At 41.9% G+C, this 286650-nt stretch overlaps 16 protein-coding genes across 27 annotated transcripts; 7 read left to right on the top strand and 9 right to left on the bottom strand.

The window, feature by feature from the left end:
- Positions 1–62314: 62314 nt before the first annotated feature.
- Positions 62315–64047, bottom strand: snx10a (sorting nexin 10a). The gene is made up of 6 exons (XM_068576050.1): positions 63986–64047; positions 63697–63783; positions 63492–63592; positions 63256–63354; positions 62895–63089; positions 62315–62793 (listed from the first exon to the last, which is right to left on the bottom strand). The coding sequence occupies exons 1-6, from the start codon at positions 64022–64024 to the stop codon at positions 62718–62720; spliced, it is 597 nt and encodes a 198-aa protein (XP_068432151.1). The 5' UTR covers positions 64025–64047; the 3' UTR covers positions 62315–62717.
- Positions 64048–67559: 3512 nt separating this feature from the next.
- Positions 67560–70955, bottom strand: cbx3a (chromobox homolog 3a (HP1 gamma homolog, Drosophila)). Of its 2 annotated transcripts, XM_068576191.1 has the most exons (6): positions 70837–70950; positions 70696–70761; positions 69805–69958; positions 69445–69601; positions 69201–69295; positions 67560–68179 (listed from the first exon to the last, which is right to left on the bottom strand). In XM_068576191.1, coding segments are annotated over exons 2-6 (534 nt in total). In that variant the 5' UTR covers positions 70697–70761; positions 70837–70950; the 3' UTR covers positions 67560–68052. The 2 variants fall into 2 exon arrangements, with proteins under 2 accessions (XP_068432292.1, XP_068432295.1); XM_068576194.1 differs by lacking the exon at positions 70696–70761 and having other exon boundaries at positions 70837–70955.
- A 325-nt stretch (positions 70956–71280) lies between these two features.
- On the bottom strand, positions 71281–77839 carry nfe2l3 (nfe2 like bZIP transcription factor 3). The gene is made up of 5 exons (XM_068575875.1): positions 76965–77839; positions 74982–75062; positions 74255–74368; positions 73682–74144; positions 71281–73558 (listed from the first exon to the last, which is right to left on the bottom strand). The coding sequence occupies exons 1-5, from the start codon at positions 77478–77480 to the stop codon at positions 72789–72791; spliced, it is 1944 nt and encodes a 647-aa protein (XP_068431976.1). The 5' UTR covers positions 77481–77839; the 3' UTR covers positions 71281–72788.
- A 44951-nt stretch (positions 77840–122790) lies between these two features.
- Positions 122791–124145, top strand: npvf (neuropeptide VF precursor). Its single transcript, XM_068576108.1, has 3 exons — positions 122791–122962; positions 123516–123889; positions 123995–124145. Exons 1-3 carry the CDS (start codon positions 122816–122818, stop codon positions 124062–124064), a joined length of 591 nt encoding a protein of 196 aa, XP_068432209.1. The 5' UTR covers positions 122791–122815; the 3' UTR covers positions 124065–124145.
- A 1959-nt stretch (positions 124146–126104) lies between these two features.
- Positions 126105–128686, top strand: LOC137784819 (cytochrome c-a). The gene is made up of 3 exons (XM_068575760.1): positions 126105–126305; positions 126806–126983; positions 127839–128686. The coding sequence occupies exons 2-3, from the start codon at positions 126815–126817 to the stop codon at positions 127982–127984; spliced, it is 315 nt and encodes a 104-aa protein (XP_068431861.1). The 5' UTR covers positions 126105–126305; positions 126806–126814; the 3' UTR covers positions 127985–128686.
- A 495-nt stretch (positions 128687–129181) lies between these two features.
- LOC137784772 (acetylcholinesterase collagenic tail peptide-like) lies at positions 129182–138332 on the top strand. Of its 2 annotated transcripts, XM_068575677.1 has the most exons (18): positions 129182–129581; positions 130575–130696; positions 130786–130895; positions 131085–131204; positions 131372–131416; positions 131550–131576; positions 133029–133100; positions 133208–133270; positions 133366–133392; positions 133487–133531; positions 133825–133860; positions 133937–134017; positions 134323–134419; positions 134824–134963; positions 135088–135207; positions 136012–136141; positions 136676–136778; positions 137465–138332. In XM_068575677.1, the coding sequence occupies exons 2-18, from the start codon at positions 130600–130602 to the stop codon at positions 137532–137534; spliced, it is 1383 nt and encodes a 460-aa protein (XP_068431778.1). In that variant the 5' UTR covers positions 129182–129581; positions 130575–130599; the 3' UTR covers positions 137535–138332. The 2 variants fall into 2 exon arrangements, with proteins under 2 accessions (XP_068431778.1, XP_068431779.1); XM_068575678.1 differs by lacking the exon at positions 129182–129581 and having other exon boundaries at positions 130574–130696.
- Positions 138333–138542: 210 nt separating this feature from the next.
- On the top strand, positions 138543–142075 carry LOC137785233 (peptidyl-prolyl cis-trans isomerase FKBP14-like). Its single transcript, XM_068576363.1, has 4 exons — positions 138543–138783; positions 139703–139854; positions 140388–140515; positions 141231–142075. The coding sequence occupies exons 1-4, from the start codon at positions 138590–138592 to the stop codon at positions 141387–141389; spliced, it is 633 nt and encodes a 210-aa protein (XP_068432464.1). The 5' UTR covers positions 138543–138589; the 3' UTR covers positions 141390–142075.
- On the bottom strand, positions 141912–148591 carry wipf3 (WAS/WASL interacting protein family member 3). Of its 2 annotated transcripts, none has more exons than XM_068576361.1 (8): positions 148533–148591; positions 146933–147018; positions 146084–146243; positions 144911–145072; positions 144086–144802; positions 143812–143949; positions 143067–143171; positions 141912–142974 (listed from the first exon to the last, which is right to left on the bottom strand). In XM_068576361.1, the coding sequence occupies exons 2-8, from the start codon at positions 146999–147001 to the stop codon at positions 142934–142936; spliced, it is 1392 nt and encodes a 463-aa protein (XP_068432462.1). In that variant the 5' UTR covers positions 147002–147018; positions 148533–148591; the 3' UTR covers positions 141912–142933. The 2 variants fall into 2 exon arrangements, with proteins under 2 accessions (XP_068432462.1, XP_068432463.1); XM_068576362.1 differs by having other exon boundaries at positions 143067–143168.
- Positions 148592–149581: 990 nt separating this feature from the next.
- Positions 149582–150862, bottom strand: LOC137785114 (proline-rich protein 15-like). The gene has a single exon (XM_068576156.1). It carries the CDS (start codon positions 150852–150854, stop codon positions 150468–150470), a length of 387 nt encoding a protein of 128 aa, XP_068432257.1. The 5' UTR covers positions 150855–150862; the 3' UTR covers positions 149582–150467.
- A 6553-nt stretch (positions 150863–157415) lies between these two features.
- oxnad1 (oxidoreductase NAD-binding domain containing 1) lies at positions 157416–164905 on the top strand. 3 transcript variants are annotated; one of them, XM_068575623.1, is made up of 8 exons: positions 157416–157567; positions 158126–158232; positions 158671–158737; positions 158914–159017; positions 161011–161152; positions 162686–162931; positions 163088–163196; positions 163391–164905. In XM_068575623.1, exons 2-8 carry the CDS (start codon positions 158132–158134, stop codon positions 163546–163548), a joined length of 927 nt encoding a protein of 308 aa, XP_068431724.1. In that variant the 5' UTR covers positions 157416–157567; positions 158126–158131; the 3' UTR covers positions 163549–164905. The 3 variants fall into 3 exon arrangements, with proteins under 3 accessions (XP_068431724.1, XP_068431723.1, XP_068431722.1); XM_068575622.1 differs by having other exon boundaries at positions 158121–158232; XM_068575621.1 differs by lacking the exon at positions 157416–157567 and having other exon boundaries at positions 158114–158232.
- A 45-nt stretch (positions 164906–164950) lies between these two features.
- On the bottom strand, positions 164951–185872 carry rftn1a (raftlin, lipid raft linker 1a). Its single transcript, XM_068575807.1, has 10 exons — positions 185682–185872; positions 179757–179908; positions 173086–173269; positions 170885–170993; positions 168756–169509; positions 168451–168654; positions 167698–167807; positions 167357–167460; positions 166836–166911; positions 164951–166524 (listed from the first exon to the last, which is right to left on the bottom strand). Exons 2-10 carry the CDS (start codon positions 179902–179904, stop codon positions 166093–166095), a joined length of 2121 nt encoding a protein of 706 aa, XP_068431908.1. The 5' UTR covers positions 179905–179908; positions 185682–185872; the 3' UTR covers positions 164951–166092.
- An 803-nt stretch (positions 185873–186675) lies between these two features.
- Positions 186676–192511, bottom strand: dazl (deleted in azoospermia-like). Of its 3 annotated transcripts, none has more exons than XM_068575595.1 (10): positions 192394–192511; positions 191604–191726; positions 190912–191003; positions 190531–190582; positions 190373–190439; positions 190148–190287; positions 189533–189613; positions 189262–189312; positions 188802–188865; positions 186676–188104 (listed from the first exon to the last, which is right to left on the bottom strand). In XM_068575595.1, exons 1-9 carry the CDS (start codon positions 192394–192396, stop codon positions 188821–188823), a joined length of 654 nt encoding a protein of 217 aa, XP_068431696.1. In that variant the 5' UTR covers positions 192397–192511; the 3' UTR covers positions 186676–188104; positions 188802–188820. The 3 variants fall into 3 exon arrangements, with proteins under 3 accessions (XP_068431696.1, XP_068431698.1, XP_068431697.1); XM_068575597.1 differs by having other exon boundaries at positions 191604–191785; positions 192394–192462; XM_068575596.1 differs by lacking the exon at positions 189262–189312.
- Positions 192512–193431: 920 nt separating this feature from the next.
- dnah3 (dynein axonemal heavy chain 3) lies at positions 193432–216317 on the top strand. 2 transcript variants are annotated; one of them, XM_068575085.1, is made up of 63 exons: positions 193432–193661; positions 193782–193814; positions 194004–194105; positions 194209–194410; positions 194566–194611; positions 194734–194875; positions 194978–195170; positions 195443–195638; positions 195819–195944; positions 196638–196833; positions 196942–197121; positions 197232–197362; positions 197439–197544; positions 197644–197822; positions 197956–198140; positions 198330–198453; positions 198809–198962; positions 199071–199215; positions 199355–199566; positions 199756–199847; positions 200137–200251; positions 200459–200575; positions 200798–200977; positions 201090–201226; positions 201389–201590; positions 201777–201869; positions 202132–202242; positions 202357–202471; positions 202563–202761; positions 202928–203036; positions 203176–203289; positions 204214–204390; positions 204529–204620; positions 204731–204950; positions 205057–205191; positions 205408–205519; positions 205630–205871; positions 205997–206097; positions 206290–206395; positions 206517–206646; positions 206755–206970; positions 207113–207216; positions 207308–207602; positions 207726–207905; positions 207997–208120; positions 208218–208374; positions 208452–208595; positions 208986–209652; positions 209730–209895; positions 210013–210229; positions 210321–210503; positions 210612–210810; positions 210931–211444; positions 211555–213182; positions 213264–213489; positions 213580–213824; positions 214014–214130; positions 214299–214456; positions 214729–214896; positions 215032–215174; positions 215288–215492; positions 215623–215760; positions 215877–216317. In XM_068575085.1, the coding sequence occupies exons 2-63, from the start codon at positions 193797–193799 to the stop codon at positions 216228–216230; spliced, it is 12084 nt and encodes a 4027-aa protein (XP_068431186.1). In that variant the 5' UTR covers positions 193432–193661; positions 193782–193796; the 3' UTR covers positions 216231–216317. The 2 variants fall into 2 exon arrangements, with proteins under 2 accessions (XP_068431186.1, XP_068431185.1); XM_068575084.1 differs by having other exon boundaries at positions 206737–206970.
- A 4811-nt stretch (positions 216318–221128) lies between these two features.
- LOC137785041 (inactive phospholipase C-like protein 2) lies at positions 221129–244387 on the top strand. 2 transcript variants are annotated; one of them, XM_068576060.1, is made up of 12 exons: positions 221129–221698; positions 229854–229955; positions 230350–230499; positions 231104–231264; positions 232105–232573; positions 232718–233941; positions 234027–234276; positions 234401–234687; positions 235626–235829; positions 237737–237812; positions 242934–243043; positions 243249–244387. In XM_068576060.1, exons 1-12 carry the CDS (start codon positions 221453–221455, stop codon positions 243396–243398), a joined length of 3429 nt encoding a protein of 1142 aa, XP_068432161.1. In that variant the 5' UTR covers positions 221129–221452; the 3' UTR covers positions 243399–244387. The 2 variants fall into 2 exon arrangements, with proteins under 2 accessions (XP_068432161.1, XP_068432162.1); XM_068576061.1 differs by lacking the exons at positions 221129–221698; positions 229854–229955; positions 230350–230499 and adding an exon at positions 231876–231927 and having other exon boundaries at positions 231239–231264.
- Positions 244388–245368: 981 nt separating this feature from the next.
- Positions 245369–265186, bottom strand: tbc1d5 (TBC1 domain family, member 5). Of its 3 annotated transcripts, XM_068575542.1 has the most exons (23): positions 265100–265186; positions 260074–260125; positions 259592–259710; positions 258769–258826; positions 258488–258596; positions 258193–258282; positions 257730–257804; positions 257019–257086; positions 256811–256913; positions 255926–256014; positions 255770–255820; positions 255398–255467; positions 254504–254676; positions 254254–254396; positions 253380–253486; positions 251230–251315; positions 250242–250552; positions 250021–250083; positions 248691–248899; positions 248418–248517; positions 248109–248188; positions 247763–248026; positions 245369–246964 (listed from the first exon to the last, which is right to left on the bottom strand). In XM_068575542.1, the coding sequence occupies exons 3-23, from the start codon at positions 259689–259691 to the stop codon at positions 246680–246682; spliced, it is 2634 nt and encodes an 877-aa protein (XP_068431643.1). In that variant the 5' UTR covers positions 259692–259710; positions 260074–260125; positions 265100–265186; the 3' UTR covers positions 245369–246679. The 3 variants fall into 3 exon arrangements, with proteins under 3 accessions (XP_068431643.1, XP_068431644.1, XP_068431645.1); XM_068575544.1 differs by lacking the exon at positions 250021–250083 and having other exon boundaries at positions 245370–246964; XM_068575543.1 differs by lacking the exons at positions 260074–260125; positions 265100–265186 and having other exon boundaries at positions 259592–259729.
- Positions 265187–267026: 1840 nt separating this feature from the next.
- satb1a (SATB homeobox 1a) lies at positions 267027–280201 on the bottom strand. The gene is made up of 11 exons (XM_068575998.1): positions 279761–280201; positions 278916–279145; positions 278646–278822; positions 278438–278564; positions 276937–277060; positions 275562–275673; positions 274583–275121; positions 273047–273244; positions 271708–271863; positions 269890–270093; positions 267027–269111 (listed from the first exon to the last, which is right to left on the bottom strand). The coding sequence occupies exons 2-11, from the start codon at positions 279130–279132 to the stop codon at positions 268194–268196; spliced, it is 2772 nt and encodes a 923-aa protein (XP_068432099.1). The 5' UTR covers positions 279133–279145; positions 279761–280201; the 3' UTR covers positions 267027–268193.
- Between the last annotated feature and the right edge of the window lie 6449 nt (positions 280202–286650).

The raw sequence follows: 286650 nt of genomic DNA, 5'->3' as shown, positions 1-286650 counted from the left end.
CTCATAGCCAGTGTAAGCCAAGGTCCTGGTTGATGACAAATGTGAATATGAATTAATGCACTATATGTGCAACTTTGGACAATATGGACCATTTCTGAGTTATACATTTGTTTTATATTGTGTTTTGTTTACGGAAGAATGCTGACATGACTGTCCAAACAAATGTATAGGCGATGGTTTAAATGTGTCCACTTTATTTTGAAATTTGACGGTAAATACGCGTTGCACCGCGACTATGATGGTGCCAAAGATATCCAGCTCCTTCCTTACACCTGCTTCTGACCAGTGCAATGTGCCGATGTAGAGTCACAAGGCTGCACACACAAACAAATACCTCAAATGTGCCAAAGGTGTAAATGATTGCACTGGATGTGCCCAAGCAGGCATCACATAATCAAAGAGGTGACCTCGTTTGATAATCGGAGTGCACTGTATTATCTCCTTAATCACCATCACCTCTGTGTTTAAGGCCTGCGTGTTTGTGTGTGGCGACTGTTTGAATGTCTATCTTGTGAGATTCGCATGATGCGTAATGCTTTCATGTATCATTAGCTGAGTTTTATCAGTTGGAGAGCTGGTCATGGCCATGTATGTTCCAAGCTTTTATCTGTTGTATATTTATTCTAGTGGAGCACAATATGTTCTGTCCAGAGAGACGTTTACGGGTCAATCATGTGTATTAAAGTGCGTTTACCTCTACACAACTATTCATGTGTCATTGCTAATGGGAGACACTATTAGAAAAGCTTTTTTGAGTATTTCCAAGCAAGTCTTGCATCTAAATACGACAAAAATACCTTTATTCTAGCTTTAATTCTAGCTTTATTTGGACAAGAACAGAAATCACTGTCCATTTCTCCATCGTTTGAGAAGCTGCATGTGTCTCTTTTGGCACCGCAGATTCTCTCAATGTATGCGGCCGTGCGCGCTCCCGTCCCTGGGGTAAGGAGTTATTGGCATAATAAAGGCATGTTTATCCACGGAGGAGATGAGAGCGCGGATGTCAGCGACATTTGTGATGACAACCTTATCGAGCTCTTGGCTTATTGAGGGGACAAAAAAGAAACACTATCGATTAAAACATTGAGGTTTAGGCTATCGACAAGGATGGGGCCCCACTGGCCCTGTCAGCGTTAACTCCTCAGGTCCCCGAGTCACACGGAGGTGTCATCTTCCCCACCTGATGACAAGAGGAACAGTGAAAACTTGCAGCTCTCCATGTCGCACAGTCAGCTCTACACAGATTAGCTTTTTCAATAATTTCAGGTTCTATTATAGTTATGGCTGACTTGTTCATCTTCTCCTTCAAGAGTTTGAATGAATAACGATCATCTTGACTCAAATGAAAAGTTCAAGAACTTTATTAATATTCATTGATACGAAAAAACAAACAAACACGTGCGTCTAAACTGCTCAGAAATTGTTGTTTATTTTTATTTTTAATTGACTTGCCTACATAATTTTCCATAGAAAAGAACTGTTTCCTGATGCTTTCTCTGTTTTAATTCCTTGTGTTCAGGCTGCGAGTCCGTCATAGCATAACAAGCAACAACAACAACAACAACAACAACAACAACAACAACAACAAAAAGCCCAAAAGAGCAATGAGTAATGAGCCACCTTCACCTTAACCTATAGATACCTGCAGGAACTGCTCTTTTCGATCTGTGGAGATCTGCTGCAGCGCAGACTGCTCAGTGTAATCCAGCAACAGTAAACATATGAAATGATGTAGCAGCCTGTGTTTAAATAATCTCACATTGTTTCCATATGTTGTTAATAGTTTTTGTGAGGTGTTTTTTCTACAGTGACAGGAGTTGCTCTTCATGAAATAAGTGGCAAGGTTAATTTGGTGCAGGCTCCCTCATCGTGTTGTGAGAGTTGTTTCGTGTACAAAGTGTTGCTCAAAAGACCTGTTTGTTTTTGTCGGAAAAAATGATGTGCTATATGAACAACTATTATTTAAACAAGAGGCTGAATTTTTATTAAAAGATAATGCAATATAAATTTCTAAATGTTAATTTTTAAAAATATGATATGATTAATTTTAATTATATAATAATCGGCAATTGGTTTGTTGTTACGTCCTATTATATGTATACATTTTTGGTTTAAAGTTTGTTAAATCATTTAACATATTTATAAATAGCTTTATAAAATTATTGGATATTGAGCAGTTTACAATAAGAGAATGATAATAGATTTAAAATCTAAATAAGTCGTTTTATTTTTAAATGTTTTTTATACATTTCAATGCTAATATGGACTGATTCAAAAGTCTGTCAGTTGTTAACCTGATAACATGATTATAAGACCAGAACTTCTAAAATGTTGTTAATATATTCCTTCTCAACGAAACTTCTCCAAAAATGTGAGAAACCAAGATTTGGAAAATATTTGGAAAAACTATTTGTTAAGTGTTTATTTCCACATAATCTACATATTTATGTATGTCGATGAATTGATTCCTTTTATTTTTTACTCGTTTTCAGTGATTCCCTTTAAATCTGAACATCTGGTGTATTTGGCTGCAATGCAAATATCCCTTCGTGCAACACTGACAACATTTTGACGTGTTTGTGTGGAATAATTTAACATTCAAACATAATAGAAGTTGTAGAGAGTAACATGATAAAGAACGGTAATTTATTCCCTAATTTTTTAACTACTTATTATCTAATTTGTGTGAATTTCCAGATACAAATAAATAGTCAAAATAAAGCATGTGTTTCTGGAGACACACCAAAATCTCCCCAAAGACTTTTGCGTGTTCCCGGACCGCAATTTTGGGAAGTTTATGCCCCACGGTTCTCCCTCCAGGATCCTGGGCACGATGCAGGATCCCCACAGAGTGGATTAAACACGCAGCTGACCCTCAAAAGAAACGGGGTCAATCCCCGGTCACACTTTGGGTTTGTTGTCGCAGCACCACCCACACCTAAACAACAGTTAACAGACCACACTAGGCAAACAAGCACCCAAACAACGCAGTCACAGTCCAGATCCGACGGCGGGTTTTACTCAAACACCCTTCAGACTCGCTGCTAAATATAAGAAGTGACCTCAGAAAAGAAGATCTATCCGGACGTTTTACACGGTCCGACTGCCAGAACATCGCCCTGCGCCCCTGATGGTTTCCATTAGGGCCCTCGGATAAACACAGGGATGGTGACAGATGTTTGACGAAAATCATTAAGGTTTTGTGAAGGAGGAATCAACGTTTAACACTTCAGATTCAAGGAAAAGACGCAGAAAATATATAGATGTATTTTGCGCGTCCTTGATGTGACCTAAAACACACGTGCGCGTTCTGCCAAGGAAATTATTTGGATACAACATATGAAATACAAAATTAGACTTTTTATTTTGGTAAATTAGGTAAGCCCATATAACAATTATAGAAACGAGAATAAAGTTATGTCCATTTGACTAAAACACATATACATATCCATTTGCGTCTATTTCCCTGAAGACTTGGGGGAATACACTAAAATATTCTGAAACTGTGTACAATCCATGTTAAAATATTCAAAGTAATTGAAGATTGTATCTTAAACATATTAAACATAAATGTATTTATATTTTATACATAACAAAATATATTTTCGGATAACTTAACAAGATAAAAAAAAAGCTGTGGCAAATCCTATATATTAAAAACCCATTGTTTCTTTAAAATATCAACTTGTAAAATGGAAAATTATGTTATGCAGAAAAAACATGTTTCTACAGTAAGTTTTGTTTACACTTCAGTTCTTACATATATTAGAGCTAATGTGACCTGAAAACAGATGTTTAGAAGAATTGTTTTTATTTTTGCAAGATATACAGCAATTACTATTATTAGAAAATGCAATACCCCAATGTTTAGAAATACATTTTTACTCAAAGTTCTATACATTCACTTGTGTTAACTTGTTTCTTTAATTCATGGTAATAATTTTGATGAGGTCATTTACTACTAATTAATGTATCATCAATATAATACTTTCATCGGTATTTGTCACTATTTTGAAGGATGTCAGGAAGCAACTCAGCTCAAACCTTTGTGCTCAGAACCTTCATAGGAAGAAGGAACTTTTCAAAGAGTGCTGAAAATTGTTGAAAGCTAAAGTTTCCTGTGTGTAGCTGACTGATAAACATTTTTAATTTATGTGGTCATTAAGACTAATTTGAAGCAGTTAAATAACTAGAAGCCTGTGATCATTTGGTTCTTTTTCTTCAGCAGTATCGGTGGACACAGAACATCATTTGTGCATGCAGAGTTGACAATAATATTCATAGTCGGCCACCTGACACTGCACAGTCGTAGAAACCCACTTTCACATTAAAAAAGTCACAAGATATTTGAGGTTGCTAAGTGGAAATACAGGTGCTGAAGGATGCTAAGGTCAGCGATGAGTTAGCACATGCATACACAGGCTTTGCATCCACACATACTCATAATGACTTAACTGTGTGTATGTGTTTGTGTGTGTGTTTGTGTGTAAAAGACAGAGAGAATTTACAAGACAGAAGAACATAAAAAGGATTTAGATGCAAACAAAAACACAAAGGGAACTATTTTGTCATTATGGTATAATGAACAATTTTACATTGCCTTTACATCTTTTGTTTTTTTCAGCCTCATTTCTGTATTGTAATGGAGAAATCACAGGTGTCAAAGAGAGCATTATGAAGATGAAGGTATAAACACAAATATTTAGTGTGTTCTTGAGGCCTGTGATCAGATTGTGTTTATATCTTAGTTGTGGTTTGTTTATAGCCCTCAACACACACAGCTGGGCATGGTAAAAACCCAAACAAGAAAGTGAGACAGACACTTTCCTTGTCTACTTGTGATCACACAACAGTCAACAGAAAGTGAGCTCCCAGAGAGACAGAGAGGCAGACAGACAGAAGTCACTCATCAGGGTAGTCGGGGTATTGGCACATCCACACTCATTGACCACTCCCCTGTTGTGATTGGCAGCCAAAATGAATTCCTCCATCGACAGATGTGAGTCTCCAGGTGCCGATAAAGGGACAGAGCCGATAGAGGGATTGACAGTATGATGGAGGAAGAGAAGACGGGGAAAGAGAGGAGAGATGACATCATGTGGTCAGTTTCCTGTATGCATGTGATGAAACAGTAGAACAGCGTTGTGGTGTTTAGAGGGAGGAAAGGCAAAGTTGAGGTGGTAGGTTAGAGGTTGACTGGAGAGCTGCACGTCCACAGCAGAACTCACCTCGAAGACTTGTCTGCAGTTTTCTTTAAGCTCCTTTTGTCTGTTGAAGCAGTCCTACTTGGCCAAATGGCGTGACTCAAAGTGAACAGAGGAGAGAGCAGCCAGGACGCATTGGAAGGTCTGAGGCCCCGATGAGGAGAGAGGACTGGCAGAAGGGCAGTGGTCTAGAGACAGAGGTCCATCCATCACACATGTCCTAACCTCAGCTTGACCCCAGCATGGCAGCCAATGAGGCGCCCTCCCCCTCTAAAGAAAGCCCCCCACCATACACACTTACCTACTCACACACACACACACACACACACACACACACACACACACACACACACACACACACACACGCACACAAGCACACACACACACACACACACAAGAGATCGGGTGACACTGAGTGGAGTCTGGATGCTCTTTGTGCTTGCGATCGTCGCTTCCCAGAATCCTTTGTTTCTTACGTGACTGATGTGAGTATCAACACCTGACAGACAGGCTGTTCATCCCATGTTTCTCTCTCTCTCTCTCTCTCTCTCTCTCTCTCAGTGTCCACACAGACCCATCAGACAGGAACATCCTGGCTGAAAAGTTGCGTAAAGGTCAGAATAGCAATACATAAGACAATGTAAAAAACAGACTTGGATCGGGGACAATACAAATATTTGTGACTGCTTCAAATAATAGTAAAAACTATTCCAACTCAACATTGTAATTGTTCAAAAGTGAAATATTTGACCAGTGTTTTATCTCCATGTGGACTCCTTTGAGGCTATTCTCATCACATATCATTTTAGAATAAAAACACTCCATACGTTCCCTTTAATAGATGTCTGAAATACAGTTTTTAACCATTTTTGGTTTTCTAAGAACAGGCCTACTTTATCTTAAACTTAATTACACATAATTAGTAATTGCTCAACAGTTAAACAAGTAATTAGTAGCATTGCTTGGTAACATTAATTTTGTCACGCAGCACAGCTCTAGAAAAGCTGCCTTTTAACAACTCAAATTCCTCAACACCCACATGTCACATTTTTGTACTGAACAAATCTACAATTAGAAAACGGCTCAGTTTAGCTTAGTCTCAGTGACCGACCATGTTCAGCAATCCAGAGAAGTCCTCTCAGCTGAAGGCTCAATGGAAGGAAGGCTCAACTATATTGAAGGTTGGTTAGCAGCTGAGAAGGCACAACTAAATGAAATATAACTAAAGAAAAGGACAACGTTTGAGTGAACATGAGACACATTTAGATACGTTCTGCGCCAAGCTAACCCAACCAGCAGTTTCTCTGATAAGAACAAATTATAGCAAACTCCTGGTAAGAAAGCTTAAAAGTCCATCCTAAAAGTTGGCAAAGCAACTGAGCAATACTGAGATTGGTAACTGTAATAATTACTTCATTTTTAATGAAAGTGTAATCAATTTAGTGTAATGCTGCCTAACAATGGTCTACAGTAGGTGATGCTAACCACCCAGGTGACCCTGTGTCCGAGTGCGTGTAAACCAACACAGACAATGAAGTCACAAATTAAATGACTCAGTATAATAATAATATCCATCTTGGGAAAATAATATAAAACATTGTCAAATTTATAACTCATTGTTTAATACTGTGTCAGAGAGATGATACAGTTTTGTGTTGCTTAAATATTATGACTAGAAAGTAAACTGTTCCCTTGTCAGGCAAAGATGAGAAAACACCATTCGCTCTGTATACTGTGGTTTTTCAAACACAGTTGTGCCTTTTGTAGTGCTTGTTATTGAGCCAAAGATGTGAGATTAACACACAAACATCAAACATAATCCAAAACCCTAAAACTGCACAGCTAGCAACACACCTGACAGCCTTTCCTGAGTGCTTGTCAATAAGCAAGTACAGCGTTAGCCAAGCCTTTGATATCAATGACCGGAGCCTTTGCCTTAGGGCTCCACGATTAACTAGACAGGTGAAGTAACACATGTTAAAATGGCCTCAAGGAGATAATTGCTAAAATATCACAGAAAGAAACACAGAACCACTACTTTCACACAAACGCACACAGCTCCGGGGCAGAAGAGAGGTTTCAACACCACAGATTAAACATCTCCATGTCAGGGAGAATTTGGAGAGAGTGTGAGCGTTGGACTCTGCTCGGAGCGACGTGCAGCAATGTCGGGATGTTTGAGCTCACCTGACACCCTTCTGTTTGTGAGCTACCTGTCAGTCCGCCCCATAGGAAGAGCAATGGTGCTCACGTGCGTTGTGACAGAAGACCATAAGAACACAATCTGGGAGGGATTATGGAGCAATTTGTGCGTTAACTGACACAAAATGGAACGCTCGACCTCTTTGATGGTTGCTGTCAAGAGTTAGCAAATCACATCAAGCAATTTAGATTATTTCCAGAAACATTTGACACAGTCATTGCACTTCTGCCAGTAGTTTAACTAAAATGTTAGAGCATTTCTTATTGTAATAACACTCATTGAAATTAACATAATTCAAAACGACATTGAGTTATTACATAAGATGCCCCCTTCAGAAGCAAAGTCAAATTTTGTTGCCATAAATTACACACAGACTCACAGCTGTAATGTTGTATGGTAAAACAAGCAGTGTTAATACAGCATCTTGTTATTGTAAAGAATGACAGAGATGTTTTAGTGACAGATGTTAAGCTTCGTGTAACTCTAAGCCTCTCGTTTGTACACGCCTGGAGCGCATTGCACTGTGGGAGTCTAAGAGGCGAAGTGAAACTATGCACTGATAGGCTGCCTTTCCCCTTCAGGCAAAGAGCAGTCAAGATTTGAATCTCACAACACTCATAACAGTAAGTTTATCAAAACAAATTGAAACTGATTAAAATGGTTGAGATACTGTATGTTTATGATTGTGTAAACATTTTGATCACACTGTTGGAGTTCAGACATTGACAAGAAGCAATGGAACATAGTCTTACGTAAAGTATGATGTTGTGGAAGTCTTACTCCTTTCTTCATTTGTTTAAGTATTCCAGTCAGGTTCCTGCACTGTTTTCAAGAGGTATTCACAGCCTGATTCCCGAAAAGCTATCATGGTCATAAAACAGGCCTTTACACACCAAGCACGTGGTGCATAAACAACAAACACATGCAAAATACTCATCTGCAAATATCATATGTAATATGGCTTTCATTGTGAAAGGTAAGAAAGGAGAGTGGATTCGCTATGCTCTGCTTTTTTAATGGTTGAAAGTGTCTATGCTAATGCGTTATGATGAATCTCACTGTTCTTCTTGCCAAAACTCACCTTGCATAGCTGATTGAGGCAGTGATGATTGGTTAAGGTTAGGCATTGACCTTGAGTAGATTGGGACTTCCTGTTTGCGGCAACTTCCTGTTCCGGCTGGGCCACAGCAACAGCTCTGCTCCACCTGAGGTTCTATGCTTCGTCTCTGCCCTGCATCCAGACCGCCTCTGGGACGTTTCCTAGTCTATCCCTATAGGCATCCATTCTTCACTTCCCTTTGCACTTTTATTCTGTTTCTGACTAGTTTCTGGACACTAAGCTGTACATTTGTCATTAAATCAATGAAATCTATCAGCTGCCTACTCATCAGTTTTTCTGTATTTTGGTACGAACCTGACCTGACAAAATATACAAATACTTTTTGCAACATTCCATCTTCCTTTATTATTTTTTATTTACAATACAATTACTTTTTTGTGACATTTCTCATATCACCATAACTTTTTTTCGCCAACCCTTGGAATGGGCGACTGTAGTTTAGTAAAGAGATCGTAGTCCTTTTAACTGAAGGTCGGCTAGTCCATGTTTCCTTTGGCTGGATAATTAAGCCCAAATTATGTCCATTCGTACTAGTTTAGCGTAAAATGACTTGGAAGACTATAGCGCTACAATTACTTTCTTCAACATTACTTTTTTAGGACTTTTTTCAGCGTACTATAGTATTTTATGACTTTTTTCTTTATACTAATTGATACATGTTTTTTTATTGAAAAAACTCTTTTCAATGAACAATGTCTATTTTCGCCAATCTATACTACTTTTTCATGACTTTTTAGGACTTACTATACAGTTCTTTTTTCATGACTTTTTTGACATACACAATCATTTTTGGATTATTTTTTTCAATATACTGTACTTTTTGGACAAACTATGCAAACTATGCACTTTTGTACATATTATACTATGTAAAAATTGTGTCAAAAAACATTTCATGGCAGTTCAACTTGCAAATGAAAGTTCATTTGGTTGATGGAACTTCAGCATTCTAATTGTCTCAACATTATGATTCAAGTTGTGAGAGTTGAGTGAACTTTTTGTCCCGTTTAAACTTGATCAACCAAGTTATCAGTTGAAGAAAATGTTTCTTATCTAGACGACCTATTTTTTTGTAACTCAGTTTCAATTCAAAATAACTTTACCATTTGTGTACAACTTGCCACTTCAAGTCAAAATGTGCTTCAGCTTTCAAATGAAAGTTATTTTCACTGACAATCGAAAGGTTGCTTGCTTTATCAAAAATAAATGACCAATAATTCTACCTTCCGTTCAAAAGGTATATATATATATATACATTTTGTATTTCATTTAAAAATTCAGCCTTCAGTGTGTGTGTGTGTGTGTGTGTGTGTGTGTGTGTGTGTGTGTGAAAGCGAGCTGAGTTCTCCAATATCAAATGCTCACCTCACCTGCAGACAGCTGGACAGTCCTCCTTCTCCTCCTCTTCCTCCTCCTCCTCTTCCTCCTCCTCCTCCTCCTCCCCCTCCTCGCTCGTTATCATTTGAGCTCCACAGAGACTCTTCTAATGACAGCGCTTGTCTATAACGTCGTCGTCACGACTCGTGTACGTGTGTGTGTGTGTGTGTGTGTGTGTGTGTGTGTGTGTGTGTGTGTGTGTGTGTGTGTGTGTGTGTGTGTGTGTGTGTGTGTTTTGTCTGCGTGTGTGTGTTTGTGCACTTGTACGGGTGCATGTTTGGCCTGTAATGACAGCGGCTGTCTATAACGGCTCGTCCTGGCTGGGATCATTTGGTTCTCCCTCTCTCCCACGTCCGCTGTCCGATGTCACCCGTGTCCGGGTGGACGATGATGTGATCTTTAGTCCCCTCTGCGATCTATAGACTGGCATTTGGCTCTGGGAGCGTCCCCCAGCCCTGACATGCATGCTTAAGCTTGTGCGCTGTTCTGCCGATATCCCCCTGCCGCCCTTACCTCCCCCAACAGGAAGTTAATGCCAGCCAGCGCAATATTCCGACAGGCAGAATTAGATACCGTAATGGCAGTTAGCCACTGAAGTTTGAGCTCCTGTAGGGAAACTATAGACGATTGTATGAATAAGTGTGTGGTGCAGTGGGTCTTTTGTTGGTTATCAGTTAGATGTTGTGAATTACTTCGGTTTCATTTGTGCAGGTTATTAAATAACTAGTTCATTTTCATTAGTAGAATATTACTTGTATTAAGGCCAACTTTTTGAAGTAGCCTACTTCCATTACAATTAATTTATTCTGCTCGCAGTTAAGCTTAAACTCTTTAAACTCGTACTGTAATATTCTGTTTCACTAGGCCTAATGTGAATACTCATCGCTAGCATTTAGCATTCATTGAGCCAATGAGACAGCTACTTTAAAGATAAACCTGAAGAAACTAAAAATTAGCAAGCATAGCATTACTGCAAATGGTAGCACGTTGGGAAAGACAATATGTAGACACCTATTGTCAGTAAACTAGGCCACATTGCTGGTTGATGCGAGGCGGTAACAGATGTACCTCCAAAGAGACGCCATTGGTTTTGATTTATGGTTAACCACCAACACAAGACTATACGGATCAGGATGTAAAGTTGTAAGTGTATTGCCCACAGTAATTGTTTTTATATTCTTTTATTAACTTCAACAAAGTTACTCAAACAATCGTTCCTATATCTTACAAAAAGTCAATCCTCATTTTCTGTGCGTTGTCCTACAAATCTTTAGCAACACGTGTAAATTTCCACTTGTTACATGCATGCAGTCATTTAAAAATAAACTGCCTCCATTACAAGAAACTTTGTTATCTTTAGGCAAAAAACCTACTGGCCATAGGTTTAAGATTAGATCATGGTTAAATCAGGTGGTCAATTTATAAACCCCAGGTGCCTCCAAAACTGGGGCCTGAATTTTTCATCAGGAGGTCTTTCTCACTCCCAAGTCCTTGTACTCCCATGAATCAAGGCTAGAGCCACTGGTGTGACATAGCAAAAAAACCCTGCAGAGTCTGGCCTTATATGACTCATATTTGCTTGGTATGTATTGGTCCATCTGCTTGAGCAGAGCCCCTCTGTTGTGGAACCAAAAGCGTCCAAGGTCCAGGAAGAAAGTTAGGGCATTATTGTTTTCAGTGGACCTAAACCTACGGTTAACGAAATCTGCACTAAATGAATTAGTAAAAAAATATTTAACTTAATTTAATCAAAGTCAAACTTTGCAGAGATACTGTTACCACATGCAGCTATTTTATAGTAGTCGTAGTATTAGTTTTATTTTGTTCTTTCCTGTGTTCTATCATCAACCAATAAACCAGTAACACATATACTGCTATATGAACCTCTTAACTGGTCTCACAAGTGTTTTCTGTAGATTATACCTTTTGAAATGTTTCAAATAGCCCTTGTGGTTGAGGAGATGATCTGTATTTAAAATGGGCGACTCCAGAAAAGTCTAGCCATCAATTGATTCATTTTCTACATCTTCCATATGCCCCTGGACGAAGCACCAGTCTGTCATGAGGCTAAATTAAATTACAGTGCAAAAACAACACATATATCAACACATAGCCCTATAGACAATGTTGTTTGAATTAAAACAAACAATAAATAATAATAATAATAATAATGTAGCTTATAAACTATCACTTAAAAGTAAATGAGTTGCTTAAGATGGGCTTATCGAGTTTCTTTTAAGTGCATGTTGTTGTTTTTTTGTCTCATTCTACTTATGATCTTATTTTGTTCTGTTTATGAGTCTTTTTTTTGTATCTCTAATGTAGGCTGACACACTCTTTGGTGTGCCATCAGGTATGTGTGTGTTCTGGCTGGTTTGTGAGGTCCTGAGGGACGAGCTATGTCCACTCCTGCATTGATGCCATCACACTCTCATCTGCATACCTGACAGGACAGACCTTTTTCTTTCTACCTCCAACCCCCTTTCCTCCATCTCTCTCTCTCTCTCTCTCTCTCTCGCTCTCTCTCTCTCTCTCTCTCTCTCTCTCTCTCTCTCTCTCTCTCTCTCTCTCTCTCTCTCTCTCTCTCTCTCTGTCCCTCTCTCTCTGTTCCTTCAGAGCAACCTTTTACTGCAATGTCTTCTTAATTCCGACTGACTTTTCTATTTTCTTTATTTACCTTTCCTGGATGTCCTACACACACACACACACACACAGACACACACACACACACACACACACACACACACACACACACACACACACACACACACACACACACACACACACACACACCTCTCTCTCTCTCTCACACTCTCTCTCTAATTTTCTCTGCGGGTCAATACTGTGTGTGTTGGGGATTCAGCATTTGCAGTTTCTAGATAAACACCCTGTTAGCAGGATTATCCCTGTTGTACTAACAATGTAAACCTGGGATTAGGTCTAACTGTCCAGGGATATACGGGTTGATGGTTGTGTGTGTGTGTGTGTGTGTGTGTGTGTGTGTGTGTGTGTTTTCCGTCCTGTATATGCCTGCTGTGTGTAATTCATATATGTTTATGGTGTCAAAATGTGCAGCTTTATATTATGTATTTTACAGTATGAAATCTATGATGTGGAAACCTCTACTTGTTGTTGACACTGTAAGAAGGATTATAAGTAGCGTGTGGTTTTTATTGCAAACATTTAAACATTATGTTAACATTAAGTGGACCAATGTACCGAAATGCATTTCGTCTATCCTTGCGATTTAACAAAATGATTTTTCTTCCTCATAAAACAAAGCAAATTGCAAATGTGATGTTTTGAATATCTTATATTGTGTTAGCTAGCAATCTTTTTCTACATTGCCTTCGGGGGTTCTTATTGGCACATTGCTGCCACTAACTGTCAATCAGTGGAATAGTATGAAACCAGCCATATGAATATTTATTGTAGTGCTGCGCAAAAGCGGACCGGCTTGAAAAGGATTGCTCCATAGCACTACAGGTGGTCAAAAAGCCTACATGGTTTCCTTCGAGCAGCTTCGAGCCCAAAAACTCTGCTACAGTGAAAATACACAAGGGGCTGTGTCATTTAGCACAGCTCTCAATCAGGATACCGGCTGAAACAACAGAGGGGCCTAATTGACATAAATGTGGAGTTGCCTTATTCCATGCATTGCTAAAGTCTGTCTGAACAGGGCCTATAGGCTTCCCTCACATGACATTTTGTTTTTAAAATATCTTATTGGAAAGTCGTTTTGCTATCCTTGTAAATATCAGAATCAAACTGTCACAATAGAAGTAACTTCTTTACATTACAGCTTAGAGTTCATGACGAATAAGCCAAGCACCTTTCTTTGAGCTCTGGGAAACCTAACTGTTAGTGAAAGGGGCGGAGGAGAGAGAGCTGAAAAGAAATTAAGGTGGGGATGTGAGTACGGGGATGGTTGAAAAGGCGGGGCGAGGGCTGTGGTGGCGATGAGGAGGTGAAAGGTCAAAGGTCAGCCCCCCTAGTGATATCTCCTGTGCCGGCGAGGCAGTCACGACCCGGTCAGTGGAGGTTCAGGTGTCAGAGAGAGACGACTGACTGACGAGACCTCTCCCGCTATCCGTCCCAGTTGGACCTTTCATCCTTCCTTCCCTCCCGCTCCCCGTCACTCCTCCGTGACCCATCTCTCCCTCTCTCCCTTTAACTGCTACCCTCTTCGCTCTCTTCACTCCATGTCTACCCACAGAACCCCCAACCATGTCATCTTCCCACCCATCCCTCCTTCCTTCCCCCCCTCTCACCTTCTTTTTCACCCCTTAAGCTAAACATTACCACAGGGTTTCACTCAGCAGGCCAGGCTGACTGGGGCAGGTCTCTGTGGGGCTGCATGTCTTCAGTCCACCATCATATGCGCACTCGGCTTACATTTACACTCATGGAGAAACATGTGCACATTCTGAACATGCAAGTACACACAGGTTGTTGGTAGAAGTACATCCTACAGGAACATTAGAGTTTTTAGGATAAAAGGGACTTTTTATTTTTTTCAAAGTTTTAATTTATTTTCAGTTGTTAGTTAGTTGCTAACATGCCTGTTAGTTACATAAACACGTTTTATTGCGGAGTTTACCATTCCTCCTTCGTTAGGAGGTTGGGTAAAACGTGAGTAAGGTTCACTGACTTTTTCTTTTAAGTATAAATTGTGGTTTAAATTAACCTCAATCGGCAACACAGGACCTGCAACATCAACTTACTGCAACATAACTTAAGTTATGTTAGTTTGTCCTACTGTATACGTTTTGAAGTATCCAGAGAGCAATTGTTGAGTCACTGCTATTGATTCCATTAACCTCCTTTGACTTATTATGGTCATTGTGTGCTGTGCTTTTATTTATTACAGCTTTAACATATATACGGTAGTCATTTCCATTTTGTGTTGCGCCCATTAAATCAATATAATACGGCTTTTATCGTGGGTGGGTGGCATTATGGAATTGATACCTATCATTAAGTTGGGAGCGATCGAGCAGTCCATTTCAACATCAATGGCTATTTCCTAATTCAGCACACTACCATAAACTGAAACAGCATATCAGAGATAACATGTTAATATGTCAACTTACTTGACATACTTGACCATCTCACCACTGGTCGGGGACAAACAAAATGTAGCCATTAGTTATTGAAACTATTAACTGTGGTGCCTATTGCTTGTTCCGCACTAACAAAAACTATTAACATGAAAAGGAACCATCACCTTTTAATAACACAGAAAACTGAGAAAGAAAAAAAAGTTACTGTACTTATATTTTCTTTTGTAAAGTATAGATTTGTTTAATCAGTAGTAAGTATAGTTTTGTGATGGTGGTCGGCCGGATCCACTTCAGCTTTTTACTGAAGTCAATAAACAGCACCTCTCATCAATTCAGCCACGAACCAAAACCAAAAATATTAATGTAGATATTTTCCAACTGCCCTTTAATGTTAAAACCCACCGTCTGTTTTCCTGTGCCCCATTTTGTCTCCCAAAACCACAATCTGACCAATCACCAGACAAGAACATCTGTATTGAAAGATTCTGCAAAAACTGTCTCGCTTTATACATTATTTTCAACATGTTCCAAGTTTAGGGAAATATCTTGGTTACGGTTTTTACAACAAAAGATGACCTTTAATTGCATGTCTGTGATATGTGGCATGAATTATAGATGAAAATCTGATTTCATATCATAATCCACCTGATCTCCAGAGCTTTACTCTGTCTTGCTACATGAAGGGCACACTACTTACTGAATTGGCAATGAACGTCAGACATAAATCTTGTTGTTCAGAATTATGTAATATGAGCATAATTCCTAAGACGAGGCTGGGCCTTGGACAGCTCCTAGGACTTATTTATTGCGGATATCCATGCACACGTGTCTTAAGATGCCTGTTGGACATTATATGAGTATTTCATTTGCTGAATAAATCTGACGTGTAATGTACCATGCAGCTCTATCAAAAGCGCAAATAATTTGACATTTCTGATGGACTGATATGCAACATTTTGACACATTATGCATAGTCAATCATGTATTTCAGCAAGTCTCATTAAAAATACATATATTATCGTTCATTTACTTTATTAAGAGCTCTTGGTAATGGGGTCTCAACATAAAGTACAGCTTTCTTATTGCAGTGTTGGAACAGCATTTTATAACCATTTCACGTTTTCAGAACGGACCCCACCCCGAAGGTATGGACGAGCTTCTCATCACTCTCTTACAGTCTCATCATCGTGTTGACTGGCTGGCACGCCTGAGGCCACGAGAGAACCAGACATAAGGCAGTAGCAGGTATGCACACAGACATATACTTTGGCAGGTGCAGGCTGCACGAAGAGCTGCCAGTTGTTTCTTCTGTGTTGCTTTTCATTAACTTGTCTCATACAATCAAAGACTGTCAGCAAGAGTGACAGAAAGAGAAAGAAAAGGAAGATAAGGAGGAGAGAAAGATTGCCTTCTTCTTTTCACAAATACGACTCTGTTCATGCAGCTGCATTTGAATTGAAACTTCCTTTTTCTTTCTGGTAACATTGTCTCTGGCCTTTTGTTGCTTCTTAAATATCTTCAGGGTGTTTCTCACACACACACACACACACACACACACACACACACACACACACACACACACACACACACACACACACACACACACACACACACACACACACACACACACACACACACACACACGCAAACAAACAGGTGATAAAATGTAGAGATAGAAGCTAAAAAGATAGAGTGCTCGAGGCAGCATACATTCTACACTGTCAACTCATCACATAGTAGGCCTTAATCTCCAGAAGTGCACACCTGCATGTTCCAAAATAGCATTAAAAGGCAAGTATTACTGTTGAAAGCGGCATTTTGCAGCATTGTAATCAGGACATAAAGTGAAATGCCACAGTTTAATGAAATAACGACAGAATGCATTCACCTCTCTGCATAAACCGATGGCTTATTTCTTTGCTTTCGGGAGGCGCGTCACTCTGCTAAAGGTTAAAGGGAAGATATTCTAATCAGGGACTCTTTACAGAGCAGCAGCTCAATAAGGTCAACTGGTGTCACAACACCCAGGACGGAGGGAGGAATGTGTGTGTACAAGTGTGTGTATGCGTACTAGTGTGATGGTTAATTTGCAGTCCACTGTTTATCTTTCTGTGTTTATCTTTTCTTGTTCTCTCTTTGGTCTTTTGTTACTTTTCTGTGACAACACTATCACTACATCCTTCTCAGAAATACATCCACATAAACTGAGTCAAATTCAAAGCGCTTGTGTCTGACGGGGTGATCCGCCGGCCAATCGGCTATATTGATTATTGGGCCACGGGAGGTTGGTGGAGCGGCAGCAGTAATTAGGGCTTTTTGGTGTGGATTAGCCAAGAGAAAAGGTCACCCACTCAACATCAGTGGCAGGAACACAGGCTGGGACAGGGAGGGGTGGACGGGCGGAGGGGACTGTCCCCAAACGTGTTGACCATGATTGGCAGGGCCGTCGCATGCATGTAACGTATGTAAGCACATGCATGAATTGAGTGACAAAGGATTGTTCCAATTAATCAGAATCAGCTTTATTGGTCATGTGTGTACACATACATGGAATTTAAGTCCAGTTACATATTGCTCTCGACGTACATTCATAAAGAAGATAAATATAAAAAGACATTAAAGACAATAGAGAAGAAGACAGAAACCAAGCACCACAATTAATATTTAACTAGTGTTTATTAACAATGTGTTTTTTTATCTTTGTAGTTACGTCCATCATTTGTTATTGGTTAAGATAACACTGTACGCAGTAGTTGCTGAGATCTGACAGGGCACGAAATGTGATCATTACAGGTTGTAGACAAGCCAGTGGTTCAGAGATACTATCACAACCATTTAATTTACAGGAAAAAAATATTCATTTGATAAAGTTATACCATGAGGTTTGCCAATATTGATATTTTTGAAGCTCCAAGTAAAGAGTTTTTCCTGTTTGGAATTAAAGGTGTAATCCATTGTCTTTCTTTTTAGAAAGGCTGCCACCTTCACCCAAACCGTAGTAATTACAGTGTCATGATAACCTGTATAACTGATGGCCAATCCAACAAAAAATACAATCAAAGTTATGACAAAAAACAGCAGTGCCATGTGAACATTATTTACTGTATAGTCCTCTCCTCCTCCCTCCATCCGTCCCTGCAGGTTGACTTCTTAGTGTTAAGGCATGTCTGAGTGTATCTCAAAGGGTCACGACCCCTTCAGTCTGGGACCTGGACAAACAGGGCTGAGGAGCTGCAACAGGACATGGAATGTCCCTTTTGTTTTGCTTCACTTTTTTGTTAAAAAATGTGGAAAATTCCTCCCTCTGCAGCAAAGGAAAACATTTTCTTGTCAACGGATGAGGCGTAGTTTACATAAGAAACACTATGTGACTTTCAACAATAAAATATAGAAGCTCAGGCCGTGCTGTATTGTAACTGAGGATGCGGCGCACTTTATTTCTTCTTTGTTATTGTAATCTTCTGAGCAACTCAAATCTTCATATATTTCAGCCTATTTTTCTTTGGTAACATATTTTTGGTGTTAAACTGCTACTTGTCTGCATTATCTGTACGAGCCATATTATATATGTTCTATGCGCCTGATGCCATGTGGAACCAATTGTTTCTTAATAATAATAAAAAAAGCCAATGTGAATGATTAAGAAGGTGTCTGCTTGCCTGCATTTACTGGGTGTCAGCTCTCCCCTTCTTCTGTTCCAGAGAGGCTCAGTGTGAAGCAGCAGCAGCTGTGGCAGATTTTGGGAGCGCTGGATTTTTGCAAAGCTGCAGCACTCCCAGTGGTGGAAACACAGAAGAACTGCTACACATCCGCAAAACCAACCAGACAGGATGAGTCAAGTGCTGATTGAGATAGCTTGTGTACATGAGTACAGCTTTGTGTTTGTGTGTGCTGTGTTTTTGCAGTATAGCAGTGACACAGTGTTCGTGTGTGATGGTGGTGGTGGTGGGGCACGCACACACATAGGTGACTTTTCTGTGTCTGTCTGTCTCATCACACAACAAACAAGTGTGTGTTGCCTGTGCGTGTGTATGTATGTGTGTGTGTGTTGCCTGTGTGTGCGTTTGTGTGTGTGTGTGTGTGCGTGTCTTTAAATGCATCACTGGAGAAGGCTATCTGTATCACTGTGTGCACTTGCACATCCGGGCTTTCTATCCATGCAGTGTGCATGATTTGTAAATGTCAGTGGAAATGGCATGCCAACAGAGGTTCTAAAGAAGTGTTGTGTTGTGTGACAATAAAGGACAAACATAACTGAGAGGCAAGTCGGAAACACAGGGCCAAACAAACCTTGAATCCTTCAAAACAGACTGCCCTTGCGTTACAGATTAACAGTGAATGTGGTAGATCTGGATCTGACGTTAATGTTTGAGACAAGAAAACTCTAAAACTCAAGAATGTTTGGAGTGATAAGTAAACATGTATAATAATTGTCCAGGGATTAGCAATTTGATGCATTATGTAATTAAAAGGTGCCCGATTACCTGATTTTGAATCTACAAAATCAACAAAGTAGCACTCAGCAAACTGGTGTTGATGAAGACTTTGTTGAGATTACATTTACTCTCCATGACAAAGGTATCCAGCCTTGATCTTGTCTAATTGTGTCTTTGCTGGAGAATCTGTTGTCATGGTGGCCTGGTCATACAAAGCATATAAACAGTAGATGTATAGAAGATGATGCATTACAGTGGCAGGATAGGCAGGGCAGTTCGGGTCTATCCGGACACAGCTCCTGCATCATAGAGTTCACTAAAGGGTCAAAAGTGTCACCACATACATCACAGCTGTAGCAGAACGGCACACATGGTTGCCATGGTGATCAGCCATTTTTGGTCCCCCTCCACCCCACCGTGCTAAGCCAAACAGTGGTGGGTGGGTGCCGAGATACGAGAAAGGACAAAAAGGATTGTGTGCACGGTCTTATGTCTGTTTCAGAGCGTTTGTATGTAAAGACAGTGTGTTTATTTGGTCAGGCGTACTTCGGTTACTCCTATAGAAGCACATGTGTATACCGTCTTTGTTTGGTCTGACTATCTGTGGTCTCAGCTGTACTCATCAGGAACGCTGTGCAACAATAGCTAAGGTGCCCGCGGAGGGAGCTGCACAGCGTGATAAAACTGGCAAAATGAGGGTGTCAGAAGCTCCACTGAACATAATCAGGCTGTGGTAGATGGGCTCGGCTGTTGGGTTTGGGACCATAAGTCTGGCGATTAAACATGCATGGGGAGAATCCTTCATCACAGGGCGAGACAAAGCCGCCCTGCCCGTCCCACGTGTTCCAGCAACGCCATGGAAAAAGCCTGTTTCCCTGGCAACCAAACTGGCTCTCTTTGTCACAGGAATGAGGAGGAAGGAGGAGGAAGGGGGAGTTGAGTGGAGGCATGACACTCCCTGACCTCCACCTGACCTCTATAGGTGAACATGCCGGACTGGTTTCCTGCTTTCCTGGAAGAGAACACTCCGGTTGGTCATTTTTCGGCCAAACAAAGACAAGTTATGTCACCTGAGTTCAACAAAATCTCCAACTAAATTGATCTGTTTTTAAGACACTTGTAATGCTTCTGTTCATACAGTGAAGAGAACAAGCAAATGTTCCAGGAGCAGCAGGAGGAAGGACGTACACACGGCCTGTCATTACTCCATTCTGACAGACAATGCTGCCTAAATGCTTTCGAAAAAGCAGACATGTTTTCTCCTGCTGCCCCCAGTGGTGCATTGCACGGCCAGTGACGGTGAAATGGGGAGAAGCAGAAAAAGGGCTGAGTGAAAAAGAAATGACTCAAGGCAAGGAAATGGAGGACGCAGTTCAGAGAGCGTGGTGGAGAATAAGACAATAGCTTGTTAATACAGACGGCCAGAAAAAGAGAGGAAGGGAGACAAAGTGAGACACCGCTTTTATGTCGACCCGCGGCTGCTCCCACAGCAAAGGCTGGTACTCTAGCTGTAATGTTAACCTAGTGTTTCCCTAATGGGCTTAATGACATATGGAGCACAGATTGCAGCAGGAGCCGGCTTACTTTGAAACCACTGTCGCCTCCCTCAGGGCTTCGCGAGCACTACATTGTGAAGACGTGGTGACTGAGCACACGTTATGGCTGGTGAACCTTAATGGTCATCAAATGATCATTTAAACTATCTTTTCCATCAGATGTAAAGCTGTTTCAGATCTTGAAAGCGGCTCTAAACAGGTGTATTGCTTTCTTTTTCAGTTCCCGAAACATCCGTTCCCAACGATCATTATCTAAGACACCACACAATGATATGCCTTCTTTCGTAATTTCTCGCCACTGGTCCGTATGACATCTCCCTAAGCATCTCCCCGCGCCATATCACCCGCCATTTTGTTTCAATTTGTTCCCATCACTGATATCTCTTCCTCCTTTCAGCTCCTTTAGTCTGTCCACATCTCACTTGTCGTCTGGCCGTCATCTTCTCGTGGACTGTTACTGATGATATCGGATTGCTGTTGGCTTTAAGCTGCTGGAAAGTACAGCTAATGGGCTTTCAAATGCTTTATTGTGAATGCAACCTGCCAAGAGGGGAGAGATAGGATCAGATTTGATTAGGAGGAGACAGTGGCAGAATAAACCGTATTTAAAAAAGAGGGAATATTGTTGGTTTGTTTTTCTGTGTGTCTATATGCGTCTGAAAGAAAGAAAAGAAGAAACTTCATAAAGTAAAGTCACATTTATTCATTTATTGCTTTTCACCGGCCTTATTAGATGCCCTTGGATCAGTCTTATTTCTGCTTGTGTTTTTATTCCTGCTCCCACTTTCCTCTCCTCTTTTACTTCAGTTCGCCTTATTCCATATGCATCCCACCCCAGCAGAGCAGAGTAACACTGCCTCTTTTGGCTGGATGCGGTAAATGTGTTCCTCCCTGGCAGATGAATGATGTCAAACAGACATATTTATATTCATTTAGGACTGAGGAGGAGGAGAACCCATCTGTAACGGATGTGATAGAAACCGCTACGTGTGAGTGTGCGTGCACTTAGGTGTGTGTGTGTGTGTGTGTGTGTGTGTGTGTGTGTGTGTGTGTGTGTGTGTGTGTGTGTGTGTGTGTGTGTGTGTAGGCACACGCGTGTTTGAGCATATGTTCCAAGGTATCCATCGTTTGTGATGAATGAATCCTGCTTTTGTGCGAGTTGATACCGTGTTTGTGGATGTGTGTGTGTGTGTGTGTGTGTGTGTGTGTGTGTGTGTGTGTGTGTGTGAGCGAGGTCATTCCCCGGTCACTCGTTCAGGCTGTGTGATGAATGAAGAGGAGAGATGCCTGCAAAGCCGGAGAGATTTGGGAGAAACATTGTTCCACAGGGTTAAAAATGGTCTTGTGTTGTGCCAGAGGCTGAGGGAATGTTACTAAAAAAAATGTAAGACTGCAACTTAAGTGCATGTTCATCAACCCCCGATGTTTAATATCAAGTTCGGCAAAGTAATATACTCATAAAATATTCACATTAGCCATTTGATTGTGCAGATTTGCTCAGTGAGAGATTTTGCAAGTAAACAATGTATCCAAAATGTCCTCCCTCTCTATGTCCATTTCTTCTTTCCTACAGGAGAAGTGAAGTGGAAGTAGCTGTGTTTGGTTTGGAAGGCAGGCCGGTGAGGTCAAAGACATTTGACTCAACCAGGAAATATCAGGTTGCAGTAGACAGGAAGTCAGTGGACCAAACAGGAAGGACTTTACGCAGAAGAGGCTACTGAAAGCCAGCGGCATTCACTGCCATCAGTGTCTGTCATTGCAGGGACACAAAATAGATTGTGTGTGTGTGTGTGTGTGTTTGTGTGTGAAAGTTATATCTATTTTCTGTCATAAATATCTATATTTTTATGGGAATTTTTGACAAAATAACTCTTAATTGCTAGATTTTGTATTTTTTTTCTCCTATCAAATATTATTATATTAATGATTATCTAAATCACCTTTTAATAAATCTAAATATTCCAAAAATTATGTAACTAATGCAAGGTGTGCAACCCTGCAATCATTTGTCTGGATGAAGGCTTGATAGAGGTCGGCTCAGATCTAAGGAACTGCTGAGGATGATTTGTGTGTGTGTACATCCAAGTGTGTCTGAGAATATGTGCTCGGGACAATGTGGTCAGGCAGAAGTGCATTCTGGGATCGATGTCCACACCTCGTCCTAAATTATTCATCCTGTCAGCTGGCCTGTCCACCATCGCCGTGGAAACCGCTGACCAAGAGCTTTACCCCCATCCCTACGGATTCACCTCTTCATCCCCTGCTCGGCCCTCACTTCCTCTTCTCTATCTCTCTCTCATTATCTCTTCCCTGATTCATTCATTTACAGCCTCTCTCCCCTCACTCCAACTTTCAGCCTGCCTTACTTCTCCAATCTTTTCATCTGTCCTTCTTCTACTCCCATTATTCAGTATATCCGTCTTCCTCATTAGTCCTGAACTCCTACCGACTCACTTTCTATTTCTTTCTCCTCCTGTCTTTCCCCATGCTGACATTCTCTCCCCTGATCCACCTGTGTTGCTGACTAAGATTATAATGTGTTGGCTTTGTAGGATGTTTATGTTTGTGTCTTTGAAGTCTGCCCCAGTGGCCTCCTGGAAGACCGCCATAATCCTAGTGAGCCGCCAGAGGTTGTTCGGCGTGCAGAGTGTGTATTCATACCTCATACATGTGTGAATGCATGTGTGCACATGATCAACTCTGAGTGCAGTGTGTATGTGCGCAAGCGTGCGAGTGTGAGTCAGTAATTGTGACATGGCTCATACATCATGGCCAGAGCCCGTTTGATTACAAGCGGAGGGGCCTGGTGATTAATCGTCGGATTCAGCTTCCTGGCCCGAGTTGTGACACCCGGTCACAGAGCATCTGTACTGACACACCCCTCTAGCCCCGCTGCCCTGCTCCAGCATACCCCCAAACCGCCGACACCCCTTTACACACACACACACACACACACACACACACACACACACACACACACACACACACACACAAATACCCCCTGCCTTCCCCTCACTTCCTACCTTCTGCCCTTCTCTCACACCCAACAACACACACCATACCTTTTCGCTTCCTCACCAGTCCTTTGTACTTCTCTGCCTCCTGTTTTATCTTATCCCGACCCCGCACTCTACTCCCCCAACTCAAGCACCACCGTGTATCTTGCCTTTACCACTTTGCACTCCCCACCTCGGCACTCCTTCATCTTTCTCCTCTCCCCTAGCCTTTTCTTTTCAAGTTATTCTGTGCAACCCGCAGCTTTATATGAACCAAAGCTTCACTGTTTCGATCTTATCACCTTTAGCCTTTCTGTTTCTTTTCTCTTTCCCACAAGCTCTGACCCCTCTACTCCCTCTTTTATACCAGCCACACTCTTTCTCCTAATCTGATTCTGCTCTTTCCGAAATGTATCTTAACCCCCTCATGCAGTAAATACATCATAGTATGTGAATTCCCAACACACACACACACACACACACACACACAGACCAACACATACACAAACACAGACCCAAACACCCACACACACACCGAGCTAAAAGCCTCTTCTGTACTTCGGTTCCAGTATCTTAAAGGATCTTAGAGGACCCTCTTCACCTGCCAGTAGAGTTTGTGTGATTCAGGTCCCTGAGGTCCAAAGCAACCCTTAATCCTAGAAGCAAGCAACCTTGAGGCCAAGCAACTGCACTTTTGTGCCTTGTATATGGTACCGTCAACTAAAATAATTGTAATTGTGAACGTTTTGTTGTTGTTATTTTCAAACATGAAGTGATGTATTTTTTTTAATGAATTTGTATATTTATTTTTGTTTTTTATGTATTTGTATGTAATAAGCATCAGGATATTGATAATTGCAAACAATAATTTAAAAGGATCAGTCTGTTGTCATTCTATATCTTTCCTTTTATAAACAAATGTCATGAAAAGACACACAGCCACAAGCCTGTCAGTGAGTCTCATCCCCAAGTTTATTGATAATACTGTAACATGTAAATCCTTCAACATAGAATCAGAAATGTATTGTTAATTTGAGAGTAATTAAAAAAATAAATGTAGGGCACTGCAGTTGTTACCAAACCGGAGTTAGTGTATTGGGATTGGTAGAGGGAGTAGTTCCAGCCGTAAATGAATACATATTGGCTATTAGCTCATTATTTATGGTACTGTGAATGGAACAGGCTCAAAATGAACTAAAGTGCCTATGCTCATCTTAATCAGGTGATGAACTGTGATGAGATTTATAGCAGGAATATGCTATATCAGGCTTTAGCTACACAGATGGTACTTGTTAGCAGGATCATTTAATGTTGATTTTAGTCTTCATGGCAATTGTAGACAAAAAATAACACATATATTCATGCCCCTTAAACACAGGACAGATTAAACAATGTCATACTTTGAGGAAATTAAGGGAAAAGAGTGCGAGGAAGCGGCAGATGTGGGATAGGAGTCAATAAGAAACAAAGGAAAAGAATCTGTGAGTGTGAGCAAGCAAGCTAGTGAGAAGCAGAGACAGTTTGTGTGTGTGCGAGTGTGTGTATGTGTGTGCATGAATGTATGTGTGCGCGTTCCCCTGGCTCTCACCTCCATGCGGTATCAGGATGAGGGATGGTCCTGCCAGCGATCAGCCCAGGCCTGGACTCAAGCTCTGCACAAGGATTCCCTGCTGAAACCATTAGTCTGGGCATTAAACACCATTAGAGCACATACACACACACACACACACACACACACATGCCCACGCACACGCACACGCACACACACACACACACACACACACACACCATTAGACCAGTGAGTGGAGGAGAGTGACTGCCAGAAGGATTGGTTGTAGCTGAAGGTAAAAGAGCAATAGGAGGAAGAAAAACAGAACAATGAAGAAAAGAAGGTATAGATATTTAGATGAGGGTGGAAGGACGTTGAAAATCCACGTTTCCTCGAACGTCTCTATTTGCCTGTTCTAATGCATAATTAATTAACGACAAGTAGCCTATAAGAAATTAATTTCCTGGATGTCAGTTTTTAGGCTTACCTCATCTTTCCCCCACACTGCACATGCTTTTCTCATGTCTTGTTATTAAGTCTGTATGTGCATGCATTACCTGTTTTAGTGTGTGTGTGTGTGTGTGTGTGTGCATGTGTTCTCATGTTGCACACTGGAGCGCACGTCTCCCCGGCGATCCAGGTGTAATTGGGTTAGTGACAACCAGGACAATGTGACACCTGCAGGTCTCAGCTGTGCCTCTCCCCACTGAACTGGCCTGGAGTCAGCTGGAGCTCTGTCATCTGGAGTGGCCTCAGCTGAAATGTCCACTCTGGGACTGATCCAGGGTTAGAGGCTCCAATGCACAACACAAATATCAGTTTAAATGCTAACATTTTGTCTTTCAGCTGGACAGAAGCAACAATAATGGGAAAAAAAAGATATTATGTGACATCCATCTTAAAACAGTATTTAAAGCTTCAGGCGTGAGAGCAGCTTCTTTTCACACTCGCATGCACAAATAAATAGTAAAGTGGAGCAACATAAAAACTGGAAAAAGATAAAGTGATGCACATGATTTTTGGTGTTTTCTACTTCTGTTGGTTCAATATTTAAATATTATTTATGCGTGAGGTAAAAATAAATGTTTATTCATTCATATAAAAATGTTAGGGTAAAATTATGTTTAATAATTTCTCAAGATACTGTATTTAGTAAAAAGATGTGCATTGTTAAATTAATACATTATATTAGACAGGAGACATCAAAAAAAGATGGAGGATTTTGCATCGAATCAAACCAGCAGAGCAAAGCGAAGATATTTGAAGCCCTGTGCTTTTCTCTAAAAAAGCCCCTTGTGGTCTGAGCATTACTGACAGAATATCCCACATACATGCAGCAAATAAACTCTGCTGGTGTGTGACAGTTTCCCAGATGCCCTCCTCCTCTCATCAGGCAGAACTTGTGATCACAGACTGATATCATCACACAAACGTCTCGCTGTCACATCGGATTTCTGCTGCTCGAGCCTGAGGACTGCCTCTCCAGGCCCGAGTGGCGGCAGACCATGCTAACCAGCGCGACGCCATCGGAAGCTAATAAATCATCTGTGGTTTTATTTCAGATTTATTCGGACCGTAATGAAGACGCGACGGGCCCCAAGCCGTAACCGACGGCGACAGGGTGACACTGATGAATGGCTGAAGGTGCGTTCTCTACAGTCGGAAGGAGAGGGAGCACTGTCAGGCTGCGATGGTGCTGTGTGTGCGTGTGCGTGTGTGCGTGTGCATGTGAGAGAGATCATTTGCACTCCAAGGATCTGTTAGATCACACAATGGGGGTATAAAATATGGCATTATCAAATATATGATGGTTACTCTTTGCAAAGATGTGGATCCTAGTACCAGGACTATCAGTCCTCAACAACATTGTTGTCTTTGCTGTCGGCATCATCACCATCATCAAAATCCTTGTTAAATGAATCATCATTATTATAAAAAGAGACAATATCCGTGATTAGCACAAATCGGCATCACCTCTAAATCTACGTTATGGACACAAAATCATCATCAACACAAATCAACAACAGCAGCAACTTAGCATCACCATCTTCATCCTAAATACCTCAACTTCTTCATCATCACAACGTTAAGATTACTGTGATTGAGACCATTTACACCAAAATCCTTATTTAACGCCGCAATTATCATTATAAAAATCACCAACTCCAAGTTCCTCCCAAATCAATAATCATTATAATCTTCATCTCTAGCACAACATTACCATCATTTCCATAAACCTTGTCAGGAGTTGACACATTGAACCAACGTTTTATCTCCCGATACCTCAATCAATCCGATTGCTCTCTTTTTTGGCAAATATAGCCTAAATGCTGCATACCTCATTGCCATTGGCCAACCATGAATGAATATAACTGGAAGCAGAAACATTGAAATGTCATAATGACAATGATTAGCATCAAGATTAGCATCAACAGCAAATTCATTGTTTGTAACTTGACCACCATCACCTTTATCATCATCATCATCACACCTCTGACCTCGCCCTGCCATGTATGCATTCCCATCACTCTCGGTGTCGCTGTACTCTATTACCCTGACTCTGTGTTTTGATAGCGTGCTCTTTGTGTGTGTCATCACAGTCCTCTCTGTCAGCCAAGGACAAATCGACTGAACCAACTCAATGCTTCAAGCCTGGCAGCTTCCAGTCATCTTGTCAATCAATGAATCCATACCAAGCCTGTCTCACCCGGTCCTGACACAGTGTGGCACAGCACTTTTTGAAGAGCACAAGAAGACGTGGATGCGTCACATGCGCACGCACGCACACTCACATGCACACGCACGCACTCACACACACACACACACACACACACACACACACACACACACACACACACACACACACACACACGGGTGTTGAAGTTTGACTAAGTTCTCACCCATCACTAACATAAGACTTGTTGATAAATTAATCCTTAAATCACAAGCTATCTTTTCTGGTCCGCTTGGATCACAACATTTAAAATGTATTCCATTAGTGAGCCTAACCCATGATTATTTTTTTTTTATTTCACCAATAAATTCATAAATATGCTGTTTCTGCTGAAGCTTAGAGCTCTGAGGACAAAAACGCTACATGAAAGTAATGCAATTCATAATGCAATTTATGTTTGAGTGCAAACGATCAACAATGGACCAATGTGCTTCTCCCACTAGTTGTACACAGTTGTACACCCACCCTTGATTACTCATGCGACCTTGGTCAATAAATCCAGTCCTGCAGTTTTCATTTAGCCATCTAAACCAGTGTAGAATTGAGAGTCACAGGGAGTCAGACAACTTATCCTTGAGACACTGACAGCAAAGAATAAACTGTTTAAACAGGGACTCAAGGTGAAACTATGTATAAGCAAATCAATGAAAAGTTTGGTTTAGGGAGCAGTTTCTAGGATGTATTGGCACGTAGCAGTGAGGTGCAGATTGCAAACATTTAAATACCCATTCGCTCACTCTTCCATTTCCAAGCATGTTGGAGAACTGCGGTAAGCTGAAAAGCTCACACTATAGAGTCCATGTGTGGCTTCTCTGTTCTGAGCTCCTGTAAAGACCCATTTTTAATGTAGACGGCTCACTCTCAAGGTAAGAAAACATTAATTTTCACGTGATTACACACTGAAGAATATATAATTTAAATAGATCTTCCAGTAAATCACTAGCTCTGTCAACACAAAAGAGACTTATGTTTGCATTAACTTTACAGGAGAAGTGAGCTTTTCAAAAACATCCGAAACCCCTGTAACGCCAGCCTCTCTCTTTTCAGTGTAGATTAGTTTTAGTGTAGTGTACTTTTGGCGAGACAACTTCCTGTTGCCTCGAGTTCTCTCTGTGATCATCCTATGACGGTGGTCCGTTGTGTTTATTTTACCAGACTCCTGTGCAAACATAAAATTATGATTCCTTTGCTGTCTCGATGAAGCAGCCCAGGTATCACTGTTAGCCTTTGTTAGAATGTAGTGTTCATGAGCTATAATTGCAATCTGTGTCATGCAAGTTGTCTGAAAACAGATCGAACATAATTATATATGTCAATAAGGACAACAAAATGAAAAGAGTTCAGATATTAAAACAGCATATAGGGTTGTGATAGGGAGTATGGGGACAGATAGGCAGGGCTGATTTTAGATGTGTGCTGAGTGAAAGCAGAAATAAGAAGATAATATTCAAATTTTCTAGAACATTTCATATGTTTCAGTGTGAACTGAGATATTCACACAAATAAACGTGCCAATGTCACTGTGGATGCATGTCGTTTCCTCATGTAATGCCAGTTTAGTGTGGAGTTGGTCCAAAGATGCAACATTTGCCTATTTTTCTCACGTTGGTTACTGTAAGAGACTTTTGTCACAGCAGACATTTGGACTTGTTGTAGCAAGGAAAGCAAGTGATACCAATTTAGTTAATGATGGCATGCCAGAGAGCCAGCATGTACGACACCAGCATCCTGCAACTAGCTCACCTAAGTGGAGTGCAGTCATATATGTTATTTATAATACCACCTGTGTTTTTCCTGCCATGACATGTCAAAATGTCCGCTGTGCAAACAGCAGAGGGCTGTTGGACAGAACAGAAACGTTGTGAATGATATCGCTAAAATGTTCACTGCGGAAACTGATTATTCTAAATGATTTAGTGTTGTAAAATAAACAATTATAAAGTTGTTGTTTCTTCATTGAGAATGTTTTGCCATCAGGAAGAATAGATGTGAACAGATGCTTTTGCAGATCTCTATGTGTATAATGTTGTGCACTGTAGTGAGAGTGTGTTGTCGCTCCATCGCCCTGTCTCTCCAATTACTGCAGTTTGTCTATGGTGAGACAACATGAAGGCATTTGGCCTCTTTGGCTGACAACCACCATGAAAGGACAGATAACACACTCCTCCTTTACACAAGACTAGCACCATCTCTCTCCTTCCATCTTCATCACGTCCTCTCTCACACACTCTGTTACACTCCTTCAATCTGCCTCTCCATCCCATTTCTACTCCTCTCCAAAGCTGTCACTCACTGGCTGCCGAAATCTCCACCACAATCTCTCATTCGGTCTTTCATCCACATTTCCTCTGCCCGCTTGAGTCTAAATAAAAAGTTGTGATCAGTTTACCATATTTGCAGTACAGTTTCGTTTTGGCATCATATGGGTGACAAACTTGCTTTCATACACACACACACACACAACAAAAGCACACAAACACACACCCACCTACAAGTGCGTAGCGTCTGTTAATTAGGGCTTGAGGCTCTTCTCTCCTAATGAACCTGGGGGTAATTAAAGAGCCCCTGGACACGGGTGTGTCTGCGAGCTGCTTCTAATTAAGCCCCAGCGAGCTGATTTAGCTAATTAACTAAAGGCTCGATGTCGGACACCAAAGCGTTCCAGCCCCGCAGAACACAGGAAGTTACAATGTTCCCACATCGTCCCTGGCAACACTTTCATTTCCTGGGGCATTAATCACCAGAGTTACAACCGCCACCATCGTGACTGCCATACGGAGCAGTTGCAGGTGGGAGAGGGCGGGGCGGTTTGAGAAACATTTCCATCTATAAAACTATTATGTAACAAACCTCGGCCTTATGTTGACAATAGGTATAGTCATTCATTAATCACCAAAGTCAGACATTTTATTTTTTAGAAAACTAGGATTTAGTTCAACATGGGTTTTATTTTCATGTCGCTCTTCAATGGATTTATTTGGCCGGGTAAACAAAAGGCAAACGGTAAAGTTCTGAAGAAAACTTCTGTTGTAAACAACCATCATAGTTTAAGATCCGACTTCTAGGTAACCTTCACCTTACTTAACACATGTGTGTGAACTCACGCTGTCAAGGTATGCTGGCTTTTCGGTTTACCAAATAAAATTGTTTAGATAACCTGTCTACTTGTCAATAGTCTGTTTTGACATCTTGTGTTCATTGTATTCTATCAGAGCAGATAGAACCAATGGCTTTAGGCACAAATTCAAATTATAAGCAAGCGGAAACCATTCGGTGGAGTGGTGTTTACTTGGCTCTATGTTTTTGGGTGACATGCCAAAAACAAATTAACTTATTTGTCCCCTCACTCACATGTTCATATCAAAGCAGAGAAATGTCACATGAAAACACGTTACAACCAGGTTGTGAAGCCAGTTTTCATAATCCATTTTTATTTAAACAAACCAGTCTGTACAACATGTCAGTGTTACCCCACAACGTCTAAAGTGTTTACATCTGTTCCTGAGTGAGGGTGAGATGTTATGAAATAGTACAAATGGGTTAAATGGCTCGCACATTCCGACAGTCTTTGTGACGAAATGGAGTTGTGAGAAGAATGAAAAAATTCACACCTCTAAACACCTGGCCATATATATATGAAGAGGTATTTGACACACACAGCTGTCGAAATGACACCAATCAGGTTTTCAGGCCCTGTGAAAAATGCAGCGCGAGAGGACTACGCGCTGTTCTCACGAGGACTTGGTATTATGTATTCAAGCGTTTTGTAAGTCTTTCCGGAAATCACAAAACTTCTAAGAAAGAATACATCCCAGAGTAGATTTTCATCTTGTTTCATCTACCTCCTCCTCATTTTCATCTCCCCTCTTCCTTTCTCGAGCTCGAGTCACCAATAACTCAGCGTCCAACTTCATAGCCGCAGCGCATCTGATCCCCATTCATTTCCGTAGCGGGGAGAGGGAGAGCTGGCGTTGGCCACTACGGCCCTGATCAATCATGATCTAGCACGACAGCTTGTATTAGAGACGGAGAGATGGAGGGATGGAGAGATACAGAGGAAGAGAGAGGGGAATATAAGATATTCAGACATGGATATTTCTCTTTCGGAGATGCGAGTGATTTGCCGACACGACCAGATGTGATCAGAAGACGATCCAAGGAAAAAGAGTGAGAGGAGGACAAGATGAAAAAAAAAACATTCCCCAGCCCTGTTCGTTATTAAGAGATTAAATCCCATCTCTGACAGACTTGTCAGTGCGGGAGACAGAATCGAGCACGGCCGGTAATTTGACTAGTTCCCTATCTCCTCGCTGCTCAGTCGGCCGATGACAGCCAGGCGACAGAGCGTTGAATATGCAAGATGTCCCTTCTTCTATCTCTCTAAAGTCTAAACTCTACTGTCTACCTCAGAGACACACACACAGCCCTGTGAAATGGTACATTTTCAACTATTTGCATCCCCACCAAGAGATTTTGACCTTCGAGGATATTGACACATAAAAGCGTGCAGGTTCAGGCCCTCACTTGTGTGCTAGCAATATTAATTCTTACTTTTAAGATAGAGAATAGGCTTCAGTCTCTCTCCCAGTGACTGTGTGCACTTCTCCAGTGACAGTTCTTGTTAGCCTGCTGTGCAGATCCTTTCAGCACACCCACAGTGAATCCAGTCAGGCCAGGTGTTATTTTAACACTCACTCTCAGAAGATGAACGAGGGACGTTTTCATCCTTCTCTTCCCATCTCACATATTCTCATCCCTTGCTCTCTCTTCTCCCCCCTCCCTAGTCCCATCCCTCCATTCGGAAAAGCCTGACCCAGTATTACGGTGACATTATGGGGCCAGTTACCACCCTGCTAAAATAAACCCCATTGAAGGAGGCGTGTGACAGAACGGGGTTACAGCGTGCCGTTGTGCAAATTAATCAAACAAATAAACGAGGAATTTAGACTTAAACAGGGAAGATCTCTCCCTCCCTCCCTTGCTTGTCTTGCAGCTCTTGTGTCATCTACACTCTGTGACACACAGACACCTGCAGGTTGAAACACACAATCATGCAGACATGCATGCACACACATTATTGCACAAGCAGCCTGCTCCGTCACATGTGAGATAGCAAAGACCTCTGAAGCCGCTTCAGTAAAATCAGTTTGACATTCATCCACTCACTCTTTGCTTTATTTGGTGTCAGCTGGAACTGTTCACAGTCTGCTTGTCTTTTGCTGGCTCTCACATGTACTGAGAAACAGGGTGGAGGCACAATGTGTATTTATTTATTTTTAAAGATTTCTAACCAGATTTAACTCAAGCAATCCATTTCCTATCAGTTCGGTCGAACTTTACACTTGCCTCCCGCCTACTCAGTCAGCACATTGTAAAATAGTGAGATGTATGACTTTCAAATGGCAACAGGCTTTTCGTATGTTTTTTTGTAAAATTGTAAAGCTAAGTGCTCCAGAGGCTGTGTACTTTAAGGATCATTACTGTGTGTGTGTGTATGGTAAAGAGGAAGCAGTGACAAAAACGGTAGTAAATAGAGGCTAATGATTCCATTAAAACCAACAAAACCACAGCATTGTATCATTCAGACTAAGTGTTGTGTAAGTATTGTACTGATGACAAAACATTAAAAAAATGAATGGTTCTGATTCAAATAAGTAAATAAGTGTTTTTAAAAAAAAAAACATTGTGGCTTCAATTAAAAATGATTTTGCTTTAGTTAATCTTTGGCACCATGGAAACAATTAGAAGCATGTGATTAGAATTAGGGAACAATTGTGGTCATGCAAAAAAAACATTTACTTACGTTTGTTGTGTTGACCGACACATACTGTGTTGCTCTTTAATAAGGTCCCCTTATTCCTCCTTTGTTCTCTTCATAATTACTAAAGCCGCCTGAGGGCTTTGTCACTTAAGGGGAATAACATAAGTCATTTTGGAAGGACAGTTTTCATTAACAGCATGCTAACTTGCAATATACTGTACTGCGCCTCAGCCATGTGTTCACATACTCCGGTCTTTCTCCTTCTTCTACCTGATTAGATGCCTTCCTATTTATGACTATTTGTATTTTTTCAAAGCCCGTGACTCCTGAACATACTACCAATCACATACACATGCTATAAAATAGTAAATAAATCCTAGTTTATAGCTCTACATGCCCTTAATATCATAAGAGTGGCATTTGGTTTGCATCTCATTTTTCAATCTTGGAACAATTTGCTCACCACAAATGTGTGCTGCAGCCAGCTCACCCTCTTTCAGATCTCTTTTCTGCTTTGGATTGTGTGGTAACATATAACATATAACCCCAAAAACTGAAAGAACATCACATTCGGTGTACCTTACTCGTGTGGCATCCTTTGTTACTCACCGAGTAGGACTCACAACTTGCATTTTGTTTGATTCAAACATCCGTTAGTGCAAACATTCAATCACTATGTCATCTCTCACACTTTCAGATTGCTCCCAGTGTTACATGCTGGTTACCATAAAAATGGCTCCGAGGCCCATTCTGTATGCAGGCAACATCTTGATTAATCTTGACGGTGACAGTGCGACTCTTGATGTGGACGGAGCCACATTGATCCGTAATGAAGCCATAGAGCCGCATGACGAATGGAGGGGAAGGAAATGTGTGAACATATGATTAATGAAATAATTAATTAGGTAATTGGATTGACTTAATTATGTATTTCTCAATCCTTGAAGTCAGAGAAAAGTTGGATTGCATATTCAAATTAGGGGGCGCAATGAGGTGAGCTGTGTTTTGCTTTTGATTCCCACTCAGTGTGGCTCATGTTTACAGATTAAAAAGCATGAAGTATCTTTCGTTCACATCCCAGCCAAGGAAATTAATTTGTACCTCTTTACAGCATATTTCTGGGACTTTTTTCCACCAAGAAAAGAAGATTCCTTCTCATGACAGAGTGAAAGTGGCTTCCAGGTTTTGGAATGATTTGTTATTAAAATAATCAGATTAATGAACATCTGGGCCGCCCCATCTCATGAGCGCTCAAGTTTGAGCCAAAAACACAATTGTTTCAGTTTTTCATATTGTTAATAATATAGATGATTAACTATCTTAATGAAGAGTTAAGTCTGTGATCCTATTCCCATATGTGACTTCCAACGCGTCTGGAAATAGACTTTAATTCCACGTTGCCTTTTCCATCTGCTGCCTGCTGTTACGGGGTGTGTGGGATGTTTCCTGGACCTGCTGTAAGGACTGTAAGCGTTTCCAGGGAAAACATGCAGGAATTTTGGATCTTCTTTTCAAAAGCTGGCATGGTCTTCCCCCATGAGCTTCTGCATATGTCATACCTGGCAGTAAAGCTTTAACTTCACACTAACTCAAATGGAAAGCTTGTTTAAATTTCCAATAACTCACATCATGAATAGGCTTATATCGTGGTTGCTCAGGCCAGCGTGGTAGCCACCTTAAATTTATTGGGCACCACATTCTGTAAATGATCTACAGCACAATGAATGCATGTCTGCACATTCCAATCCATGCAACAACATATGTGTGTCACCTTCCCTGTCTATACTGTAACATTTGAAAGAATAAAAGTCAGAATAATACATTCTTTCTTTTTTTATCCTGAAAGGACTTTGCTGAGTATGCCGCAGCTATTTCTTGCTTCACAGCTCTACAGTTAGACATCCCCACACCTGGGAGCTGCCCAGTGCTGCCAGTGTTCCACCACCGGCTACAATCGCAAGCAAAAAAAACCAAACTATCCAAATGTTATTGCTTGCATTCCTGCAAACAATATATTAAAGTTAGAATCATTGTCCTGGTGAGGCTGTTGGATGTACTGCGGTACATGCCTGTTGGTCTTGTGCATCATGCTAAGACCTATTTAACATGGAACATACACATCAAAATGTACTGTATCCAGGTGGAGACACACCACTGAAGAATACAGAAAACAGGGACGTAGGAAGACCAACAAGAATACTGATTCTGCCAAATAATGTTTAAGTCCAATGCCAACATCATTCAAATCTGCAATATTAAGCCATCATTATGACAAGCAAACAATGGTTCATGTAAGGTTAGGGTTAACCAACTTTGATTAGGGAAAGATGGTAAAGGTTGACATGCTCATCCACCAACCTGAGATTCACACTTTCACTTTCCATTCTCACAGGACACACTACTCTCTTGCTCTCCCTCAGGTTTCTTCCCTTTATTTGGGGGAGATCCAGTGTGAGGTCCCAGGACAGGGATGTTAGATTGTAAAGCCCTCCGGGGCCAATTTTGTATTTGTGATTTTGGGCTATATAAAATAAACTGAATGAACTACATGTTTGTGTTGAAACCAATTGTTTGTCCAATATGGATGCACATTCAAGTTTCCTTTGATTACAAACTCATGAGGTATGGTAACCCATAAGGAAACTGGAGAAAGTGAAGTCTTACTGCCTCTATGATTCCTGTGTGGTGTGTGATAAACAAACAGTATCCACTAACCATCCAGCTTTCAAATAGCACAAAATGTAAAGATGTAAAACGAAGAAAACAGCAACCAATAAGTGTAACTTAAGATGTAATAGTTACATTGCATCTTCTAGTGTTTGTGTTCACTGTAAAAGCATGACCCTTGGTAGCTATTTATTGACTTCATTATAATAAATAATTTACCATCATCCATAGTGTGCGTTTCCATATTTGTCATAGCCTCGGAGCCGGGTTATGTCACTATGTGTCTATGAGCCTGTGTGTGTGAATATGTGCTTGTGTGTGCATGTGATTATGTGCAGTGTGTGCAGGTCCCAGTTGTATTGGGGATTATTATGCATCCATCAGTATACCGTTAAGCAGTGGCCAGTGAGGATATGAAATGGCTCTCACTTTGGGGCTATCGCTGATCAATGCTCATAAACATTTAATGTCATAATCAGCCATCAGGCGGCACAATAACACATCAGCACTAACAGCTCTGTGGCTTGGACAGCAGGGTGGCAACACACATGCTCTCGCAGACACGCATGCTCACACACAGATGCATGCAGAGGCTCACTCTTTTAGAGTAACATCTCTGGTACATTGACTATGTATATTTTATACGGAGGTGGAAACGACCTCTGCTTTGCACCACACACACACACACACACTCACACACACGTGAGATGTCTTGCCTCACACCATTAGACAAACACACACCATCAATTGAGGCACTAAAATAATGTGTGTGCTCAGAGTGTGTGTGATGTTATGCTGTGGTCTGGGTGAGAGATGAAAGCAAGAGACAGGGGAGAGTGGTGGGGTGAGGAGGAGGGAGGGTATTATCGGGGGAGGGCTTTACAAAGTAAGCCAATTTATACAAGGTATCCCGGCTCGAATTAGCGGCTAATGACTCTATTAGCTTTCATTTTTGCACCGAGGAGATTTGCCTGCATAAATTAAGGCCCGATCATTGGCAAAGTGTCACGGCCAAAGGACAGTTTATAAATACAACAGCCAGGCCCTGTCAGCCGCGCCAGGCGCTGATATAGACGTCTCTGCAGACTTTGTCGTTGAGCGCAACAGACTTGTGCCAGTCAGACGGTGACAGGGGACCGTGGGGGTCCCAGGGGGAGCTCTCACGCCGTCGTCCCTGAAAAGGTCAACTTGACGCGGGCACAGCCCATCGACCTGCCCCCCTGTCGGCCCCGCTGATAAAAATCAGATAAACTTAAGACCACTTATCGATCCAGGCTGCAGAGCCTTAGGCAAATGTTGGCCCAGCCCTCCTCTTCCTTGTCCTCTCCTCCTGTGCATAAGATTACACACAAGCAAATTAAAATGGGGGGAGGGGAGGGTGGGGTATTATAGAGAAGGGGTGAGAGAAGAAGGCAGGAATTTGTGTTTCTTTGAGGAGAGAGAGGAGGTGTTATTAAGAGGTGAGAGGATGAAAAGTGGGAGAAGGGACTGTAAGATTAATTGCAGGAATTTGAGCCGAGACAGGGAAATTTCATTAACTATGAGAGCACTTGTTAGAGCTAAATGGTCAGAGGGAGGCGGGAGGATGGAGGGGTAGAGGGGGAGAATAGAGAAATTGAAGTAAAAAAAAAAGAAAAACGTACATGTAGATTTACAGAAAACATGCCCATGCAACATAGCACTTTTCACCCCCTAAACATGATCTATTCCCAGGTGTCTTGCTTTAACTGTAAAGCCTGAGATAGTTACAAAAAAAATGAGGATGAGGACACGACAGATGAGTGAGAGCGGCTGTAGGAAAGAATGAAGGCACAAGGGGCCCTGCAGCAGGAAGGATACAGCAGAGCCGAGCAAAAGGCCAGGAGTCGAAGTCAATGAGAAAAGACCACGTACAGAGACAGAATTAGAGCAGGAGAACTGAGGGAGAGATACAGAGGTGCAGCACATCTGGCCGGCAACACAGTCGCCTCAGTAATCAGACCACACATCCTCTCCAGTTTCACTCGCCGTCGTCCCTCACAACGTCTCTATTGCCAGGCTGGGTGTCTGTCTGCTGCCCTCTGCACCCGCACTATCTTTCCACACTTCCTCCCTCCATCACTTTGCCAGGCATCCACACGTCTACCCCGTTCTTCACAGCCCCACATACTGTATGCACACACACACACACACGCTCCGTCTCACTGTCTCCGTTTCTTTCTCAAGAGGATGAGCCATACAGCTCAGGGCAAAGAGGTGCTGATAAGGGGAGAGGAGTGTGACGCGAGCAGGGGCCGATGACCACAGATAGTCCACTGACTTGTGTGTGTGTGTGTGTGTGTGTGTGTGTGTGTGTGTGTGTGTGTGAGGCCCAGAGTAGTCAGGGTGTAAGTAGGAATGATGAGGGTAACCCCGTTATCAGCTCTGTCTATGTCAGCACCTCAATCTGGGCGCGTGTGAGTGTGAATGTGTGTGTGCGCGTGTGTGTGTGTGTGTGTGTGACTACAGGGCGATAGTTGTCTGGTGAGCAGGAAGTGCAGTCTGGGTCAGACTGGTGACATATGCAGCACAGCCTGTAGTGTCTCTTCTCGTTCTCTCTCTTGCTCTGTGTGTGTGTGTGTGTGTGTGTGTGTGTGTGTGTGTGTGTGTGTGTGTGTGTGTGTGTGTGTGTGTGTGTGTGTGTGTTAGTTAGCTGAGCCAGTGCAGATGAATAAGAGGCATTGCAGTATTCAGCAATGCTTTTCAGGCTTATTTCTGCCATCACTACATTCCACATCCACACTCGACATCACAGTTTATCTTATGTTTATATTTATACAGTTGCTAAAATGTTAAGGCAGTTGCATGATGATCAGTATGTGTGACATGTACTCTCTAATTGCTAAAGCAATAAATGCAGCATGTACAAGGAGCCAAAAGAGATGCCGATGGAAGCGATGTTAGCAGAGGAGGAGTGAGTGTCTGGATGAAGCCATGATCCAGAGCTTTAGTCCTCTGCTGCCAACTACTGGTGGTAATTCAGTTTAGCGGAAACTCACACTGAATCTGAAGAACCTTCCTCTCTTCTCTTCATGCAATACCTCAGACACTGCAATTATAAAATTAGCATTCAATGGTGAAGCTATTCAAGATAGAATGTTTAAGATTTTTATATTTTAAATTGTCACATGTTGTGAAACTGATTTTGTCAATGGAGGAGTCACATGCAGATTTATCGTGGAAGGATTTATTAACGATTTATGGGGAAAGGTGCAGTTACTTGTTCATATAAATTCATAAAAGGTTATACATTTATATATGTTATTATTTTTAAAAAACTAAAGCTATTATTGTGAGTGCATTAACATCCAACTCTTTTGAATTCTAATCTTTTGGACTTCAGCCAACAAATAAGAATGCAATTTATTTTACTTTGAGATTTTTAGACCAACCCATGAACCTTTCGTTGTCTTAATCCCCTTGTGCAATAGCCCTTATTTTCCACCGCACAACACCACGATGAAACACAAAAAGTAGACTTTAAATGTATGTAGGCCGATGTGATGCAGAAACATGATTCATATGAACAAATCCTGATATGACTCACAGGAGATAGGTCATTATGATAACACAGAGTGCTCCCTACTGGCCATTATCATTCAAGTGCATCTTTACATTGAAGGACACAGCAAACCTTGTTTGGCTCTGACACTGTGGTACAATTTGTGGCTTTCCGTGTGTGTGTGTGTGTGTGTGTGTGTGTGTGTGTGTGTGTGTGTGTGTGTGTGTGTGAGAGAGATAGGCTACACAGCTTGGAAGAAACAGGGAACAGGTGCACTATATTGCAGAGTTTTTAAGGACAGTCTGATCAACAGTACATTAGCAGTGGAATGATGCCATGCATATGTGTGTGTGTGTGTGTGTGTGTGTGTGTGAGTGTGTGTGTGTATGTAGGTGTGTGTGTGTGTGTGTGTGTGTGTATGTGTGTTTATGTGTGTGTATGTGTGCGCGCGAAACTATGGCAGCTTATAGTCTATTTCATCATAAGTTGCAGTGGACACTAAAAGATGCAAATAGGCTCAATAAAATATATTTTATTTTTTAAATCTAATATCGATGATTCAGTATGTCGCCTCTCAATAAAACGTTGCAGTAAATGGCTGGTGGATTTATCTATAACCACAACCTGACCATAAGGTTAAGTGTTCCTAATAGTTATAAATGAGAGGCTGCCCATTACTTTTGTTTATTGGCATGCTTTCTTTAGGTCCCCTCTCTTGATTTCAGTAATATAACATGTCGCCCTCACCGCGCTGCAAAATGAGATTAGACATGGACTGCGCATCATCCGCCGACGAGCCCGCACCATGAACTCTTCACCCGGGCACGACACGGAGACGAGTCGACGCACAGAGGCGGAATATCCAAGCAGGAGGAGGGGAACAGTCGCTCGGCTGCGGGCGCCTTGGAGCTCCATGCGCGCTCCTCTCTTTCTGCAAGAATTATTTATTCAAGTCTGCCATCTACCGGCGGAAAAAACGCAATGACACCCTCAGCTGAGAGCGAGAATCGGTATTACTAAGAACTCTGAAGTGGGCTTATATTAAATGCTATTTTAAAAAACTAGGTATGACCATAATTCCATGACAGCATGATTAACAGATGGATGGCTGGGTGGATAGATGCATACAGTATGTGTGCAGGGGGGGGGGGGGGCGGGGGGGGGGGGGCTGCAGGAGTTGGAGAAACAGAGGGTCGTTTTATTGGACTGGTTTTATTGCTCTCACTCAGGGCTCATATCCTGAGTTTAAAAGGGCTAAAGGGAAAAGGTTTTTTTTTTGTGTTTTGTGTGCGAGCATGTGTGTGTGAGAGGGACAGAGAAGGTTGGGGTTAGTTACCATGACTAAGTGTTGCATGCCAAGGCCACAATACGTTGGACCAAGTTGAACACAGCAATGTTGGCCGAAGATTATAATGTGATTAAGAGGACAGTTACAGTTTATTTCTGGTCGTATCAACTCTGTTGATATTGAAAATAGCATTCATATTTTACTCTTAATGCTGCACAATGCCATTTTGAACTTTAAATCAATGGAAATTAGAAGACTCCAAATTTCAAAGGGAATATAAAACAATGGAGGAAATAACCAACAAGCTGTCGACCCCATCTCATTCTGCTCAAAACATTTTTGACATGAGCTTTTCCACCAGTTCCAACATCCACAATATTTACAGATACTGTTAATTGTGTGAGGGATAGTGTTTCCCAGATGGCCTGGGATGCATCTTTGTGGTGGATCATTTTACAGGTTGTTTATAACGCAAGCAAACAAACGAGTCTTCCCTGTTATTCAATCCATCTGAGGATGAAAAGAATCATTTTTAAAACAGAGTGAGACAAAATCATTGCATTGTTTCCCCGCTTATATCACTGTGCAGGAATAAAGCTTATGTAAGCAGGGAATGGTGCAGAGTCCCTTTGGGGAGTGCTGAGTAAACATGAGCTACAGTTTTAATGCTCTATAATGGCCATTTGTTATCTTTTATGTTCCGTTTTAATGGAATTCAAACTCTTTATGATTTTGGAAATCTACACGTGAGAACCCTGGCCTATACATGTTCCGATTATTGCTGCGTCCACAAGGTCAAAGTGCGCACAGAACAATACCTTCGCTTACAGAGCTTAGTTAGGAGGTAGGTTTGTAAATCATGACAGACAAAAAGTCTGATGTCATGTTAGTGTTCTGTCATTGTGTTTCTCATGTGCATTGCCCTATATTAAAACATGCCTGTTAAGAATGGGCCAAATGATTGGCAGTGGTGTTGCTGCTTGTAGCTATAGGGGGAACTGTTCATTTAAACAACTGCACTCAACATTGTGCTTTCTTGGGTCCCTGACATCACACAACTCCATCACACAGCCAGCAACTACGGTCAAAAACACTAGAAATAGGCCTACGGTCGAGTTCACAGTCAGAAAAACCAGAGGCACTGAGGCAAGGAGATCCGGGCTCGAGGGCCCCAACTATGTAATTATTGTGATGTTTAGATATGAAATATATTGAATTGTGTTACTATTCTAACTCTTTGCGGCCTGGAAATTCTTAAAAAGGCTACCAAAAGCATGTACAAAAATATGCAAATTAATTGTATACTAATTACTGTGTTCTGCTTTAGTGGAAAATATTGTACTACATTTTCCAACAGAAAATTGTTACTAGATCCAGATTTGACTTGCCAAATAACAATGAAATATGATACATTACTATTCATCTAGCATCCAGCATCTTATTAGTATTGAAAGCTCACCTTGAACAGACCTTAAGTAAATGTAAGTGCACTGTGCTCGTAATGTCTCTCTGTCACTCTTCACTTGAAGTAAACACTTGAATGCTGAAACGTTTTACTGCTAATAGTTCATAGTTTTAGTGCAGCAACAACTCCAGTGTAGCTCATCCTTCTATCACTGTCATGTATCAACATTAACAGTTAGAGAAAAGGTGAAAGGTATTTTTGCGTGGGACTCCCAAATCACTAAGAAACACGCAGGTCGGGGTTAAAAATACACCTAGCTGAGGTAATCTCTAAATAGGCGTATGAATCCCTTGGTTTGACATAACCACAGTGGTTATAAAGTGTGGGTTTATTGAGAGGAGGTATTTCGCCAGTGGTAAAATTATGAGGAAGTATTGCAAAAACTTACACAATTTAAGTTGCAGTGGCTGAGTGGCGCCTTCCCCTGTGGACTATATCCGCTCATGCTGGTTGACTACAGGGAAGTGAGGAGGAGTTCGGTCGTAAAGTGTCCGACAATCACGTCGTGTTTGCACACCACAGTGAACCAAAAACACGTTCATACTCTTTGACTGAACTGCAGTCAGTGAGCAGCTGTCTGTCCGACATGTTGCACTCCGGTTGCACTGGATGACCCTGAAGCTCCGCCCCCTCTGCTGCGCAGAGCCCGTGTGTTTGTTTATTCAAATTGTGTGAATCACGAACGACCGCAATACGTCCGGCAAGTGTGAAGCAGAACGGACGAGTTGTTCTCCAGATCTGCGAAGGCCGTGCCTACTTTCTCATCAGATGTGTGTGACCATGAAACCAACTGAACAGCAGAACTATTCAGTTGTGTGTGTTTTGTACATAATATGACAATGGTTTGGACAGATACATGCCGATGAGCCTTGTTTTACTGGGGTTTCTTCTTCTCGGTACAGGACAAGGACACTTCACATCCAGAGTAACCTTTGCTGCGTCAAAACCCTGGATGCAGTTTTGTCAACACACTGCAGGAATCTCTCATTTTTGGCGGGCAAATTCAGTAAAGCTGATGTCTCAATGATTTCTTTCGCATGAATGTATATGTAATGTGTTAACCCCTCACATGCTAACTGACAGATTGAAGAGGTCACATACATCAGTATAAAATATGTATTTGCTTCACACATTAACCTGCAAACTTCCATCCTAAAAACAATACTTGCAATATTAAAATCATATGACGTTCCCAAGCATCTTCCCAACTAATGCAGATTATAGTCACACTGATTTATGATTCATGAGTATAATTGTTATTATCATCATGGTTATTATTATTGTTATTATTAACTCGTAAACTTAATTAATTAATAATATAACACAACTGAAAGAAATACATTAAACATGTAAAAGTCCAACCAATTGACACAAAATCAAGTAACATCAAATGTTTTATCGATTCGTAAAATAGCTGACAAGGCCACAACTATTTAAATAAAATGGTGATAACACGTCGTCAGAAGCTGTAGATGCAGATGAAGTGATTTAAAACAATTGGCGGTTGCGTGTTGACCTGTAGGTGGCAGTATAAGACAACCAGCGGCTGCATCGCTCCTCCACCTGACGGTGTGGTGGCGTATTGTGATCAAGATCCCGTCTACGCGTTGATTGTGCCCCAATGTCAGATTTTGGTGGCATAAAAACTTAACACAGAAACCCGAAGATCACATTTAGAAAGGTTCCACAGTAAAGTAACACTGTAGTGGTTTTACAGCCGAGATCCTGTGATTAGGTTTGGTTTAACAAGGATGCATCACACACACGAATACCTAAGACACTCACAAAAGTGCTTAAGTCAAGAAAAGACAATTTCTAAAGTAGGTATAAGTGTTTTTTTAAGTAAACGTACCACGTTGCTTGATGATAAAATTACTCAGCCTGCTTGTATCAATTCATCTCTGCCACGCTTTGTGTTTCAAATTGATTCCATCTAATTCTATTACAAGCTGCTTAACCTGCATCCGTGATCATCAGCACATAAAACTATAATTGACAATCTTCTTGGCTGTCGTCATATTAAATACAACATGGAGGCGAGCTTCGGGCAGCCTATAATTAATATGAACTGTTTACGGCGTCGGCGGGGCCACGTTGGTTAATGGTGTTGTTTATTGTGTTGCAGGAGCCCCGCGTTTCCGGTGCATCAATCCTCATGTCAATGCCTGGGCCCCGGTGTCGCCGAGGAGTGATGGCCGTGCGGTGATTATAACGGAATAAAAGGACGTAATGAAGTGCTTTCCGCCCCGTTATTCTCGTGTGCCCGGCCGCTGACAGCCACCTCCACGCTGCCTTGACGCTCCACTCCTCCACTCCTCCCCCTCTCCATCTCTTCATCCCGTCAGCGCGTTGCCACAGCCGGCTGCTTGTTTCCTCTTTTTTAACCTTCATAAGGTTCATATGAAGTTGAATCATTTAAAATGCTAATAACTTCACAGGGACAGCGGCGTGTGCTTTGTGTGGCACTTGTATTAATGTTTCTGTTTTCTGTTAATATTATGTCTATGGGTACATTTGCCATATTTTTATATATTGATGTGCATATAGCTCTGTGTGTGTGTGTGTGTGTGTGTGTGTGTGTGTGTGTGTGTGTACACGTGAAAGACAGAGAGAGAGAGAGAGAGAGAGAGAGAGAGAGAGAGAGAGAGAGAGAGAGAGAGAGAGAGAGAGAGAGAGAGAGAGAGAGAGAGAGACTAATGGAACAGGTTGGTGGTGATTAATTGAAGAAATAGAGAGTTGATTGTAGTAATTAAACAAAACAAGGTAAAGCAAACGACTGGGCTGCCATCTGGGCCCGCAGGCTGAGAGCACACGCATTTACCCACTGCCAAGCACACCATTTATTTACCCATATAAAGATGCTAGGGGACCGGCTGGGGCTTGCTGTGCGTGTTTGTGTATATGTGTTGGTGCATGTGTGTGTATGAGGATTTTTGTCAGCAAGAAAAATAATTGTACTCATCCCATGGCAATGTGAGGATGTGCACGTTTAAACTAATGTTTTGTTTTCAAAGCCAGAATGACTACTTTGGTCTCTCAAATGGCAATACTGGATGTGTGGTTGCTGTTTGTTTATATCAGATATGCATCTGTGATGGCTATAGACATTCATCCGGTGTCACTCTACTGATCATCTGTGCTGCTTTGGTGGGTAAACAACACGATCAAGTGATGCTGCGATGGAGAGTGAATGTGCAGAGATGCATAACAGAGATGTGGATGCCACCAGATTAATTAACACACACACACGCACACTCACATAGCTATATGAACTCAAATGTTAATGCTTTTACGCACGCGCACACACACACACACACACACACATACACACAAAACCAAGCAGACATCTACCCCCACGCACTCCCAGGCTGTGTGTTATTTTTGAAATCAGTCAACCATCAGCTAAATCTGGTCTCTTCATTTTGCCAGGCGCTTCAGAGAGAAAGCTGTGAGAGGTGGTGTGCGCAAATGAAATTGCTTACATTATATGCTGCAATGTTTTTCCAATGGGCTGGAACATATTAAGCTGAAAATGAATAGCAGGTCTTCTCGACACCATGTTGAGCGGTGGATAAGCCTTCACTTCCCCTTCTCCGAGTGCTCCATCATAACGACAGCTGTCACTTTCATAGCGTGTGTATGCGTCTCCTTGTGTGCATATACTGTGTTTGTACCATATGTTTGAATTTATGCATGCATGTGTGCATTTATGTGGGTGTGTGTAACCGCTACTGTATAGCTGAGCTGTGTGCAGCGGCCCTCTAGAGCAGGTCATGTGTTGAGACAAAGGATCACATCTGCCTGACTCCCGCTGGAAGATGAGGCATGCTCATCTATTTGGTTTTAGCGTCATACAAAGTCGGAAGATGTTCAAATGGTGTGCATGCAGATGATTATCATAAATATGACATCCTTTATATACCCCAGCAGGAACAGAGAGCATGCATCTGAGCATATGCATGTGTTAGGGGGTGGGGGGGTGTTTGGGTACCTTTGTGATTACGGTGTGTTCACATATGCATATTTATGCCTGTGTGTGTGTGTGTGTGTGTGTGTGTGTGTGTGTGTGTGTGTGTGTGTGTATGTGTGTCAGACGGTGGCTCATTGGTATGCTGAGTGTCTCCGGTTCCCCTGTGGTGCTGGGTGGGATAGGAAGCATCTGTCACCTCTGCAGAGATCCAGCATGCTGCCGACTTAACCATTAAAGCACTGCATCACCTGAGGGCTGCTATCTGAGAGAGAGAGAGAGAGAGAGAGAGAGAGAGAGAGAGAGAGAGAGAGAGAGAGAGAGAGAGAGAGAGAGAGAGAGAGAGAGAGAGAGAGAGAGAGAGAGAGAGAGAGAGATTTCTATTGGCTGAGCCACTCATGGGTGGATCTCTTGTCAGAATTTGTCCTTGATTGATAAATTTAAGGGAGGAGCAAATGCAGACAGACATGGCCTATCCCGATGGGAGGCGGACCTTTGTTACCACAGCAACCCAACACTTTGATAACCTATTGGAGGACAAAAAATTGCTGACATATTGCTCTCTCTCTCTCTCTCTCTCTCTCTCTCTCTCTCTCTCTCTCTCTCTCTCTCTCTCTCTCTCTCTCTCCTCTCTCTCTCTCTTTCATCCTCCTACATCATTGTTTCCCTTTCTTAGTTTTTCTTTCTGCTTGTCTCACACACACACACACACACACACACACACACACACACACACACACACACACACACACACACACACACACACAGGGTTTTGATCTGTCCTGCAGGTGTGTGTCACAAGAGGTTGACATGAAAGGACAGCCATTACACACAGGTCACACTGTTTGGGCCAGCAGTGCGTTTCACTTCCGCTATAGCTAGTTGCTAGATACTGGCTTTGTGGATGCTAACATCGTCAATCTAATTATTAGATGTTCCTGCTGAAGGCACGGTCACACCAGAAAACACAGAAAAAAGTATTTTATTTTAGAAGCTTGATGACATCGCATGATAGTTCATGAATAACCGCAGTGAGCAAGCTAAAAGAGTATTTGCAAGCTACTTGGAAATGCTGGTGCAAGTCGTCCAAATAGAGATAATTTTTATTTTCACTGTACAGTCCTGTTTACTCCCCCGATGGCATTTAGCTCACATGAATATAATTTCATTTAATTAAAATTATTAGAGAACAGGGAAGGTGCTCTCTAAGTTAACAAGTTTGCGAACTGCTTTTTTTATACGGACTGCATGTTTCATAACTGTCTGCGAGCCATGTCTCTTTTGTAAAGTTAATACTCACAGACAGACAAAGGTGGGTTACTTGAAAATAGATGCTGCTATACAATAACTTCCAACATTTTTGTCTCTCTGTTACATCAGAGGTCAGCGCTATATATTGCTATCCTTGATTGATCAAGTCAAAATCGCTCCCGTAAAACTCTCTATTTAGAACACTTTTAACCTCACAGGTATATACTTTTGTCAACTCTTTTTATGGTTACATATTTGGACAAATTGTCAATGTAGACCTTTGGAATATTGTTAAATACTAACACCAAAACAATGAAAACATCTGTTTGTATATATTCCCTTCCTCATGTGAGTCAGTGTATATGTGTCTTTGTGTGTGTGTGTGTGTGTGTGTTTGTGTGTGTGTGTGTGTGTGTGTGTGTGTGTGTGTGTGTGTGTGTGTGAGTGTGTGTGTGTGTGTGTGTGTGTGTGTGTGTGAGAGAGAGAGAGTGTGTGAGTATGTCCTCCGGGTGTCATTGAGCTCTGGTATAAATCAGCTGGGTGTGCGAGCGTCGGGCTGCAGTAAATTAGCCAGGTTTTAATTGTGTCTGTAATAGATGACTATAATTAGTCAAGGCTCTTCCTCAGCCTCTACTGCCCTGACATAATCTTCTTCAACCAAAGTACGCATCCCTTCGTCTTTCCATCCTTCATCCCTCTGTAGCCTGGAGGGACAGGAGGGATCTTCTCCTCCTCCTCGGATCCCCATGTCTGACAGCTTCTCAGGGAAACCCACCAGAGAAAGGCTCCCTTCTTTTGTCTACATGAAGACTTCTCCCATTCAGCACAGCTCATCAAGAAATCTTCTTCCTCGGAAGAAATTATAATTTTCAAGGAAAGTTTCAACTTCAAGTTAGCAGGGTCCATCATCTTTTAACTTGTTCTAGTTCAGAGCGGAGTAAGTGTGAAGGTAATCGTGTTTACTGATCATACAATCCTTATAGAGTTGTTGTGAACATAACTCAAACCAATTATCTACAATTACATCACTTAGTTATCCCAGAACTGTACTTTCTCTCACATCATAATCTCTGCAACTCAAACTACAGTTCTAATCACGGCTCACTGGCACCAAGAAAAATAACTTGCTTTTCCGATAATCTGGCAATCTAACGCTCTCCAGCCAACAGGCAACTATTTCACACAACGATTAGCCAAGTGGGTGGAGGTAACAAAGTAGGAGAGATTTGAACTATTCCTTTATTCTTGACACAACTACATCCGTACATGCATTGGTCTCAAAATCGCCATGAGCATAGGCGGCCAGTTGTGTTCAGATCTAATGGCGAGAAGGTCAAAGCAAAACTAATTTGACCGTAACTGACCGTGAGAGTTCAGCCACTTGCTGGTCCACCTAAACCCCCAACTAAACACCACTTTTCTGTCCCCACAAACACAAAGAAGGACAGTGGGAAAAGAACAGACAGAAAGTCATTCTGAGGAGGAAACAGTGTACTAGCTGCCTGCATGCGCGAGTAGTGCAAGACTGGGTTCTTGTCTTCAGCTGGACAGGAGCTGCTTCAGTGAGATAAACAAATCTCTAAAAGGCCTGGACATGGACACATCTAAAAACATATACCATGGACAGTAAATGCTCTGTGCAAACAAAACTGTTTGTGAAGATAAATGTAAAATAGGTTGTATTTCATTTCTGTAATCTGAAATGCTTTGCTCATGTTCATTTTCAATTGTTTAGAAGAGAAATATGATGAACATTCAAATGTGTTTCTTTACTTTTTAGTTTTTACTCAGTGTTTTTAACTTTTGTAATAATGACAAATACTTGCCATATTTTGAAAGTTAAATTCCTGCTAAAAAAAAAAAGAAGCAATATAATTTTGCCAAAAGGACATTTTTGACATATTTATTGATCAATAAGACAAAAAGGACCAAGTGGACTGTGATCATTATAGTACTAAAAGGGTTTAAACCCTTTGTGACCTGTGTGGCGCCATGCACATCCGTCATGCGTTGCCACTCATTTATTATTATGTATTTTGTGCATGTATTTTAACAGTTTCTTTGTGACTCTGTACTATTTTCTTTTGCGTTTAATGCTCATGATGTGTGAATTCAGGGCCCAGGTTAAGACCTTAGTGTCAAACCATCCCCTCTCCCAGCTGATGTGAAAGAAACTGCTTGGTTTCTTGACCACCTTGTGAAGGGGATCATAGAAATGTTATGTTGTGCAGCTGAACTTGCACACACAAACACTTTGGTCCACTGCAGAAATCACATCACCTGTTTGATAATCTGTAATGCACCTAATCACAGACGAGTGACAGAGCGGTCGGACCAATAGGATTTGACAAAGCTGACGGCTTGCACCTGATAAGGCCGGACAAAACTGAAAAATGTTGCTGCAGGGGGATCCATGCGCTGATTAGGCTTGTGTTCGATTCCTCCGAGTGCCGATTCATCAGTGTCCACTAGCACCCGTTTACCCGGTTCTCGGGTGTCAGTGCGGTCACATCGCTGCCGGGACCTCGCCAATCTCTGTCGCACAGAATCAGCATCCAGAAGGGTGGGAGCTCACCCTTGCTCTGTTCAAACACACACACTTACACACATACACAGCAGCGCCCTGTGCCCTAATCACAGCAACAAACATGATAAACTGTGTACACTAACCCTGCCTGTACACATACAGACCACACACAACTTCAGCTGAAACTGACCACACACGCACACACAAACACACATTAGTCCACTCTGAGATGTGACCCCCCCTGAAGTGCCTTGGTCACCAATCACGACCACTTTGTCAAGGCACAGGTAACCGTGACGACTCTAATCCCTCGGCAATCGGCCGGTCATTCATCACCGCCGAGAGAAGGAGAACGAGAGGAGCGCTAGAGAGAGAGAGGCAGGGAAAAGGGGGGGCGTGTGTCACAGACAGGGGCAACGGTGCAGACAAATGGCCCCAAAAATTCAGTATTAATCAGCAACTGATTTGCTGCCCCTTTAAAGCCAATACCACTTAACGACTTGAGAGAGCGAGAGAGAGAGAGAGCGAGAGAGAGAGAGCGAGGGAAAGTGTGGAGGGATGGAGGGAAGACGAGTGTGTGCAGGAAAATAGAGACAAAACAAGAGAGGTAAAAAAGATGAAGAAGTAAAAAAAGGAATAGAAGAGGGAAAGACTGGACGGGGAAGAAAGAGAAAGAAAGGCACCTTATTTGAGTCTACTGTTGCATTAGGTGTTCGGTTTGTGACTTTGTAAAATGCTGTGTAAGGTGCTCCCCTCACCACACACACAAAAACTAATACACACACATGCACACACACATACACACAAACACACACACCCACACACACACACATACACACACACACACACACACACACACACACACACACACACACACACCAGTAGCCCCTCTGTTGATTTGTCACTGGACTTGATCAATAGCTGTGATGGAAACAGAATCAGCTCAGATGGATTAAACGTCCCAGTGGCGCTGACGTTATTTTCCCATTAAGAGAAGGCTAATCATTGCACACACACTCAAACACACACATACACACATGTACACCTACACACACACACACACGCTGAAGCATATAAATATGCATAAGTCCCAATTGCACTGCATGGATGGAGTTTCATATCAATTTAAGCACAGTTAGCGACGTAAACAGGACTTTATACATGTCTATAAACAAACACACACATGCACACACACACACACGCACACACACACACACACACACACACACGCAAAAGTGCTCACACACATTGGATGTTAAAGAAGCTGTGACTAAAGTGCTAATAGTGTGACTGTATTGATCGAAGCTCGTTCCCCTCAACAACACACACTTTGGTCTTAGATAAAACCCTACTTATCACTTTAATTGACAAGAATGCAGCATCTTGCAAGTTTTTCAGTTTGTAAATTTAAGACGTGAATTTCTCTGGAATTTCCATGCAATACTTACATTGTTAAAAAAAAAATGTTATTTTTCATACATTCAAAACCCAAAATATGTGCACAATTAGACCTAAAGTAAGTTTTGTTTTGTTTTTACATTTTTGCAGAACAATGAAACGATAATTCTCGCGTTCTATGAAAAAGCTTTTGTCTATCTCTCAATTTCTCCTCAGCCTGTCTGCAGCACTCAACCCTGAGTCATTCAGATGTAAAGTGTTATTTTTAAATAAAGTTAAATATTCTCTTAAAACAGCATGGGCATGTCGTTAGCAAACTCTACTCAAACATAAGTACATTCCGCATTTGTTAGGCACCAAGCCATGGATTAAAACCAATTTGTGAGTATTCACTGCATCAGATTAAATTTATTATCACTCTCATTCGTAGGTGCATTTTTATGAAGCGACTTACAATAAGTGCATTCAAAAATAATTGGCGCAAGCGCTACAGTACATATACCATCCCAAATTTGGAGTCTATCACTTTTTAATAAATAACACATGTTCAGTGCAGTGGAAGTGCTTCAAGATATATGACACAGAGGAATAAGGTATATCAGGTTTTGTGTACGCAGGCTCGTAGGATAAATTCACTGTTGGTTTGATATTTTTATGAGATTTGTTGACAATATGAGAAATATGGAATGTGACCAGTATCCGTTCAAAATAACAATACCATAAGTGACAGAAATCAAGTTAACCCTAAAAAACCCTGTCAACAGAAGGTATGAGTTAAGTGTATGACAATAAATAAGGAAAATACTATATATGACCAAGGACGCTGGGGTAAGGTGATACATTATCCGACTTTTGATGCAGGAAAGAACACGAGGCGGGAGAGAGAGGAGAGTAATAGCTCTGCAGGGAGGAAGCAAGAGACCATCTGCTGTTGGCTACCTGCTGTTCCCCCTCTCTCTCCATGTCTACGCTCACCTTCCCTCTCTTCTTTCTCCCCATTTCCCTTGCAGTCCATGAAGTACTCAGGCAGTTAGTGTCAGAGAGCCGGCATACCAGGGACTCCATACACACACACACACACACACACACACACACACACACACACACACACACACACACACACACACAGACACACACACACACACACACACACACACACACACACACACACACACACACACATTTATCTACAGCACAAAGCAATCATTCGGTTAATTTGTGGCTTCATATTTATACTCATATTTATACATTTGCTGCATGCTCGTTGTTACAGATACTCCTTTAAAGGCTCATGCCTTTTCCCCTCTGTCTCTGTTACTAATACAAACATGCATACATGACACACACACACACACACACACACACACACACACGTATATGGATACACAAAAAAACAACAACAAAACACGCACACTCACTGAGAGGGTCTCTCTAATGGATTCTGAAGATTCCAATTTCCCCTCTGCCACCAAAGACAGAAAACCCTCTGAGCTCAATTACCCCTGTCTCACGCGGGCCAGACGAGACCACAAGCACACACACTTGGACGCATCTTCACTTGCAATCATGGACACATACACACATCCATGCACACCTTAAGCCACAGTGACATGTCGAGAATCACACAATCAGAGTCACGCAACGCAAACTGAGAGCAGTATTAGAACCACGGTAGATTTTGTGTGATAGGAGATAGCAGGGTGAGGGAGGGGAGGAAACATTGAGGGGTTGCTTGGAGGTGAGGTGTGGGGGAGAGGTCAGGATACACACAAAGTAAAGATGGTAGGATAGAAGATGGCAAGATGGGATAGGATGTGATGAAGTGTACAGAGAGAAATATGGGCACCGGCAGAACTGCAGAGGTAAAGAAAGATGTGAAGGAGATATAAGAGCAGACTTGAGAAGAGGTGCAGGCCTATGACTTTTACAGAACCCACTCTTCCAGAAACCTTATTAAATTCTGCAATTAGCTGAACGTCTCAGGCTATAAATAGGCTCACTTTTCTCATTCCGTGATGTCAGTCAGCGGGCCAGACATCGACTGTGGGGGAAACAAAACAATTTAAATTATAGCGAGGCTCTCTCTTTGTCTGGCCACCCTTTTAACGGGATAATTACTAGTCTATTCATACGCGTTCGGTCAGGGCGATATATCACCTCACTGCGCAGCGGCCCCGCTTTCTGTGATAAACGTCCTTTACTGGGGAGGTGGGGAAGGAGGGAAATGCTGAGGGTTAACGTGTGCCCGTTGATATCAGCTCACTGTCTGCCGCTGGCTTTCAGCAAAAGCCTCGTCCGTTAGATTGAATAGCCTCCTGCCAGAATCTGGAGAGCACCAGGAGCGCTGCACCTTGGTTTCCAGAGTGACACCGACACCCTCCCATGGGGCCCTCGCGATGAGGAAATGAGCGAGAGAGGGAATGAAAAGGAAAGAGAGGGAGCGAAAGGCATCTATTATTCAGCGCGGCCCGACCCCTGCATACGCACGCCATTAAAAATAGGAAATCCATAGCGGAGACAAATGGCTTCTAAATGAAGCGCTACAGGAGGAGAGCGGAGATAGGGACCCCTGTCACATGCGCTTTAATTGTCTCCCGGGGCGATAAAGGGATTTATCAAACTCATCGGGCTAGTAAGGTCTGTTAGGCCCACGACGAAGAGCAGTTGGAGAAACAGCACAGCACGTGTTTGTTCCTTCAAAGATATGCGCCATGAGACAGGATGGGCGAGTAATTAGAGCGGCCATACATTTTGCCAAGCTAGAACAACTCCAGAGCCAGCTGATTGTTATTGTTCAATAAAACCCAAGGCATTGGCTGGTCCTTTGTAAGCAACATCACAAAGGGGTAGCTGAGACTTTCAGAGGGATTTACTCAGCAGGTACGTTTTAACCACTGGTGACTACATGGAAACATTCAGTACCTTCTTGCCTATTAGCTGAATTATCGTCTTCACCAACAGGAAAAATATTGCCTTGTCATCAGCAAAGCAGACTTCATCTAAAACACTCAAATGCTCGGAGACCTATGACCTTTGAGATCACAAGCGCTCCTCCCACTAAGGCCATGGGGGTTGGAGGGAGAGGCATGTTTTTAATTTGCTTCTGCTGTAAGGGTGGCCACATGGGGTTAAGAGCAAAAGGGAGTGTTTTTTCAGGGCAGCTTTAGTTTACCAAAAATTGTGACGATTTCGGCTGTGATCTATGCTTTTTACCTGGCGCGGTAGCTTGAGTCTCGAGATGCCACGAGATCACGTGAGAATCACAGACTCACATATCACAAAAAGAACAAGGGATGGTAATTTCAAAAAGAATATTTTCAAAGAGACAAATAATCCATTAACTTGCATTTGCTAAGCAATGGCATAAGATGAACCCTATACACACATTTGCTGTATTTTCATGCAAGACATCATTTTGTCAGTTTGTGTCAGTTCAGTTCAGTGAAAGGCACAGGCACAAACCCATAAGTACATTTGCTAATCCAAACAAACATTGTTTTTCGACAAACAAACTCCTGCTGCCATTCTTGTCTCTAATTTCAATTTACATTAAACCAAGTGACATGAGCCCTGCCGCTGCATTTTAGGGGAAACATCAGTTACTTGTGACTGAGATTCTAATTTGGTGTCATGCTGTTTCTATTTTAGCTCTAGAGGCACACATACAAACATCCATATTTGCTTTCTGAAAACACAGAGAGAGACATGCAGCATGCATGGTTCTGTTGGTGAGACATTATTAATGACCCCATTAAAATTAATGGCAAAAGTAATTACAATTTAATTAGAAAATGAGCACTTTTTATGATCGTTACAATTAACCAACTGATGTTACAACTGACCCTAGTTGCAGAGTAGATTATGCCAATGTGCAGCTCTGCTTTTGATAGCAGAGCATTTCTCTTTCAAGATTACACAGGATATATTGAATCAGACAGATATGAGCACTCTGTATCAAATTTGAAATCTCTGGGCGAAATAACCACAGATTAATGAGGTAATAAACCAAAGGCATTTCAGCAGTCCCTGCTCTCGTTTAGAGACAATTTTTGGAGGCAATTCCTTCTCTAAAATAGTTCTGTGACAGTTATGGCCATGGATGGAGACAGAAACAGAGTAGGAGCAAAAAATGTATCGACAGAGACCAAAGAAGTGTTTTCAGAAAGAGGAAAGTGGAAATTCAGATGAAAACATAAAAAGTGATTAGTAGCGCTTGGTATCTAAGGGGGGAAAGTGTGTGTGTGCGTGTGTGTCCTGTCTTTTGTGATGGATGAATGACAGTCGGCATGGCAGCTCATCTCCTCTCAGGCGGCTGGGTGACAGAGAGAGATGTTACAGCACAGAGACAGCACAACCACCACACTGGCTGGCAGGTGTCACACACACACACGCACACACACACACACACACACACACACACGCACGCACGCACACACACACACACACACACACATATATCCAGAGCATGCACCTGAATGCAACATCAAGATCGCCGTCTTTCCTTCCATGGCTTCCCTGCCACCTCTGTCTACTCATCTCCTGCACCCACCTCCGCCCCCTCCATGTTCCCTGTAAGTGAGCTGTCTCTTTGTGGGCGGCGGCCTCCTCGTCTTCCTCATAGCCTCAGCCCTGAGCCCGTCAAACGCTCACCCCCACCACCCGAATGTACCTCCCATCCCAATCAATGGGAGCGCCATGAAGATTTCACACCTCAGGCAGGCGTAAGGCAAGCAGGAGGGGTGTCCTCGTCGCCGAGGGTGGAGGTGGGTGGGGGGTGGTACGGGGACGGAGGGTTGGGGAAGCAGGGGGTGATTTAGGCTGTCAGGGCGCCAGTTTGGTGGAAAGATGGGGCTTCTCTTCCTGAGTCAGACAGGGCCAATAACTCATTAGAGAGAGAGAGAGATGTAGAGGTGAAGATGTGGCAGAGAGGAAGCGAGGAGGAGAAGGAGATGAGGGGAGAGGCTTCTCCACACAAAATCAAGGAGATTTTTTGTTTCCTTTCTTTTCTTTTGCCTTTCTCAACCCCTCACTTCTGTCTCTCCCATCTCTCTCTCTCTATCTCTCTCTCTCTCTTCTGACCCTCCTCCTAATCATCTCTCCTATTTTTTATTACCCCCCAGCACGCACACACACCCTTCCTTCCCTCGGCAACTCCCTAGTAACCCCTCTCCTCTTTCCCTCTTCCCCTCCCCCTCATCCTCTCCTCCTCTCCTCCTCTCCTTCCATCTGTCTTTCTTGCTGCAGTGCCCATGCTGCCAGGCAGTATAAATCACATCTCTGGGCTTGGCTGCAATGGGCCTGAAAATAAAAAGGCATAAAAATGTCGGGATGAGCTACGGGCTGGGGGGGAGAATTCCTTTATGATGGGTCTAAATCCTCCTCTCGCCTCGCGTCCTCCCGGCGCACACACACTCACACGCACGCACACACACACACACGCACGCACATGTACACACACAGATTGCTTGTAGATGCATACACATACACAACATACGCCACTACTTTGAAATTATCCCCCCAAACTGTGGCAGTTTGGATCTCTCTCTCTCTCTCTCTCTCTCTCTCTCTCTCTCTCTCTCTCTCTCTCTCTCTCTCTTCTCTCTCTCTCTCTCTCTCTCTCTCTCTCTCTCTCTCTCTCTCTCTCTCTCAGACACCTGTACAACCCCTCAAACACATTCTGCCACACACATCATATTAAGCTCTTTGTTGGCTATGATCAAAATTGAGTCGTCGTCTCACTGTGCCCTCTCTTTAAAGAGACAGTTAAACTAAAACTCCAGTCTATGTTGACATACGCCTGTCACTGTCATCTGTCCTTGGACACATTTCTCTTTGTGTCTTCTTTTTTTTTAAACAGAAGGAAGAGATAACGGAGGAAGGCCATTTAGAAGTTACAGGTTAAAAGAGCGTTCACTTCACAAGCAGCCCTGAAATAATTTCAGTACATTCCAATCTTAGCTCAATCTAGCTCTGCAAAATGATGCAGAAACTAGAAGTCATGATGAAAGAATAATGCTTCTGTAGACGGGGATTCAAAAATGTTTTGGGGATATCAAATGTTCACAAAAATGACACTCAGGGAGCTTCCCTAAGGTTTAGTTGATTATTATTGAGGGGTAAATGCAGTGGTTGGGAGAATTAATGTGCACCAAATACCCAAAGCCGTTCTTCTTTACAGTCTAAAATGGATTATAGAACAAAGGAGAGTCACTTCACTGTGTATAATGATAATTGTGGACAATTTATGATCTCTCTAGTCTCCATCTATGTATTGTTCTGAGTAAATAAACCAATAAAAGATGATTGAAGGGGCCTATAACATATTGGAATTAACCTGCTGGCAGAGATGCATTGTAAAGGTTGTCTAACTGATTATGGGAATGAAGATGGAAGTGAGTGAAAGCATGGTGGATGGGCAACTCCATCACCTGCTAAATTCAACCTATAGCTCAGAGTTCTCCTTTAATCTACGTCCCGATGTGCACTTTGTCAATTCTATTAGATCACGCTGATCACACACACACATACACACATATGGAGTGATGATGATAACGGTGAGCACCTCCCTAGGTGAAGCCTATTCAGTCACAGTGGGAGCCATCTCAGACCTAATTATGCTTGGTTTGGCGTTTTAACTGTATTGATCAAAACGCTGAAACAAACGAGAAATGCTTATCAAGCTGGAAAGAGCCCTCTGGAGTGTGTGTGTGTGTGTGTGTGTGTGTGCGCGCGTGCACTCCACAGGGGTGAGTGTGAGTGATGGCGCAGGTCTAAGAGGTGGTGAGATATTGGCGGTTATAAAAATTGCAATTCTGAGCTTATGAGTTATAATTACAGCCTCCCCTCCTTCACCCCTTTTACCACACTACCAGAAATGTCTTCACATATATGCTCACATATGCAGGCCTCGGGACATGCACAAGCACACACAGACACACACGTCAAGATCTGCACACACTCGCACGCACAAATTAGCTTGTCCATAGCAGCACTAAGTGTACAATACTCTGCTCTGATGAGCAAGCTCCCGGCGACCTTGGAACTCTCTGGAAAGACAATGCAAGGGGAGCCATGCTGCTAAAGGGAGGAGATAGAGAGAGGGGGGGGAGTAGATAAGGTAGAGGGGTGGATGGAAATAGGGACAATAGATGAGAGAAGAAGGGAGAGAAGGAGAGAGAGAAAGACAGGGTAAGTGGTGCTGCTCAGTGTAGGGCAGGAGGGCCGTGCTCCCTCCCTCCTCTCCATCTCAGCTCATCTTGAATGCAAATGTGGTTTCTATACGGTTCCTTTGTGCCGCTTCTAACTGCTCCAGAGAGAAGCAATTACAACTGCTCCATTCACTCAGAGAGCGAAAGACACGCATGGATAGAGAAGGGTAATTAATAAAGAGATAGGAGGGCTGAGAGCGGAGGAGAGGAGGTGAACACATACCTGTGGAGGACCTTCAAGTAGGATTGGAGCGTGGTATTGATTATAGTGGCAGTTGGCTGTTGACTCACACACACAGTCGTTTACTGGCTCATATTTTCTGACCGACTACTCTGTGGAAGGTCAAAGGTGAGAGGTCATTAGCATTACATCAGAAGCGTTATGTAGAGTGCGTGTGATACTACATTGCACTGCGGCCCTCGGTAAATATGCCCCATCTGTCTTAGAGTCGTTATTCCCCCAATCATTGCTTCAAGGACCTGAACCCTGCAGAATATATTGAATCAAAGGAACTCCATCTAGATATGACATCACCCTCCATTCCTCTCCGTCTTTCTGCAGAAAGATAGTTGCAGTGCCGTATCCTGTTGCAGTCACAGTGGCCGGGCGGCGCTGCAAGGTACGGTGGGAGTTTTTATGGCCGTCATTTGGGCCGCTAATATGTCATCTCCATTAGCCGACTTTTAACACTCGCAGATAGATGGCCCTGTGACATTTATCTGCACACTGGTCGTATTTTAGCTGTTAAATGGCTGGCAATGTGCGGAGTGCGTGCAAAATGACTGTGTGTGTGTTTTAGCCGTGCAATGGTGGGTTGGGGAGAGAGGGAGATGCATTGACTTTTAATGATGCTCTATGCAATAGCACTTTAGAGGTAATAATCACGAATACAATGCAAGTCGTCACCTTTGACCCCCTCCCGTCGCCCGCCCGCAAAAGAGAGTAGATAGGAATAGGAGCCGGCTGCAAGGTCGAGACCTAGGCCTCCTTCCTCAACAGTTAGACAGCCGAGGTACAGTGAGCTTGGACCTACAGCGTCAGCAAAAAAAACTACAAAAGAGAACAGCTAATTAACTTTGTCTTCAGAGAGATGATGAGGGTTGAGAGAGAGCGAGAGAGAATTAAAAAGTAAAGAGGAATAGAGGAAAAAAGACTATGGGAGCGAAAATAAGTGCAGGGGCAGGGTGAGAGTCACACAAAATAATTGCTCCTATAGATTTTGCCATTGTTGGCTTTTGTAGGGTCACGGAGGTGATGCCATTCCCTATGGTAGCTTCAGGTGAAAGTCTAAATGAGCTAATAATTTAGACTCGTAAACGAATACTAATATTGACGGCCACCACACATATTGAAAAGCATTAGAAAGAGTCCTACCATAAAGCAGCTGTAAATATGATATACCATCTCGTCATTTAACTCGTCACGTACAGCGGAACCTTTTCCCTCTGCTCATAAAAACACCAGCCACCGCGCTGCATCAAAAAACCGAGATGTTCCGTGTCATTTTATGTGTTGCCTACAGGAGCTCAGTCACCTGTCCAGCGGCACTGAAGTTGACTAATGTGACAGAAAATTAACAATTAAAAATATCACACGGGCCCAGAGCCACCACATTGTGGGCTGTTCACAACTCAGTGGACACCTTAATTGCTTTGAAACACAATTGGGTTTGGGCTTTGTTTGGTGTTTTGGAGGTATGAAGCGCATCAATGCACATTGGAAATTGAGTTATAAATTACAGAGCTGAAATAGACATGTTCCGTGAATACTCAATATCCAAATGCTAGACGTTCTCCGCCACAAAAAAGCAGATCTGTGCGTGTACATAAACACAAACACGCCACCATTTGAGATTGCATTTTTTTTACCAATAAAATTGACTGGCTCTGAACCAAAGTGTGTGTGTGTGTGTCGTGCTGTATGGCTGTCATAGGGTACGTTGATAAGGTCAAATCTTAACAAACGGTGATGGAGAGATCCAACCACAAACCAGTGGGACTCAAGAGAAAATGATCATTCAGCCACAGCTTTCCCACCGGTGTAGACAGAATATGCTTGTGTGCTCACAGCTGTCAGTGTGTGCATCTATGCGTCGGTCTGTGTTCGGCAGATGAATACAGCTCAGTGGCTGGGGTGTGAAGTCACTGACAGCTTCATTATGGCCTGCGCACACAGGGAGACAGTACCATGCAGGGGAAGGAGAGCAGAGGACGGAGACGGGGGACAGGACAGGTTTACTGTTGGGCCGGTCTATGTCAGTCCAGCAGTTGGGTGGAGGGAAGGGTGGGCGAGGACAGCTGCCGTCTCCTTTAATGAGCCTTCGCTTCTTTCATCAGCTTTCAATTTACAGGGCTGTCCAGCACTGCCCCCATCCTATCCCTGTAACACACAGTTTGAAGCAGTCTTGTTTCTCGCGGGGGATTCCCAAGAGTCGGTAGTTAAATTAATTTGCTGTCCTCCTTTAATTAGAACATCTCACCTGGGACAGAAGTGACACAGGGATGAAATGTGACCAGCAGTGGGCCCCTTTCTTGTCAAAATTTTAAGATGGAAGATGTTTCAAATCTAACGCATCTGGGTCGATAAATAGTGTATCGATACAGTAGCAAGATTGCAGCTTGGAGAGCAGAAAAGATGCTGAACCACTGAAGTGCACGATACAGTTTGTTAAGATAACCCTACATACAATAAAAACACATTACCTCTACTATGAAGCCTGTAGTAAATCCTGCCTTGGTGAAGGTTGTAATCTTCGCTTTTGTGTAAAGGTGTAGGCGTTTTAAGACAACTTTAAAAACTACATTAATGATCAGCACACAAAAAACTGTAAATCAAGCGTTAGTCTTCCATCCACTGTATAGTTTGAGATCCTGTGATGTCTACACTCCCTCTACTGGGCTTTTACAACAACGCAGGCCTGTTTCACTGAATTCAGTTACACTTCAAGGTCCAGCGGAAGAAATGATGACCAAATGCAATGTATATTTCAAAAAAAGACAATTTATTCATCCATTAACATCCATAAAAGCAAATATTTTTCTAAAAATCCAGTTTACAATTCAAAACTCATCCCTGCTAAACCCAGAACAGCTTCAGTGCAGATAAAAATATGTACATCGTAAATATTTAAGAAATCACAAATGTAAATGTTTAGTAAACATTTCCTTAAAACATCTTTTTTTAAGCACACTCATTTAAATTACCAGGGTATTGCTTTTTGAAAACTAAAGCAAATTCTACAAATAAAAAAAAAATGCAAAGGGGATAATGAAGTTAACAAAAGCGTAAAACGTTTTTTTTTTTTTCGTCTTTGGACGTTAACTAAGGAAAGCAATAGCGCCATGTAGTATCACAATCCAGTTGATTAAGCACAACAGCTGTGAGTCAGGACGCAATGAGTGGGGAAAGGAGTTCTGAAGAACGGCTCCGTCAGGAATCCAAGAAGAGGACAGGGCTTCCTCGGACTAGAGTGTCCACGCTTAGTCCCAAGCCCGACGAAGAGGAGCTGCAGTGGGGGGGAAAGGCATAGGTGGTGTTAAGTCAGCATCAGAGATTGAAAACTTAGAAACTTAGAAACATGTAAAACCATTTGGAGAAAGCTCATACCTTTCACAGTCAGAGTCACAGGGGGCCTTGTCCACCAAGCCACTAATGTCACCGCTGCTAGAACGCTGTATAGCTTCAGCCACTGTGTACTTTGTCTTACCAAGAGCACACCTTGACATCCTTGTGATGCTGAGGTCTGACTGAAGGAACAGATGGAGTCGACTGTCCGATAACAAAAAAGTTGTATGAAGAACACTGGAGAAAGGATTTTAAAAAAAGGCACAATTTGAGAAATTGAACGTTGACATTTGAAAATAGTGTAATTGGTTTAGAGCAAGGTGACCTTCATGGTCTAACAGTGCTCTTGCTTTAATGGGTACCAGAAGATTGCTGCCATTTCTTTAATTGTGCAGGTACTCACCTTTCTAAAAACTCCTGGAAGCCCTTCATCCTCTGTGCGACCTGCTCCGTGTTTTTCAAGCTGAAGAAGGGATTCCAAGGCGGCAACTTGGGTAACTCCCTGGACAGAGGGCAATGAAAAAGCACTCAAGTAAACCTATTGCATAATTATAAGCCTGACACAATGGACATCCAGTCAAAAAGTAAGCCAACATGTAAATACATTTATGAATGTGAGGTATAAACTTGTTAACATACATGATCAGCGCATTCTGTTCCAGACAATGACGCAGCCAAACAAACTCACTGTAACGCCGTCTTACACAGGATGACTTTTTTCGAAAGCACATGCTATTGGTCTGCAGGGAGACAGCAGTTCATGAGTTGTAGCACATTAATTCAAAGTTACCATCTAAGAAAAAAAAAGAGAGAGAGAGAGAGTTCTCTCCAGAGTAAGACTTACCTCTAAACAGATTTTGTAGTCAATGTGTGTGTGCCAGAGGTCATCTTTTAAAAGCCTTGGATCTTGAACTCGAATGCTGATAAAATCCTGCAAAGTTCAAAACCAGGGTCCGATTAAATGATTGCAAAGACGCATGCGTGGTAAAATAACTAAAAACACAAGATGCGTTTCAGCAACACCATTTTCCACGCGTGCTTATTCTGGGACGTTATCAAAATATCAAATTAGTTGTGACTGCACAAATTTAGACAAGAGGAGAAAGTGAGAAGGAACATGCGTGACCACTTACTGTTTGACAGATGGACACATTGTGCAGCATACTGTCCATCGGGCAAAGACCTGTTAGAGAGAAGAGTTAAACAACTTATTTTAAACACAAAACAGTAGATTGAACACAAAAGGGGGTTATTAAGTCAATTAGTACATGTTGATAAAAACAGCAGAAACAATAGTAAACGGTAAACTAGTAAATGCAGTAATTATGTCAATAGTCCTTTGTTTTCAATGCTAGATCTGTTTTGGTTGGTGAGTAATACTTTAAGGACTCAAAGTGCAAATTTAGCATGGATAGGTTAAAGGGGAACAAAGGGCAAGGAGGACTTAGCTTAAGATTTAAGAAAGTCTTGCCAACAAAACAAAATTTAATACGGAAACACGCACACCAAAAGGGGTTGGAAACAAAGATCCTTTTCTGGGCCACAACAGACTCAGGCAATCTGAGCACTTTTCTTATTCACAGAATATGGCCATTATGATTAAAAGTTACATTTTTAAGCATTCATTTTCTTCTTAGCCAAATATGGCTTGCAGATTTTCCACCAAGATTCTCCAACAGTGTTCCCTCACATGACAGTCTTGTAGGAAGGCTCAATGTGCTGTATCATCTGGACCTTGAACACCTTGATGAAGCACATGGCATCCACAAGTACCAGGTTCAAGCAGAGTAAATCAATAAGTAAACAACCAAAGTCCTTAGGTTACCCCAAAGAGTAACTTTGATTCAGTAGATGAGATCATAGGCCATTATAGAGCAAGCTAATTGGATCTATAACATGTAATAAGATGTGCTACTGAGTTCATGTTATTGTTCATAACAATTGCAAAATGATCCAGGGCTTTTAAAAACAGCAACCGAGATGCCAATGGGCCTTTCCCTCCTACACCTATTATTGCAGCACTCATGCTCAGACAACACGTATACATACACTGACATCTTTTATGATCTCATCTACACATCTGTAAAGTTTGTGATCATCTTGCAGTTACACCATCTCAGAGACTAAATCTGTCCACAGACAACCATGATAACAAGAGGTATAACCCAGACTATGTAACAGCTATATTAAAATACACATTACGGTGATCGTATTTTAATATACTGTCATATACAACTACATTAAATAGCCTATGAGTAAATACCAATACACTCAAAACATAAGTATATTTTAAAAAAGACATTAAGATAATTAAATACTAAACATCTTACCAGTTAGATTAAAGTAAGTAAACTACACCACTTCAACTGCCTTTGGGAGAATAGCAGCTTCTGTAAAAATTATGAATGTGTACAACAAAATATGGTGATTTCATCCTACCTCTCCTTGTTTTCCCTGTCCGTGCAGTAATCCGGTGTTTGTGTGTTTGTGAGCAAACAAGAGCGGTGGTAAGGCTTGATGCTGGGCACTGCCTGAACTAAACTAAACTACTGCTAATACTCCACACTCAGTGCGACCTCTGACTCGGTGCGTCTTGGCGCGTCTTTTAGTCCATTACGGTTCATACCACTATAAAATAGACGCAAAATAAAATGTCGTGAAAACAACTGGGCCACACCGAAAAACAATAGCGAGAAGCAATAGCAGCCCTCTTAACGAAACATGTTGGCTGCGTCCTCGCCGCGCACCTGTCCTTAATGAATCGGGTGGGATCAGTCTAAATGGTATCACCTGATGGGAAGAAGTGACCTGATGACGCAGGGTAAAGTAAGACTTAAAATATCAGAGGATATCAAGAGAAAACTGGATTTAACCTAAGATTATACATTCATCGTCATATAGGCAATAAGCGTTAAAGCATTGAGGTTTTATTTCTCTTTTTATTTTTGCCAATCTAAACCGATTAACACAAATACTAAGTGTAACAAAACTAAATCTCACAACAAATGTCTGTGTTGTTCATTTCGTTTTTACGATTTTTCACGATACACGTAAAGAGTGTAACTCTGGTCTTCCACAATGAGAAGTGAACACGACAACCCTACCCGATATTTAGAAATGCAGGTACGGTCTGTTGCTGTAGTTTGTTGTCTCTGGACTGGCAAAGCCAGCATTTCCCATTAAAACATACATGTATTTATTTAGCAAATGCAAAGTCTTTAAACCAAGCAGTTGCCTCCTGGTCTGCTGTATGGCTAATCCTCATTTCAGTCTTTGGAAAAAACATAAATAAATAACTGCAACACAAAGTCTAAAGCTCATACAGGGACATTATATTGTCATATATGGTTGATTTAAACCCGCACCCAGGATTGTCACAGTTTTACTCTCAATTCAGCTTCCTCTCACATGGTCAAAGCATATGATACATCATATATATTGGTCACTTTTACGATATCATGTCTGATACTAGCAATGTTGCTCTGCGGAGCAAATTCAAATCTCTGTAAATTCTAGACCACACCCCCGTCTACAACCACAATTGAAAGAATATTATCCCACTTGTATTACATTGCAGTGTAGATAGAAGAAAACATCTTACCAGAGTCCTTGGAGTACTATTCCAAAAATCCTATTGAGCACAGGAGTGGAGCTAAGCACAACTTGTGAGATGGGGCCTAAACTTCTTCTACCTCTGGTACTAGTAAAAAAAAAAAGAAAAAAAGGTGGCGTGTGAGTGGGGGGAGGTGGGGTTCAATGGTCTGCTCATTTGCATACAAAGGTGTCTTTATTTTTTCAAAAGTCAGCAGATAACATCTTTTAGTTTAGATAATCCAGTTGTAAGTGCAATTCCTAAAATGCTAAAGAAAAAAGGCTGACTGCTCTATGATCTGGACTATAGACAACCACCATGTGCTGTACACAAAGAGCCAGATAGCATCCTGGGAATCCAGTCAGGGTTCTCCAAACAAAGTCCTTTTCTTCACTCATGAGACTAATACAATTAGATTTTACAACACCATAATTATTCAGTTAATGAGCAATATATACCACACAGCGATAAACAATTATATTTTTAAAATTAAAAGTACTTTAATTTACTTGTAATGTCTGTTTGCCACTGTAAATCTGCTTTGATTTGGGGATTAAGAATTGTTTCCTGCAAGGATTTATTTCTCATAGGGCCTTTTATTTCTAGAAAATAGGACATTCTTAATCAATATTTTTGGATGAAGTCCATCTCACTATGTCATGAAGGAGAAACCTAACACTTTAGTGATTTCCTCTGAAACTTCATCTAAGCACAAAGGTCTAAAGTCCATCTTCCATGCCCTTATGGCAGTCACCCAGCCTGCCGTCTGGTGTTGTGGCCCAAGAGACCCATCACTGCTGAACTCGACTGTTTGATAGAGGCAGGGAGTAAAAGTTGTTATGCAACAATGAAAATATATTACAATATTGTGTCATGAATATTGAGCTTCTTATTTCCTGGCAAGATCTGCATTTACGAGAATAAGTGTTTGTCTCCAAAATCAAGAAGCAGAAGTGTCGTTGCTAAAATCTGTGCCGAGGTACTTTATGAGAAAAAGTACTTTATCACAGATGTAGATTAGCCTTAAAATCAGGTACAGAAGTTAAAGGACATGTGTCCACATGTACAATATACACCATACATTTAATTTGCACCATGAAAAATAAGTAGAGGAATTTGGTCACATAAAACCTTTATTAGAACTTCAAATAATATTTACAGACAGAGTATACAAAATGCACTTTTAGAACAAAACATTAGCACTAGAGTAGAAAACAAAACACAGAATCTTTAGGAGATTGACACAAGATGTGGCTGACACCTTCACAGACCAAAGTACCATTTAGAATGTACAAAATTTAACCAGGTTTGAATCCGGGCAGTGGTGGGTTCCATCAAAGAATATGCTTTCTAAACTGCCATCACGTTACTCATTATATAATACCGGAAGACTTCTTTAATTATACACCAAAACACCACCACCTCCTCCCTTACAATCCATTCAGCTAATATGTACAACAACTTAGCTCTCCATGACAGCCATACAATGCGTGGGCTGGAACAGTTTCAAAAATAACTAAGACGGCTAAAACTAAAAAGGCAAGCCAGAGAAGAAAACTCAGTCCTGAGGAAAAGGGTGTTAGGTACTGCAGGGACCAGAGAACAGTACTACTGGGCCTCATCCTCTGGACAGGAATGCCATGTCAATCGTTCCTCATAAAAGGAAATCACCACCTGAGGGCAGCGAGTGTTAGCCTCACGGGCTGGAACCAAATCCGCTTCATCTGAGTCTTTCCTAAAGATGACAAACAGGGAGGAAAACATTACGGCAATTGTGGACACACGTTTACAAATAATACAAATAATCCAGTATTTCTCAACTGAGGTAAGGCGTAGGGTTGGATACCGAGAACCGGTGCTAATGTGGCACCAGTTTCAAGACGTCCGGTACCTACCCGACCAAAACAACACATTTCAGTGCCCGACCCGATTTAATTACTTTTTTTTTTTACACTACTCTGTAAAGTTGTACAGTATACCAGTACTAAAGGTAGTGCAGTACCCGCACGACAAAAACGATAGGATTTTGCATATTTTTAGTATTGATACTTTATTAAAATAGCACGGATCAGAGCGCAGTGACTGCTCCGTGCTAGGGGACGGGGCTACCAGCACGCACACATGCAGCGCGCTCACAGAGTGATCGCTGGGGAGACGACATGAGTGCAGGAGCTTTTGCCGTCATATGCTTGTTGGAACAAAGCTGTAGTCCAGTAAAGTTCTCCAGTGATATTAATGATGACATGTTGTCCAGTAAAGCAGCAGTTTGTAAAATCCAACCGTTTCTGAGTGGAGTTCTGTTGCAAATCTCTATCAGGCCACCTTAACCTGGTCTGTTCTTTTTTTCAAATAAACACATATACATTGTTTGAAGTTAAAAAGTTTGAAGCTGTAGTTTGAAGTGTTTTGTATGCATTTATATTCATAGAATACTTTAAACAGTTAATATATTGTTAATTTGAAGAAAAAAAAATGGCCTGGGCAATAAAAAAGTAGCGGTTCAGGCACCGGTATCGTTTTAAAAGTATCGGTTTAGCACCGGTATCGGAAAAACCCCAAACGATACCCATCCCTAATAAAGTAAACAGGACTGATATTCCTTTAAAACAGCATTACGTAACTGAATGTATATTTTACTTTTCTCTGAGGGATATAACAAAGCTAGAGTATATCACAAGTAATAGAATTACTTCCAGTGGGAAAAATGATTTCCGTTTATACTGTAAACAAAGAGGGTTCATTTCTTCTCTACTTACCATTTCATCAGGAACATCAACTCCCCGCTGCTGTCTGTCGCGCCAATGATCCGTTCTGGGTCGAGATTCCTAGCAAAGCCACGTGGTTTCTCAGCCTTTAGGTGGTGACAAAGCGTTTGTTTACATGAGACACCTTGCATTAATTTGCCTGGCTTTTTAGAACTGATCCTCATGTGAAGGGTTCCACTGCTATCTCAAGTAAAATGTGGGTCAGACAAGCATGGGAAAATGTTAGTGAACTCACCACATCCTTCTTCTTGGCTTCTGTCTCCGTCTCATCTGTTGATGCCTTCCGCTTCACAGGAGCAGGCTTCTCCTTAACTGTCTTCTGTGCTTCTAAAAATGCTGAGATAAGCTCTGGACAGTCCAGGTTATCTTCTGGCTCCCAGGTATTATCAGCCCTAAAGAAGCAGGAAGAAGGTTACCATTTGCACACCTTAACATCAAATCCATACAGAAGCAAACATTTAAATAGCATTCATGCAGAACGGCTGCTTATTCATACAACTAAATATGTAACTATGGACAAAAGTTGAGCACAACCCCAAACCAGGGAAGCACTTTCGGTTCATCCTGGGGGAGGCAGGTGTCCCAGGCAACTTACTCTGTAAATCCCTTCCACTTTAAGAAGAATTCTACTTTTCCATTGGCAATACGTTGGTCAAGCACTTTTTCCACCACAAACTCCTCAGGCTCCTCCTGTGTGTCCATTGCATCTTTCTTGCCCTTGGTATTCTGCTTCTTGCCCATGTTGTGCACTAAAAACATGGGAGTGTGAGAACTTCAATTGTTTAAAATGATCTTGCAATGCCATCACAATAATTCACATGGACATGCATAAAGCTGCTGTTCTTATCCACATTTAAATTAAAAGAGAAAATGCAGACACAAACTAGCAGCGATTCCTCCACAGAGCAGGGGGCCGTAAACTATATAGTTATACAAACTTTTCTGATTATAGTTTAAACGTATCATTTAGCGTAACGATATATTAAAATGAACACGTATGCATTCATATTAGTAATGGTCAGTTACAAACCAAGTCATTTCTACGTTGAGCAAAAGAATATATGGAAGTAGCCAAATCACAACCTAACGGTGTAGGTTAGCCTGCGTGCTAACTAACGTTAGCTGGTTAGACGATTTCAGGCCTGGGTGGACAAAAAAAGGCTTTGACTTTACTTCGTCGTGCGCAAAACTAAATGTGATTACAAAGTAAGATGTCAAGAAAAAAACGTAATTGCTACGTTGCATTCACATTTACAATACGCATATTGCGTTTAACGCTAAACTCGCCATTGGAAAGAAGCTAAAGGCCCGAGGATGCAACAAAACCCTGAAACACAAATGCATACTTTTCGCTAGCTTAGCTGTGAGCTAATAATATCTTAACTTAGCCTAAAACCTACAATGTGCTCAGCATACACCAACAATGTACTCATGTTGCCAGGCTTAAATAGTATAGTTGTTAAGGTAACGTAACGTTGTGGCTTACTTTCTGCGCAAACTGCGTTTCCTGCCACAAGGTCCAAGTTGCAAAAGAAAGCTATCGTTTGCCTGCCTGGATCAATCGATTAGAAATTACGCCAAATGTTGCATGAACATCATCAAAAGGGAATTATCTCTGCATACACACCTTTAAAACAAAGAGGAGCTGCTTCAGTGATGTCTTCTAACCACGCGGTGAGCTTTCCCTTTATCTCGAATGCAGCAGTGCAGCAGGCGCCAAAAGCTAACGCAGTCGTAGGTCTTCGACGGAAGCCTCGAAGGGAAACTCACTTCGCTTTTCACCGTAGCTCCTGGTCGCTCGTAATACTATAGTTTAGCCCTCCGCACTTCACAGGTTGTGGTTAAAGAACTTAGCCGCAAAGCCTTGGCCTATTGCTCTTCACTCTACATATGTCTGCAAACAATTGTATTTTGTTTAACATAAAAGGGCAATCTGGCATCTAAAGGGATACATTAGTTTGAGGATAGCCTGCCACCAAAGCCTGTTATTCAAAGAGAAGGTACAAGTGACTAAAGATTGAAACAGGCTGTTTTTTCTTTTGAAATTTTTAAATCAGAAAGAACAATGTCTGCAAGAGCATCTCAAATTCCCTAAACAAAATCATACTATCAACATTCAACAATCACCATGCAATCAAAAACATGTGTCCCCAAAACATGACATTTTAACAAACAGAAAAGTAAACTCTTGGTCAAACCAGAAAATTAAATACAAGTTTGTAAGTGACAAGGAAAACAAAAATAGTCATGAGTCAACTATTACTTTATGCATCTTTCTCACACATCTGACTGAATAAAGACACACGCCAATGAATAAGATGCCAACTTTTACAAAGAACTTATTTAAAATCTCAAATAATCTCAAGTTTATAAAAAGCAAAAGTCAAAAGATGAACTTAATAAATGGAGTTGGTGATTGTATTTTTTAAAACTTTTCTTCTTTCACAAATGGGATGGTATAGGTCCATTTAGGGCCATTTTAACAACGAAATTTGTAGTCAATGAGTGCATTCAATTGACCCTAAAAAGGAATTCTTTTTTTACTTAATCAAAATCTATAAACATGAACCAAGGCATGAGGTAGAATATAATCTTGCCTAAACGCTTAAGTAATTAAAATGAAAGGGTAAAAAAAAAAAAATGTGCTGGAAACAAATTACTCAATATGAATGCAAAACATGAACTGGTAGCCTCTTACAAACATTTTTGTTATGATAATGTGCACTCACAATAACCAAAACATTTATCCAATGCAAATTAAGGCATGTCAATTTAATCATTGGTATAGTGTATGTCCTAAAGACATAAGGAAAACATTTCAGTACAAATTTCTACTGAACAGTACATGCCCTCAAATATCTGAAACAAAGCTGTAAACGTTAGATAGGCAATGTCTCAATATTCTCACCACTGAGATAAACTTATTATGAAAAAAAGACACTGCCATTGACAGTCTCATGATGCATGTAAGCATTTCAGGAACCTCAGAAACTTTAATAAATACAATCTTCAACCTCCTTATACTGAATACATTAAGAGGCAAGATTACAGACAGAGAGAGAGAGAGACAGAGAGAGTGAGAGTGAGTGAGACAGAGAGAGTGAGAGTGAGAGTGAGAGAGAGAGACAGACAGAGAGACACAGACAGACAGAGAGAGAGACACAGACAGACAAAATCCTCCTCTGAGATCCCTATCCAGTAAGTGTCACACTGCTGGCCATGTTGACTTTAGGCATGTTTGGTTGTCTCAAGCCTCGACGACTTGAATGTTAACAGGCACAAGACTGGTAGCATTGCTGGCAGCTTAGCTGATTCCCTAAACTGCCCAGGGTGCCTTGTCCATCTTCATAACATGTCCAGTGTGTAAGCTACATTTTTTTCCCCCATGAGAAAATTTATTTACAGAGATTTTTGTATTATTTATGTTCCGAGTATCTTTTCTTTTTGCAGCTTTAGGCTCCCAACAGCGGTACACACACACACGCACACACACACACACGCACACGCACGCGCACACACACACGCGCACACACACACACCAAAAATCTAAAAGCTCCAGTCTCAGCTGGCAAAACTGCATCATTGCTTTTTGTCCTTCTTCCGCTTGTCTGTTTTGTTGCCTGTTGATGTGGCGACAACAGGCCGTCTTACAGGCTGAACTACAACCCTCCCATTAGCCCCGCACTGCAGGGTGAATCTTTCTGGGTTCATGGGCCGTCCTGAACTATCTCTCAGCCGGGCCAGGACATCTCTGGTCAGCTGCTTTATCTGCTGGCCCACAGCACCCATTGTCTTGGCTGTAAGCTGTTTCTCTCTCAGTAGCCTGACTCTCTGGGCCTGCAACCGTTCCACCTCCTCCTGCAGCCCTGTGATGGCATCTAGTTTGCGCTTCCGGCAGTTTTGGGCTGCAAGTTTGTTCTTTCCGCGTCTGCGGATATCCCTCAGGAGGGTCACCTGTTCAGTGGAGAAGCCGTGACCATCAAGGACCTCTAAGAACTCCTCCACAGGCATGTTGACAATCTGCAGGACAGAGAAGGGGATGCACATGGCACGGGCGCGCAGCTCATCACGACTCAGATCCCTGTCTTCATACCTTGAATCTTCATCATCGCTGAGAGGCTCCTCTTTGATACCTTTGTGAGGAAGTGCTACTGAAGACTGGTTGAAGAAAGCAGGAGATGAGTAGCTGTGGTCATGCCACACACTCTCACTCAGATCAATGGGGGACCACGTTGTGTTGTAGTCCATGATGCCTTTTGAGGGGACTGAATCCACCTCACTGCTGTAGCCTGTAGCTCCACATTCGTCCTCACAGTAAGAACTGGATGACGATGACATCTCGGAGGAGCCTGGACGAGTGAGGCGTATATTAATGTAATTAAAATGATGTTTTAATGTTTTAGTATGCAAAACAAACAATGTATTGACCGAACAAGCCATGGCAGTAAAGACATGAAATTATTTGAACCAACCTGGGGAGACTGGACTTTCAGAGCTGCTTTCCAAGGAGAGACCAGAGTCCGAGTCCAACTCCTCGAGGACCTGTGGGTTTATGCTCTCCAGAGAGCCCATCAGCTGGGTGTCCAGGCCTTCCAAACCTAGCTGATTGATCTGGTCAAACACCGCCTCATCCAAACAGCCACCCAGTGCACTATGCGATGACACATTTCCAGTTAAATTACATACTGAAGCAAACGGGAGAGCAGCCAGGCCCACTGCCATCCCTGGGGATGGGTCAGAGCGCGAGGAGCCTGTAGATTCCAGTCGAAAGAGGGTTCTTTGCTGTTGGGTGACTGGCCTGGATTCAACTCTTTCAGATGCCACACCAAACGCTCTGGTTACCATTGCATCATGCAAACTCACATCCTGGCTTATGGCGCTGGGGATGTCTGTGTCAAGGTCTGACAGACGCTCAGTAACAAGGGAGTCCAAGTCCTACACATGAGACACACATTTTAGACAATTTGAGTCTTTGCAATTTAGCAGAAGAAAAAAAAAAAATCTACAACCCGTTGCGTACAAGATATAGAAAGAAAAAAACTTACGTCAAGGTCAGTAACAGACAGAGAGAGTAAATTGCTCCAGTGCTGGTCAATATCAATGCTAGGAAGCTGGTGGCGGACTGGATCAGACAGTGCAATGATGCCTTCAAGAAGACTCTGAATTATGCAACAAATAAATGCATAGAATAAAGCACTGACACAGTATGTGGTATGGTTAGGCTACATATGCAATGTGAATGTATGCGTTTGTGCGACAGTTAAATATCATACCACAGTATATGCTAATAAAATTAGCATATATTGTATTTGTGATTTTTTGGGCTATACAAAACGGAATTAAAACATAAAATACAAGCAGAAAACTGTTGAAAATGTCAAATTATATTCTTAAATTCTCTTGAAAGCGCTTGTATAGTAAACTTTTCCTGTAAGACATTCAATAATTATTGTGCTTGAACATCCCCTAATCTCACAGAGTCTAACCACAACAGCAAGGTCATCAGAATGGTGCAATTTGAGTCATGTGAGAGCATGAATTTATGGGTAAAAATAGGGACAAGATCCCTTTCAACACAAAGTCTGTAAGTCTTATTCAAGTGTGACTCGCGTACTGTCATAGACTGACAAACATTGTAGTGTGCAATTCAAGAAAAACAACATAGCTATGTTTCAGTGAACTGGATGTTTTAAAAGCAAATGTTGCAATGTGCCACATTTCTAATAGTATACAACGACAAATGAAAGAAACTATGACAAACCAGGATTATACCTCTTGTTCCAGTGTGGAAATGTGAGCAAGCTGAGTGAGTGGGGCAGGTTCTTCCTCCTCTTTAACTTTAACATCCTCCTCCTGGTAAGGCATAAAAAGGCAGGGATAACATAATTGGGGATCAGGAGAGTCAAAGATGAGAAAAGAGTTGATTTGTTCGTTGGCATCATAAGACCTCACAGACAATTACATTTCCGGTTTGGTGACCCCTTTCGGCTATCGTAGATAATTGGACGGCTTAGAAATATATTGGAAAGAACTATTTGAAAAGATAAAATGCATGTTATGATTAGTGGTTGTCCCAACAGAGGGAACACAGAGCCACTGTACAGACTACATTAACACAGACTCCTTTCATCGTCCTGTCAACTGTGCTCAGTATTTAACAACACATGTTAGAAATGCATTAGCAGCTGTATTTTTGTACTGAAGGGGGGCTTAGGAATTGTTTTATTATATTAAGAGTTAAGCTAACTACTCTCAGAGATGACCCAACCCTGTTAGATGTTGTAAGACACTCCTAATAAAAAAAGTGCAGCATTTTATGTGGGGCAGCAGCAGTCAGCCACAGACATATTATGCTTGATATATCCTAACACAGACAAAAAGTAGGTTCTGTGCCCAAATGATAACAGGTGGTGGATTCTCATCTATCTCAAAAAGGGAAGGACTGCCGAGTTATATTTTTGCCTCTAGCGTTAAAAACTAACAGCCAGTAGTACATTACACCAGCCGAGTTCTGCCCGAGCTCTGTTTGAACTTGTAGACTTCTACAGGAGTAGCTTTTCCAGCTCCGAATGGCCCACTGAATGTAGATAGGTATTGACGTTTTCAAATATCATTGCTGTTGTCCTCTCCTTTGAAGCATTGTATATCCAAAAACTATTAAATCTTACCCTATAAGCAGCTAAGCTATTACTTATTTTACAAAAGAGAGGGTAAGAAATAAAAGATGTGTCAACATCTCATTATTTATGTGAACAAGAACCCTGGGAGGGGGCAGTGTTCAAGTATGGACCACCGCTTTTGTGTAAGCAAACAGGGTGTGGGTCTAAGCCTCAGTTCTCCACCTCTCAAGGCCCACAGCTGGTGGTTGAGTCTGAAAAAAAGGGATATAGTTACACAATTGGCGACATCAACTGTCCTCGGGACATAACATTCACTAAGCAGCTGTTTCTACCCTGAGCTAGAAAAACTGGATTACCGGGAGAAAATAGATTGCCAGTCACAGATTACAGTTGGCAGTTGACAATAGAAATTATAAAACACCTTTTCAAATTTGGCAATATTGGCAATTATGCTCAATGTTTTTATTAACAACACCAACAATTGAGTGAACCTTTTGGTAAATAGTAATTTCACAGCTGTGTGGTCACCCAATAAAACCCAAAGGGTTCATGAGGGTCTTAGCTGTGAAGTTAATTCTACTGTCCCGACTACGCAGACATGGCTTAGGTGACATGTCTCTTAGTGAAGAGAGACAGGTGCAGTCGACAGTTAACCAAATACTGTACCATTGTTTGGCGGTTTGGTTACAAGTTACCCGTTCAACTGGACCAGTTAGGCATTCTTTAGACTGTGTGAACACATCACCATGATAAAATGGAACTAGGATAGAACATAATCATTGAATTGCAATTCGTGACCCAGGACAGGAAGAGAGATACCAAAGTGAAAGTGACTGAACATTTCACGTTTTTTCAACAGGACCTAGCATTTTGTGTGTGTCTTGTTTCCTTGTGCTCCCGAAAAAGGCCACATAACAACAAGGCACTGGTTGGGTGTGCACCCATTATTGTGTAACGTGGGTTAGTGCTAATGGTTAGAGAGTGGATAGCATTAGCCGGTCAGCTAAGCCCTAGGGAAGTCTGTCAACGAACTTTACTTAAGCTGGACAGCCAATCGCCTCGATCACATAACGTTAGCTTAGACAGCAGAAAAGTCTGCTTAACTCTTTGGTACATTTCACACACACACACTTGCCTCTTCATGAAACCCGCAGGCTCCGGTGCTACAAGGCCTTTGTCCAAGTGCAGAAGTGGTTTGGCACACCTCTTGGCCACTGTCGGGCAGGTGTTCACTGTCATCCCTGGCTTCGTCCCCGGGGCTCTCTAACCCTGAGTTGGTGGCAGTGTTGTTGCTGGTTGAAGGCCCACAGTCAGCCTTGTCAGTGGCAGAGACTTGGTGCACCAGCCATGCGTTCAACTGTGTGGGGAAGCGCTGCGAGCCAAGGGTCCTCACCTCGTCTAGCAGCCGGCGACTCGCAAAGAAATCGTCCAACTCGGGACATTTTGGGTGCACACTATATCCGTCAAGATTGTCTCTCAAATTATGAAAGGATGTCTGGGTGTAGCCTGAGCTAGGACCTAGATTAATCTCTATCAGAGGCGTATAATAGCCGCTCAAGTAGCTGTCGATATCCACACGAACTCCAATCAAACTGAGTAAGATCGTTAACTGTATCAGGCCTTCTGAGAAGTACTTTTTCGCGATTTGCATTTTCTAAATGCTTTTAGGGCTACAGATAACTGTGAAATACTGACCCGAACAGTTCCTCTTTCCCGAGTGGACAAAGGGAAAAGCCTAACAAAAGAGCACGCCTTCCCCTGTCAGACAAAGAGGTCCGCCTGTGCCGGCGAAATCGTGAGATAGTAGCGCTAGTTAGCTGTTAGCAGTTAGCCATCAGCTTTAATCACCAGTTAATGAGAACCTGTTGGCGCAAACATAGCGAACACGTTGCTCGGCAGTTATTCGTCGGCGACACTTGGCTATCAAAACCTTCCTGGCGTTGCTAATTAAATAGAAAATGAAACATCTGAAGAGCTAACCGCTGTCACTGTGTGGCGTGCTGCTACTGGGGAAACTTCGTTTTAGGTTTTGCATAGCTCATGCAGATTGGACCAACGCGCTCGCCGTAACCGATTGTGATTGGATAAAAGGAATGTCAGTTGTAATCTTGACCAATGGGAGTACGGGACAGTTGTTAGTTATCACAAGCCTCCGCCCCATTTATAACGACACATGTTTTCATAGAAATAATAGCAGAAACCACGCTGATTTCGGTTCAGAAAAATATATAATATTTCCCTTTGTTGTTTTCCTTTCATATTTCCAACAGTTCATTGATCGTTGAGGAGTTTCTCAGAAACATGGTTAGTTTCGGGACGTTTGTCCTACTGACCTGCATTTGTTATATGTTTAGCCTACTGGTAATCGGCTAAATTGCAATTTGAACTTGTTCAACTATGATGTCTTTAACTAACCCCCAAACAAAGGGAAAAGCCAACAGTGCAATTTTGAATTCTACAAAGAACACTATATTAAACAGCTAAGGTAGTTCTACCTCTACCAATTTCAACATTACGATGCCACTATCTTTTTATGTGTGTGTGTGTGTGTGTGTGTGTGTGTGTGTGTGTGTGTGTGTGTGTGTGTGTGTGTGTACATACATACATACATACATACATAATGAGATACATTCAGTCCATTGTTTTTGAGATAGCGTCTCCACTTCGAGGATTATATTGTATATTGTGATGTTGCAACCTTTTCTTGCTAAAATATCAAATACTTTAATAACTCCAGCACTATTACATTAGAATCATTTGTGTTAGAGAGGAGTTATTGGGAATTGTAACTATCAAAAGTTAAATTTGGGGTTTAAATTGAATTCAAATAAACATACAAGGTTAGTCCCTTTCAGATCAACATGTTGCCATGCAGACTGGTGATGTTGATGGAATGAGGTCATCTTATCCTTGGCCTTGAATCAACCATTTGGATGTTTCAAGGCCTGTCTTGTCAGTGGTTTTGAAGTCAAGGATGTTGCCCACTTAATCTGAATCATATTGTATAATAGAAACTCTAATTTTTAATGCATGTTTATTTAAAATAACTCTTCATTATTCACAATACTCATACACATTTTCTCTAATCCACAAAATGATGAAAAACACGGCCCTTTTACCTATATCGGAGTTCTTCTCCTCCAGTTTAGTAAATTTGATCATCTGTAATTTATAGGTTAACTTCTACTGCTGTTTGTGCCATGTTTGTTTGCTTTTAGGTTTTACAATCATAATTCATGGAAGAACCACATACCCAAAACAAATGATAAAGGTTATCTAACATCATTGTGTTGGAGGAGCTCAGTCTGTTCTCCAAGATCTCAGGCATACATAGTTGCCATTTTCAAGGCAATATCAAACACCCCGAGTTTCTGTCTGTCCAGAAAACATATTACATGTATTTACTAATACATCTAAGGCTTATACAAGTCTGAGGGTGAGATTGATGACAAACTTGAGTTAAATTAAAAGAACCAAACCAAAAGACTGATTTCACATTTAGAAAACTTTTATTGTGGAAGAATATGTCTAAATACATAATGCACTATAGTGTACATCCAGTGGTTGAAGAAGCAATAATAATATCCAGTCGAACTAAAATGCTAAAAGTCTTGTTTTGCTCCATGGAATGTTTTGGCAGAAAATGGTGTTTAAATATCATAAGAGCACTCTGACACTTTCCACACATAGCTTCCTGATTGCACTTGTTTTTTCTCTTATGTAACATCTGTATATATACTGTATATATCTAACTATATGCATTATAACTCCTTATTGTTTATCATACTATTCAATATGCACATTGCCATGGACTTTACTGTTTTTTCCACTTTTGGTTGGAAACAGCATCTTGTTGTCTAATGTGTTTGTAAAATAGCACTAACATTTGTTTTTCCCTAATTTTCTAATTTTCCCCAATTCTCAAATAATAGTTTAATAATCTAATAACAAGGGGAAGTACATTGTAAGTAAATGTCTAAATAACTTCCTCCACACTATGTATATTTAGCTGTGGACTATACTTTTCTGTGTTTTTATGTTCATATAAATGTTGAAATAAATTGTCAGTGGAAACAGGACTGACTTTGGCTCCAAGTCACTGGGCTGGAGTTTGGAGTGTCTGTGACCTGGACAGTTTGCGACCCCTGCTGTCCAAAAATGGTATATCATTAGAAAACAATGCAATAATTACCAAATTAAAACTTGTATTGTGTGTGTTTGTGTGTGTAGTCAAGCTATATATTTCGTTCCTTTTAATAGTCTGACGAGTTCTTTGTGAAATGATAACATAACAAAACAACGACTAAGACATATTATGAGTAGGCTGTTTTTTTTTTTTTTTTACCAGATACAATTTAAAGTGAAAAACACTATAAAAATGATAAAAGGACACTGGCACTGCGACACACAGTATGCGATGATTCGGCTGTTAAAGTTCAGATGGATACAACACTTCCTCCTGGTCTCTGATGAGCTGCTGTAGTTAAGTTTTTTTGAGCATAGTATTCCAGTAATCCTTTTGGAAATAGCCTGCAAATACTGTTATATGTCATGAAATCATACAAGAAGTCTGGAAAGTTATATTCAATTACGGGAGCAATGGTGAGCAGTTACAACACAACAAGTTCAACACACATATCACCTTGGAGTCTTCCTGCCGAGTGAGCACAGGTGTAGTGCTGTTGAGCTTATCTGCTATTTAGGATTCAACCGCAGCATTGTAACTGGCTAACCGCAATAACCGACTGAGTGTTGGGCTATTTCAAAAAAGCATAGTCCATCGCCGGCAGAAATGTTGTTTAACAGCGCCCCCATCTCGTTAAGCGCTGCATCAGAGTTTTGCAAACAAAACCCTATCGAAAAAAAACAAGTGACAATTGCTGACCGGACCGCCTAGTGAGCGTTGCAGATTTAACTTGGTGGCACAACAAATCCAGAGACTAAATGCTCCAAATCACGTCGCTTTAAAAAAGATGTGAAGAATAATCTATTCCAATTGATCTGACGCCAGCGTGCAGTCATTGATTAATCCACAAGTATTTTCATAACGATGTGAAACACATTTAAATCAACTTTGTGAAGTTCTGACAGATTTATTACGGGAGAGCTCTTAAATCACCCCAACCTACTCCTCTGAGGACGAAGCTGATTGGTGGAATTATAAATGACGTAGGGAGGCTAGTGCGCATGCGCACGTGTTTTGGGTCCTGCAAAGACTCATGGGAAATCTGAGGGAAATCGAGGTGACTTCCATGGGACTATTTTGTCTTTATTATTATTATTTCTTTCCATGGAAATGACAATTTAAACTGGAACTTGAAAGTCCTCTTTATACAGTGAACTCGAGTCAGATTTAAGGCCATGACGAGTGCAAAATAAATTGCTTTATATAACAACATTTACTTTATTTTATTTATTAATCTGATTATCTATTATCAGACTTTGGGGTAACAGGCAGTACTTTGTTTCGCTTTTCATGAAATGTGGGTGAGGAATATTAATTTTAAGCAGGAAGCTATTAATTGTTAACCTCCCCTATTAAATAATATACAGTGGATTTATTGGTTGCAGATTATGAGATGATTAAATTAGCAAAGAAAAAGACAAACGTTAAGTACTGTCCAGTTATTTTTTTTATTTTACAGGACTGATAGTACATTTGAAGTAATATTCCCTCTATATATATTCTAATTTTATATATGTATTTTTTTATTTCTTAAAAAAAAGAATAAGCCAGAAGAAATATGTACTAATTAAGGGTCATTGGTTAAAACAACTTTTACATTTATTTCAGAGTTAACTGCATTTCTTTTTCATCAGGCTGACATAAAAAGCAAATTCGCCTTTTTTTAAAAAACACTTATTTTCATTTGACAATTTCATAATTGCCAACAACAATTACAATGACAATCAGTGTTATTATAATCAAACATGTTAAATACTACATATGTACTTATTTCTTATTTTGTAGTCAATAATTCAATATTTTGTGAACAGGAGCAACCATAATATAAAGGAACAGGAGCAACCATAATATACAAGTTTACAAAAAAAATCTATTCCATTTAAATGTATTTCATTTATAGATAAAGACGAATGTATTACATGTTGTACTATATATATATATATATATATATATATATATATATATATATATATATATATATATATATATATATATATATATATTCTTTTTTGGGGGGTGTAAATGTAATTATTTTAAGTACCACTGAGTGAATATCATTGTGTGTGTGTGTGTGTGTGTGTGTGTGTGTGTGTGTGTGTGTGTGTGTGTGTGTGTGTGTGTGTGTGTGTGTGTGTGTGTGTGTGTGTGTGTGTGTGTGTGTGACTTGACAGGCTCACCCAGCGGAGCTCCGTTCTCCAGAGAGCAAAACAACAGACTGGCTGCTCTCTGCATCCAAACCCCGTAGCTGCTTGATTGACGTCCGCGTTTAGCCAATCAAACAAGCGAATCACAATTCGGACTTCCTATTGGTTTGACGCTCCAGCTCCGCACACTGCATAAGCCAATCAGAGGGCTTAAAATCCTCATAAACTTTATGATAGCTGTTCTGGCAGACTGTGTGGCGCCCCGCAGCGGAGGCATATGGAAGCAATTTTATATTGAGCTGGCTCTCTGCAAATTGGGTTGTAATAATGAAAATACATTGCTTTTTTCAAGGCTTTATTTTTTCGCTTTTCAATACAGGTTTTGTTTAAATGCTGATGGACTGGGCACCTCTTCTACATTATAGGTTCCCACTGGTCGGCAAGAAAATGGTAACTAACACAAAGACTGCTTTGTGTTAGTCTAGTTAGCAGCGTGTCCTCTTTATTCCAGCAGCAGTAATACATCTCCTATTGACACTAACATAGGACAGCTGTTTTTATTACCACACAAAGCTATGTAAGACGCAGCAATTTACAACGTTTTCAATGTCTCATGTGGTAATATTTTGGAAAGCAATTGTTTTTGCCCAAAACGATGCTAATGCAACATTGGCCGACAGGAGGCACTATCGCCCAAGTTTTATGGATGAGAAGGCCTGACCTGTAGGATATTCGTTCCAACTCAATGGAGTTTCGGGAACTGGAGCTGTTCACTAATTGAAATGTTGCAGCTCCACAAGACTCTTTGCTGTTCAACTGAATAGATATATAATCATGGTCAGTAAACTCAAAAAAAGTAACTCAAAATAACAATATCAAAGCTCCTTCACCCATACCTATTTTTACTGAGCTTTTTTTTCACTTTCTCCTCCCCGCGTCCTTTTCTCTCACCGTCTCTCAAGAGTCCAAGAGGCTGAGGGGCCAGCAATGGGGTGAGGCGCTGACAGATTTTCGTTTCAAACTTTTTTTTCAGCAAGTGAAAAGAAGCAGTCGTGGATTTGATGTCAGAGTCTGAGATGGACGCCTTGATAAAGTGGGTCTGGCTCGTAGAGATTGGCAGCCTTCTACTTAGAAAAGAAAACAGAAAAGGCCCTACATAAACAGAGGAAAATGGCCCTGGCCGAGCAGAAAAACAGATCCTTTATGAGGTGACCTGGTAGCTTTGGAAAGATATCAGCTCCGATGTGCTTGGCAGACACACACTATGTGCACGCCATTATATGGATTCCTACAAATAAGTAAAAAAATAACTTTGAGGAATAAAGTGGAGGGACTGAACCATTTGTGTGCATTTTAAGAATACGGATATGTTAGTTTTCAGGCCCACCATGCCCTTTTCTCCCTGTACCCACTCTGTGTCTGCTATTGTGTCTGCTTCACTTATGGACTCCCCTCACCCTATCTCTCTCTCCTCTGTCTCGCTTCCCCTCCTTTTTCTCCCATATCATATCCATGTATTCCCCCAGGAGCTGATTAAAAGGCTTTCTAGCAGGGTGAGGGTAGAAGAGGAGGAGATGGGGGGACGGCAGTAGAGAAGAGTGGTCCTTATTACCCCATATGTCTGGACAGGAGAGGGTGGAGTGGAGGTCCTCTTCCAGTTAATCAATAGAGATACCGTCCTTCTACACTCTCCGTGTCTCTCTGTCTCTCGCTCTCTTTCCATGTCTCCTCTTCCCTCCTCCCTCAGACTCTCCCATTAGCGATAATGTGTCTGGTATTGACACTGCAAGGTCTGGGTACTATGACAGAAATACAGTTCTGCTCGGTGAGGCCGAGTTCCACGTCAAAACTCCGTGGTCAACGAAACGACCTCACTCATCGACTTTCTTTTGAACCAGGTTGATTGTGTGTTACATCCTTTCATTGTTGGTCGTTCACGACGAGATTTACCACAAAATCAGTAGAATTGATTTCAAAAGCAATTATTCTCCTTCTATATGGTTGGTAACATTAATGATACATTTAAAGAGATTATAGTGTATGGAAATCGCCACAAGTAGCACACATTTAGTCGTGAAGATAATTTGCATTCCTCTCACGAGAATATGAACGTAAAAACATTACAATTGATTATACTGGCACTTTATCTCAGCAAGGTACTCATGATATTTCAGGATCTTCCGGGAAACTGATGTGTGAGTAACCCCTTTTATCCCATTAGTGATTGATTTTCATGGCCACAAGCTGACTTTTTCCATATTAATATTCTTATGGTGTTGTTGAAACATAGTTGGTTTAGTAAGTTTAGATCCTTATGTAAGAAGCTACAACTGAAATCTCTTTTAGTGACATTACTCTCAGTTGTTCTTGTTCATTTTTTATTTAATTTATTGATCTAGAAAACACTCTGCATGTTACCAAGTAAGAACACAATTTTTTTGATAGACCACCAATATAGCATTGCAGTCAGGATTCTTTTCGGGTAAAAGAGAAAAAAATTGCAAGATTATTAAGCAAGTAAAGCAGTGTAACTTTAGAAAGTAAAAACAATATGTAGCAAGTTATGAGTGGTAACATAATTACCAAATGCAAACTTGCATATGAAAAGTACATTTAAGGGTAGCGCTTGGAACAAGGGGATCCCTATATGTCCCCTGGCTCTGCGAAGGTCGTGCAGGGCTGCAGGGTTTCAGATGCAGAGACTTCTAAGAGATGCCTGGGGTAGCAGTGGGGAGAACGACCTCTGACCTCGCTGACTCGGTAACCCTTTGGGTCACAGAGGGAGGGGCTCGCAGTATGGGGGATTGGCTGTAATTGATGTGGGGAGGGAGGGCTGTGGGCGCTGCTGGAAGCAGAAAAGGCGATAGAGATGGAGGGGAAACCCGAGGCCCCAGAGAGAGGCAGGAGTAGTAGAGCTGATGAGGGCTCTGGTCTGTGTCCAGAGGTCTGTGGTGCTGGTCTGGATCCTGTGGGAGGCAGATTGGGTGAGATGACGGTAGATCAGAGCCTCGACTGTCCAAACCGCAAACACATCTTATTAGTTATAATGACAAGTTAACTTAAAAGGAAAGACATTTTAAATCTTGCATTATTTAAAGATAATATACTCAGTCTACTAAATGTGAGAGCTTGAATTTCATCTTTGCCATATGCAATTTAAAGTCTTTAACCGCCAGTATTTCAGATTAATGTATCTCTTATGTTATACTATTGAACATGTTTTCAAGTATTTAAGTAAGAAGAACCTTTGTAAAGACTAAATAACCGGAGGGGTTTCCACTTTGCCACATTCTTTGGTAATCACTAACTTACAGCTGTAGTCTCTAAAGTCCTCTTTCCTGGACTGTGAACCCTGAGCCAAATAAGTATTTGCTGTTATGATAAGACTGATTTATCCGTAATCAGACACACAGTTAAATCCCTTTCCCCTCTTGAGGTAGTTGTCAAAAGATTGAACGTTTTGCTAGTTTTTGGCAGAAAGTCACAGTTGCTCTTTCTTCCGTCGAAGGTCAAAGGGCACTCTGGATTGCTAGGGTCTGGGGAGGAGGGAAGGAGGGAGGCAATGGCTGACAGATGTTTACAGAAGCCTGACTGCACTTTTGTGACAATAAGAAGGGAGAATATCTTGTGTGTACTTTTACTATACCTTACCACTACCACTAAAGATCCCAGCCCACTCCCTCTCCACTGTAAAGGACATGTGGTGAATGCTCTTCTTTTCTGTGTCAAAAACACTGGGCTCCCCTGTCGGCCTCTTTGGCCACTACCCTATCCAGATGGCCCGTGTCTATCTCACCAGGGGCCTCGGCCCAATGGGTCCTGTGTAGGACCCCTATACCGTCCATCCCATCGATTTCTACCCACCTCAGTGTGGACTGGTTCCTTGACTGCCCCTCTTTCACAGCAACAGGATTCCTCAGCGCCCCGTGTTCGAGCAGGCTGCTCTCGAGTTACCAGCAACCCAGCGCAGATCGTGTCAAAGTTGTTGTTTTAGAGCACTGGCTGAGGAGAGGGAAAATGTGTACGATGTTTGTGAGGGAGAGAGATTCAGAGTTTCCTGTCCACATCATAGCACTCTTGAGAATTCTAGTCCTGTCACGGCGTCGAACATAAACATGTCCTCCCAAAGCTATAAACACAAGGTCGAAAAAATTGTTTGGAGGTGTATTGGTGTAAGATCCGTGTGGCTAATCCGGTCTGTGCTTTGGGTTGCTGCTCATCTTTACAAATTATGAAGGAATTTGAAATGTCCACATGTCTCTGGGAATTTAAATTTTACAACTCCCATTTGGGCCATAGTTTGATTTTTATTCCACACGTCTTCACTTCGAACGCTTATTCAAAGGAAAGTTTGGAATACAGTGAGTTCAATTTTAGTGTTGATACATTCACATAACCTCATAATAACCCAGTTTTACAGATTGTGGAGCAGGATTAAGCAAGCGCGCATATTAATGATGATGACCCTGATTTGCCATGCTCGACTAGGAGAAAACAGATGGTGTTATGAGGGGAAAATAATTTGGCTCACAGAGCATGTTCCCTGCTTCAAGACCACTGGGTCGTTAGGCCACTGAGACACTAGTTTGCATGTTTCCAATCCCCGTATTTTAGGGTCGAGAAATAGCAAAGAAACCAAGAAACCAAGGAAAGTAACCACTCGGCCACCAGCTTAATTACAGGTCTGTCATTGCTATTTTGTGTTGTGCATTCAAAATGTATTTAATTTATTTTCCCAGAGATGGTAAAAGGGCCTCACAGAATGTGTTGTAAAATAAAAAGAAGTGGAATGAACGCACCACTTAAATAGAAAGTGATGAAACCTCAGATGAAAATTAAACATAATTATGATAAATACTTGGAAAGGATTTAACTGCATAAAAACAGAAAAGGTAATTTTACAAGCAGAGAATTCTGAGTATTTGTCCTGCCTGTGATGCTACATTATTGTTCTTACGAATCATTTTGACGGGAAATGCATCCAATATATAGAAAACAAAACTTCAAAGGTATTCATCTGCAGTTGTAAAATGATAGGCTGCAAAAGCACAACCTTCCTCTCTTGTTTAAAGCGACTGATCCCCATGGCTAATACCCATGATGGAGCACTCCCTGTGTCTCTTTGGCCTTCATGAGTGACAGCATTGTTGAAGTGAGAGGATGTGTGTGTGTGTGTGTGTGTGTGTGTGTGTGTGTGTGTGTGTGTGTGTGTGTGTGTGTGTGTGTGTGTGTGTGTGTGTGTGTGTGTGTGTACTGGGGACATGGTGCTGGTTTCACAGGACTGTGACTGGTGGAGTGTAACGCTGATGAAGACTTCATCCAATCTGCTGTGTTCATGATGGGAGAGCAGAGAGAGTGACCCTTATCCTCCCCCGAACTTTCTGACCTCAGGGCTATTACTTTTCTTCCCTGTTCGTCTTCTCTTAGTTCCCTCCTCTTATGCTGCAATCCACTCACACAACTTGTGCATCTGCACTTTAAGTCAAGTCAATGTTATCTAGCCCAATATCATGAATTTGACTTGCAAAAAAAATACCATGCCGTAGAAGAAATGCTTCAACAGTCTGATTAGAATCCCTTTCAGTAAGGTTTTAGTGTCCATTGATAATGTAACTGCTGTATGAAAAGCTTCTCTCCCTGCTGAGGCTAACCCCATAGTAAAAACACTGTTGCATGCACACCGTCTGCACGAATGAAAACATGCACACGTGCAAACACGTATCGCCATCTATTCCCACACCTCCCTACAGCATTAACACCCTATCCGCTAGCACGTAAGCATTAGCCTTCATGGCGTGTATTTCAGCTCGCCTTTGTTTGTGAATGGTAATGGAGGAGCTCCTAAAGGGAGATGGAGGGGGAATAAATGGAGGATTTTCAGCTTGTTAAACGGGGCATTAGAGGGCTTGTGACTGGGAGGTGTAGGCTATAAAACCCAACGGTTCGGCTGCACTCATGTTTTAGTGTATTGGCTCATGGGCTGACAGCTAGGCTGTTTGGGTGTCGTTTTGGACCATGCCTTAGGGCATGCTTTACGCTGCTCATTTGGCAAAGGGGCACCTTCAGGACTCATTGGAGGCAGATTTAGGGAAAGACGGAGCCCCACGGAGACTGGCTCCCCAGCACCAATCTGAGTGATATAAACCGGGAGCGTGGAATGTATATGCCGCGCTCGCTCTTCATTCCTTCCTTCGAGACTGTGTCTTAGTTTGTCTTGTGCTTTCTTCCTTCATTTGTCTTTTCGTTGTCGCAGGGTTTTTTTCAGCCTCTAAGCCAGATGTAAAGCTAATTGGGTTAGGGCTACGTATGATTTGCTATCAAGGTTTCTGAGAAACAGGCAGACATGTGTTTGAAATCTGCACATCTGAGTTTTGTACAGATGCAGAGGCATACATGTGAGCCTTCATGCACGCACATGCACACGCACACACACACACATTTATTATTTTTCTTCATGAGGCCTGGAGGTAATTTTAGGGGCCCTTAAATGACATATGCTGCCATAATGATATCCGCATGCTGACATATTTTCATATTTTCAATGAAGTATTCTTCTTGTCTGTTCTCCATATAGCACCAAGCCATCTGGAATAACAACATTGATTTAAGCTGCAGAACCAGGGATAAAAAACAGATGAGGGAAAGAGAAGGAGCGAGAAGAAGAAAGGAACAGAAAAAGCTGTACAAAAGGCTTGCTACTCTCGACATGTATCTGCGGTGGAACATTCCCACTCAGCAGTTATTACGAGAAATCGCTGGTTTTGTTCATACCGTATATCATTTTTATTACTCTAAAGGTCAGTGTCATAAGAGTACAGATTTACAGTCATCTGCTTGATCTCATTCAGCTCATACATCAAGACATACAATTCAGAGATAATATCAGTAACACACCCTATAACATCATATGAATAGCAGGGGGCTCTTTTGTGAGGAGCAACCTCATGTGATCCGAAAGAGATTTAACTGTTAGCAACAGTGTCCATGCAACGAGTCTGAACCCTCGGAGCGTCCATGCGAGGCATTCAAAGAATCTGTGGACTGTCATGGTGTCTGAACAGCTTCCTGGTTGCGTTCGCCAATGCACAAAACTGTCAGCAGGCAACACATCACAGACAGAGGCGAGGACATTCAACAGAGCTGCCCGTTTTCTACAAAGGATGTCTGCATGCCTGTGTTTGATTGGTGTGAACTAAAAATCCAAAGACAATAAACATTTTCCCCTCTGTAATTAGTAATTATCAACGTAAATAAATACGTCAAAAACATACCTAAAACTAGCTTTTCAAAAAAAAGAAATGTCAAAGTCAACATGTCTGTCTATTAAAATTAAGAGGAAAAAATATCAAAAGACGAGCAAACTGAGTGCACATCCAGTGTACCAGGCAAAATCCTTTAATCTGTGTTGCTTAACGTAGTATGTGCTTAATGGTTATATTTTCTTCTGCAACCTTTAAAATGTCGCCTTTTGACCCCAATACAGGAAATCAGAGACTAGCTGGTGAGTAATCAGACCTTAGAAGCAGAAGAAGTGAGGAGAGAGAGGGATTTCCTCTCTAAGATGATACAGTCATCCGTCATAATAGCTGTCACAACGATATGGTTCAACAGTTCCCATTTCCCCATCTGCTGTATATGTTTGTGTGTGTAGTGTTTGTCTGCGGCAACACACATGTGAGACGGTCTGTAAGTACAAGTTTGATCTCATGGCATATACAGAGTAATAACAATATGGGTACCTGATAGCGGAGGAAGTTAATTATTCTAATCCTTTTCGGAAATAAAATAACCAATACGTCAGTGTAAAATACTCTACTATAATTACGGCATTCTCAAAGTGAATGTAGATTTATTATCAGCAATATATATTTAAAGTGTCAAAGCTAAAAGGTATCCAAAACTTCATTGAAAATATTGTACCAGTGCCTCCAAAATGTATAGCATTTGACTGTATATATTTAGTTACAGTCCACTAGTACTTAATCAATATCATAATGTGGTTAAAACGATAATCAGATCATTGACTTTGAAGTCATAAATAATAATATATAATAATATAATAAAAACTAGAAATACCATTTTGCATTACACGTAAAAGCATTGGCAACACAAATATACATAATTTATCAGAAGTTATAGTCCCAGTCACTGTCATATTATTGATTTAATACTTTTATGCATTAATGTCAGCAGTTCTACATTTTGTACTTTGTGGCTGGTTGAGGTCAGACTCATTTTCAAGGTATTATATGGTTTTGGGGTAGTTACAATGTACTATACCTTTAGAGTAATCAAATCGGAATATTCATTAATAAAAGCAATAACTCAACCTAAATTGCAATTAAGCACAATACATAAGCAAATGTATTTAGTTATTTTACGCCCTTGTAGATCACAAGCTGACATTGATCATAACTTTGAACAACATCTTAACTGTAGGCCCACATCGCTATGACAAAACAGCTTTTAATATAATACCATTCATAGTGTCAACTTCTTGACAATAAACTTAATTACAACACAGTGAAGTCATGTATTGTGTGCACTTCTCAATCAAACCCTGATTCTTCCCACACAGTTCAAGTGCACAACCAGAGCTCACTTCTCTCGGGCTTTAGATGTGCAGACGTCCCAACCAAAACGCTGCTTTGTGCTGTTTGGACCAATAAAGAGTGAATCGAACACGAGAAGAACCAGAAGTGTTTTTCAGTTGACAGTCACTTCATCATTATTCACGAGACGAGCCTTTGTCTGCTTTGTTTTAGTGGCCATGTTAAATTAGCTCAAAACAGATGGGTGCTGTCTCGTTGCCAAGCCCTCTCTATGAGAGCTGTGTGTGTGTGTGTCCTGTGTGTGCGTCTGTGTGTGTGTGTCTAGGTAAGCGAGACAGGGTTTATCCCTCTCTACATTTGTATGTGTGGCTAATTACAGCGACAATGTATGCACAAATCTGTCTTTCCTCTTTGGCTGTCTAACTGTCCAGCTGTCGCATGTGCAAATGTGCGTGTGTGTGTGTGGGTGTGAGTGTATTTGTGTGTGTGGTCTGGTTTGCAGATGTCGCAGGGTTGTTGTCCTGCCAGTAACAAGGGCTTTTGGGGAGCAAAGCGGAGGGGAGGACAGCCAGGGGATTGGCAAGGCTGTGATGTGCAACCCACAGGGAGTCAAGTCGAGCGCCTTGATGTACATGTGAGTGTTGTTCGGCGCCAAAAGGTGTTTACGATATCTCATTTCCATAGTTTAACATGTATGTTCTTTGTCACACACACACAGTTTGTGTATGTATCCAAACCAGATCTTGGATGATGTCATGTGCAGCTGCTGCGTGGCTGACAGACAGTTTCCGCACCACAACATGGGGCCCTATGGTCCGCCTGTCAGGCCGATTGACAGGTGAAAGACACCAATGAGAGCCAGCCGTCCCTCCCCTTAGGAGCCATGGCGCTGAGTGACAGCCAGTAAGCAGCCAGAAAGAGCGTCTATGAACCTGAAAGTAATCTCTTTAACTCTCTCTTTCTCTTTTTCGGCACTGCTCTCTGCTCTTTCTCCTTCTTGGCCTCCCCCTTCATCTTCTTCGCTTTGGCTCTCTCGCATCTTCTCAGCCTCCTTTCAAAAAGTCTTTCTTTCTTCCTTTCTTTCTTTCTCTGTGGGTATTTTTCTCTTCCACGGAAGGCCTCTGTCTTTTTTCACTGTCTTTCCTCCTCCCCTCGCTTTCTCCCTTTCAATCTGTCTTTTACTGCTCTGTGCTGTTTTCTATCACTGTGTCACTGAGTCTTAAGCAGCAGCTTGACTGCCTCTCACTTCTGTCTCTTAGTCCAAACTGGGGTGAAAAGTGGTTTAAATTTGAGTTAAAATAGGCACGGGGTTGTGTGAGAAGGACTTCGTTCTGTGTGTGTGTGTGTGTGTGTGTGTGGGTGTGTGTGGGTGTGCATGTGAGTGTGAGTGTGGGTGCATTTGAGCGGTAGAGAGAGTACTGTGCATGAGTTACTGTGTACTCTTCTCTTCTCCTGTCTTCAAGACCCAGACTTTCGCGTTGACCCACTCTGAAGACTCTTTTTGCATACATGGGTGGGTTATTTTTATGTAGTTGATTTAAGGAAATCTTGCAGTGAGTTTCTCCACTCTTACCCTCTGGGACTCCACCCTCCGTTCCATGCCCCCTCATCGGACCAACAGTAAGCCCACCCAAGTGCTTTTCAGCCTGGCATTCTGCCCGCGGCCCAAACACCCATCTGACCCCATATCCACAGGCCCATTGCCCCGGCCCCCTTTGCACCCATTGACCCCTCACCTCTTGACCCACTGTCCCACGCTCCCTCCGTCTTTTTTTGCCACCTCAGTCAAGCGTCACCACTCACACTGGCCTTCCACCCCTGAAATGTACAGAAAAAGCTTGGAAACATTTGTGTTGTACATGTGCAGCGCCTATATGTATGCGTCTTATGTGTATGAATGTGTGTGTTTGTGCGTTAGTGAAGGGGTTTCCAGCCGTGCCTAATGAGGCCAACAATCGGACTCTCTTTCTCCATCTTTTTCTCAACTTCAACTCTGCCTCCCAACCTCTTTATCTCAATATGTTTCTGTCTCATTTGTCTATAACGTCCTTTCAATCCATCTTCATCTGCGTAGCGTCTCAGTCGCTCAGTCAGTCAATATATATGCCTCGCGAGCGTTGATGTGTCTCCCGGTGAGTCTCTCGTTGTCTGTTTCTGTCTCATTCTTTGTTGTTTTTCTCTGTGTGCCTTCCCTTTGCCATGTGAGAAACTCTTAAGGGCCTTTGTAACGAGCTTGAGTCACTTCCATGGTGACCGGCATTGACTGACAGCTCTTACAGAGGTCTCTTCATGGTAGGGCCCGGGGAGGGCATGAAGGAATGTGTGTGTAAAATAAAGAGAGAGTGTGTGTGCTTTTGGGTGCCTTTTTACATCTGAGCATGTACACACATACATGTGTGAGTGCTTTCTGCTCAGCAGTGCCAGCGTTCATCCCCTGGCAGGTTCATTTTTCTTGTTGAAGGGTTGCTGTGATGTTTATCTCAGTGACAGAGACAAATAAACCAAGGCAGAGCCTTCTATGGTTCTGCAAGTCTGCTTGTTTATCCTCCATGTTTCCTTTGAACTACAGCCCCCAAACACTCATTGATAGTCTTACTTAACACAAAAGAGAGAGCGAGTGAACAAAAAAGACACCCAAAACACCGAGGATTTCATTTGAAGAACAATGATGGGGTTCATCCAAAGTTGGGTCACCATTTAGCTTTGTGGCGGAGGTGATTCAGACTTACTCAGCTCCCTGCATGCAAAAAGAAAACCCTTCAGGCACTATCTCGGAAATCTGACAAAATGAAACAGAAGGAAGCTTTTACGTGAGTATTTTGTTGTAATTATTTCTATCTTCAAAATGCTTTAAAACAGCAAAAGACTCTGCACTTTATCTTGGCTGGACTTTTTCTGGAACAGGCCTTATTATTCTCTGTCAGCCATTAGAGCCAAATATTTGAGAAGTGATTTTAATCAAAACGATAACATCAATTGCTCTGCGGAATGGAAAACAGAATTGTTGAAATGAAAGGCTATGCTGTAACTACCTTAAGTGGACTGAACGATAACAAGAGGCGGGACAGGACGTGGTCAGAGATTGACCTTTTGACTGACAGGAGCCCCACGGTTTGACGGACAAACACGATGGACCTGTGGAGCTCAAGAATGTCAGCTTGACTTCAAACTGCAGATCTGTTTCATTTTCCACATTTCTCCATGTCTGTGCAATGTCTAAGAGATGGAAATTTGTATCCGTATATCTTGCATCAATCCAAGTCAAACATCAACACCCTGACAGTCCGAAACTCAAAGCCATAAAATAACACATTCCATAGCACCCATTGAGAGGGCTTGAACTACTGCAAAAACATTCAACATATAGGGAAACTACAGAAAATGCAGCGATATTTTTAAGCATTAAAATGATCTGAAAACAGGAATAAAGCAGGTCTTTGCCTCCTCTTACATGAAGCTTGCAAACCACATTACCAAAATACCCAACTGTCGAAAAGAGTGGATTATTTTGTGGTAAATGGCTGACAATCAAAGTGGTCATATGTCTTTGAAAAGCAGCAAGGAAAACCATCGCAAACTGGCAGTACTAATGGCACACTACAGATTGATGGTCATTTGCGTCAGTGTTCCAGTTTTCAGTGGGAACCTCCATAATTTCAAAGTAATAGATGGGCAAACATGCTAAAGCGAGACGCAGTTCTGTGTTATTTATATTTTTCGGTTGATTTCTTGATTGTTTCTTGATCTTTTTTTTAAGTTGGCGGGCGTTCTTTGAAAAGATCCAGCACTTTTCCTTGGACAGAGATGGAGTAAATAGCTCAGGCATTTAAAAAAAAAGAAAAACGATGACGACCATGGTTTCTTTAAAGTGACAGCCTGCTGCCCAATCTCGCTGAGCTATCAATCTCCGGGGCATCCTAATTATCCATAATTGGTCATAATTGGATTTAATTGGCTTTGATTGGCTGTAATTGGGGTGATGGGCTAATCTGATTCGAGATCAGAGGACTCTGGGTCCTGTGTGGTTTGTGAGTGAGTATTCCCTTGCCCCTCCGCTGACCCAAGATGAACACATCAAACGCTTGTTTGTAACACAGCTGATTGCTACCGATCATTGCCGTGTGATTTGGGAGGAGAACTAAATAACATGTTTTTATGTGTTTATGTTGCTGGCTACAAATTCCCGGATAAAGCTGTGCCTTTTTTAGGTTTAGTGGCAAACTAGTTCCTTGTATAAATAAATCCCTGCTGGGTATTTGTACGCATCATACATGTATGTGCATTCATGCGTCCAAATACACACACACACACACACACACACACACACACTCACAAACGACCTCAAAGAGAAACTGAGAGGGTGTTAGATGGCAGGAGAGATCGTAAGTAAACAGTAATGTAATACAGCACTAATTTGAATCACATTTTCCTGCCCAGAGCCGCTGAATTCCTAATTGTGCATGAAGCTGTCCAGAAGTCATGCTGAATTATAATATCCCGGACAGAAAGAGTAAAGTGACTTGCAGCATTTTGATTTGGTCTGACGAGGGACTTTGAGACGAGGGGAGGGGAGGGACCCCTACATGTGTTTGTATTGGAGAGAAAACTCCCTTCTGCCCTTCTTTCTGTCTTTCTGGCTCTCACTATCTTTTGTTCCTGATGTCGGTGGCTTGACAGGCAGATGGAAGCTATTACACTGTAATAATAAACCATGGGAGGAAACCATGAGAGAGACGAGATGACAGTGATGCAGAAGGGGGGATCTTCGGAGCGCTCACGGGCCAGCACACGTGTCGATCGGGCCCGCGGATCAGCGCCTGTGCTCATTTCCATCACTGTGACGGTTCAGACCTACATCGCACCACCGGGAAAGAAATGGAGAACCTAGCCTCTTTGCCAAATGTATGCAATCCCTTTTCCAGAGATGTGAGATCATTGATCACAGCATGATTAGATTTGATTCAACGAGCAGATGTTTTACGCTTTGAGGCCTGATCCTGAAAGATTAGCACATTTTTATTAAAACAACAAAGTAATTTGTCCCACCATCTTTGCAATTTCCATGGCAGGTGCTGTATGTTTTATTTTAATTTTTTTTTTCTGTTTGTGTGCTGCGGTCAGGCTCTGACAGTAGCCCTGTCTCTCGCCCTGTCTCCCCTCAGTCACAGTGTGTTTAACATCTGCCCTGTAGGCCTGTACCTCTCACAGCCTTTCAGCACCCGTTGCTGCTCGTTCAACGTCGCAGTGCCATGGTGCTCTGCAGTCGCACCAAAAACAGCCCTTATAGCTGCAACTCAAGTAGCATTGTTGTTGGCGTCACGATCCAACAGAGACCAGTACTTTTATACTACAACCTGTCAACGATCATAGAGAGAGCAGCGATCTGGGTAAATGTCAAACTGTGACTGTTGGACAGATCCAGCAAGACATCCAGCACCTGCATGAAAAAAAAGTAGAATAATGATGGCATCAAAAGGTGAAAAAGTGTTTGTTGAAAATAGAGAAAAGTGATTGGAGCTTGGGCGGACAGAGGTTGAGTGGGTTAATGTGTAGTGTGTGCTTACGCATGAATGTCAGCATATGTGTGTGTATGTGTAAGAGGCAGCTGGTCCTCGGATGAGGGAGAGAGCCATCATCCAGAGGCAAGGCCCTCCCTTGAAGCACCGCACCATCCCCCTCGCCTCTCACCTCTAACCTCTCACCCCTCACCCTAACAGCAGCATAATACGTCTGTTGAAGGATCAGGGTAGGCAAGGCTGCTTTCTGCTCGCATCAGCATCCTCTCTGTCCTCCAAATTGCCTTTGAAAGCACTTAGTGCCATGTGGGGAAGGGGTAAGGGGGGTAGTGGGGGTGGGGGGGTAAGGTCTGTTTTGTTCTTGTTCCCATTGCAGCATTTGCATGGCAGAGGCACCAACAATGAGTGACTACAGGAAGTGTAGAAGCTGATGTGTGCAGCTGTATGCTCAAGGTTGGGTCAGAGTTAACAGAAAGCTTTTTTTTTTTTTAGAAAAAATTGAGTTGACTCACAATTTGTTGTAGAAAAATCAAAGATTGGTCTGCAACATTTTTTAATTCCAAGGCTCTATTACTTTACTAGATGAATGTATTGGAACACACGAACAAATAAGAGAGGCCTAAAAGACAATATCAGAGAGGTAGGTTTTAAGATCAGTCGGAGAAGTTAAAATCCTGCCGACACCATTTCCGCACACCTGACCAATCATTGCGGATAGTCGGAGTCAGTTTTGGAAAGGTTGTTTCTGGTCTACAATACAACAAACTCACGCCTGGTATACAACATGTCCTCTTTGGTATACACATCTAAAGGGTCTTTCTTACTCAGAACTGAAGGCACCAGTTTGTCTAAATGCATCAGAACCGAATGTGTCTCCACTGGCAATCATAAAAACTGACATTTGGGCTTTTACCTTATCCTTGTCTGTTTTGTGTCCCAGGTCCAGGGAGTCACTGCAGTCATCACAGTAAAACAACCATGATTTCACCCAATATTCCTGTCATGTTTCAACAGACTGTTTATTAAAAACCCTCGGCCTGCCAGAAACCGCACTGCACACTCTCAACTAGTGCGCCCTCTTTCACATCACAACCGTCGCTTCCAATCTCTGTCTTTTCCCCTCGTTTCATGCTACAGCTCTTATTTTCCTTCCTGCTGTCCCACTGGTGGTTTCCTAAGCATGACATCATCACTCAGCGCCCGAGTGAGGGCTCGGTGACCCATGGTGCACTTCAGTTGCAACTCAAGTTTGACTTGTGTGAAAGAAAAAAAAAGAACATTCCTTCGAAAAGTTTATGCAGGGGTGTTGAGTCATGGACTGTAACTGGTGTGTATTTCTGTCACACCGACAAGATGTCCATCACTGAGCTCAAAACAAACACACCGGAGACCACACCTCCTTCTTAGAACAGGATTCGACAATAACTTTGATTTGGGAATGACTTAAGATGGGAATGGTGGTTTTCCTTTTCCTCCGATTAAAAGACGTCTGATTGGCGGTGAGGGCACAGGGAGGCCGCTGCGCAGTACTAGGCAGGCACTTCCTGGAACAGGGTTTCCTTCCGGCTACGACAGGGGCCTCAGCTCTGATTAAAGAACAGGAGGACGAGGAGCACCTGAAAGAAATAGCATGCTAATCAGACAGGAGGCATGCATATCCATACACGCTTACAACAACACGAGGAAAGAAACTTGTCATCAGCAGAAACACGCATCACACGAGCATACAGCCTTTAATCAAGATGGGTTCTTCTCTTGCCAAATGTTTGTTAAATACTGGTGTGTGCGTGGGACTGCTCAGCTGAACTTGATTTCCCAAAGCTTGCTGCGCCGGATAACACAAAAACACCCTTTTGGCTCCATTGTCTGCCTCGCAAGGAATTCCCAACCTCGCCCATCGCTTGATTAGCACCGATTGCGTGATACTCGCTCGACTGTCAGACTTTCCCCATGTCGAGAAAAACACATGTTAATGTGTTGTAAGCTCTGAATTACAGCTCCCTGGAACCGCACATCCTCACATATTCCCTCTAAGGTAAGCAGAGGTGTATTGGGAAAATCTGTGACTCGAAGGAATTGAAAAATTGAATTGAAAAATGCATGCATTGAAGAATGCATGCAGGCATGCAGCCCCTCACACACATTGTGGACACATGCCCGCATGTGGGCAAAGACACTACGTCAGTTTACGAAGCTGCCATTTGTTAATTTCCTAGCAACTGTGTGTCTATTTTGATGTGATAGTTTGTGTCTTGGCGGAATACTGCTGGATTAAGACGATGGAAAAGTTCAGCTTTGGAGCTTGTCCGTGCTGCGCTTTGCAATTCCTCCACATTTCCCATGTTCCGAAGGCTTTTCTCTGTCTTACCGTATTGCGATTTACACCTCTTCCTTTCAACTCTCAATCGTTTCATCCAGCCATGTGGTGCCGCTTCCCCACTGAGCTGAGTTGGCTACTAACAACCCACAGCTGGGCTCACACACATCCATTTATTCTAAAGTTAGTAGAAATAGCCAGCAGCAAGTGATCCCAAAGTCTATCTCTCAAATGCTTAGCTTGAGAGACAGCATGACCTGAGGGTTGTGGTGGCACTGGGTAATGTTGTCCTAGTGTTACTTAGGGCTTGTCGGAGGCTGATCGCTGGCAGATGCTGTTTGTGTAATGGCAGAAGGTCACAGCAGGGTAAACCAGCGGCGACAGGAGAGCTACAGATCTGCAGAAAATAGAACAGACGATGTTGTTGCCATGTCCAAGTCAAATGGAGAACATAGAGCAGGTCTCTTCGGTCCGGAGCTGAGATCCGAACCCTGGTTCCTTCTCCTGTCAGGACCTCGGGCCTGGACACTGTCAGCCACCGGAGGCGCACATGCACACACACGCACGCACGCACACACACACACACACACACACACACACACACACACACACACACACACACACACACACACACACACACACACATAGTTTATAGCTGCCTGAGTCCTTGTCGGAGCCCTTTTGCACATTTTAGAGCTGTTTCCATAGATCCAAATCTAACATGTCATGAGGCCAGAGGATTAATTGTTAATCTTAACAGCCGTCATTATCTGGGGTAATTCTAAATTCCTTCATTTTCACCTTGCCAGCACATGTGGCCTGTCCGTTTGACTGCTGAGTAGGTCCAGAAGACTTTCTTTCTTTCTTAACTTCACCCTCTTTCGTTCACTCTTATTTTTTTCCTTTCTTTTTGTCTTTCTTTAGGACTCTGTCTCCCTCCTGTTGCTTCCTGGAGCTAATTTTCAGAATGATTTCATGGCCACAGAATGTCCTAATTGCGGAGAGCTGGTCTCCTTCGCTGCGGGGCTACTTTTCAGGCCTGCTATTTCAGTTTGTGTGTATGTGTATGTTTTCAAAAAAGGGGGGGAAACCAGGTTTTTGGGTGAGGCGAGGAGTTTTAAGGCCGGGGTACCTGTCATTTTGATGGACGTCTGAGGGACCTGACTGCCCTTGCGCCCCTGACCTCCTTCTCCAGCCCTCCACTGCGCCAACATCTCACTCTGCCAGACAGTTAAACCCAGGTGGAAGGACACGATGTGTGTGTGTGTGTGTGTGTGTGTGTGTGCCAAAGAGCAACATAGGCTTCTTAACAGAGAAATTACAAAAGGACGTAATAACAATTCAACTCTGCTCATAATGTCTGAGGCAGAGCCATCAAGTAGCCTCTGTTTTGCATGTTTTGCACAATATTCTGAATTCCTAGTTGCTAAAATCAAAGAACAAGACTGCCCATTATCATCTCTTATATGTAATTATGTAATTTGGAGTCGAGTCTATGCATTTGGTTAACTTTTTTCCCATCGCTCAGTTTGAAGGAAATGAGTTTTGTCTCATGGCTTATGCAACAGTGTGTGTTCATACGCATTTCTTCATGTGTGTGTTCTCTGCATTACACGCCATTATTTACACACGCTCTTTCTAATTTCACACTTCACGCGCCTTCTGTCATCGGCTGGAAATAGAAAAATGAAAAAACAGGCGGCAGCGGTTGATGAAAGTGAAATTGAAAAATGGAAAGAAGTCAGGACGCTGGGAAGGAGGGAGTGCTGTCGATGGTTTCACCCTCGGACGCGTGATGGAAACCAATCACCGTGGAAACAGCCCGAATCAGCAGACCACATTGAAACCCTGGCAAACACACACATACAGTAGATGCACACGCCTCAACGCACACACACACACATGTAACCCTAGTATTGCTTTTGCCTGAGATCTGTGCTGTTACATCAACACGATGGGTTTCCCCAGCTGCACAGAGATTCAATTAAATGCACAGAGTCAATCTGATACACAAGCACGCACAAACACTAAACCAAAACACCGCAGCAACCACTCAACTGAACATATTCCTTGCATGTAGTTTTCTGTGCAATACTCTGTGCTTTTCTTTCTTTCTCAGAGTCAAATCTGCTTGAATTATTCTCTCATTTTGGCCTCGCTCCTTCTCTCTGTCCTTCCCCTCCTCCTTCTTACCCAACAGAGACTCGCGGCCTAGTGGTGGGGGTCCTGTGGTGAAGGGAAAGAGGAGGGGGGGTTGTCCATGTCTGTGCCTGACAGGAGCGGGGCTGCCTTTACACTGTCCAAACGGGCCGAGCCGTCACTCCTGATTAGCCCTCGTGATGCACAGAGCCAGGGAGTCGGGGTCTCTGGAAGCCATTACTCAGCCAGTGAGTGAGTACCCTGTCCCCTCCTCTCACCCTTCCAACCTTCCCACCACCACCCGCCCCTCTGGCTCAACTTAATCACTCACAGCTGAGGAGGAGGAAGAGGAGGAGGAGGAGGAGGAGGAGGAGGAGAAGAAGGAGAGCAAAGGGGCAGAGTTGTGGCTCAATCAGCAACAAGTGCGATTGATTTCTTTTTGAACACATGACTTTTCATTCCCATCGAGTGCCTGAGCAATCAAGCTAGTGGAGAAAATACATCCTCATTATTCAATCAGGATGGCAACATTTGAGTAACCTTCTGTCTTTTTTTTTAAATAGGCAGCTTGTATCCACCATTTGACTGTTTTCAGCAACAACATAGAGTATGGAAAATATCCCACATTTTTGGACCACCCTTTGAGTTGGTTCGGTCAGACCCGTCACTGGTCATTTGCAGCAACATGGTTTGGCTGTTGATCAGTCTGTATAACTGTGAACAAATGTAAGAAACAGCAAGCTTAACAGCAGTCATACAACATATGAAAAGATAGTTGATTGAACCTTAAATTTATTAAAAATAGAATTGTACTGTTGCCGTTTTGCAAGTCAACGTTAGCTAATATTGCCACGCAGTGCATTAGTGGGGTGATCAGACAGATTCGGCTGTGGAGATGGAACGTGGAATGTCACAATTAATATTTTGCATTAGCCCGGTTGAATTTATCTAATCAAGGTGTAGAAATGGAGGAAAACCTCCGGACCCCCGGCCAATTATGTATCTTTCCAAGTTTTCTCCCCCACTTTAAAACATAACCAGGCGCCTATGAGAACACACACACACACACACACACACACACACACACACACACACACACACACACACACACACACTGACACATACTCACAACAGGCCCATTTGCCCCCGACGGTGAGCTGCCATGTTCTGTGAGAGGAAAGTCTGCCTCACAGGAACAGGAAATGAAGGAGTAGACACATACACAGGCTGCCTTGTGTCACCATGGGTACCAGCCGACACACACACACAAACACACACATGCACACACACACGCACACACACATACACACACAGTGGCCTATGTCCACCCTCAGCTGGAGCTTGTTAAAATCGAGACTGCTGGGCCAGCTTGTCTTTGTCAGAACTCTGATGCCACATCCATGCTGATGGCTGGGAAATATTTTAATGTGTGTGTGTGTGTGTGTGTGTGTGTGTGTGTGTGTGTGTGTGTGTGTGTGTGTGTGTGTGTGTGTGTGTGTGCGTGTGCATATGTGTGCGTGTGTGTGTTTGTGTGTGTGTGTGCGTGCGTACGTGTGTGTGCAGACTGGCAACAAGGCCAAAAGATGCTGAGCGATGGTGACACGTCAACCACAGGCCTCCGTGTTTTCCCACAATCCCTCTCTTCCGTTAGCAGCTATACCCATGATGGCTGCTGGGTGGGCACAAGTCAGAGCGAGAAACCCGAGCCTTCATCAAACACACACTAATCAGCCACACGGGCACAAACAAATCCTCAGTTAGCTTGGATCCACACAGAGATCAAACGCCCAATAGCGGTCCGGGAAGTCAATATTCAGGCAAAGTTTGAGCTTCCAACTTTTTCTCTGACATCACCTGTGAAAGTGTTTCCGGAGCTCATGTTTGGTGAAAGGGAACAGTTCTCCCAAGAAAAATGACAGCGTCAGTGGCTCAAGTGTAAACGCTCTCTTGCAGACATAGTAGATATGACCAAAAGGAGGAAGTAGTGTCTGCAGAAAGAGAACGGTCAGTGGGGATGAATGGGACAACAACACTGAAATAAAACACAGGGGACCGCTGTTCCTTCTCTGCTTCCTAACATCAGTCAACATTGGTTTCTTTTAATTGTCCTGCCATAATCTAATCCTAGATGTTGTTGCAACAATGGTCTCATAGCTTTCCTTAAACCTTACCAGGTCGCATTTGTGCCTAAATCCTTACCAAATTCGAACCATAGTGCTCTTATTTTTCCAACAGCAACAAAACTGTTGGAGAACTTGTTGGGTAAAAAGCTGGACAATGCCTCATGTCCGCTTTGATTTAGGGACACCTCACATGAATGAGGAGGGAGGGGGGATATGTGGCTCAGGTGCTGAAAAGGAAGACACGTCTGATGATGGATCACATTCCCCGCTCGCCTCCACCTCTAATCTTCTGTCTTCTGCTGTCCCTTCCCTTTCATCTTTTGAAGTGCTGTGCCCAGGTGTAGAGAAAAAGATGCGTTTAACTCTGTGTGAGAGAGTGAGACACCCACAGAGCGGCAGAGATGTGAATGAAAACATTCCTCACCTGTCGGCGGAGGAGCACGGTTCAGCTGACAGCTTATAAAGTGTGACCGCAGTTCAGTTTGTTGCTCTTTGGGGTAATGGTTCAGCAGTCAAAGAACTGCGAGCCATAAAACTCCTAAAGGGAGGCACCTGGGGAACAAGGAAGATTAAAGGAGGAGGGAGGTTACAGAGATAGAGGACCAAAGAAATGAAGATTGTTTATCTTCAAATTCCAAATATTGGACAATTGCATCACCCACCCTCAGGTTAATTATCTTTAGTATCTGGCCACATCGGAATCCATTTAGTTTCCATCCATCCGCAATATCTTTGAAAAATCTCAGGAAAACACTCACTATCTATTATTGTGAACCGAGGTCACTTTTACACTTAAACCGCAGTAATAGGAGTCTGTTGCTGCTTCCACAGCTCCATTTTAATGCCATGCAGAAAATCAACTTAAAGGTTATATATTGTTACAAATTTAAAATAATAAAAGTCCTTTCCTCTCGTCTCTCTCTAGGGGTTACCGGGCAGACAGTGTCCCCGGCTCGCCAGCCAATTAGTGCAGAATTTGAGCGTCGTAACGAGTCTGGGGGGAATAAGGGGAGTTTGATTACAACACCTAAACCTTCCTGTTGCCCCCAGCCGTCACCCCGAAAGTCTCACTGACAGCCAAGTCACAGCTGGGGACAGCGGTGTAAAATACTACGGCCCACATAGCCCTTTTTCTTAAGTACAATTTGTGAATGAGCAGCTTCTGCTGTGAAAATAAGGGGGACAGTTTTTCTACATTTTGTCAAGCATTGTTTGCATTTATTATAGCAAGGCGTAGAATTTATCTTTCAGAACAAGAGGCTTATTGAGGGAGCTGCAGACAGAGAGTGGGAAAGAGAGAAATATACAAAGCATAAGTGCCTGGTTTTTCCTACATGCCTGTTCGTGCTTCGGGCTTCATTTGGAATGCATGGCGTAAAAACCATAATAAACGCAGGGATTGAATCATTCAACAGCACTGATTTGCTTGGCCAAACACAGTCTTGCGAGTTTATTTGTCTCTGTTGTAGGGAATCAGAGGCTTGGAGAGGACTGGGTTCAGTCATCCCTGTTAGAAATATGATTCAAACACACGGCTCCTACTATTTGGAGAACCTTATAAACAACATTGTAAAAATTGAGTGGCTTGGCATTTCATCTGTGTGGGTGATGTGATTTCCTACCGACAAGATATGTTTCATGATTTCTGGATTTGTTTCAGCACAACTCACTGATCAGACCACAGACAAAGGATAGAAAAGAATAAACTTCTTGGCAAATGTAAATCTGGACAAAAAGCTTCTCAAAGTGTATCCACTAATAGCTTGCACACACCACGTGGCTTTGTCCCCTGGACTTGGCCCAAACTCCTGCTTACTCCAGGAAAAGATCCGTCGGATCATCTGGGAACGCTACGCCCTTAAAACGACTCCACCTGGCCACCTCGAATGTCATCGTGTTCCACCGTAACCCCGATGTGATACCGGCACCAAAGGATTCTGTTGATGCCAATATTATCCTCAATGTCAGCTCGGATCTGCTGTCAGCCTTTTACTAATGCGCAGTGACAGGGGCCCCGCTGTGAGGACCGCACTCTGTCTTCTGATCGGGCAGCCAGATGGACAGCTCGGCAGCAGGAGGGGACCCGATATCAGTGTCAGCAATCAGATCTCACCCTCTGAGAGCTTGTTTGTGTGTGTGTGTGCGAGTGTGGGCGAGAGAGAGTGCACAGTGCCAAGTGATTGTTGGGAGCATATGTGCTGACGGCGGCCAGAGTGTGTGTTGAAATGAAGATTAATGAATAAGAGACCTGAATGCATGTGTGTGGACGAGAAGGGAGGGTCAGTGGACGTATGTCAAAGAGTGCACAAACTTGAGCTTGTGTTTACCTACAATATCTGTGTGTGTGCTGGGCTGTAAGTGTGTGTGTGTGTGTGTGTTACCGGTTCTACTGTATCTTTAAATTGTCAACACTTCTTGCCCCACAGCTGTGAGGTGCAGAGTGACATGAGAGAAACTCACAAAGCTTTACTACAACCGCACGATTCAACAAGTCCAAAGCATCAACTTTTGTTCTGGGTATGGTGTGTGTGTGCATTTGTCTGTTTTGTGTTTTAGTGAAAAGAAAAATTTGTAACAATTTCAACATCAAACTCATTGACTGACAAGCAGAAACTCTTGGCTGAGCCACATCTATCAGCAAGCAGTGAGAAAAACATGTGTCTCTGTCTTCAGACAGATACAACATTATAACTGGAGCTGTAACAGTGAAAGAATGAAACAGACTCTGTGAAAATTAAAGCGAAACTGATTTTTAAATGTTTGGCAGATGTAAATTTGGAATAATGCGGCAAACCCCCGAAAGAAGTACATCGCTCACACAAAGGTTTTGTGAGAAGATGAGTTTATATCGTTTAATATTGCACCATAAAAAACAATTGCAAAGGGCTTGTGGAAATTATATCAGTAAACATTTTCATAACTTCTGATTTTTTATTCATTTTTTATGCTTTGACCCCAACAAAATTAGTTTCCACAAAGTTTGAAAATTATATTTAATCAAAGGTTATCCATCAATTTTCCGAATGGATTTACCTCCTATTTTTAAGATTATCACATTTTTTCCAAACACGCCTGTTACTGCTTGCTCTCCAGTATTGCTGCTCGGAGCTTTCTTCAGATTCGCTCATCCAAACAACGTCACACTCAAATTCAACTTCAATTGCCCGGTTGATTGGCAACCTCACGATGATGATGAGGTTGTCGCTGATCTGGTTCAGGGTTTTGTTTCCTTTGGACAGAGCCAGTCTTTTTCCCCGGACAGACATGAGAGCGGTATTGAATTCTCATCTAACTCTTGGCCAGAAAAAGAATAAGCCTATTACCCGAAATGTCAAACTACTCCTTAAAAGACAAATACAGCGTTGAGATAATTACATGTCCAATTTCACGGTTTTCTACATCAGCTGTATTGTCGCTGCTCAAAGCTACGTGTGCAAGCCTCTCGATACCTGAATGTCAGAGAAAATAAGACTTCTGTACCTCTGTATTGTCACTTTTGTCTTTTTTATTTTTAAATTGTATATTTAAAAACAGTTTACTTGGTGAAGGCCTTGCACTCTAAGGATTGCAAAGGGGGGGAAACGTCATACTGAAGCTGCAGCCTGTCTTTTAATTATACCAATGAGTAGAAGTGTTGACAGTTACAAGCCAAAAATGAAGTACTGCTTGATGCCTGTGTTGTGTGCTGGATCCGCAATAAATATGCCCTACGACTGATTAATATCACAGCCTCTACAAGACAGTTTGTCTCAAATGACAAAAGACAGTAAACCGAGACAACAGCAAAAACAAATGAGCAACACCAGGGACATAAATACCAAGACGTCAACACTCACAGCAAGACACTGACACAAGCCTTATGAGGGTTGGAGGCACGCAATATAATTATGAAGTACAGATGTATTAGTCAAACTTCCCCACCCCTCCTTTCAACCCGGGTGTTTGTGTGAGTGTGTTTGTGTGTTTGATGGGGAGTGTGCATGTGTTTCCCCTGACAGCTCTTCGTTTGCTCTCTCGTCCCGCCTTTCAGCCCCGGCATTGATAGATGTGACGGTGCGAGGCAGGGAGTGAGAGCATCAACCCTTTTCAGCATCAGATGGCTCTATTGAGAAGAAGCAGGGGAATGCCAGGCCTCCCCCATCGTCCCACCCATTCTTTCTGCCCCTCCAGTCAAGCCGAAGAAATCGGAAGTCCACTCTCCAACAGAGAGCCAGGACTGGTTTAGATGCTGGCTCTCACTTCAGGCTTCAGCTTTAGCCATCATAAGTGTACAAATAAATCAGCAGTGTTGGTCAGATTTGGTGGTCACCTTTTTCATCACTCACCAGCTAAACACAAGGCATTCTCTATGCTGTTACTGAGAAATCATCTATATGTGTTGTGCGCATTTTTTCCGTCTTCCCTTTTTTGTCACTTTGCGTCTCTATTCATCTGTCGGCCCTTCCGTCTATCTGTCAATCCATCCATTTATCTGGCAGCATCTGTCATTTCCCTTGTCACTTAAATCATCCGTCCATTAGGCCATCCGTCTTTCAAGCTGCCCACTCGTCTACTTTTCAGAGCGCCCCTCATTCATTCATCTGCCCATCCTGTCTATTGTGCACAGTGACAATGCTTCGGCTGCAGCTCTCGACTTCTCTCTGCCGAGTTATGGGGACCGACTTGAAGTAGAGAATGCCGTGCTTTTACACAGATAAGGCCAAACACACACCTGTGCGCGTCGCAACACACAAACGCACACAGAAACATGACGCTTCCCATGACCTTATGTACCTGTTGTTTTCACCTCACATGCCAGGTGAGCGCCATTGCTCTTGAACCGGACTCTCAGACTGCGACATAAAGAGGTTGTGTAACTTCCGTGAAGTGAATCGAGCACTGGGTGAGCAGAGAGGATTGTGTGTGTTTGTGTGTGTGTGTGTGTGTGTGTGTGTGTGTGAGAGAGAGTGTATACATGGGTTTGACAGTGGGGTTAGAAGCCAGGGGCCCTCTCTTGGTCTCTCTCTTTAGCAAGCGAGTGAAATACAGGCCTAGTTGTCAAGGTGACAGGCCCTGACAGCATACTCCAACTAAACCGTCAACAGCCTTTCAGACACACACACAACACACACAGATCTCCCTCGCTATGCTTTTACTCCCAACACACTGTATTACCTTTTTCTCAAAGTCTTTTTCTCCAGATTTCTTTTCCTCCTGTTCTCGACTCTTCTGTCTCTGTATATTTTCCCCCGACTGCAAGTTCATACTTGGCAGCAGCTCTTTGCACACACAGATTGCCTTCCCTCAAGCTCAGGCAGGTTTGCACCACTCAGAGCACTTCATGTGTATTTAGATTTGCTTGTGCGAAGAAGCCGGGTGCTGCTGTTTTGCAATTTGCCCAGGTGAGGGCCGGGTGTTGAGAGATGAGAGAGCTAAGTGAGAAATCATACAGCAAAGGCAGCTGAAAAAAAAAGAAAGGTGTGATGAAGGGAAAAGAGAAACAGAGAGTGACTGAGGGTAATTTATTATTATAATGTTTTGCCCTTCAGTCATTTGTATGTACCCATCCCAGTCTGCTCCGCTAAGTCCCTCTCGTGCTATCTGGATGCTCTTTACGGCTTGTTTCCGTGGTTTGTCTGTTTGTTTGACAGCTGGGAGGTCTCCCACCATGAGGTACCTGTCAAAGCCTGTCACAAACCTCTTTCTGCCCTGCGGGTACACACACACACACACACAAACAAACACACACACACACACACATACACGAACAAGACAAACAGAAAAAAAGAGAAGGAGTTTGAGAAAGATTAAGTTTTATAAGAAGTAAAGCACTCTCAGCATCCTGAATATTGTTTAACACAGAATGCAAATGTTGATTTTCTGTCCATAGAGCACATATATTCTGCAAATGTAATCCTTGTTGCCTGCAAATTGAATATGAACCCACAATGGCCAAACACAGTATGCTTGCTAGTTTTAACTCCCCTGAACTGCTTCTCAAAGAAGAGTTTACTGTATAGTTGTAAGTAGGTTCCTCATGGTTATGTTGGAAAGGTTCAACCCGTCGTCATTTTCACAAGCAGGAATGAAATTCCAGACTCTCTGGCAATAAAAACGTACAATGTAAATCAACAGGACATGATTTGGAACACAGATGTTGACTGTTTCGATTGGACAAGACATAACAGATAACCACCAAATAAATAAGCAACATATTGGCTCAGTGTCGTTTTTTTGCCGGGTCAATAAAGAGTCATGCATTTTGCCGCTAAAGCAGTTGTTGATGGCTTGCTGCAACCATCAGAGGTCCTTGAGTATACAGTCATAAATTAGCACAAAAATGAGTCCATGTGGAGAGCAAGGAGGACAATCTCAAAACTCACCAGCTTTATATGCTCTTTTTTTGTTTATCCGCATTCGTATGCAGACATTTGTTTATACAGATTAGCTGTATTGTTTCTCAACTCCATTCTCGCGTCTCCTTCAAGTACAAACAATGACGGGTACTTGGAAGAAGAAGTCTTATCACAAAACCCATAGTCGACTGCTTCGCAGTGAACTAAGAGATTCACTAACATCTACCAACTATCATCTGACATCAACCAATCTGACCCTCATTATTCTGAAAGTCTTATTGTTCTGTACTGTCCTTCATCTCATCAGGACAATAGAAGTGAGGCCCATGCTGAATCAGATATGATGTCTGATATGATAAACCAACACTATCCTCCTCAAACTTTTGCATTTAACTAACATCTGATGTTGATGATGGAACTCGATATAATTCACTTCATTATATAAATATTACTTTTTTAAACTTGTTTGCCATTGCATGTATTTGTTAGGTTAGCCCCAGGAGTGAGCTGTGTCAGCTTTTAGGAACCGGTTGCCAGAGAGACTCCTTCATTAATCTGAGGCCTCTGACAACTGTCTGTCAGCAGCTAAGGGGGATTTCCACACTTTCTGTGTCTGGTTGTGTTGGAGAACAAAACCGTTCATTAGTGGGAGGCATATATTTTGACGTGGGATCTCTCATCAGTGGCTGACTTGACATTGAGCGTCTCTGAGGTAATTCAGGTGTTTCCCTGTGAGCTGCACGCTCATAAATTTAAGGCTGACAGCACAGTTTTAAGCATTCACCTGTGTAAGTAAACAATCCTCACTAAATCAATTTTAAACGGAGGATTAAAACATTTGCTAACCTGCCTGCACAGCCCACTCAGTGACAGTGGGATCAGAGAGGAAACACAAACGCTTTAGGCTGATGAGCAAATACTGACATGTTGCCATGACGTCTGATACAGTTTAATAATAGCTGCTTAATGGCAGGTGTTTGTCTATACATTTAACTGGGGCTAAATTGTTGTGCTAAAGTGACAACAATTTGAAACGTCATTAGCTGTTTTACCTTTTTATTTTGCAAAACAACCAACTGCTAGCACCATTGACATATTATCCCCTTATGAAGTAGATATGGCAAACATGTTTGCCAACCGTTGCATATCTGCACATTGAGCTGACAGACGAACATACACATTCATAAGTCCAAAATTAAATCTCCTTTTTGCTCTTCTTAGGTTTCTACCAACTCTTGATGGAAACATCTGGCTCTTCAGCTGCTAAATGCTCCAATATGTTCACCAGCTTGTCGCTGACTTATTCTGCTGTTTGATGCTGAGCAGGTAAATTGGGTTTGTCAGAGCTTTTTCCACAGAAAGCAGCTGCCTGGTGCTGCTAAGAGGATGATTATGATTATTAAAGTGATGAGACTGGACCAAAACACAGCAAGTAAAGGGACAAAACTAAAGTAAGGAGCTGAAAGAAAAAACTAAAGTAAGGAGCTGAAAGACACAGAAAAGCTGATATAAAGCTGAGAGGAACTTCAGTGGTAAGTGAAAGTTCAGGTTCATCACTATATCATTTTATCTGTTGCAGAAATATTGATTAGAGCAGCTTTAATCAAAGTTTCAACAATAACAAATTGGCCTCTGTGCATCATCGGGCAAGATCTACTGGCTGGCAAACTGGTGATTGACCGACCTGGTATGGAAAGCTGATGTTTGTAAACTGACAACGTGCTTTTCTTCCCGACACGGGAAGAACATACAAACTTCAGAGAGAAAAGGTCGGACCCTTCTTGAGTCCTTAGCCCTGCACCTCCAATTAACCAACAACAATTTATTAAATTACATTTTGAAAACAATGTGTCAGAAACACGACTAAATAAATGACACTTGGTGTCTGCTGGTTGTGTAAATAAGCAACTGTTCGCTAACAAGTTTGCATACAAGCTTAATGGTGATGACATGTCAGTCTTGGTATTACTTGTTTCTGCTGCCCCCTGGTGGCCCAGGAAATCAGCTGGTGCAGGTTTAAGGAAAACTATTGGCACTGTTACAGAAACTAAATGTGCTAAACATAAAACAGTGACTCAATAACAGTGATCAATTTAACATACAGTATATCAAAACTGGCGCCTGCAGCATGCTTTCATCTTGAACTACAGGCCTAAAGTTCAGCATCTGTGTTCAAAAGTATTTTTTAAAAACTCATAGAGGCTCATTGAGTAATAAGTGGGAGATATGATATGTAAATGCCAAATTCCCTGGTTTGATGCTACAGCAGATAGATGGAACGTGTGTTTGTGGATTGCATGTTTGTAATTGTAATGTGCATGTGTGGCATGCACTCACTGTATATATATATATCTGCTTGCGTGTGTCGGCGTGGGTCTGCTTGTTTCCATGTGGGTTCAAGGCCCCAGTTGCAAATCCCAAACTCAGATTCTTGAGATGCTCTCTCTCTCTGGTCGCTTCACTGTCATGCTATGGCGTGACATGACTTCACTGCATGAATATTCACCAAGCCAAAGTATAGACTTGTTTTAGCTGTAGAGAGATCTGCATCTCCTTTAATCTACCACACTTTTGAGCTCAATTGATACCAGATTAAGTTTTCTGAGCCGTCCCACCCAAGATGAAACTAAAGTCAAAGGCTCTCAGTGTTTTTGTTTCATTTTCCACTGCATGATGAACAGCCGCTGTTGTGCCGTTCCGTGTGTGCATCTGTTCTCACGTGGTGTATGTATAGATGTTTGCATGCATCCACTCTCCCTTCTAACCGTCCTCTCCCCCTGCTGTTGCAACAGTTGCGCTCTCCTATCAACCATTGTTGGTCAGAAAACCACCACACGTGTTCTCATTCCCAGTGTAGGACGCTTATATGAAGCCTCACACGCCTCATTCAGTCACCACCTCTATTGTGGTCACGTTGAGACCATGTCTTCATTCATATTTCCATACCCTGATTCTAAAATTATTCTGATTTCCAGCTCCCGTCCTGCTGTACAGGGGGTCCCCTCTCCCACTCACTCTCACCAAGAGCAGATGGCCGTGGCTGGGCTAGGCAGCGTGACTGAGCCCCTATTGTCTCTGGATGTAGCGTAGCCTCCTAGCCCAGATGGCATTTGTACCTTTTGTGTCCATGCTGACTTTCTGCGGAGTGAGACAGTGAATGCTGTCTACTCCAGTGGGTGGTAGCCCTCTGCTTGCTTTCATTAGCTTCTCTCTCTCTCTCTCTCTCTCTCTCTCTCTCTCTCTCTCTCTCTCTCTCTCTCTCTCTCTCTCTCTCTCTCTGTCTCTTTGTCTCTCACTCTCTGGTTTCTCAATGTGTCAACTCAGTCCACTTTAAATGGGCTTTATTGGCATAAAGGTTTAGAATCACTGTTGCCAAAGCAAAACAAACATATAAATAACTGTTGACTGAAGAGTCCAGTTTTTACTTATATTGATCAAAGATATGTGGACACTAAATCTAAGGAATGTGGACGGGGCCTCGGAAGGCTTTCCACAAGATGTTGGAGGCTGGTTGGAGAGATTTGCTCCATTTCAGGCACGGGAACATTAGTTAGAAGTTGGATAGGTTTTATTCCATGACTCTGTGGAGTCAAGTTCTTACGCATCAATCAGGTAAATTAACATTTAATCTGTGGCTTTATACTGTTGGAACAGAACTGACAAAACACATGCAATACTGTATTCTGTACCGTTGCTTTTTCTCATAATAAACCTTGACAAACAGCTCTGACCAAAAGTGCACAAGTATTTGAACGCTGTACTTTTGACCATGAGCATATTGTTTTAAGGGTATGTGTTGGCTGATAAGTAACAACATTGTAGTACAGATCATGTAGCTAAGTTTGTACCCTGCAAGTTTCATATTTTATATTGTAAATTTGTAATATTTGTATTAATTTTCAGTGAAGTTTACTGTTTGAAAAGTAGTTATAATTTCTGTTTTTGCTGATGTCATGTGTTGATGTTAAAATAGAAAATATAATTATCAGATTTCTTTCCATCATTATAAATTCACTCTCAAACTTGGAAATAGTATTTTGACAAAACAAACTCAACTTATGGTTCACTTACTGGAGCTTTCAACTCCCACAGCAGCTTCTTTCATTCATGATGGAGATTGATCTGTTGACATGAGCTCAGTGACTATTGTGATTTCTACCACATAGCACTTTATTGCTTTGTTTTGGGTTTTATTTTTTCAGGCCTACTGATTAAGACCATGTGACATGTTTGAAAGCTCAAGAAAATCTATTAAGTGCACCTTGAGTTGAGGTTGTTTTGTCACAATAATTAGATAGTTTGCCATAATGGAGAGAAACATTAAAAGTGAATTTAATGATCATTATGGGGCAAAGCCACATTATTACGTGAGTTCATTATTCCACTGGTTTTATTGTTGCTCTCCTTTGTCTCCAAAGGTAAATAATGTCAGTTCATGTTATTTATGAGTTACTTTATTAGTAGACATTAATAGGTAATTCTCCCTCTGTGTGGGAGTTTGTGCATTTGTCTTCGTGCCGCTCCAAAACATGTTGTTTTGTTTAAGGGGTTTTGTGGAATTCGGTATTTGTGGCGTCGGTTCCTTGTTTTGCTGTTTAAAGCATGCACTTTTCCCCATGCTCAGTCTCAATGTCTAAAACCGCACAGACAGCCACACACACACAAAAACATATGCATGCACATGCACACATTTCTTTTGCTCGCTGGTTTGGCTGTTTGTTCACATATTCTGAGACCAATCGAGGATTTAGGTGGTGAAGGCACTGGGAGATTAGAGTGATGATCCGACTATGTAGCTATTTGATGGCTCAAATTCTGTGTGTGCGTGTGCGTGCGTGCGTGCGTGCGTGTGTGTGTTCCATCTTATGTCATCTTCACCGAACCACAAAAAGTCACATCAGTGCACCACCTCCCTGCTCCACTCATTTCCATGTAACAGCTAATTTACTGCTCAGATCAAGTCAGATGTCTAATGAATATACACGTCTTTGCTAACACAGAACTTGGATGACCCCTCTCCCCCTCACACACACACACAGACACACATATGCACAAAACACAGTTAGCGTGCGCCAGCCTCGTCACCGGGAGGCATCGTTTATGCCCCCGGGGGTCTCCAAAGCACAATGCCAGGCTTCTGGAGCATTGGCTAAATCCCCGTCAGAGACAGTCAGCCTGGCTGCCTGGCCGACTGTCACTTCAGCAGACTGTATTTACATAAACCTCTGGAAGAAAAGGATCGGATTACCCCGAAGAATATATACAACGCATCAATCAGCAGGGAGGGAGAGAGAGACATCGAGAGACAGAAAGAAAGAGAGAGAAAGAAAGTGGAGAATGGTCCAATGCTGTGGTTTTATTGGTGCTCGTAAACCTTGACACACACAAATGTGTGCATTCAAGCACACAAACACACACACACACACACACAGGGTTTTTCTGGCAGAGGGTGCGGGTCCAGAGCGCAGTCTGGTGTTTCGGTTTCAATCTTCCTCTCAGCCCAGATCAAGTACACCAGCCGGCAACTAAAGATGATGTCACTATCCCACAGCTGTCCCCATCACTCAGTGCGGCACTACACTGAGTGTGTGTGTGTGTGTGTGTGTGTGTGTGTGTGTGTGTGTGTGTGTATGTGTGGGGGGGGGGGCATGTGAAAAGCTCTGCTGAGGTCAAATAGGACTCTCTCCCTGTCTCCCTTTCTTTAATTCTGTCTTCTTTCAAAACTCTGGGGAACTACATGCTGTGATGAAAGCTATGGTCCAGATTAAGTTTCCTGTGCGTGCATCAGACACACACATATGCACACACACAGACACACACACATTTTGTATTCTAGCTGCCGGGAATGGCGCAGTGAGAGTGGGAAAGGGAGGGGAAATGAGGGGAAAGTAGGGATGCTTTTACAGGAGAACCATCACAAACCATCAGAGCATAACAGTATCTTATTCACACATAACAGGCCACACACACACACACACACACACACACACGCACACACTCACACACACACACAAACTCACTCACTCACCCACACACACACGCACACACACACACACACACACACACACACACACACACACACACACACACACACACACACACACAGAACAGAGCTTGAGCATATGTGGAAATAAAGATAAACTTATATATGTACAGTATTATACTTGATTGCTGAACTCAAATATATTTTTCTTATTCTGTTTCAAAGCAAATTACTTGTTTGTGTCTTGAAACAAAGTGGCTAAATAATTTTCAATATATTCGTGAGGAATTTGATAAAGATAAATAAATCACCATTAAAAAAGAAAATACATTGAACTTTTGTGGCTTCTGTTTACAGTCCAAAAACAATTGTGATGGGTAAGTCAATTAATCAGACAATATGTAGTGCTCAGGTTTCTGTAACTAATGAATGAATCAAGTCCTTTTTAATAACCTAAATGCCTTCAGACAGACAGCTAAGGAACAGTTGCATCTTTACTATAAAGAATGCAGGAAAGTCAATCAATCTCTTCTAGCTCAGCTCAATTTTCCCTGAGATAAGCTGTGCATTTTAATATTAAATATATTATTTCCATTGCCCAAGGTGAAAGGTAGATAATCAACCTGAAGAGCTCTTTCCATGCAGTAACTTTCTTTTAAACCAAGATACCAAATTTGAAATTTAAAAGTTTCAAAATCACGTCGCAGATAGCATTTATTAATGTATTTTTAAAATAGATATTGCATATAATCACCGACTAACATCACAGCATAATGGCACACTTAATAAAGCATGACTACTGTTTGCTCTTAATTTATGTTGGTTAATGCATCGGAGGTCGAAAGCTTTCTGGATATGAAACATGAGTGCTTATGTTGCAACTGAAAGCAGCTAAGTGCCGGCACTTCAGTTCCTGAACTGAAGCCGTTTTTTGAATGGAGGACTTTTACAGGGCTGTTTTATTATATGTGATTTAATTAAAGGTTTTGTGAGACTTTCCCACCACGACAACATGAATAGCATGTCCCCACACACACGGGTATAACTTACGGATAATGCAAATGAAACGCAGTCTTATTCAGCCTCAGTTGGTGAACTAACCAAAGCTCATTATGTTCAAATTAGGAGAAGTATGCAAGATCTTTTTTCTAGATTTCCCTGCAGTCTATTTGTGTAATAACAACACAATGTTCTCAAAAGTTTCATATCTCAATCAAAGACTATTATTCGGCAATTGAAAAGTGTTTCTTTGCACTCTATAAGGTTGCTCGTGTTTATGTCCAACCGCGCCCTGCCAAGTCTGACTTCTACCGCTCTGTGTTCAGACACAGCACAAAGACACATTGAGAAATGATCTGAACAGCAATGATTAATCAAAGTCTGTTTTTTTTTTTCCCCTCTCATGTTATTGCTGAGCCCCACCCCCCATTCGCCCCACCCCCTCGCCCCAGCATGCAACATAAAGTGAGCAGTAAATGAATCAAGGCCGCTCATGCTTCCTGTCTGTGGCTCAGTGTATGAAAGTCTCATGTTATCAATTAGTGATAATGTTGAACAGTCCCATCTCCATCATTATGGGTACAGAGGACAACCCTTTTTGTTATTATTGAGTTCCATTTTTAGTTCAGTCTGATTAATTCCACGAGGCCAAGATTCAAGTGGCTCGAATGAGACTAAAACATTTGAAGTAAGATATTTTTGTTTACGTAAACGCAGTGTTTACTTTTTCCCTGCTTTCCTTTAAGTGGTATAGGGTTCATGGTGGAAAGAGGTTGGAGGTCACAGTGTAGCTCTCTGTGTGGGTGTCTAAGATGACTTTTGACCTCCTCTGACCTGCTGAGCAGCGGCCAAACTGCCGGGCCAACTGGGATCTGAGAGAAGGCCCTGGGGTCAGGAGAAACACTGAGAGAAAGAGCATCTTTATGTATTCACAGCCTAAAACCTCTGCTTCTTATTCTCTTTCTCCCCTGACTGCTATATATGTATATGTTGCATTAATACTGTGTACACAATCTCGGCCGTAACTTTAGCAACAAGAGCTTATTTTCTTACTGACACAAGTGTCTTCAGGATTTATGCTCCAGGGTTTTAGGATGTTTCTTTAGCCCAGGGATCATGAAACTCACTCAGCAGATAAATGGCCACGTAAACATTCAAATCAGGTGACAGAATGGAAAACCATTAAATGACAGGGACTTCATTTTCCCACCAAAACAGCAGAAATGCATCTGTTGTCATCTTGCTCTGTGTTATTATCAGACAATTCCTATCGTCTTCCCTCATTTAAACAGTTTTGATTTGTCTGTATACACAACACATATTGTAACTCTATTTCTTTCATCACAGTATTTTGCAGCTGCAGCTCAATCGCTCATCTTCTCCACCCCCACACATTATTTATCTCCCTACACTTGAACGGACCTTTAGCATTTATAGTTTTGGGAGAAGGAATATAACCTATAATAAAAAAATAAGCAAAACATATGCTGTGGCAGATTTTTCAACCAAGCTTCTCAAACACACACGCATGCACGCACACACACACACACACACACACACACACACACACACACACACACACACACACACTCACAGGGGCCCTGTTCCTCCCCTCATGCTTCCCATCCTCCACCTCCTCTCTCTCATCAAGGGTCATTTTACTCAGTTTCCTGACGGCCTCTCCTGGCTTTCCCTCTCCATCTGTGATTGGTGAATTTCAACAAGTCTCTGATTGGACAGTACTTTTGGCGCCTCCCCTTGTTAACATTTATGAAAACACCTCCCTTTTTTGAGGGACACTCCTTCTTTCTCTTAGGTCAGCCTCCTCCTCTGAGTCCTGCCTCTTCCTCGGTGCTCCTCCTCCTCTACAAACAGAGATTGAGGTGTTAGAGGGCCTCCTTGTGGACGACACGTTGAACATCATGCTGTTTAAGATTGTACTTTTTGCACTAAATACAACAAAAGATGAATCTTGACCAAAGACATTACACTGACTTGAAATTGAATAACTGCTTCACAGGAAATAAAAGGTTTTAAGAAAGAAAATAGAAAAGAGACGCTTACAAACAAATCTATGAATTATGGACCCTGGATTTGATCATCTGAACCTGGACTGCCATCTAGCGGTTATACGTGTACACTAAACAGAATTTAGAGGTAAAACACGTCACATTTTTTTAAGTAAACTGTGGACCAAAAAAAAAACTATGATTCGTGATAGTTTTTTATTGTTAAACAAAAGTGGCACAAATAAAAAACTAAATAAACCAAAGCCAAAGTCTGTTGAATGTTCCCTTTCTTTATGAGAAAAAGTATGTCTGAAACTGGCTTTTCATCAAAGCTAACACAAATCCAGTTTGAGCTGCAAACTTATTTATATTCAGGAAAGCATTGAACAGAGACAGGAACCATCATTGCTTAATTATTTGACTCAGCACCTGAACACAACATATGTTTTGCATACTGATTAGCTGATTTAAAGCTAATTATATTAAATATCTGAATCATATCAAATCCTACTGAGTCAATAGAGTCCAGAAATTAGTGCATATCTTTATTTTCTGCAGAGAGAGCTGTTTGATGGTGCCATGCAGGGGCAAAATCAGCAAAATAGAAAGTGATGATGTCTGGTAAGAAGTCATTTCTCCAAAGTTATAGCTTCTCCAGAACAAAGAAAAATGCCCTTGTTTGAGTTTGAACTTGAGTATTATTCAAGACACTTTATGAAGGGTAAATAGTTTGCAATAAATCAAAAGGGTCTCAGGGGTGAAGCCTATATTATATTTAATAATCTGATGATCTAACAATTTCAATCATATGAAAACCCAACAAAAAACAACAATGAATTAGTCATAACTAATGTATTGTTACCATAATTATCTATTATTGGACTATGTCTATTTTTTGTATTATTTTCGTAGTGTTTTATTGTTTTATTCTATGTTTATTATGATGTACCTTTCACTTGTCAAATTCCTTGGATGTCCAATGTACTTGGCAAATAAACAATTCTAAAAAAAGGTTATTGCACTTCTCGACATATTTCCTCTTTATGGAGCACATGGGCATTATAGTTAATTTTGAGACAATCCTATTCACTGTTGTGTAGCTGTTTTATGGAACCAAATACAGAGCTGAAAATAGTCCCCATAACAACACTATTTACTCCTGTTTGAGTAATGTTTGCTAAAAGAAAAACTACAGTGCAGACGGGGTAAACTGGAAACTTGCAGATTAAGACATGTTTCATGTTGCTCTTTTCTTGGGACTTGTTGTCAATGACAAAAATAATGAAACAAGGAATATTGCTGGCCTTGTTTAGAGAGAAATATTGTATCTCATTAGGTTTTGCACAGTTGTACTACAAACTTAAAATGGATCATTTATCATTGGATCATTTATTGTCTTTTCCCGGGATGCTGCCATTGAGGGGCAGAATATGCTCAGGCCTCTGTCCATGTGTGGGTAAATACTTTGACATAAAACTTTGTGACATTCTGAGGAAAGAAATATACTCCACTTCCTGTCTTTCTACATTTCTGTCACCAGAGTCTCCTGTAAACTTAAAGTTTTCCCTCAGTCACGTCTCTGGACGTGATCTCGGGAGAGACACAAATTCATCATCGCCCAACACAACAACACAAAAAAGAAAATTACAACGGCCACACAAACGGCGGTATGAGGTTGTGTGTCTGTCTGACCGGTGCCACATACATCATAATGCAGTGATCCCGCAGAAATGGATTTGATCATTGATAATACTATAACCCGTCACGAGGGCATGATGAATGTGTCTCCTTGCCGAGTGTACGGGCATGTAAAGTGTTGTGATGATGACCCGGCTGATGTCTAAGTGAGGGGGAAGATAAAACTCTACATAAATCACTTCAACAGGGGGATAACAGCACATTCCCACAAATCATCCCGGGAATCCGAGGGTGTCCCGATCCTGGACAGGAATTCTGGGAAGGCTGCCAGATAACAGGCAGAGAGACAGACAATCAATGGTGTCATTGTGGCCGGTTTAATTCTGCTTCCTGTTTCTGTCTCTTCTTCAGGCCAGCTTTTACTTTGTCTCTCTGTCAGTCTTACTCTTTTTCTTGAATTTCTTCTTTCAGGAGTTCACAAAAAAACAATAAGACAGACAGATGAACATTTCAGGAAATTCTATATGTCTCATACAAATACAATAAAATATGGGTGCACAATAAGTCAAAAGCATGTTGTACTGTATATGCGAGGTTCAAGGTGTATTAAATCAAACCTGCAAGGCAGTATTTCTATCGAGAAAGCTGTGTCTGTTTTTTAAGTGGACAGCATGTAAAAGCAGGGAAAAAGGGAGGGGACAAGAGGCCCAAAGGCAAGAAAATGGAAAGATGAAAAGGCCGCCAGGGTGGCGAGGGATGCACATTATAAACATTAAGAAAAGAGAATTACAGTGTCGGAGAACAAGGTCTTTGAGGGAGTGCTCGAGGAACTCGGTGAAAGAACAAAGGGAGAGCTTGAGGTATAGGAAGCCCTCTGCGGATAAGACTCTGGATAAGTGTCAGAGACAGGATCGTAAATCCAGAACCCCATAGTCTGCACGCTGAGGCTGGGGTCAGCGAGGGAGAGCACAAAGAGAAGAGCTGGGGAGAGGTGGGAGATAAATGATAATACTGAAAGATAGACTGAAACCATAGCCATAAAAAAAACATCTTAAGGTTGATATTGAATCACGGAAACCAGATGCTCCTCTATGCGACTGGGATACTTTTCAAACCGCTGTGTTAAGGGTAGGTCTTGACATGGCAACATGGCCAAACAGAAACAATGTCAGGGTCATGACGCATGAACCAAATTAAAGTTCCCTGCCGGTTGTCATTATCAGCCTGTGTCTCACACCAGACATTCCTCAAATTATGTGTGAGTCATTTGTCCATCTAAATACACTATCGACACGTTCAGAAACAGGAATGGTGAGTAACGCCGTCGCCACTCCTGTGTTGTAAAATACTTGTCAAAGCTGAATAGTCCAACGGTTGCTATACAATAGTTTGAATAGAAGAATTGCAGTTCAAGCAAAGAGAGACAGAGAAAATGTTGCCTGTCACTAGGTTTGTCTTTGCTCCAAAGTAAGACTTACAAAGCATAACTGCAACAAAAAATAAGAGCCAATTTAAGTACAATATGAAGAAAATTCAATAAGACATTTAATATCCTCTGTGGCTCTGGAGGAAAATTGTCGAGCATTAAAAAACAACCCTGAGGATATCAACATGGCTTTGGCTTGGACTTCAAATGTATATTAGAAAGCCTGCATTACAATCTGAGGAGATGATAAGTGTTTAAAAGCATGGATGATAATGCATTTATGGGAGTGAAGGATACAAGGTACAGGGAAACTTGACCTCTGCTGCATTGATTTGACCCTTCTATTTTAATCTGTAGTAATCAAACTAAAAAAAACTCTATGAAGTGCCCCTTTAAGTTTTAACTTTATCAGATTAAGATGTAGATCAGCTTTATTTGCCAAGTATTTTGACTCTGATACTGTTGATGTTTATATGAGGGGATAGTGTACCAAATTAGAACATAAAATCCAAACAACAAATTATGTATTTACTCAAATTGTTGTTGTTTTTTAAAAACACAAATCACATAACCATTTTTAACAGTAAATATATATATTTTGATCAATTTAAAGGTGTATGTCTTCAGTGGTTGCCACCTAGAGACACACAAGCTGGGGTCTGAAAGTATATCAACAGATTTTAATGTTAGTTTGTCGGAATAATTGACAATAACAAAAATATACAATATCTTTGTCCTATAAGTATTATTGTCATCCTAGAAAAAAAACTGGATTCTACATTTCCCACAATGCATTTTTAACATTTTGTTTTGTTTTTATCTTGGTTTGTATTGTATTTGGTTGAATATTTTACCTTCAACCAGTTTGTTTTCCTTTTCCCATTTTAAATATTGCCAAACATTGCTGCAAGTGCAGCTTTGTCTAAAAAAAAAAAAGTAATGACGTCAAAGCTAATGATAATGAAAGTGTTAACGTACCAATTTGCATTGTATTTCAAATCAAATTACGACTATTCAAGGGATGAAAGGAATGTTAGATCTATTTTCACTTTTGTTTCTTTATTTCTTTATTTCTTAAACTATTCCAAAAATCTCACCAGCTAATTAACTGTATCTGTGTATCTGATCTTTCAATGCTTTCTAAATATAAATTTGTTCCTTGAAATTGCCTGCCAGATATAATTAGCAACGCCTGTAGTAAAGAGTAAAAGCAGCATGAAATTTGTAATTTCAGCTACACAAAATAACAACATCATAGCACATGAGCATGGGGCTGCCATTCAGTTTTTCTATTGAACACCTGTGTTTTGTTCTGTTTCGCTCAGATTTCCTGTGCTGAAAATACCAACTGGTTCATTAATCAGCCCAATTAGGGCATACATGCCTTTTCAAATATATTCCCCATAGCATTATAATTATTGAGACAGGAATTTGTTCAGTGTATATTAGTGGTTGAAGGTATATGTGTGTTGGTCAGTTTGTATGTACGTGTGTGGGTGTGTCCATCACATGCGACAGTTGACGTATGTTTTCAGGGGTCTTTATTAACACTGTGGTCAACTGGTCATAAGACGTGTGTCCTGGAGCTGTGCTGAGAGGACACGTCTCCTGCCGTTACCATGTTGACCACAGTGTTTCTGTCGACGCTCCTGATGCTGGGGGGTCTTGGAGGGGCGGCGGCGTCTGACTCGCATGTCTATGGGAAATCAATCAATCTGAGCAGCAATGATGGAGAACACACGATGAAGAGACAGCCACACCAACAGGTCAGAACTATTTAATCAATATAAATCAGTTTCAATCAAATAAATCATTTTCACTGGATTATTTGGATAGTGTTTGACATCTATAGAATTATTTCTATATGAAATAACATAACATAAAAATTAAATAACTTGGGAATATATGGAGTAAAAACTAAGGCTGCAACAAACAATTATTTTCTTAAGAGATTCATATTTTTTAATATTTCGTGATAAATTGATCAGTTTTTCAACACAATGTCAAATAATTGTAAGAAGTCCAAGGTAAGCCTTGAGGACTTATTTTAATTGCTTGTTTAGTTCAATCATCTGTCGAAAAAGCTAAGATTTTGCACCATAATCATTTGCAATGATATATGACAAAGAAAAACACTAAATCCTCATAATTGAGAAGATGGAACCAGCAAACATCTGGCATTTTTGCTTAAAAAATAACTGATTATGTTGAGTCATTTATTTACGGAATAATCAACGAATAGTTTTAACTCCAGTAAAGACCACATGAAAATATTATTTATTTAGTCAGATCTGGAGTCCAACATGATTTTTTTTCCAGACAAAGAGTGAAATCCACAGGAGTTTGGACTTTGAGAGCTTCAACATACTCGTGACCCCCAGGACCAACAAAATCAGCCTCCCACACATCATCAAGCTCTACCCGCCCACCACCCAGCCTCTCCACCTGCGTGCCAACATGCCCTTGCGCTTTGGACGGGAGAGTGTTCCTGTCGACGACAGTGAGCCCAATTCGACCCCCAACATGCCCCAGAGGTTTGGTCGGTTCTCGGAGGAGATTCGAAGGGATGCCGATGGCCCGAAAGTCCGAGAAGCACCAAAGACGCTGCCTCAGAGATTTGGGAGAAGCAATCCGTATAGGAGCCTACTTAGGACTCTGCTCAATGCAAAGTTATTAAATACTGGCTTGCACTGGTAGGCAAGTCTAAACCCTTTATTTCCAATTAAATGTAACATCCGTGCACGTTTATACGTTGTGTTTGTTATGAATAACATTAACTATGTATTCTCTTCCCACAGGGCTGAATATTATGACTCGACAACCAGCTCAGGCGAGGTGGAGATACAAGAGAAGTCCTTTAGAGGATGAAAAAGGATTAGAAAGGCCAAACACAGAGGTCTGCTAATGTAAATATCAGTGTTTTTACTGTGAAGGCAAAACATAAAAATGTCCAAGAATAGATTCGTAAGTTCAAATATTTAAATTGATGTGTCCCTTTTAATAAAAATTATATTGTGACAGTGCTTTGGGTTTTATTTTTCACACTTTCATTGAGTCCTGCTTACTTTTTGAGAATACTATTTGTTAAATACATTTTAAAATTTGACTCATACTTGTGAACAGTGTCTGTATGAGGCTTCTGGCACAAAAAGATCCAGAGAGCAGACTCCTTGTCTTTATCAGCTCCTGCTGTTGGACAATAATACCTAAGTACTATCTATTTGTGAAAAACAATCAGCTGATTGATAAGATATTTACAAATATGATGGTTTGCACTTTTAGAAAGATTACACAAAAGTGGTACCTTTTCTGTTATATTATTTATATTCTTTAAACTGCATTTTAGTTTTCTCTTTTCAATCGAATAAGCTGTCAATTCACAACCACATATCTAACTGCTAGATAGTAGAAACCATAACTTGTAAATGAAGCATTGAAACCACAAAGATAATGCAGTACATCGTCACTACCAAGAGAGGGAGACAAACACCAACTCAAAGTCTCCAGGTTGAACTTCTTCCAGGGTTCCTAAGCCAACAGAGAAGGTACAAATCACACGCTCTTCAAAGGACAAAAGGGAAGCATAAAATATACAGTTTGATGGATTTTATAATATTATCCTCCATCTTTGTAGCAGTAAATAAGAGAGGTTAATGAAGGTGTCAGTGCTTTGGGAACACCTCTTCCACTGTCCTCAATAGTTACACTGAGAAGTGCTTTAGGAACGAAGGCTGCTTATCAAGAATCTAAATATCACTTATTACCTATCTTATCTGCTCTCCCTTATGAATGAGCAAAGCACTTAAAAACAATAACAATAGATGCATTATATTTAGGTGAGTTATTGGTGATCCAGAACAAAGCGCTAGGCTTTGTTCTGGCTCACCAATAACAGTTACTAATAACAGTTACTAAGACAAACATCATTCGTAAGACACCATAGACCATTTTAAAACGTAATAATATACACAATAAATATGGGCTGCTTTTGTAACGCTGTGTTTGTGTATTAATGCAGTATAACACAAGAAGTAAACCTGGACCAAAGATGTTCTAACAACCACATCCATGCTTGCAACAGAATGGCAATGAAAAGGGTGGAAGGTCCTTTTTTATTACGGCAGCGATTTTGATTTGATCGGAAAAGCACAGGTGTTGCTAATACCATTAACGATGGCTCTGTTCTGTGAAAGTGTCCCAGTAACGCCATTAGACTGTGATCATTTATTCAGCCATCGTTAAATTGATTACTGACACCTGTGCTTTCACCACTGTGACATGCTATAAATGCAGCTGTGAAAAAAGGCCCTACAGCTCACATGCACATTGTGAGGTAGGAGTGTGTTCAGAGCGCTTATGTCCTAACTACCAGTGTGGGCCAATGATAAATAAATCTGTATGAGACATGATTAGATTGTGTTTGTACTGCTTTAAGTCATAATTCTGCCAATTTTTTAATTATGACAATTTAAGTATGAATCATGTAGGCCGACAGGAGAAGGTTGGTGTCCACACAGGTGTCTGCAGTGTGACAGAGGGACAATTAGAGCTCAGTGACAGAGATATAACCTGTGAAGAAACTTTGTTCTTCTGCCTCAGTTCAAACCACAATAATTTTACTTAATCCACTTAGTCATAATAAAGTAAAAGTGACCCATTCAAACCTAAGTTGATACCAACAAACATCTCATTAAATGTGCTATATTAGGTGAAAGTATCCCCATACAAATAACAATAACAATAATAATAATAATAATAATAATAATAATAATAATAATAATAATAATAATAATAACACATATACCTAACTCACCTTTGGAAACCACATGGGTGTGACCCGCATACTTTGTCTTCACCGAGTTGCGCAATGTGTTTTAGCACCTTATTCAACCCGAGCCAGCCGCTCCCTTTTCCTACATTTGAAAGGTTTTGCTTGGAGTTTTCAGATCCAGTCGTGTTGTAGCTTTTACAACAGGAAGCTTAATTCAAGCTCGCACACAACACAGATATCTAAGACTTTGAAAAGTGGAGGAGACTTTTACCTACAGGCACTTCAACTACACACAAACATCCCGTCACATCCCGTCACATCCCGTCAGGTAGCCCACGGTAAGGTTCACCTTTTGGTCATATTAGATTTGTTGTGTTTTCAGTGGCTTCCTGCGCTGCAAAACACCGCGACGTGTGTATGTGTGTACTGTATTTACCTACTTTACTGTTTATCACGCAGGCTTGTGTTTCCAACAGTTAAATGGGAGAACCGTTTTATGTGACAGCGATCTTTTGTTTATATTAGTAGACACACTTTTAGTTTCAGTTGTAGCCTAACGTTACATAACAAACCTTTTTTTCATATACAAGTCTGTTTTTCAAACCTCAAGTTATCTTTATAGCCTGCACAATAACCCGTTTCGTGACGTATTCAACAACAACGATCCGGAAGTGTGTGGTTACTTAACTCATCATGTGTCCTGTGAAAAACTATCAGACGTTTCGCTTCATTATTTCACTGTCACATTCTGATTTGTTTTCTATTTTTCCACTTACAGATTCTTAGACTGTGCTTGACTGCAGCTTCATTTCACTGCCATAGTTTCCTCTCCTCGCAGCAGCTGGTCATGGGGGACATCGCCAAAGGGAAGAAGTCGTTTGTCCAGAAATGTTCCCAGTGCCACACAGTGACGGAGGGGGGAAGCCACAAGGTGGGACCCAATCTGTGGGGTCTGTTTGGAAGGAAGACGGGCCAGGCACCTGGCTTCTCCTACACACAGGCCAACGTAGACAAAGGTATGGATCCCTGTGACACATCGTACAAATATCTATTTGATCATGACAGGCAGATATGTCTCCAAATAATTATATTCTAACAAGGGCTGTTAGAATATAATACATTTTACACTTTATCAGAAAAAAAATCTTTAACCAGGTCTGTCACATAACAGACCACTTTTGTTATAGTACATTTGCTAATTTGGATTGAACGCTTGCTTTTTTTCTTTAATTTTAAAAAGAAACCTGGTCCTCTTTTACCTGTCATAACACCATGCCTCGGTCGCATGCTCAATCTACTCTTAAAGGAAAGCAGTGGGAAAAGTTTCCATTCCTCCATTTATAGTCTAATGATTTATTGTATGCAACAAATTCATCTTCAAATTCACCTGGCAGAATGAATACCTGAGAAAATGTGTTTACTTGCTGTCTCCATGGAGCATGGAGTTACAAAAGCAGTTGTCCTTTCCGATGCAATACAATTGAATAATCCAAGTTTCAGTATCCAGTTGAATTCTCGATACATCCGCCCAAAATTGTATGTATTTCAACTTTGTCCTTCCTGCCATGAATACAACAAATGCGCATGTGTATGTTCAGCTATGTGAAGTAATAGTGTCACAGTTTATAGTGCTGACAAGCAGCTTGGTCCTTGTAGTTCCTTGTAGTGGGGCAGGACAGGCCTGAACAGGCAGACTCTGCCTCTGAGCTCTGCTCTAACATAAGGCAATACAACCTAAACAGTCATATTTGTCATTTACTTACACAAATTAGTACATGAAAACATGTTGCAAGCCTTTATGTGTGTGTGTGTGTGTGTGTGTGTGTGTGTGTGTGTGTGTGTGTGTGTGTGTGCATGTGTGTGTGTTTTAGGTATCATATGGGATGAGAAAACTCTGAATGTCTACCTTGAAAATCCTAAGAAGTACATTCCTGGTACAAAGATGCTCTTCAATGGGATCAGAAAGAAAAAGGAAAGACTGGATGTTATCGCCTATTTAAAGGACGCCACCTCCTAATGCACTGAAAACACAAAACACACTCAGTGGACAGAAGCATTACAATATACATTTAGGAGAAAATAATAGTGTGTTCTTTGTTTTAATTTTGAGTTCACAATGAACAATAGTTTAAAAATATACCACCGCCACATGGCTGCCCCTCTGTTTTTGTGTGTCTGAGACTGTTTTTGATTATGGTATGAGTCAGACTTTGTGCAAGTTGTGAGTATTCCAGATATTTCTTTGTCAGGGCTTCTTAAAGAGGCAGCCCTTCATTTGGATTTTCTAAAAACAGAGTTGTTTATATATCACTACTGTTTGCACAGAAACTGTTTTATTATGTTCCACACTTGTTTACTCTCTCTTTACTCTCTCTGCAGTTGTCTCCTACATACTCAACGTTTTTGTGCTAAATGGTGCTGGACTGTTTATCCCCTCCTGCTTCCTTTAAGCTATTCGTGGAATCATGTTTCAGGTTATAAAGTTGCACTTTGAAATGAGTCTTTTGTATCCCTACTTTTTATTAATGCATGTCTATGTGACTTAAGAACCATGAGGTCAAACAAATGTGTAATCTACTGGAAAAGCAGTGGTGTTTTTCTTTGTTAAAGTATAGCATCTAACAAATATTTTCAACTCGGTCTAATAATGGCCTGTTAAATACTTTATTACATTTATATAATGTTATTTGTACTGAGTTACTGTTTTATACTTTGAGGATGGGGCAATAAAATGTTTCTTCTGCCCTATTTGATGATTTCAGCGGTCATTTTTTTCCACATTGTTTCCTTCCACCTTGTAATGACAAATTTAGGTCAAATTGTATTCATTTTATTTACTCAAATGTATTTCTTCAGTCAGCTAGTGCAATAGTATTTAACACAATACAGTAAAGTAAGCAACAACATCAAGAACATGATGCACATTTTTTTTTATTATCATAAAATGTAATTAGTTACTTATTAGCTATAATTTTGCATGGACACATTCAACAAACCAGACAATGACATGTGTTAGGGATGGAGTGTAGTTTAAATACACCTTATGCCATCTTTATAATTGCACAGCAGATATCTTGTAATGGAGAGTGACGTTATGTCAGAGGGAAGTTTTCTTGAACACACATTCTTACTATTATTTCGTCAATTAACAGAAATGGCCAGCAGATGGCGCCATTTCACTGCTGAAGAGACCATCAACACTGAGCATATAAAACGTGCCAAGTGGGTGTTGCATGCTGACTTCTACTGTTAGTGCCATCAGCTATTCAGCCAGCAGCACTGAAGTCGATCCAGAAGACACAACAACCGTAATCTGATCCAGACCCGCCGGCACGGAGCTGCCACCGCTGTGTTGGCTCCACTCAGTGGCCTCTGCTGGCCACAGCGAGAGGGGAAAAAAAAGGTCCTCCCCCTTCAATTGTGTCGTTATTAAACGGTGGAGGGAAAGAAGCGGGTCGATAAGTGGATCAGATTTATTAGCGGTCCAGGTTGGCCACAGCACGCCAAATGCCAGAGCAGCCCCAGTGCTCGGGACTGCACACCGCGCATTGCATTTAGCGCATGAGGAGCGACAGACAGCGTGTCTACAAGTACGGCACAATTTCACGTGGAAGGTAAGGTGGATCTTGTGTATTAAAAGCCATGGATGTAGATGACATTGCTTGACCATCAGGGCATTAGGCATTCTGTCCGTTTAATTAGACAAAATCGAAGGCAAGATGGTGAGCAATAATGAAGATGTGAATTAGCTGATTGAACCCGGTGAGGCATTTTTTCATCAATGTAACTTAACACATGATTAGAATGTTGTAGTTTGTCCCCACTGCAGAGGAGATATAAGCATACTGGAAATATCTGTGTGCATGAACATGTGTCAGCTAAAGCATTCTACTATGACTTCTTTCATAAAGTGGCAGAAGTCATATTAAGCCTGAGTGACAGGCTTCCTCCCGAAGGTCTAATTCTGGTTCAAGGCTGTAGGGGGTTGGTGCACGGCTGGAATTACAGCGGTGGCTGCATCTGCTGCAGTGTGAAGCTGCAACAAGTTTATTACGCTATAGAGAGAGAGAGAGAACGAGGGAGAGAGAGAGAGAGAGAGAGAGAGAGAGAGAGAGAGAGAGAGAGAGAGAGAGAGAGAGAGAGAGAGAGAGAGAGAGAGAGAGAGTGTGTGTGTAGTATTTTATTTCTAAATCAATTCAGTTTACAGTTTTACTGTTTATCAAAAATGTACACCAAAATATAAATAAATAGTAAAGAAAAACAACAAACACAAATCACAAGTTCACTACCAGTGCATTGTGTCTGACTGAACACATGTCAGCATCTAACTTGAGTCCTTTTAGAGAGAGAGAGAGAGAGAGAGAGAGAGAGAGAGAGAGAGAGAGAGAAGAGAGAGAGAGAGAGAGAGTGAGAGAGAGAGAGAGTGAGAGAGAGAGAGAGTAGTCAAATAGTGACACCTTACTGAGAAGTGACAGCTGCCAGTAACTGCATTAGGATCAGCTAAAATTGTGTGTGTGTGTGTGTGTGTGTGTGTGTGTGTGTGTGTGTGTGTGTGCGTGTGTGTGTGTGTGTGTGTGCGCGCATGTGTGTGTTTGTGTGTGTGACAGCCTGTGTCCTGTGTAAACCGTCAAGATGGATCTGGTCAAACTTGCAGTGTCTTTCCACGTTCTTCTGTGTGCTGCATGGGCCCGCCACTCTTACATGGACAGCATCCTCTCAGCCCGCTCAAGTAAGTTGTGCGAGTGACCGGAGTAAGACTGACTGACTCACGGAGCATTCAACACGGACGGTGATCATGGCAGACTGTCTTTCCCTCAGCTCTCAGGTTCCTGGAGGAGCCTTTGGCATTTGACCCTTGCTGTCTCATGTCACCGCCTCCGCCGCCGCTTTTCCCTCCGCCACCTCAGCTGTGGAAGCGGGGCAGCCCTGTAGGCATTTACACACACATACACACACACACACACACACACACACACACACACACACACACACACACACACACACACACACACACACCTGCTTGCATGATTACACATCATTAACACACATTTATCTGCTCACATTAGGTCTCTCATTGAAACCCTCTTTTCTTGGATGTTGTGTATTTTTGATTAAAGGATGGTATTGGCGTGTTAGAGCCAAGTGTTTTTGGAGGAGAGGTACAGGAAAAAAGTAAACCTGTGATACCTGGGTGTTCACCTGGACCTCCAGGACCTCCAGGACCCGAGGGCCCAGAGGTAAGGCCTTTTTGTTTTCTCTTCAGTCTGATTAAATCATCCATCGGGCAGAGAACCGTATTGTTAAAAGGAAATTTAATAAAAGGACCTTTTATTGATGTTTCAACAATTGTACCATGCTCTTTCAGAATATGTAAGATGGAAATTAATGTGGTGTCATTTCTCAGGGTCAGGGTGGATTACCTGGCATACGAGGATCAAAAGGGGAGAAGGTGTGTGTTTTTGTCTTTATAGGTTTTGAAATATGTCTCTAGTGTTTTGCTCTATGGAAGTATGTGTGCGTGTGTCCTTGTGTTCTTCTCTGCTCTAATGAGTACGTCTCCTCTCCCCTCATGTGTCCTCCAGGGAGAAATTGGACGTCCGGGGTCAAAGGTGAGCCGCTCCTCCCCTCCTGCACGTCTCGTTCACTCACTCATTTTTCTGGTCCATCTCGCATGTCCTTGGAATAATGGGATCTGGATTCCTGTCTCCCTCGTCCCCTCCATGCATCCTCAATTGCTGTGATGTGATTTGTCTATTGATGTGCTCAGAATATCCTCTGCAGCTGCTAAATGGGTCATGCTGCATTTGTCTCAGTGGCCGCTTGAACCGCACAGCAAAGCTTGATCACATCCCTGGATGTCTGCAGTCATCCTCCGGCTCCTCGCCTCTCTCTCATCCCCCTCTTCTTTCCTTTGCCTCTACTTCTTGCTGCTCTCTCTTCTCCTCTCCTTGGCCAGGCTCCATCAGTCCTTGTACTGGACTCCAGTCCTGCTGATCCAGGCTCTCCAGCACTCCACTTCTGCACTTTAATCTCCCTAAGTGCTTTTGCTCCCCGTGATAAATCACTCCACACGGCGACAGGTCCACGGTGTCTCTACAGGCTGCTGTTTTAACGACAGGCGGCTAAATGAGAGCACGCTACTAGCATGGCAGCAGCTCTGGGATACTCGTTCACGTGTCACCGAGATTTGAGGCTGTGGTGTAAAACATCCGGGTCTTCTGCTTGCAGGCAACGAGCAACAGAGCAAGATGAAGCCTTTGTTACTATCGGCTAAATAGCAAATCTCATTGGCATTGTTAAAGTTTTGCATGCAAGTTTTTTCCTCTGTTATGTTCGATTAGGAAATCATAGGCAGTTTGACATATTTGTTTCTAAAGCTAATTAACCTGGTTAGTCTTTGTAAAGGTCAGTATCTATTTGTAATGGAAAACAGGGCCATGATGAAAGCAACTTAACAAGCATTAAAAGCTACAGATCATCAGCATGTCTCGCAGAAAAGCAGGAAAATACGAGTCAATATTTAAAGAACTAGTTGACATTGTATTTGCTTTCTTCCCAATAGTTAGATAAGAAGACAGATCGTTGGCAGGTAACCAGCTGAGACTAAACCTGGCCAAGGCATTGTTTGGCACAGAAAAACTACAACTTGTAATTTTTTAAGACTTTGTTACACATTTTATAAAGACTAGACAAGATATAACATGTTAATAAATTAGCTTTACATGTTCCGGTTGGCCAAAACCAGGCTCGCTGTTCACACTTTTTTTGATAATTTATGCTAAGCTCATCAAATCTAACCAGCTACTGGATGTAGCATCATATAGTCCATATAGACACAAGAGTCTCATTTAATTCTGTTGATTTAATTATTTAAGTCATATCCTAAATAAACAATGCAAAAGGAGATTTGACTTGAGATAACGAGGTTAAAATGCCCTGCTGTTGAAGATCAAACTTTGAACACCTTCAAGTGATCTAAAGCAAGAGACTCGTTCAGCAGGAGGAAGCTGAAACTGCGTCAGTCCTTTCACTGAGTGCAGGTACTGGTTGTGTTTCTGCAGGGCCGCACAGGGGCTCCAGGCCTCCCCGGGAAACCAGGACTATCAGGATGGCCCGGTCCAGAGGGACCCGAGGTAAGTCTCATGACATCACTCAGGGTATTGTCTTGAGATTTTACACAAATGTTTATGGAATATCTCAAATACAATATGGACCATCATGTATGTGTGCGTTTTTTTAGGGGGAGAAGGGGGATCCAGGTCTCATGGGATTACCAGGACTAAGGGGACCACCAGGCACTAGGGTTAGTCACATCTTTACAACGTCAGACACACAATTATGTATATGTTTGGCAAGATTAATTATTATGTGCTGTTATATTCCTTTGTATCTTTTCAGGGTTCGCCTGGTTACAAAGGAGAGAAGGTAAGTTCTGACCGACGTCGCACATTTGTCACTTGTTTGTCACTGCAAAAATATGAAATCCTCCATCACATTTCTATCTGTTCTTTTGTTAAAGGGGGTTTATGGTGAACCTGGTGCAGGAGGACCAAAAGGTGATAAGGTTGGTAGAGTCCTCAAATTGTTTGTGAAAATATTGTGTTGTGTACCGCTCATTTATGCGGGGCTTTGCCTATATGAGCCCTTTGCGTCATGCTGTGTTATAATGGACTGTTAAAGTGAAACACTCTTTACTCAATTGGTTAGAATTGAAAGCAGTGATAGTTTCCTTCAACACTTCAAGCTCCCTTGAGGCCCCTATCTCAGAGGCAGCTCGAGATTAAACAATCAATGAGCGCCTGTTCTGCTGAGATAATGACGTTCCTCACTCCAAGCTCTCATTTCATCTCTATTAAGGGTTCCATTGGTTTGCCTGGGATGCTTGGACAGAAGGTAAGAATGAGTCAATAACAAGATCATTAATTAAAGAATCCGATTTAAACTGATAATTCCTCAACTCCCTTCCCAGGGTGAGCAGGGACCAAAGGGAGAGCTGGGACTCACAGGGAAGAGAGGACCTACTGGACGGCCTGGAAAGAGAGGCAAACAGGTGAGGGGAAAAAAACAAAACAAGAATGATGCACACCCTGACAGCATCACTTAACCCTGATGTGGTCCTCCGTGCTCTGCGTCCTCTCACCGGCTAATTCGGTGACACAAGTTATATTTCCAGCACTAAGTATAGACTTCTGTAGGGGCTGCGGGGTCTTTGGCGTCTTAGATCTTCTTCACCTATATCTATGCCTCACACACACAGTGTGCCAGTGTCATGTAGTAGGTCACCTTCAGTGTATGTGTCTGTGTGTGAGTTGTGTGTGTATTTTGAAATACTGGGATGTTCCCTGGTTTGCAAAGGGCACAAAGGGCCATCATGGATCCCCTGGAGTCATGGGCCCCCAAGGACCCTCAGGTCAAAACGGCCATCCAGGGCCACCCGGTCCACCTGCCTCAGGTACAGTAACTCACACACTCATGTGCAATCATCCCCCAAACAGTGAATGAAAAATAACAGAAAGACTGTACCAGTCACACTATAGGGGCTGTAGGAAGGACCCCATCACCCAAAACTATAAACAAAGCCACGAAAACGTGACCACCCAACTCCTTTTTTTAAAAGAAATCAACACAAAACAAGAAACAAAATAAACTGCACTACACAGGCGGTCAGAGCAGCAGACAACTTTGCCTGAGAGAGAGCAACCTCCTTCTCTACTCGCCTCCCTTAAATGGGTCAGGGGTAAGATTAGCAACACCTCAAAGAGCAATAGGGGGGTAGCACCTAACATGTCGAATATCAACGTGAAGGGTCGTCATATATGTGTTAAACCCTTATCTTTGTCATGCTTCTTTTTGCAGGTCTCTATCTTGTGGGGGAAAAGGGAGAAGACGGTCCTCCGGGTGCACCAGGTCGCTGTGATTGTGATTCCACTCTTGGAGCCAATAACGCTCCTTATGGAAGCTACACCCAGAGAGGTGGCCTCAATAAAGTCCCTGCAGTAAGATGCCACCGACATGAAACAGCTTCCATCCAATATTTCCATCCAAACTGAATCCATGTTGTTCACGCTGAATCATTAATTACTTGTCGGCTTTCGCTTTCTGCTGTATGCATCTGTGCAGATATTTGTGGTGAACAGTGAGGAGGAGATGAACCGCCTACGTCTAGACAACGCAATAGCATTCAGGAAGGATCAGAGGATGCTCTACTTCAAAGATAAAGATGGATGGAGGCCCATACAGGTAATGACTATTGGTATTATTATGCTGAGCTGTAACACTGCAGATTTTTAAATAACCAGGGCTGTGATTTTTGGAGCACATCATTTATCATTTACAACTCACATCTATGTGTCTCGGCTAAAAGTGGGCAACATTTAAGCGTGAAAGACTATTTGTGACCTTAAAAAATAGTAAGTTTGACCAAAATGAAAAAATCTCAACCTAAGGTTGACGTCTCTTCCTCAGTGTTTGGAGTGCGCTCAGTTGTCGTCAAAACATCAATGTGTAACATGACAACGGAGCAAATCTGATCTGCCGAGGACGCCCACGACATGCAGTTGTAAAGCTAATATGTTAAAGTATATTGCCATGTACATTAAAAAGTACAGTTGTACAGTAAATGCAATGAAATGCATCTGCCCGGCTCTCTGATCCTTTAAAAACTGTATACAATAAGAATAAATAACCTAATAAATATAAGAAGACGTTCTATAATAATGAATAAATAAATAAATCACTGTGGGTCATTAAAGTTCTTGTGCATTAGTTTAAGTGCTTGCTGTTCAGCAGTCTAACCACCCAGGGGTATAAACCATCCTCCAGGCCTCTGGTCACACCTCAGAGGACAGAGAGGTTTGGAGCGTGTCCCCATCAGTCGGCACCATCTTGTTTTGAGTTTAGATTTATTTGGTCTATCTGGGATACAGTTGGTTTAAAGCACAAGACACCAGGTTATATAAAGCTTGATGTTTTACACCTAATAAAGCCTTGTTTTAGCCTCAATGCTTTGACACTGAAGCCAAGATTTCTCTACGACTTGTCCAGCCCTTACAGCCGTTCCAGTCCACAGAGAAAGTCCCGGACAGAGTTGGTGTGTGTGGGGACGGAAAGGTGCAGCCCCAGCACGGAGAGGAGTGTGACGACGGAAACCAGATTGTCACTGACACTTGTCTCAGTGAGTTACATGCATTTCTTGCTGAGTTTAACACATGCACACATAATGTAAGGGGACAGAAAAAGTGAGTAAAGAAGGATTTACAGACAGTGATTCTAATACCTCTGTATATAACGGTTATTGTAATACAGTGTAACAAGAATTAAGATTAGGCTTAATCAAATAGGCTTAAGGTTAGGCGTTTTGCTGCACAAACGGCACCATGCTGTCACCAACCCAGCTGCTCATGCGATGCCCCGCAGAGTTACTGTGCACCACAGAGGCTGAACCACACGACAGAGGATAAAAGCAGGAGGCACTGTGAGACCTTTCCTTGGTCTTTCATCAATCTCGCCCACTCTTTTCCTGCCGTCCTCTCACTTCTCTCTCTCTCTTCCTCTGTTCAATTAAATTAGCAGCAAAATGCTGTATTGGCATCACTGAAAAACACAGCAGTGCCAAAGCAATCAGTAACATATTCTCTCTCCTTTCCCTCCCTTGCTCTCTTCCAACTGCCACCACTACGTTTTAATCTCCTTTCTTTCCTCACTTCAGACTGTAAGTGGGCCTACTGTGGAGACGGCTACCGGCACGACGGCATTGAGGAGTGTGATGGAAAGGACTTTGGTTATCAGACCTGCAAGTCATATCTTCCTGGGTGAGGCGTTCAGTGTGCACACACGAACATATGCTCAAGTGTCCATTTATTTGGGGACACATTGCTACTATGGATCTTTGACTCCATGCCAAGACAGCCCGATGCAGTTCATTTTAATCCGCAGCACATTTATACTGCACCACCCATCCAAGGATTGTAAAGGTCGTTTGAATGAGCTTCTGTACTTTTACTGTGGTGTCACTGAAAGCATCCAGCGATGATGGTGCATTATCTTGGCACCACTTGCTGCAAATTGCTCTAGTTAATCAAACAGCTCTGCCTGCTTTATATTTAAAGGAATAGTTCAATAGTTTGGGGGGGGGGAAAGAACTTACTGGCTTTCTGGCTGAGTTGAGAAGATTGATACCCCTGTTAACTTAGCTAATAGATTTAAAGCTGTTGAAGGGAAAACAGCTACAGTATACAGCCCAAATCTTTACTACCAGCCCCTCTAAAGCCACTTAACATTTTATATCTTGTTTGATTAATCCCTACAAAAACAAAATATCCTGTGAATGTATTGCTCTCTACCAATAACATATTTGTAAATGCAACTCCCTGTACTGACCATGTTAAAATGTTTTTTTTTATGTTGAATTATTCATTTTAATAGAGCAAATTGTGGATATTTGGACTGGATACACAATCATGTACTTGTCAGTATAAATGTCCATGTCTTTCTGCAGGTCCTTTGGGCAGCTCAGATGCACTGACTCTTGCATCATGGATTCCACTGGTTGCAAGTATTTCACCTGAACTGGAGAGCAAAAAAAAACAACAAAAGGTCAGATTGCAACACTGCAAATTACACTTCGGATTTATACTGAAGTCTTTACCTCTTAAAAAATACCTGAAGGACTGAGGGAGCGCTCTTGTGCCTGCTCTGAGCCATGAAAAGTCATGGTAGTCGGCTTTGAATCGATTGTCTTCTCTGGAGGTTCAATTCCTTTACCGGCCTCAGGAAGCGGCCTCCTGTTACTGTCACTCCATCGGCTGCAGCACTGTTATCGACGCTGGTGACAGTGGGGAACATTTTAATGATTTAATGATTGTATCAAAAGAAATAGTTACAATGTGTATGACTTACTGACTGTTAACACAGAACAATTGTGTATTCTGTACTTCTTTTGTAATGAGATAGCCCATTCTAAAAGAGGCAAATATATTATTGATACTATATATATACACACACTGTAGTATGCAAATCTGGGTTGTGTAAATGTGTTTATTCCTGTGCATTGTATTAGGAAACATGTATTTATGAAGTGCAATGCTGTGATATTGCATGTAAAGTGTACGCGTGCACAGAAGACTGCTTTAACCAGTGCTGTAGAAGTATGGCCTTTTCGAAGTGAATGTTAGAATACCGACAGGAGGAAAACAAATGAAATGTCATACTGCAACAACAGCAAGAAAAACCCCTCTGATTGTCGCGGCAGCATGAAGACACTGCTCTTACATCAGAATGCCTCCACAGTGGATTCAGTAGTGTGATTACTGTATAATCTGCCTGCATGACTGTAAAACTGATAAATCACTGAACACTAATAAAGATTGGGCCTTCAAAGTGGATATGTAACTGGTGAGAGGGACCGACTGTGGGCGTGGTTTTCTTTTCTTTTTTTTCTGGAGAAAAAAGGACCAACCAGAAAAAGACTTCCTGCAACAAACCGTATGATGAAACGTCACTGCCACGTAGAGGACCAACTGCACGCGCGTCACTCCTGCTTCTTCTTCTTCTTCTTCTTCCTCTTAAAACTTATTGAAACATCACCCTGGGCCGTTTCTCCTGGCGGTTTGAGAGTGTCAACATGCTGCTGACCGTGCTGAGCTGGCTCTGCTCCTCCCTGCTGGTGTCTGTCAGCGGGGGGAAGCTGCCTGAAGCCGAGGTGCAGATAGAAGTTTTGCACAGACCTTTTCTCTGTCACCGAAAGTCCAAATACGGAGACATCCTGCTGGTGCATCATGATGGATACTTTGAGAATGGGACCGTGTTTCACTCCAGGTATGTTTCGTGAATGTTCCCTCTGTGAGACTTGAGTTGATAAGAAGTGTTGTTGCAGTCACACCTGGTGGTTCATGAACGTTAATTAATAACGTTTGTTCGTTTGGATGAAACCAAATGCTGCACTCGCTCTTTTCTATTTTGATAAACAGTAAAGCATAGAAATGATTTGTAAACTTGAAATGCTAGGGTTTTTTTTTCAGTGCACACGTGTTAAATGTCTTTGGCGTCGCCTCCTTTATTACGGTCACGTGATAAAACATTTTGAAGGGTCAATATAGCCAAGAATAATTACAATACAAACGTTTTCTCTTCCCTCGTGATATTGTGTGCGCTACAGTTTATACATTCATCTCTGAAACCGGCACTACATCAGCAGAAAAACACAGCTTTTCTAACATGGAGTTTTAGTTGGTCTTAAAGCACCACGTGTCACGTGTCCCAGTCAGGTTACGTTTGTGTGATTAAGTGCAAAAATGTTTTGTGATTTGGATTAACTGACCCTTTTTAATATCTGAGCTCTATAATTAGTCATGTGAGAACATTTTTTAGCAAGAATTCTTGATTTTTCTTCTCGCATATCCTATTTCTGTCCTGACACTGCGATTGATCTGAAAACACATTAAGCTTTATTGATAATAATACTCGAACAAAAAAAAAGAAGTTTCAGCCAGGAAAAAATCCCATAAAACCACATATACATTTTTTGATGTATATCCACTTTTGAAGAAAAAAAAGTGTAAAAACGAATGATTACATATTATTTTCATGAAATACCTTTTTGAAAATGCATTAAAAGATAGCCCAGTAACAATGAGTTTTTAACTATTGTAACCTGTTAATGTCTCTAAAAGGGGTCTGCCAGACCTTCTCACAGTCCCTGTAACACTCCTCTGTCCACCTTGTGTTTGTCCACCAGTCGAACTGAAGGTGACAAGCAGGCGGTGTGGTTTACACTAGGCATCAGAGAAGTGATCAAAGGCTGGGATAAAGGCCTGCAGGACATGTGCTCTGGAGAGAAGAGGAAACTCACCGTACCTCCAGCCCTGGCCTATGGAAAGGAAGGGAGAGGTACTGTGACTTAGTGCATCTGCATGCAAACGTCACTGCATGCTGCGATACAGATACACAGCACTGTCTTCGTAAAAGGGTGTGAGGGTTTTAGTATATATGAAATATGATCACGTATATTATGCATGTACGTGTATATTATACTTTTCTGTCTTGTTTAAATGGTTCTCTAGGACTCCCACGCTGAATGAAGGTTTCATTCAGCAATATTAGTCCACTTTTTGTCAACACGGAGCATGCGAACAATGCTATGCTTTGTCCTGGTAAGCACACACCACAATAACATCCATCTCGTCTGTGCCAAACTAACTTTTACCACGACGACAACAACAATGGCATGAATAATGCAAGCTAAGTTTGCTTCTCATTAACACTTTCAAGAAGTCTAACGTATTTACTCACAATTTAACTCAATGTGTTGCTGCATTCACTCACAGGTGACATCTTTTCTGCAGTATTACCTCACAGAAACCTCTCGTGATAGCCACTCTCAGTTTTAGCTGACCTCCTGCCCCGTGGTGTTGTCTGGTTAGGTAAGATCCCACCTGAGAGCACGCTAACCTTTGTCATCGAGGTGCTTGAGATCAGGAATGGACCAAGGTCACATGAGTCCTTCCAGGAGATGGACCTCAACGATGACTGGAGGCTCTCCAAAGATGAGGTATGCACAAATGTGTCCAGAACACGCTGGAAGTAGATGAATTAGCCACCGCCAACCGTCTCAACTTTTTTGGTTAATGAACACATAGAGCTAAACAATGCCCATTCAGTCCCAGGAGTAGTTCCCATCTCAGATTGTGTTATTATAGTTTTTTATCTATTTAAATTTTCTGTCCAAACCGGTTAATCACCCCAAGACCCCTCAGATTTAACCGCTGCTCTGAACCAATCGGCCACTGAGTTGGGTGGCCCTCCACCGACTGGAAATGTATGTTATTAAAATATTTTTTAAAAATGTCAATGAAGATGACATCTCATTTAAGCTCAAAATAATAATTAGACGTTCCCATGTTAATTCCTTATTGGAGCTGGAAAACACCAACCGGGCCAAATGTCAGTCATTGAAAATAAGTTGGATTTAGGAGCACATTAAAAGCTGAATCCCAAACTACAAGTGATGTGCAAATATATTGTTTTATAGTCTTGGTGACTGGAAGGTTGAAATTGAAAAACAGTATTGGCCATTTGTTAATTGCATGTTTTTTGTTCAAATATAATAATACTAGCAGTATCTGATTTTAGACTGTATTTTTAATCCTGTATTGTGAGGATGTTACTTGAATTTGATTGGTTTGGTTTTCCTCCCAGTACACTTTTTTTTTCTTTTTTTCATCGTCTCAACCTTTCTCTGTCTCATTATTTGCCCGTCTGACCAGGTGAAAGTGTATCTGAGGAAAGAGTTTGAGCGTCACGGCTATCCTCCCAATGACACCCTCCATGAGAACATGGTGGAAGACATCTTTACCAAAGAGGATGAGAACAAAGACGGCTTCATATCCTCCAGAGAGTTTACTTACAAACACGATGAACTTTAAATCCTCAGCCTATCCCTCTCTTGTCCGGTGTCCTCCACTTTTCATTGATTTGTTGTGGAAATACTTTGGCACAGCCTTTTATTGTTAACAAAGTATTTCACCAAATTTGGCTGTGAAATGCCCCTTTTTATGGTTTTTATTTCTAATGGTCTTTATTTCTTTATCAAAATGTAACCAGATCAATGTAGTTTATCTTTTGGAGGGTCCATTTGGAAAGAAATGGCGCTTTAATTTTGTTCCTGTTTGATGAAAAATTCAAACCATTTGTATGCAAAGATGGTGAGTTTAAGTTAAGTCATAAAAATGTGAACGTTAATACTTTTTATTTCCTATCAAGCAGTTAAATTGTATTTTTTTTTATAGGGCAGCAGTAACTTGACATACTAGGAAAAGCAGGTGTCACCAAGAAAATAATCACACTTTTAATTTTCTTTTTGTGCTCCCAGTAAGCCAGAATACACAACACTCTGGTGCTGGAAAACATATATGGAATGCAGCCAATACCATTATTATTAGAGACAGCCGATTGTCATGTGAGAAAGGTGCAATGCACTTGCAGACACTGCAATGTCAATGCTGAACTGCTTCCATAAATGTAGCCTGCTGTTTCTTGCACGGTTCAGTTAATGTGGCTTTACGGTTCTTTAATGAAAAAATATTCTGGTGAAGGTTGATTTGAAAGGTATTTTACAACCAACGTGATCAATAAAATCAACTTTCTTAACAAAATACTGTGCTTTATTTGGTAGTCACACCTTGCTTGCATACTGTACACATTGAACCAGCAGGTGGCACTGTCTTCCCAGGTGTTAGTATTTGTTAATACAGTGAAAAAGGAAACCTCATTCATTGTTTCTAACACCTCAGTATAACTTAAAACTCATCCATACGTCTAAAATGTCCATAAATTCTCTTCAACATTTTTATAGATGCATTTGTTTTTTATAAAAATAATTACACAAACACAGGCAAGCACCACTATATGAACCCCCAAGGTTAGCATATGTAAGTATTTACATTTAAAGATGAGGTTTACAGTCTGCTAGCGGTTGCTGTATACAGCCGGTCATCGTTGAAATGTTGCAGTAGTTTTTGCTGGACCACAAAGCTTTACATCTGTGTGTTTCATAATGTTTCTGAGTTGCATGCAGACTTTGAAAGTGCTACTGTATAAAAGGGACACATGACATGAAATAAAAAATATGCTATTCCATGAAATGCTTGCAAACAGTCAGGAGTTATGTTAAATATAACTGCTGGAAGACACTGTGTGTGAATGTAACTTATGAGTGGGGAGAGCCCTCCTCCTCACACACATTCAAAACATTCCACACTAGAAAAGATCAGAGTTCACATAGTCAGTATAAGGCGGGACCCTGTTTGACACTCACACAAACACACACACACTAAACACAAACAACACGCATACACACAGAGCCTGTAACCACATGAGCAGCATGACAGTTATGTTATTGTCATGAGGAGGGTTGAGTCAAACTGTCTGACACGTGTGTGGGAGATGATGGACAGGCTGAGGCCTTGACTCATCTGAGGTGTGTCCTAATCCCAGGTGGTTTGGGGTTCACTGCAAGAGAGCGGAAAGAGGAAGGCAAATGCATTCATTGATACTGAAGTCATGAGTGGAGAAGAGAAATGGAGAGTGCGCTGTGGTGCTACCTCTGTTTTCTTTGCTGGGATAGCTCCGAGGAAAAGGCTTGAATTCATCGGGAGGCGGGAAGTCCTCAACAGGGTGGAACTGGAACTTTGATTCAAAATCATCTGCTAATATATACAGTAAAGGTACAATCAAAAGCTGCCATTTTCTTCATATTTTCCAATAAAAGGTTTTGCAAGGTCTGCCTTCCTAATCTGGCTTCTGAATTTTACACTTTCCATCAATACAATCAAATTCAATTATTGTGCTCCTATGATAATCAAACTAACAAGATATAAACCTCATTACATAAAAGTAGACAAAACAACATGTAAGGCAATAAAACAGAAGTGTGAAAAGGTAAATATATCCTCACAAGTTAGTCGTACTCTCCACTGCTCAGTGCATGTGAAATGTATTCTTAACCTGCCATATACTTTTAAAACAGCAGTCCATATTGTCCACATGCAGGTGTGTCTCCTCATTAACAGGATAATTTACTATTAGCACTATTAGCATTGTTATTTAATATCATGTACATTTTTTTCTTTATATATTGCAACAATATCGTTGCCGTGAATTTGGCCACTATAATTTGGAGGTAAACAATATAATATTGTGATAGCCCTAATTCAAAATAAATAAAATGTAATGAAATTACATTATTGTACTTTTACTATTATATCAAGCCACTCTATACAATAAAATCCACAAAAGTAATTTATAATGTAAATACTGCCAGATATACAGTATAACTCGAAGACTCACCCAGACTGTGCAGGTGTCCATTCCTGAGACTTAACGGAGGCAGAGGAGGTGGTGGTGGAGGAGGAGGAATGCGGCTGGACAGCTCTGTAGACGGGGAACGTGCAGGGGGAACCGGAGGAGGAGCCGGCCGACCCACACCTGTTGCCATGGGTGACAACATCGGAGGAGTCAGAAGGGTGTCAGACATCAATTAAATGTGCAACATGAACATTTCATCCAAATCCAATGTACTGAGACAACCTTATGCTGAAGCCTCATCCTGGTGTGCTCCTACCTGCACTTCTGGGCACAGCAGGTGGACGGCGGGTCGGTGCGTTGCAAGGGTACGAGGGAGGCAGAGCGCGCATGGCTGGGGAGGGCACTGCTGCCACCTTGGGCGGGGGAGGAGGGAGCGGGCAGTTAGGGCTGAAAGAAGCTGTTAGAGGGGGAGCAGGAGGTGGCGGAGGAGGTCCCAGGGGGCTGTCCCGCAGGATGGGGAACCTCGAAGGTTCAGAGTGGACTGGGGAGGGCGGCAGAGGGTAGAAACAACCGGATGAGCGGTCTCCTGGAACAGCAGAGGGTGGCTGGAAAGGTGGAGGAGGCGGAGGAGGAGGAGTAGAGGGCTGGGAGAGGATGGAGTGGTAGGAGTGCTGGATGGGGAGCCAGGTGGGCTTGGTGACTTGGAACGGGGGTGGAGGAGGAGGGCAGGAGGGGAGGGGCGGAGGCCTGTTGGGCGGCCGGTCCTGGAGGGCTTGGGGTGGGAGAGGCGGGGGAGGAGCAGAGGGAGGGGCGGGTGGAGGCGGTGGGGGGGAGGGTGCAGGGAAAGAAGGTGGGTGCTTGCTGCTGTGGGAAGGAGAGGGAGGTGCAGAGGACGAGGGGGCGAGCGGACAGTGGACGGAGCCTCGGAGCTCCGCCGTCCTGAGAGGCTCGGAGACGCCGCTCGTGTCTGCTGGCGCGGGCGCGGGCGGGTTCCACAGAGGCTTCAGCGAAGCTGAGGAGCTTGATCGCGACACTTTAACCAACACACACACACACACACACACAAGAGGATTAATTTGAGTGATCATTATAGGACATAATAATATAAAGGTTTAGCCAGAGCAAGACATGTTGTACCCACCGAGCGTCTTGCCTGCTTGCTCTCTTTGTCCTATCGGCCTGAGAGTGGGGAACCCTCCTGCAAACAGCCCACCCAAGGAGGGTCCCATGGGTGCCGTTCCTCCTGATGAGCCCTGAGAAGCAGCAACACTGCTGGATACATCTCCAGTGCTAGTCTTGGGCTCTGGGGAACAACACAAGTGCTCATTACAAATGATTTACGACAATGACTTCACTGTCCTTTTGGTGTCTTTTAATCATTATATGTTTTCTACATTATCACATAAAGTTATTGTTTTACAAGACTTTACACGCTCTGCAGGTTTATAGTCGTGGAAATTGTGTTCTTAATTCTGAGACTCAGTAGTTCAGGCAGGGACATCAGTATTTTGCATTACTTAAATCACCTGAGTGCCGACTACAAACCATTGTAAACTACTTTAAGCTACACATAAGTTTAACTAATGCAAAATAACAAATCGTTAAAGTAGTATATGATACACTGACATTTATGTTAAATGTATTTCAACAATCCAGCATCTTCGTTGTATGCATAGAGTCCATGGAGCTGAAGCCTTGTTTTCTTTCCAAGGAAGGTTGTGAGTCTTTCTGGTTGAGCAGGAAAACTCATGCACCAGAGTGACTTACCAGGATGGCAAACAGGTATAGAGTAAATGTTTCTGATGGAATGTACACCTATTACTCAGATGTAAAGTTACATCTAATTCACCTCTACAAACAGGCAAAATGTGTATTCAAATGCACCTAAACTTGAAAAAAACTGAAGGCTACATAAACATCGCATAAACATTTTTAATCTTGTTGTATCCTGTAGATACAATGCATGTGTTGCCTGTTATGTTTGCCGCTGTGTATACATTGCAGTAGTTTCTTATTCTGCCTGCATCTTTATCTGTTCCAGGACATTCCTTCCTGAAGAGTCCACTTGGTGTGTCTCTATTCTTAAATAGGTCAAAGAGAAACAACATGCTCCCCATAAACTACATTCAATACTACCTGCACCACTCTCTTTTTACCCTTCTACACTGTATCACACAACAGCATCTTTACACACACATACACACAACTAAACCACCTTCATCTGAACTCCACTGAGAATTACTAGATTACTAGACAGCGGACGAATGTGAGTATTGTTTAGGGGTTTGTAGCACGGTAAGGATGTTGCTTTTACTTTCCACGTCGGGGGCACTGCGGTCGTTGACCTGTGTGACTTTCTTGAGCCTGGCTCCTTTCTGGATGTCGGCCAACAGGGCATTCCTTCCTCCTCCTCCTCCTCCTCCTCCTCCTCCTGCTCCACCACCAGACTGGGGCTTAAGGGGCTCTGATGGACACTGTCACACACACACAAAAAAGAGCTTTTATGTAACAGTGACAAGTGCTTTGCCCAATACTTACAGTAAAGGTCCACTTCAGTATACTAACTGTACTACAGACTATTTGGATAATCAATTAATAATGTATGACACAAATATGTAGGTTCCATGTGGTACTTTTTTTCTCTCCATATGATTTCTTCATTTTGGATAGATGATCGGAAATCAACATATTTGGACTATTTCTTTCATTCATTTTCGAAAAGTTTTACTAATTTCTCACAAATTATTAACATTGAATCCCCCAAAGAATCTACAGAGAAACTGCAAACAGAAATAATAAATACTTGCACCTTCTAAGTGTATTTTCAAGTTGTACTTGAACAAAAGAAGATGAAGTGAAAGCCTTCAGTACATTGACGTGTCGTGCAGTGTGGCACAGTTCGCTGGCAGTGACGACTCATTTAGCATGAGGACACTGAGCGCCTGCTGTAGAAACATAACACTCTCCTGCTACTGACAGTCTGCTGCCTGCCCTTCTGTGTGTGTGTCTGTGTGTGAGCGTGTGTGTGTGTGGGCGTGTGTGTGTGCATTACCTCAATCAATAATGTATGTAACCTACAGGTGATGGTTGATGGTCAGTGAGAAGGACACAAGTGGGTGTTTGCAATTTTCCATGAGAGAGAATTAGAGAGGGAACGTCTTACTGGTGGCAGGGCGGCGCTGGGCGGCGGTGGCGGAGGGGGAGCAAGGGGAGGTGGAGGGGGGGCCGGCATGCTGATGCCTCAGATACCTGCAGAAGACAATGCATGCCACATGACTGAAAACAAGTCGCCATCCTATTCGTGCACTGCAGCCACTGGCCACCTTCTAGGACGTTTATCAGCTGCTACTGTGTGAAGGGGCACGCTCGGTGACCTCCGACCCTCTTCCCTGAACAGGAAAGGCTTTCACCAGCATACAGCGCAAAACAGGAAACAGCGAGCGCTCCATCCTCTCTAGAGAAATCTGACACATCCCTCCTCCTCCCCCCCACCTCCCGCCCGCCCCTGTCATACTGCTCTTCCCACAATGCCCTGTGGCAAGACTTGGGAGAGGAACAATGGAGAGTGTTGTGTGAAAAGTAATGGACCCTTAGCCTTCAGTCGCTCAGAGGCCTCCACTGCTGTAAGTGAATAGAAAATACATCGAGGGAACTCAACAGGAAAAAGGCGTGCACTTGCATTGTTCTCCCCCCCCAACCCCCAGTTTTTTACTGAACATGTAACATGGTGTCTTGTGAGAAGCACCGGTGGACAACCAGCCACTGTCCAGGAACAGTTTAAGTCCCAGATTATGTCACCGTCTTTCAGTCTCCACATGTTGTTGGCAACTCAGCGAGTAAATGATCCACGGCAACAGTCACTGAGCTCGCCACACTTTTCTGACATCATAAATTCTTGACGAGCTCTCTTGCATGGCTGCGAAAGACTGAAAACACAGCGAGGTTTGTGCACATTGAGGTTCTCTGAGCAATTTAATAAAGCTCAGAACAGAACTTGTTTTTGTTTAACCTCTATTCTTTGTCCATGTGTGTACAAGTCATGCCTCTTGTCTATGCAACTGGCAGACTGTCCTCCGTTGCTATTTCTATCTTCATATCTGTGTCAAGCAGCCTCTGTGACACCACTCGTGTGTCTTTAAAGGGGTAAAGCTGGACACTGGTTAGTTGAGCCCTACTGGAACAGTTGAGTGGAAATGGTCCTCTCACACTTCTTCTTGAAGCAGGGAAGATGAAACACGCACACACGCAGCTGGAAGTGGCAGCTGCTGCAGCCTTAATTTATCGAAAGCGATTTTAATACTTTTTTATGTGAATGACATGCAACCAGATGGAGCCCATGGAGCCCCAGCTGAGGCTGACTGAAGTATGACACAGTACTGAATCTGTATGAATGAATGGATGAATGGAGAGGGTGTATCTCTAAATCAGTGGGTTTTCATTTAGTCTGTGATTGTTGTGTTGACAGTAACCTGCTTTTTATGCGGCACAAGCTACATTCTAAATAAAAATATTTTATTTCAATTTTCTTTTGTTTTATAACAGATTATACATGTAAGAGAGAGTTAATTGACCTCTACGCATAAATAGCAACAATGTGTCCAATAAAACAGTTGATGCACCATAGTCAGTAATAAGACAAGGTGCTTAAATAAACATAGACACCTTTGTCTCTCCCTTATAATAACACATTCCATTTTGCAGATATAACAATGTCTCCTGTCAATACAACTGTGCATGAATAACAGACAGCAGCGGCGTCTTACCTTATCAAAATATACGAAATCCACCTGTTAGAGAGAGAGCTTCAGTGCGACAGACCCCAGCACACTGACCTCATAGCGCGCGCTCCACCGCCTTATTTATAGTCGGAAGAGGAGGATGAGGAGGAAGAGGAGGAGGAGGAGGACAACACGTATCCGGCGTTTGGGCTGACGATACCTAAAAAGTTCCACAAACTTTTAATTTTACTTCACGCTGGTGCCCATTGAGTAGACGCTGAAAACAAAGCGTGGTCGCGCACAACGGTCTCTATCTGGCTCTGAGAGAGAGAGAGAGAGAGAGAGAGAGAGAGAGAGAGAGAGAGAGAGAGAGAGAGAGAGAGAGAGAGAGAGACTGTGTTGTCGCCTCAATTAATTTGTTGTCATGAAACTTTGACTGTAACTTGAGTTACACTACATTTTCGCCCCCTTGTGTTGGAAACGTCCCATTACAAGTCCCCCTGATTCAAAGCTGATTGTAGATCAAAGAAACAGTTTCACTTAATGAGCTGACAAAGGAGATACTAATGACATCTGAGAATCATGAAGCAAATTTAAATGATTAACCATAACCCATCTCCATCAACACATCAACACCTCAAACCTCATCATCTCAAAGGAATGCAGCTACAGGCGCGCTCCTCCCTCTAAACATCAGAACTTAAGCCCTAGTTTGACACTGCAGACACTTTGTATACATGGCAGGCATTCCCCAGATGTATCTTTTTCAGACAATGAAATAATCACACTTCGGCCCTGATCATTGCCTCTTCCAGTAAAGCGATGACGAGGCAACAACGTGACTACCAAGAGGAGTGGAGTGCACTGTTTGTTTTGTGTTCATTATATTTTCTTGTAGTGTAACTGCACAAAGTTTGGTTTCTGCTCTTTCTTTTATCAGTGTCCACTTTACGACACTGAGACAGTCTCAAGAGGGACATTATATTAACCGTGCACTGTCCAAGATGAGCCATCGGCTTGTAATTTCACATAATAATAAAGCACATGCACATTCACGCAGTTATCAGATTTATTTATCAGATTTTTGCCTTCATTTAAGTATTCACAGGTGGTCCAAAATACAGCAGTCCTGCTAAGCAAACTACATCTGGATCATACTTCTTGAGCGACATGGTCATATTTCATTCAGCTCGATATCACAATATGATTCTTACTTCAGCTGGACCCAACATCTCATAAAACATGTTGGATTTTATCCTTCATTCAAAGTAGTTTATGTATCTGATTAAAAGCACATCCTAAGCATCATTTCATTTCTTCAGCTAACTGATTTCTTTTCACACATAATTATGAAATCATTTTTACACCTTCATAAATATCCTTCTAACCCTTTAGAATCAACTTTTTTTGTATAATGAGCATTATACATATCCTTCATTATCAAACATATATTATTCTTCTCATAATGTAAACATCTTATGGACAATGTTTTCTAGGAGCATATCACGCAAAAAAAATTGCATTTAAGGATTGTGTTTTTTTTAAAAGGTTGTGGGTCATTTTAGGAGTTGTTCATTGATGACACAGACCGTGACTGAAACAAGGACACTGTAAGAATGTAACTAAATACTGTACTCTTACATACTTACAGCTAATATACTATATATATACTTTTGAGTTGTTATTATGGGATATTGTTGGCAAAATGGTTTGGTAACCATCTTGCAGAACAAATATAATCCATTTCAGATCATTTATTATTGTGTCTGTGGCCTTCTGGCAAATGTCCATCAACAAAAATGTAAAAATTTCTAACATTGGTCTAAAAGTTGAACGCTCCTTGTCATCTTCATCATCAAAATCTTAACCAACACACAGCAGACCTCTTGGTATGTCTCAAGAGAACGAAGCATCTTCATGTACTCAAATCCATCATTTGAGACAAAGCAGTCTTTGATCATCTCCTCCACACACACACCATCACCGCATGTCCTCCCTCCCTGATGCCACGCTCTCTGTCTCTTTGTCCTGCACAGGAAGGCTGGAGCGCACCCTCCGCTTCTCCTTGAACCGACCTGAGCGGGACACCTTCATGTTCCTGCGACATGTCTGCTCGTTGAAGACAGAGTCCAGGTGGGAGTCGTCATAGGTGTCATCCTTGAGGATGTTGGAGTTCCTGGACTCGTGTTGAGACAGGGACAGATCGCCGCTGGCCTTGGAGCCTGCGGGGTCTTTTTGCTTCTCGGCATTTTGTGCAAAAGGGTCAAAGTCCACATCGAAGGTGCTGGATGAACCGGTCTCCTTGGAGCCTCCGCTCTTCTTCTTTGGCAGGAAGGCCTTCCACCATGGGATCCTCTCTGCCGTCATCTTTGACTGGAGGGAGAGGGCACTGGAACAGGAAACATTTACTGTCATTCATTCAGCTGCGATCTTCTCTGCTGCTTCAGCATTATTATTTTAAGGCTCGTGATCTCTGAGGTCTTCATGTTCTGAGCTGACTCCTCTCTAATGTCTAGTAAAACATCAAACTATCCCTTTAAAAACAGTGTCTGCATGTCATGATTCAATAAAATATTGCACTAACACGTTAATGTCCTAACATTCATCACGCTTCATCCTCACCCTCATCATCATCATCATTATCATCACAAATCCTATTCTATGTTTGAATGTTATGATTTGGCCTCTCTCAAATTGAATGTAATTTAATGTCTACTCTCATGGAGATTTTCCACTGGAAAAACAACTTCTTACCAGCTAATCCTGAGCGTAACCAGTATTACCTTCTTTGTAAAACTGGTTTATTGAGTCGTGAGAACAGAAGAGAAAAGCTCAGCAGTGATTCACAGGGGAACAATGTGCAAAACAAGGCTCGAGTTAACTCTTACCTGAGCTATCCTGGTGCAGTGTGTGGACACTCAAAACGACCCGAAGCAAAGTGCAAATGTCACACTTTTGATTGTTCTGGGATGTAAATCCACGTAAGAGGCGAGTGTCTTCTTCTTCAGTGGTGGAGCACTAATGTGACAGCAGTCCCTCAAGAGACCAGAGCAGCAGAATCCATATTACGCACGAGCCAGGTGTCTTGCCTCCTTGCATCTCCCACCTCCCTGCATCTTTTATGTTCGTCCGGTTGCTCTCGTCGAATACCTCTACTCTTCTAATGCAATTCTTAACACTATAACAAACAAGTTGAGACTTTTATAAGGAGCGTCTTTCTTTCACTGAACCAGGTTTCCGCCTCCGAAACTCTCCTCTTGGAGCACCTGTCCTCCCTCCTGATTGGATGAATGCTCAGAGTCGGTCACGTGAGCTCTCGCTCAGGTGAATACAGTGTGATGGTAGGCGGTGCTTGTGGTTGCGTGGCAACATACCCCATGGGAGCTTGCACCTCTTCGGCGACGGAGTAAAAAAAAAAAAAAGGGCCCTTTGTATCAACTGAACCCAACCCAAGTGAGAGAGCCAAATTATGTTACAATTCTGGACGCCCAGTTCTTTAAGCCACACTGACATGTACGTTGTCATGCAAAGGAATGCAATAGAATGCTTTATTCAATTACATGTTATTAATAGCCAACAACAGTAATAGTCTGCTGGCTACTCAGCAGGTTAGGCTCCAAGGTTTATTAGAGACCTGAGGGGGCGGAAGAAGTCAGGGGACTTTTGAAATAACTTTACTGCTCTAGACATGCAATTGTTTCTGTTGTAAGTTTACATTATGTGAGGGGAAGCAGTTTGGCCTGGCGCCGGTTTCACCTGGCTGGCTACTTGTCAAGCGTGACTCTATTCGGAGGTCCTGACACTTATAAGTCCAACTCTGCATGGCGTCAGTTTTCATCAGTTTCATTCTGTCACAAGGACACAACATGTTCTGTTATCATGGCGTTATCAACCCATGCTGCATCGTCTACAGCCCAGTATTCATAGAGTAACATTTGTACAGATACATCTTTGAAATGAGTAGGATTTCTTGACAACTAAAAAACAATTACAAAATGTGAACTAGGGTTTGTATTAAGCTTATGGGGTAGCATTGTCTCATAAATAAATGAAAGTTTTTGTTTTTTACATATGTTTAATACAACTTTTGGGTTGCCAGGTTGAGAAATGTGTCCGTTATCCATCCATAAACGGGACATTAGTCTCTCTAATAATCTGTAATATCTACAGTCATTTGATATTAAGTTAATTGATGGGTCATTATAATAATAGAAGTAGTGGAAAGTGCTATTAAGCTCCACCTGGACCAGCTATTAGAGTAAAGAGCCACTTTCACAGGAATGCGTCAATATCAATAATACCTCTTTTTTAATATGAAAGGACATTTCGCTGATAATGTTGTACTTCAACTTTAGTTACAATTGCAATACATGATTTGTTGGTGTCACAGAGTATTTGTGTATGCTACTGTGTATTTCTACTTTTACTTCAGTAAAGGATTTAAATACTTAAAAGAATATTGCCCTGCATGCCCTGCAACTCTTCTCGATGGTCCAAAGCTAAGACAAAGCATGTGTCATGAGAAGCCAAACGTTTTCTTTCTCAACATGGTGTTGTGTAAATTATTCATTATAATGTTGTCCACAGCCTCAATATGAAAACATGATGTAAACCCAACACACACACACATTATGTCAAACTGCAAAATGTCAGTAATACAAACCTTCTTGAAATAACAGCATTAGTGAGGTGCCCATCTTTAAAACACCATCACATGTTTACAATACACACTTCATTTGTGCACAAAAGTTCAAGCAGCGACCACGTAAAAATCCACTGAATTATAATCAGAGTTTTGTAGCGGATTGGGACATATTGTTCATTAGTCTCATGAGGCATAACAAATGGGAATATCTATTGAGTAACAGATGCATTTTAAAGTGTCAGCTGAGGACAAGACATCTTCCTAACCTGATAGGCGGTTTTGTCTTGGTGTGCCTTTGGATTATCAAATGGTTTCTGTCAAAGACACAGAGTCTGAAAGCAAAATAGAAAAAGACAGAAGAAAGGGGGGAGGAATCAGGTAATACCTTTTGTCTTTCTCCTCCAAAGTTTGGAAGGAAAGTTGTTGTGGCAACAGGAATGTGAGCCGTCTCTCTCTTCCCTTCAGCAGCCGGTGGCCTGCATACCTGGGGGACTCCCTCTCCTCATAACTCCTATCACAGTCGAAACTCTGTGGACTCATTTCCTCTCTGCAGCACACACAGCACGCTGTTCTTCATTGTGCATTATTCTGCACATACAAGTATGCATGAATGCAATGGATATATAAACACATGAATACACAGTGTAATCAATGCAGAGGCGGATGACCCTCCAGATCAACACTCTAGTGCTGTAATAATAATTCATTTAACTATGAATTAATTGACTCTATCTTCTTTTTTTATACTTGATATAGCAGTTATATCTTTTATGATAACTATATTAATTGCTTGGTTAGATAAATATGTGAAAATTGCTCATCTCATTTTTTTCCAAGCCAAAGATGGGGACTAGGAATGTCAGGCCAAAAGTATTAAAAACCCAAAGATATTACATTTTGTTAGAAAAAAGAAACAGATTCTTACATTTAGAAGCTGGAATCTGTTCATCTTTGCTGTTTGACATGTTTTTCCTGATGAAAACTTTAAATAACAGATAATAAACTTCGATACGTCCTGCTGTCCTCCTCACTTGCAGCCATCAGCATCAAGATCACAGGATGTTATCTTTTTAGATCAACTCTCAGTTTTACTCTGCCTCTGTCTCAAATCTGCTAATCTGCTTTCCCCTCCACAAACCACATTTAGTTTCTCTGAAAGGTGATCATTATCTTAACCGGATAAAGAAAACATTTATGCACTTATGTCTCATTGAACAAGGTCCAGTTTTGACAGGGATTCCCTCAGGCTGAAAGCTGAGCGTTTGCCCACTGAGACTGAGAGGCATGTGTAGAATGTGTGTAGAAAACTAAGTGACGTAGAGAGACATTGAACCAGGGATTGCCTCAGGGAATGCTCTCCACCTGCATCCGTTTCTGTCTCTTTTTTTCATTGAAAATTTCAAAATACAAATGTGTATATGAACATCTGGAGGCCACATTAAACAACTTTGGACTGTCAAGTGTAATCCTACATATTGTTTTCCTATAGCGCAGAGACACAAAGTCACATTTTAATCTAGCTAATCTAATAATTAACAGCATGCAATAAGTATTTATAAATCTCAAAAAGGCCTGATCTGATCAAAATAAATAGTTGCTACTGTCCTGTTCACTAACTGAGACAGATTTAGAGACATACTAAACACAAAGTGACTCAGTCAACCATGTGTTAGTATTTATGTTGACGCAGATTCACACAGATCAAATTACATTCGCCCTCTATGCGTGCGTTTGTGTGTGTCTGATGACGGTAGTGTGGTTGATCACGCATGTGCCCTGTGTGCGTATGAGTCCAGTCAGTCACTGGGACGTGATCAACCTGAAAATATCCGTCACTGTGCAGCATTGAACAACAGGTTGAGCCGTGGCGTGCTGGCCATGGGAAAGAGAGCAGGAAGGCAGCCAGTTGGACTGGTAGAGTCAGCTCACAAAGACCTCTCACAGGAAGTGAGCAGCTACTGTGTCTAAGGATAGTAGCACGCACGGAACTGGTTTACTGGCTGTCTGACAGCACAAACACTTTCAGGGCTTTTTAGACACCGGCCACCGCACAGGTACACAAATGTCCTCGATTCCGGCTCACAGCTGATGGGGATATGGGTCTAACAGAGGAGGGAATTGTTCTATCTAAACAAAGAAACAGTCCAGTGCATTTGGGTGGAGCATGCTGAGTTCTGTTCCTGTGAATATAATGAGTTTCGATGTATTGCATTGTGTGCTAGGTTTGAGGATTGTACTGTTTGGCCGGTTTTCCACTGTACCTGTCAGAGGTATCAAACAGCGAGTAAACCGTCTATGCTTCACTGCCGACGCTGAAGATGAAACTGTCAGGAATGCAGAAAGGAATCTTACTGTTACTGGACATTTTCTTTGTTTTGTTCTTTGTCCGTCTGTCTGAAGTACTATTCTTTTACCTGACATGCAGCTATGCACACACACACATAGTTGGTTGAATAAACTATACTTATAAGGACACACTGATTGCACGACTAATGTGAAACCGCCCTATTTAAATTGAACTTGTCATGTTCCAATACATAAATAAAAAAGAAAGCCGCAGTGTTCACACTTTTCCCCAATATCAAGGAATAGTGAATCAACCGTTGTAGCATTGACAACATCCACTTACTTAGAGTAACATGGGTGTATCAGGAGAGCCCGAGTACAAATGTTGAAACATTTTTATAAAATCTGACCAAAGTAGCAACATGAGAAAAGTGTGTCAAGATTATTCTCACAAAACAGTGTGCTGTCTGTAATTTGACCACCAGATTGGGTGTCATTACATGTGGATAATCAGTGAAATATTTACATTTAATGCCAAAGCTGCCAGTGGCATAGACTTACCAGAACCAGGTTTTGAGTTATTTTACACATTTTAATGTTTTAATCTAAAAAGACCTAAAAGATTACCTTGAGAAGGAGCTGACAATTAAGTGAGCAATGCTTTAGACAGACACATTTCATTTCAAGACGAAGCTAAATGAACAACCTCAAACCACATTTTATTTGTGATTAAAGATTAAATATTGCATTGCACTTGTAATTATATTTTGGTATAATGGTTGTAACAACATTGACGAGAGCATTGAGAGTGAACCAAACAGTCAAGTTTAGCCAAAACAAGGGGAGGACTGGCCATGGGGGATACTTGGGGGATCCCCAGGCCGACGGGATCTGGGCCAACCCAACTCCATCACCAACCGGCCCTTACTCTGACATTGCCGGGCCCCGCCACGTCTTGTGCTTTACTGAACACGTTATCTTCAATCTAACCTCAAAGTTTTGAAATCCCTGACTAAAGTTTATACTACTCCTTGCGATATGTGTTCATTCATGGTTTCCACACCCAGCATGCAACATTACTAATCAAGATGTGTATTCACAATCAGGATTTGGATGTTGCTTGCAGGTTTTTCAGAACATTTTAGCCATTTTAGGATATTCTGCCTTGATTTTAAGTCTGCTGGCACTCCGCGTGTCACATGTGTCAAGGCTGTTTCAAGGCTGACTTATACTCGGGTTTTACGCAGAGACGGAAGCACGCAAGACACGCATGAAGGGTCCGTGTACGCTTTGTTCGTCCGATGATCCAACTGCGTGGACAGCCGCGGTTGTAGTTGCAAGAGTATAATTCGCACAGACACACAGACCGATGTATCCGGTCCGTTTTCAAAATGAAACCGGCCTTTTTCTTTTATTTGCTCATTCTTTCTTCGCGGTGTGATACCAAGGGGACGTTGTGTCACACGCACGCACACACACATAATCTTTTATTTTTTGCTTTTTATTACCTGCAAAATCAACTGTAAATATTCAACACTCCCAATTAAATATCCACACTCCCTCCTCCTTCCACTCTGTTTTATATTTAGCATTTCTCTGTTTCTTATATCACCCGCCCCTGTGCTCTGTGAAGTCACTGTGACCTTTGACTACCAAATTATAAATGCTAATTATGACAAACACACACACACACACACACACACACACACACACACACACACACACACACACACACACACACACACACACACACACGATGCATTGAGTGCATGGGCAACGCATCGTGTATTGAGTAGGCCTGTCTGACATTAACTCCCAGGCTACTTTTTTCCCTCAGTCCGCCCCTGGCTGAGGACACACATTACTAAGATTAAAATATAACTGGTACAACTTTAAACGTGCGCGCGTGCTTGTGTACGCGTGTGTGTGCGCGTGTCCGTGTTCTAACCCGCCAGAGGAGGGCGCTGCTGCAATACATTGAAACGCTCAACGTCGGAGAAGAAGACGTTAGTCGCAGTACCGGTCCAAGAAGAAGGAGAAGAAGAAAACATAGTACTGGCACGTTAAACATGAAGACCAATGTTACTCCGAAGATACCGGAGAGAAATATGAATATCACTTGACAAAAGCAGACTTCCAGCTCATCTCGGTAAGAAGAGGTGCTCGCAATGTGTGTTAGATGACAAACCGGCATTGACTGGCCGGGAGCTTTAGCGAGCTAGCTTACCACCAGCGTGACGAAGGAGGTCAAACTTAGTTGAAGATGATCACACTTGTCGCTAGCTCTTTTTTATCAGAAGGCGACTAACATTTTGGAGATATCTTCCTCTTCTTCCTGTCACTCTTGTCCGTCAGAAGACACCGGGGTCAAGGGGGGCGCAGCTGGTATTATGAAAGCTGACGTCCCAGGGCACGTTTGGTGATGTAACTGTTAACTAGTCAACGTGAGGTGGCGTTTAACTTACCCGACATGGAAAACGCTCTGACTTGACACTAATACTAGATTGTTCCGTGAGTTTGGTGTGGGGTGTCATACAACCAGGTGACGTTTCAGCTCAGCATTGTTATTGAGGGGGCTCCGCTGCACGAGGGATCTATCGATCCACAAGCAAAGAGCACGTGACGCTCGCCTCGTATGACAGGTGTCGGCCGTGACAGCTCGCTAACTAATGCCTTTTGTTTCTGGTCTTTTCTGATGTCAGCCCAGGTCGCGATGGGCGCCCGCTGCTTCTTGTCTTCCGCTGCCCGACGCTTCATTCAGCCGAGTCCCACTGCAGGACTGCTCAGCTGCTGCCGGCTGCTGGGCCCCACAAAGTGAGTTTTATCTGAGAGAATCGGCTCTGTTGATTTGTCTTCTGCTGCCCCGGCTGCTCACTCATGAATCAATGTAGCAAGGGATCTATAATGTGACATCATCCAGGGGGATGCTGGTTACATCACCGACCAGGAGTAAAAGTGTCACCACTGAGATTATATGTGGTGATATGATGAGCTTCTCAAATGTTTGTTGGCATCCCGAAAACAAAAGGTTACTTTCCTCTGTTTATATTGGGGCAGCAGCGAAAATGTAAATGGCCAACATGTGAAACTATCTGCATTGCTAGACACAATTTGGTTTGAGTTATAATTTAGGTGGACTGGCCCTTTAAGGTTTCTTTGTTGCTTGCTGAGAAGGGGCGCAAAGTCCACCTGTAGTTTTTTAATATTCTATCGAGAATGTTTTAGATACAAAACAAGCTCCTTTTTTTTCAGAAGAAATATGTCCTCCGAAAGTCAAATGGACCACCTAGAGAAAACATCGAGCAACTACAGACAAAATGTAAGTTGTTATTTTCTAGTTAAATACATTCATCCGGTCTGTGACACTTTTTAACAGTATCATTTGCTGACAGTTCATCTGTAGGTCATTAACCCATTCTTCTGTGTGTGTGTGTGTGTGTGTGTGTGTGTGTGTGTGTGTGTGTGTGTGTGTGTGTGTGTGTTTGCCTAACACAGGCTGTGTATCCAGCTCAAATATGTGGCATCATGGATGAGTCGGAGACTGTGAGACGTTTGAGAATATCTGTCCACCCGGACTTCAGCTTCAAAGCAGGACAGTGGTAAGTAGACACAAAATGTTGTATAACTTTAAGGAACATTGTCACATTGTGTTGTGACTTGAGAGGGGTTACGTTTTAGATGAAACTGCATTGTTCAGGGGCTCAGCTGTTGTACAGACGATTTATCAATCAAAAGGAAACCTGAAAGAAAAAGGTGAACACATAAACAGTCAATATTCTCATATGTCACACATGTTCCGTTTTCTTTTCTTTCTGATATGAGCCCAGATCGCTTTGGCTAATGAGACTAAGAGAAGTGAGAAAGTTACTCTGGTGTAGATGTGTTTTTAGGTCTCATTTTGGGACCCCTCTTGTTGGGCCAAATTAATAAAACCAACTTTGGATGAACCCCCTGTTCTTCCCATTCTGCCGAAATCTCAAAATAAGTTACCATGGTAACTCTGTCTTCATGAAACCGAAATGAGCAGGCCCTGCCAAACTAGGTCTAAGTGACTGTCTGAGCTTTATGAAACAGCCCTCTGGTGTCCTCGAAAGTGCTGCAATGCTCACAGTAACCACACGGTGGTGGCATTATGTTTGCTTTGCCCGACCATTGGCCTGTTGGTTTTCCGTTCTCACGTCATCTTTCGAGGAAAAATAAGTTTACAATCCGACACATTCGAAACGGACAACAGCTCAAGGTTCATGTTGTTAAAAGACAAGTTGTTGTTCAGGAATGTGTCGCGTCAGCTAAAAGGAAGAAAAAAAAACAAAGCTTATAAATTAATTAGAGCCTTTTCTCGAGTAAAGATGAGCTCAATAGTTGGGGACTTGATGAGCTTAAGTTTGCTCATAGATTGGTGAATCTCCACCACGTTGCATGCACTCTTGCAGCTTTGACTTAAAAGGTGTTTGAGACTCAGTGTCTTGTTTATGAATGTAACGCATTACATTAGGAAATGTTTTACCTTTTCAGGTAATGTTCATTAACTCCGTTACAGTCTAATAATAACAAGTTCATTACTTCAACTTTGAGGGCAGAGCTTTTTTTCTCTTTCTGTCGATGTTATTAGTACCCAGAACATGCCGTTTATGTACATGAGCCCATACTGTAGGTGGGCGGTAGTGGTGAGGCATACAACCGACAGCAAGTAGCCCTGCAGCAACTGATAATGAATGGAAATAGATGGAAATCCTTGACTTTCAGTATTTCAGAGAAAATGGAATGTTTAGTTGTTCGTCTCCAGGTGGGAGAGGAGGAGGATGTGGGTGGAACATATGTGTGCATCATCACAGCAGATCCATATTTATGAGGCCTCCGAGGCTCGGGAAGTCAGTGTTTCTCTCCAGCATAACAGTGGGTCATTGTGTTGTTGGAACGTTTGCCAGACTGTTAAGTATTGCTGTTTTCTTCTGGGCGTTCTCTCCCTCTGCACTCTGCTTGTTGATGGACCAATGCCACCACATTGGTTGTAAGACTGGGCTGCTACACTTTGTATAGATTAACTAGCAGGCAACTTTCCATCTGGTTTGGGTTTGTTCTACTTGTTTTCTGGAACAGGCTGCCACGTCAATTCAGGTCAAAGGTCACCACCCTTACCCTCAGTTCAGCATGTTTTTACTCTTGAATTAACTGTTTGAAAATCTGATGAGTAAGCGATATTTTCAGTTAGCATTACATAACTTTTGTATAAAAAACACAAAGACCAATGGTTATTATGTTTTATGACAACATGTATTTAATGCATTACAACTAATGGAAACAATAGAATAGAAACAGCACAATGTCAAAACAACCTTCCATTGTCAGAAATAGTATGTAAGTGTAAAGTCCAGGAGCTGATTTCAATCACTGGAATACATATTTTGTATAACTCCTGATAATTTAATGCCCTCCAGTGATAAATATTATATAATGAATACATATTTAACATACCTTGACAGGTTTTAGTCCAGATAATGGATAATCATGTTCAAACATCCACTTAAATAGTTGGGATAAAAATATTAAATCGAGTTTACTAATTTATCAAATAATGAATTTTGTGTACAGGGTGGATTTCTTCATCCCCGGCGTGGCGACAGTGGGAGGTTTCTCCATGTGCTCCAGCCCAAGTTTGCTGCAGAGGGAGGGCGTTGTTGAATTGGCCGTCAAATACACCAAACACCCTCCAGCACACTGGATCCACACCATGGTGAGTAGCGCAGAGAAGTGCAATAATGTAAATTCCCTAAATGACAAAGTGTGTGGTAGTTTTCCTGGAAGAGTTATTGAACGTTACTTGAAAAGATTTGGAATTCCAGAAAAGAATATCTGGTCATCCTCGTGTCTAATGTCAAATATTTTGGAAGATCACATTGCCAGTGTGTGCACCAGAGAGATGGAGAAGAAATGTGAAGGTGAGGGCGTAAGAACAGAGATGCAGAAAGAGAACAAGAGGAGCCATCAGGGTGTTGAGAAATGGTTCTGGTGTTATAGAGTGAGGAAACTGCCACATAGTCATACCGTTGGTTATTTTAAAAAGTTAAGTGAGAAAAGGAAAATGGCAATTCAGTGTGTGTGTGTGTGTGTGTGTGTGTGTGTGTGTGTGTGTGTGTGTGTGTAGATAGGGAGGGAGATATAGATAGATAGATAGATAGATAGATAGATAGATAGATAGAGAGAGACCTGGAGAAGTAGTGAGCACCTACCTGTACTAAAAGGTAACATTAACAGCTAGCAAAACACTCCCAATTGAACATTTAGTTCATTAAACCACTTAAATTATAATCCATTTCATAATTTTCTTTTAGGTGTCGTTAGCAATAGCCATAGGAGCCCTGATGTTTTTTAATCATTTGCAATTGCTGTCAAGGGTTAGTTAAAGTGACTCAGCAAATTTTGAAAATGACCTGCTTAGTAGTTCTGAAGTACAATTAAGATAATGAAGCTAAAAACTCAAGAAAAGTTTGTGTCTGACTAGAGCAAACGGAAGGGGGGAATAATGGTTTGGGAATGCATAAATAAAGGTAATATACAAATATTATTGATGCATAAAGTTGTATTTTGTCTGCTCCAAAATATATCTTATTTAATCCAGCAGTACTAATGCGAGTGGTTGTGGAAATATGAATCGTGTAACCTTCCTGCCTTTCCCTTCCATGTCTGTACTCTGCGTGTTTGTTTGCAGCTTCTGTGGTTGATGATGGGCTCTAATAAATAGCTTTGAGCTACTATGCCTTGTGTAAATATAAGTATCAGAACGCAGTGTGATGTGTTTGAGCTTTCTGAGACTTCCAGCTCTCTGCTCTGGCATCGTTTGATGATCCATTTGTTTGATATTGCGCTCTGACTCCTCTCTGTGAGCAGGAATAGTGTAGGAACCACAACAGCAGATTAAGAAGGCCAGCGTTATTACACATGTGTGTGTGTGTGTGTGTGTGTGTGTGTGTGTGTGTGTGTGTGTGTGTGTGTTTGTGTGTGCTCGCATGTGTACAGAAGCAGATGTGTTTATCTGCTCTTCTTTTCTTTTTCTTCAAAAGACCGTCTCTGCACAACTTGTGAAATTGCTTTCCCCATACAATAGTTGATCTTAAAGTGTTTGTTTCCTGAAGCTCTTTGCCAATGTTGTTAAAGAAATACTGTATTTCTTTTATGGAATTTATTTCAAAAGGTGTATTTCAGCCACTGAGCAACGAGAATTGTGTCTAAATTACCCAATAAAGTCTGCTGCCGTCTCTCCTTTCAGTGTGCATTGGGCTCTCGAGTGGCCATGCGTGTTGGCGGGGACTTCGTCTTCAACCCAGCGCCCTCTGACCCCTCCGTAGATTTGCTGCTGGTGGCCGGCGGCGTCGGAATCAACCCCTTGTACTCCATCCTGTTGCACACAGCCAGTCTGCTGCATCTCAACCATGCCTCTGGTGGGCGGGACTACAAGATAGGCTCTGCTCACCTCTGCTACAGTGCCAAGAACACCCAGGAACTGCTTTTCAAGGTGTGCTTTTAATTTTCTTTTTAACCGTTTTTGGGGGGAAGTTTAGGACACTGACTTTTAACTTCTGCATGTCTCTGCTAGCTGCACACACAGCAGTGTCCACATGTATGCCTAAAATATGTGTGTAAGGACCTAAACTATCTACCGTGTTCCCAGAGCTCCATCATCGAGGCGTGTCGGGAGTTCCCTGACAAGCTCTCATGTGACCTTCGCGTCACGCAACAGAGCACAGATGTCGACTCGCACCTCCCGCCATTTATCAACAGTAAGCAATGCTCATACACACACACACCTTTTCTTTGCATGCAGGGATGATTTAGTGACTGTCACGTTCTGCCACAGCCTGTCTTTTGTTGATTTATCTCTGTCGTCATGTCAAACAGGTTCTATCAAACCTCCATGTGGGAGACAAAGAACGGAGTCTTGATGAATTGATTGACTTCCTTTGTGTCTCCACAGGCGGGAGAATCACAGAAGAGGAGTTGCGGGCTCATGTAGACCCGCAGAGGACTTTGTGTTTCCTGTGTGGGCCCCGGCCCATGATCGAAGCACTTTCAAAAACCCTCATGGACTTCGGCCTCCCGAAAGATAAAATTCTCTTTGAAAAATGGTGGTAGAACCTTTTTTTTTTTTTAAAGGATTCTCAGAAACCTCCCTTACGGGGAGGAAGTATGGAGTACAGTGAGACTGGAAACCAAGTGAAATATTCCAGTGATAAAGGACATTTAAATGAGGACGTTCACCCTCCGTTCCCTACTACTGCAACCTGTGCCTGATCTGCGCTGGGACCGCCCACTCTAAAGCGAGCAGCTGACTCGCAATAGATGAGTTTAATTTATTATAAAGGAAGACTGCGCACACTGTAAAATCTCAATTAAAGCAAGACATCGTTCAGCTCACTGCTGAACAAATCTGCAACTCTATGTGTATAACAGACACATCATTTCACAGCTGTTACACATCTTCGTATCTGATCTCATACCCAGTTTGTATTTGATTGACTGAAGTTTTGCTCAAATAAATTAAGTGATAAGTCTTAACTTAAATTTTAACCTCAATGTTCAGGCAGTAATACAAGCAATCCTTGAAGCAATAATTTTTCCTTTTTCAGAAAACACTTCCTTGCGAGAATTGGATGCGTAAAAGCTCAGTGGAGAGTGTAAAAATGACACATTGTAGATTTATGGGGTGTTATGTGCTGAACTATATTTAGAAAGTCTCTACACCAATGCAAGACATAATCCAACACATAACTCCACGTAAAACTGCAGCACGTCTGTTTTTTATGGACGAAAAAAGCAAGATATAACATGTTAAATAGTGAGCTTCAGGCAGATTTTGTAAACTTCCAGCTTTCGATATCCAACTCTATGCAAGTAAGTGAATAAGTGCAATTCCCCAAATATCCAACTAGTCTTTTTAAACCACCAGAGTACTGGAGATCAGTGCAAACTAGCAGGCGTCATTTTTGTCAAGTTATTTATTTGCAGTTATTTATTTGCAGAATGGAAGATTTGAGCGTTGGTTGGCTGAGTTTGACTGAGTTACATTGAAGCGATTTGTTTTTCACATTTTATTCTCATGCAAACTTCACACCTAGTGTATTTTTAGAGTGAAAAACCTACCAATCTCCCACATATTGGCCAGCGTCCCTGCCTCTATCACACACTCATACATGCACAGTGCTTATCTTGCATACACTGTTACTCAATCACACACATCCACATACTCATGAACGAGTGCAGTCTCTGGGTGGCGTGAGCGTCCCATGGTGCACTGTAATGGAACCTCCAGGTGGTCTCTGACGGGCTTGGATCACTGAACATCCCTTGGAGATGGTTACGAGCGTCTTGTTGTCGCGTCCCAGTGGGGGTTACGCGGTCGAGACTCATTTCAGAGTTGTTTTTTCTTTTCCTCCTCGTATGAGGAAAACAGTTTGGGCTGATAATGTGAGATTTCAAGGAAATAAAAGAAATTGAGTCAATCTGTTTTCAAACACTTTATTGACTTCTGCTTTTATATAAAGACTCACATGTTTACACTATTTAGACATGACACAGGTGGTCCAGGAAATGAGTAATAAATAGTTGAGTTCCAATTCATCCATTTCTTTCAAAGAAAAAAAAACATTTAAATGTCAGTTCTCCAAAATGACAAAACAATTACCTCTGTATCTAACGAAGCAGACATTTGGGGTTTGAGAAATCAGCCTCTGATCATTCTGCTAACATTACCCTGGATAATCAACAGACCTTAATCAGCTTTAATAGGAACGATTTTCTACTGAAGAAATCGTCGGTAAGAAAAATGTCAACCATGTGTTCTGAGTAGCTGGGATATGCTTCTGGAAAGAGATGTTTCGCTTTATGGTGTTTTTAACGAGCACCACAAACAAAATTCCTTTCCCCTCCATTGAATGGAGGTGAACAAAGGACATCTCAAAACCTGGCCAAAGAAAATCAAGGTACCAGCAATACCCAATTGAAGGGATCCTTATTAAAAATGTTTTTGTAAGTTGTAATCAAGATAGTGCAATCAATATTTTAGAATTTGAAAATAAACAGGAACGAGGACAAAAGACAAATGTCTATAATGCCATTTCTTAGTTAATTAAGTTGACACGTATACAAGCTATAATTGTCCAGCGCATGTCTCATTCAGGCTCTAATGCATTGTACTACAACCTTTGTGTCAACTTGCCCCAATTTTAAATAATATACTTTACGTATAAAAAATACAGTGAGCCTCTTGAAATTGGTGCTCCCTTTTTAACCATTCTGTTACAAGAAATAAGTCAAATACATCAAGGGGCAAGGAAATAATACCATATGCTTGGACTGGAGACTTGCTCTACGTTGTTCTCCATTAGCCTTGAACGGTTTCATTTCATATGAGAATACATCAAATAGCAACACCGACCCAAAGCAGAGAACTGCACGACACGTTCCCGTACATGGGACCTACAACCTCAAAGACTCACAACAGTGTTACCGCCCGAAACCGAGCAGACTGAAGCGAAGGTGACGGGACATGATGACTAGTAACAGATGGACTGACCACATCTGGACCCGAACCAAAAAAAAAAAGTTATTTTAAAAGGCATTTTTTCCTGTAAACCTAACAGGCCTCAGCTCCTCCTCGGCTGCTTTGTGCCCAATGTGTCAACAGACGCCGGAAAACAGCTGCTGTTTGATGCGCTCCTCCGTCTTCAGCGCCTCTTTGACCCCTCCGTCATCTCTCTGACACACATCTGTCCATCTCCCTGACTTCTCTTGCTCAGACAGAGGGATGTTATCAATGTCTGTTTCCTCTTCCTCCATAGAAGCTCTGCTCCCTGAAAGGTACAAGAAGCCCCTTTGATGCCGTGCATCCTCTTCCAGCTCCTCTCCACCCTCTCTCGCTCCTTCGCTCCATCCGCTGCCCCTGCTCTTCCTCCCCTCGGCCTCTTCTTCTTCCTCCTCGTCCTCCTCTTTTGTGTTTCTTCTCAACCTATCCATCTCTGTCTCCATCAGCGGGGACATGTTCTCTCTCTCCTCTTGTGTTTCTCCAGGAGATTTTTTCTTTGCCTTGCTGCGACCCCTGAGGTTCAGCATCTGAAAACAAATAGATGTGCGTGAGACAGTTTTGCACTGAGTGCCGTGTCTTTTTTCTTTCCATCTCTCCAGACACCTGCCAAGCCACAACAAAGCCTCTTTGGTTGATGCCTCTTTCCTGTACAGTGTACGGTCGACTCTTTGCCTATTATTAGACTTTTCCTGAGCGGTTTAAAATCTGCTGTACATCCCATATTTAGTAACACAACTTTTTAATGGCACCTTCTGTGACATAAAGCTCGTATCCTAAAGGCACAACAGACACAAGTGACAGATTTGCTGCAAAGATGGAAGACAAAGGGGGAACAAACCTTGAAGTCTTTTCTCTTGCGCTGCAAAACAGGTCTCTGAAGGAAAAGGATTTGCTTGGTCGACAAACTCCCGTCACTGCAGAAAATAGAGAGCAGCACTTTTACTACTGTCACCTATTATGTTATAATTTGAGGCGCTCGCATGTCGCTTCTTGTATTGAAATCAAGTGTCTGTTCGCCGCGGTTGGTAAAGTGACAGGTTACAAGACAACAGCGCATCAGCGACTGTGTTTTTGTTTGCAGCTCCGTCGGATTTCAAAAGCGGTTTCATGTAGGGATGAGCATATGATGGTGATTTGTCAGATCTCGAACCATCTGTCCTGTTTTGTTTTTTTAAAGATACGCTGTCAGGCCTAATCCCAAAAAGAATGAAAGTGTTTAAGACCAAAGAACAATGACTCTAAAAATCAACAAAGCAGCACGTAGGTGATGTTATTGAAAGTGATGGAATATGAAGGGAAAGCAGAGGACAGGTGAGTTTACGGTTATAACAGTGGTGTCTTGGGGTGTCGTTTTTGTACCTGTTTGTCTTGACAATGGGTGTGGGTAACACACACATCAGCCTCCATCCATAAGGAGCCAGAGACTGGAGCAAGGGAATGTAGTCCGTCTTCACCGCGACACCCTGGACATGAGACAGAAACTCACTCAGACAAAAACGGAGCCAACGCACACGAGAGAAGAAAAAGGAAAGCACAGTCCCCCGTGCAGGTAGGCCAACTTAAGCTCAGCCCCAAGCACATACTTTCCTTCATCTCAACTCTTATGTAATGTTTGACAGAAAAGAGCTTAAGACTTCCGTCACAAAGGATTTCTCAAAGTGCACATCTTCACCAGAGTATTAAAAACTCAAAAGACCCACATCAACGACGGTCCACTGCTCAACCACGATGGCATCGTAGGAGGCATTTGTGGTCTCCTCTGCAGAGCTCTGGAAGATGAACACACTATCCACAGATGAAACCCCATTGTCTGGAGGAGTGGGACAAATTAGAGACAGAGTCAGATACACAGAGGAGGATGTATGCGAGTCAGACAGGAGTTACAAGCTCATCTCCACTCTCCAATCTCTCACTATTGATCCCCTGTTCCCTTCTGCTAAAGCCGACTTATTGCACGGGTGACTGAACAGTGACTTATAGTATAAGCCGTGGATTTATGGCACATCAGTCCATGCATATCATCCATTACCCAGCAGCAGAGCGGCCGTTTCCTCTTGCCAAGAACTAGCGGAGCTAGTGAAAGGTGAGGCGCTATGCTGAAATAGATACTTTAAAGCTGCAATAATTAATATGTTTTATAATAATAGAAAGTGGTGATACTGGTCACCCATCTCCTATAACAGAATAGTATAGCTTCTTTCAGGCCTTTAACTTCACTGATCTCATCAACCTTGTGTCCAGCCGCAACAATAGCTGTTTTCAGCAAAACCAATCAGGAGTTTTTCTGGGAGGACGCAAGAATCCATTTAGCTGCGTCACTGGGTCTGACTTCATACTCATGCTGCCCACATTAAAGTTGTTCACTTAATGGTACGTTCTGTTTTATGATTTAACGGGCTCTAAATCTAGGGCTAAAATCAGCAGTAGTTTACTTCCATGGCCATGAAACACACCGTTATCATCTCCGAGGTGGAAAAACCCGTCGATGAGGTGCGCACCACTGGTGAAATGCTGAGTCATGTGGTCGAGCCAGTGTGTGTCAACTTCCGTGACGAGCCCGGCTTCCTTCTGTATTAACAGTGGCACCCTGAGGGAGTAGAACCTCAGAGACGTGTTCATCTCGCCTGTGTGGTTGTACAAGGCAAAGAGCTGCATCCCTAAAGACACACACACAAACAAATCCACCAATAAGACAACAAATAGAACTTTGCATTATGATGACATGTCCAGTGACCCCACGTACAAACCGGTTACTTACCGCCCGGCGCTGGTGGTGAAGTTGCATTCTCATCCTTCTCTGAACTCTTGAGCCGGATGTGGTTGTTGTTGTGCGTCGTCAATCTGCTCTGCCCATCTGTGGAGCTGGACTTTCTTTTATGGTTTGCGTCCAGTTCAGGAGAGCTGGCCCAGCTGTCGGGGCTTGAACTTTGTCCTTCTCTCCTGTTGGAAAAGTTCAAATGTGTCTCTGTGGATTCTTTGAGGTCTGGTAGATGGTCCTTCTTCTGTCTGATTATACCAGCAGCTTCTGGGCGGCTGGGACGCAATTGATCCCCTTGGGCGTCTGTTGGGTTTTGATTTGAACACCACTGAACTGTGTCTACACTGGGCTGGCTGTGATTTTGAAGTTGGTTTGTTGATTCTAGTGACTCTTTGAGGCCGATCTGCAAGGTCTGGATTGGCTCATTGGACCTTTCTCGATTAAGCTCCAAACTCTGTATGGGTTTCAGCGAGCTGAAGTCTGGTTCTTTTGGGTTGAGGTCCTGCGTGTTTTCTACACCTTCAAACTCTTGCGGTTCAAACTGGTGATGGTCAGGTTCGGTGTCGTTATGATGTGGCTCTGTAGGGTCTGTTGGGCTGTTGTTGGCACTGAAGGGGTGTCGACGTATGGGTGAAGGGCTTGAATGTAAGGACGACAGCTCTTCAGGATCCCACTGCCCCGAGTAGCAGGGACCTCCACCCGGCTGCTGGAGAAAACCCACAAACATCACTCCTTGCTCCGCTACGTCCTGGATCTGTAGGTGTAGCATTCAAACATAAACAATAAACTCCATTTAAAAAGATTGGATTAACGCATAAATATGAAAACAATGATATTCACAGCACCACAAATACATTTGCACAGTCTATGTATAGTCAGACAAACAAAGCCTCATTTACACACAAACAAAAGGCTGACGTACGCAGAGTAGATATTCTGCAAAATAACAACCTACCTAATCATCTGCAAAGATCAAATATTCAAATGACAAAAGGACCTCATTATCTCAACGCATCCGTGTGTGTACGAGTGTGCCGCTCCCTCCCATGGAGCTCTGGCGGTTAATTGTCAGTTGATATTTGAGTTGACAGTTTGAGACAGGCTCAACGGGAGAGAAATCAGATTGCAAACTACCAGCAAACAATAATGAGACGCATCTTCCCCCATTACCCCACTACTTTTGACACTTCACTCATCCACACACTCATCCACACACACACACACACACACACACACACATACACACACACACATCACATATATTAACAGTCTCTCTATTACCATCCAACACACTCGCAATTACACAAAGTCACGCCGTTTTATCTGATGAGTGTGTCCGGAGACAGATTGAGAGTGGGTGGGATAGCGAGTGCTGGACAAATAGAAGTATAGAATTTCAAAACGGGACACATACTCACACACGCGCACGCACGCACGCCCACACACACACACACACACACACACACACACACCCAGGCTGTCACTCTGTCTGCCCGGTACCGCTCCTGGGTTCTTATCTCGAACTCTCTCTGGCAGCTTGTGATCTGATTGGTTATTCATATCACGCTGCCGAAGCCTATCACATTATATTCAGTGATGTGCATTTCCATCCAATCAGGTTTCCCTTTGTGCTCCATGTGTGTTCAGATGCAAATCTATTCAATAGAGCACATTTTCATTTCCCATTGTGGGACTGTTGCAGAATTCATGAGCACAGAGACTAAAAGTGAGTTTTACAGCTGATAAATGCCAGTGATGACGCTGTGGTTGGCAGGGTATTTTAGGGTCAAGTCTCATTATAGTTTACCATAACTTCTGTGACCTTTCATCCATTATATCACTCCTCCTTCTGTTTCCTAGTTACGGGTTAGTGCGCAATGGCACAGGCGCTGCAACTAGTGGGGATTCAGTCTGTTTTTCTCATTTATTTCCTCCCCCATCTATTTTTTAGAGGAAGGGTTATACCATATGGCAAATACAGGCAATTAAAGGCAGTTGCCTGAAGCCCTTCAAGCCCTGTAATGTTCTCTTCACTGTCACACCAGTGTTGCATCAAAATGGGAGTATAAGTATATTTTATGCCCCAGACATATTGTGTAGTTTGATTGATTGCAAAATACTGAACTCACCCTCTTGACATAGCTCTGGAGCACCTCTGGGTCAGCAGCCTGATGACCAGCCACGCACACATCTGTCTCCAGACGCTGTCTTGCCCACTTCAGTTGGCTTTTCTCTGAACTGTAGGGTGAGAAATGACAGTATTTAGACAAACACTCAGTATGAAGCATCAATCATGTGTCATTTAGTTCCGTTCAATTTTGCTCCTATGAACCAGAAAATGTAAAATGTGATCATACAGTTACATTATGTTTCCTTCGGGTTTGTTTCTTGTCCATTATCACCGGAGCAGTTCCATCACCCAGTAACATTACTGTCTAAACGAGATTCTGGCAGAGATGCTCATGTTCACGAGTACTCATTGACCCAGAATGATCACAGCAGAAACATAATGTCAATTCTGGGACAGTCTGAATTTTCCATTTAACGGAGGCACACATTCACCACCATCACAATAGACTTATTAGAAAGAGAGAGGGACAGAATTTCCTTCTGCTCCCACTGCGAGACACGATCATAAAAGGAGTATTCAGATACGCCTCTTCAGATTTGGATTGAGGTCAGTGGGAAGGCCGTGGTAATATCTTGTGCTCTGAGGCGTGAGTGACATTCTTAGCTAGATTTGAAACAGTAGATCTGTCAGATTTGGTTTCTTTCATTTTTAGGGTTTTTGATTAAAAGGGATGGCAGAGATGGGGAGATAAAAGGCGGAGTTAAAGGCGACAGACGGGGGTGAGGAGGACAAAAGAAAAAGGGGGGATGGCCATCACTGAAGAAAGCAGATGAAAGGATGGAGAGATGGTTTCTCTCTTTCGGCGTGCCGTTCCCCTCTGGCGAGCGCTGATGATGCAATCAGCCGTCTCCACGGTGACAGGTGCCAGGAAGCAGCAGGACCACTTGGCAGGAGGGGCATCAAAGAAGCAGCCCCGGCACCTGCCTGCGCACTAGAGTGTGTGTGTCGATGTTTGTGTGTGAGTGAGTGTGTGAACAATAAGCTACTCCTTGAATTCACGTTACAAAGAGTACGCTGAACACAGGAGGATGCCCCAAAACTGTAAGCTAAGCAACGCACTTCATTTAATTGAAAAGAGTATGGAAGGTTACCACAGTTGTCTGAGTAGAAAGAGACTCATCCACGGGGGTCCACATCTCGATCCAATACAAACATTTTTTCATCCAAATTATCACAAAGTTTAGTAAGATATAGGGAGAGTGGATTATTTCATGTATTGTAGATCACTGTGATCCCTTTGAGCTTCATGGTATTTTATTTTGAAATACCAAATACTATTAATAGCAAATAAAGATGCAGCTCTGTGAGGCTGGATTTTGCACATGGTTGCTTCGAGCAAATGCTAACGATGTGGATGTTTAGCAGGTATGTTTATTATGTTCTGTTAGGATGCTAACATTTGCCTGCTGGAGATAAAAGCAGAGTAGCTGAGGCTGATGGAAACACTATTAGTAAGTATTGGGTTATAAACCAAATAATTGGACCAATTTATATTATTGCCAGAATATGGCCCTCGATGGATAGTTAAGGGATCACTGAAGTTATTACAATTCAACCTGAGGGGTGAATTAATGTCTGAGCCAAATGTTGAGCCAATGAGGTAGATGTTGATATATTTCACTGCATAAATGAAAACTTTGACCTGCTGGTTGTGCTAGATTAAAAGTCAGCAGATTACCATTTTTTTTTTTTCAGTCACTTCCACGAAGGGACGCGAAGAATAAAGCTCAGCTGGCTTGTTGTACCAGAGCTGATATTAAGGAGGAATGCAAATAATGCTTTCCTCAAGTATGACTGAATATTAGTTTTTAACAGAGAATAACTGGGTTACAGAAGAGATGCACTGCATGCACTGCAGTCAGACGTTATAGTATAGTATCATGTATAGTCAAAAGGGAAAGAATTGGGACAGCAAGCTAAGAGTTTTTGTGTGGCTGACTCATCTGCAATTAATTTTACATCAAGAGAAGGAGGTGAGGTGCAGACTTCTGCTGGTGGTAATGGGTCTCAGTTGGCTTGCGTGTCAAAACAATGAAGTTGCAAAAGGCTGCTACCTTGTACTATCTGAAACTGGCTGCAAATGAATCATCTCATTTATTTTAATCAATCTGCAACATGCATGCTTAGAGTGAAAACTGGTTTATTCTATACAAGGTGGCACACTCATGCTGGAGACCAGCGTGTGTCTAATTTGTGTACCTTGGCGTCTCTCGGACCAGCACGGCCCGGTGCAGCTGGCGCTGGATGTGCGCGTGACTAGGGCCGCAGGGATGGACAAAAGGGTGGACGGAGACCAGGACGAAACCCTGCGCGTAGAGTTCCCGGACTTGAACCGGCAGCTCTCTGACCGAGGAGAGACAAAGCACCGACGACACCGGCACCTCTGGAGGAAGGAGAACCGGTAAGAGGAGAGAGGGAGAGAAGAACAAAGACATGGGAAATGGTCAAGACATGGACATGACAGCTTGCAAAAGAGCCAGGGGGAGGAAAGAAAATAGTAGAGAGGAATTTAGAAGTGGAAAAAGCTGGAACAAAGAGGAAAAGGGGAAGAAAGGACAAAGGGTGTGTAGAAACAAAGGCAGAGCATGTTCTATTATGATAATTCCTCCTGAACAACACATGGCATCTTCACGCTAAATCTGAAACTAATTACACCGGAACTATTAGCCTCACTGTCACCAGCAGTCTGGCTTTTTAGAAAACATACATGCAAAGAGATGCATGCACATGCATGCTGGAAAGTGCGCTTTTGAACACACACTCATCCATGTCACAGACACAGACTAAACACATTTCCGTTTGCAATAACAGACTGTTGAATACACACACACACACACACACGCAGACACACACACACACACACACAGTACATCAAACGGTTGTAAAGACAATGCTATCACATTGCCTGCTTGGTGGCTGTGTGGCATTAGCAGCAATCGCTAACACAGAGCCGGTTTCCTTATTACCAAACACAATTGGAGAAGAAGAAAAACCTTTACTTCAGTGGAAAATGGTTAGAGGAGCTTATCGTATGTGAGAAAACTGTCACGGTAAATCCACAAGGGACAGCGCAATGTTTGTGTGAACCGCCCTCTCAGGGGTCGGTGCATTGTGGTAAAGCTCCCGCTCTGTGTAGGGGAACACGTGCACGTATGGCTGTGTGTGTTTCTGTATCACTGAGTGAAGCCAGGTGTGCAAGAGAGAGAGAGAGTCGAAAATTAGATGAGAGAAGTGAAGGGGAGACACAGAAAGAGAGAGGCAGCTAGCAGAGGGAGAGGGAGAAAGAGGGAGAGGGAGAGGGAGAGAGAGAGAGAGAAAGAGAGAGAGAGAGAGAGAGAGAGAGAGAGAGAGAGAGAGAGAGAGAGATGAGGCTGTTTGTGCCTGAATGCTTGTCATCCTCTCCCATTCAATCTCATTTGCATGGGTCTGGAGAAGAGAAAATAACCTGAATAAATTAACTAGACCCACAAACACACAAAAAAGAACACACAACCACGAGAAAAAAAGATGTGCAAGCCATCTCATTTTCAATTTGTTCTCCATCATCTGGCGTGGTCACACACACACACACACACACACACACACACACACACACACACACACACACACACACAGAGAGAGACTGGCCAGCATGCAAGGCATACAAGCACATGAACACACACTCCCATCTCTTAAACAATGGGAGAAAAAAAAATAATAAACTCCTTGAGAAAATCCGACCATCACATCATCTTGGCATAACTGCTCGGAACCAGGAGAGACTTTCATCAAGCAAACACTTAAACGGGTGTCTGTGGGGACTTATCAAAAGCAGTACACTGATGATGATGATGATGATGATGATGATGATAATAATAATAACATCTGGAGACAGGGGTGGGGTGAGTAACAACGATCCTGTCACCGTAAACAGTCATTAGCCGTCATTAGCTGTGCACGGCTGGCACTCAGGCACCGACAAGACGCAGGCAAAGCATCACAGCTAATTCAGGCGAGGCATACAGAAGTTATTAGGGTGGTATGCGGCGCTTTGGGCTGGGAAGCGACTTCATTTATACTGTCTGCCACAGTGGGATCTTAAGGGAGGCTGCAATTCCACCTCAGAATGGAAAGATTCGGCTCAGGGGAGAAAAGCCGGGTGGAGGTTTATAGTGCCAGCTAGTGAGGGCAAGGGATGTTATGCGCAAAATGCATCTAACTTTGAGGCTCACAAAAGTTAAGAAGAAGTGGGAGTTGCCTATATATGTGTGTGAGACAAGCAGAACATGACAAATTTGCATTATACAAGCATGTTTAAAAGGGAGCTAGAGAAACCCAATGGTGTATTGTCTGCTGGACACTAGACGATGCCGAGCGGCTGTCGGGCCGCTGAGCCCCGCTCTGCTATTTCCGTCTTCACTCGAGCTTTGACCACATCACAGCCGCTGTGTGTCGTGAGCGACGCCTAACTGCTTGACCCTGGATTTCACCAGCTGCATTCTGGGTGTGGGGGTCATCCCATTCCTGGAGCCGGTTGAACGGATATATTAATTCCTTGCACAAAATCCCAGAATGTCTGACTGTAACGCATATTCTGCTGTGTATGTGTGCCACAGTATCTTAGTGTACGGGCCATCTTTCTTTTCGCCTGAGAACGAGAAAGAAAGATTTTGCACTAAGCCTGCTAGGTGATGCATGGGGATTACTCACAGCCACCCTAGAGGCTTATCCCTATGCTTGCTGGAGGTTCACGTTTATTTAAATAGCCTTCTAATGACTTGCAGAGTTTTTAGGGGAGGATATGTGCCAAAACAGTGACTATAAAATAATCAGCTTCCTGGAGCCAGGAGCACCCCACTGCTTTTGGGAATGCACCCGCGGGCTATGAGAGAGTTGTTGGTCAGCATCTGAGCTTCGTCAAATGGGGTCTGATCACAAGGCCCCGCTTCACAGGAAATGTCTGACAAGATTTGCAAGTACAGGAGAAGCAGGAGAAGACAGTGTGGCACTTCAGGCGCATACGGAGTCATGGACGTGTGATGCTGCGAATCTCTCTGCAATCTTTGCCTTTCTCTCAAACCAATAAGACTGAAACTGCGTGTGGGAATTATCAAGAAAAATGGTTTGAAGTCAGATCAACAGCTTCAACAATCTTTCAGGAAAAAATGAGTATGCCTGGAAAAGTGTGTCAGGCAGCAAAGATCTCGCAAACTGATGGATTTGTGCTTCGCCTGCTCTCTGAGCCAAATACTACAGACAGCTTCTGAGAGCACAGATTAACCACATAAAGCAGAGGGAATGGATATCAGTCTTTGTCAACGGAGGAGCTATCCATCGTAGCATTCAGGTGTTGATATTCATAAGCACAGACATACTGTGTACCTTCAGTCACAATAACCTTGCCTACAGGTATACAGTAGCAAAAAAAACACACACAAACACACATGCCCACACACACTGCTGAGCATTAGGCACATGTTGTAAGTTTTAATGAGCTGAGTGGGCTCTGACTCTGCAGGGTGGCAGAAAGTCATCAGCAGCGTTCAGCTCCTCGCTGTCTGCTGCAGAGACCAGCGTTAGTCACGCAGCATCACACCTAACTTACTTCCTCACACATCCTCAAGATTCTTGACTCCCGCTCGCTCGTTCTCACACCTCCTCGCTCTCGAGACACTCCGCTTTCCTCCTCGCTCCAGACCTGACTAACACTCGCTGGTATCTCTGGTTTTCATGCGCCGTTCCTTCTTTCACCTTCTGTTCTCCGTCACAACTCCTTGACTTTATTCTCCCTTCCTTATACCTTTCCCGACCTTTTTTCTGTTCATGCTCTCCGCCTTCTCCGTCTCTTCTGCTCATTATCGGAGCACAGCTCCGGCACAAGGGAGGGTTACAATGTCACAGCTCGCTGTTACATTTCTTTACATTCATGTCAAGGAAACCAATCAGTTTTACAATGGGACTGATGAAGACCATGGAACTTACTGTCAAGGTGTCAAAGTGCAGCAGATTGGTGGTTTGAGACTAATTAGTCAATTCTGTACAATAAGACATTGGTTTAGAGCTAAAAAATAAAAAAATAAAAAAATGGTCCATGTGTGAAGCGAAGGCCAAATGCCAGAAACATGGAACATATTTTTTCTCATCCTCCCCATACACGCCACGAGGTCGCTCTGACCCAGAGTGAACAAGTTGGCTTAGTCACACGGAAATATTTTTCAGCGAAAGCACTCCTGCCATTAGAGCAACACTTATAAAACAAAAGCTGACTTTATTATAAGCAACACTGTTTCTGGTGAGTTTCATCACTTGCCAGTCAAAGGTCACGTGGTTACAAACCACACTGTACTCCTTCCTCTTCATTCTCAACACTAAGCTCCCCTCCCCGAGAACACAACTGAGTTTAATAAACAGCCACCTAGTCTCACATATCTCAGAGGGGCACCGGGAAAAAATATATTTGTTTTTCATTACTGTGTAGGAGTCGTCAAGTCACGCTGGCAGGGAAATAATATCACTAATGGAAGCCAAATTGAATTAAAGCATGGATTTGACCGTGGGTTTCCTCAATGTCATGGACTGACATACAGATTCCTCTATCTGCCTCATACATACACACACGCGTGTGCAAACACACACATACACACGCACACGCACACACATGGACACATGGACACGCACACAAATAAAAAATAAATCCCTTTGCTGGGAATGAGGTCTCTCAATCTCCACAAACAATCAGATAATCCTTCAGGAATCCTTCACTTCTCTTGGTCTCTCGATCGCAAATGGAGAGGGAGGGAGGGGGGGAGAGAGAGAGAGAGAGAGAGAGAGAGAGAGAGAGAGAGAGAGAGAGAGAGGGAGGTATACCCACCCACTCACTCAGTCACAGACACACACATACATACACACACAATCAATTCACAGTAGCAGTGTTTATCCTAAAATAGAGTATACCCATCTTAAGCAGCTCAGGTGGCGTCATTGAGTTTTACCATATAAATGACCTGGCTGTCGGTTGAAAGATAACACTAACTCTGTTGACTAAGAGCTATAAAGTGTTTTATGTGATCGTGAATGAGCCCCCATCGCTGTGTGTGTGTGTGTGTGTGTGTGTGTGTGTGTGTGTTCTTTCTCTATCTGCCGCTGCTGCCCATGCGATTAGACAATTTATCTGCTCCTGCCTTTAGCAAAGAGAAAGACGAGCAATCCTCATGTCTATTGTCTGTTTTGGTCACCAGCACCATTCCGAGTTGCCAGATCTCTCTCTGCCAACACTACAGCCTAACCAATTTGCCAAACATAATAGGGCTGGCTGAAAATGAAGCCGACTGGCAAACAGGCCATTGTAACTTGGCTGTGGCATTCTGCCTGCTGTCTTGTTACAGTGTTGCATTTGGAAACTCTCTAAAAAAAGGACTTCAGTCGGGTGATGGAGAGCAAGAGCTGACGTGTAACAATATTAAGCCATAAGGAAAAAAAGGTGATTTTTTTTTTTATATCCGCTTTAACACTATCTGTTTCTCTTCCTCGCCTCTCTTCTCCTTCACCCCGTCCCTCCCTTCTATCTCTTCACAGTCCACACAAAACAATGGCAGAATTAGTATTTTTAGAAACCCGATGCCTCAAGGGGATTCTCATCAAACATTCTCAAGACACACACACACACACACAAACAAACACACGCACACACCCATGATATTAGACACACTATTTTCTTATATTCAGAGAAACACACACACAATTCAAAGTAACAGACATCAGCTTTAGTGTATTGTCACTGTGCGAGGGAGAGGCAGGGGGGAGATGGAGGGCATGGCATGAGCGCGCACAATATAGCTGAATTTGAGATTTGGAGAACTCTTTGAACTTTCTGCAACAGGAGCCGCACAAAGACACAACTTCAGCTTATAAGCCACTTTTTGCCCTCAAGATACTTACAGTATGAAACACACACACACACACACACACACACACACACACTTCTGTGAAGTTGCTGACCTAAACATTTAATTTAACTGGTTAAAGTTGGAACAGCAACTCTGGCTATTTTATGAGTGGAACACACAAACACTCAGAGCTCAGGATGGCGACGCAGCGCAGGGTTCAACAGAAAACAGGAGTTGACAACCACAAAGGTGCTGCAGTAAAAATGAGTCCTTTAAATTACGGCCAAATGTGAAGGCACATTCCTTGGAGCTAGTTTTTCCCACGAGAGTGGAACTGGGAAAACTGGGAATCAGATCTGCTGCATCTAATGACAAGATTTGTTATTTTCATTTGCTTATGAAATCACCTCCTCTATCTCTCACTCATTCACTGTTTATTGCAGAACATAATGAACAGAAAGTTACTGTACTGTGACTGATTTCAGACACTAATAAATCATCATTTTGCCGTCTTCAGGGCATTGCATTATGGGGAATTATTTTGCATATAATAGCATCTAGGATCTGGATGCTACAATATTTGTTTAATCGTTAAAATTTGTCATGGCGGCTTTGGTTTGACTTTGCCAGGATCATCCGCGTTATCATCAATCATCTCAGACATAAAGGGAATATGTTAATAGGCCATAAAAGAATAGATGACCATAAATAAAACATTTATCTGTCACAGTTAAAGCTATAAAACACATTGGTTAAAATGCAAAGTCGCCATCCTCATTTTTTGTGCCCATCATCTTTGATGGAGAAATGTTACAAGAATAAACAAATAGCATATGACTATTTAAAATATGCAAGTGTGGGAGAAGTCAAGTCACATTAAGTTCATGTCTCACTGGGTTTCAAGAGCCCAGCCCAACATAACTGGGGAACTGTACCATTTTAATTGCTCACAGGAGAACAGTTATGCAGAAACGACCGACATTACATGGATAATCTTATACATACCTTCTTTCCCCAACAGGAAATCCAGGAAGTGATAGGTGTATGCCACGCCCACTTTAGTCTCTACCTGTGGCCGTCGAAGGGTGGAGTAGATATTGCCCGGGCTTCGCCTCTCTTCTGCCTTCCGCAACTTAGGAAGCCTACACCCCATATCTCTGTGAGAGAGGAGAGGAGAGGAGGGAAGAGAAGAGGAGAGGAGAAGAGAGGAGAAAAGAGGAGAGGAGAGGAGAGGAGAGGAGAGGAGAGGAGAGGAGAGGAGAGGAGAGAAGAGGAGAGGAGAGGAGAGAAAAGGAGAGGAGGAGGAGAGTAAAAAATACAGATTAGATGTGAAGAGACAAAAAACGAGGAGGGTGCTCAAAAAGACTCGAGTGGGAGGCATGTAATTGATAGAGTTTCTAAATATACAGAACACATTAGCAAATCTAATAGTGTATGTGTGTGTGTGTGTGCGTGCGTGCGCATGTGTGCGCATGTGTGTGATAATCACACACAAGTCTGAATGATATTGCTCACGTGCAAGCTCAAGCTGCGAGAAATAATGTGTGTATCTAACTCTCTCTCACACTCTCACACACAGACATGCACACACACACTGCAATAAACTGAAATATGAAAGTGTCATCCATTACCTGCTTGGTGGGCTGTGATACGGGCATCTCCTAATCAAATAGGGCTGATTGGGAGCGACATGTTTGATCAGAACGAATTAAAGCAGAAATGAGACTGATTTCCTGCCCTGTCAAGCAAAGCGACATGAGACGAGATAGACGGGGAACGGGGAGGAGAGGAGCGACACTAAACATGTTTTACTGCAAACAAATTTATATGTTGATCCGAGGGTGGTCTTGAAGCCCAAGTAAATACATGTTGTCTATTGTAAGAGTTTTTCAGACTGTGTAAGGACCGGTAGATTGAAAACACAATTTGGAGGGAGCTTGAAAATTCCTTTTAAATCTCTCACCCTGAATCAATTTCAACACTGGCAATTTACACTCACATATTTGAGTTGCATGAAAAGAAAAAACAAGGAGCAGGGTGGTGATTTTGGGTTCAAATTAGTTGGGTTGAGATGACAAATGGATGGAGGGTAGAGAGGACAGGAGAGAGCTCTGTAAAGGACAAGAGAAAAAAGGGGCGTATCCAAATATTGTCAAGCTAATCAGATGTGACAGCGTTGGTACCCTCAAACCATCCCCACACTTGTGCTTAATATCCCCGTCTGCCACGGCTTGTAAGAGCCACACGGCGAAGAGCGCATCTGCGTGTCTGTTTGTACGAGTGTGTGCGTGCATATGTCTTCCCCAGAGGCAGGTCTATATCTGCATCTCTGTATCTGTTTACGGAGAATGGAGAATGCCACAGTACTGTAACTCCCATTGGGCCAAGTGCACAGACATTAACTCGGCTAACGATCCTAACAGACAGACATTACGCCTGGGGTGTGTAAGTGCACGCATGTGTGTGTGTGTGTGTGTGTGTGTGTGCAGTGCATGTTTGGTGTCTTACAGTTTTGATTGCATGGTATATACTTGAATTTCCAAAGGTTACAAAGAGAAGCATCTACGGTACATTTTTTTTATACCACATCTGTCATGAGACATTCTGTCTTTTTACATTTTGCAAAGAACAAGCAATTAAGAGTCATTATTCTTTCAATACTGCATGCTCTTTCATAATGGAGACAAACGAGGAGAGACGGGGTGGTGATGCTTCCGGAGCAGGACAAGGAGAGAGAGTTGCCGTGTATCTTAGGTCATTCCTCCCACCAGCCTCCTCTCTCCTCTTGACCTGTCTGCTCCCTTCTTAAACTCTCACACCATTAGCTCTTCAATGTGTCATCACTCAATTTTCTGCTCTTGTATGACCCGTGCCTTAATCACCTCTTTGTCTTCGGCCTCTGCTCTGCTTCTGTCAGCCGTCCTTGATTAGGACAGCTCCCTTCTTTCTACTGCTACAATGGCCTTGATTAGTCTGACAGTAATCTAGTCATTTCTTGTCGCTCTCTTTTTTTCTTTTTTGTCCCTGCAGTCAAATCCCAACCTTTTCTATTCCATTATCCGTTAATCCTGACTTTTCCTTTCACCCTTACCTCTCCATTTTATTTCCTCAACTTCCCACCAGTCTTTCCTCCTTCAATCCCTTTCCAAAACTGTACTATCTTGATTCTTTCATTTAATTAATCACCTCCCGATGTCCATTTCTGCTTTCCTCGATCCACCCCGTCTTTAGAATGGTACATTATATCCCTCCACACTTACTCCCAGCCCTTCCACCCTCTCCATCCTCCTCCCTGCTGTCTATCCAGTCCTTCTGTCTGGAGGCAGAGATTTGCAGTCAAACTGCTCTCCTGCCGAACCCCCTAATTCCCATAAAACTATTACAATGTCTCCTGCAGACAGCCAGCCAGTCATGTAGGCTACAGGTTATGACTAAGTTGGTTCACGTCAATCCACTCCCAAACCTTTTCCCTCCAGGGCTGTGCTTTAATACGCTCTGTCTGCAAGAAAACAATGTTGTTGTGGAAATGTTGAGCAGGCTGGTTAGGAAAAAAGAGGGTCAAAGGTGGAGGATAGTGGAGAAAAATGTAGTCAAAAGATGATAATGATGATGGTTATTTGATAATGCGGATGTGAAGAGCAGCATATGGGAAAGACAGGCATATTTGGAGAGTAATTTGCATCATTTTATCAGTGAGTATTTCCTTTGCTCTACTTTCTCAGCCTTTGCCTTTATACTTCAATACACTTTCTATCCTACCCCAATGCAAATTATCTACATTTTCAAAACTGTCTTCTTTATGCATAATGCAGTGCTAAAAAATCATAACAATTTGAAATAACTCGCTTACTATTTTGCTAGTGGCAGTTGGTTTTATTACTCTCAAATAAAGCCTGATTGGTTCTGGTCCGGGTCTTGCCGAGCCTGCAGCGCTACTGTTTTATCCAACATCTCACCATCCTTTTCATTGTACGCCGCTGGTTCTGTTTCAAAACAAAAGGCCTCGCTTAAACTGCTGAACTCTGTCTGCTCGGTTTAGAAGCAGATCTCTATAATTGGACACAACATAGAATAAAAAACCAAGGTGGTTGTAGTACTGGAGAGACTCAAGTGCCTTCAAGACTCAAGGCCTTTTCGCAACATATGAGGCCTTTTTCTCTACATGTTGACTTCAAACAGAATCTCTCACTTGCTCTGACACAAACACACAGACAGAAAAAGGCCTTGACAGCAAAAACATCAAATTAGCGGGGAGAGACGGGGTGAGAGAGCGAGAGAGAGAGAGAGACGGATAAAAGAAACGAGAGAGAATGGAGTGAAGAGGAAGATAGACAGGGAGAAGCAGAGGGCTTCTCATTAGAGAATCTCTTGTAACCGAGCGTTTTGAAATGACAGCGGATTTAGGCGAGAGCATAATCCGTCTGCGCTATGCCACTGCTCTGCTACCTCCCGTGCCACTCGGGAGGGGGGGTTGGGCGGGGTGGAGGGGAAACGGGGGGTGATGGGGCGGGGGTGTCTGCTTTCCAAGGGGCAGCATTCATCCGCTGCAGAGGGAGACCTACAGACAGGCACAGACTTGGGGGAAATTAACAGCAACTATAGGAGGATATAATTCACATTTTAAATCTCTTCCGTCTGAAAACTCTCTACTGTCCTCACATCAATGTACTGTATATGATGAATATGTATTTAAACCCACTAACTATGCAGACTAGCTACAGGTAACAACAGCTGTTATGATGAGAAATGAGCCAGCAATAATGACACAGATTCCAAATGACCTAAAACCTCTCATTGTTTCTGTACTGCCAATCAGTATTTTCTGTGGTCACGGTTTGAGTGTGGTAATGCACTTTGAAGCATCTCAATGATGACGGGCTCAGCCGACAAAATGCTACGCTGCTCTTACATACAGCATGTCTCCAAACCACAACCTCTTATGAATTATGTTCTCAACAAATCTGCATGAGCATTAACAAAAGGGGTCAATGTTAGATGAGTGGAGGTCAGACTAAATATGTGCACTTGCCTGTCTGATTTCCTAAGAAAAAAAAACTAAATAAAACAAGTGGTTTCAGTGTTTGTTTTTTAGCCAGACCTTAACCAGTGTGGTTGACACACAGATGAATTGAAGAAGGGATTGTAGATATACATATGCATATATACATGGATATACCGAAAGGCCCAGACTCTCTGGTATCATCGTCGATTACAACTGCTGCATGCCACCTGAGGAAGAGTGTGGTTTGTTTTGCTGCGTGTAACATTCAGTCGTTGTGTTCCATTTCTCACCTGATACACCAAACTGATTTGTAGCAAGTGTCAGCAAATAAAACTCTTTTTACTGGCTTCCAGTCTCTTTTATTATGGGCCTGTTTGGAAGCCATAATTCATACTGCTTGTGAGTACACTGCCTATGCAAAATACATTTTTAAGGCCTATCAGCAGTTTGACTCAGAATTATATCACTTTTTATAGTTGCGCAATTGTTTAACAGCGAAAAACACCATGTCAATGAAACCATTGCATTATTATTAATTCACCATTACTGCCTTATATGGGGAGTGTTTCACTGCATTTCAAAATTGGAGGTGACAGACTGAGTCCTGGGGAGTGGGCTTCCCTCCCACTGGGTTGGAGCTCCACTCCACAGTTTCTAGGATGCGGTTTGGGGGCAAGAACAGAATGAGGAGAGGGAAAAGAGGAGGATGGAGAGGGGTGGGGTGGGGGGCGACAGACAGACCGAGTGAGGAAGACAGACGAAGAGCAGACTGGGAGCATGTCAAGTTGCCTGGAGGGAGGTGTGTTTCCCGCAAGCAACAAAGTAGTCACCTCAAACGGTGTTTTAATGAGGCTGCATGGGAGGATAAAAACAAATTATGACGTTGATGTATTGGTCGGTTGCGCAGCTCCTTGCACAGCCTATTTTACTCTGAAAAGAACAGTTTATCAACAAAGAAAGACCGTTTGGACCGGGGCATCAATTTACGAAACCCTGAGGTGGGTTCTTAAGGTACTTAAATCCATCATTTAACATTTTAGACAATTAGTTTTATGGGATATGGCTTGTATAATAAACTGGATGTCACTCACCGCTAATGAGTGCTTTTTAAAGTGCTTCCAAATAGATTTCTAAGATGTATAGTGAGCACCCACACATAACCATGTAACTAATTGATGCCCCTTGCATTTTGTGGGTGCAGCATAGCTTGAAATTACATGTTCCTGGTTTTCCCTCTTTGGTGCGTTCAAGCTCAGCCTCTCCCCGCACTCGCACAGTCTCACAACAACACGTGGCTGCTCGGTGCTGCCCGATCACGCCGGTAGTTTAGTGAACGGGAAATGATACATGGCAGGTCGCTTACGCACCACACGTACACACACGCGCGCGCGCGCATACACACACACTCTCTCACACACACACACACACACACACACACACACACACACACACACACACACACACACACGCTCCATCCCCCTCTTCCATCTGCGCTCGACACGTTTACTCCATCACGCATATCTTGAGTTCACTGCAACCTGTGACAGCGAGCAGAGGGCTTATTCATTTCGTTCCGCCGCGGATAACAAATGGCACACAACATCACACAAATCAAACGACTGGCTGAACGTATACACCAGGAGGATTTCTCTCTGTCACAAGTGTTTTATTGTGAAAGGTTTCCTGAGACTTCTCTGCGACTCCTGCCGATATGCAGTTAACTCTCATTTAAAGTTTGTTTTTGTTTTTTTCCAAAGCTGTGATATCTCACATTCCACATGTGAGGACACTAACACGACCCAATAAGATATACACATGACATGTAGTTGCACTGTTCCAGGCACTCATATTGGCAAACAGTCATAGATCAACACTATTATTTATGTAAATAAATGTGTAGATTATTTTTTGTCAAGAGTTACACTCACCAATCAAGTCGTTCCTCGTTGGTGAGAAGTGTGGACCGGGCTGAAAGCTTCCTCACCCTTGAGACTGTCGGCGTGCGTGCGTCCGTCCGCTCTTTAATGTCTTTACTGTCGGTGAAAGTCGAGGCTGCTGGAATGAGACTCACATCAGGTCAGGTGCTGCGATCCAATAGGAACAAAACACGAATCCTCCATTTAGAAACTACAGCTGACTGCTGCTCTCACGGGCTCATGATCAACACTCCGTCTTACCTCTCTGTCACCAGCGTGTGTGAGGAGGAGGAGGAGGAGAGGGAAATAGAGGGCGCTTTACACTCTTCTCTCCTCCCAGTTGTTTCTCACCCGCTGCTTGCCAGGTCTGATGCTCTGAAACACGTTGGGAAACAATATGAATCTTACTGTGGACGTTACAATTATTAAACTACCTACATGTAAAGAAAAACTAGAGAAGTAGGTGAGAAAATGCACAATGTACCATAAGCTACTTGTACTGTTTTCAGATTATCTTTTGCCTCGACAGTCAAAGTGGTAAGTTTGTGGTTCAGTATTTTAGTTACGGGAGGATGTGGGTCTCCCATCAAGGTTATTGGGCTTGGAGGTGTTTGTGTTTTTCAAAAAGGTGTCCTTTGGAAAATTCATATTTCATAAGTAGCTGTCCAGACTTATCCATAATTCAAAAACGTCTGACTGGGGTTTAGGTGGGTGGGGCTGATGGGTGGTCACGGGCTGGACAGGGCACCCTGGGGAGCTCAGTCACACCACCAGACTGTGACAAAAACAAAACGCTCTGTGACCAAGAGATGATGGGCTTGTTGCCAGGGAAGACAACCCTGACTGCACACCAGCAGCCGCTGACAGGCTTATGGGGGCTGGGAGTGGCAGAGATGGGCACACTGAAAGCGCCACGCTCCCACATCAGCTCCAGTTCCCAAATTAATATCCCTAAAAATACAAACCCACTCTTCAAAATGAAACCCAAGAACTTCACAAGCCTAAATGATAACATATAAACTTTTATTTTTTTTTCTCCAAACAAAGAAATCTAAACCCTGCAAACACAAACCAAAACAGTGCAGTGTCCAGTCTCTCTGAACAAAACAGTTCTATGGATACAATCAGACGTCTGATTATGAGACCCTTGAGGTCAATGCCACGACAAAACTATGTGGAACTGGGTCAAGAGAAGAAAAATGTGTGACATACACCAAATGTGCATCGCCAACCATACAAAGATACTTATTTAGTGTATACATTTCACAAAAAAACAAATGAAGTGCACTTACTGAAAATAATATATACATATATATAAAAGCACCATTGTCCACTCTTACATTGACAGTAAAATACTTTGTGCAAAATCACCTGCGACTAGATTAAAACCCAGAGAAACAACCAGTATAAAGTGAACTATGTACAGTGAACAATTTCCCCCAAAGAAGCAGAGAGCACTTAATTTGAAATCATGTCCTTCATTTTCAAAATGGATTAAAGCGGCCTTCCGCTGTATTTCCTTCCAAATATAAGTTGATTGACGAGTAACGGGTTAAAGAAATTATGCCGTGATTGTACGTGAGTGAACTGTTTGAGAAACACCCAGTCACAGGATGGGACGGTTTAGAAACACAACACAGATGATCAGTGTGCTGCAACATGCTCTGTGGAACTTAACTTGGAAAGCCTGGCGTTTGACCAAGACAAGAAATCAGTCATACTGATGAGGCGCAATAATGGGATAAAATTGCGGTTCATTTACTGCCTCAATCGACACCCAATTAAATAGAATAGAGCACAAAATAAATGAGTGTTTGAATTTAATGGAATGACGAAGTGCTCGTATGCTGTAGTAGGCAAGTTAATGACATGTCTTAAGCAAAACTGAAATGGAATTAAAGTAGCATTCTACTAAAAAAAAGAAGGTTTCTGTCAAGACAGTTGCAATATATATATTTATATATATATTTATAAATGTACCTTTAAAGTACACAGAGCCCTTGCAACCAACCAACCAAACAAAGTAATTCCAAAAATAAATAATAAAACATACATAGACACAAAGGGTGAGCTTAAAAGTCTTTTCCGTGTTTTCTTTTGGATAAATAACAAAGAAAAATAAACAAAAAACAGCTGGTATGGTGAGGGTGCTCTGCTCTTCCTGTGCGACTGTCACTGTGATCCATGTTGGTTAAAAGCGGTCTGACCACACAACAGTGGTCCATACCCGTCGTGGTCAAAGTGATTGTGATCAAACTAGTACGGTTAAAGTGGACAGTTCCTGCAGTCTGGTGTTAAAATGGGTCTCAAAAATTGAGGGAAGGGAGAAGAGGGGAGGGCATTCAGGAAACAGTGAGGAGGCGTCTGGTTGTTTCCAGCCATCCGGAACATCAAGACATCATCCTCTCTGCAATTTGACTCACTGTAGCGTGCATCTAAAAAGAAACAGAAGACAGAAAAGCACATCACAAGTCAAGACCTGTTCCCTCATTCGATTAAACGCCATATCAGGATTAGTCTTTTAAAAGCTGTGTTTTCCAGATAAAAACTATAAGCAGAAGCAAAAAAAATTGTGAAACTGCTAAACAGGGATAAGCGACTATGTGCAACAGAGCTCTGACAGAATGCAGGTTTCTCTTCAAAGCACACACTACAACGTAAAGTAATTGCACTGCACTGATTAATTACCTTCTTCGTGAGAAAGGGTGAGAACGCTTACAGATGCTTGGTCCTCTGTGGCCCATTGTTACCTCAGCCCCCTTTCCAATGGAGTTTGCCAGCAATGAAAACATGACACCCGGTCTGACACGCTAATTTGATAATAATTTTATTCCCTTTCTTTAGTTCTAACATCAGTCCAAATTAGTCGGCACACCGTTTGAAGAGAGAATAAATAAGTATCTAATTCAACAAAAATAGAACACCATAACATTTCCCCTTTTTGTTTTTCAACCCTGTCGTTGAATAACGTGACTTTTGTGACTTTTGTCATGACACCAGAAAATAAACAGAAAAGCCTAATTGTCTACTGACAATGGGAACGGGGTCATCACCTATTTTTAGCAGGTTTTGCCACGTTTAAACATATACATGTAAAATATACACGTTAATGGCGCTGGGCAGTTTGTTTACCTGGCAGGAGGCTCAGTGGCTACAGCACAGTCATCATAGTCTGGACTCCACAGTCAACAAAGTTCTGGAAACAGACATTAAAATAACATTATAAAAATATCATTGCAAACACACAAAGCTGTTTCAAAGACATAAACAACATAAACATCTCTCAAAAGTTGTATCATTTTAAGAACTCATTGTTGGCGCACAGTCCGTTCTTCAGGATGTAAACACTGGTCATACAACACCACCTTGTGGCTTGCATGAACATTGCAGTTTGACAATTTCTTGCCACTAACACTACTGAACGATAAAGAAATTTAAAAAATCCAACATTCTTCTTGATCCCATAGAGATTTTGAAAGGCTCCACCGACGTTGTCATCCCACTGGCCTCACAAGGTCCTCAAATGAGAAGTGATTTAATTGCTTTGAAACTTAACTATACTGACATCTACTTCTATTGCCACTAAATTCACCTGATTGACAGGTCGTGTCCTCTGGTCCTCCATCCAGTGAGGGGGAGTGTACTGTGTGTGGGGGAAGATGGGTCAGCGGTGAAACAGATGGCAACAGAAAAAAGCCAGATTTGACTCTATTGAAGATTGGGGGTGTGGAGTGAGGGGCATGCAGGGACAGGAGGATCTAAGACAGGCTGAACCCTTCAGCTCACACGGAGGAGAATATATGCAATGCCTCGGAGACCTTGCATGGGGTGCTGTTAACTAATTAGTACAAGTGTTTGTGTACCTGGTAGGCGTAGGCATTCTGTGCATAGTTCATTGGCATCTGTGGGATTATGACCCCTCCATAGTTGGAGTAAGAGTATGGCTGCAAAGAAGAGACAGAAGAAACACATTGAACTTTAGTACAGAAAAGTATGTTTACATAGCAAACTAAGATGTTCAAACATAAATTTAATATGAAACCAACTGAAAGCCTGCAGCAATAAATAACAGTTTCTAAAGTGACTTTGCAAGTATTGCCCTGTAACTGCTAACGGCTGTATTATCTAATTAATTCACCAAATTGGATATTATTAGCAATTACATTAATCATGTCAGAGCCAACGTTATGTTGTGATATCTTTTCTGGTAAATTGAAAGTAAATTGATAGATTGTTCTCCACCTTGCACCTCTATTCTTGGCTTTGATAATGAGCCAACTTCCCCTCAGAGAACATAAGATTTAATTAGTTTTACATGGTGTAATAGAGGGGGATAGAGAGGTGTGTGTGTGTGAGAGAGACAGCATTACAAATACCACACAGTGGGTTTACTTGGGTGGACAACTTTCTTTTAAAAAAACAAATCTTTTTGACTGCTAAAAGGACATTGTTGATAACTGGCTATGTGAGTGTGTTACCTGATTGTAGGGGGGGCCTCCATTGACAATAGGTGAAGGTTGTGCCATACCCCCTCCCATTGGTGAACAGCAGCTACAGTAGAAGTACTGAGGGGGGCTCATCCAGGGAACCGAGCCAACCATACGAGAGGGCATAGAACCTGGATAAAGAAAAACATGATACAATTATGACACCACCAACCGAACATGCAATGAGGTATTTATTTAGTGTGTCAGAATACATACGAGAGCTCCTTTCTTTCATGATGGCAGGGCCCAGCTTGAGTTTCCGACCCTTAAAACTGATCTGTTGCTATAGTAAAAAAAAATATATATAAAGAGGAAATATTACTCTCAGTTGGATATAAGGCAATAGAAAGGAAATCTGACAGACATCCACTCACCTCAATGATCGACTGAATGTTGACGTCTTCATTGAAGTACACAAACCCGTACCTAGGGAAACACAAAACAACTCAGGCTAAAAAGAAACACAATAACTGACTACCAACTCCCAATGAAAAATATGAAATAAATTCATTTGAAATCAAACCAAGTTAAAAAAAATAAGATAATGAATATTCATATAAACTGATATGCAAATAAACAACCGCCTTAGTTTACACCCACACACTTTCACACAAGTTAACTGACAAACAAAGAGTACATACTCTTTTGGAAAATTACTAAAACAAGTTCTGTATTCATGCTTTATGAATAACTCCCTGTAGGTCACATACATGCTATACAATAATACACAAATGCATTGTTGTTCATTTTCTCACCCTTTGCAGATCCCTCCACGGTATGTGATAATTTTTACTTCTTTAACAGCGCCATATCTTGCAAAGAAGTCCCGCATTTCATTTTCATCCACCTGAAGATCAAAATAAATTTTAAAGTGAAAAACTGGATTTGAGTTGCTCTACTTTACCATCGTCACACCATTATATTCTGTCGAGGAAAAGCAAAGCAGTGCACTTATTCCCAATGTGCAGTTCAAGGACACTAGAATAGTGGTTCTGTTCAAGGTAAGTGCAGATATAATTGTTTTGCATTGAACCCTCATGTGTAAATTTAACTAAAAGCTTCAATCTACTGCGTTTGAGTGGTGACACATTCACAGGTGCTAGGGTATTGAAATTCAAATTTACAGTAGGACAAAACTTTCAAATGAATTATTTTTTGTTTCGGTAAATGTGTGGGCAGCCAGAAGGGAGTGCAGCTTTTTCTACTGAGATACAGTTGACAGCTGTCTTTTACCCAAATGTAGAAAAAAACAGATTCTGAACACACATGCTTTTCTAAATATGTGTCTGCCTATGAGTTAAGCAATTCAATTATATGGTGTTACCCTCAAAACAAAATATTACTAAGCTTAAGACACAAACCAAAACTAAATATCTATCAATTAAGGGGCATTAGAGCCAGTTCAGTTCTATTAAACATTTTTTATGAACTAAAAAAATGATTTTACCTTCATGTCAATCCCACCAACAAAGAGGGCGTTGGGCGTCAGTTTGCCCTCAGGAAGAACGTAGCCATTTGACAACTTCAACGAAGGTGAAGTCTGGTTGCTGCTCCTGGGCTTTTGGACATCCTGACAAAGCGTTTGAATTATTGAGTCGCATGGTTGGAAAACACCACGAAGCTGTCCCACTGTAATTTAGGGATTACACTTCAATGAGTAACTATGGTTAACTACAAAAATGTACGGCAAAATCCCGACGTTTAGGCGATTTTATGTGTAAAAAAAAATGTGAATGCGAATAAAAACATTACTCCCGACCATATGTACAAGCTTAGTAGCGCAACTTTACGGGGTTCACATCACCAGCATGTTGCTAAATGTTAAAGTTGCGCGAGCTAGCATTAACTCAAGTTAACTTAAATTGACTCAAACCTTGGCATGTCCAATAATGGAGTAGCGACACAGTTAAGGAAATAGCATTGGAAACGGTCGGCGACAGTCCGTTAATGTTAGTTGTTGATCGCTGAAATTCAATATAGCTTACTGAACTCATGTTAGCTACCAGTAGTTAGTGCGCCTTTTTAGGTTCTCAAGGCGAAGGTTGCTAAATAGCGAGCTAACGCTTATGCAGGCTAACGCTAATGCGAGCTAACATGCTCAGCTAACCACTAGCTAGCACAGTAGTTAACACGACGATAAATAGCATCACCAAATGGCTTCAAGTACACAAGGCTGTTGTCCGGCTATACTTTTAACAGTATATTGTAGTGCACAATAAAGTGTCGTTGAAACTTACCATATCTAAAATTATTTAAAAAAAAATTAGGTTAACCAGATGCACTTCAATGAGGCGCTTCTTCTCGACAGCAAGCAGCTCACAATGGCCGAAACCACGCCTCGTGCACATGACTAATCCAACTTCCTATTGAGTGTTAGATGTGTCATTTATATCAAGTTCTATTTTAACTAGTTAGCTGTTAACTCTGTACCTATTGTCGTTCCTCAATCCCATGCAAATGTCAACAAACGCTGTAATAAAACAAGTATTTCAATGCATTGTCCTAAACAATGCATGCACAATTCCTTATCAAATAAAACATTATACTGGGGGACTTTGTATATTACTGAAGTACGTTTAATTCCTCCTTAACTGTAATATATTGTTTTTGATTAATTGTCATCTAAAGGCATAGAGTCCCTTTAGGTACATTTGATTAAAATGTGAAAGATGTGAGTTCACAATGACATATTTTACTCTTCTTGTACTTCATTTCTTCCTTTTTCCATGCAGTGTATGAACGTGAATGAAACTTCATGAAAAAAGATACTTGGGCTGTAAACAATACTAATTTTCCCACTGATAACTTGTTTATGGGTTAAAATAATGTTGGAAAGCTGGTTCCAGGAATGTACATTGATGTAATCAACTGCTAAGTGATTACACTTACTGTTTAAAATGAATGGTGGGCCTCTTGATTACTTGTATAAATTCTGCACAATTTCTTAATGCCATTTGAATACACTTGACACTAACAAGGGAGTGATTTACAATATTTCAAATCTAAAAAGTTGTAATTTCATATTGTATTCAACTGTATTTGTATTGACATTGTTTGCACATAAACAAAACAATATATACATGATGTGTGCACAAATACACATAAATGCAAACACACTTTGACCTACATAAACTAAGTTACAGAATCCAAAGTAAATAGTAGTGAGTGGCTACCTGCAGAGGGCAGAGGGGTCCGTGTACGTTTTGTTCGTTTGTTTTATGGTTCATTCAAAAATATCGTACACGGACTGTTGGGTTACCACAGAGACGGTCCTGGATGAGATCAACAGTGGCGTGAGGCTTTTCAACGCGTTGACGGGACACACTGAACCCTCAGTAACTTTAAATAGTTTATGTTATTTGTACATTGTGCCGGTTCAACCCACGTCCAAACTATGCTGGGCAACTTTCGCTGCTGACGGACACACAGACGTTTGAGCTAACGCTGCGAAATGAATGAATTCCTGACGATATCCGCCATACATGGTCTGTAACGGATATTAACGGTAGGTCACAACGGTGTCAGCGTGTGTTTAGCAAGATTACTCGTTACCTGTAAGGATATACTGAATGGAAAAGTCTGTTTTAATTGATTAATTCAAGGTGTCTGAATGTTTCTTCTCTAGAAACCGCTGAACAAGATGGAGAAGCTTCAACAGGTAACGTTAACCTCACGAGTGTGTTTCCATTGAAGAGACGTTTTTGGTCACCGGTGAAAATAATAATAATGTTATTTAATGTGCAAATTCAAGTCAAACGAAAGTGTCAGTGGTTACAAAGGTGACACGGTTTGTTTATGGTCGTTGTACAACAGTGGTTTGTTTGTTTATGTTGTGTCTGAACTAAAGATGGAGGATGACTCCATCTACAATATGAGTCAGAGTAGAGGACATCCTTTCCCCCCACTTCTGCCCATGTCTTGTGACGCAGAACCCTCAGAACTGTATAAGGTATGAATATCAGTCACTGTATAAACAATTAATTGCTTTATAGAAGCCAGTTAAACACATCTTGATGCTACCAAAAGTCATCCTAACATTCAACTATTTACAGATAGTCTCAAGGCACAGTCATTACCCACCCATCCTCCAATCCAATTCTTGGACACAAGCAGTTCCCTTTAAAGAGCTCCATCACCACCGTACTCCCAGTGAGTCTATTGGTAATAACTACAGTCTCCAGGCCCAGGATGTTAAGATTAATAATCTCAGACGACAAACTCTCCGTCAAACCTCGACAAAACCAAGAGGGCCTTGTATCCTTTTATGTTCCTCAAATACCAAACCCAGGTCTTTGTGACTAAGGGAAGCCTGTCTGAAACTTTTACATATTTATTGTTTTTCATTATTATTCATAATGTGCACTTAAAACTTCTCAGATTATTTTTTTTTATCTTAACCCGGCTGTTAGCATCAACCCCATCTGGAAGTACACAAGGAATCACACTAAGACAAAGGTTATTATGCTGTTAAAGCAACACATTTGAGCACTAGCTGATCTTTTATGATGTTCTTTTGCTTTGCTGATTGGTTCATGCTTTCACCGGGATACATCATACCATGCTTCATTCTCGCCTAGGCCAAAGGCAAGATCAAGTAATAAAGAAATGAAAACTCCCAGCAGCCAAGCCTTGAGTCCTACAGAGCAGCTCGACATCATACACAGCCGAGAGGAGAAAATGAGGGCCATGCAGACACAACCTAACGAGCGAGACCTGGAAGCAAGTATCAATTAATTCAATAATGGACGTGTCAGTGGCTGATGAGAATCTTTTGAGTCACCTTTTTCTGACACATTATTGATCTTAACTTTTCTCACACAGAGGTATGCATACTATATTACCAATGGTGTCCCCAGCGCTGTGCTATCACCCCAGCCGTGCCAGCAGATGATGAACATCATGCGCCTGGTGCCTCCCGAAACTGAGGATAGCAGTACAAAACTCAAGATTATAAGGGCAAACATGGAAAAAGAGGTCAAAAGAGAGTATTACCTCAGCCTCAAGAAGAGCATAGGTATAAAACAATGAAGTGTTTGTGCATCTTTAATGACAGTATTGCCTAATTTGAACATTCCAAGCATGCGGCAGTATCACTTTAACATTGTTTGTATAGACCGGCTGACCAAAATTAAATGTAAAAAAAAAAGGATTATTTAAAACTTGTTTAAAATATGGGTTTGGAAAACTAGTCCCTAGTGGTTTTGTTCATTAATAATTCACTTGCCTTGAAAATTAGTTTGGTCAATCTGTTCAATCTATTTTGTCTTCTATGTGGTTCCTTGACAGTGGACTACATTCTGATGGACCCATCTGAGTGTCAGAGACTGTCCATATCCAGCATCCCCAAGCCTTTTCCCAGGAGGGTGATCTGTGCGCCAGTGCCTTGGTCAACTAGTTACAAGGAGGCCTACATGTGGCAAAGCCAACATCTGTTTACTGTCACTCACATGATGGCCCTTCTACAGAATGTCTGGCTGAACAGGTTATACAGGAGTGTGCATTCAGTTAGATGATGAACAATGTTTTAATTTGAATTTCACAAAACGGCACCTCTGCATCTAAGTAAAAATGTTTTTAGGAGAGGTCTTCGTAGATCGCTTTCAGCTTCCCACCCCTCCTGCACAAGCTATTTACTTTAGATTCTGTTTCAATCTTATTTCAGCTTCTCATCTTTGAGATTTATTAGACTGGAAGAGCTTTTCTCAACCCGCTTCCCTCTCCTGCCATCTCAGTTTGAAGAGTCTGTCCAGAAACAGTGCCAAACCACAAGAGATGAACTGGTCCAAAAGTGAGTACTGCCAACAAGCCAGTCTCTCAGTGGGACCATAATGTGATGTCCAGACTTAATGTTGTAGAATGTCCTTTCATTGGCTTGTACGAATACAACAGAGAGCTAATCCCGTTGTAGGTGCAGTCTCATATTACCACCTTGTCCACTTTGTCAGAGCCATGTCAGGCTGCCTTTCAGGGGATTGCTTTACACACTGCCTCACTTTAGGATTCCATTGCATCCTTTGTTGCGGGCCTGTTGTATAGCCTGTTAGAACATGCAGCTGCCCCGTAGGATGGCAGGCTGCCTGACTGAAATATGAGCCAGTGCAATTTGTAAAAGCTAGCTTCTATTTGTTTATTTCCATGTTAGAAAATTGCACCTGCTCGGATACCATTATTCTGCAGTGTCACAGGCTCCCATGCCATGCCTCCGGATCCAGATGGCATTATGTGTCTTCATGGGGTTGTGTTAATGGTAATAACAATCACGGAATATATAAAGCAAATAATACCTGCAGTAACTAGTGCAGGCAGTAGAGCTTTCATTAAGTAGACATCATGGATTTGAAACAGAAAACAGTGCAGAAAATGCGTCAAGTATTTCATCATTACACAGATTAGGATTACAGAAAGACCAAGTGTTATGTGACAGAAAACAACAAAACAATACAAAATAGCTCAAACTGAGCTCCCAATTATTTTCTTTCAGGTGGCTGCCTCAGTGTGCTTCGCTCATTAAGACCTCCATGGACTTGTGGTTGCCTCTCATACCTCAGAGTGAGGAGGAGGCTCCAGTTATTGTCCAGCAGCTCTTCAGCTCTGTGGCTGCTCTCATGTCATTGCAGCTGCGAAGCTTGGTTGTAGAATCATTACGGGACCTGTTATATTTCTTCACTAAACATCAGGTTTGGACACAATTTCTAATTGTTACAATTTTATCTCTTTGAAATTACTGTCAAATTATGTGAGAGAAGTACCCCGAATCTACTCTTGCTGTTGTTTGTGTTCTTTAGGACGGAAATGACTTTGGCGAGGTGTTTGACAAGATGAAGTATGTTCAGTCTCAGGTGCTGCTGGTTGAGCTACATGTGAATGAGTCTCACATTGACTTTAGTCCAAACTTTAAGCAAGTTTGGGAGCTCCTCCACAGAGGCTTCATGGAAATCATCAAGACTGCTGAGAAGCTCCTAAGGGTACATTATTGAGCACCACAAGCTTTGAAAATCAATTCTATACTATACATTATACAGTGCTGTTTCTGTTTTTATACGACCATAAATATAATATGATTTACTTTTGCCAGGTGGAATGTAACCTCTTTCCCGATATAAATAACTTGTACCTACGGGCCGTCAGTCCTGATGAGTCGCTGGTTACAGACCTAATCAACAAAGCCAAAGACATTTTCCATAAGAACATCGTGGGACCTGAGAAGTAACAACACATGTTGAATTTATGCCTTTCAACTACTCTGATATACAAGTTACTAATACTACATCTAATTTTTCAGGTATTTGAATGTATATCAAAAATACAGCAATCTAATGGATCATGGAGCAGAGCAGGAGATCTCAACTTTTCTCAAAGAAAGCCACCCGTTAGAAGAATTTAGAAAAGTAATACAACTTTTCCATCTAAAATCTACAAAGAACACTTTCAGGTTTCAATTGTCCTTTGTTATCTAGTAAGTCCTCTCTCCGTATTTCAATCCTCAGAAAATTGAGAGCATTAATCATTCGTGGAAGGAGATTGCCTCACTGCATGTCACAGTGCCATTGTCCATGTTTTGTCTGGATGCTGGCAAGCTGAATGATGACCTGTGTGACCGTGCTGAGAGACTGAAAGACAGGATCATCAAGTTTCAAATGCAGGAGAACCGAGAGCTTAATAAGGGGTTAGGGGAAACCCCTTAAACTTTCATAACACGAACAGCAGAAAGTGACGGTGACTTTGTTTAGTTTAAATCAGCTCAATTTTTACTTACATTTTAAGAGGGAGAACGTCAACTACAAACATTCTTTTCCCAGGATCTGTCAAAAGTATGAGGAGATTACCGAGATCATCAGAAGCACCCCAGAAACCACACAGGAGTTGGTGTCTCTTAACCAGTACATTAAAGAAACCAGTGATGTGACCATTCCCAAGCTGATAGATGAGATTGATGAGGCAACATGCCGCCTCAGCTTCCTCCTGGACTATGCCACTCTACCTTGTATGTAAAACCTCTCATGGTATTTGCAATTACAGTTCAAATGAATCACATGTAATCTCCAGAAATAGCACCATTCAGTAGATTTTTATTTTACTTTATCTGTGTAACATAGGCTGTATCCACATGTAGCAAAGTTATAATGCAATATATTAATCATGTTATGGCTATTTCTTTTCTTTCTTATTCTAGTTGATGACTTGAGGCTTCACTCCCGTGTTTTCCACTGGCCTGATCGGATTCTGATTGAGCTTGATTTCAGCAATATTCATCTGGCCACCGTGAAAGAACAGACTATGGAGTGCCTCCAGAAAAAGTTATTAAACATTTTACACTCTGTCTCACACAAATGTCAACACCTACTGCTGAATTTTATGTTTTCCGATGGTTGGTCCTTCCACTGCTTCACTAATGCATCAAAGAGCGTCTTACATGAGAATTGTTTGGCTCAAAGAATTGCAGTAAATGAGTTCAAACTAAGATTTAAAACATCCCTTTACAGTAGGCTAAAAGTCACTGGCATCTATAGGATCAACTGCTTTAACAATCCCATAATCTTTCCTGAACTGTTCAGAAAGTGTGTCAGTCTTCTGTGATGCACTAAACTAACTATCGTGCCACCGAAGTCAACAACTGAAATGAAAACTGTTACCTCCATTTGATCATCTCAGGATATTAGATTTTGAGCAGAGGCTGCAGGATGTGGACATTGAGATACAGGCCTTTAAGAAGAAGGAAGTGATGAACATGGAGGAAATGAGGAACAACGTCAGACATCTCACGCAAATCTCTTCCAACCTGGAGGCGGCTGTCACTGAACTAGAGGTAAAATATGTTTTGGATACCACATCGATGCACATGGTTATGTTTTTGATTTTTAAGCTAAGATACCCAAGCAATAAGGACTATGTTTATACCATTGATATTCTACAGGATATCAACAATGAGCAGACTTTGTTGGAGATAGAACAGAGCGAGTTCTCATTGCTCCAAACTCTGATCGCTAACAAACAGCCATATGAACAGCTCTGGACCACAGCACTAAACTTTCAGATCATGTCAGAAGAGTGGATGAATGGTATGTGACACACATTTTTTTTTCTTCCTGTTTCTCAAAGCTATTGTGGTACTGCGCAAATAACGACTAATGGAAAAAAAAGAAGTGCAAGCAGGATGCATAGCTGTTTGGTGTCTTTAATTTATCATTTAACTCTTAGGTCCTTTCCTCAAGCTGGATGCTGAGAAAATCTCTGATCAGCTTGACATGATGTGGAGAACCACTCATAAACTGACGAAGTCTTTCTCTAATTTTCCTGGACCTTGTTTGGTGGCCAAAATCTTCAAAAACAAGATAAACGAGTTCAAGCAGCACCTACCCATCTTGACGACCATCTGTAACCCCGGCATCAAAGACCGCCACTGGGAGGCGGTCAGCTGAATTCATTACATTACATTTCATTTAGCTGACACTTTTAATCCTAAATTCATATTTTAGTTTTATTAGATCATCTGATAAAAACCCTGCGTTAGATTAACTTTGTAAAGACAAAGTGTCCTGCATCTCATGTGATCCATGAAGCTAATGTGAATAATTTACGAGCCCTTTGTCCGTCTCCAGATTAGCAGCATCGTGGGCTGTGCTGTCGAACCGGATGTGAGCAGCTCACTGATGAACATGTTGGACATGGGGCTTTCCAAGTTCTCTAAAAAGTAAGACACTCTACTGACATTACACTGTGTTGGAAGACATGCATGGAGCGACATAAATGCACTGTGTTCAGAGGACTCTTAGTGTTTAGAATTCATTAGAATTAGGCTCAATGATCAACACCTTTTTGGCCATAACTTAATGATGAATATGTTGATTATGACAATGTCACACAAATGTCTAACAGGATAAAAATTATAATATTTTGGCTGTCGATGTCAACTGCTACATGACTGGACGGCAGAGGCAAACAACCTCAAGGCAGTAATTCTACTTTTATCTCTGTCCTAGGTTGGAAGAGATTGGAGCATCAGCTAGTAAGGAGTACTCTCTAGAAAAATCCATGAGGAAGATGATAAATGAATGGACTGAGCTCCAGTTTTCTTTCACTCCATACAGAGATACAGTACGACAAATATAATCCCATTGATTCACAATACACATAAAACGAGCAGACTGTCATTGTTACTTCCTCCAAAGAATTTCAGCATCAATATAGAAAAGTTCCAAGAAATTGACATGTTGGTTATGTTGTCTTACACTGTAATCCCCATGAATTTAAATGCACAACATTGACATCAACTTGTATAAATAATTTTATATTTCATCATAGGGTACCAATATTGTGTCAGCAGTTGATGACATCCAAGTGCTTCTTGATGACCACATTATTAAGACACAGACTATGCGAGGTTCACCTTTCATTAAGCCAATAGAGACTGAATGTAAGGTAAGCCATGACACCACAAGTCACTCTGATGTCACCTTTTGACTTTAGAATTGTATATGAAAGAGCCATCATAAATACAATTAGTTTGTGTGGTTTTGGAAGTTTTTGTAGGATTGTTGTTGCATTTTGTAAGCTATACTTACTTTGCTTTTATCTATGACTCACAGCAATAGCTTGTTGTTGCTGGACTTCTGTTAGTCTCACTATTACCTTTCTTCACAGGATTGGGAGAACAAGTTGTTGAGTATGCAGGAAATCCTGGACTCCATGTTAATGTGTCAATCTACTTGGCTCTACCTTGAACCCATCTTCAGCTCTGAGGACATCATTGCCCAGATGCCTGAGGAGGGACGCAAGTTTGTCATTGTAGATGGCTACTGGAAGGACATCATGGCTACAGCGGTAAGATTATCTTGAAACACAACTTCTAACTTCTTACATTGTTAAGTTTTAGAAAAATTCAGTCTTATACACAATGCTTCACCATAATGCCTTTGTGATTTCACTGGTCCAGATTAAGGATACACATGTGCTGGTGGCCACAAGTCAGCCTAACATGCTGGAACGGCTACAGGAGTCAAATGTGTTTCTAGATGACATCCAAAAAGGCCTCAGTATCTACCTGGAAAAGAAGAGGCTCTATTTCCCAAGGTTTTGACCTCTAGTACAATACAATACTCGATTTACAAGGGAGAACACTTTAAGTTTGCCAACAAAACATTACAGACACACACATGATCTTTTATATTAACATTATTTTGTCAAGCGATTGTTATGTTTCATCTTCCCCCTACATCTTCATCATATTTCCAGGTTCTTCTTCCTGTCCAACGACGAGCTGCTAGAAATCCTCTCACAAACTAAAGACCCACTGTGTGTGCAGCCTCATCTGAAAAAGTGCTTTGAGGGCATCGCCAAACTGGAGTTCACTGAGGACTTAGTAATTGTTGGCATGATCAGCTCTGAGAAAGAAACTGTGACCTTCACAGAGAAGATTGATCCAGCTCAAGCCAAGGTATGGAACAGACAGTGTTTTTGTACATTGCGTGATAGTTGTATTATACTGTATATGTTTACATTAAATTGATACATACATGCATGCATGTATGTATTTTATATTTTGAAATTGCTTCACAAATTTAACTTTGTTGGACATAACATGGTGAAAGTATGTGGTGAACTGCTTCTCTTTGATTTTTAGGGCATGGTAGAGAAGTGGCTCCGGCAGGTGGAGAACCTCATGCTGAGGAGTGTTCGACATGTCATCTATGAAGGAATGATACAGTACACAGAGGTATTTGGCCATATTACTTTGTTTTTGAATCTCTGGTGAACTTCATTGACAATAGATGAAGGCAAATTATTACTATTATAACTGGGAAGTGGGTTTGATTGTTTTTATTTTCATCAAACCATCTATTAGTTATTTGGAGCAGTAATAAAAGTAGAATGATAAAAGAAAAGAAATTATTATCAATAACATTTATTTAGGTTCAGATGGATAAACAGTTTAAAAAAATCTTTACTGTGTAATATTGTATCTGTTTGTGCTGTAGGTGCCCAGGAAGAAGTGGGTGTTGCAGTGGCCTGGCCAAGTTGTCATTTGTGCCTCCTCCATCTTTTGGACGACTGAAGTATCTGAAGCCATTCAGAACAACTCCCTGCCTGTCAGTACATCCACTGATAACTTCCACAAAGAGACAACTTCTATGCCCACAGATTTTTTTATGATTATTAGACTGTAGTCTAACCTGCCAAATGATTTCCTATTCCACCTGAAGGCCTATGTGGAGAAATGCAATGCTCAGATAGCTGACATTGTGGAGCTGGTGCGTGGGAAGCTGTCAGGAGGGGCAAGGATGACCCTTGGTGCTCTTACTGTTATAGACGTTCATGGTAATGTAGACATGTTCTTTTAAAGGGATCAAATATAATCTCTTGATTACATTTAGCTTGCAGAAAACCTCATGCTCTTTCCTCCTACTAGCTCGAGATGTTGTGGCAAAACTGGCAGAGGACTGCGTCTCTTCACTGAATGACTTTGCGTGGCTTTCTCAGCTGCGTTACTTCTGGGAGGATGGAGAAGTGATGCTGCGCATGATCACCACTTGCTTGAAATATGGCTATGAATATCTGGGCAATTCCCCCCGTCTTGTCATTACACCGCTTACTGACCGCTGCTACAGGTGCCTTATAGTTTATGTGATCCCTTGGCTATGGATAGAGAACTGCAAAATACTATATCATAGTAAAATATTGTATCCTAACATACTGTAACTTCTAAAGTTTATGTCAAAAGATGTGGAGTTCTTTCATTGCATAATTTTTTCTAATAACTTTGTGCTACATCAGAACTCTAATGGGGGCTTTGAAGTTAAACTTGGGGGGAGCTCCTGAGGGTCCTGCTGGTACTGGCAAGACTGAGACCACAAAAGATCTGGCAAAAGCTTTGGCAAAACAGGTATACTAAATGTTTTTCAGTAAAACACTGATCTGTATTTTATTTTATTTTTTCTTCTTAATACTGGCATTAATACTGCATTTGTTGTTCCTGCACATGTGCAAATTTCTGCAATTTCCCGTATCTCATTTCATCTTAGTGTGTGGTGTTCAACTGCTCCGATGGTCTGGACTACAAGGCCATGAGTAAATTCTTCAAAGGACTAGCACAATCCGGAGCGTGGGCCTGCTTTGATGAGTTCAATCGTATTGAGGTGAGCACACAATCTTTGTTATACTGGTCAAATCTGTGTATATCAGTGAAATCAGAAAACTGAGATACTATATCTGCTTTAACTGAATAGTAGCTCAAGTTTCATGAACAAATAGTCTATTCATATCTGGATTAATATTTGGTTTGTGTTGTTATAGTTAAAATGTTTATGGTACAACTTTAATGGTCTGTTTGGCCTCTCATATAAAGAATCACGTTAAGATTCAATATAATTTTCATGTTTGCACAACTTCATAATAACAAGACCTGTTTTCCTCCAACACCGACACAGCTAAATTTAGACAATTTGCTACTCAGCAGGATACAGAGACACTGTGTTTGATTTGGATTATGTTAATACAGATTGCAACACATACAAAACACTACTACTAGAGGTTTCTAAAAATAATTTAAATTGCAAATTATAACTCTGCATTGCACTGGCTTCATTTTTAACAGAGTCAACGACAGTCACCTTTTTATATATCAGAATATCCATTATTGTATATTCTGTCTTGAGCTCTCTCATCCTTATTAAAATGTACCATGTAAAAGGGCACCCTGAATTTGCAATACATGATTTACATCTACATGTTTGGCAAACACACCTACATGCATGTTGTTGTTTCAGTGTCTCAAAGAAAAGCTACTTTACAGCTAACAGCTGTAAATAGTTAGCCCGAAAATGTAAGCTTTTGAATGAATAAATTACAATCCATTTCAGTATGGCACATCCACATCCTAAAAGTCATACATAAATAGAGATTAGGCTTATGATGATGGCCTGATGATGATGATGAATACTATATTGTCATTTTTCAGTCACAATGTATTCCAGTGATTATGTCTGATCAAAGCAGTTACATTAATGCATTTTACAAATGAGTTCATATAGTTTTCTCATGTGTTTGTGTGTGCTTTACAGGTGGAGGTTCTCTCTGTGGTAGCTCAGCAGATCCTCTGCATACAACAGGCTGTTGCCAAGAATCTGAAGACTTTCCTGTTTGAAGGGACAGAGCTGTCACTCAACCCAACCTGCTGTGTGTTCATCACCATGAACCCTGGTTATGCTGGCAGGGCTGAGCTCCCTGACAACCTGAAGGTACGTCCCTTCAGCATTTTAGCATAGTCTTACACATTACTCAACAGAGCAGAATCTGATGAAGTGAAAAAATGGTAAAATGTAATAAAAGAATAAGATGCTGGAACTAGATGTACATCCATCACACTTGTCTTTTAGGCTCTTTTCCGTACAGTTGCTATGATGGTGCCAGACTACGGTCTCATTGGAGAAATATCATTATACTCCATGGGCTTCATTGAATCTCGCAGGTATGTGTGAATATGTCTTGGACAAAATCAAATTAGTAAGTATATTTCTTCTGGGCTAGATTTAGCTCCCAGTTGGTTCCTTCATCAAGCCTCATACATCTAAATTCCAGTCTGGCCCAGAAGATCGTGGCCACCTACCGCTTGTGTTCCGAGCAGCTGTCCTCCCAACACCACTATGACTATGGTATGCGAGCTGTGAAGTCTGTGCTGACTGCAGCAGGGAATCTGAAGCTGAAGTACCCTAAGGAGAATGAGAGTGTGCTGTTGCTTCGAGCGCTGATGGACGTCAACATGGCCAAGTTTCTGGCACAGGACGTGCCATTGTTTAGGGTGACAGATTTTGAAGCAAATACAATTGTAATTTCTTCTTTTTGTTTTTTTCTGTGTCAATTGGTGTATTAATTATTCAGTTCAATTCTCCCTGTGCTGCCCACAGGGTATTATCTCTGATTTATTCCCGGGCGTAGTTCTTCCAAAACCAGACTACGATCTTCTCCTCAAGGCTCTTAATGACAACATTGCTAAGCTCAACCTCCAGTCTGTTCCATGGTTCATTGGCAAAATTATTCAGGTACCAATAAGGACTAATACTTTGTAATACTTAAGACTCATAAAATATGTTTTGCTCATTGTTATTGACCATTTCACAGTTGTAAAGTTATACAAATGTGTCCCAGTTTATTTCCTGAATGACATGAACCGACAGGAAGTAAACATGGAACTGTGATAAAACAGTATACTTATACCACGAAAATGTACTCAGACTGTGATTTGTGATGATGGACAGGTGTATGAGATGATGTTGGTACGCCATGGCTTCATGATAGTAGGAGAACCTCTAGGAGGAAAGACTTCTGCATATAAAGTTCTTGCTGCTGCCCTTGGAGACCTGTATGCAGGTTGGTATTGGAATGAATATTAATCTTTTAGTTGCACTATGTTGTTTAATTGTATCATAAATTGACCCCGAGCAAGTCATTAACACATATTTCTCATTTTCCTTTTTCAGCCCAGTTGATGGAAGAGTTCGCTGTAAATTACTGCATTATCAACCCTAAAGCCATCACCATGGGCCAACTGTATGGCTGCTTTGATCTAGTCAGCCATGAGTGGTCAGATGGTGTGCTAGCCAACTCCTACAGGAATCAGGCGATCTCCACCTCAGAAAATCGACAATGGATAATCTTTGATGGGCCAATTGATGCTGTCTGGATTGAGAACATGAATACTGTGTTGGATGACAACAAGAAAGTACTGGCCACTTTGATGCGTTTAAATCAATTGTATCCATATATATATATATATAGTTTTTGTAAAGAGTTTTCCTGTGATTTACAGCCTTTATATAATATGCCTCTGTCTTGTTCACTCTCCAGCTGTGCCTGATGAGTGGTGAGATTATCCAGATGAGTAGCAAGATGAGTCTGATCTTTGAAACTGCTGACCTGGAGCAAGCCTCTCCGGCTACCGTCAGTAGGTCAGTAAAAATGACAGATGCTGCACCAGCAAGTGTAGTGTGTGTGTGTGTGTATGTGTGTGTGTGTGTGTGCGTGTGTGTGTGCGTGTGTGCGTGCGTGCGTGCGTGCGTGCGTGCGTGCGTGTAAATATAGAAAGCACACATTTTTTAGTTACTGTGTTGCGGTTTTTGAGTGTAACCTTCTGCCAAAAGGTGTGGTATGATCTACATGGAACCACAGCAGCTGGGCTGGTCTCCTTTCATTGATTCCTACATAAACACACTGCCTGAAAGCCTGAGCAGTGAGCATAGAGAGCTGGTGAGGTCACAAACACACATATCTGAATTGGCTTAATGATTGTACGTTTTTGTCACTTTAAATCCTCGGAGATGTCATATTATCTGTCTTATACCTACTTCTTTGACCTTTTGTCCCACAGATAGTGGACCTGTTTGATTGGCTAGTTAAACCCTGTCTGGAATTTATAGACACGGAGTGTCGCTTTGTGGTTCAAACATCTCCCATTCACTTGGCCTACAGTCTCATAAAGTTGTACACCTGCCTGATGGGTTTGTAATAAATAATATTAAATTTGCCATTAATGCATGTTTCTTCTTATCAGTATGAATGTAGGTGTTAATGTTCTTGTCTATACCCAGATGAAATTTCTGCGTCAGGAGCCGATACCACTAAGATGTCCAGCCAGCAGTTAACCATGTGGCTGCAGGGTCTGTTCCTATTTGCGATTGTATGGACTTTGGGTGGAACCGTCACCGGGGACTGTCGTAAGAAGTTTGATGTCTTCTACCGGAAACTGATCATGGGCATGGATGATGAGCACCCTCGACCTCAGACTATCAAACTTAAAAAGGACAACATCTTCCCTGAGAGAGGTCACAAAATTAATTTACACATATATATATATATATATATATATATATATATATATATATATATATATATATATATATATATATACGATACCAATTACAAAATACAAAATTAGTAATGCATGACTTTTTTTTTTTTTTTCAGGCACTGTCTATGATTACTATTTTCAAAAGAATGGACAAGGACAATGGACTATGTGGACCGATTCAATCATAAAGGAAGACAATGCAATTCCAGCTGCAGCCAATGTGAGTGTGTTTATATCACAGACGTTCACTGCCACTAAAGAAGTCACCATGAATGCCCATGTTCACTGAAACTGAAATTTAACCTTACCAGGTGTCAGACCTCATCATCCCAACTATGGAGACAGCACGTCAGCTGTTTTTCCTGCATACCTACTTGGCACATGAAATACCTATGCTGTTTGTTGGACCCACTGGCACTGGCAAATCTGTCATTAACAAAAGCTTCTTGGTAAAGCTGCCTAAAGAGCGGTACACCCCAAACTGTATTAACTTTTCTGCCCGAACCTCAGCAAATCAGACCCAAGAAATCATCATGGCTAAATTGGACCGAAGAAGGAGGGGTGTGTTTGGACCTCCTGTGGGAAAGAAGTGTATCATCTATGTTGGTAAAGATACACACAAATACAGCAGAATACCATACTGTTGGATTAAAAGTAAATCATAAAGTGTTATCTAGTCATTCACTTTTCACGTACAAATTGACAATTATTGTGATCTCCTCTGCATAGATGATCTGAACATGCCAGCGAAAGAAATCTATGGCGCCCAACCCCCGATTGAGCTGTTACGACAGTGGATTGACCATCATCACTGGTACGACAATAAGGACACCTCCAGAATAAACATAGTGGACGTGCTGTTCTTGTCTGCAATGGGGCCTCCTGGTGGTGGGAAAAATGACATTACAAGTATGTTTGAATTATTCATTTATTTTGTTGGTATTAGTAATTTCATTAAAGAAAGCAGCTGGCGAAATTGACAAAATGTTTCATATGCTAGGTCGTCTCACCCGCCACTTGAATATTATCTCAATTGATTCCTTTGATGATGAAACACTGACCAAGATATTCAGCTCTATTGTTGACTGGCACTTCAGCAAGGGCTTTGATGCTTCTTTCTTCAGGTAACTTGTCAAATATGTATTATAATGTAAACCAGTAGTAGAATTATTTAAATTCTCTTTGTCAGAAAGATTTACTGTATTTTGATTTATGTCCAAGGCTCGGGAAGATTATGGTCCAGGCCACCATGGCAGTCTATAAGGACACTATGGACAGCTTCCTCCCCACCCCATCTAAGTCACACTACATCTTCAACCTGCGTGACTTTGCTCGAGTGATACGGGGCGTACTCTTGTCTCCATATACACACATGCAGGTAAGAGGGGACACAATAGTGACATGTTTAAGATAATTGTTTTGAATTGATTAATTGATGTTAACTGTTTATGTCAGGATGGAGACAAACTGATTCGCTTGTGGATCCATGAGGTCTATCGTGTTTTCTATGATCGGCTCATTGACGAGGAAGACAAGGAGACATTCTTTGGCATCATAAAAGAGAGAACCTCAAACTTCTTTAAGCAGAGTGTGGAAAAGGTACATATATGTGAAAAGCACGCACAAACATTCAAAAATTGTCTCAGCTAGTTAAATCAACAGTTTTTCACTTCATCAATCTGCATTCTTTCTCACAAACTATGAACAAATATGGCTGAAATGTCATAGATTAAAAGTGCTTTGCATATTTGTTTAGTAGATGTGGTTCAAAATTTGTTTAAAGGCGTCAAATCAGAGATTGGAAGCATTTGAATTACCTCTTACGGCTCTTAACATGTCGATGGTAAGGCGGTAGGTAATAGCTAACTGATTTAAATAAGTAACTAAAATGGGAGGGAGGCTGCTGCTTTGTCTCGTGTAGTGTGTTGGTCTTGTTTTTAAAACTCTACTGTCTGTGTTTAATCCTGAAAATCTCCTGTTGTTTTCTAGCTCCTGGGCCATCTAAGCCCAGATGGCAATGTAGCATCCGAGAGCATCCGTAGCTTGTTCTTCGGTGATTATGCCAAGCCTGATTCTGATGTTAAGGCCTACGATGAAATCACAGACTTGTCTGCTTTACAACAAGTGATGGAGTTCTACCTGGATGAGTTCAACAACTGCAGCAAGACACCAATGTCCCTTGTGATGTTCAAATTTGCCATTGAGCACATTTCCCGCATCTGTCGTGTGCTAAAACAAGACAATGGCCACCTTCTACTTGTTGGCATTGGCGGTTCAGGGCGTCAGAGCGCCACAAAGCTGGGCACCTTCATTAACGATTACGTCCTGTCCCAGATTGAGTTGACCAAGAGCTACAGCTTGTCAGACTGGCGTGATGACCTGAAGCGGATTATGCTTAAAGCAGGCATAGAGGGAAAGAGCCTGGTGTTCCTGTTCAATGACAGCCAAATTAAGGATGAGGCCATGTTAGAAGACATCAACATGCTGCTTAACACTGGTGATGTGCCGAACATCTTTGCTCCCGATGAACGTGCTGACATCATAGACAAAGCGCAGGGAATCGCCCGGCTTGAGGGCAAAAAGATTGACGCCACTCCACTCTCAATGTACAATTTCTTTATTGACCGTGTGAAGGTTAATCTTCACATTGTGCTAGGTAGGCACGTTCACTTGTCCTTTTTCTTTTTCTGATTGAAGTTTTAGTAAGTAACTACAAATTATTGTATCCCACAGCCATGAGTCCTATTGGTGATGCATTTAGGAATCGTCTTAGGATGTTCCCCTCCCTTATCAACTGCTGCACCATTGATTGGTTCCATGCATGGCCAGATGATGCTCTGGAGATGGTGGCCCACAAATTCCTAGAGGATGTGGAAATGGACAGTGATATCAGACTGGAGTAAGGGCATAAAATGGATGCTAAAAAGTAGCACTCAACATCTGCTTAAAAGTGGCATGGGCTTAATTTGCATCTAGAACTGTGTAGTATGCCCATATTTTTTTTCTGTGATCTCAGGGTGGTGGAGATGTGCAAGACCTTCCAGACAAGCGTGGGAGAGATGTCTGGAAGGTACTTCTCCAGATTGAGGAGACACAACTATGTCACACCCACCTCCTACCTTGAACTCATCCTCACTTTCAAGACTCTGCTTAATGCAAAGAGGAATGAAGTGGATACTGCGAGAAACCGCTACAACATTGGTCTCCAGAAACTGGAGTTTGCTTCATCTCAGGTGATGCAACTTGTCAAACAATATATCCCTAAATGTCCCCTTGTTTGCCTGACCAAATGAATGGTATAGACCGATCATACTATGCCCACAGGTGGCAGTGATGCAGGAGGAGCTGACCGCCTTGCAGCCAGAGCTTATCCGGACCTCAGCTGACACAGATAAGATGATGGTCAAGATAGAGGGTGAAACTGTGGAGGTGGACGCAAAGAAAGAACTTGTGTCTGCTGATGAAAAAGTTGCGAACGAAGCAGCAGCTGCAGCTCAAGCCATTAAGGTATTAATGTATTTCCCGGGAGATTCAATATTTTGCCACTGCGAAATGTCATATAATGTAGTGTTCAAATCTGTTCACATATTTAGACACAGGTTCTTTGTCTTTCAGGAAGAATGTGAGGGAGACTTAAAAGAAGCAATGCCTCCTATGAAGGCTGCCCTGTTGGCCTTGGACACATTAAAACCTTCAGACATTACAGTAGTTAAGGCTATGCAGAACCCACCAGGTCTTGTAAAACTAGTCATGGAGTCCATCTGTATCATGAAGGGCATCAAACCTGAGAGAAAACCTGATCCCAGTGGCTCAGGTGGGAGCACAGCTTTGACTGAATGATTTCTATATGGCATTTTTCTCTTCATTTTTTAAAATCACCTGCTCAATATAAGATATGATAACATCATCACTATTTCATTTAAATATGTTGCAGGTAAGATGATCGAGGATTTCTGGGGCCCCTCGAAGAAGCTCCTTGGAGACCTAAAGTTTTTGGAGAGCCTCAAAGCCTATGACAAAGACAATATTCCTGCCGCGAACATCAAGAAAATCAGAGACAAGTTTGTGGACAACCCTGACTTCCAGCCCTCCATCATTAAAAATGTCTCCTCGGCTTGTGAGGGTCTCTGTAAATGGGTGCGAGCATTGGAAGTGTATGAACGAGTTGCCAAAGTGGTAGCCCCAAAGAAGGAGAGACTAAAGCTGGCTGAGGATGAACTGGCTGTACAGATGGCAACGTTGACAGTAAAAAGAACTGAGCTAAAAAAAGTGGAGGACAGACTGCAGAGCCTGAACGATGACTTGGCAGCCATGATAAACAAGAAGAAAGAATTGGAAGACAACATTGATTTATGTTCTCAGAAGCTGATCAGGGCAGAGAAGCTGATTGGAGGACTAGGTGGGGAGAAGGACAGGTGGACAGAGGCTGCAAGGCAACTAGGGATTAGGTATATACAAAGATACATACACTGTATATTAATCTTTACAGTGAGTTATGATGTGTAATATGCCTGAAGTTTGTTATTAATCAGATTGGTGCTATATTTCCTCTCTGCAGATACAACAACCTGACAGGTGACATACTCCTCTCTTCAGGAACTGTATCTTACCTTGGGGCCTTTACTGTAGACTACCGTATAGAGTGCCAGGAGCAGTGGCATATACTGTGCAAGGAGAAGAAAATTCCCTGCTCTGAGGACTTAACCCTCAGCAACACTCTGGGTAACCAGGTGTCCATCAGGGAATGGCAGATTGCTGGACTGCCAGTGGACTCCTTCTCCACAGACAATGGTATCATAGTGTTTAGCTCCCGCCGGTGGCCCCTAATGATTGACCCTCAAGGTCAAGCCAACAAGTGGATCAAGAACATGGAGAAGGCAAATAAACTTGCAGTCATCAAACTGTCTGATGGAAACTATGTGAGAGTTTTGGAGAACTGCATCCAGTTTGGAACCCCAGTTCTTTTGGAAAACATCGGAGAAGAACTTGATCCGGTACTTGAGCCTCTGTTGCTAAAGCAGACATTCAAACAACAGGGTGTGGAGTATATGAAAATAGGGGAGAATATTGTGGAATATTCTAAAGACTTTTTGTTCTACATGACCACTGGATTGAGGAACCCTCACTATCTCCCAGAGGTGGCTGTAAAGGTCAGTCTGCTGAACTTTATGATCACGCCACAGGGCCTACAGGATCAGCTTTTAGGGCTTGTAGCAGCCAAAGAGAAACCTGAGCTAGAAGAGAAGAAGAACCAGCTCATTCTGGAGAGTGCTGCCAACAACAAGCAGCTCCAGGAAATTGAGGATAAGATCTTGCAAGTGCTCTCTTCCTCACAGGGGAACATCCTTGAGGATGAGACCGCCATTGAGATCTTGTCATCCTCCAAAGTCCTCTCAGAGGGGATCTCGGAGAAGCAAAAAATTGCAAGTGTCACAGAGAAAGAAATTGATGACACTCGCATGGGTTACCGTCCTGTGGCTGAGCACTCCTCCATTATGTTTTTCTGCATCTCAGAATTAGCCAACATCGAGCCAATGTACCAGAACTCCCTGACCTGGTTCATCAATCTCTACCTGTATTCCATTGCCCAGAGCTTAAAAAGCGATGATTTAGAGGAAAGGATCAAGAACATTGTTGAGCACTTTACCCTCAGCATCTACAAGAATGTGTGCCGCTCGCTTTTTGAGAAGGATAAGATGCTTTTCTCCCTGCTGCTTACTGTCGGCATCATGCAAGGAAAAGGCCAGGTGGACGACCAAGTCTGGCGCTTCCTTCTAACAGGTGGCATTGCTTTGGATAACCCTTACCCCAACCCTGCGCCAGAGTGGCTGTCTGACAAATCGTGGTCTGAAATCGTCAGAGCATCCAAACTTCCAAACCTGAATAATTTATTTGTACATGTCCAAGACCACGTGTCAAAATGGAAGGAGCTCTATGATTCAGCAAAGCCCCATAAGGACCAGTTACCTGACCGGTGGAGTAAGTTACTGGGGATGGACAGAATGGTGGTAATCAGGTGCTTCAGGCCAGATAAAGTGGTTCCAGCAGTGCAGGATTTCATAGTGGATAACATGGGACAGGCTTACATTGAACCGCCAACCTTTGATCTGGCAGGGAGTTACAAAGACTCCAACTGCTGCTCTCCTCTTATCTTTGTGTTGTCACCAGGATCAGATCCAACTGCAGGTGATTAATCAAAGTCTGGTGACCTTTCTACATTTTAACACAATGCCAAAAGTTCAATACAGTATTTAATTGTTTCTTAAGGTCTGCTGAAGTTTGCTGATGACCAAGAAATGGGGGGTAGTAAGACCCAAACCATTTCTCTCGGGCAGGGACAAGGACCCTTAGCAGCTCAGATGATTGACAAAGCCATCAAAGAGGGTACCTGGGTGGTACTGCAGAACTGCCACCTGGCCACCAGCTGGATGCCTGCTCTGGACAGGATCTGTGAGGAAACCATCACCCCAGAGCACACACATCCTAGCTTCAGGTAACAGGCTCGCCACGGTTATTGAATTTAACTAAAAGGTGTTCTTGCATGAGGAAAATGGTAAAGGCAAGTATATTTTCTTCTCTGCAGGTTGTGGTTAACCAGTTATCCATCCGACAAGTTCCCAGTCAGTATCCTGCAGAACGGGCTGAAGATGACCAACGAGCCTCCGAAAGGAATACGAGCCAACCTGTTGCGCTCCTACCTGAGTCACCCAATCTCTGACCCTGCCTTCTTTGACAGCTCTAAGAAGCAAGTCATTTGGCAGAAGTTCCTGTTTGGTCTCACCTTCTTCCACGCTCTAGTACAGGAGAGGAGGAATTTTGGACCTCTGGGTAAGACCTTTGTTTGACCCTACTGTGATAAAATGTCTTCTTGTTTTTACACTGTATCATTTTAATGTAAGGTTTTTCTTTTTGTAAATTTGAACACTTTTTGGAATTATTTTATATTTAATATTGTTCTAATATTTTTTCTTTTAATTAAAAGAACCCTTTTGCGGTTGTTTGTTAATTTTCTCGCAGGTTGGAATATTCCCTATGAGTTTAATGAGTCTGACCTGAGGATCAGTATGAGGCAGATCCAAATGTTCCTGGATGAGTATGAGGAGGTTCCACTGGTGGCCCTCACTTATCTTACAGGTGAAAAAAATATAGTTGTAAACAAAGCATGACATTAATTATATTGCATATATAAGTTCACGTATTCTCTAACATGGCTTACACTTGGCAAAACCTCCCAACAAACATCACAACAATCTCGGGTTTCTAGTTTTAGTTTTTGCTTTAATGTTCTTCATCTCTTCTCAGGGGAGTGCAACTATGGTGGCCGGGTGACAGATGACAAAGACAGGCGTTTGCTGATGTCACTTCTGTCCATCTTCTTCAGTTGGGACTTGATAGAGCAGGAGGGCTACCACCTGTGTGAGGGAGATCTATATTATGTCCCTGCTCACGGCCCCTATCAGGTACTGTCAGAGCTTTGGTTATTCCTAATTAATGCCATAAAGCATCTGGCTTCTTATGTCATGATGGTCAAAGTAAATCCAGGCATGCATTTCAAATAAAGAGCAGCACATTTCCCTGATACTCCAGATGAAGATTGATACATTTGAGCTGGAAGGAAATCTCTAGTTTTGGGCCTCAGGGTGTTGAACATCAATGCTAGAACTCAAGTACTTCTTTAATCATCCTACCTGATAAAGAAATATGTTTTCAAAAAGTATTTTATTTTTTCCAGACCTATGTTGACTACACACGAAGTCTTCCAATTTGTGCCGATCCTTGTGTGTTCGGACTTCATAGCAACGCTGACATAACAAAGGATAATCAAGAGACCAATCAGCTCCTGGATGGAGTCTTGCTGACTTTGCCCAGGCAGACAGGCGGCGGTGCCAAGTCTCCTCAGGTTTGCACTACCTTTTCTGAAGCGTGCAGACTTTTATTTTACACACTTGGCTTCTGCTTATTTTTCTGAGAAAATACTACATGCAAATGTGTTGTCTCATGTTCATGCTTTGTTTTGTCATCTGTCTGTGGTTAGGAAGTAGTAGATGAGCTTGCAGAGGACATTCTGTCTAAGCTGCCTGCAGATTTTGACTTACAAATAGTGATGGATAAATACCCAGTCAAGTATGAGGAGTCCATGAATACTGTTTTGAGACAGGAAATAATCCGCTTTAACAGGTAATAACAACTTGTGCTGCTATGCAATTAAATATTAATGTTGGTTATTCATTGCTCAGTTTGCGCAGGACACACAATTAATACTTAATGACATTAATCTCCACGTTTGACAGACTAACTCTTGTGGTGCGTGTCAGCTTGGTAAACATCCGTAAAGCTTTGAAGGGCCAGATCATTATGTCTACAGAGCTTGAGAACGTCTTCAACAGTATGCAGGTGGGCAAGGTGCCCGCTGTGTGGGCAGCCAAGTCGTACCCTTCTCTCAAGCCATTGGGGAGCTACGTGACGGATCTGTTAACCAGGCTGCAGTTCCTCCAAGTAAGAATTAGGATTGTTGTTAGTTTTAAAACTCATTTATTACATTGTGTTTGTAGTAAACCAATGCTGGTTGTATGGAAAATGGAGGACATCACTTTCTAAAATGTAATATTGTAATACTTATGCACAGGATTGGATAGATAACGGCCCACCAACAGTCTTCTGGCTCTCTGGCTTCTACTTCACCCAGTCATTTCTGACGGGCGTGGCTCAGAATTTTGCCAGGAAGTACACCATCCCCATAGACTTCATTGGCTTTGAATTTGAGGCATGTAATCATATTTCTAACCTTTCTCAGTGTTTTGGGTCATATTAAATCATAATTATTGAATAATAATTGGAATATATATACGGTCGATACTCACGCTCTGAGTTGTGTTCCAGATAACCAAAGAGGAGACCCATATGGATGAAAAACCGGTGGATGGGGCCTATGTTAAGGGTCTTTTCATGGAGGGGGCCCGCTGGGACAGAGAGAACATGGTCATTGGAGAGTCTTTCCCCAAGATTCTCTTTGACTCCTTACCCATCATCAAGCTCAAGCCGGGAGAAATGGCCAAGTTTCAACATGAAGACCTCTACGTTTGTCCGGTTTACAAAACGAGCGCCCGCAGAGGGACCTTGTCCACCACTGGCCACTCCACGAACTACGTCATGTCCATCGAGCTGCCCTCTGATAAGCCAGAGAAACACTGGATTAACCGTGGGGTGGCGTGTCTCTGCCAGCTGGATGACTAAGAGTTAACGTCAATATTCAATATTTAATATTAACCAATTAAAACACTGCATATGCCAAATAAATGTATGTATTTGTATGCCAAAGAAGGACAGATGTAAACTGAAACAAGTAGAGGATTTAAGCTTGGAGATTTAAGATTTAAACAATGACCACAATCCAAAAACAATGTCATCTTGAATAACTATTAGATCTTGGAGGACACAATTGTTGCATATCCAGTATGATCCATTGGGGATGGAATTTAAATGTACTTTATACTGCAGCATATAATATTTTTGGATAATTTTCTAAATTAAACCAAAAATGCACAATACATACTAGCTTTGAGCTACACAGTAAATAGAAGTCATTGTGTGAATGTGCAGAATTTATTTTAAAACTCAAAGATATGATAGTTTGTGTGGAGAAATCTATTAGTTGTAATTTGTTTCATATGGATTATAGCCAAAGAGCTAGTAACTGGTGGAATTGCATTCTGAAAAAAGCTTGTGCTGAAATGTATTTGTAATATGCATTTTACTCAACATTTCTAGTTTTCATATCGCTTGTTGCAAAAATGTATTACTTCATAATATAATCAAATTTATAATCAAATTAAGATCAAAACAACTGGATTGTCTCAATATTTGCAATGACATCTTAACTCAGCAGTGTGTTCCGATGGCAAACACTAGATGGCAGCAAAGGCAAACCAGTATTCCATGGGGGTCTGAACTGGTACCCACAATAAGAACATCTGCTTACCACATCCTCACTGGTACAATCACTTACCATTCATTTATTTATTTGTGTATTCTCGCAGCTAAAAATGTGGGGTTTTATATGAAATGTTTTGAAAGAGTTGACAAAATATATTGACTGGGGCTTTGATAATTAAATACTGATCTTTAAACATGTCTCATCTATCACACTGAAGACAGTTTTGTCTCCCAGATTGAAGGTTGAGACGTTTTGTGCAAAGTAAGAGCAGAAATGGTTGTGATAAGTGTACTGCCATCACTGATGGCTGGGAGTGAGTTATTGCCTTTCTCTGTATACAGGCCGTTATATCACGGAACGCAAGTCCCCACAGAGCCTTTTCACAATGGACCTAATTCAACCAAACTCGTGTGAGGGGAATGTGTTTACATTAAAACCCCACTGGTATAGTTTTACATACTGAACCCTTATTATTATTTATATCGGATGGTTGGTGAGTGTTGCTGCCTGGCTGATGCTGTATTAATGTTAGCACTGCTTGATGCACTCTGTAGTCAGCACTTACGGGTTCAAACATAATTCATCAGGCTTCTGCTTCAGCTTCTGCATCAAACGCCACCCTATTAGGGCAGAAAATATTGCAACATTAAATCTCTTTGTTACAAAATGGAGCAAATAGGCTTCCATCTGTGAAAGATGCTACCATCTTCTATGGTCTGTTGAAGTAATACAAATTGTTCATTTCACCTGGAGGGGACCCTTCAGCTCCAGTTGCGCCATCCTCTATCTTGTCCCTACAGTCCCTCCTTCCACTAATGTGTAAATGTCGTCCAGAGAGAGCCTCCTGAAAAGCTATGTGATTAGTTCCCTCACAGTAAAATGAGAAAACTGAACTGCCAGGAGAAGGAAAACACAGACATGTCCACCAACATGTTACAATTGTGACGCCTCTGTTTACTCAATATGACATAACAAATCTACTTCAGTTCTCTGAACAAAGACACCCTGGTGGAAGTGTTTATTAGGAGTTGCTAAATTAATGTTGAGCTGACAATGAAATGGAACAACCTCCGGTATAGTCCAATGAAGTTCTTCCAAATGAAGAACTCTATATGAGACTGTCTTTCATTATGGGGGAGTTACAGAGAAAATGGTGGGAACCTTCATCACATAAATCACACAAGACATTGGTTTTGCATCAGTGAATGTTGCACTGGACTTGATTTGTGTAAGCAGGGGCGGACTGGCCATGGTGGAAACTGGGGCGATCCCCGGGAGGACGACGGGATATGGGCTATTAGACAGTTTAGGATATTCTGCCTTGATTTTAAGTCTGCTGGCACTCAGTGTGTCACATATGTCAAGAGTAAGCGGCTCAGACGCACTGACCGTTGTATCCGGTCCGTTTTCAAAATAAACCGGCCTTGATTTTTTTTCTTTCTTTTTTTTGTTCATTCTTTCTGTGCGGTGCGATACCAAGGGGACGTTACGTCACACGCACGCACACACACGCACACGCAAGCACACACAGACATACACACACGTGTGCATGGGCACTGACAGTAATTCCCAGACCACTTTTTCCCTGAGTCCGCTCCTGGTAATGCGTGATACCTTTTTTTGCATCGCCCCATAGCTTTTGCAAACGCCACCTCTCACCGATCAGAGCACCGCTTTAGACATTTTTTATTTTATTTTTTGAAAAATGCACATTTAAAAGCTCCAGGCTTTCTGACCTTTTAAGATTACTTGAAGGCCAGATTTAGAGTCCACGCAGTTAGTCTGTTTTTGTTTATTCCGTCTTCTCGTCGAACCTAATTAAGCAGCTAATGAACGACATGAACCACGAAACTAAAGATAAATGTATCCACGAATATATTGTATTTGTCCGAAGGGTCGGTGGTGTGGTGGGTTAGGCAGGCGACCTTCACACAGGTGATCCGGGTTCGAGACTGAGTCGGGCAGTGCGCTGTCTGCAGGCTTACCTCTCAAGTCTCCTGAGTAAAGAGGCTCTACTCAGGCAGCCTCCAACCCCTGGTACTCTATGAGCTGACAGGCGAATGTGTGTGTGAATGCGAGCGAATGTGTGTGTAAGGAGTGTTGACTCAATGGAGTATGTTCACCTGGCGTGCAGCACTTGGGTTAGTTCACTCACCACCTCGGACTACGTGTTTTTTTTAAAAATTTAATTTATTGACTCTATCTATAGACTATTACTATAGTAGTAGTACATAGTAGTAGTAGTAGTAGTAGTAGTAGTACATCGAGTATTTATTATTAATCCATATTTATTATCTTTTTTGTTTTATATTTTATTTAACTATAATTTTGTTTTCTTTCAAAAACAATATCTGGATGCTTAGTTGAGGACAATATTTTTTCCACAATGTGACTGGACATGGACAATACTTAATAAATTCCTAATTTGTCTCTAATTGTCATAACAATTGCAAATTCATTCTCTATCTTTGTGCATTTTTGAAAATTAAAATTGAGATAAAGAATTGTTTGTGTGATCTAAAATAGACTCTGAAAGAGGCCTGGGTTCGTATACCTAAGTGTGAGGCTCAGAGGCTTAAAGATTCCATATGTTACCTGTGAGGGTATGTAACATTCCCGTTTGTGACACAAGCTTGTGTGTTTGCTATGTTTAAAGTCGTCGAGTCTGTGTGTCACAAAAAAATGCCCAGATGGAATTTCTTCAAATTTGGCACAAGCGTCCACTTGGACTCAAGTTATGGCCAAAAAACATGCTTCATGAGGTCACTGTGACCTTTGACTAACAAATTATAAATGCTAATTATGACAAAAACACACGCACAAACGTGATGCGTTGAGTGCCTGGGCAACGCATCGTGTATTGAGTAGGCTGGTTTGACAAGAACTCCCAGGCCACTTTTTTCCCCTCAGTCCGCCCCTGTGTGTAAGTATTGTTACAACTGTGTGTCAACAAGCAAAGTCATTTCAGCTTTAGAGCGGGGTGTTCGTCTTGCAGAGTCACAGAAACCCTACAGTTCAGGGAACACACGACCTGGATGCACTACTCTCTGTAAACTTTCTTACTGGGAAATTGTGTGGTAATTATTTCAGGCAAAAAAAAAAAAAAGTGAGCTCATTCATTTTATTTGGCGTTTATCCTTGAGGAAGGCATCTTGGCAATTCTCCCTGAGCAATGCATCACAATGTCCCCTGAATCCTTGAGGAAAATCCATGACCTTGATTTCAATTAAATTTTAGAGGTGCAGTTGAGGTATCTTACTGCGTGTTTAGGAATGTCTCAATGCATTTCAAAAGAATATTAATTTGAGTGCAAGTCTAAACTGGAAAAATACCTTGATAATAGCTTACTTTCTCAAATACAGAAGGATGACATGATCATGATTTATGCGAATGACAGATAGGGGTTTTTAATATTAAGTCTTTTGAATGTTAGTCATTCATATCGGGTTTTATAATTGAGTCTGCAGTTATGAAAGTAAAAAAGGTAATGAAAAGAGGGTTTTAATAGAAGACATTCAGTTTTAAATATTCATCAGTCAGTAATGAAGGCTTGTATTTGTCAGGTTTGTATTGTTGATTATCTTTAATAGAAGGTTTTAATTGCCAAGTCTGCAGCTACAGATGTGTATAAGTGATTAATTAAGGATATTAACTGTCAGGTTGGCATTTATTAATGTCAATAAAAATAAATAATAGAGGGTCAATCATAAATAAAACAGTTGTTAGTGGGCATAAATGGCGACTGGATAGTCTGCAGCCTTTTTTCTAGAAATAACGTATCAAACGGAGAGTTTTCACAACCTGGCAACCCAAAAGTTGATCTCAGTAATGGATTGTAACAGATCTACAAAGCACAAGCAGTCCATCAAATCGGACTTGGTTGCTGGAGGGACCGAGGAGCGCGGACCACACACCCCTCTGACAAGCTGCTGACAGATGACGACTTTATTAGCCTGCTGCTGCTGCTGCTGCTGCTGCGCTCATAAACCTGAAGACCAGCAGCAGGGGCTGAATCAAAGGTCTAGGCGTAGAAACCATCCTGGTGCACGTTGTTCCGTAAGCACAGCGTGAAGAGGCTTGAGATTCGGCCGGCGGCGGAGGAGGAGCACACAGCCTCCGTTGCATGTGCGCATTTCCTGAACGCAAGCGCACATCCAGCTAGATGTGTCTCGCGGTGATGTGTTGAGTGTGAGCGGCGGACGTCGAGGTGTCGGTCACCGCTGTCGCTCAGCTGCTGTCTCTCCCGCTGTCACCCCCCTCAGTGAGTGTGTGTGCGTGTGAGTGTGTGTGTGTGTGTGTAGAAGGGAGAGAGAGAGAGAGAGAGAGAGAGAGAGAGAGAGAGAGAGAGAGAGAGAGAGAGAGAGAGAGAGAAGTTTTCCTCTGCGCATGGTCGCCTGTCGTTCACTTCACACGATGGCACGCCTGAATCCGCGTGCACCTTTGTTGTGTTCGGAGCCGTGTCGCTTTCAAGAGAGCTGAGAACCCCCCCGCCCCCCTCGACCCCCACAAAAAAAGTGTCACCATGGCTGAATTTGGAGATAACAAGAGCGCCGTCGGTCCACCGGTTGCTGGCTGGAAAGCTGCGTCGGGAGGAGCCGGAATGAGCCCGGAGACGCATCGAGGTGAACCGGTGTCAAACGGAAACTGCGGCGTGTCAGACACCGTGAAAAGGGTCCAAAACGAGTCCAGCTGCGAGTCCCCGACGTGGGAGAGCGCGGGATCAGATTCAGCCTCCAAACCAATCCCTCGACGCAGCAGTCTGATCAAGGTAGGCCATCATTTCTGTCGGGGGGGAACACGGCTCATCTTGCTTTACAATATAGGAGGAAACACTTTAAAACAAACAGATGCATGTAAACTGTTGCCACAGTATACCTGCATGAATGAGCAATGGTTTCATAAAAGACAAGACGAGATAAAGTAGGACATCATGGTTTCTTAAGTGGCACACAAACGTTACATGGAATACAATGGAATGAAAAACAAACAAGAAAGTGACTATTCAAGCACTACTCGACGGTGTGACTTAACACACTCAGGAATACACGTCTGTGTACCTGCAACTTGAAACAGTTACTCTGCTTCCTGTCAGCTTCCTGTCATCTGTCAATAGCAACATTTTCAGTCACCTCATCTCCCTCAGTTGTTAAAATGAGCAAAAATATTTTCATGACATCATGACACATTCAAGATGATCGTGAGTTTAAAAGCAGCCTGTCAAACATTTTGACCCAAGCCTCGAGTATGACCTCACAGGAAATGTCAAAGCAATTCACTCATATGTGACTAATATGTGCAGGGAATGTTTTGTTCCAGACACAGGGGATGTCACTTATTAGCACGCCATCAGCCAGAGAGGCGGAGGAGGAACTAAAAAGTGAATTCACCTGCTGTAGCTTTGATTAAAATGAGAATTGCATGTCTTCCTGTGGGGCTCACAGTTGAATACCCCTGTCCAATTAACCCTGCTGCCTACACTGATCTGAGTTTACTAATATTGAGCCCTAGACAAAGATCTCACACTCAGCTGGTTAGCTTTTTGACTTTTTTTGTAAAGTATTATAATTCATATTGAATCAATAACTGGCTGGCTGACTTTGTGCTTTTATGGTTTCTGCCTTCTGGGCATGTGGAAGGTTTTGTATTGAGTTGCTGCTTGTCTCCAGAGCTGCTGCTAGTAACGACATGATTATTCAAACACGGCTTCGTCTGTGTCTGATTGGCTCCTACTCTGCAAGCAGGAAGCCGGCCAGTTGGCCAATTTCCTTGCAAGGTTCATGTTGCAATATTGCTATTAAGTCATGAGCAGTTGGTGATGACACCTAACTTTCTCTCTCTCTTTCACTGAAGCACACACACACACACACACACATGTGTGCACACACACACACACACACACACACACACACACAGAAATTTTCCTCACCTCCTTGCCCACACACAGGCCTGCTCTTGTCTGTTTTCTGTGTTACGACATTGCAGCCAGCCCAACAGAGGATTTTAAAACACTCTGTTTGCTTCAGTTCTGGCATCTCATTACAGGTCAGAAATGGTGTTAATTAAGTCCTGTGTCTGCACACAGAACATCCCCTGCACTTCAAAGAGTAGTTAATGCAGGAAAGCGTGGGTAAAGGGCTGCACGCTGCATGTGCATCCCGTGTATTGAAGCATGCATTTATGGTCTGATGATGTATTTGATTTGTCCGTATTCAGTGGGCACAGTTAATGTTGAGAACGTGCGGCAAACCATATATCACAGCAGTGCGCATGCGTTTGTTCTTTCACCATAAACATACTTGTATTTATAATCCCAGACATCTGAAGCGGAAGATAGATGGAGCTCAGAGTTCTGCTGTTTCTCAAACTACTCCTATGGCTCAACTCAGGATTCCACACAATGGGAGTCTGGGGTGGTATGTAGGCAGATAAACAGGAAACTTGACATTCCGGACTGCTTTTCTCAGGAGTCATGTGATTGATGTCCAGAGTGTGTGTGTGTGTGTGTGTGTTCTTGATCCTGTTTGCTTCGGCTGGGGTAATGAGAGTACCTTTAATTGCATTTCATCGGTATGTTCTTCATGCTCTCCAATGTCCTCTCATTTATTCAGTCTCGCCCTCTCGTGTGCGTGAAGGAGATGCAGAATCAGGTGCCCACATTATGTCTGTTTCAAGTTCATCTTTGTGTGTAGATGCCCATCAGATACTTTCTTCGTCTGTCTTTCAAAACACACACTTGCACAGACAATTTTAAGATGATATAAGGATTTCTTAAAGGAACATAAGCCAATAATTGTCTCAACTCTTGAAGGAGACCACAGTGCTTCATCATATCTGCAAACTTAAGGAATTGTGCAAATACTTTTGGATATTTGAATAAATTAGCTGAGAGCTGAGAGCTCGATGAGAAGATCAACACCACTTATTCAGTATGACACTGGGGCTAGTTAACGATTAGCTGAGCTCATCATAAAGACTAAAAGCGAAGAGAAACAGCCCAACTGGTACAATAACATATCTGCACAACATCACCTGTAAAGCTCACTAATCAATGCATTCTATGTTTCCAGACCTTATGCTAAGCTAAGATAACCCTCGCTTGGCTTCAGCATCAAATCTCCCAAACGAACAGGAACAGTTAATCCCACAGCTAAACAAGTGTATTTCCTGAAATGTTTGGGTTCCTTAAACTTTTTGCCCATTTTAACTGGTTTTACTGGACAGCTTATTTTAGTGTGTGTACCTTCATCAGTATTCATGTCTAATGGGGTTGTGTGTGCTTTTTTAAAACATTTGATATCTTGTGTGTGTGTTTTTTCCCTCAGTCTGAGGGAGCAGCATTAGCCACAGGCTTTAGCACACAGCTGGGGTTGTTTGAGTCAGAGCAGCCCTGAGCACCTCCTGCAGTTCAAATCAACATATTTAGCTTGCTTTAAACTACTTTAGCCTGCATAAGCATGACCCCTGCACAGCACAGGGAGTGCATACACCTTCTCACTGATTGTGATGGAGCCACAGGACATGCTCCTCTGATCCCATGATGATATACATCCAGCCATGCATGCATGTCCCTGACTTCGTGCCTGTTTTTGAGCCTCACCTCAAGTCATCGCTGAGGCGTGTGAAAACCCCGCTCGGTGCCTGACTCAAGGCTCCAACTGCCTGTTCATGGTCTTAGTGGTCCTCTTTTTTCAGTAAATGCAGCTGTGACGTTTGTCAGCTGAAGCCGTGGTTAGGTCTCTGATAAGATGACCTTTTCAAGTCAACCTTTACTTCTTTCATTTTGTGTGGCGTATGTGTTTGGTTGTGTCTGTGACTGTGACTGTGCTTGTGTGTGCGCTGGAGCGTTCATGTGACTTTGAAGGTTTGAGGCGCGAAAGAGCATCTGCAGTTCTTGCCACAAGGGCAGGGGGTCATAAGCAGACCGAGCAGTTGAGTTACTGTGAATGCTCACCACATTTCTTGTTTAACGGTCTTTATACATTATGCTGCTGACAGAATGACGAGACCACATAGCTTCCTGTTTGACACTAATGTCCTGTTCTCTTCTGAAGTCACACACACACACACACACACACACACACACACACACACACACACACACACACATGTGTAATTGTGTGTAAGTTCTCATCCATTTTAACCCACATTCAGGTCAGTTTCACCGGTAAGAGTGAACTGGTGCATGGGATGAAGCATCATTGTTGTTGCTATGGTGACTGCAGTGTGATGGCCTTGTTCAGTGATTCAGAGCAGTGTGGTTGATTGCAACTAGACAGGTCTAATGGACACCTGCCAGCCAATCAGGAGCCATTATTCCTTAGCCTTGGTATAATGTAATGAATAGAACTATATGCAGACGCACACTGGCTGCTGGTCCCCTGAAGAGAGTGTTCAGATTAAGTAATTGCTTTGAAACATAAATAAACCTCAAAACAAATCTCCCCATACCTCTGAATGAAATATTTAATCTTGATAATAAATTCCCAAACTTTCTTTTTCAATGCTTATTTTGCACGTTCCATACATCATCTCACGTTTCCACTGCATCCCCCTCCAGCCCCCCCCTCCAGAGTGAGAGGCACTGGAATTAACTATGCCATTAATCACCCTTCATCTGCCGTCAAACCCACAAGGCGAGAGGGAAGACAGATCTGCGTCCACACCCTTCTCACGCCTCTATTCTTAACATTATTCCATCTAACAATCATCTCTCTTTCTCAGAGTTTAGGTTTATCTCAATTAGTGGATCAAAGATGACACTCACGAAGGACTTTCATCTTCATTCTGCTCTGAGATGCTGCAATTAGTGATACGCGCGTGTTGCATCTATATAAACATACGCTCTCATACATCATACTACTCATGAGTGTTGGCTGGCTAATGAATGCTGGTTTCTACAGGCAAACACCAAGGGCTCTGTACACATAAAGAAATGTGTTATCTACCAAAGAGCTTTGGTATTTATTTCTCCCCATCTTTCTTGTAGGTCTTCTTTTTCTTTTTGCTAATCCGTGTTATTTTCTCTAAGTTTTAAATGTTCTGTGATGTATCGCTGTCATCTTGTGGGTCCGTCTCTGATAACTGCATCTAATCTGCTCTGCCACACAGTCTTCCCTATTTCTCTCGCCCTTCATCCATCCATCTGTCCCTCCAGTTCAATCCGTCAACATGTTCCATCAGGGACATCAGTAATCTCGTAGCAATTTTCCAAATGTATTCACAGTAATCTTAGGTAATGAATAAATCACTTCATGGGCTCACATATGTGTCAAATCTAAGAATAAATAAAAAAGGATCAATAATTAGAATTAGGAGTAATTAGGTTTTGACCCGACAGTGACATCTCCCATTACTGTTTTACTGCAGAAAGAATTCTTTCTTTCTCTGTTTCCTTGTCCTTTGTGTTGTCGCTTCACTTGGCCCTCAGTGAAGCCACAGGAAGCGCTACGACGAGCTGACAGGCGGCTTCCTGTTTTGAAGCGTAGTGGTGGTTTTGGAGACTCATCTGCCTCTTAGTCAGAAAAACAAAAATTGGGCCTTTTTGACGGAAACATGAAACAGACAGAATGTACAATTTCTGTACAGAGATTGAAGGAAAATTGATTTTATTTGTATTTTATCAGGGTCTAGAGGCTGCACTGCTTTTGTTATGTGTGTGTCTGTGTTAGTGCTTTAACCTGCTGAGACTATGTGTGCCTCTTTTGCATGGAAAATTTAATAACTTTACCTTTGTATTTTATTCATGTGTTTATCCTCTTACCGCTTAATCTGTACCCTCCAGTTTCATCTTGTTAGGCTGACAGTCTGCAGTGACATCACCGTTGTTTGGTTGTGTCTCTCTCTTTATCAGTAAATTTATGTCGGAGGCGTAACAGAGCTACACACGTGTAGGGCAGCCTCCACACATGAGACAATTGAATCTCAACTGTTGAACAGGCCCCTGAGAGAATACTGGCGTTCCCCCCGCTGCAAACACAGCTTGTGAAAGGCACACGCCATATGAGTTTTATTCGATTTTCAAGGGAAGACACATTTTTCCATCACTTGTCTATTAATCAAGAATTACAAGTGTGTTACTGGTCACATAGTGCACGTCTGGGGAGACCATTTAGTTATGATATGAGTTTCCTAAATGCAAATTGGTGTGCACTGTGACTGGTGCTAGTGCAGCCATACAAGGACCATTACCGCTAATGTCACACACACACACACACACACACACACACACACACACACACACACACACACAAAGACAGGAAGACATATAGATTGAGTCGAACATTAATCTCCGGTGCCTGTCATCACAGTGTATGAAAGGATGAGAGAGTGTGACTAATTGGAGTGGTACTGTATCCTGTGTGAAGGTGCACGTGTCTGTATTTGTGAGTTAAGTCAATAGGCATCAGCCCTGCACCTCATTCTGCATCACTGAGGAATTTCCCATAAGCTTTCATATTCAAATTGGGGGCTTTTTTTTTCCAAATAAATGCTGTTGGTGTGGTGAAGTTGCATCTGAATCGTGCTGCTGAAACACTCCAAAGGGGGGAAGCTTTATAGTGAGAACACTAAATCAAGTCAGTGTTTTATTTTGTTCAAATCTTTTTTAGGGGCTAAAACTGATGATTAGAGCTTTTCCTTGTGCTTCCTGCCGTTTTCAGAGGAGGAAACATCGGGTCTTGCAGAAAAGACTTACGCTCTGTCCACACGCCCTCTATGAAGGCACCAGGTGTGTTTTTAGAGCCCCGCCTCCCTCACCACGTCAGCTCAAAGAAACTTGTTGCCATTGGAAACACTTCTCCGTCTTAATGAGTTAATTCTATGAGGATTTGTGATGATTCGTCTCCTTCTGAGGGAAACACAGGATCTTTCTCTCTCTCTTTCTATCTTTTTTTAAAATCTCTTTTTGTCTTTCATATCCCCCAGATTTCTTTCATATAAAGGATTCCCTCCTCTCTTATTTCATAAAATATCCAAGTGCTCTCATATGAACTTTTATTTGAATATAATCAGAGTCATGCTGATGAGGAGATATTAATATGCCGCTGATCACAAAAATTCACTATAAGTAAGAAAATGTTGATCGTAATACTGGGGATGACTTTAGAATCCACAAACAAATTAAGCTTTATGTATTTCAATCAGGATAGGCCCTTTAACGAAGAAAAGATAATTGTTTATTATCACAGATAATTAAGTATTGACAGAAAGCCTCAGCAACATATATTCCTCTGTGGAGTTGAGACACTGGTGGTGATGGTGGCTGATGATCCTGCTGAGACTGCTAGGCTAATGAGGCTAATAAAATGATGGAATAATGAAGCCGATGAATATGCAAAGACTGGATGGTGATGTGGAGGTGGAGGAACCAGTGTAACCGCAGCATGAATGTCCCAAAGGCATTGAGAGAATCATATTTATAGGAGACAGCAGGATAGGCTCACAGTATAGGTCTGTCACTGTGCTATTGGATGGATTTAAACAGCTAATATTAGGGTTGACAGCCTCAGACAAAGGCAGTAAAGGAAATGTTAATGACCATGGCTGAGTGGATGAAATGGCAGGATATATAATAAATAAACTCCGCCTAAGCATGCAAAAGAATAGTCTTTCTGTCTTTCCGCAAGAGCTTCATTTGCCATTTTAAGATGGCAAAAATATATTTTTCTAAAATTTGCTTTAATTTATTGACTGTTTCCAAAGCAAAACAACTTCCTAAAATACATTTATTTTTGTATTTATTTTGAGTAGAATGAAACAGTTCACTTTACATCCCGATGGGAATCAATAAATCATATGCTCTGACAAAAAATCGATGGCTGTCGCTGTCTGTAACAAACCTTCCTTCATTTAATTCGGCCTGATGATTGGACGGCTACCTGCTTGCGCATGCTCCCTGTTTGCTGCATGTTCAGTCATCGCTCCTCTCCGGAGTATTCCTCGAACTGCCTATCCTGTCACAACAAGGCCGGTGTTTCTATCGTTGATGCTGACCATCGTGACCCTGAACCTCCAGGTTGCACCCCGGGCGCTCTGCAGAGGTCAAGTTTCATGTATGTACCTGTATGCATATGAAGATTGGAATAAAGGTTCTCGTGAACTTAAAGTATATTTCTACTAGGTCTTTTTAATTATCACAAACAAAATCCAGAATCTTACCAGAGATTGAATTGTAGAAGTACATTTTAATTTTAAAGATGACATTTTATTACAAATTGTTACTACTATTATTACTTTTTGCTTCCCTGCTTGTGATGTATAGGCCTACAGTATGTAAGTAAGTATGTTGAGTGCGTTCAGTCACTCTTAGGATTGAATCAACTACAGTTATGCCATCCTGCTTAGGCCTTGCATTAACTTCAATTAAGTCTTTGATTGGATTTTATCAGGACTCTAATATATTCGTAATTGAATAACTTTGCCAACGTATATGCTCTTATCTGTTCTCTGTGGGGGTGATATCTGATCGGTCAATGAATCAGACGGATGAGCTGCGATGGTGAGCTCAGATAAACTGATTGGGTCTGCCAGCGTCGTGGCGGAGGAGCAGAATTAGAATGCTGCTGCCTGCTGCCTCTGTCTGGTCAGGTATGATTAATGGCGTAATGGTGAAAGGCAAGGGCAAGCGGAGGCTTTTAGTATCAGGAAAAACAACAGATTGGGAGGAGGAGGCTCTATGTAGTAGACCAAATAATCTGTGTTTATATATTGTTATATAAACTGACATTTCTTTTAATCCTTGTAGATCCATTCTGAATGGGGAAAAAATGTTTGTCATGCCCACGCAAAGAATACTGTTCAGAGGGATAACTGTCTGTCTGTTTCTGTCTTTGTATTCATTTGTCTTCTTCTTTTTGCAATCCCCTCCCTCCTCCTCTCTTTATCCACGCCGTCCTTTCATCCTTCCTCTCCTCCCTGCTCATCAGGATGGGTCACGTGCTGGTCGGGATAGGAAGAAGACGGTGTCCTTCAGCAGCAGTCTGTCAGAAAAGAAGATCAGCAGCGCTGCAGACTGTATTCACTCCATGGTGGGTCAGCCACATCATAAACCTTTACATGGAATATAAATTAAGATGATCCTTTGTTATTCCCACAGCGAGGAACTTTGCAGGATTACAGCAACATAGGGGATCAGGCAAACAAGCAAGCAAGAGACATAAGTAGAAAAACAAGCATAATAAATGTGTAATCACACATGAGGTATAATAAATAGGTAAAAAAAACTATGATGTTGTTGATATAGTCGGAATGAATGGTTGTTTTATTTTACTTATCTGTGATTGAATCTCCCTTGTGTGCATCAAGATTTTACTGTTGGATCACAGGCTTTTGAGCCTGTCAAACACTAAAGGAAGTTCAGAAGTGAAATGGACTGAGCGTTACTGAAAGTCAACAGTTGACAACTTCATTTATTCATTTCAGGTTGAGGGGATTGAGCTGAAGAAAATCCGAACCAACTCCCGTGTTTACCTGCGTTACTATCTTCTGGACGCAGGCCTCCAAGCTCTGTGCTGGGAGCCATCCAAAAAGGAGTCAGACAAAGCCCGCATCTCCCTGGCCTCCATAAGAGAGGTCAGTGTCCACAGAAAGAAATGTTTGAATCAGGGTTTTTAAAGAGACTGTGTCCTCTCAGACAAAGCAAAGAGGTGCCCCATCACCCGCTACATGGTTTACTTGCTAATTATGATATTTGAACCCAGAGCCGCTTCACACTTCACTTGACCATCCACACAACTGAAGCAAAATTGAAGCTCATATTGCTGTTTAACAAGACTTCAGACTACACCAAATACAGAAAAAAGGTCTGTCCTGAGGCATTTATTAGTTTATGACTCCGGAAAAGTGTGAAAAACTGAATTCATCCAAACTACTGTATCTCTAAACTATTTATTTAACCAAATCACACACATTAAGTTATCCTATGTGAGCTTCTTTTAAAAATAATGAAGTTTCATATTTTTTTCACTTCCATTCACTGAGCCTCCCCTGAAGGTGTTGAGAGCCCTCTTTAAATACCTTTACCCTGCCTCACTTCAATAATGATCTCACTGAGTCTTTCAGACAAAAGCATTGGAGATATTTACAACCCAGAATCATCAGGAACGCAACCATTGATTTTTATTTATGTTTTAAATCTTGCGTTTGTGTTTGCATCTCTTGTGGTCTCATCCTCTAGGTTCGGACGGGTCGGAACACAGAAACTTTCCGCACCAGCGGAGTTTATGAGCAGATTTCCGAGGACTGTGCGTTCTCCATCATCTATGGAGAGATGTATGAAAGCTTGGACCTGGTTGCCAACTCTGCTGAAGTGGCTAACATTTGGGTGACGGGCCTGAGGTATGACACTGCAGTCTTACATTTTATACACTTGTAATATGTACCAGAAACACACAACACACATTTAATAATGAAAGAATCATCTGATCCTCAGAGCTTCTAAACATTTATTCAGCAGTACACTACAGCAGTAGTCTACCGCTGTAGTGTACAGTAGTTGTGTACAGTAAAGACACTCGTAAAATACAGTGTTTACTGTCAATATTCACACATTTCCCTCCCTGTTATATAAAGTCTTTTAGGTCAAACTATTGTTGATGTTTTGGTTGTGGAAGGACCAGTTCACCCATACATTTGAATTGATCTTGAGCCAAGTTTGACTTGTTTTTCTGGACAACTCTGTGTTTTCTGCTGAACTAATCAAATAAAATTAATGAAAAGGCTGCTTTCATCAGAGAAGCAGAGTCAGTTTCATTTATACAGCCCAAAAAGCACAACTCGCAGGCTCACTCTTGTGCTTCTTTAAAGTATTAGTGCGTGTGCATATGGTGTACTAGTTCTTGTGTGTTTTGTGGTTCAACAAAGGTTTGCACATGTGGGGCAGGGACTAATCCATCTAATTTAATTAGGACGTTGATGTGAGTCCAACATGGTATCTCTTTGTGTCTTAGGCTTTACTTTTCCTCCTTTATTGATTCTATTGGCGGGAACAGAGAGCTATCAGTGAGCTGATTTCTTCTTGTGGTCCTATGAGATTTGCTTTTAGTGGAGGCCTATTCTACTGCTATAGTAATTGTATTGTATGTGAGTGTCAGCTAAAGGCCAAACAAATAGAATTGTGTATAAGCATAGTAAGGAAATTCTGTCCAACTACATCTGCCTTGCCTGTTCTTCTTTCAGGTATCTGATGCAGTATGGGAAACATGCCCTGGACATGCTCTCCAGCAGTCAGGACAGCCTTCGTCTTGGCTGGCTGGAGCAGTTGTTCTCCTCTGCTGCTGATTCGTACGGACAGGAAGACGTCGAGGAAGGGATCCGCTTGCAGTTTGCCGTTAAGCTGATACAGAGCGTGAACCCTGGGGTCGGCTCCCGCAAAGTGGAGCACAGGTTCAAAGAGCTTCAAAGAGTTAGGGAGAGGATGCGTGGGCTCACTCTCGATAATGAATCTGGAGTTAAAGATCATGTCGAAAACAAAAGACTAATAGGAAGAAATGAGCGCGTCAACAGGCAGGAGTTCATCGAGGTCTTCCATGACTTTTGCACACGTCCGGAGATCTACTTTCTGTTGGTGCAGTTCTCTAGCAACAAGGAGTTCCTGGACACCAAAGACCTGATGAAGTTCCTCGAGGCTGAGCAAGGCATGACTCAAGTGGGTAACATGAACCAATCATGCATACAAATAGCAGAAAACAAGTCAGACATATTTGCAAATCCCGGCCTCTATTACATCTTTACAACTCTTTCCAGTTTTTTCCTTCATCTTCTAATTCCCTTCTCTCACTGTGACCTCAAGGTGACCGAGGAGACCAGCTTGAAGCTCATCCAGTCCCACGAGCCATCGGAGGAGGGCCGGCAGGAGGGATACCTGTCACTGGATGGCTTCACCAGCTACCTCACCTCGGCAGAGTGCCAGCTCTTCGACAGGGAGCATGACACCGTGTGCCAGGACATGTCCCAGCCTTTGTCTCACTACTACATCAGCTCCTCCCACAACACCTACCTCATCGAGGACCAGTTTCGAGGTCCGTCCGACATCTCTGGCTACATCCGCGCACTGAAGATGGGTTGCCGTTGCGTGGAGGTGGACGTTTGGGATGGCCCCAATGAGGATCCGGTGGTGTGTACGGGACACACTCTCTCACCCCCTCTGGCCCTGCGTTGTGTGTTAGAAACAATTGGAAGATTTGCGTTTGTGGCCTCGCAGTACCCATTAATCATATGTCTGGAGAACCACTGTTCACTTCAACAGCAGAAAGTAATGTGGCAACATCTCATAAGGATACTCGGGGAGAAGTTATACACAGATCCGCCATCTGAAGGGGAGACATACTTACCATCGCCGTATGCTCTGAGGCAACGCATTCTACTAAAAGGTAAAAAGTTGGCTCCAGGTTCTGATGGCGAGGACGGGGAGGTAAGTGAGGAGGATGAAGGGGCAGAGATGTGTCAAAGGATGAAAGCAGTCGGCAGTGGTGTGGCAGCGCCTGGAGGGAATGAGAAGGACATGGTGCAGAAAAGTGTCTCCTTGACGGCGGTCACTCAGTCTATTCCTCATCATCCTCTTCCCAAACGGTTCCAACTCTTGAAGGAGCTCTCTGACCTCGTAACTCTTTGCCGCTCAGTCCGCTTCATAGACTTCCCCACAACATCCAAGAGCCAAAACCCCTGGGAGCTGTGTTCATTTCACGAGTCTCTGGCCGTGCGTCTCGCTGGCGAGAGCCCTGGAGAATTTGTCAACCACAACAAGCATTTCCTGTCACGGGTGTACCCCAACCACATACGTATTGACTCGAGCAATATGAACCCTCAGGACCTGTGGAAGTGCGGTTGCCAGATTGTGTCTATGAATTTTCAGACAGCAGGACTGATGATGGACCTGCATACAGCCTGGTTCCAGCAGAACGGGAACTGTGGTTACGTTCTGCGGCCCGCCATCATGCGGCAGGAGGTGTCTTATTTCAGTGGAGACACCAGAGACACCGTGCCTGGTGTGTCTCCACAGCTGCTTCATGTGAAGGTGCGTGGGAATATTGCTTCCACCACAAGAGTTATCACAGACTGGAATACGCTTCGAAACTCATGAATATTTTTCCTCTTCCTAGGTGATAAGCGGCCAGAACTTGCCCAAGCCGCGTGGCTCAGGGGCCAAAGGAGACGTGGTCGATCCCTACGTGTACGTTGAGATCCACGGCATCCCGGCTGACTGCACAGAGCGCCGCACCAGGACGGTGACACAGAATGGGGACAACCCTGTGTTTGATGAGAGCTTTGAGTTCCAGATCAACCTGCCGGAGCTCGCCATGGTTCGCTTTGTGGTGCTGGATGACGATTTCATAGGGGATGAGTTCATAGGTTGGTGTCAGTGTCAGAGGTCAGAGGAGTCACTGTAAATGGACTCAAACACAATGATTGTGAAAGTGTATCAGACTGTTTAAGTGTTTTTACCAAATGAAATGGGATTTCCCTTCCACCACAGGCCAGTACACCATTCCTCTGGAGTGTCTTCAACCGGGCTACCGACATATTCCACTCCAGTCTCTGACAGGGGAGGAACTTCCCCACGCCAAGCTGTTTGTCCATGTGGCCCTCACCAATCGGAGGGGAGGGGGAAAGCCACACAAAAGAGGACTGTCTGTTCGGAAGGCCCGCAAGGGAAGGGACTACACAGCTCTGAGGGACTTGGGGGTCCGGGCTGTAGATGAGGTTTTCAAGATGGCTGCTCCTCCGCTGAGAGAAGCGACAGACCTGAGAGAAAATATGCAGGTGAGTAAGGGTGAAATAATAACTTGTGATAACTTCATCAGAAGAATAATCAACAAAGAGTTTGATAAATCTTTGTATTGTCCTTTATCCCCCCAAAACACTGGTTCCAGATTCTTTTTAAAGATTTGCTGCTTTAAATGTGAGTTTTGGGCTCTTAGTCAGACAACACAAACAACTGGTATATGTTGCACTGAACTAATGTTTTTAACACTTTTCTTACATGTTGTAGACCAAAATAATCAGCACGTCTCATGCTCATTGGAAGTGACTGGCTCGTGAAAAGGGATATCTCATTTATCTTGCTCATTATCAATGTATTGAAATTGAACAGTGAGTATTGTGTGCCCAACTGAAAAAAAGCAAAGGGAAGACTGGTGTCAAATTTTAATCAATAGTTTAAAAATAGCTAATCCAACCTTTATAAGCAAGGCAGCAATTTTCTCTGTGTATCACCCCGGGGCAATAAGAAAAATTCATTATATGTTCATTGAGTGTGGTGGGACAGTTGGTATTCACATCTGTGGATTTCTTCTGTTTCAACCTGAACTACCTCAACAGCACAGCTGCAGGAAAAGAAAAGACAAATAGCGCTTTTGCAGAAGTGACTTTTAATTATGTGTGTGTGTATGTGTGTGTGTGTGTGTGTCTGTGTGTGTGTGTGAGAGAGAGAGAGAGAGAGAGAGAGAGAGAGAGAGAGAGAGAGAGAGAGAGAGAGAGAGAGAGAGAGAGAGAAAGAGCGAGAGACGCATAGGTCTCAGAGAAAGAGAGAGCGAGAGAGCAAATCAAGTGGGAGACAGAGTTGAAATTAGATTTTACAGATTTTCGTTTTTTCCATCAGGGTCAGGAAATAAGAAAGGAAGATTGTGAAACTTTGTGTGCATTTAAATTTGCAGATTATTATATTTTATGGTCCTCTTCTTTTTTTTTTTACCCACCAGAACTCAGTCGCAGTGTTCAAGGAGCTGTGCGGCGTATCAGCGGTGGCTAACCTCATGCAGTGCGTCCTCGCTCTGGGCTCCAGGGTGTCAGGACCAGACGGGGCGCCTTTACTACTGTTTAACCTCCTTGACCACTACCCCACACTGGAGCCCCAGGGGCCCCTGCCAGACGTCCTTCGTCGGGTTGTCTCCACCTATGACATGGTGAGAAAGGAAGAGACAGTTTCATACTAATGGTTGTTTACCAAAATGGAGTTTCTCATCTCTGACACACATGAAAGCGAACAAAAGCAACAAAGAGCGCAAATCAGTGAACCACCTCCCGTCTCCTGAGTACTTGACCTAACAACGAACCCCGCCTCCCAGATAAAAGCTTCCTTTTTAGCCAATATATTCCCAAACACAAAGTGGGCTTTCATTGTTATGTAGCAGACAACGTTCCCAATTGTTCTGGGAGTAACAAGGACCGGTAAACACATCAGCGACATCCTCCCCTTGGCCTGAATGTCCTGTGTGTTTCCACTCAAATAAACTTTCATCGACCGAGGAGAAAGTTATTCAACAGACTTAATTTATTTAATGATGTCTAAAAATAAATCCAGCCCTCCCTGTGGAAGTACACACAAAGAGAGAAAGAGGGACAGAGGGAAAATAGGGGCCAGAGTGGTCAATTGGTCTGTTAGTCAGCTCATCAAATAGTCAATAAGGCGGGATGAATCCGTTTGTTTGGTGGGTTTAGGTTGCTCAGCTGCAAGGGGAGAATGACTGCCTTTCTTCCTGTTATCACTTTCATATCTCACTAAAACATATTTCTCTTTGGTTTCTATCTCAGGCTTTCAGCCTCCCACTCACCCCTTCTTTCACTCATTCCTCTCTCTTAGTTCCTGCCTCTTCTTTTCCCCTCCGGGTCTTGTTAGACTGTGACAGGCCCCCTATATGTGGTCCAGCACTCGAGCCTGTATACTGCCATGTGAAAGTGTTGCTGGGGTGAACAACATTACCGTACGCCCGTCTTTCGCCATCTATCTGGCTGCTGCAATACTTTTTAAATTGATATTAACTCAAAGTGCACTTGTTTGTGTTTAATATTATATATTCCCCAGGAGTCTCTTGGGTAGGATGATAGACAGTTAGTACGAATTGCCAATATAAAGATAGTGTCGCGAGAGAGTTAGTGTGTTAGAGTGCATGTGTGTGTGTGTGTGTGTGTGTGTGTGTGTGTGTGTGTGTGTGTATTGTGAGAGTAAGGGAGAGTTTGTAGCCAGAAACAGGCGGTAGTAGAGACAAATAGATGTGTCTCTCTTCTTCTTATTAAGTTATGATTAAGGCGCCGGTGTATATACCGTGACACTTTAATTTAACTAGGGTTGTTTGTCACTGCAATACAACCAGCAACTCCATAGACCTGTGACTGTCTATTTGTGCATTAGTAAAAATGTGTGTCTGTCTGTGTGTGTTTAACCACTTTACGTTTCCAGCCGAGCGGCTTGCTGAATACCATTAGCATAGATTTAAATGTCGTACACCTAAATGGATTGCACACCTCAATCATGATGCTTGGAGGAAGAGGCAAACAACAGAGACAGAAAATATGAATGACTGTGTGTGTCTTGTTGAATTGGAGCTGGTCAAATTTATGTACTGTAGTTAATCCTTTATTTGTCGAACAGTGGTTTTTTTGTTTTTTTTTTCCCACAGGGGATCACGTCCCAGCCGGGTGAGAGGAAGTGCAGAATTAATCAGGCAGAAGCTACACATGCCATTGTGTGCGTGTGTGCGTGCGTGTGTGTGTGTGTGTGTGTGTGTGTGTCGGGGGGTTTCATTCATTTGAAAGAGCTGTCTCATCTTTGTGGGTGCCTCGCATGGGTATTTGTGTCAACTTGTGGTAAAACAGCCAACAGTGTGAACTCCAATTGGCTAATGCAGTAATTTCGACAATTACCAAATTAAGTAATAAACAATTGTGTTATTTAATTGTAAGTCTTTGTTCTTTTACAGCCGACAGTGAAACAGACATGTGTTCATGTGTTTAAATGTGTGATTTACACACAAGATAATTAGCAAAGGCTTTATGGTGCACTGCATGCTAATAGATGTGTCCCTGTCTGCAGATGGTCCATGCGAGCAGAGCGGTGATGGAGCTCTCTGATGGAGTCTACGACAGGATCCTACAGATACAGTCAATGGGTGTGTAGTCGTGTGTACGCGTGTGTCACTGTGTGTGTCAGATGCTGCTTTTAAGACCGTGTGTTTTACGATATTTGTGTGGAACACCATGCCGATGTTCCCAGTCCACTCATGGCACTCCCACATAGCCTCGTCACACAGGGCTGCAGCCGCTGCTTTTGTCATTAACTTAACTCCCCTCATTCCATTTCCTCTCCTCCTATGCTTTTGCCTCTCCTCTCATTCCCTCTTATCTCTTCTATTATCCTCTTCCCTTTCTTCTAATTTACTGTCGTTGTCTTTCCGTCCCTCTCTCCTCATTCTTTTTTTTTCCCTTTCTCTGGTTTGATCTTTTCTCTATTTTCTGTCATTCTCCTTTGTTTTTCCTCTTCTTCTCTTCTTCTTGTACCTTCAATTTACTTTCTTTCCCTTGCATTTGAAGCTTTCTGATGCTCTTTACTTTCCCGTCTTCTTCTTTCCCAGCATATGTTGCCAATCCCATCTTCTGCAGACATCTGCTGAAGCTAGCATGTGTCACACAGGTTACAAGTAAATAAGTCTTCACCCTTGCCCGGTTTATCTGTATGTTTTAGATGGAAGGGGTTAAAATGTGTGCAGCTCCCGTCATTAATCATCCTTCAGTCTGTTAAGCGAAGGGCACCGTAGCTGACCTGCTGATATCATTTCTGTGATGTTTGGCAGAGGTTTGTTTACTTCAGCTGAGCCGTCTTGATTATCTGACATTAGTCAGCCAGACTGTCGTCAGAGTGACAATAAACAACCAACAAACACCAACACTCTCATACGTACCCACATCCTCTTCTCCAGCTCGATTCAGTCTTCAGCTGCCGCTCAGGAGACACTGCCATTCACGTTTGGAAATGTTACCCAGTGGCTTGGAGATGAAGAAATAAAGAAATTCACATAATTTACATAATTTTGTCGGTGATGGATTTTATAATGCGGCACTTACAGACATCATTGTATTTAAGCATCTCTGGGTTTCAAGAGAGTTAATGTTGATTTGGTCGGGACAAATACAATATACATAGAGATTTGCACAACAATTATCCCGTGCGATGTATCAGAGCATTCATAGCTAATGCTAATGTCTAATGTCAATCCCTAGAAGGACTCATACAATAACAAACATAAAACATGTTCACAGAATACATTTTGTTGACCTTATTATAGGAACATTGGGGGTTGATATGCACACAAGCGTGTCAGCTTTTCAATCCTGTCGTGAATAGAACAGAGGAGATGAAGGAGAAGTTAAGGTAAATCTGAGGGTGAATTGGTATTTTGAGAGGAAGATAATGGTTCCAATTTGGCCACTGTGGAGAAGAAGTGTGTTTAACAGAGATTAATGTTGTTTACGATGTTGCACTCTTCTCCATTTTGCTCCCAGAAAGCTCATTACATCCTCAACTGAACTTCATTTTAGGTTTTCTGGCGTCCATATATATATATATATATATATATATATATATATATATATACTAATGAATCCCACAGTAGGGAATTTTTAACCCATAAGGAGCAGTGGGCAGCCGTCCGTTAAGCGCTCAGGGAGCAACTTGGGGTTCAGTGTCTTGCTCAAGGACACTTTGACATGCAAGTATAAGAGTAAAGTAGTCTTATACTTGCATTTCACATTTGATCACTTCTAGTATTTTCAGTAAAGTAAGACGATGAGATTCATAAATGCGATAAGTTGTGCCATTAAGTTCATCTGATAAAGAGCTGCTGCAGAGCCCGAGGTCTGATCTCATGAACAAAGCGCTTCCTGTGTGTACAGAGTGAAGATGTCGATCAGGTGATCCCAAGGCGGAGGTCCTCAGCACACTGTTGGAAGAGAGGGGGTAGGCAATGAGAAGGCATAACCAGGTCACCCAGAGGGTGCCATGGGACGGCTTGTGGCAGAGATAGATGTCTACACTGTTACATCAGAGCAGAGAGAGTTGAAACGGAGAGGGAGAAAAAAGCCGTGGGAAGATGGATGGCAGAGATGGATAGCTAGAGGCAACGCTGGGAGGACAAGAACAAGAACTACATGGGAGAAGAGAGAGAATGTGTCAAAGGGCCAGTTCATGCACATTTAAAAAAATACTAATTGTATCTCTTAGTTCTCTTGTTCTTTTTAGTCATGCAAATAATTTGGGTTTTATTTTGCCAGGCTTTGAGATATCTGTCTCTTTATCACTTAAATCTTTACAAAAAGCAACTTCACGCTGAAATATTTTTGCTGTCGCCCTGAGTCTCAACTCTCAGTAACACCTATTATTGATGCGTGAGCGTAGCGATCCACATCCAGGGTGGAAGCACATCACTGCACCAAAGTGAGATATTAAATCACTGGAGGTCAGACAGAAATAACAAGATTTTTATGGGGTCTAAAGTTGCTTTTTATATTATTTCAGTCTTGTGTTTTTCCAGAAACAATGTCCTTATTAATCCACACAACACACTGTGGGACTATATTATTGGCTTGTTAGTAGTTCCAATGAAAACCACGCACAGGGAGGTCAGTAGTTTATCCAGAGGGTTTCATGGAAAGACATGTTTAAGTAGTGATCACTACTAATAACATTTCATTCCTCTCACTTCAGTAAAGTGCTTTTGTAAAGCTTGGCAAATCAAGTACTAGTAATATACCACTAAAGGTATGTGAAAGTGCATACTCAGTTGTGAAATATGTACATGACAAAGAAACATTTGGAGAAGTTTCCCTTAAGACTGTTAATTGTGACGTTGGTGCTAAAAAACAAACTTTGTAGTTTGAAGTTGTGAGTGCGACCTGTTGTACAAACTAAGTACTGTAATGGTTATGCCATTTTGATAATGGATTAACGTGCACCATTAGCTTGAGGACTGACTGAATGGTCTGATGAGTAAGACAAATGATTGAATCATCTGCTGGAGCCTTCACAGCCCACCCCAGATCTTATCCAACATCACCAAATAAGGGCATATCTTCTGGAGGAACGTCCTTTTCTGTAATTTGTGTGAACCCACGCTTCGAGAACTTTATTGAGCAGCTGCTTTTCCTCCATTGCCCCGACCTGTATAGTGGTGAGACTCACATCTGGATTTATAGATTTTATTTATAGATTTTACACTTTGTGTGAGTGCCTTAAAAAATATTATAGATGTTTATATATATATATATATATATATATATATATATATATATATATATATATATATATATATATATATATATATATATATTTCCTTATGCCTGATTGATCTCAATTAAATCAGGCTGTATGATAGATCTGTGTTCTCTTCCCATCACAAATGCTAAGGTAGTTCAGAAAGGAAGTGAAGGCGATGCTCTTCCTGCTCCGTCCTTTTGGCCTCTGGACCACATTTCTGTGTGTTTGTCTGCTCACTGTTCAAGTATTGGCTCGTTAATAATGTTCCCTCCATTGGCTTCACTTGGTTTCACAGGGAAATAGACACACACACACACACACACACATTATATTGGCACGTAGGCTTTGAGTTGCCTAGCAACGACGTGGTAAAGGTTTTTATACAAGCAACTTCTGGAGGTGTGTGTGAACGTAGAGCAGTGACAAGCGTATGTGTGTGCAGGTGTGTGTCAGTGTTTGCAGACGTTTAGTGACAGAGAAAGATTTTGTCTGAAGAATTGTTGAATTTGCATCCAATCCGTTTACTCTTTTCTAAGTGTGTGTGTGCGTGTGTGTGTGTGTGTGTGTGTGTGTGTGTGTGGTCCCTAGCTTGGCACATTTTACGTCTGGGCTATCGTTGATGGCTCGGAATGGTTTGTGCCCCGTATTAACCCACTTCCGGGTTACCATGGTAACAGTGGGACAGTGGCCCGGGGGCAGTCAGAAGAAGCCAGACACACACACACACACACACACACACACACACACACACACACACACACACACACACACACACAACTCATTGCACAAACTCCAACTAGCCGGCGGCCTGACTTTTATGACTCTCTCTCTCTCTCTCTCTCTCTCTCTCTCTCTCTCTCTCTCTCTCTCTCTCTCTCTCTCTCTCTCTCATTTTCCATCCACTTTCCATCATTCCTTCTGATGCTCAATGCCTGAGTGTCAATACGTAGAAATGGATCAGAAGTGAACAACAATAAATTGTAACAAAAAATTGAGTGCGGCAATGAAGATTGAAAATCAGGCCTGTTTGCCATGAAGCCTCTTCATGAGGTCTAGGCCCATCTGAAGATAGGACAGGACTCCTCAGAGTCAGGATGCTGGTGTTGGTCGAGGAAGGAAACTCACAGGCCGGTTGTTTTGAGGAATTCAGACGAAAAGACGATATGATGACATCAGAATTTGTGATCAAGAGAAATAAAGGCATTAAGTCAGAAAGCACCTTTCTCACTAAGCTTACTGAACTGAAGTGAGCATATGATCACTGTGTGTCTCTGTGTGTGTGTTAATCTACTGAATCTCACAAACTCCTAATAGCCAAAGAGAGCCCTACCACTCCATACTGGATTTTTGACACGCAGCATTGATGCGTTGTGACATTCAGAATATTGTTCAGCGGGCACGATGAATGTTGAATATTGACGCGTCTATTTCTGTGAACAATGTTTACTGCTCGCACACGGCAAGACCACAGCAAATATCAGTGTTGCTCAACTTCAATTGTTCAACAAATTATACAAACCATCATCAGCCGGTTTTCACAGTCACATTTTCTTTTTCTTGTTTTTAAATCATTATTATTTTCAGTCATAGGTTGGTTATATATATACAGTTTATAATGTGTAAACGGATACCTGGGTGCTTTGACTGCCTTGCTATATACACCCGGATGTAAACAGGTATTAATAGTATTAAAGGTATATTAATAGGTTGTTCTCACACCTGGATAGTAATATTATTTACAATCTCTATTCTAAGAGTAGCAAAAAAAAACCTTTTATCAATTAAAAAAGCAACTATTTTGAGTGGTGCTTATTGTGTACAATTACATCTACACAGGAACAACGGATGAGTTTTTTTATCTGTGTTCAGACAAGTTATATTTAGGATATATAGGATATATTTTTCCCAGGTTGATTTTTGAATTCTTTTTAAAAAACATCATTCTGTAACCTGCTGTGGTTGTGTGTATTTTCGGCTACAGCCATGGAGTTTCATGAGAAGCTGCAGAGTCTGGCGGCGAAGGAGGGGCTGAGGGGTCGCAAGGTCAGTCGGGCGCTCGAGAGTTTCAGCTGGAACATCACCATCCTTAAGGTCAGCAACTCACACTCACACAAAATAAACACAAACACCCTGAGGGGTCGACCTCTAGAGCATGCGTTTGGCCTCTAGCGAGTTGCTCATCTTTTTACTCACTTTGCTCCTCCCTCCCTCCACTTCCACCCCCAGTCCCCATCTCTCCTTGCTACTCTGCACTCCCTCACTTTTCTCCTGATGTCCCCTGTTTTTTTTCTCTCAGGGTCAAGCTGACCTGCTGCAGCACGCCAAAGCTGAAGTCCAGGAGAACATGAAGCAGGTCCACGATGCCGCTTTGACTGGGAACCTCACCAAGGAGAGCGTAGGAGTGAGAAGAGTCCGCTCCCAAACCCGACGAAGCCAGGATGACTAGCCCACCGCCAGTGGAAGAGGACCCTTGACATAGCAAGCAAATGAAAGAGGACACAACCAAAATTGCCATCGTTGCTGCAGTAACAAACCCTTTTCATGTAATTCAAATGTTCTAGTGTCAGACTTTCAAAATGCTGTGGAAGAGCTGTAGCTAGTTGATGAATGCCGGAAAGTCCTTAAAATGTCTTCAAAATGCAGCCACTGTCCTCCCACCGGTCGCAGATAACACTCAAAAGCTGAGGGATCAGAGCGCTGCTGACAGGACTCAGAAGGTAAATGACGCTGGGAAGATGAATGTAGTGAGACCTTAAGCCACGGCTAGGTTAGTTGTGCTGCATTAAATTGTAAATACAACCTCTTCTTATGTGCAACGTGTCTGCAAGAGGGAGGAAAATATGTCGTCGCTCAGTAAAAAAGTTTTCAAAATTATTTGAAAAACTGCCACCTTCACGTTAGCAGCGTGTGCTTCTCCAAGCGACCACCCAGCAAATGTCCTTTTTTTCTCAATTATAAAGTAGGAGATGAGCCTGTGAATGTGTTCAGTATTTTAACTGTGCAGCCCCTTTATATCTCTCCATCTTATTGCCATTAAGCGTTTGTAGGTCCTGGATTGCTGCTCTTCATCGAATCACGTTGAGGTCCTTTCTCTTGCCACGAAAGCACTTAACCCTCTAAATATTATCACAAACAATTCTATATTTTTCTATTTTCCTTCAGCCATTGTGCTAATTTAACCAGTTATCCGCCATAATGATCAACTCCAGATCTATAAATGTCTGCCCTTAGGGAACAAATACTGTTAAAAGTGCTTACTATGTGTGCAAAACACTGTACAGTATTTTACTATGTAGTTTCAATCCTATTGCTGTAAAGAATATTTTACATAAGTTATTGATCCTGAATGAAATCATTCCAGGCTTTGGTGCAGTAGATGAGGCTTGACCTGTTCAGCTCCGTAAAAGGTTGCAGTTCACCATTACCTTCCTTTAATGTCGGGATGGAAATAAACTAGTTTTTAAAAGACTCATGCGTGTGTGTGTCTGTTATTGTTTTTACTTGTGCATTAATTCATGCTGACACATGAAGCAAGTTCTGCTTAGTGTAGAAGTAACAACTGAGGACTGGAAAATGACCCATAGGGCACTAGGACCATGCGGAAACCACGCCCGCTCAGGCTCCCAGTTTCCTCCCATATCCTCTCGTGTCGTCATCGGTGTCGCTCAAACAACCAGCCGCCAGAAACTCAGCTGTAACAGTATGTGAGCGTGTTTTAACCCAAACAAAACTAATGTGGGTGTTGTCTTCAGGCACAATCTATATTAAGTTAGCAAACTTACCGTTATGAACATACGATATAGTATAATATATTATACTGTCAAAAAGGTTTATGAAGTCATGACCTTTTATGATACAATGATATTTTTTATAATATTTATACAGCCCACTATACTATGACATTCGTCTTTTTTGACATGACACTACTTTGATCAATTTCTGATATTTTTATGGAATACTAATGTCTTTCATGACTCTTACAGCAGACTATATTACAATATATCTGATGATGCTTGGATGCCCATGCCTTTTACAAACCACATCCTTTAATTCATAATGTTTTGTATGCATTCAATATTCAACATGAATAAATGAGAAAATATATCCTACCTCAGAGCTTCAGCACAAATAAATTATGCTCTCGGTGTTGTATAATATTACTATTCTTTCCATTCGTCATCCATTAAGGCGGCATATTTTTTAAGTGTGAGATGAATAAAATGATTTTTTCTTAACATGCAACATGACAGGTAAAGTAAAAAACAAACAAACAACACTTTAGGAAACACTAAATTATCCATTTCTGTGACATTTGGATCTAGCGTCTGACTACAATTATAGGAATTATGGACTTTGTGATCAGTTGTATCATATTTAATAAGAAAGAATAAGAAATAAAACAGATGACTGACAATAGCTGTTTATGAATTGCCTCAAGCAACAACACACACCATTTATATCCAACTATATTCCTGCTAGATACATTGGAGAAATATTGAATCAATCAGCCGTCAGTCTCCATACTCAGTCACGTCTCGAGTGGCAGAAGAGAAATACAGTTGAGTTGATTTGGTTTTGTTCTGATCAGTTTGTTAGTTTTTGGTCCTCTCTAACAAGAGTAATGCTTTTTCTCAAACCTCAACACCTTCCATTTGCTTGATAGTAGTATTGAAATAATGTAACTTTGTAGGACTGCTCTTCACACCTACAAGTTTACATTATCTTCAAAGGAAGCACAGCATTACAAACTTCAGTTTGTATTAAGAGCAATGTAGTTTTATTGGCCTTGAGTTAATGATGCTGAATGGGCAGCTCGAGGGACATTCTTTGCGTGCGCTGCTTTACATGGTTTCCACAGGACACGAGAACTCAGTTATAATGTGAGAAAAGCAAACTGTCAATTAACACATTAAAATGTCCACATTGGAATCAATTTTTAAAAAAAGGAAGACAAAAAATACTTACCCCATGATTTAATCATTTTTCATGAAGGAATTTAAACTAAGGGTTAAAAGTATTCTTTAAAATAAAAAGAACGAAAGCTAACGGAAACAATACGATCACAGAGTCAGGTTTTGTTTGGTTGAGAGACAAATAATGGTCAGAGGCACTGGTTCAGGAGGGGGAGAACACTGCCCTCGATAAGGAGGAAGTCATCCTTTTCTTTGAGTATCAGAGAAGAGAGCTTCCTCTGTAAGGACATAGACATATACAGACACAGGCAGAGGTATGGCCAGATCTCCACATTCAGAAGAATCAGAGTATCACACTCCCAATCATTACAGTAATCTCGGTAGGAGAGAGTCCTCCCTTGTATAGAAATTGCAGTTTGAGGTCCAACAGAGTGATCATGTAGTGACAGGGTAAGCAGTACAATGGCACCCTCTCTGGTAGAGTAGGGTGCTACAATTGAATATCATGTGTGACAGGAACCCAACATATTGAGGAGACAGGCATTAGGTACGTGACATAGCATACAGCATCAGCTTAGACAAGGCTGAGGTGGCACAGATGACAGGTAAAGAGACAGAGTATAAGGTATTTACGACTGGAAGTGTCACAGTTCAAATGTGCAATTTTTTACAGCAGCTCCGGCAGTGCTCCACCAAAAACTGCAGATTCTACCCTCTAATCCCATGTCAGTTTTATTTATCTTTTAAATCATATCCTGTGAACGGAAAATGACACAGGTATAAAGAGGAGCAAAGGGAGGAGTGATTGGCTCGTTCACAGGTCGTTTGGATTAACAATGGTGAAGTCAGAGTCCTTGCTGTGGGTGGAGCCATCGTCTGGGCTGGAAGAGCCCGAGGTGGTGCCGGCCATCAGGGGGTCATGGAAGGTCCCGGCCGCACCCTCAGGCTCCAGTCGCACCGAGCCGCGACCTCGCCTGATCGGAGGGGTGCGTTCGGCTGCAGCCTTTCCTCCACCACCGGCAGCAGCCACGTCTCCGTCTTGGCACACAAGGATGTAGTCGTCCCAGTTCTTACCCTCGGAGCCAAGGCAGGACGCCACCTGCACATGAGAGACGGTAAGGGTCGCCTGTGCCTTTTTCTTGTGTTTGCGGAAAACTCTGCACCCCTCCCCCACCCTCCACCCTCACTTGAAGTTATTGCTGGAATTAGTAGCCAACAATGCTATTTGAAAAGTTTTGTTGCCTCAACCTAACCAAACCGCAACTGAAAACAAGTCAGTCAAGGCTAAAAAAAAAGGTTGCTCACATGACACACACCTCAGTCTGCCGTTTGACCTTCCCATCCACCACGACCTCCTCCCTGGATAACCTTTGTCGCTCTTTATACAACTAGGCAGGGGATAAGGGGGCCAGGTGTAAACAGGCGTATAGCTGCTGTGTGACTCTTCTCACCCGGGTGCAAGTAGAAACTAATTATTTACATTACTTAATCCAGTGCCGTAAATGGATGTAGATTAGAATATGTGTACATCAACCAACTATCTGCAGCGTCTTTGGCCCTAAAGCTCAATGTAGTCAAATGCAATAATTGAGTTGCTGTATGTAGCAGCATAACTTTGGGTGATTCATTCCTTATGGACGGCTTAAGCGGCCTAATCCTGCAAAGAATACAATTCTGGTACAAATATCAGCTCATTTTCGCACACGGTACAATTTGTTGGCATGAAAATGATCAGATTTAAAAGATACAGAACGCTGGATCAAAAAGGTCAAATAATAAGACCAAACAACTGAAAACTAATCCCGTCTGAACGGAGCGCTATAGTGAATACTGAAAGATGCCGACAGTGCAGAACTCTAATACCAGCAGGCTAAAAGATGAATTATCGTAAATTAACCGGTTGCTCGGGTGGGGCCATCGCCGGCTCTTCCTCTTCTTCCTTCTCATCTGTGTTCACTATCCTCCCGTCCAGATCAGAGTCCCGGCTCGGTCTGCGGTTTCCTTGTTGGTGGAGCTCAACGTGGGGATTGTTGTCACTGAGAGCAGTTTCAGCGGCGGCTGTGGAGGTGTAGTGATCATCAGCGATGGCGATCACCTCGTTCTCCTCGGCCTCCAGCTGGCTTTGGTTGAAGCGCAGCGCTCCCTTTAGGATGTCTTTGACCTGACAGGATCCGGTAAACGTCAATGTGATAGAAAAACAGAGAGATACTATCTTCTCTGCTCAAGTACAAAAACAGACTCACCTGTTTGAGTCCAGCCAGTGACACCAGGACCTCATCCTCCTTCTGCAGGTGTTCTTGGAGAATCACTTCTTGGATATTACCTGTGGACATATAACAATAATTAGTTGAAGGGATTACTGTAACACATTTGTAACATGCCTTAAAATCTTGAGCTGCATCTCCCAAACTCCCCATTTGTCTAAAATGTTATGTATTTCGTAGTATCATCAGAAGTCCCAATCTAATCTAAATAAAGGCATATAAAAGCTAACACGTTTTTTGTATATTAAATATTAATAAATGCTGGAAAGGATCATGTACTGTACTCACAGATGTGAGTGTTCATCATCCTGGCACAGTATTTGCTCATGGCCTCCAAATCGTTGATCTGGCCCTGCAGGAATGACACCTGAGCTTCCAGGTCCTCCTCCTGTTGCAAAAGCAGAGGGTAACAAAGAGAAGCTTATTAAGTAGAGAGTCAAGAAACCCGCAGAAGAGGTAGGGTTGTAACTGGAAGAGAAGATTAAGAAGTGAGACAAACAGAGGCTCAGACATGCAGACGTTGAGCGTTTACGAGAACAGACTGCAGGCCGAACTGCTCACCGACTCTTTCTTGCCCATGGTCTTGCTGTGGGAGCGAGAGCGAGTGATGTTGAAGAATGAATCCTTCTTGGTGGAGGAGAGGGGCGGAGATGAAGTGCCAACATCACTCCCTCTGGAGGGGAGAAGAGGTGGGGAGGCTGTGGATTGAGGACGCCCACCTGAGAGGCTTTCTATGCTGGGGGAGGAGCTAACTGTCCTGGAGCTTTGGCCTGAGAAAGAGGGAGTAGAGAAGACAAAATATTAAAAAAAAAAAAAAAAAAAAAAAACACAATATAATATGTGACCAGCTTTCATTAGATACATCAAAATGGATCATCTCAAGTTGTCATGTATTTTTATAACAGTACAATGTTGCTTGAGCATGGATGTTCATTTGTGACCTTGGAATCAATACGTCTCATACGTAGGTTGATTTAAGGAGTAGAAGGATACAATAAGAATATGACGCCTCGGTCGTGCAATAATTGGAATAATTAAAGGAATTGTAAAAAAGCAAGAATAATTGGATTTATTACCTTTGCATTTAAATAAAGCATTAATAACTAAAATATAAAAACAGAATTTTTTTGCAATTCCTTTTACATTTATTTTGTCTTCAGCTTTTATATTTACAGTATCAAATTAGTATTGGCTTTGACTTATAAAATAATAAAATATAAAGACGTGTCACCAGTGTGCCACCTGAAACATAAAAGAGCTCCAACCCACAGAGCAGCAGCAGGAGCGTTGATTGGCTGGACTCTCCACGCTCCCCGCCAACACAAGACAGCTTGCCAATCAATGCTCCTGCTGTTGCTCTGTGAATGGTGTTCAATAATGAATCATTTAAATGCACATTTATTTAATTATATATATATACACATTATTATATGAATTAAGTAACTATAATTAAACATGATTCAAAGCCTCTATTGCAGAGAGGAAACCATGTTTCTTTGTATGTTTCTCGGCATAGGCAGAGAAACATGCAAACTTTCAAACACATGACACACAACGACATTTACACAAACCGTGTCTTGGACACACGCACTACAAGCTCTTGAGTGTTCAAAGTAATGCTGACAGCAGATGCCACAACACGACCATAACATTTATGTTATCAGTTTAATTTCCACAGATGTGGAGAGCTGTGATCTCCCTCTGCTGGTTGAAGTTGACAATTACAAGCTCCAGACACTAACAACCATTTACTACAGCATGGACCAAGCTAGCTGCTGGTAAAGCAGCAGGAACAGTGAATGAATAACTTTGTGTGCAGACATGCAACGGCGACACAATAATGGACGAGAGGGAAGGTTATCACACAAGCCTTTGCCGTGGTAGCAGTTACCTTGTGTGTCAGTGTGAGTCTGGCCTGGGAGAGAGTCCTGAGAGACTCCACCTGAAACTACATCTAACAGATAGGAGAGTCAAAGCTGCTGCCACACCCACACTAACCACCATTTGCAGATATTTAGATAATCTGCACTAGTGTTACATCTGTACATGGAGCTAATCCATAATTGACATACCAGCGAACAAAAGTGCAAATGTGTGTCCCCTGCTGCTCACCTTTGCTGAGGTGGACGGGCATGCTCTCGGACTTGAGCAGGCGGTAGTGCTGAGTCTGGGCGTGGCTCTGGGGCTGCGGAGGGGCTTGGCCTGACGGGGGCTCAGCCAGCGGGTGAGGCAGGGCGGGCGCTGGTGCCGACGCGGGGGAAGTTGACGAGGAGGACGAGGAGGAATGTACCTCGCTGTTGATCGGCGAGATGCCGCCAGACCCGCCTGATATTGCCGGAGAGATGAGCTTCCTGCCGAAGCTCAGCAGGCTGCTGGAGACCTTGTTGATGTTGAGCGGGGCCGTTTTTGTACTGGGGCCAGAGCTGGAAAGACAGAAGTATTTTGAGGTGAATAAAAAATAAATAAAAAAAACACCTGCAGAAAGAACGCTTTTATCCAGAAATGTTGGGTACTTGTACTAGCACTGACACCACAAAAAAGGTTATGTGAGACCGATGCCTTCATGCATTCAGAAGCGTGTTATCTCGCGCGCTAAAGTCACAGAGCACCCTGTTCTTGCATGTGCTAAAAAGATCAGAACGGTCTCAATTCCTGTGGTAGTTTCCTGACTAACAAACAAGCACAAGGCCGATTCATCACGCGGGTCAAAGTCCGCAAACCAACAATTTGTGACAACTGTTGCAGTTCAAGCAGTGTCTTCAGAGGTATTTTGAATACACACCGGTTTGAAACATATGAATGGTTAGTGAGGTGATTTTAGAAGTTTTTATCTATATTTTAGTACTTTTGCCGATGTGAAAAGTGATGATCTGTGAAATCTGTAATGGCCCAATAAAAACCCACCTCTGTTCTCCATGAAGGATGAAATTACTTTTTTTTTTTACAGCCGCTTGAAAGGTCACCAAGAGGATTAATGTTTCATAAACAAATTGAAACTCCAACCAAATAATTTTCTGCTAAAAGTGGACGATTAAAAAAAGGTTACACTGAGTTTTTTTCTTTTCTTTGGGAAAAGAACGATTGTGTCTGTGTGTTTTACCGTGTCTTGTTCATCAGGTCAGCTCCTCTTGTTTTATAGTAATCCAGGTTCTGCTGGAACTGGTAGTTGACCGGTCGCGGATAGTTCTATAATATACATATACAGATATATATACACATATTAGATACATAATAGGAACAGAATAAACATTTTCTTCTTATTCTTTCAGAAAGACATGTCTCTAATGAGCATGATAAACAGAGGAAACACATCAACACGCATGACTACATAAACAAGCAAATATGAGTGCCTTGATGTCTCCGAGTCAGTACATATGAGCAACGAGCATCTTCCCTGCCTCCTTTTTGCCCTCTTGTCATCAAGGATGATGCCCCCTGCCCCAGGTGCAGCGTGATGCGGACCTGCTGTGACATCGTCTTTCACCTGGGGGGAACTCTGTCACGTTGAATCAGCACCTCCCTGGATATTTTATCCCAAAAGAGGAGTGGGCAGGAGTGTGGTGGATTGTGTTTTAATACAGTACTGAGTCAGTGAATTTGGTGGAAGCAGGACGGTGGTGATATCTGAGGTCAAAGAGGCTGTATCGTTGGAGTTCACATAAATACATATCAAAACATAGTTTTCGTATAAAAGGAGAGAGAGAGAGAGAGAGAGAGAGAGAGAGAGAGAGAGAGAGAGAGAGAGAGAGAGAGAGAGAGAGAGAGAGAGAGAGAGAGAGAGAGAGAGAGAGAGAGAGAGAGAGAGAGAGAGAGAGAGAGAGAGAGAGAGAGAGAGAGAGTGAGTGTGTGTGTGTGTGTGTGTGTGACTTCCTGAATACAAATTTTTACACTTTAGCATATTTTAACATTAACCAAGGAAGTAGAAGTTCTTAAGGTGTCGACACCAATTCTTGTTTTCACTACTGTTGAACATTACACATATTAATTACATTATTGTAATAAGAAGCAGTTACTTTAACTTGGAAACAGCATTTCTTCATGTTTAGAGTCACTATGTTCTTTTGGGGCATTTCCCAGTTTGTAATTCTATATTCAAATGAATTATTGTGATCGACAAAAAATTATATCTGCATACAATAATAATCCTTTAACTTATCCTTTTATCCTTTAGCTGCCTTGATTAAGCAAACTAAAGTCAAAAAAAGTATCATTTGGTCAAATGTCTCCTTTGAACCAGCTTTAGTCTTTTATTGTGTCCAACTCATGGTTGGCATTGAATAAACGCTAGCCCATATTGTATATTCTAGTAGTCGTTCTTGATCCACTATCCAAGACACTGCAACAGAACAGACATTTTGTAGCACTGAGAGTAACACATATCAGTAACGGCTTTATTTATATCATGAGGACTTAAATGATCGGTCTGGTTCCCACTAGATATTCATACCAATGTATCTGGGGAGAATGTTTTTGAGGTAGCCGTGTCTTCCTACAGTACTGAGCATTGTGGTTGAGGTTTCAAAGTGTTGCAGAATGTGTTGCTTCAAATGTTCTGGTCACAGTGTGATTGCGGCCTATGTGTTGAAATGTTTCTAACAAGATATAGAAAGCTTTATTTGCATGTCACACTGTGTGTGTGTGTGTGTATATACATACACAGTTTCTGAGATATATATCTATAGAGAGAGAGAGAGAGAGAGAGAGAGAGAGAGAGAGAGAGAGAGAGAGAGAGAGAGAGAGAGAGAGAGAGAGAGAGAGAGAGAGAGAGAGAGAGAGAGAGATAGAGAGATAGAGAGATAGAGAGATAGATAGATAGATAGATACTGTATTTACAGTAAGTGCCTTAAAATCCTGTACCCACTAAAGTGTGTGACACTGAAACATTTGCAGCATCTTTGTCGACTAAGCATTTTTTCACAGGGCAAAAATACTTTTTGGTCTTTACTACACATGATGTTCAGAGAATTCATTCCAGTGTTTTGTGTGAGTAAGTGTTCACTTCTGCAAATACGCAAAAACGGTACCGCCTGTGATGAGATCTGAATAATCCTCCCTTTCTCTTCTCCATTTTAACTTGTGACCAGTCAGGCACTATGAAAGTGTTTAACATACCACAAAAGGAAATTTCGGTGAAATTGAAAAGTAACAACCCTAAACCACATCGCTGTTGATCATGGAAACTAAATCAGCATGGACATTAACAACAGAACAAGGATGTTCTCACTACTTCTGGTAGTGTGGTTTGCTTACTTTAGGATCTCGGAGGAATAGAGCCTTTTGCAGCAGGGAGTTGATGTCTCCTAGTGGAGGGTAGTGCATTAGCAAGCCAAGGCAGGTCTGGAAGTTACTAGCAATGACTGAAACGGACAAAAACATGCAGTATTAGTGATTCTGTAAAACCTCAGAATTCAGTCAAACATAGCATGTTATTGTCAAATACATTATGAAATTTGTCCGTGACAAAAAAGGTTTCTTAAACCTGATTAAGATAACTAATATTTCGCACAAAGTTGCCATAAAACCTAGCAAACACCGAGAGGCGGGTCCCACAGCTGCATCATACGTCACCCAGCGCACAATCAAGTGATCGAGCATTCCTAACAATTCTAGCTTCTCTCGTACCTTCGGGGTGCACTTCAGAAAAGCACCTCTCTGGTGAACAGCTTCCCATTTATTCCAAGGACACCTACAGTCGCTATAAAAGTACTGCAGCGCTACTGATCAACATCGTCACTGTCTTTTGTGTTCAGTGTTTGCAACTTAAGAAATTATTTTTCAGTTTTCCTTCATGAAGTTTGCTTTGATATAAAATTGAAAGTTCAGGTTGATTGAAAAGTCTTTTGAATGGTTGTATGCATGTAGTTCCTTGGCGAGCGTCGGTTCTACAACAGCAGGGATTGAATGTCTTACTTAAAGACACTTACAGTAAGCAGGGACAATACGGGATGTTTGCCAACATTAGAGCTTAAAACGCCATCTAGTATAGCAGCAAAATACGACTCCATCTGATTCAATGAGGCGGAGTAAATCACATTCTTCCAGTCAAGTGTTTCTTATGGTATGACATGCTTCAAAGACAACACATGGCGTTATTGGATTTTTTTCAGTGATAAATGGAGCGTACGAGCGTCTCGGATGTAGAGCAGCATTGCCACAAAGATGTAGTCGACCAGGTCCAGAGTGATGCTGTCAGCAAAGAGGGCATCCCACATCACCAGCAGGTCCTGCAGCGGGAACTCACGGCCGAACAACAGACGTACCCACCGGCTGCGGGACGGACGGACACACAAACAGAGGGAAACAGGGTAACTGTATGTGTACAGCAGAGGGTCAAAGGTCATCAGACGCCTTGAGATACAGGTGTAAATACTGACATGCCGTAAATTTGCGGGGCGATCTCCAGCCGGTTGAGGTGCATGTGCAGTTCAATGTCGTTCTTCTTCACCAGCAGGTCCTGGATGCGGTTGACTTTGGTCACTATGGCAACAGACGGCCCCGAGTCCTGGGGCCGAGCGAACGGGATGCTGGTCAGCATCTCGTCCTTACCCTGGAGCATCATTATGTAATTAGCCACTCAATGTATCTACATTCTGTAATCACCTCACTGTATAGATCATTAGTGGCAGCCCTTCCCATGCTGGATTTAAATTGGCTTCCTAAGTTTGAATGATTCACAGTAAATTGCCGTCGACTATTTCCTACCACTGCTGCAACTCAAGATTAAAGCCATTAACTGGCAACCCATTGGATGGCTTTAATTGTGAAGCAGCCACAGAAATGCATGCATTTGTAACCATGATCAGTCATCATACATGTGTTCACAAACAAGACAAGGGTCACATGTGGTATTTTGTATGTTTGCAGTGAATCCATTTTAAATATGGCAGCGATTAATGGCACAAGAAGCAGACGTCACAGTGAGCAGGTAGATGAAGAGCTGCAGGAGACGTGCTGCTCTCCGCCAACTTATCGATAAACTCTTTACTGTGACCTGCTGTTGTGTGGAAAAATAAAAGCAGCATGAAATCAGCTCACGAGTGCAATTACTATTGACTGCCTTCTTTATAAAGAAATATGTTTGTTTGGCTGCACTGTAAAAAGAGCATTCCTCAAGTATTTCATCACACTTGGTGTTATCCTCGTAAAGCTGTCGTCCAATCAACCAGGTTTATAACGTAAAGGATGAATAGCCTTTTGTCTTTAATGGCATGTCTTCTGTGCAGTCATTACAGCGCAATTTCAAAAGCAGTTCTTCAGCTCACACTGACCTTTCTCACTTCCCTCTCATAGCTGGAGAACCACGGCTCTGCTGTGTCCATCAGCTGAGAGAATAAAGCACTGGAGACAGAGAGAGGTGTGTGTGAGAGCGTGTGTGAGAGTGTGTGTGTGTGTGAGCGTGTGTGAGAGCGTGTGTGTGTGTGTGTGTGTGTGTGTGTGTGTGTGTGTGTGTGTGTGTGTGTGTGTGTGTGTGTGTGTGTGTGTAGGGGAGACAGAGAGAAATCGATAAATGATGAGCAAACAAAGGGAGGATATATTGTAAGATGGAAACAGACATGCAAGTTAATTCCAGTTATTTAAAAAGTAATAAAATTTCTGAACATGAACACGAGTAACTTGTCCCATATTAGGAGAGTACTTACTAGGCATCATGCTCGAGATACTCTGGGTTTAACAGACACTTCATCTCCTCACTGTGGGAAAATAAAAAGTGATCTTATAGCTGAATACTGAGGTCAAAACAGGTCTTAAAACATGTTTATGGCAACTGAAAGAGTTCACGGTTATGAGGAAGTGACCTGGGGCTGGCCGTCTCGCTGGCATGCTGGAAGGCTTGATGGTCACAGTGCAGCACAAACACTATGGGAGCTAGCAACTCGTGCATCCCCTACAGACAGAGAAGAAGAGCGTGTAAGACGTAAAAAGGGTGGGGGGGGGGAAGAGAAATGATGGTTCATTTGTGGTCAGTCGTTCTTTAATAGTGATGCACGAGGTTTCTAATCGGGGATGACAGGTTTAATTTAGATATTGTTAGCCACTGCCCGGCCATGTGTCACTTCCAGTTTGCAAAAAAGATGCTTTACTGGGCGTTCATTCATGTGCTGGCACCTGTTACAGACACTGGTAATGATTAGGACACCCACCCACATACACACACACACACACACACACTGCACTTAAAAGGAATACTACACCAACAAAATGACCATTTGTAACTTAATTACTCACAACATACCTTGAATCCTTCAAACTTAGTTTTTCTAACATCCACAGCCGCCACAGTAAACAAAGAATTCAAAAACGCATTAATGAATTAGAGTAAATGGGGGCCATGTTCAACAACAGCAAAACAGGCTCACACAAGTAGCGCAGGTGCACTACTTGTCCGTACGAGTCTAAAAGTGTTTAAAATTACAATTTTAGCAAAGATGCATGTGTTTGGGAAGTAGTGAACGTACGACTGGATAAAAGAGACTTTGGATTAGTTTGCGCGAGTTGTGTGTGGATGTTTTGATATAACTTTGCAGTTATTGAACGTGGCCCATTTACTTGAACAAGAAGTTTTTCTGTTCTTTCAAATCTTCAAGGTAGAATGAGTAATAAATATACCAATGGTCCATTTGTGACTGATGTAGTCATTTAAGCTCTGTGAATGGGCTGATGGGACAATGTAACATGCGTACCTGTTTATACAGTAACTGCTCATTTTCTCTGGCAAAACAGAAGAGAATGTCAGTCAGCTTGGTTCTCACGTCGTCGTCCTGGAAGTAACGGATCTCTGGGAACCTGATAAAATATGAAATTAAAAGTCAGAAAGTTTTCAGGTGTTAGGAAAATATATGTTTTTAAAATACATAATAATTAGAATAAAAAAACGATGGTGTTACTGACGTTCTCAACACGTCCTGCTTGATCATCCCCTTCAGCTCTTTATCTTGGAAAAACCTGTTCCACAGGCTCTGGACCGTAGACATACAAACAAGACATACACAAACAAACACTATTCAGAATCCAGGGAGCCACTGTGACACCTCAACCACTAGAAAGAGTAGCCATTCTCAGATTGACAGGGAAAATTGATCGATAGAGAACAGCTGGATTACATTAAACTTCCTGTCTCTAAGTTTCCTCAAAATAACATTATTGTTCTGACTAAAAATGAATTGAACACAGTCTCCATTTTCTTTGTAACTAAATCACATATTCCTTTCCAGGAAACGTCTGAAGAACTTCTCTAGAAGCTGTTGTTTACTCTGATGTTATCAGTGTGGCATGTCATTAACAAATCAGAAACTATAAATGGTAAATTAATAGTGAGATGAAAAAAAAAGAAAAACCTAATTAGTTTTTAAATATTTTAAACACTTTAATTATGAAGCCATTGAATTGATTTTGGATTATGCAATTAATAACTTTAAAAAATGTGTTAATGAATCAACATTAATGAATGACTGAAATGGTTTATAATTATCGCAACAACAGTCTGAAGGGAATGCACTAGAGCCACATTTTGCATGCAAATATGTAGCAACCAACTAACAACACAAAGGAGACACAGACCGTCACACCGTCACACCGTCACACACAAGCACACACACTCACCCCCTCATCCTGTGACAGCGGGTTGTTGACAACCAGATCCTGCTGGCTAGCAGCTTTGCGAGGGTTGGTGATGTGCTGTGACACAACAAAATTATTAAAAGAAAAGAAAACACCAGAAAGATGTCAATAACAGCCATTCACAGATCAGTGATCAGTAGAGCTACACTGCCAGAAATGCATAACCATGTCTAACTGTAAGCAGTGAGGAGTTCTGTTTTGCTTTAAATGTTGGTGGTAGGTGAAACAGCGAGTAATTCCTCACAATAATTTTTAATTAAACCCAATACATAGTTATTTCTGACCACTATATCTAGAAAAATGTAATCTTGGAGACCATTTATGAAGCTATAATACTCCAAAAATTGCTGCAGAATCACAAAAAGCTACTGCAACTTGTGCAGGTGACTGTATCAGCATGTTCTCGTCATGCTGAGGGGAAACGGCCACACGGAGGCGCTCTCACCGTCTCCTTGATCTTCTCATACTGGGCCCGGTGCTCCTTAGTCTTTTTGATCCACTGAGCCTTGTCTTCTGGAAGAGCCTCAAGGTACAACTGCAGACAGCCAGCACACAGGTTAGTGCATGCTCTTAGAAGCCATACGCATGCAGACAATTGACACTTTCAAAAACTAAACTCGAGGCCGTCGTTTCCAAAAGGTCTGCAAGCTGCCAAAAGTGCTGTCTTTTATGAGGCAGGGAAATTGCCACAGCCACTTTAATGAAATTCGATAGGACCGTTCGAACCACTTGGCAGTTACCTTCCAGCACACGCTCCGAAAGCGGCTGCTCCTCAGTCGACCATTGATGCCTGCCTGCCGGATCCTGGCCAGATAATTACTGTTGAGGAACAAGTCGTCCCATTCTTTCCTGTGCGGAGGAGGGGAGGCGGAGGACGAGGAGATTTATGAGCTTCTCAACCCAAATTGGGCACAGTATTCCATCTCATGTGTCATCCAGCCAGTAAACCAGGAGGCTGGAGCAGCGAGCAGGGCCAAGAGTTTATGGTACACCCACACAAGAACATACTGGAAACACTCACCTGTATGAGAGGAAGGTTGACTGAGACTGTGAGTAAGTGCTGCTGTCAAGAGAGCCTCCTGTTAAAGCAGACACGGACACAACCACAAGGGGGCGATGTGAACAACCAGTGCAAAGGAGTGGAACCAGAAATCAATAATTTTCTAAGCTTAATAAACAAAAATATAACTGCCATTATAAGGAACTGGCCTCTTAACTGCTTTCAAATTACAAATCAGTTATGTTTAGGGCTTGTTTCTTCTGCCATGCAGTGAGGCAAAATGGGCCAGAAGCAGGGAAAGTGACGACAGAGCGTAAAGCACCATGCTCCTCTTCCTCTTTATTGGCAGTAATAAGTCTAATTTGGCCTGCAGGTGAACATGCATTCAAGTCGGAGAGCTGTCTATCAACATTAGTTACAGGAGTAGATCATTCCACAGGGACACTCAGCATGAATATTCATCAGTTCCACAACATGCAGCCCTCGACATCTTCTCTCCCTCACACGTAAACATAAAAAACACAAAAACACCCTCAGCCCGGGGGCGTCGCCTACCATGCCTGTGACTCACACCTCACAATGAGCTCCAACTTATGTTTCCATCTCTTTAAGTTATTGTGACTCCCTCTTCTACTCTATGACTCGCCTACCGGTCAGAGTGGAAGAGTTTTAAGATTAATACTGACTGCTTTTATGAAGTGATTGAACAAAATATATATAGGCTGGCGTCAATGACCAAATAAACAGAAGCATGTTTTAAGTTAAGGATCTAAAACATGTCTTTGCCACAGGTTGCGTTTAAGAGTTTGAATCCGCGTCTAATCTACTGTGAGAGTTGACGTACTGCTGCGGTTCTTGTTGAAATTATTGAGCGGGTCAAAGCCCGTCTCCTGCTGCTCCTCAGTCTGGAGCGGGTGGCAGGTCTCGAAATTGGGGTGCTGCATGGCCGCGACCCAGCCGGATCTGGAGCAAGTAATACGAGACCAGAGAGGAGGAACAAAAGAAAGAAACTGGAATTAAATCACAGGTTAGTGCAACAGAACAGCTAGCAGATTAGTGAGAGCAGGGGTACATATAGACACTACCGGTACGGCCCCACGAGCCAGAGAACTCTGTAAATATAGCACATTATTCCTTCAATGGACTACATATACCATCAACAGTGACTGGAGGTCGATGTTAAAGGATGCAGAATGTTCCCTTAAATCTTCTTGAGCAAGAATGTTATTCTGACCTCTTGAAAGCCAAATCTATCTACTGCTATCACTGAAGTCTGCCCCGCTGTTAACATTGAATAAAGATGAACTATTAAATCCCTGAACTTACTGTTACAGCCTCTTGATTCTTCTCCACCAAGACTCAGAAGAAAAGAATGACTCTGCAGGAGAATAAACAATGAATTAAACACCTTCAGCCCACAGGGAAACAAAGAAAATGGTCTTTAAAAGGAACAAAAGTGATTTTATTTTATGAAAAGCAAATATTTCTCTTTTAAAAATGAAACAAAGAAAACGGGAAGGAGAAACATAAAGCTAACATGTACAAACTATCCACTGGACTTCAACCATGTTATGACTTTAAACACAATGTAGCTCGAGGTAGTGGAGCGTCAACTCACCTTATGGCTTAGAATAGCTCTTTCATAAATATTTAATATCTAACTCCCTCAATACTGTAGTTCCATAAGTCAAAAATCAACTCATGTTTGTCATTTTTGCTTGAAAAATGCTGAACATTACAGCGTCTGAATTTGATGCTTTTCTTCGCATAATCGTATATTTTGGAGGTTTTCTACAAGAGAGCCGATGAGTTTGAAGACATCACCATATAAAATATTACGAGAACCTTTTACCATATGACATTTTCTAATCATAACAGTAGATAACAGATTACTAATTAATGGAAGTAATTGTTTGTTTGTACTAATATTTATATTCAAGTGAGGGTTGTTAAGGGTCATATATATATATATATATATATATATATATATATATATATATATATATATATATATATATATATATATCGTAATAGCAATCAAATCGAAAGCTCTGACAAGGAAAACAATCTTTGGCTGTTGCAGGACTTTGGAGGGAGGTCAGAAGTGACGGGCTGTAGTGCTGACACTAAATATAGGGAGGTTTGAGATCCGGCCTCTCGCTTCAGTCACTGAAGAAGAGTTGGAAACACTGAGCTTGCCAACTTTATCTTTACTGGCGTTAGTTATGTCACCAGATTTAGGGTGCAATTTCCCATCATTTTGACACTTCAACAGATCTTTAGTTAGTCCTTTGTTACGACGCTGTTAATTGTTACAGACGTCCAACAACAAACCAATCAGGCCAGAACTGGTTATACTAGAAATAAACAGGACAAACAAGTCAGAAGTTCAGCAGCAAGAAACACATGGACCCATGTACCAGTAAATGGTTTACAGTTAGGCTACAGTGATGGAACAATGGGTCTAATAATCAGTTCATCATCTGATAATTACTCAACAATATTTTGATTATTGTTCATTCATATTCTCTGGTTATAGCTTTTCAAATGTGTAAGTATCTTTGGATTGTGGGCAAAGCAAAATATATGAGAATGCCACCTTATCTCCAGGCAATCATAATGGGAATTATTTTGTTATTTTACGACATTTTAGTTCGACAAAAATATCAATCTAGAATTCAAGAGATTGTGAGACATAAATGTTTAAATATATTCATCATTTAAGCTCAAATGTTCCAGACAAAAGCAGGATAGTTCACTTAAAAAAAAACACATTGTGATAGTTTGTAGCAGGTAAACTCTGATCCAATGCCACTCTGCCAACACGCAGTTATGAGAAAAGTTTAACTTTCTCTGTAAGACATCACTATCTAGGTTAAACAATTCTTCCTCCATTCTTTATCCGGCTTGGGATTATTCCACATTTATGGATATGGTTAGCCTAATACACAGGCCTACAGAATAGCACGCTTCCACAGAGCATTATGTTTCCTTTCGCTTTATTAATTGTGGAAATAACACAACAAAGGCATCTCTTAAACCTATTAACCGTGTGAATGGGACACAGCTCGATAAATCAGCTACACACGCCATCAAAACAGAAATAATTTTATATGCATAATGTATGTGTCTGTTTTCTTAGGAAACATCTGTTCTCCTCAAAGACTAATGCTCTCTTTAAGTCAGAGGGTTTTTCTCTCCCTCCCTTCATAAAAAGGATATTATCCCATTAAATAATCGTAACTAATCCACAACTATAGGGAAAGACAGCGGAAGGTATCTCCAACAATAGCCCGTTGTCTAAGATTGACTTTGAAAGAGTGCCATGAAAGATTTATCAAACTCTCCTGAGCAACTACAAATATAACACTATTCACCTCACACAGAATATAAAGTCATATTATCAGCGTCTGAATAAAATTTGCATTGCACAAAGTGTCAAAAGATATTTTTAGGTAACATTTTTCCCTACAGGCCTCTACACTTAGTCCCTTTTTTCCCAAAATAAAAAAGTAATTCTCAACTTTCTGAAGAGGCCTCCTCAGATCTCTCACTGTCCCTTCTGCTTTAGAGGAGGCATGTCTTGTGTGTGGAAGCCTCTGTAAGGTAAATGAAAGATGATGCGGGCAAAAGAGGCCTTGCCGAGTTAGCACAGTCTTGCCTGAAGCAAGTCTTCTCTTATTCTCCTGCTGCCTTCATTACTTCTTCCCAGAGTCGAACAGCATCCTAACTTTACTACATAATAATCAACGCAAATTAGCTTCTGCATAATTTAATGCACAGCACCTGGAGACACCTCAATAATTTAAAACACGTATCTTTCATGAAATAATCAAATCAATACATAATGAAATGCATAAATAAATCAACAGACAAATAACACTCCGTCCATCTGTTCTGAAGATGTGTTCCTGGGATTTACAACAGCAGCCTGAGAAGCTTAATCCGATCAGCAGCCATTGCATTATCTTGTTACAAACATTAAGATTTCTCAACTTCTTTCTTTTTCAAAGTTATCGCCTCAAACATGATTCCAAGAGGAGCAACAGCAAAGTTTCAGGCTGTGTGACGCAAACTGGAAGCATAGCAAAGTGTGACAGCCTCGCCCTGAACCCTTTCTTCAACAATCCTAAACGTTCGACACAAAATATTTCAGTTCCCTTTACTTTAACGCGCATTCAAAACGAAAAGCGACCACAAATATCGCAACGTTTGAGCCTCAAACTTTCCCCCAAGGTTTTGATCAAAGCCAGCCGAGCGTCACATTCTTTTGGGCCCTGAGAATATTTCAGTGCCTCAGATCAGCTGATCAGCAAGAGGATTCACCTCAACACAGTGGCCAGAATTAAGGTTCAGCTCTTCTTCAAAATGAAGAGGAAGGTTTTGTTCATACGTCGGCTGAACAAACGCATGATAGAGATGTCACATTCAGGCTGAGCTGACAAATAAAAAGCTTCAGCCCACTTCAATCTTATTGGCCAAAAAGGCACAAAGACTAAACTATTCTAAAACTAAACCCAGATTAAACTCTATTAAATGTTTTGCTAAAAGGACAACAGAATTTCTATTTCAAGGCATCTAATTAAATTACTGGAGGTCCACTGAAATAGACAGGTGACAGTCTAGAAATTACAATTTCGTATTGAGTCATACAAATGAAGTTATTTGATGAACCAGTACCCTGCTCTGTGTTTTCACGAGCCATTGTCAAAGCAGTCTTATGCTAAATAGATTCAGAAAAATAATCAGTACAAGAGCTCTTTCGAGGATGAATATTCAAACAGGGGAGCCGTCACTGGCAGCTACAGTCAGAGCTGCAGATTGCAGTTTCGTCTAAGAGAAACAAGTCAGCTAAACAAACTCACATGTCTCTACTTCAGCACACAGCAAGAGCCCCGGAGCTTTCAGTCACATGCTCCATAACAGGCTGGGAACGGACATGACCGTAGCCGTGGCAAAACACAGAACTTTCTGGGTCTTGACTGATTAGATTTTCGAATACATGACGAGAGATTAAACCTGACAAATGCACGTCTGAATACAACAACGAGGTCCATGGATCCTGACCTGTTGGGCTTCTAGTGTAGACATGTTTGTAGGTACTTCAAAAAGCAGTTTTTACAGAACAATGTTGTTGCTTTTAACAAGTGCTAATAGTGTCTATTGTTTTTTTGTGATGTGATCGGTCCCTGTTTGTACCTCGATGGGACCTAACAAGTAAAACATAAGTAATATAGACCGAGTGACAAGATAAAACTAGGCGTAATATAAAAACAAGATATTTTCAGACTTTATTCTAATATGAACTTATTTTGTTTTTCAATGCTGGATGCTTTACCTCATGTGGCCTCTGAAGAATTGTTATTCAGTAGAGCTGCTCACAGGCCCCAGCCTTATGCAACCAGTGATCATAAGTACATTCATTCTAATAAACCTCAAAGGTTTGGACTCGCTGAACCAGGGGAAGACCTGCATTGCAGGAAGAACAAAAGGGGAAATATTTGAACGTGAAGTAACGCTCAGAAATTTGCACAAATCCCCCCACCAAAGACTGACCTACAACCTATTTCCTCACACTTTACTTTTCAATGCAGACTTGTGTAGTAAAGCTCACACCTCGTCTCCCATATCAATAGCCAGGTCAACTTCACATTTGGGACAGTGTCTCTCGTCAAGAAGCTTTTCCCCTCTAATCCCCCCAAAAGTCTGCAGAAACTCAGCTCAAATGATCACTGCACATATATTTGTACTGGACTGGTTCGTGGACAGAGCTGTGTGAACTCAACCCAGCCAGTGCTGAACGTCACCAAACCTCTGCAGTGCCCTGAATGCATCAGGGGGGGTGGGCAGTGGGGGGGATGACGGCACCGTTTGCCTCTCGTTTTAGCGCCATTGGTGACAGGCAGCACTGACAATGCGTCGGTCATTTTGATTAAGAAACGCACGCAGTGTCCGTCTTTTGTGCAAAAGCAGAAGGATTACCGAAGCAGGGCAAGGCGCCAGACAACCGCTAAGCTAGCTTGTATCCTGTGTTGGCTAAATCTTTTTTTTTTTAAAGCCAAAATGAAGGCTCGGCGAGTTCAATAAACCCACAACGACGCGCGCGGGTTGTCGGTGTTGACTTGACACTATTATATGCGACCGGGAAAGCAGGTGAGACATGGTGACGTGACCTGGCTGTTAGCAAGTTGTAACCGACCCCGAAGCGTGGGCCCCGTCTTCACTTCCGACACACAGATGCTGCTGCAAGCCACGAGAAACACACACAAACAAACACACACACAGAGGCTAGGGCACGCAATGCCACGCTGTCGTCGTGGCCAGGTGTGGGCTCCGAGTGTGGTTCAGGTACCTGTTCCGATCACGCTGGACTCCTCATTCTGCTGTGCCTCGCACTGTCTGCTGATTTGTAAACAGTAGCGGGTCAGGCGGATGTGCTGAAGATCAGCTGACTGATCACGTGACCCGCCCAAGCAGTCGCTCGCGAGCCTTCAGATTTAGAGAAACTGAAATGCACGACGTAAACAAACAAGCATATTTTTTTCTGGCAGAAATTACACATTCAAGGTGGTAATAAATGGTCAGTAAATCATGCTCTGATGCTTTAAATTAATATTGAATTTTAATTCTCGGGTTGCCAGGTTGGGGCTCTGTGGGCAGGTCCACCTCCATCAGGACACTTGCTTATTCATCAGTAAAGGCATTTTATAGAATACTTGTTTGTTATTAAAATGTATTTATTTTAGCATTGGATCAGAGGTCAAGCACGCATTTTAGGAGTTTACCTAATGAACACTATGTCTCACTGGGGGGGGGGGGGGGTTAAACACACATACAATTTCAAAAATCTTGGGGCCCAATTGTTATTATTAATGCGTAATACATTACTTATTAAAATACTTCCAGCAAAACTACAGTATAGCTGGATATTTTAATATTTTAACTGTCAGGAAGATGATCTAAAAAATTCAGGATGTGAAGTTTTGCATATTTACAGTATCCACACCACCAAGGAGAAATCCAACAAATTAAAGTTGAGGGCTTATTGACATGATAGTTAATTAAGACAGTTTTATGGGGATTTAATTGCAGAAATGTCTGTGGTCAAACAATCCAAATGTATCTGAAAAGTGCTTTTAAACATCTGTATCACATAGATCAACAAAAGCTGCAGGACAGCCGTGATACAAAAGGCATGTGATACAAGGCAGTCGTCCATATGAAAATATATGACATTAAATAGCATTAATGAGTCAAATTGTTTGCATTGGTAAGTTGTGTGTGTGTGTGTATTTATTTTGTGATGGAGGTTAACACAAAGCAGTCATAATGACCATCGTTGCCATTACCATCATCATCACAACAGGCATGGCATTTCGAGAGCGCCATTATCATCATTACTATTGCTAATATTGCTGATGATGAGGTTTTCATGGCCTCTTGTTGGCCCTGACTTTGGTATTGTCATGGAAACAGATGACAGAAAAACAGCATAGCTTTATTGAATTACTCTGTGAAGCTATTCTGACCGAATGGGGCTTCAATGTCGTACTGTCTGAGTATAATGTGGGAGGCACAGATGAGAGTCATGGGCAGCGAGGAGACAAAAACCTGGATAGAAATAGCAGTAGGGACGGAAAAAATAAAAGAACAATAAAAAGAGACTGAAGATAGAAAACACTGTCAGCACTGAGGGTCATGTGATCGTACAGACACAGATCCTCTGGTGTCCTGGTGATCGACAAAGAAGAATATTGTCTTCTGGCAGAACAATGACAGCAGTTCACCAACAGAGACCCAGTTATATAAGAGGACTTTATCTAACTCTTTAACTTCAGTGCAGACAGTGGGCATCAGAACCACCGGTTTAATCTTTAATGGGTCCCTTACAGCAGGCCTCTGCTTGTCTTTAAATAGCAGTCTGACAAATGAGCTTCATCTCTTATTTACTTGTTTCAAGAAGTCTTTCTAGCATGATAAATCTCATGCACTGTCCCAAATATAAATATCTTCAAAGATGAAATGTCATCTGCTAATATTTTGCTACTTAACCATCTTTTTATGAAGCAGAAAGCAAAAAATAGCATTTTACCTCCAGCACTTTTACCTGTAGATTCTATCACATGAGGGTTTGAACCTGATTTTCTAGGTGAAAAAATATCATAATTAACTTTTATTAATGTGTGAGAAAAGTTTCCACTTTCTATTTGCAAGTTAATTTATACAATTAAATGGAAAGTTTATTATTATTTTCTTTCATTAAAAATGATCGTCCTCTCAAAACATTTTAATATATTTGCCACAGATTGTTTGTGAAATAAACATTTCCAACTGTAACAGATTTTAGTAATGGACATACATTACAATTATGAATTAGCCTTTTTTTTTTTTTTACAAATGAAAGTGCCATCATTTTATCTGAACGTTTCATGTACACACTGCACGGCTTCAGTGATATAGTTCTTGTCCACAATCCTTCTTCATGAAGAAACATTAAACATAGTGCACTCCATATAGCACACGCTGTGCCTCTGCTACATTATGTAAATCAGTACAATATGACAACCACAAAATGTGTAAACATAACAGAAATCCCCAAAATAACTTAGCTATTTGAGGGATTTACAGATGCATGCATCAATAGAAACACTGTATGTAAACTATATAATGTGCTTAGGAGCAAATTAGATCTCAACACAGCGTGGCGATTTAAATGCAATTCAAGTAAAATGGACATATATATTTGCAGGAGAAACACTATAGATGTCCACATGTTGATCAGTTTGGTAACTCAATGTTTTACTGATTGATTTATTACACACTGCAGCAAAAAATGCATCGCATGCCCTGTTTTTTAAAAAAGGGTTAGTTCCAAATGCTATATATAATTTACAAATTCAACTATCATTTCAACAGAATCAGGAAACTGGATATTTAATACAATATGACAACAAACAACATGTAAAATACAATAACAGTGAGATTCCTGAAGGAAACAGTTTAAAATGACTGATCCAAAACACAACGCAAAAACAAAAAGAATGGAAATCACAAAAAAACAGACTGGCAGTGCCACTTTCTACAAGGCATTTCCGGCGTGAACGTTTCTCAAACTTCAGATCAGTAAACCAACAATAATTACTCTTTTTTAAACAGTGATATGTAATCTGAGACTGTTTGTACTGGGTACCATTCACACATATATCGACACAAAAACGATGTGTAATAACATTTTCTGCACATACAGTCACAGTTATGTTCTGTCTTAAGTTGCAGAAGAGATGCTGAAATCAACGCAGAGCTGTTTAAGCTTTCTATTGCAGGTGTACTGTGTAAATGAACACACGCATCCTCATAAGCTGTGGTATACAGAAGTCAGGTTTTAGTCTTTCCACAGCCTTTGAGGACACCCATCTATTAAACACCAAACCACAGAGAGTCAGTACTCATATGTCACTGGATTTGGGATAGATGTAGCTCTCCTGCTCCTCCTTCATTGGACAGAGGGTTTGAGTGCTAACGTCAGACTCTTTCAAAACAGTAATGCTGCTTGCTTCATCTCTCCTTGTTATTTCCTCCCCTTCCTCCTCCTTTTGTTCTGTTTCTGTCTTTCTATCACCTTCCTCCTTCTGTTCCTCTGCAGTTATGTCCGTCTGCGAGAGTTTGGGGTCCGTGTGGCCATGCCGGTTGTCTCGAATCGGTTTTGGGCTCTGGCTGTCGTGTTGATGCGGGTCATGATACTGGCTGTTGAAGAATCCACGAATGGTGTGTTTGGGCAGGCCCAGCTGAGCCGACAGGGTGTGGACGGCTTCCTCATCTGGGTTGAGTCCCACGTCCTGAACGAAGCTCTGCAGGATGCCCAGTGCTTCGTGGGAGACTCTTAACTCCTCAGCTTGGAGCTCATCTGCACATTTGACCTCATTTTCTGCCTCTGAACAAACCCTGACCCCACCTCGATCCTCATCCTTCACACCGGGCCACTTCATAGAGACCTTCTCCTTCTCCTCTTTGCTGTTTCCAATGATTTCATTCATCTCATTGTCACCCACATGTCCATCCCTCATCCGCTCCTGGCTCTCTGTACCCTTGTCCCTCACCCGACCAGTACAGCCCCAGTCCCCTCCCAAACTGCTCCTTTCTCCCTGCCCCCCCTCAAGCCAGTCCTTACTGTCCCCTCTCTCACCATTACTACTGCCCCTGCCCTGCAGACGTCCTCTCATGTGCCCCCAGTGGCCCCCCGCCTCAGACTCCGCTGGTGATGCAGCACATGGTTGCCGTGGAGACAGGTGAGGTCCTGCCTCTGGCTGCAGGGGTTGATGGGGTTGAAGATGGTGTTGCTGTGGCAGCGGAGAGTTGCGTTGGTACTGATGAGAGTAAAAGAGACATTAGAAGTAATTTGAGTAAAAGCTGTATTTGATCTTTTGGATTTTTAATGGCAAGTAATTCCCATTGTGTTGATGTGGATATTAATGTGTTGAAGTTTAATGGTAGATGATGCAAAGTGAAGTCAGCTTAGACGGAAATATATTGTTTATGATTTGAAGTGATAGGTCTATTTAAAATGTAGAACTAATACAAGCTATTTAATAATTTCACATGTGAGGCAATCTATAACGCAACCATCAAGGGTCCATATCTGTTCAGGCTCTGAACAAGTGCTTATGGAGTATTTATGTCTTGATATCTATGCAATGGTATTCCACATAACATACTGTACATTTACAACCTTTTTTAAAATTAACTGTGCTTCTGTGCTTTAATCAAGCCATCCATCCATGCACAAGCTGTGGAAGTGAAAGAAAACTAATCAGCCTCACGGATCATCGCTTAACGTGGTAATAATTTTGTTCTTCTGACATTTGTGGCATTTAGCGTGCTGCTTTTCCATTGGATACCCTAGAGATCTTTTGGCATTCAATGCAAAATACTCTCTTTTTCAATTTTAAGTGCTTTACAAAAAATAATTCAGGTCACAAGGACAGGCTCCTGTCTAAAATACGATGATAGGAGAGTTAGAGGTAGTTTTCTGCCTTTGCTGCTCGTGTTTTGTTCAAATTCATTCCAAACGGCTGTTTCTACAGCTCACGAGCAAGATCTACCAGCGCACAACCGTCTGTGTTAATCTTGCTTTTTCAGTCTCACCAGTGTATTGTCATTGCCGAGCAGTGTAAGCCTGTCAGTGCATTGCTGCTGTGCTGTCGTGTTGCTGCTCTCCTGTTCATAGATGGTGTCTCGTTCAGTCTGGGACAAGCTGAGGAACCGGCGGATCATACACAGATTCTCCCACAGCGTCCGGTTCTCTGGGTTGGGATCCTCCCTCCAACGCAGCAGTTCACACAGCCAGCCCTAAAAGAGGTAACATTTTACTTCATGTCCCTCTATTTGGCATTTATAAGCAGCATCAATGTGTAATAAATGGTTTGTAACACAATATAATGTAGTTAAAGAACATATCAGGTATCCATATAGACGAGGTATTAATCTCTGGAGAGGTTTAAGGGTGCAGAATACAAATGGAGCTGCTACTTGATTGTAAAGTCATCCACTTATTAAGTGAAACTAACCACACTATGCATAGACAAACAAAAGGCATTTCTAAGTTCATCTGTCACCAAAAATCTAACAATTTGATATGTTCTATAGTGTGGACCTCGAGTATGAGGCTAACATAGTGACATCAAAATTGACACGACAACATCATGTTCGTATGAGTTTTGATTTAAGTCACTCTCATAAACCCACTCTCCTATTCATTTAGTGACATATTCGAATTTAAGGAGATATATGTGGTAATAACGCCACTGTTGAAATCTGAATTAAGCTTTCCCTTGGTCTATAAAATATACATTAGCATGATTCCAAATGAGTTAATGTTGGAAAGCAAAGCCTAAATATGACAGAGATTTTTTTTATGAGCGAGAAACTAGAGCTTTTTCTGCCACACAAGGGAAGAAACTTGGGGCAGATTGAGGAACGTAAAGCCAAGCTAGTTTCAGATTCATGAACTGTAGCATGATTTCGTTTGCAAGCAGACTGATACACACACACACCCACACACACCCACACACACACACACACACACACACACACACACACACACACACACACACACACACACACACACACCTGGCTCTAGCCCAAGTCTAGCACACAATGCTATCCAGATGCACAGAGCAGATAGAACAGAGAGATCCAGCATGGTTCTGCCTGCCAAACAGCCGGGTAATACAGAGCGAGAACGAGCGTGAGAGAGAGAGAAAGAGAGAGGTAAAGAGAACATAGAGAAAGTAAAGTAAAAAGGGAGGCCAGCAAAGAGATAGAAAAAAAACCTCAGGGGTTTTGGACCACCTGTCTGTACTGGCATGACCGCTGAATGACCTCCAAACATCTTATGATGAGTAGAGAGGAGGGAGGAAAGGGAGGAAAGAAAGAATTAACAAAAGAAACAAAGAAAAAACGAAAAGTGAGAATTGGAGACACACACAAGGGGAAGAAAAAAATAGACAGCTGAAATCCCCCCATTCCATGAAGGGAAATTATCCTCAAAACAAAAGGTAATAACAAGCTTATGAGGCCGCCATAAAAATGAGAACAATAAACACTCAAATCATGCATGTGTGTATTAGTGCATTTGTTTTTCTTGTGTGTGTGTGTGTGTGTGTTTGTGGTATTGTGTGTGCATACATGTGCTCCTGCAGTATGTCTATGTGCAGAAGTATAGTGTGTATGGGTGCATGTGTTTAGGACACAATAGCAGTCTGATGCACCGATGATAGTCCTCTGCAGAGCACAGCAGCTGGGCTAATTATCTGGGTTTCCTCCACACACACACTAGCGTTCCCTTATTGAGAGATGGATTCCTCAATGCTAAATTTAAACAATCAACAACAAATTGGGTGCAGTATGTGTGTTTAAGATTAGACATGCTCATCAGATTCACACCAGCAAGCAAGTACGTACCTGACTCTTGGAGGCGGCCACCTTTGCAAACAGAGCCTGAGACACCTTGGCTCTCTTCATCTCGTGCTGGATGTCCTCATAGATAGAAGCACTGACATTGAGAACACAACTGTCTGTCCTCAACCCCATGTCTCCTGTCACTGGGGACAGTCTTGACTAAAAAGAGACAAACAGGAGGACAAAAAGACAAGCGAGCCTGAGTTAGTGTTAAGTACTGGGCATTTGCAGAAAATTGAAATTAATCCAATACAGATTAAAGACAATGCCGGCTTGGCCAGGCACTGTGTCCAATGAGTATCATGAAATGGAAAGCTGGTGAGCGATCATGTCTTCATTGTAGCCCTAGGGGTGCTGATACAAAGAGGTGTTTGATCTGGGGAGGCAGCATGAACCAATGCACATGAAACTCCCCCCTTGCAGGAGAAGCAGCTGGAACATAGTGTAAATTAAAGGAAACATGTGGCAGTCTGAACCCTCTTCAGGTTAACAGAAGGAGTCAGCGGTGTTGTGATTGGAAACCCAGGACATGGGTGGGAAACAGTAGAGATGAAAAAAGAAGCTATGATGGAGACAGCTAAGATCAGTCGCACTGGCCCAGTTCATATTGTCTGTCCTGCAGTGCAGTATTGGAAAGATATACGATAGAATAGCAGAAAATCCATATCGTAATTTGTTTTCAAGGGTTCATTAGTGGCCAGTCATTTCCAATACTTTCCAATCTTTTGATTGAAATGCTGTTCTGTGAACAATGATGAAATAAAAAGACAACAGACAGGCTGCCCTGTCAAGCTGCACTTTAAACAGGGTCAGCTTGTTAAGTTACATACACAGAGTGGCAATCTTCTCATGCTGCTGTTTGTCTGAGCCTGATCAAAATGTCATTAGTTTTGGACATATTTGATTTTAAAAAAAATAGTACAGCTCTGACCTGGTAATTGTTTGCTAGGATATAGGGGAGTATAAACGTATATATCAAGTTTCTTGGCAATATATCCTTTGTTGTTAAAACATATCCCTCCAAACCACAAACGTCTACCTCATGTGCTGTTAGAGGAAACGTCAGGGGTCTGTAGCTTCACAACAACTCCCTAATATGATGATTTATAATCTGTTGAACATGTACTTCACTTGTCTTTGTTAAATGTACTAAATTCCATCACTTTTCTCTCTTTATTTGTACAACATATGCAAATTATTGTTTTTCAGAGTAATCTATGCTTTTGATTAACCTAATAGGATATTTATACACTTTGATATTTCAGTGCTCTTTCATGGAGAGAGACAGCAACATTTCCCAGCAGCATTGCAACTTTTTGATTTAATCTCTCTGCTGGCTGACCTGTGTGGTTCTTGGTGGGGTGTTATTGCAGCTTGGTATAAATCCAGTCAGGCTTCTGTCTTTCTCCTCCAGATAAATGCGCTCCCTCTCAGCCTCAGGTAGTTGCAGGAAGCTGTACATGGCCCGCAGGTTGACCAGCAGAGACTGGGAGGCGTGTTTCGGGTCCTCCTCCTTCCGCAGAATCTCTGACAGAAGGCCCTGGTAAAGGCACACACACAAGCCGATATTTAGTATAAGCAAACAATACGCAAAGATACATGCACTCAATGTCACATTTACTGCTGGATTGCTGGTGTGAAAATATTGTGCATAATACGATTACAATTATCTTAAAGCTCCAGTTTATTCCTTTGCTGTGCATCCAAATAAAACAAAACTCTTACTGTGAAATATGGATTTTCATATCATTTACATGCAAAGATGGCAAATATAAAGTTTCTCATATGAATGAAGGAATCTCCTCATATCCGACTCTGGTTCTCATCCCAAAAGTCAAGTTATCAAGTTTCTGCGGTTTAGTGTTTCACAGCTGATACAAAGCCAGTTCCCCAGTCAGTGCTCAGAACGCCACTCGCCTGTAGAGCTAGCATTATTCTGGGTGTATCTGTGTATAGAGCAAAGCCCTCAAACATCACATGCAGATTGTAGGGCTTCATCCTGAAAAGAAATCAGATTTCACGCTGGCAGTAAAATGAAAAAGGAGGAAACAGCCTTCTTATTCAAATCATGGATCATCTTTGGATCCACCCAGCAAACCCCTCCTTTCCAAATAGATGGCAGCTTTATGTGAAATGACAAATGATAAATGCTCCCCTCACGTCTATATGGCATCTTGGCATCATGCCCAACTTGTATGGCTGGCACCAAAGCACCTCGGACTTGGCAATGGGGAAATATGGGGGTGGATAATAACTAGCTCTGCCCATTGTGATGAAAATGATAATGACGGTAATAATAATAATAACAATGGGCTTAGCCTGTCCTCCGAGCGCGGGTGTGGTGGTGAATGTAAGATGATAGACACAGATAATATGGTATTTTAGTGTTAGAGGCGATGGCAGAGGGAGATATGGATATGAAATGAGGGAGGCAAGGAAGGAAAACGTGAAAGATAAAAAAAAAAAAAGATGGATTGACAATCAGGGGTAGATATTAAATAGATAGAGGGGCTGCCAGAGTGAAAGGTGGCAAGATGGAGGGACAGTAAGACAGAAGAAGAGGTAGAGAGGGAGACAGCTTCTCTCCAAGGGCTCGTGATTAGTTGGCCCAGCAGCTGCTTCAGTGCTGGCACCAGCTTTGTGCTGCAGAGGGCTGGCACAAACACACACACATACATACACACATGCATGGGGGGAGGGGGCACTGCGGCAAAGGCCATGCCAATGTGCCAACCATCAAACACACATATTCACAAAGCACACTTACCTTTAACTGCAACATCAGAAACACTTCCAAAAGATAATCACCAGCAAACAGTTGCAACCTTTTATGACTTTCAACACCCTCTGCCCTCCCTCCCATCTTTCCTTTACATACCTGGGTCCTGTTAAAGGCCACCCGAGCAAAGATGGCTTGGGAGATGCCAGCTCTCTTCAGTTCCTCCCTCACACAGTGGTAGATTTCAATTGGCACATCTGTTGACCCCACTGAAGTCCCAGCCAATGTCTGGGTTTGCGGCCCGGCTACAGGGCCTACCCCTGGGCCACACTGTGCCTGCTGTGGGGCTTGGGAATCAGGGGCTTTGGAGAAGACCATGGCGGGGGGAGCCCTTCCTACAGGCGGGTGGTTGAGATACTGCTGTGGGGACGGTGAGAGACCCTGGCCAGCTAGCATGCGGCTAACAGCGTACTGCTGGTTGAGGAACTGGGCCATCACCAACTGCTGGTTGACCATTTGGGAGCTGATGGGCTGGGTTACCAACCCGGGAGGGCGCAGGCCCAGCGGGGAACGGCCACATATGTTGGCTACTTCTCCATGAGAGAAAAAGAGGGTTGAGCTTTGATCGGCTGGGCTACTTGTGATTGACTGCTGGGTGAGGGTGATGTGTGTGGACTGGTCAGAGACGCTGTCAATCTCTGATGCAGGAAAAGGAAAGCAAAGACAGATGTTCAATTATTAACACACCAGATACAGTGCATCCCAAATGCGCACTAGATACTAATTCTAAGCGGCATTCAACGTGTCAAAATGGCGTACAGTCAAAACAGACAGCCTTCTAAAGGCGGTGGATTTTTGAGAGTGCCGCAGACAAACATCATTCTCCCAAAATGCAATCCACAAATTAAACAGAGAGGCTGTTCACAGCTGGACATTTTCAAATAAATTGTGTGTGGCTGTGAGACAACCCTGAAAACATCTTAATATTTGACATTTTGGTTTGTCTAACTGTTAAAACAGGTCACTATCAAGATTAGTACCTACCTGTATACACTATAGAATTAGTAGTATGGCTTAGGGACATGCTATAATATTATTAGACACAATAATGTTTGAAGACTTCATTGAAAGCCCTCACCTTTGAAGCTTTTGGTCTTCTTGAAGTGCTTGTACCATCGACCAAACTCGTGACACTTGGCAGCTGAGACATTTGCATAGTAAGTGCTATTTACAATAGATGATATCATACTCTGAAACAGAGGGGAAAAGACAATAGAAATTCATTACATTTTCCAAGCTCCTGCTATGGGCGGCCTGGGTGTCTCAGCTGTTCACACATCTGATATTAATGAACTCAGATCTGTGTTATTAAAAAGACCCCCAGGTAAATAGGATAATAAAGACAGATGAGTGCGTCAGTGTGTGGGCTCTTTTATGTGAACATGTACAGCGTGTGTGTGTGTGTGTGTGTGTGTGTGTGTGTGTGTGTGTGTGTGTGTGTGTGTGTGTGTGTGTGTGTGTGTGTGTGTGTGTGATCATGCACACAGTTGTGTGTGTGTGCGATAAAACAAAACACTAGAGGTCATCAGAGACTATTGCTCTCTATCTGTCTCTGTCACACTCACAGTTTTTCCGAAAAGACTGTCCTGTGCAATCTTTACATCTGATAAGCTTTTCTCTTCTCATATTTATTTGAATCTGCTTCTTGCAAACAAGAGAGGGGGTAAAATAAATGATAGGAGAGAAGGGAAGAGGGAAGTAGAGATGGGGGAGGGAGGGTTGGCTAGTATCAGATCTGCAGAGAAGGAAGAAATCTGAAGACGAGAGAGATAGTTTGCAATTTGAAGATGTCCCTCAGGCAAAAATAACAGATAGACTAAGTTGATAATTATGAATATTCATAAAAAGGCCTTCCCCAAATACTGCATGATTAATGTGAAATTATTTCTGCAGTTGTGTCTGTATTTGCTTGATTAAACGATCAAGATCTTCAAACCAGATCTGGATGTTATTGCTGAATCAGTCAAGAATGCAGAAAAAGCAAAATACCAAAAGGGGGAGTGATAGATGGATAGAGTGAGAGTAAGACAGCGGGTGAGGCTGGCAGACAATTAGAGTGACAGGCAGACAGGTTGGCAGTTGAAATAATCAAGATAGGCAGCGGCCCAGACAGGAAGGCTTTTTAAGAGATAGCCATCTCTCTTTATCTGTTTCTTTCTCCCGCTCTGCCCCACACCGTATCTTTCTCTGCATCTGGACTTCCTGTCTAACTATTGGACCACACACGTTCTCTGCATCATGCGTCAAAAGAGGCAAAAACACGCACATACATTTTGCAGGGCATGGAAGGGCGAAGGCATTACATGCACACTTTGAACTTCAGTCCAATTTATCTTCTTCTCGCTTCTTGTATGGATGCTCTAAGTGTGTGTGAGTGAGTTGGTGTGTGTGTGTGTGTGTGTGTGTGTGTGTGTGTGTGTGTGTGTGTGTGTGTGCGTGCGTGCGTCTTGTACCTGTGAAAGGGGGCACTCCTTGGCCAGGGAGCTCTGGTTCATGTCCTTGAGGAGCTCCTTCAGAGCATTTCTCACTGTGGAGTGAGTCCACTGCTCGGGAGGCAAGTCCTCCAATTTGGGACAGCTAGATAAAGAGCAAATGAAAAGCACTTGAATTGCATCAGTTTGATATGTTAAAAGACTAGTCCAGTAATGTAGTTTTGGATTTCCATAAAGTTGGAGAACTAACAATTGGCAACCTGACTTATATTACTCGCAATGGTTTAAGCTCCACAAACAAGTCCCATCATGAAACTTTATGACATAATTGATTAGAGCCTGATGACATCATAAGGGTTATTTCTCAGACTCAAGAAAGCTCCCTTCAGAGACCCAGAAGACAGAGCAGCATCCCTACTCTTTTCTTGAAAACATTTTCCAGGACTTTTCCAAGACCTTTTTCTGGTATCAGACATGTTCCTCTCTACGGAAGTCTGATTTAAAATACAGTCTATGGCTATAATGTATCTACAATAACATCTCTTTCAACAACTTGATCACAGAATTATACAATAATAAAAACTGCCACTCTTACCAGCCAGGGAACCCTGCAAAGCCTGACTACTTGTGATGAATACACTGAATTCATGTGTAGAATTAGTGGAGTGTCCCTAACAAATAACACTTCTTTACTCGCTCATAACTCCGAGTGTTTGGTGGGCGGGTTTCCAGTATCACACACATTCAAGGGTGTGAATGAAGTTCTGGGCTATGGGGCTAATAAAGCACTTATTAAATAAAATAAATAAACTCATGAGCACAAGGAAAACATACATTATGCCAAATCCTTCTTTCTTTGAGCCAAAAATATGTATTTATGGAAGACATGTTGACATGTCACAGTAGGAAAAGCACAAATAATAAAATTAATGATGTCTGAATCCAATTTAGCTTCCATCATAAATGTTATTAGTAACACCTGTGTTTTTCCCTTTTTTCTCTTGTAAAAAAAGCCTACATTACATTTTCTTTTGTACCTTGTGATAATATATATGCTGCAGTGTCCGATGGCTCATGGTTGAACTGACACAAGACGCAATATGTTGCACAACCACTGTCCAAAATAGGGGACACTGATTATTTAGAATTACCTTTTGTCATATGTCACACACCATTAAAATGCTCATCAATATTCATTGCAAAAAGCAAGTAAAATCACAGGTTAAACTGAATCTAATGGCATTAAGATAAGATAAAATATAACAGTTTATTCATTTCCTGCTGGCTCTGATTTGGTCCATGCCCTTTGGTTATTTTCTTTTATTGATACAAATTAGAGATGGTGGGTGGCTAGAATCTTTCCCAGCATGCACTGAGCAAAATGCTGAGAAGTACTAAACCAGTCTTGAGTCCATTGCTCACATTCATTTAGAGTCTGTACACGCCACACAGACAAAATGAGGAATATAACCAGAGTGTTACTGTAGACAGACATATTCATAGATGTGATGCGGCCTCCTACCTGCGCAACTGTATTTTAAGGGTGATAATGTGGTGAACATCCTGCAGCATATCAGCCACCGTGGCATCAGGAGCATCTGTTACACAGGACAGAGGCACCGGGTTCCATCTTCCCACCTGGATGAGACCTGAACGCACACACAAATATGAAAAATGTGAGAAAACGGTGGACTTGTGTTATTGCATAAGTGCACCTTGGCGTTAAGTACCTTTAGCCTGTGCCGCAGAGCTGTGTGAGTAGCCCAGTGTCAGCAGGGCCATCTCTATCAGCTGGTTAAACAGCAGATCTCTCTTGACCAACACAAACTCAGCATGTTCTTCTCTCTTCTCTCCCTCCTGGGGGCTTTCCTTGTGCTCCACCACACAGAACACAGGGAGCAGGCTCCCTGAGGTGATGGAAAGGACAGCTATTCAACATTTCAGATGACACAGGGCGTCATAATCACTGTACTGAAAATATCACGTTTCCGCCCATGTACCTTTGCTGTGCCAGCTCTTGCTCTGTGGCCTCACTGCGGTGGGTTTCTGGGCCAGACAGGGGTTTTTGGCCACAGGACTCCCCTGATTGCTCCTCTCCTGGGCCGAGGGTCCGGCTCCGTTTTGTTCCAGTCGAGCCAGCTTGGCAGGAGGCGGCCGGGGGTCTAAAACGGGATCACTGCCCTCGGGTTTCTTGGCTCCATTACACAGGACTTCCATCTGTGGTCTTACACTAATACAGAGACACAAATGCTTAAAAAAACAACCCATGAGATACCCTGATACAAATCCCTCATATTATATTGATAGCATTAAGTCAACAGTGAGTTTATGGTGTCTGCTTATTATGTTCCTGGAAACTATTACAAATATTTCAAAGTAGATTTTGAAATGAAAAACATAATGTTTTCCTCCGGGTAGAATATGGTACATGCGTAATTTCTTCACAGCAATTAAATAAAAGCAAACATAAATACAGCAAAAAGTATATTAGACAACCTGGTGAGCGTTAGAGGCTGTGAAACAAAGCTGTCTCAGTTATTTACAGTTCCGCGTCTAACAAGAGAACTAGAAAGCACAATTTGTACACACATACACACACACAGATCTAAAGGATATCCGGATCAGTAATAGTGGACGACCTTCAACCAGATGCAGCGATAAGGACAACCCTCTAAATCCAGTAAAAGTCCAGTGAATGATAGAGCGCAGTTTCCCATAATAAACCTGCTGTCATCTCCAGGCGCGTCGCTGTAAGCGACGGTGATTCAGTTCATCTTCAGCACCTAAATGCGCGCTAATCGTCCCACGTCTGCTGCTGCTGAAGTTTGATCGAGGCGAAACCAACCTGTTTTAGTCGGCACAACCTGCATGTCCGACCTGCCATCATGCATCGACAGCCCGTCCCTGTCGACATCGGCTGTATCCATATGTTGTCCTCGCTTCCATTGATCTCCAGTTGAAGAACAGACCCGTTTCTCTCGGCTGTCGGTATGCGTCCGTCTACTTAAACTACTCGTATCTTTACCATCGACATTAGGACGTCTTTACTGTCTAAGTAGTTTGCCTCTGATCCTTCCTTGTTCTTCCGACCGCGCTTCGCTTTCCGGTGCACCGATAAATGGCCTCAGCGCAAGTTCAGAGCGACCTCCCATCCAGAGCACATGCTGCTGCTGTGGCTCAAGCTCGAGAGAGAACAATACACGGCTCGGAGCTGCCGGAGTACATCCCCTATCACATATTCGGCTACAGCACTGACTCCGGGACAGCAGTTGTTGGTTACACTTCAAAGCCCTATGCGCACGCGAGGAGAGGGAGAGAGAGAAAGAGGGGGAGAGAGACCCACACACCCACACATAGACTCATAAATACGCGGACCCAGCTGCATTAGCATATGGTGTAATAATGAATTCACTAGCGCGCTCCGTAAATGTATTAAATGTGACAATTGCGCATAAATCTATTTATTATTTTCTGCCGCATGCTGTGCACGCACTTATGATTGTCTTTAGGGTATTAGAGCTCTCCATGGTAACAAAGTGGAGCAGGGCAAGGAGGAACTGGCTGACTGATATTAACTTTTGAACGTTGATGTTTTACTGTCACAAGATTATCTATGGCTTATGATTTAGCTAATTACAGTTTTTATTTTATTCAGTAAAGCTCTACATCCCATTGCAATTACAGCCTACATTGTATATCGCACAGCAAATAGTAGTCGCCTATGTAATATAGGCCTAAAGAATTCTATACTATACCAAAGTAGCCCAGAGGCTATGTGTGATACTTTGGGGCACAGAACAATAACTATTGTGTAGTGTATGATACTAAAGTGTAGTAGTATGCAATATATTGCAGTTGTAGTACATTAGCCCTATGTCATACTATAATGGCTACACTATATAATACTATAGTAATGTATAGTTTTGTATAAAAAAGATGGTACACATTACACATATACACACACACATATATATATATATATATATGTACATATCTATACTTTACACAAATCTATATATAAATGTATGTATATATATATATATATATATATATATATATATATATATATATATATATATATATATATATATATATTTACATACAACTGCTTAAGACAACAAGCTTATAAATCTAAGACATGATCATTTGACTTTAATCACTAACCAATTTACTTCACCCTGTAAATTATCTCGAAGTAGGGCCACCAAAAGCATCCGAACCTCAAAAAAGACATGAAAGGAAAATTGTTTCTCACTGTACCTCAAAGTTTGACAGCTTGTCTTCTGTTCGCAGGAACTTTCAGCCAAGTATCAGCCGATCTCCCCCGCACAGTCCACTGCAGATGAGACGCACCTCTGGAGCTTGGATCCCTAAAATGATGTCTGAAATCTCTGTGAAGGTTTCACAAGGCAAAGGGCGGCAGGTGTGCGTACTCTGTGCCTGTGAGAATAAAGAAAGAGAGAGGAAGAGTCAGAGATCCTTTAGTCTCGGATAAGATTCAAAGACTTGCCCCATGAAATGTTACACCGGTGTGATCACAGGTCTGTCTTTTCTACGGAGAGAAAGGACACATAGATGGGTGGATGTTGCACAATCCGAGTGTATGTTTGGGGGAAAGCATGCTCTACTACTTTTGACTAATTAAACAAAGTGAATTAGCTATCTCCCCAGCCAGAACGAGTCATGGCTGGTTACACATCACTCATCGTGACTAATTCAGAGAGAGAGATGTCACTCAGTTGGATGGAAATGTGTGTGTGTGTGCATGTGTATCACTCCAATTGCACCTCTGGGCATGATGGTGTATAAGTCTACTGTGTAGACTTCCCTGTTTAGGGACATGTACTACTGTTTAGTGTGTGCCTGTGCCTTTAAGTGTTGATATGTTCATACTTCTCTCTCTCTCTCTCTCTCTCTCTCTCTCTCTCTCTCTCTCTCTCTCTCTCTCTCTCTCTCTCTCTCTCTCTCTCTGCACTCTACTATTTTATCACTAGCTTGATATGTCGTCAATGAGGCTGGCATGCTAAATGATAATTAAGACCATTACACGCTCACAGAGCATGCTACCAGTGCAGCACACGGCTCCTTCAATCGGAGCCTCATCTCAGGGGACACCCCACTACTCACACAGTCGTGTATCTCTCCAAATTAGGTTAGATTTTCATTCCACCTCATTCGCCATGGATGTGATGTGGTTATTATAAACTCATGATATGGTTAGTGAGCCTACTGCCATTAGATGGGTGGAGGCATCATGTCGGCGTGTTAAAGGGGAAATAGATTGCCAACACTCGGTATTGCACATCTCTGTTTCTCTTGTTCGTGTTCTAAAGTATGTTTGAAGATGCAAACAAGCCGCTGAGTGTACAATCTGACAGAGTTATGGAAATATGGAGGACAGAAAGTGACATAAATAAATAAATAAATGCATGAATAAATACAGGAATAAATAAATAAATGCTTAAATAAATGTATGAATAAATGTATGAATACAGGAATAAATAAATACATGCTTAAATAAATGTATAAATAATACAAAATAAATAAATGAATGTTTAAATAAATAAATAAATACAAGAATAAATACATGCTTAAATAAATGCATAAATACAGGAATATATAAATATAAGTTATACCTAAACAGGACATCATTAAAAACATATATTTCTACATTTCTGTATTTCTTCATTTATTTATGTCTGTATTTCTGTGTTTTGCAAATGCAGGTGTTGGTGCAGACCAACTCAAAGATCTGACCTGAACACACACACAATCAGTCAGCTGACAGTGGAGACAGCCTTCTCCTTGGCCAGTGGAAAGTTATTAAGATATACTCCAATACATTGTTCTACTTTACTATACCTTGGTATCCATTCTTTGCTACTTTATATACAAACAATATACATATTAAATATCTTCAGATATATTTTGTGACCTTTTGAAGCAGCGACCCCTTGGTTGGGAACCACTGGAATAAGCTATTGAGGAATACACGTTTTTCCATTTCAACCTGCTATAAGAGTAACATGTTACTGTCAACTTTGATGCATCAGTGACATTATTATTATTATGTCATATGCAATAAAATAGAGTAACAGTCACAGGGCCTATTTTCTTTTATTCTAAGTGCATTTTATATGATTTTAATGGATTACATTCATTTACTGGAGTGGAAGTAAAGGATCTGAGTACTCTCATGCCTCTCATCAGAAACACCCTAATCCAGAAACCTTTCTCTACAGACATATTACATATCCATATAATAATCGTATCTGACATTGTTCAAGAAACCTGCTTGAAAGCCACTGTCTGTCCTCAGGTTTCTCCTGTCCTAGGGTGTGTCCCGGCTCCTCGACCTGTTAATGTAAAAGCACAGGTATCAAATATTGTCTAAGAAAAACATAGCCTCGGGATATTATGATGTATGTATACAAATCAGAACGCCTTCGACAAAAGAAGTTTGCGTCTGAATGCAGGGACCTCCAGATTTCAGATGAGATTGTGAGCTGAGGATCAGATGTGAGATGTGCCCTCCTTACCAAGTAGATTGAACAATTTATGGGTTTTGTTTTGTCAGCAGCAAGACAATAAATGTCTTGAGCTATTGTTTGAGATAAGGATGAAAAGACTGATAAAAGACAAAAGATAGGAGGTGGAATCATTGGGTTAGACGGCAGCATGATATGTCATGTGCCATTTTTATATTTGCTTGTAATAGGATGGCTTGTGCAGTATGGGTTGTGAGCGATGAGTGCATTGTGTGTGTGAATGTGGCTGTGTACATGCTGCACATACAATATGGACTATTAGCTCTGTCAAACTGCGTAAAATGAACTTATAGCTGTATCTTTAAACAGCCATGCCCACTTCCTGTATAGCACCCGAGGGCATCGTAAAAAACATTAAGTTAAAATGCCCGCACAGTGTTGCTGTTGCAACGCAGCAAGGGAGTCTTAAAGCATAAATGCATGACTGTATGCAGGCATGAGGCCAGATCTGATTAGAGTTTAACCAAGACTGTTAATAACGAAACCAATAAACACAGAGAGACGAAGGAATGGAGTTCAGATCACAGCAGAGCAGCATGTGACCCACACAAAGCCAAATTCATAAGGCGTGCAGGTAAAACATAACATTACAGTTCTTGTCACGACGCACTACTGTTAATATTTCTTTCAATACATCTATCAGGTGTAAATCATGCTTATAAAAGTGTTCTGTGTATATTTATTTTGTAGATGAATGCTAGTTGTGTATGTTAAAGCTCTTACTGTTTTAGTTTAGTTTTACTCATGGGGAATAAAAAGACTACGCCTGCATTTCATTGTGCAACCTTCTGCTGCTATGGAGGACAGAAAATGAAGTATAAATAAATAAATGCATAAATAAATAAATAAATGTTTAAATAAATGTTTTAATACATGTATAAATAAATATAGGAATAAATGTTTAAATGAATGCATAAATAAATACAGGAATAAATAAATAAATGCTGAAATAAATGTATGAATAAATACAGGAATATATAAATATAAATTCTACCTAAACAGGACATCATTAAATAAATCTATTTCTACATTTCTGTATTTCTTCATTTATTTATGTCTGTATTTATGGGTCCACACGTATTTCTTAATATATTTATTTCTGTATTTCTGTGTTGTTATATGCGAATGAGCTGGGGCTGTCCGAACCTCTAAAGCTTGATTGGTCACAGGAGTGTGATCGCACCTGGTATGTTATGCTCTACTACTTCTGCCTTGCACATGTTGTTGAAGTAGGTTAGTAACAATAAATGAACCTTAAACCAAGTAACAATAAATTAACCTTAAACCAACGTATGTGCACAATGAAAAAAACTCTGGCGACTCCAAGTGGTTGAATAAAGAAAGACATCTGACCAAGAAGACACAACACAACGGCTGTGAGCAAAACAAAGACGGCAGGACATTTCCCTGTGAATGTCTCATTTTCCTACAAACAAATATGGATGCAATCTGAAACATTTGGTGTATTTGTTTCGAACATGAAATCGCTGCTTGTCAAAGAATGTCTCACAACTCGATGAAGTCAGTGAATTTATTAATTTAAGTGTGCTTTAGTTTCCTGATGTTAAAAATACATTTGAGTTGTAGCTGTGTCAAGAATAAACTTTGTGATTGTGTTATGAAAATAACTGTGTTGATGTAGGTTTAATAAAGCTGCAGGTGAAGTAACACTGTGATCAACAGTGACTCACTTTAACTCAACTGTCACTTCACTACAAACGTAACTTTGACACACGAACACTCACACACACACACACACACACACACACACACACACACACACACACACACACACACACACACACACACACACACACACACACACACTTTCGAGCAGTGATCAGGATTAAATGATGCATTAAGCACTAAATTACTCAGGTGAAGCATCACTGTGCGTTGGCTGTCTGTTCTAATTTTATTAGCTGACACATTTATGGAAGTGTATCTGTCGGTTTCACGCTGCCTCACCTCAGGGACACAACTCACATGTTTCTTTTTCTGTATCATGTATGTGTTTTGTATGAGTACATGTAGGCACATTGAGTGTGTGCTTGTTTTGAGCCATTGAGTTGATATATGATTCACAGCAGTCATCCTTAAAGCACCTGGTGACCTGTAACAGCTGCTTCACAGTTGTGGGGGATTTGAGTAGGATGCACGACTCCTGACTTTCGGTGTTGAGTCCATGCTGTGCCACTGATGGTAATGGGATTGGCCTAGATTCGAGTTTGGTTCTGTCTGATATGTTTTGCCTACATGTGTGTGTGTGTGTGTGTGTGTGTTTGTGTGGACGTTTTCCAGGTTTGTTACTTGCTAGAGGTGTCTTTGCAACATGATGCGTGTAATTGAAAAACTTTGGGTGCAATCCCATTTGTGGAATTACAGACTGGAGTTTGCAAACTGATATTTTATAAGTATTTGACTTCATTTCAATATCATTTTCATCATTACTTTAAAATTGCCCGTACTTCGTTTTGGTAAGTCTTGAACATGAAACAATTTGGCATCTTGCCGTCTAATCAATAGTTTTGTTCCTAAAATGAGCTTTAAAGCGTTGTGGTATAGCACTGGCTTGCTATGTGATCCAGCCAACCCGTGCGGCTCAAGCTTTGGTTGTTTCCCAAAGAGTTATTTAAGTCTGTTATAAGTGTATAGTTTCTGTTAGCTTCTTTCAAATTCTCATAGATTTCACTTTTGTTAATTGTATTTATATTCTGTAATGAGCTGATTCGACACCGTCAAAATAAAATTTTGTGATTTTTTTTTTGTGAAAGAACTTTTTGGGCTGAACAATAAATCTGCATATATATTTACATTCAAAAGATACCATTATGCTCTGGAATAAAAGTGATTGTCACTAATACAGATCTTCAGGTTGACTTCTGTTTGTAAATTTTACTAATGCATACCCCATTTTAACACATTTTGTGTAAATCTTATTAAAACCATGGATGGATGTAAAATCTGAATTATCCGGCTGAATGGATTAATGACGTCAAAGTCACATGTGAAATACAATAATGTGATGTAGTGGAGCTTGGCACGTTTCTGTCCACATGAGGGCGCTGTGGTGCAACAGATAGGTCTGCTGAACGGTTCTCCGTTGATCAAGTTTTGTTTTTCACTCCTACCCTATTTGACACGGATTTCATGCAGCTCGTGCCTTAATCTAACCCCTAGATGGCGC

Source organism: Clinocottus analis, unplaced genomic scaffold (genome assembly GCF_023055335.1).
Source record: "Clinocottus analis isolate CAN_PGR_092001 unplaced genomic scaffold, fCliAna1.0.p SCAF_14, whole genome shotgun sequence".
Taxonomy (NCBI): domain Eukaryota; kingdom Metazoa; phylum Chordata; class Actinopteri; order Perciformes; family Cottidae; genus Clinocottus; species Clinocottus analis.
The sequence above is the reverse complement of the archived record's forward strand: the minus strand, read 5'-3'. Positions and strand labels throughout refer to the sequence as shown.

Excerpts from the sequence above, each read along its gene's own strand:
- snx10a (XM_068576050.1), bottom strand. The coding sequence starts at position 64,024 with ATGGACAGTATGCTGCACAATGTGTCCATCTGTCAAACA. Across the intron at positions 63,593-63,696 it reads ACTACAAAATCTGTTTAGAG|ACCAATAGCATGTGCTTTCG; the intron begins GTAAGTCTTACT and ends GTCTCCCTGCAG. Across the intron at positions 62,794-62,894 it reads TGTGACTCTGACTGTGAAAG|CTCCTCTTCGTCGGGCTTGG; the intron begins GTATGAGCTTTC and ends CCCCCACTGCAG.
- cbx3a (XM_068576191.1), bottom strand. Across the intron at positions 69,296-69,444 it reads AAGCCAAGAAGAAGGATGTG|GCTGAGAAACCACGTGGCTT; the intron begins GTGAGTTCACTA and ends CACCACCTAAAG. Across the intron at positions 68,180-69,200 it reads TTGATGTTCCTGATGAAATG|GAAAGACTCAGATGAAGCGG; the intron begins GTAAGTAGAGAA and ends TGTCATCTTTAG.
- nfe2l3 (XM_068575875.1), bottom strand. The coding sequence starts at position 77,480 with ATGCAAATCGCGAAAAAGTACTTCTCAGAAGGCCTGATACAGTTAACG. Across the intron at positions 74,369-74,981 it reads TTTCCACACTGGAACAAGAG|AGTCTTCTTGAAGGCATCAT; the intron begins GTATAATCCTGG and ends TGCATAATTCAG. Across the intron at positions 74,145-74,254 it reads TGTCTGTTACTGACCTTGAC|GACTTGGACTCCCTTGTTAC; the intron begins GTAAGTTTTTTT and ends TCTCATGTGTAG.
- npvf (XM_068576108.1), top strand. The coding sequence starts at position 122,816 with ATGTTGACCACAGTGTTTCTGTCGACGCTCCTGATGCTGGGGGGTCTT. Across the intron at positions 122,963-123,515 it reads AGAGACAGCCACACCAACAG|ACAAAGAGTGAAATCCACAG; the intron begins GTCAGAACTATT and ends TTTTTTTTCCAG. Across the intron at positions 123,890-123,994 it reads TTAAATACTGGCTTGCACTG|GGCTGAATATTATGACTCGA; the intron begins GTAGGCAAGTCT and ends CTCTTCCCACAG.
- LOC137784819 (XM_068575760.1), top strand. The coding sequence starts at position 126,815 with ATGGGGGACATCGCCAAAGGGAAGAAGTCGTTTGTCCAGAAATGTTCC. Across the intron at positions 126,984-127,838 it reads ACAGGCCAACGTAGACAAAG|GTATCATATGGGATGAGAAA; the intron begins GTATGGATCCCT and ends TGTGTGTTTTAG.
- LOC137784772 (XM_068575677.1), top strand. The coding sequence starts at position 130,600 with ATGGATCTGGTCAAACTTGCAGTGTCTTTCCACGTTCTTCTGTGTGCT. Across the intron at positions 136,142-136,675 it reads TGTCACTGACACTTGTCTCA|ACTGTAAGTGGGCCTACTGT; the intron begins GTGAGTTACATG and ends TCCTCACTTCAG. Across the intron at positions 136,779-137,464 it reads TGCAAGTCATATCTTCCTGG|GTCCTTTGGGCAGCTCAGAT; the intron begins GTGAGGCGTTCA and ends GTCTTTCTGCAG.
- LOC137785233 (XM_068576363.1), top strand. The coding sequence starts at position 138,590 with ATGCTGCTGACCGTGCTGAGCTGGCTCTGCTCCTCCCTGCTGGTGTCT. Across the intron at positions 138,784-139,702 it reads GGGACCGTGTTTCACTCCAG|TCGAACTGAAGGTGACAAGC; the intron begins GTATGTTTCGTG and ends TTTGTCCACCAG. Across the intron at positions 140,516-141,230 it reads GGAGGCTCTCCAAAGATGAG|GTGAAAGTGTATCTGAGGAA; the intron begins GTATGCACAAAT and ends CCGTCTGACCAG.
- wipf3 (XM_068576361.1), bottom strand. The coding sequence starts at position 147,001 with ATGCCGGCCCCCCCTCCACCTCCCCTTGCTCCCCCTCCGCCACCGCCG. Across the intron at positions 145,073-146,083 it reads CAGTGCCCCCGACGTGGAAA|AGCCCAAGACTAGCACTGGA; the intron begins GTAAAAGCAACA and ends GTTGTTCCCCAG. Across the intron at positions 142,975-143,066 it reads TCCCAGCAAAGAAAACAGAG|TGAACCCCAAACCACCTGGG; the intron begins GTAGCACCACAG and ends GCTCTCTTGCAG.
- LOC137785114 (XM_068576156.1), bottom strand. The coding sequence starts at position 150,854 with ATGACGGCAGAGAGGATCCCATGGTGGAAGGCCTTCCTGCCAAAGAAG.
- oxnad1 (XM_068575621.1), top strand. The coding sequence starts at position 158,114 with ATGTCAGCCCAGGTCGCGATGGGCGCCCGCTGCTTCTTGTCTTCCGCT. Across the intron at positions 158,738-158,913 it reads CGAGCAACTACAGACAAAAT|GCTGTGTATCCAGCTCAAAT; the intron begins GTAAGTTGTTAT and ends TGCCTAACACAG. Across the intron at positions 161,153-162,685 it reads CACACTGGATCCACACCATG|TGTGCATTGGGCTCTCGAGT; the intron begins GTGAGTAGCGCA and ends CTCTCCTTTCAG.
- rftn1a (XM_068575807.1), bottom strand. The coding sequence starts at position 179,904 with ATGGGGTGTAGGCTTCCTAAGTTGCGGAAGGCAGAAGAGAGGCGAAGC. Across the intron at positions 170,994-173,085 it reads CTGGTCCGAGAGACGCCAAG|TTCAGAGAAAAGCCAACTGA; the intron begins GTACACAAATTA and ends CTCACCCTACAG. Across the intron at positions 168,655-168,755 it reads TTCACCACCAGCGCCGGGCG|GGATGCAGCTCTTTGCCTTG; the intron begins GTAAGTAACCGG and ends GTGTGTCTTTAG.
- dazl (XM_068575595.1), bottom strand. Across the intron at positions 191,004-191,603 it reads TTGGTGGGATTGACATGAAG|GTGGATGAAAATGAAATGCG; the intron begins GTAAAATCATTT and ends TTTGATCTTCAG. Across the intron at positions 190,583-190,911 it reads CGTGGAGGGATCTGCAAAGG|GTACGGGTTTGTGTACTTCA; the intron begins GTGAGAAAATGA and ends GTGTTTCCCTAG.
- dnah3 (XM_068575084.1), top strand. Across the intron at positions 194,876-194,977 it reads CTAACGAGCGAGACCTGGAA|AGGTATGCATACTATATTAC; the intron begins GCAAGTATCAAT and ends TTTCTCACACAG. Across the intron at positions 210,230-210,320 it reads TGGAGTTTGCTTCATCTCAG|GTGGCAGTGATGCAGGAGGA; the intron begins GTGATGCAACTT and ends CTATGCCCACAG.
- LOC137785041 (XM_068576060.1), top strand. The coding sequence starts at position 221,453 with ATGGCTGAATTTGGAGATAACAAGAGCGCCGTCGGTCCACCGGTTGCT. Across the intron at positions 229,956-230,349 it reads CAGACTGTATTCACTCCATG|GTTGAGGGGATTGAGCTGAA; the intron begins GTGGGTCAGCCA and ends TATTCATTTCAG. Across the intron at positions 235,830-237,736 it reads TTGTCTCCACCTATGACATG|ATGGTCCATGCGAGCAGAGC; the intron begins GTGAGAAAGGAA and ends CCCTGTCTGCAG.
- tbc1d5 (XM_068575542.1), bottom strand. The coding sequence starts at position 259,691 with ATGCAGCACCCCAATTTCGAGACCTGCCACCCGCTCCAGACTGAGGAG. Across the intron at positions 250,084-250,241 it reads GCCCGTCCACCTCAGCAAAG|ATGTAGTTTCAGGTGGAGTC; the intron begins GTGAGCAGCAGG and ends CCTATCTGTTAG. Across the intron at positions 248,189-248,417 it reads GATGATGAACACTCACATCT|GTAATATCCAAGAAGTGATT; the intron begins GTGAGTACAGTA and ends ATATGTCCACAG.
- satb1a (XM_068575998.1), bottom strand. The coding sequence starts at position 279,132 with ATGGAAGTCCTGTGTAATGGAGCCAAGAAACCCGAGGGCAGTGATCCC. Across the intron at positions 273,245-274,582 it reads TGGCCTTTAACAGGACCCAG|GGCCTTCTGTCAGAGATTCT; the intron begins GTATGTAAAGGA and ends TGCCTTTACCAG. Across the intron at positions 271,864-273,046 it reads CCCCACCAAGAACCACACAG|TCAAGACTGTCCCCAGTGAC; the intron begins GTCAGCCAGCAG and ends GTCTCTTTTTAG.